This window comes from Anas acuta, chromosome 7, assembly GCF_963932015.1.
Source record: "Anas acuta chromosome 7, bAnaAcu1.1, whole genome shotgun sequence".
In the NCBI taxonomy this organism is placed as follows: Eukaryota; Metazoa; Chordata; class Aves; order Anseriformes; family Anatidae; genus Anas; species Anas acuta.
In genome coordinates, this window is record NC_088985.1 from 27,734,473 (window position 1) to 27,945,965 (window position 211,493).

Consider the following 211,493-nt stretch of genomic DNA (forward strand, 5'->3'; position numbering starts at 1 on the left):
ATTACCACTTCTTTCATTTTCCTGATGAAAACAAAGTATTTTGTGGGAGATGGTTTCATTCAAAGCTGTTTGAGGACATCTGTATCTTGCCCTGCCAGCATACGGTACGTATACTTCAGTGTTTGAGGCAGCAGCAGTTGAAGCGTTGTGTTTTTATCTCTCTATCAACTTTGTGATACATCTTTAAGGACTTTTTGAGAAATGCTCATTTCCGTTGTCCTCCCACAAATCAACCTTTTGTTTGTTTACAAGTCAAAATCCAGTCCTCCAAGTCTGGTGACAATTTCATGAACTCAGTCTTCCTGTGTGGGAGGATACTTTTGGTTCAGCATTTTAAATAAATCTAATCCAAGATCCAAGCAATTTCTTACTATTGTTTGTCTCTAGGAGTGCCTGCAGCCTGCTTATAGAATAATATTAAAATAATAGGTAATAATAATTGCTGTTAGGATGCTTCACCCAAGGAAGTCAGAGCACTATGGAGAAGAAACGTATGCCGTGAGGAATTCCATGCAAGCCATCATCTAAGAACCTTGCAAAGGAAAACAAAGAATTGTAAGTTGTGCATCTTTACCCTTCCTTTGTTGATAAGGAGACCTGTATTGTCATCAGGTGGTTGCTTGCAGACTTTTTACAGACTCACCTGTCCTGGAGCTGTGTTGCATGGCAAAACAGATTTTGTCTGATTTGCTGCAAAAGTTGTAAGATCTTACTTTAGATCAGGCTTTAGGTGATGCAAGAGGACAGGATAAGTCACGGTTAAGGCTGCTGCCAGCCCATTTTGACCAGTATTTTCCTGCCTTCCTAGCTGAGTGATCGTGCAGTGTTGAGCACATAGCATAAATTGGCAATTACTCATTGGAAAGCAGTAATTAAAAGCCACGTGGCAATCACATGAGGGCATTCAGAGAGCTGACAGCCGGGCCGGGGGCGTTGCGTGTGCACGGCGCTGGAAGGCTGGATGCATGCTCCTGGTGGGGCTCTTGCAGAGCCTGTGTAAGCTCCTGCTTCTGCAGATCAGCTGAATTTTGCACAGGCTTTTAAGGGAATAGTAAAAAGCACATCGCTAATGTAAAGGTTGCTCAGTCCTTTGCCAGAATTTCCACTCTGTTGCAAAGCCAGCAGCAGTGGAAGTTTCTAAAAGGGAAGATTTCTCCACCTGACGTTCTGGCAACTTGTATTTTTCTACAGGTTTGTTCTGTGGAAGTGTTTGATTACATTAGCTTTGAATTTTGTGTGCAGACAGTGCCTGCAAGCACAGCCAGGCAGTTTTCACTTGGACCAGTGCTCGGCATGGAAAGTTTCAGCAGTGATGAGAAGCAGGGGGCAGATGTGGCCACAGCTTGTGTTTCCCCTCCGTGCAGCCCAGCCCTGGTAAATACACGTGTAGATATTTCATCCCCTAAACACGCTACTACATCCACAGCGATGGGAGCTCTGTGGGGCCATTTTTCTGAGGATAGGGAGAGAAGACATTTCCTTGGGTGAGTTCCCAAAGTCCCTTTGCAATTAATCACTCCTTTTGTCTTTCTGCATCTGCAGGAGCAATGCGTATTCAAGAGTTCGCACTCTGAAATTTTGGTCGAGTCCCAAAGCCAAAGACAGCCATGAAAGCTGAATGTTCAAGTGGCCGTTAGGTGGCATCAGATTTTCACGTTTGCTACATTTCGTTCCCTGCCGTTGGAAAGCCGTTAACAAAAGAGCTTTCAAAGAAAGTATTTTGGTGGAGATTTGGTGGGCATTATTCCAGTTCCAGCGCAGCGAGATGAAAGCAGACATCTGGCTGCTGGACTCATTTTCTTTATTGATTCATTTCAAAATCCAGAAATGGAAGGGGCTTTATCTGGGAGGCAAGACATCCACTTAGCTCAGTGCTTCGGCGACCAACAAAGAACGTAATACATTTTTGCACTTGGAAGCTTACTGCGCTGTTCTAAAGAATATCCTGACATCAAATGCCTTCTTTTGCAACCTCACCCACAGGCCAGGGGTCTCTCAGTGTTTCTGGATGGCTGGGGTAGAAGAGCCCTGTGGAAAGTGTGCAGCCGGGAGCCTGCAGGGTTCTGGGTGCCTTGGAGCCAGGGCAGAGCTTTGCTGACCTCCCCCTCAGCCGTGGGTTTAGCCATGGACGTGCAAATGGAGAACCAGATGTCAGGGGATTTGTAAGGCAAATTGCATCGTGGCAGCTGTGTATCAAGGAAGGACTACAGTGAAGATATTTAGAAGTATTAGAAAAATGTGCTGCTTTTGAAGTTCAGCTGCAACAGTTTTGAGGGTTGCACTAAATTCTCATGGCTCCTCGAAACAGAAAGGCAAGCTTTGCCACTGACTTAACCCGTTTGTGTCTCCTAGCTCTTTGGCAAATAAAACCTGTCAAAGTCAAAGCTTAGGTTTTTATACTTTTTGTGCGTCTTAGTCTCTGAGCTGTAAATCCTCAGAGGCTGAGGGCAAGGTGTCGGGAAGCATCACTGTGTGCTTGCCCTGGTTTTAGGCTATTCTCTAAGTGTCTTCCTTGCATCTCTTTGAGAAGCAGGACACTGGGTAAGTTGGACTTTCGTGCTGATTTGCTACAGTTGTGTTTCCCTGTTAGCCAAACCTGAGAAGGCAATGACTTAGCTGTTAATGCTGATACTAACTGTTGTACAGGGAAAAAGCAGGCAGGGTATGACTAAATAACAGACAGTGGTCAAAGACAGACACACCCTGAGTTGTCTCAATGAGAGAAGAAAAGCATGTTTGGCTTTGAAAAAAAAAAGTCTAAGGTGTTGTCAGATGTTTCATACTTGGGATCTGCTTGTAAAAGAAGTCACACAAAGCAGAAATAGTGGCTACAAGTGTTTTCCACATGTGTTCAGCAGAACTTCCTTTCCAGACTGTCTTGCCTGACTTCTCCAGCTTCTCCTTCCTGTCCCCGCTCCACATTTGCACCGGATCAAACTCAGGGAGAGAAAACCAAAGTCTCAAGCCCATATGTGACAGACTCTTTCCCCTCTAGGCTCTTATGCTTAGGTGTGATATGAGTGCATCTGTATCATGCAAATGTATGGGTTTCCTGAATCACTGAGACTCTCTCCAACCTCCTCATCAGGCACACTGCTGAGCCATCTCCTCTGGAGGTCCAAGCATTGCCTAAAATTAGGTGCTTAACAGACAGATTTTTCTCCAGAGGCTTGGCACGCTTGCAGATGCCAGGGAGAGCTGCAGAAGAGCAAGCTGCTGGTTCAGCCCCGCAGTGTGAGGCATCAGAAGCCACGTAATCCTTTGTAGGGGTTGCCATGTGTAGGGCTGAGCATTGTGTGACAGGGCCACTGCTGGAGACTCACCTCTTTTCCTCTGTCATTGTAACAGCTGAGCAACAGAGGCTCTGCAAACTTCAAAGTTTCACTAAACTCACGTAAACTTACTGAAATCTTATATAAAGACACAAATCGGCAGAAACCAGGCTGTAGCTCTGCTGTGCCAGGGGAGCTGTTACCATCATGAGGGCTTTCCACGGCACTTCAGGACCAGGCTCCCTGCCCTGAGGCCCCAGGACAGCCCCTGCATCCCTCCCTCATACCTCAGAGAGGCTCAAAGGACTGAAGTTTCCCAAATTGCATCTTCCCTGGGTGCCAAAAGTAATCTCCAGCGGGTGGGGTGAACACGCCACAGTGCCTGAAGTTAACTGCCTGTGTGCTTTCATCTCAGCCACCCCCAGCACCAATTCCTCTTCAGGTGGATGGACAAGAGGGAGAAGTTGGCCGTTTGGGAAGTAACCCTCTCCCCAAATACGAGCCACCAGCTTGTTCCAGCGCCTTTGAACATGCTCGCCTCTCTAGCAGGCAGCACCAGAGTGTTTTGGAGTTCAGCACTGACTGTTCCTGTCAGGCCAGACACCTCTAACACCAATGCCTGTAATTACATATGTTGTATGTGTTTGTGTGTGTATACGCATGCTAATTGTACCTGCATATGATTAATATATGCAGAGGTATTAAATTATTTGCCTTGCATGGTGCTAGGTGCATAGGCCGGGGAGGAGAGCGGTCCCTTAAACCCTGTCCCTGGCCTCACCTAGGTCTGAGGCCTTCGCCATTGCTGTTTTACTGAACGTGGAGGAAAAAAACATTAATTGGAGAAATCTGTATTTCACAAAATAATTGAACTGGCATTTCTGATGGTGATCAGGGTGCTGTGCTGCCTTGCTGTCTGCATGGATGGAGCTGAAGCCACCCTGAACAGACAGCGGCCTCCCCAGCGGCCTGGGCCCAGGGAGGGCGGTGAGGAGGCAGCAGCGGGGACAGAGCCTCCCACAGCGGTAGATAAGCAAGGTGGCTACATGCAGCGTTAAGACCACAAAATGATGCTGTGTTACTACAAACTTGTGATGTTGAGCACCTTTAACATCCTGCATCTCATTCCTAATGCCCCCATGGGCCACAGCAGCTGCACTGCCTGCCACAATTCCCCAGTGACCGAGGCACGCAAATGGCTTAATGTCTGGAAAACTTAAACTAAATGGGGCATACTCCCAACAGGAGAAGGAAGGCATAGGTGCCTTCAGGCTCCTGACACCTCCTTCCTCCCTGCTGCTTTCTTGCTGTGTTTTCAGTCTGTGTGAGCTGCCGTGCCGGTCTCGTTAACCCCGAGTGCTGTGGTTGGCACGGGGAACACCTCATGTGGGGAGTGAAAATGGGAGGGTGTGTTTGTGAGGGTGGAGGTGGATACACATGCATGCAAATACATCTGTGCGTGTGTGGAAGCTCCTCCAGCTCTCAGCAAAAACACCTTTGCATTTCCATTTCAATTTTCCAGCATTGCTATCTCCCTCAGCCATCTCTCCTGGGGAAAATAATGTTTGTGCGTGTGCTGTGTGTAAATTAAAAAAAAAAAAAAAAAAAGAAGAAAAAAAATAAAGTGAGTAGATGATTTCCCTGGTTACATGTATTTAATTTTTACACGTGTATATAACATTGCCCTGGGAGCTGCTGCTCACGTCTCACTCTGCAAGGCCATCTACACACCAGCCAAGGCAGCAGCTCTGCTGGGTGCCCCCGACGTGCCAATCATGCACCCAAAGCCAAGGCAACGCTGCTCTGTGGGTGCCCAAACCCTGCCAGCAAGCCGCTGCCAGGGCAGGACCTTGTTATCGTGTGGTTTGCTGTGCTGTACGTGCATATGGTGGTGTGCAAGGTGGCGATGAAGCAGGCAATTTCATCTCATCTGGCCTTGTAGCAGTGGGACGAGGATGCCAAGTGGTCCAGGGGTGGGAGCCTATTGATTCCCTGATGATTTTAGTGCTGGTGATTCTCTGAGAGTTTTAAAGTTCGCTGTGTTCTGGGTGTTTGCAGTCCTTTACAAGTGATGCTGACTAATAGCTTCATTTGTATAAATTTTTAAGGAGCATGAAAATCCACCCAACTCTCTGTGTTACTGTCTTTGTATCGATACTGGGTATCGCCCATTCCTGTATTTTTTTACAATACCCAGCTGCATTGTGCACAGCGTTGCCCTGAGCCAGGACAAGGAAGTTCACGGTTTGCTTCTTCAGCACTGGCATTACAAGGGCAGGCTAATTGCTACCTCTCTCACCCCCTGGCCTCACAGCAGCGGGGCAGATCTCTGCCTGGCCACAGCACAGCTGCCAGAGGAAGGGCAGGTCCAGCTCCTGGCACAGGAATGCCCCGCGACCATGCTAGAGGCCTCAGAGCATCACGGTGCAATGGAACCGAGACCAGAAGTTGAGGCTGGGGGTTGAAACTTTCCCGTTTTTGTTCCTTTTTTTGTCTGTTCTGAGCCCGGGTTCTGAGAAACACTGCGAGTTCACGTGGGCGATGGGGCAGCCCTCCTGGCTCCTGCGTCAAAGACCCTCTGGGCTTTTTGTCTCCTGTGGGGTGGTTCCCAAACAGAAACCAAGTTACCATTTCCTGTACGTGTACCCACACCCCTAAGGTTAAGAAATAGGAAAAAAAAAAAAAAAATCTTAAAATATCTTTCAGTTCTTTACACCTCAAAATCAGGAAAACATAAGACATCTCTCAAGCCCAAGAGAAGGGAATCGCTGAACTATACAAACCCATGGGCCTGAGCTGGCGCACACCAGCACAGCCCTGGTATCTTTGGGGGTGTTTCTGGGTTCACCCCAGCAGGGAAGCTGGTCTTGTATGTGGGCATCGCCTTTTATTTGGTGTTTTCCTTCTGTGTCCCAAAGGCCGAGACATCTCTTCACGTCCCGCCCATGTCTGGAGCCAGCGGCTGTACAGGAGACCAGAAGCAGATAGCAAAGTTTCCCTGCTCCGCTGCCTTTTCGTGCGAGCTGCGTTTATCTGCATTGTTTGACCAGCAATGGCAAATTACACCCTGCGCAGCGTGTCGTTAGGGAGAGGCAATTAAATACCAACCAAACGAGTATTGCAGCCAACGTGACCAGGGAGAAACAGCTGTAATCTGCATGGCAGCTGGGAAACACAGGGAAAATAGGAACCTTTTCACGCCAGCCTTGGCCCCAGGCTCGGCTGTGCCCAGGAGAGCATGGAGAGGATGCGAAAAGGGTTAAAAGGTTTAATAAACCATCTCACTGTTGTTTTTTTTCTTTGCAACAAGCCATTTTTCACTTCCACAGTGTGGGTGCAATGCTTAGCCATGAGGAAGGTGCGGTGCCCGTCCCCTGGTACGGAAGGTGGGAAGAGGAAGGAGAAGGGCAAGCAGCAGGGAAATACCGGAGAGGAAGAAAAGAGTTGAAGCTGCAGGAGCGCTGGCACAGGAACGACCGGGTGTCAGCTGGTTGTGACCATTGAGAGCCTGGGACATGCGGGAAGGGGGTTACATGGTGTGGCTGCCCAGGACAGCAGGAATTGGGCTGGGGGAGAAGCAGATCCCCTCCACCTCCACCCTCCCCGTACGACTCTACGCTCTCTGAGTAGCAGCAAGGCCAGGCTACGTGAATGTTATGATGCCGAGCAACTGAAGAGGAGCAGAACTGCATCCCTAAGCTGCTGCTGCACCCCCTGGGGCAGCCCCTGCCTGTCACCCCACACTCATGCCCCAGGGGACCCCGCCACCACGCTGCCTGTGTCCCCAAAAGCTGGGTGCCAGAGGCCAGCAGCCCGGCTGCTCCCTGCAGAGCCACCCAGACCTGTCGGGAGCATCTGGCAGCAAATCCACTCCCAAAAAATGTTGTCTTCTGCTGGTACATCACAATTTTAGACCATGTTTTTACCTTAAGTGTGGGAAAGCAAAAAATACTTATTCATTTCAGTACGACGTATCAAGTGCTAGGAAAGACCAAGAGTGCTGAGCAGCAAGGAGCTAGCAAGAGACAAGGAGAGCTTGTGCTGGCTTACAACCTGAGTGAGAAAGCTTATGGGCCAACACACGTTCCAGGAAAAGAAATAGGAATGGGGAGGGCAATTAGTAGGCTGGGTGCAAATAGAGAGGGATCACAGCTCCCACCTGTGTAAGGGGCAGGAGGCAAGAACCTGAGGCAGAGTTTGAGGCAGCTTTCAGAGGAGATCACGGATATGCTTTAGAGCCACTCAAGGACAAAGCTGGTGGAGAAGATCTGCCTGCACACCCTGGGGCTCCTGCCCAGCATGTCACACCGCAGGGACACCTGTTTGCATTACTTTGCCGCCTGCGAGCCACCCGCTGTCACGTCAGGAAGATGGGGGTGATTTTTCTCCATTCTCCAGAAAGCCTGGGAATGAGTCATGGTGGAGAATGAATTACCTGTCACGTCTTGAAAAGGAGCTTGCTCCCACAATGGCTTGAGGTCAGCGTGGTGGCGAGGGAGGAAAGCTGGCGGATCCAACTTGTTTAAGTTTGGGGAGCAGCTGGGGGAGTGAAACACTGGAGTTACAATGGCTTCGTGACAAAGGACTCCATCGGGTGGAGCTGCTCCCATGCATCCCCTCCCTTCGGCTCCAGCCACCTGCGCCCCAGCCTCTGGCGGTGCCCCTAAGCCACGTCCCATCCCGTTCCCATCTCACGCCTGCTGGGCACCAGGGCAAGCGGAGCAAGGGCAGGTGGCAGGCAAGGGTCTGCAGGACAGCCTGCAGCCGGTGCTGGTGACACTGCCCCTCACCATGGACTGGGCAGTGATGGGTGCTCAGGAGCAGATGTAATCACAAGTCGTTAAGGTGCTGCCTACAAAACTTCCTGGGTTGGTCAGCGAAGGTCTTCCCTAAAAACCCAAAACAAATTAAACAGGCAGCACGCAGGAAATGAAAACAGCAAGATTCCTCCCCCTCTGCTTTAACCTTCCAAACGAAGATTGGTGTCTGATTTGTGCTTTGAAAAAGTGGGGAAAAAGAGTCTGACTGGAAGACGGAGAAATCCTTTGTCTTTAAACATCTCCTCAAGCCTCTTCTTGCCTCGAGCCTTTCCCCCTTTCTCTGTGAACAAGGGAAATACTTGATCGGTAATGCTGGTTTCTTCCCCATAAATAAACCATCCAAGGAATGAGTGTTAAGGGGAAAGGAGGACTGTTGGGGAGTGCCTAAGAGCTGGAGGAGTCCCAAGCATCCTGAGAAGTGCTGGTGCTTTGGTGGACCACTGCACTGGCTCTGGGGCAGCTTTAAGATTTAAGGGCTGGGAAGCAGGAAAAAAAAATGAAATCCAGGATTTCACCAATCTCTGTGCATTGCTCCACACTGCCTGATTTCTGTACCCCGGTGAAATCACACCTGGGCACCCAGGTGAGGAGCCACCCTCCACCTGCACTCGCTTTTGGGCTTGGGGCCACCTGGGTGACCACAAGCAGTGATGCCAATAACCCTTCCCGTGCAAGGGCAGATTATTTTGCAAAACAGGTTGCAAATGAAAGAAAATGGATTTGAAAGCGAAAAGACTGGTATTAGTGGGAAATGAAGTGCTAAAAAAGAAAATGTTGGTCCTCACAGCCACAGTTCCTAGCAGTGATCCAGGCTTCCTGCTGCCCTGCCCTGGTGAAGGCGGTGGCGTGGGGAGCCCCCGGGTCCAGCCGTGAGATCGAGCCTTCAGCAGTCACTCCAGATCCATCAGAAATCTGCTTTGTCTCCAGCTGCTCTAGTCTGTGACCACACACACTGTGGCACCACCACCACCACCAAAAAAAAAGGGAAGAGATGCACTAGCCCTTCAAGACTTTTTTTTTTCCCCCTACTATCTTGGTACCGCTATCGAGCAGTGCGAAATGTCTGTCCTTGACAGATGGGCAGTGCAATTAGCACTTGGAAAACAGGTTCGTCCTTCCAAAAGGGCAGCAGCAGACTGCAGGTGAAATTTTGTAAAAGGATTATGATGGCGTTAGCCATAAAGGAGAGAGAACAGGTGGGTCCAGGAGCCTTTGCAGACCAAAACCCAGAGCTGTCCTGGCCCCGGACCCTTCCACTGCCTCTGCATCCTGTGCTGTCTGTCCGAGGGGTGATTTACAGCCTCCTCCACCTGGGGACAGCTCGGGCAAGGAGTCCTCACATGCTGCAGCCTTGCTCAGCAGGCACAGCCACCACAGGGACAGGAGGAAAGGAGCAAGGGTTTGCCGATGGCGTGGGCAGCTGGGCTGTGCCGGCACCTCGTCCCGGCTCACCCCGCTTCCCCCGAGCAGATCCGCGGGTGTGCAGCCAGCCTGACAGAGCAGCCCTGAGGAGAGAAGCCTCGGGGGGAGCTCAAAGGTTAAACAACGTAAACAAGAAGGCAAATGAAGAGAGCCCAGCCCAGCTGGCTGTATTTCGGCTAACGTGGATGGGGGTGCCGGACTGCGGTCTCTGGGTGTGTGGAGCCGGCGATATTGCAACACCTCCTCCCTCAGTGCTTTAGTTTTTGTCCCGTACCTCATGTTCACAGTGGGAGCAGAGAGTGGGGGCTACGCTGGCAGGGGAAATTTCCATGGAAATGCCCCTGCATGTAACCCAGCCCTTATCCCCTGGAAACCCCATTTCTCCTGGGTCCATTCCCTTGGAAACCTGGCACCCCAGCCTCTCCTCAGGCCCTCCCTGTGGCAGTGCTGCTGTCTCCCAACCCCACTCCCCAGGGAACGTCGCAGCAGCAGGCAGGACAGACCTGTATCCACGTGGGAGCTGTGCTTTGGGGCTGCTACAGGGGTGGGTAGCCGAGCACAAGGACAGCCAGGCCAATTTGGCATCCTGCTGCTGTTGGTGGCCAAGAATGGATGCCCAAAGAAAGCCACAGTGCCGTCACCTCAAGCAAGGACTGTGGTGGGTGCATGGCGCTGCTGGCACATGGTTGCATGCCCCATGAGGCACGTGTGACAGCCAAAATGCTGCAGCCGTGCTTCCCCAAAGCCATGGGGAGCCTGAGGGACATCACTGCACGCGCTGCTCTATGGGGTTAGCCCGCTCCCGGGGTGACTCAGGTCCCCGTGCCACCGCAGGTGCCAATTATCGCTCCCTGACGTGGCTGGATGTGGGGTCGGGAGGCAGCAGGGCCAAGCTCGCAGCTGGGGGTCCCCTCAAAACACGGCTCAGAAGCCTCAGCCGATGTGGTGTCAGCACCCCTCGAGGGGTGAAGCCAGGGCTGTGCTTGGGGACCCCCGGGTGGCCCTAAGAGCTTGGTGTGACAGCGACAGGCGGCCCTGAGGGGGCACAGAGCAGCGGGAAGACGTGTGGGGCGACATGGGGCGACACAGGGCAACGTGAGGCGACACGGGGCGGCATGAGGCGACAAGGGGCTACATGGGGCGACATGGGGTGACATGAGGCAACATGGGGTGACACGGGGCGACATGAGGCGACAAGGGGCTACATGGGGTGACATGGGGTGACATGGGGTGACATGGGGCAGCATGAGGCAACAAGGGGCGACATGAGGTGATGTGAGGCAACACGGGGCGGCATGAGGGGACAAGGGGCGACATGGGGCGACATGAGGCGACACGGTGCGACACGGGGCAGCATGAGGAGACACGGGGCGACAAGGGGCGACATGAGGCGACATGAGGCGACATGGGCGACATGAGGCGAAGTGAGGCGACACGGGGCGGCATGAGGAGACACGGGGCGACAAGGGGCGACATGAGGCGACATGGGACGACATGAAGCGACCCGGGGCGACCCGTGGCGGCAGCACACCTTCCCAGCCCGCCGCCTCAGCTCCCCGCAGGCGGGGCCGGGCCGGGCCGCCCCGTCGGGGAGCGGGGAAGGGGCGGGCCGGCGGCGGCGGCCCCGGGGCCCGAAGCAGCGCCACAGCGGCAGCGCTAGGACCGCGGCGGCGCCGGGCCCGGCCGCACAGGGCCCCACGGCCGCACACGCAGCGCCGCCGCCGCCGCCACCGTGCAGGGCCCGGGGCTTGGGAGCCGCCGGGGCATGGGGAAGCGCGGCCGGCCGCGGAGGGAGCCGCGGGGGGGAGCGGGGGCGGCCGGCGGGGCCCGCTGCCCCCTGGGGGAGCTGTGCAACGCGGGCATGGACACCTTCCTGCGCAACGTGCAGGTGCTGCTGGAGGCCGCCAGCTACCTGGAGCGGATCGAGAAGGAGAATAAAAGTGAGTGAGCGAGACGGGGAGGATGGGGGGGGGCATGAATGCACTGCTCGGGGCTGGGGGGGCAGCGCCGCGGGGCTGGCACCCCCCCGTCCCCGGTCCCCCTGCTGTGTGCCCGGTCCCCCTGCCGTGTGTCCCCGCTGCCCCACGGCCGGGGCCGGTGTCCCGCAGCCCCTGGGGGGGGGTCCTCGGGGAGGAAGGAGGCGGCGACGCGTCCCCGCTGCCCCCGCCGGGGCATGGGCACAGTCACGTAGGCAAGCGGCGGCGCTCGCCAGGTAGCCGCGGGGCAAGGCAGGGCAAGGCAGGGCAGGGCGAGCGGCCGGCCTGCCGCTGCTGGAGGGTGCGCGCACACTGCGCCATGCCCCAGCGCGGAGCGGGGAAGAGGGGCTACGAAGGGAGTGTGGGGGGGGAGGCGTGCTGCGAACAAAGGGGCCGCCGTGCCCCGGGGCGCTGCTCTGCGTTGCGTTGCGCTGCGTTGCTTTTTGCACTGCGCTGCTTTGCTTTGCTTTGCATTGCGCTGCGCGGTGTTGTTGCGCTGAGCGCCCTGCGCGGGGCTGAGCCGCGCTGCGCCCCCGCGGAGCTGCGCCGAGCCCGAGCGGGCAGCCCCCGGCCCCGCCCCCCGCGGGCGCATGGCTCGCACATGGAGGCAGCGCGGCGCGCTGATTGGCCGCCGCCTCCCGAGGGGCGGGGCCAGGCGCGACTCTCCGCCAATGCGCGGCGCCGGGGTCCCCCCCCGTGACGTCACGTGTTGCTGAGCGGGGCGCGGAGCGGGGGGGGGCGGCGGGGTGAGCCCGGGGCTGCCGGGTGCCCTTGTGTCCCCGCGCCCCCCCCCGCACCTCTCGCTTTTGGCTCATTTCGTCCTTTCTCCTCTTCTGTTTTCCTCATTTTCCCCTCTTATGTTGCTCTTCTCCCTTTTATTTTCCTCTCCTTTTTTTTTTTTTTTTTACTCTCTGCTTTTTTCCCCCCTTTTCCCTTTTTTCCCCTTTTCCCCCTTTTTTTCCCCTTTTTTCTCCTCCTCTTCCAGCTGCGTTTCCTTTTCCCCTTTTTTCTTTTTCCCAGCAGCAGCGCCCCGCCATCCCTCACCCCGTTTCCATCACAGCATCGCCCCCCCCACCCCGCTCCACTGCCCATAGGGCCCCGCATGGGGCACCCCCACTTTGCGGGGCCGCCACCCCCACTGCTGCTGGTGGTCTCCGGCCAGGCTGCTTTCCCCTTCCCCAAAACTTGGGTTTTCGCCTCTCATTTACAATTTGTCGTTTCATAATGAGCCTGCACAGCCGCGCAGCGGAGGAGCAGAGCAGCCCAGGGGCGGCCGCGCACAGGGAAAGGCTGGGAGCGAGCAGCACCGTGCGCTTCGTTGAAAAATGCGTCCTTTTTGTGTTTGGAACCAAAAAACGGGCTGATCGGCGTAACTTGCCAGCTGTGCTGCGTGAGCAGGACACGGGGATGCGGGATTTTTGTTGCGTTGTTTTGGAAAGAAAGCATTAACAGCCAAGTTGTTTTCACTGAGTCTTCCGCTGACGATAATCACGGTCCCAGCAATTAAACTCCTCACTTCTCTTAGGAGATTCTGCAACATCTTTCTTTTTTTTAATTTTTTTTTTTGTTGGCAATCGGGATGTTTTACGTTGAAAAGTCCCGTTTAGCCCAGGGCTGGGCTATCGAGCGTGCTGCTGGAGCCGTGGCCGCGGTGGAACAGGCAGCTTTGACGTGTTGCTCCCAAACAAAGAGAAACGCTGCTGGAATTGGAAAACAACCTCCGAGCACCACGGGCCCGGTTTGAACTGAGAACAGCTGCAGGGGCAGGAGGGTTACGTCCGAGGGTATCTACCTGGCCTGGCTGGGGAGAGATTTGCGTGCTCGGCTCGGGTTGTGTTGCAGCAGGAGGATACGCTGCCCTTTAGTCTGCCAGAGTGGGCAGGATCGCTCGGTGCACCCCTCGCTGGCTGCCAGCTGCTGATAATGGCTCCTCGCTTATCAGTGCCGTCTCCTACCTGGCAATTAGCAATAACAAAGGAGGCCGGCCCCAGAAGTTGGGTGACGGGAGCTGTGTCCCAGCTGGCGGCAGGCAGACTCAGCACCCTCCTGCTTCCTGCAGCCTGCCCTGGTCATTTGAGCGCGGTGCTCGGCAGGGCTCCAAGGAGCTATTTTGGGGTGACTCCCACCAGGAAGGCGGCTGAGTCACAGCCCTGCTGGGCTCGGTGCTGTGCACGTAGGGGAATGACGGTGCCCTGCCCCAAGGAAACACGGTCTGTTAAAAAAAAAAAAAAAAAAAAAAAACAGAGGTAGCAGGTGGATGTTTGGCTCCACCTGGCCAGGACAGGTGCTGAGGATGGGGAAGCAGCAGGGGTTGGGAGCAGAGCCCATGCGTTATCCTGATGGGGTGGCACTGCTCATCATGCAGATAGTGCGTCCTGAAGGGCTTTGGGAGCCAACGAGGGGTGTTTGAGGAAGGGCTGTTAATGGTGAGCCTGGAAAGGGGATCATAGTTCACACTGTTTCTAATAAGCCATGCTCAGTGCCTGCATCTGTTCTCCCAAGCCCTTGCTGGCCGTCCAGGTTGCTCACCTCAAAACACTGTCCCAAGCAGGGGTGGGTGCTGCCTGGTAGAGCAGCCCCATGAGAGCTGGAGGTGATCTGTCAAGACTTTATTTTTTTTAACCAGCTCCCCCTTAGATGCATTTGCAGCGTACCATCAGGTCTGGAGCAGTGGGACACTAATTCAGTGGTGCCCATTCAGCACGGTAAAACACTGCTTTAGTATTCATTCACTTTGTTAAAAACTAGAATGTGTGGGTCTGCAAAATAATCTGGAGTACGCTGCAGTGCCTGAGTAGGATGGAGTCCTGTTTTCAGACTGCTTGGGTAAAATGGGGTGTTTTTAGGTACTGAAATCACAGAGAAGTCTTTCCTCCAGTTTTCTCCGCTGGAAATGAGCGCTGCCTGCCTGGAGATGCAGCTCTCAAGGCGAGACCACAGGACGCAGCCCCAGCACACCTCGCTGACTGACACGGGCGGGTTTCCAAATGACCTGTTTCTAGGAATCGTAGCTCGGTATCAAAGGAATGGAAACATCACATGAAAAATGACTCTGGCTGTTTTCAGAAATGAAAGCTGTGCTGAGGGCAGCGCTGTTGGTGCATGGCTAACCTCTGCCAATGCCCCTTCACAACGGTGTGTGGCTGGAAGAGGGTAGCAGTTTGTAACAGAAGCTGAAGTTACTAAAGTTTGGAAGATGGCTTTAGAGAGAGGGACCTGAAGTACATTCAGCTGGGGTTGGCATGTGCCAGACATTGCCTGTGTGTTCGTGGACTCATGCTTATGTCAGTGGAAGGTTGCATAAACACACGTGATTAATTCTTTGGATGTGATGCTTTATCTGTAATAGACGTGGTACGTAATACACACTGATCTCACTACAGATACAGACACGCTGTCACATCCTCCTCTAAAAGCACGAAGGCAAGCAAACCTCCCTGACAGCGGTGTCTTTATTCACGTGTTTAGTAGAGGTGTGCACAGAGGACTCCAGCCCCTCACAAGAAGCTTGCTGGATCTTCTTTGTGGTCTGACTTTCAAGTGCCGCCTCTGTTCAGTGACCTTCTGACCAGGAATAACAACAGGTGACCCTAGATTTGTCCTTTGCTCTTGAATAATCCTGTCTCAAGGAGAGCAGAACTGAGCCTTGAGGGTGAGTCAACACTGTATTCATCATGTGGCTCCCTCCATTGTTTTTGGGGCAGTTTGGGGTCTTTTTCTGACAAGCCAAAGCAGAGATGTATCAGAAACCTGTAATTAGTAGAGGGCAGAAGGATACGAGACTGCCTTAAGTTTGTGTGCAGAGCTCCCATGAATCAATGAGAGCTGAACCCAGGCCTCAAGGTCGGTATAGGTGGTCCTGGATCTTACGTTGATGCAGTATTTGGAGCAGTACAGGGCTACTTCATTTCTATATTTTTCATCCAGCTCACAATAAGCCTCCTTCATTCCTCCTGGTTCGTGACCTGGCCACAGTGATTCATGAGTTAGCCACTTCCAGGTTGGGTTATTTTGACTCAGGCTGCTTGGACCTCGTCATAAAATGCAGAAGGAAGCCACAGCAGGAGAAATGATGGGGCAGAGGTGGAGCTGTGGGGCCGTGCCAGAAGCCCTACTGAGAACCGATCACGTCCCTTGTCAGCAGAGCATCCTCAGAGCTGGCAGAGAAGCGTCATTGTCTGGAGAACCCGACCTTACTATTAGTAACCTGAGGGACCCCATCCTGTATGTGCTGTATTTTTTATTTATGGGCGGCTCTCTTGCTTAATTTTGCGGCCGGGTTAGCCAAGTGACTTGACCCAAGTCACAGAACGAGGCACTGACTCACAAGGAACTGGGGCACGGCGCGGGTCTGAAAACAGCAACACATCTCTCAGAGGATTGGGAGCAAGCCAGCAGCCCGGAGAGGCAGTACACCTGTGGCTTTTTGCCTTATCGATCAGTAGGGCTTGCTCTTTGACTCAGTGTGTATAGCATGCGCTTCATTCCTGTCCAAACTCAGGGGTATCCAGGTGGTTTGGCTGCGAGCAGTTTCTGTCCTCACCGTTGGATGGGTTCCAGGCACCAGTGGGAGTGCTGCGAGGGATTATCTGATGCCTTGCAAAAGAACGAGGCTCCTCGATGAGAAATGAGGCCACATCCTGTAGACGCTGTAGGTCCCTTACCAAAGGTATTGCAGGCATCGGAAGGGAGATGGGTATGGGAACGGAGACGTGGTTATTAGTGTGTGCTGGTAGATGGGATGTTCAGGTGGGCAATAGATCTTCTTCTCCTGGGTAGAAAAACAGGGCAGTTTTATGGAGCTCTTCTCACCAAAAATTTGCTTGTTCCACACTCCAGTGAATCTTTTTACTGATTTGAGAGCTGCAGAAAATGGTTCCTCACGGGGATCTCTGTTCGTGCCTTAGTTGCAGGGGTGTTAGGTTGCAAGGCTTTGAAAGCAAGATTAAGGATTTGCAGAGTTTGTGCGAAGGTGGGCAAAGGAAACTCGTGCAACTTTTGCCATGTTCGTGTTCCTAGCTGATTTTGCAAAGCGTTGAGGATGGGAGGATTTAAGAAAAAAACAACCAAGGGATGGGAAACTAGGCAGTTTAACCAAAGGTATTGCCCTTGCTGAAAATAACACCCAGATTGCAAAGCCCTGTGTTATTTCTAAACCTTGTGCTCAAAGCAGAGGGTTGGGCATCTTGATTCATGAGCTGTATTCTTGTTCTACTTCTAGCTTAGGGTGTGCCTTCTTCATGTGCTGCTTACACCTCAGTTTCCCTTCCTGCAGAGTGGAAAGAAAAAAATAAACTGAAGTCATTGCCGTCTTGGGGAGCTTAAAACATTACTTTCTGGAAAGCTCCTAGAAGATTCCCCTGATAGAAGCAGCTAGTTTAACGCAAGTGGTGGTGGTGGTAAAAAACAGACCACATCTGTTTTACTTGATTAAAATAGCACAGCAGCATTTCAGATGTAAATATTAATTGATTTCTGCACTGCAGATTTCTTCTTGGATATTTAAATTGTTGCTAAGGAGGAGGGAAAGGCTATCAGGGAGATTAACAAATCCATTATTAAGGCTGGAAATGGAGGGCTGCCGAAGTGCCATTTAATAAAATGTAAAAAGCCCCTTTCTAAAGGGCGAAACAGCAGAACACACAATGAAAGTGAATCACAGCTGCCAGAAGGGATGCCAAGCAGCAAGCACTTATAATCAGAAAACTGTACTTACAGATCATTTGGAGCCACTAAATTAAATGATCTCATTCTCCCCTAAAATACTCTTCCCTTAGCCCCTCCCCAGCGTTGCCCGTGGATTGCTCAACCACATTTTAAATGTGACTTTGGGGGTTTTTTGGTCAGCAGTTGAATAGCACTAGGCGTCTTCGTGCCATTCACTTTCCACCCACTTTTGTTTCTGTCACATACAAATCTGGCATTTTACGGGCTGACCTGCCCACACTGGCACTTGGGATGACAACTGAAAGATTTTGCAGACCTACTGTGGCTCCGTGGTTGGCTTGCCTACCTCTGTAGGGCTTTGGGAAGATGTCCCGCAGTTTACTCTCAAATCTGTCTTTGTTCCACACAGATTTTTTTAATTGTACATTATTTACTTAAGAAACAAAGATGTGGAAGCTGAGCTGATGTGTAAATGGAAGAGCTGATCCTACATCACTGCACAAAGAACTGATCCTGCTCTTTACTCTGGTGCTGATTTATTTCACCACGTGCACCCATGTCCTCCTCCTCCTCCGTACTCCTCTATTTTGTGTCTTGAACCTTGGCTCCAGGAGGCTGATACTTAGACTCCTAAATTACCACTTCATATTACAGCCGTGGCTTTCCCTACTTAATCCCTAGAGCCACTACACGCATCGCCACGTGAAAAGGTAGTGGTGGTGGTTGCTGACAACAACTTGTCTTGCAGTGACTTTTGAGTCACGGTTTGCTGGTTTGCTTTTTTCTTTTTTTTCTTTTTTTTTTTTTGATGCTTAGTATTGCTAATCCTGAAAGGCAAACACTGCTGGTTTTGGAAGCAGGATGTACAGTCGGAACTCAGAAATGCTCTTGCGTTAACCCCGCTGTCGCAGAGCCGCGCGTGCACCTGCATCCTTTTCCCTTTGTGAGAAATCCAAGAGCACAGAAGTAGTCCCTGGGACTACTCAAATTTGAGTCTTAACATGTGCTGTTAATTATCTGTGCTATCAGTAGTTTCCAGTATAGAAAAGAGAGAGAGAGACGGAAAGAATACTTCCTTCCCTGAGCTCTCCCTTGGATAAAAGCTGTTTTTTACGAGCCTCCTGGGCTGGCTCCGTGTGTGTGTGAGTGGTGGTTGTCCTGCTTGGGTGAGGACTGGGCCTTGCTTTTCTGCTAGGTGCAATGAGGGAAGTACGGCCCTGAAGGTGTTCCAGCTTCCTTTCTTTTTTAACTGTCCCGTCTTAAGAGAAACAAACCAAGTCAGCCCTTTGAGATTCAGAGATGAAAGGGGTTGTGTGCGAGCTGAATAGTGGTATTATTTTTACTTCCATCAGCTGCAAGCCTGCAGTTTTCTGGGGAAACCTCTGAAATGGTGAATCAGAGAAATGCGCTTGAAGAAAAATTAAGTAAACTAAATGCACTTTTTTTCAGGCCTTCTCAAGGCCTACTGCCAAGTCTTACAACTCTACCATGAGTCTCCTGATATTTTATGCTCTGTTTAAAGCTCTTGCTAACAGACACAAGCCATCGAGAATCTGAGCTTTTCTGGGTTTTGTTATTTTGTTGAAGGTACTTTTTCAGCTCCTGTTCTGTTGGAGGAATGCTCGAAAACGTGGTCAGTCACAATCTAAAGGTTCATAGCTGTGAAAAATAACCCCAAGAAAACAATCTTTTGAGGGTTTCTAGGTCAGTATCAGTCTGAGATTCAGATTTTGACTCTGAACGTCCTGTGATTATTGTTCCACTTCGGGGTGTAGTTAAAGTTATTTTGGAGTCTGGTATCATACAATTAAATATTAACAGTTTTTATGCTCCATACCAGAAAACGTTAATGTTGGTGAAATTCAGTTACAGACGTGATCACAAGGGTGTGTATGTGTAGGAAGGTCAGGATGTAAGAGTATTGTTAAGCCACTGGGAAGGGTGGAGGTGGGACTGCAAGGTGTAGGTGTGACAGGATTCTTTAAAATATTGAGGAGGCCAAGTGTCACTTATTTATATGGTGCTTCGTATACACAAAATGACTTCATTAGTACATAGACTTGCTGTCTGGGCCTTCTTTTGTCTAAATTCTTGAAGGACTGTACTCGGGTCGGGGCACGGATCCCGTACAGCTGCGTCCTGTCAGGAGCACGGCTCGAGGTGCGCCTCGCCTCATCTTTCTTTACACCTCCACAGCCAAGATGTGGGAAGCTCCCACCCTGCAGCTTTTTTTTTGTGTGTGTAGCCTCTCTTGGCTTTTCTCTCACCCCACTCGGGGTACTTCCACGCCTGGAAGTTTGTAAAGAGAGGCACAAAGCGGCTGCAGGCCCGGAGCCGGCAGCGTGCTGAGCCCACGGGGGGCTGCCACCCACGGGGGGCTGCCTCCTTGCTCCCCCTCGGGGCCAGCCGCCATCGCCTCAGGGCCGAAAGAGGGGTGATGGCCGTTGGCAGCCGCCATCCCCCAGGGCTCAGAGGCAGGCAGGAACTACATTTCCCAGGCAGCCCCATGCCGCTGCGCCCCCTTCTCCCGTGAGCGCCCGGCCGAGGTAAACAAAGTGCTGCGAGGCGGGGGGGGGGGCCGGGGCTGGCCCCGGGGGGGGGCAGCGTGGCCACTGCTGAGGAGAAGGAGGAAGAAGAGGAGGAGGAGGAAGGCTCCCCATCCTCATCCTCATCCATCCAGGAGGGAGCTGGGGGGGTTTTGGGGGAGCCTTTGGAGCCCCCCCCTCCCCGGGCGGCTCCCCGGGGCATGGAGCAGGTGCAGCTGATCAACATCCAGCGGCTGCTGGAGGCGGCCGAGTATCTGGAGCGAAGGGAGAGAGGTAACGGCAGGAACGGGGGCTGAAATTGTCTTGTGGAGGGGCTGAGGTTTAGGGGCAGGGCTGGCAGAGCCTCTGCCAGGCGGTGGTGGTGGAGGTGGGAGCTTTGTGGGGAGAAAGGGGAGCGAAGGTGAGCGCGGCTCCTGGGAGGAAGGCGAGGGGACGGCGGCTGGGGAGCTGCAGGGATGGGGTGGGAGGCTCTGGCTTTGCAGAGACCTCGGCAGCACGGAGAAACGGGGCTGATTTCCTCAGTTCACGCAGCTTGGACAGGAAGAGAGGGACGAGGCAGCCTTGGCCGTGGTGGCTTCTTGTGGTGTGTGCAGGTATCGGAGACGCGGGCCTTCCCCCAAGGCCGGCAGAGCCTTCGCACTCCCCTTCCTCTCTTCTCTCCACCTCCCGCTCCACTTCCCCCTGAATACATCAGCAGTCATTTCCCTGTGCTTAGGGGCCTCCCCAGCTAGGCTGACGGGTTAGCAACCAGGCCTGCCAGCTGCCTTCTCTTTTTTTTATTTTTTTATTTTTTTTTTTTCCCCAAATGATCCTTTTTTTTATGCCCTGCCTGTTGATTCTTGTGCAGAGTGCGAACATGGCTATGCCTCGACCTTCCCCTCAGTTTCAAGTCCTGGACTCCAAGACCCAAAGCCCACGCGGAGGCTGAGCCGGGCAAGGAAACACAGCGGCAGTGGCAGCAATGCAAGTATTGCCAACAGGTACGACGCGGGCAGGAAGGCGTGGGGTGCAGGGCTGGACGGGAGGACTGAGCTGAAGAGGAAAGCTGGAGATGAGAGGAGAGAAGCTTAATCAGCAGGAAAAAAATGGGAAAAGTCTGAGCACAGGGGGATTCGGAGCTGGGACACACGAGTACAGCATCCCTTCTGGATGCGTGGTGCTGCGAGCAGAGGGACACAGGGGAGCTGTATCCGTGGCACCACCAGCTGACTCCGTGCCAAGGCTCGGATGCTGCAGAGGGAAGTGGAAGAGGGAGATCTGTGCGCGGGGTGTAGGGAGGAGACAGGCGATAGCTCTTCCCATTATACACGGCTGATGCTGCCTTTCCAACCCAGAAGTCACTGCTCTTAAGGGATAGTGTGTGTGCAGCCTGAGTGCTTTGGGATTGTAATGACAGGCATGACTTGAAGCAAGGAAATGATGTTTTGAAATGGATCTCCTACAACAAATGGGAGAGAGGGAGATGACTGGCTGCTAGATGCAACGTGTTAAAAATTCAGTTCAGGAAATTGAAGCTGTCTTTCACTCTGCCTTTCAGGGCAGTGGGATTTCCCGGCTTCCTGATTGTTTGGTGATTGTAGAGCTCCATGTTTTTGACACTTTACTTATTAAACAATGCCATATTTCTTGGCTTGTTAAACGTAGAATAGACAAGCGGATTAGGCCTAACACTTGATGCAGTGGTAGGAGCTGACCTTCCCTTCTAGCTGATAGCCTTTTCATTGTGTTGTTTGTTGTTTTTTTTTCCTTCCCTTCTGTAGAAGTGTTCAGACCTTGTTGAGAATTTCTGGCACAAAGAAACTCTAGAAACAAAGTACAATTTTGCAAAGGCAATTGCAAGCTTGCTTTTACTGCAGGGAGGCTTGTGCAATCCATAAAATGGTGGCAGGTGGCTCAGGTGGTGAAAGCTTTCTTAAAGCCATCGGAAAGGGACCCATAGAGGCCATGGAGAAAGGTGCCTTTGCTTACAGGGATTCTGCTTGGGCAGCTTTTGATAACAACGGATGTTTGAAGTGAAGTAAGGATGCCTTGCTGTGGGGAACTCTTCTTCCTCAGGATCAGCACATCCTGGGCTCTTTTTATGCTGCATGTTTGTGTTTGTCTGCCTTGTTCATCCGCCCTCTCCTGATTTCAGGGCAGCCATAGTCCTTTCCTAATTCCCACAAACAAAAGTCCCAAATCCCAGTCACTCTTTACTGAGAAATGATGGCAAATGCTGAGTTGAGATCTGTGTTTTTCCCTCCTAGGTCTCTCACGTGTCTTTTTTCCATCCCACACCGTTCTCTCAAAGGCCTTTGTCATGGCAACCTGCCCTTCTCCAGAGGAGGGCTGCGAGCACATCCCCCTTAGGAGCTCCTTAGCACCAAATCCTTCATCCTCGGGACTGGAGAGGGATGCGGAGGACTCCCTGGGTGCTCAGCATGCCCTGCCAGCATGGAGCCCTGAGCTGCCTTTCTGGGCTGAGACCAGCCCAAAGGGCTATTTAGCGTGATGGGCTGACACGTTGGAGGCTGTGGGGTGAGGGTAAGGCAGCAGAGAGGCAGAAATGATACTTTCCAGCCTTATTTAAGACCTTCATAATACAAGGAATGCCTGAGTACCACCTCGATTCGTTAGCACGGAAGCGGTAGGCACTGTGTGTTGCCTCCCGTTCGTCTTTTGGGCTGAGGAAGGTCTGCTGGGACAGCGAGCAGAGCAGTGCTGGGGCGCTCAGACCTTGTGCACGCAGTTGGAAATGGAAGTTTCTTTCGGCGAGCCGTAGCAGCTTGCGCTTGCTGTGGGAGATGGCAGGCCTTCCAGATGGCTGCAGTGCCGGGAAGTGACAACTGTGAAGTTCAGGGTGCCTCCAAATTCACTGCAGTGTGTCTGGTGTGACGCCGAGTACAGCATTAGCCTTGTTTAAAGAAGGCTCTGGATCATCCCTTCCTGTTCAAATCAAAGGGACAGTTCAGGAAGCGCTGCCTAGTGAGGTTCACATGGACTTTGAATTAAATACCAGGCCCTTGATGGGGGATGAAACTTACACTTCAGGCCTGGGCGAGCAATTTTCTTAGATGACTTTTGTCTCAAAATGTTTAATTAGTGTAGAAAAATGATTCTTTTAAAATCTTGTGCAGATTTGTCATTGAAAAGCCTCCTGTAGGAAAAAAAGGAAAAGACTCTCAAGCAACCTTGGCAAAGCACAGTTGTTCTTTTTTTTTTTTTTTTTATCAGTATATGCACCTTTAGTACTTGAGAGATTTGAGTGCTGTTGCTGGTCTTTATTGAACCAAACAAACCATGAGTGTGAGACACAAAGCGTTTACATAACCTCGATGCTCTTTATTTCATAGTTTAAGTATTTCTGCTCACTGTTTGCAACAACAGTGACTTTTTTCCTAACAGAGCCTGTGGTGTCGTGGCACAAATACCTGCAGGTATTTATACCCCTCTGCCGAGGAACAGGCAGCCCACCTCTGGATGGCACTGGTGGAGCAAATCCTACTCTTAAAGAAATAGGGACAGTCTCCCAGCACCTGCAAAATAACTTTAGTTCTGCCCCAAACAGGAGTGTACAACTAAGAGGGGAAAAAAAAACCATAATTTTGTTATTTCTAATTGACATGATACATCTTTAAATAAGGATGTTTGGGCTCAGGTCCTCTCTTCCTTCCTTTTGTTCGTTTCAGTCCTGCAGCTGACAGCTTGCACAGGGATCCTCCTCCGTGATCCTCGGGCATTATCTAGATGTATGCGTGGGGTTTTGCATGGATGTTTTAAAGACCTTTTTGGGATTAGTGACTAGCAGTGCGTGCTGTGATTTAAAATCTGAATGTATTTAAACATGTGCAGTCCTGGCTTTAGTTAGAGATGTTTAGGTACTGAAAATTACCTGCAAAAACATGTGGGGAACCACAGTCATTGTGACCTGGAATTTTTAATAAACAAAGGAAACTTAAAAAAATATATATATCCTTTAGAAAAATGCATTATAGTTGAGCCAGGTCTGATATTTATGTATTTTTGAAAAATATTTGAGAAGAGTTTTTAATCAATTTGAGTTGTTGCATGAGCAGCAAAGAAACAGCAGGGATGCTAAATGATTTTTTTTTCACTCAAAATACAATCAGTCTAATAAAGGTAAGATTTATAAGAGAATCTGAAATTACATTCCAACATCATCATATTGTCATTTGTATTTTTCACAGCTCCTCAGGCATGTAGAGAAGCCTGTTATTCTCTTGGTCTGATCCTGGGGAAATGCCGAGCACCCTTCCAAGGACGCGGAGAGCCCTCAGCCTTCCCAGAGGGGCACTCAGAGAATCTAAGCTCAGTTCCTTGGGGAGGGTTTGATCTCTCCAGTTTCTTTTTCCTTTTGTTTTCCTCTCTTCCCATTATCTTCCCTTGTGTCCCAGGGGCCTTCCAGGCACCTACACCCGGTAGCAGACTGCCTGCAGAGCTTGGAGGTGGCAGCTGCAGCGGGTATGGTGAGGCGTTTTGGACAGGGTGGCCTGAAAGCCTGGGTGCCTGGGCTTCTGAGCCCGGCTGGCTGTTCCAGTGATGCAGTTCCTCGTTTTCTATGTTGTTGCTCTCTTCTCCATCCCACTAAAAACTTTTTTTTTCACACTTTTAAATTCAATTACTTGGTTTTGTGCTGAACCTTCTGTAGCCCTCCACTCATAACCTTTAAACTGATTTTAAACTGATGAAAGTTTGTGTTTTTAGAGGGTAGGTTGTAGCTATTGAAACCCTGGGGTGCTTTTGGTTTTAAGCTTAGTTTGCTCATAGTGTGGGCTTCGTTTTCCTCCCTGAGGGAGGCTGGGGGCAGGTGGGTGTGCAGAAGGTGCCTCACGTGCCCCAGGCGAAGGCTCCGTGTGCTGCAGGCTCACAAACGTGGGTGCAGAAGCTAAAAGGTTGTGGCAGCTGTAGCTGCAAGGCAGCCTGGTGCACAAGGAAGCCTGGTTTACCACAGCAGCAGCTCTGTGCCACCCCACCTCGCTGTGCAGGGGGGGTCCTGAAGGCTTGCTTGGGCATGGCTGTAAATATAATGCATCATTTCTTTCAGAGAGGAGTCACTGCCCCCTCCCCAACCTCTAGCAGTTGTTTGTTTCTGGATATTTATTTGTTTGGGGTATTTTTTTAAATCCTCTTGTACTCACACCTTGATTCACAGCTAGTGGGAGCTGAGTTTTGGCTCTCTGTGTGTAGGTGGGTTAGGATCTGGCCTTTGTGTAACGTGCTGGGCGTAGAGACTGCTTGTGGCTCCAGCCTTTTGGGGCAGGAGCTCTGCTGGTGGCTTGCCTCGTACAGTACAAATGCACACGTGTGTGATAGGGAGGATGGATGAGGTCGGCTGTGCCTGCTCCACCTGCTTTGATTCATGCCACGTTTTGGTAGTGCACAGACAGGGAGGTGGCTATCTGGAATCCTCATGCTGTTGTTGAAATCTTGTCTGGAAATAGCTGGGGGTGGGATCTTGCCTTCTAATCCCGTAGGTAATTTTTCAAGGAAGGAGAAGTGGACAAGGCTGAGCTGCTGGTAAAGAATGCTGCTCTGGGAGAGCTGCTCCGAGGGATGAGTGCTGACTGCCACTAGGTGTAAGCATGACTTCTCTTTGGGAAAGCACAGTGATGGTTTGAGTGTTAGGTTGGGAAAACGGATTTCTCGTCCATTCTGTTTCCTGAGCTCACTTGGCAAGGCAAGCTGTGCTTGAGAGCCCCGCTGCCAGCACGACCTGCGTGTAGCACAGGAGAGGCCTCTCATGGCTTGGCTGCGGCACCAGAGCAGGCTGCTGACCAAAGGCTGGCCCTCAGGAACGAGCTGGTAGAACAGCAGCTACAGCAAATGCACAGGAGGCACAGCACCCCTCGTGAAAACCCCGCTGCCTTCTCCAGGTTAGTACCAGAACATGGATCAGAGCAGGTCCCCAGCTGCTCTCCTGAGGGAATTTGCGTCGGAGTCTGCACGTACAGAAATAGGATAGAGCTGATGGGATACCAGAAAGTAAGGGGGAACCCAACAAGTGGTGTGAGAGCCTCCAATCCGTCTGCCTGCTGAGGGATGAGGCCCCCGGATGCAGTAGGGCCGATGTGTTTCCACTGGGGAACCCGCCTCATTCCCCTTTGGCACCGTGTTTATGTGATCTGCACTGCAGAAAGCCCTGGTGCTGGGCAGAACTCAGACTTTGATACCTTCAGTAGGTGTAAAATGTCATTTGCAATCTCGTTAGACTGTCAAAGTCATGCAGAGAGACGTTCATGCAAACCAGAGGCAGCTGTTGATGCTATCTGCACCCTAGCTGCAATTCAGCGCTGTGGGATCTGCCTGGGTGAATCATTTCTGTGGCTGAAGCTCGTGATCCCTTTGTCCTCCCAGGTTTAGGGGAAGCCTCTGCAGGCACGTGCTGCGGTGTTGCAGCACTGCCCAGGCAGAGAGGTGGTGCGGGCTGATTGCCCTGCTGACAGCACTGCTCGTGCAGTGACAAACAGCACGTGGTGCTGCTTGGGGTCTTCCCAAACACCTCATCCACAGGACATGCAGAATTTATCCTTCATGACTTGTTTAACCTGACCCAATCCTTTGCTTGGTGGTGACTTGGTTGTCACCCGTTCCTCCTTTCTTGCTCCTGGTGGAGCTCTCAAATCCCTTTTTCTTCCTGACCCAAGCAGTCCGGGCCATCTTTTCATGTCGTGCTGCTGAGTTAATTGTCTCGCCTGTTGCAGTTCCCGCTGTTGATTATCTCCTGATCCCTCCTGACAAACTTCTGCCCAAATTCAAAGCCTGACTTCTGTTTGTCCTCGAGAGAGTTGGCTCCTGCTCCCCTACCCGCTTTGAACCAACAAAGATAGGATTTGTTTTTGTTGACTGTTTTGGACTCTCTTGATCAGAGGCTGCGGGTCTCTGGGGCTGTGCACTTGGCTGGCTTTTGCCTGGATCTCTTCTCTCTGAGACACTGCCTCGTTGATCAGCGTGGAGGGAACAGGCCTGTTTTTTCCACCCCGCTGGATATATTCCCATCTCTCATTTCTGTGCTGCCCACTGTACTTCCATTCTCTGGATGGATGTGATTTCACTTCAGTTCTGTCGCTTTCTGAATCCAGATTGAAGTAGACGTGATGATTCTCAGCATTAATTCCTGGTTTATACGTTGTTGCTTGCTCCATGGCAGGCAGTCCTTTGGCCTCCCTTTTGTTTAAAGTTGCTCTGCATAAAGTGTTCAGCTGTCCTCTAAACGATTCTCATTTATCCTCCTCCACCCAGAAGGGATTAACCGAGTGCCACAAGTTCTGGGAAGGGACAGATGACGTTGGGACTGACTCTTACCCCAGCGGTCATTGCCCAGCTGCTTGGGCAGCCAGAAGGCGATGTATGGACGCGGTAAGGTGACGTGGCACCACTGCTGCTTTGCCTCCAACCATCAGGCTCTAAACTGCAGCACCCTGAGCTGCTCCACAAGGCGTTTGGCCATCTGGGAGCAGTGGGAGGCAGCCACCTCGCTGCCTTCAGCTTAGTTGCTGCTGCTCCTGAGCCAGAGCTGTAAGAACAGAAGAAATTGGGGCTGAGTATGTCCCTGTGGACAGGATGTAATCCCAGGCATTGGGAGAGCTGGGTTTTCCTCCTGATTTTGCTGCAGCCCGTGTGTTTGTGCCTCAGTTTCCCTGAGACAAAGCGTAGCTGACAGTTGCTGTGTTTCCTGCTTTCAAGAACACTTCCCCCCTTCATCTGCAGGCACAGCATCACAGCAGCGTGGTTGCAGCATGAGGGAGAGCTGACACCTTAAAGAGAAGTAGGTGAAGAAATCCTGGCCTGGCCCCGGGCCATACAAATGCCATCAGCTGCTTTTCAAACAAAGGGAGTTTCAGGCAGGTGGCATTTAGGCAAGAAGCCTCCCTTTCCCCGGTGCATCTGCAGGCAGAGTATTGAGGTCAGGAGAGGCTGCAGAGACGCGTACCTTCTCCCCAAGCAGGCTGTAGCACTGCAGATGACACCACGGAGGCTATTTCTGGCTATGACCACCTTCCTCGAAAGGGTAACGGGGTGTGTGGGAAGCAGCACGGTATAGGGCAAAGGGCTGGGCTGCTGGGCCCTTGGATCCCAGCCTGAGCCGGCCACAAAAACGCTGCAAGGTCTGGGCACGCCAGCGAACCCGCACGGCTCCTGCCCTCTGTACCTCGGGGTGTACACGCTCTTCCAGCCCTGTTTTCAGGAGGCAGCAGCATCGGGGTGTTGGATTGAAAGAAGATAGAATTTAGGATCCTGTCTTCTAGGTAGATTTGAACATCGCCCTGTGTTTTTATTCATTTTCTTTGCCGTGTAGGCATCACCGTGATTTTGGTTCTGGAAGAGCCATGGGACTCGTGGAGCCTGCGGGCAGTCGTTGGGACAGCAGTCCTACAAAGCCTCCTGCAGCATCAGGCCTTATCCCGCTCCCTGATGCAACTGAATATTCAGCAGAGAAAATATCAGCAGAGAGATTGAGATGTTAAGATACTTGAGACTTCTCACCGTGTCCTGAAAAGGTTTATTTAAAAATTTTGCCTTGGTAAAGGCAAGGAGAACACTTATTTTTCCTGAGTTGTGAGAATCTGCCATAATTTGGCCAAATTCTAAGCCGTTACAGGAGGTGTCAGTTGCAATGTGCCCGAGGGGGGTGAGCGTGGGTTTCCCTGCTGAAATGGCGAAGGTGCCACCCACGATGAACAGACAGCAGCCTGCGTGTCTGCTCCGTGTGCAGCTGCCCCTCTGATGTGGTTAGCTGCGGGCTGGGAGGGCAGGAGGTGGTTTTGGTTTCTGCAGGACCTTTACTTGTCACAGAAGTTGAAGGCAGACAAATGGGGCAGCGCAAAGGTACGAGCCTGGGCTGTGAGCTGCAGAAGTGCTGAGGATGCACAGCCGCAAGGAGCACCAGGGGGGAGCTGTGCTTTGAACTTGTGAAGTGGCCCAGAAAAGCAGGCCCTTGGGGGGGGCTTCACAGGCACACTGGAGGAAACGAGAAGCTGCGGCTCTGATTTTTTTACATTTTTTTTTTCATTTCTTAGCTTCCCATTTGGAAATCGAGGATGCTTAACAGTAAACACGCGAAGTGCCGAGCCCCGCTCCGGGTGAGAGCGCCGAAAAGCCTGTAAGAAAACCCCGGGCTCTGTATTCAGAGCAGGGCTTGGCTCGAGGCCACGCACGGAACAATGAGGAGAAAACAAAATATTGAATAGCTGCTTGTTCGGCAACCCCGGCTCCTCTTGGCCACGCAGGGCCCGGCGAGAGGGAGTTTGTGTGTGTGTGCCGGGGCAGCTCTCCCCTCGCTGGGAGCAGCCCCTGCTCGAGGGCTCTCAGGTGGAGCAGGAGCAGAGCTGGCAGGGAGCTGCACGGTGCCACCTTGTGCTGCTGGTGGGGGGGGCTTGCTTCATTTGGCACGAGGGCTCGTTTTGGGTTGGACTGGGGGGTTTTTCACCTTGAAGCATTCAGTGACTGGCGTCTTTTCTTTGACACAGTAGGGAAGGATTGATTTCCAAAGACAGAAGTGATGGTTTAAGGGAGGTGATGGTTTAAGGGAGGTGTGCAATACATCTTCTTTAATCATTTTGTTTTTGACAGTGTTGCAGGAGGCTTTGGGGACTCTGTGTAGAAGCAGAGGGGTGGGTGCCCTTCTGCAGTCGTGGTGAGCCACACGAAGGAGCTCTCGGCCCCTCGTCGAGCTGCAAACAGGCCGCGGGGCCGTTTCTCCTTCCCCAGAGATGAACAAACAGCAGCAGATGCCCGTGCGGCTCTGTCCCCTTCGCTGCTGGAGACGGAGAATGTGAACTTTGGAAGCGATCTGACTCCATCCTGGGCAAGCAGCTTTGATCAGGGCCTGGGGAGGAACCCGACACCGCGTCAGCCTCGGAGCCACAGAAAGCCGAGCCAGAGGCTGGGCCAGGTGAATCGGCTGCAGCCCCACCGACGGCAGCTGCAAGGCCTCACCCACTGCTGTCCTTGGAGCTTCCCTGCAGCCCTCCCGGCGCTGTGCACTTGGTTTTGGGGGGTGCTTCGGGGCTGCTCCACTGCTGTCGGAAGCCCTGGCGAGAGCACTGAGATCCTTCAGCCATAAGGTTTTGCTTTGTGGACGCAGGTGGAGTTGGAACAGAAGAGAGGAGCTGAGGATTTGTTTTGTCCCGTCACTTGGCTGTTTCCACTGGAAGTCGTTTCTGAGAAAAGCCTTGTGCGAAGGAGGGGGCAGGAGGTTAGCTCGGCGGTCCCAGGAGGGCCTTGGCTGGGAGAACGAGAAAAGGCACTGAGGAGGGCAGTTTGGTGGCCAAGCAGGTGTCAACAGGGGCAAGTGGGGGAAACGTTTTTACACGGTTTAACCTTCCAGTTAAACTGAAAGGTCAGCTGTGTTTCATGCCGTGGGGCAGCTTTGTGATTTTAATTACAATTTAGAAGCAAAACAGCCAAACCAAAGTAGTGGTGAGTGAATTTGTTGCTCTTTAGAGCCTGTTCCTCTCTGTCACGGTTTGTTTTGTTGCCTTACCCCTGCTCAGAGGATGCTCAGCTGCCTTTACCTGTGCAAGAGGGGTTTTATTTAAACAAAGACAGTGTCATAAATTATCCACGGTGTCTCCTGCAGTGACGGAATTCAGCCTGGCTTAATGTTTCACCTTGTGCCAGGGCTGCAGGCAGGCAGTGACTGGTGCAGAAGGGTTGGGTTGGTTTATCCGACCTTACACTGGTGTGCCTGATGCCTGTGCTTCCCTGCTTCTTGCCGGTGTGTGTCTGGGATAAAGGGGGATAAACTTCCCTTTCTCTCAGCTTTTTGGTGGTGAAGTTGTGATGAGGATTGCTCCTGTTGCTGTTTCCTTGGCTCCTTTACATTAAGCATCTAAAACTCTTTCACGATCTCTTCCCCAGCCATTTTCAAATTGTATTCATTAGTATTTTCCCGCTTATGTAACGTTCCCGAAATTTTTAGGGATGGTAACAGCCCGGGTGTTCCCAATTAATCGTTAAGGAACCGACAGCTGTAGAAAGCTGCTTTTAAAGGAGAGCCCTGCAGCCAGTTTGTGCTGGAGCCCCTCCTGAATGGCAGCAGAGGTGCTGGGAGGCACGGTGGGCTCTTGTTCTCCTCTCTGAGCACGTCCGTGCCTGCATGGCTCTGATCTCAGCTTTGCAGGTGGGGACAAGGTGTTGCAGTGACACAGCTGGGGCGTTCAGCCTGGCCTCATCCAGAAGCCAGGGAGGCTCTCCAGGTCCCCAGGTGAAATGAAAAGTGAATTTTTCCAGGTGTCTCCAGTAAAACTAAAGAAGACTCAGGCAGGTAAGGGAGGCAGCGTTCCCACAGCAGTCGCTTGGTGTTGCTGGGATTCTTTTCCTTGCATTCAGCTGCAGGAGGAAGGAGTGTGAGGGGGGGCTGTTTCTTGTTTGTTTTTTGTTTGTTTGTTTTTTTTTTTTTCCCTGCCACCAATGTGGTTTAAAAGTCAGAGCACAAATTCCCTGACGTGGTGAGAAACCTGTGACCCCTCTCAGCTGTGGTGTTTGTCAGAAGGCAGCTCGGTAATAAAGAGCCTCCGATGTGAGAGGAGGAGGGAGAACCTGCTGCTTTAATTTTGTTCACAGCAGTGGGCCAAACTTGGTTCTTTCAGCGCTGGCCTTGATAATTGGCTCGATACGATGCAGGAATCCAAGGCGTTGCGTGTCTCTGGCTCCGTAGCTGCTGATGGCACCAAGATGACTGCGAAGGCTCCTGCAGGAGCACGGGGCACACCAGAGCAGCAAACGTGCTCCAAAGGACAGCCGGGCACTGCTGTAACGGGGCCTCCGGGGGGTTAACTTGCATCCGAGTTGCCCGGATGAATGGATTGTGGTGCTTTAGGCTTTGGGGGGAGATGTGGGGTTGTTTTCTGGCCTAAATCCGCATCAAGTTTGTGTCTGGTTGCTGGGAGCCGCCCTTCAGGGGTCCTGTGGTTGGCAGGTCGGGTGCAAGGAGTTGCTGGGGGAGTTCCCTGCGCTTCAGGATTTTGGCTGTAACGTGCCTGGACTTGAGGGCACCCCTCACCCTGCTGTGCGGGGTGTATTGCACAAGCACACAGTTACAGGTTTTCTTCCTCTATTTATTCTTTTTTCCAGCTACCCCCAGCTCGCAGGCACAGCCAGCCAAGGATCATTTGTGTTGCTTTTTGCAGCCGTCCACAGTTTATTCATCATCTTTGCCAAAGTCCTCGCACCTGTTAGGTGCTCCTCCTCCCTCTTTTTGGAGGAGCGTTTAATTATGGCAGGGTTTCCCTCAGAGCACATCCTCCGTTCAGTTCCCTAATTGTAGAAATCTCTGCGGGATTCTCCAGATGGGGGATAGAGGATAATCTTCTCAGAGCTCCGGAAGAAATGTGATGCCAAATTACAGAAAATAGATCCTTTTTATTAAGCTTTGGGGCGCCTTTTACTTCTATTTTAAGGTGATCTGCTGTTAAAGGGGAACATTGGATAAGTGACTGTCCTTTTTAAATAGCCCTCAACAACCTTCCCTGGGCTGCTAATAACCTGTTAGGTTAGAAACTGTGAAATGATTGAAGTCTGGTGGGGTTTTTGTTGCTTTTTCATTTGTTTGGTTGGTTGTTTTTGCCACTGTTACCATCACAGGTAGGAGGGTGAACTTGTACGTTCCCCTTTTGCTTCCTCTTGGTCTCCTTCTCAAGCTGTGAGTTCTACACGAGGGAATGCTGGCAGGGCACTTGTTGTGGTGGGCAGGTGCAGGTGTAGATCTGGTACAGCAAGCACCAGATCTGCACGTCCCAGGTAAGCACAGACTTCGGAGGGAAGGAATTTCTCCTCAGCAGGGGAGGCTGAGGTTACAGCTCTGGATTTGGCTCTGTAGTTGTCTGTCTTTATGCTGCTATGTGGCACCGGGGACGTACGCAGCTTTCAGTGGCTGAACTTTTGGTGCTGAGATTTCCAAGGTGGCTAATCCCAATTTTTGTTTCTCTTCCAGGTCTACGCACAACGAGCTAGAAAAGAACCGGTAAGTAGCTGAGGAGCTGAATTCTGAGAATCGGGAGGCCAGCGGGTGGTAATGTGCTTTAACCTCACCGCAGGCAGGTGTCTGTGATCAGCGTAGGCAGCTGGGAGTGACCACAGCCCATCACCTAGTTTTAAAACTGAGGGGGGGAGATGCAAAAAGATCTGAAAAAGCAGCCCTGTTTTATTTTTTTTTTTTATTTTGCTCTCTGAAAAGGCAAGAAGTGACCCAGTTTTGTGACTAATCTGTATGCAGAGTAAATACTGTTCTTCTCCTGACACAGTGAAATCTGATTGGGGCACTTCCCATACAGGAGGTTGCTACAAGATCAGGTTTCTTGGGCGCGGGGTGAGCTGTGTTACCGTGACCCCAAAGGGCAGGGCCCTGTGCTCTACACCCTCTCCCTCCCACCCCTGGGCTGGGCTGTGATCATCTCTGCAGCAGAAGCAAACGCCATCCTAGCAGCAATCATTTAACAGGGGATGGCCAGGGATACACAGAGCCTCCAGGTGAAGACTGTGTGTGAATTGGGACGGGATCTTCCCGTGGAGATCAGGAGACCTGGAGCTGAGTACCCCATGTGCCATGTTGCCCCCACATCCGTGCCCCCCTGGGGAGCAGCTTGCCCTTTGCATGGTGCAGGTGGCTTCTTCCTGGCTGTGCCTGTACCTCCTGGTAGCTCTGGGAGTCCGTGGGCTTGCCGTGGGCTTTTTTGCCTTCCTGGGGTGATGCAGGGAGGTTTTTTATTTCGGTGATGTTGCTCTCCCGTCCCCATCCGAGCCGTGAGCTCTCCGGGCCCAGGTGGAGCTCTGCTGAGCAGCGCTGGTCCTGGGCTTTTCCAGTGCTCTCTGCAGCTTTATTCACCAGTGAGGGGAAACAAAACGCAGTGCTTGGGTCTGACCCAGAATGGAGGGTGCTTTTTTTCTCCATGACAACAGTAAAACCGTCACTAATTTTCAATGCACTTATTTGCATATCTAATTGTTCCTGCACACACTGCCTGTTCTCCGCGCAGCTTTAGGGCAGAGCTGTCCCCGTCCTTCCCTGTACCCTCGTGGTCCTCTCATGCTGGCCAGGTTTCGGTGGATCCACGGACAGCTTTTTCTGCCCTCTGCCCCTTCGGGGGCAGGCAGCAAAGCTTCAAACCCTGTGAGTGACCCGTTCCCTTGGGAACCTTCCAGTTCCCAAGGCACAGTAGCCCAGGTCTGTCTCTGACATGGTTTTACAAGCCCTTGGTTTCCATCCTTCTGTGAAGGACATGCATTTAATTGCACTGGGTGGTCTGCACAGGCAAAATCCTGCACCTGGGGGTCTCCTTGGTCAGGAGCTCTCTGCTCATGTCCCTTAATACCAACATGTCAGGCTGGAGCATCTGTGAGCCCAACTGGACCCCACGGAGCCTGTGCTGGGTTTGCAGTGTTTGTTACCAGCAATCAGACCCTGAGTTTCCTGCTAGAAGCACGAGTTTCCAAACTCCGTGGCAGCATTTTCTGAGTGAGGAGAATTGCTTCCCAGTTAGGTTTTCACCGCGTTTTATTTGCTGCGTTGTTAAGTTTGTCAGCGTCTCCAGACTTAACTGTGGCAAAGATAAAAGCCCTGATACTAATGGCTTTGTGGCTGGCAGGTGCTCATTTTCCCTATTATTTGAGATTATTCCTTTTGAATCTCACTGTTATCTCCATTATTGACACACACTGTAATTTTCAAAATTGTCCACTATTAGGTCTCTGACTCTTGTTTTTTTCCCCTCCTGACTACGAAGAGCAGCCTCCCTACATTCAGTTAAGTTTTGGTTTAACCCCTTCAACAATCGCACGGCTTCTTTCAAGCAGCAGCAAAAGGCTAGCAGAAAAGCAAAGCTCTCCCCCTGCTTTTTGAACATCCAGCTTAATTTGGTTTCACTGTGGTAGAGCTCATGAAATTCCGATGTGTCAGAATTAAGAATATTTATCTGTTCATGTCCAAAAGTAACCAGAAGTGTATTTTCAGAAATTAAAGCAGTGCCTTGAGCTGCACTCCCTTTCTTAGTACCGCAATATTTCACAAACACTGGGGTGTTTCCACGAAGGAGGTGTTTGATTTTTGTCCCGAACGTTAACTGCAATGTGTGAGCCACTTCCCTTCCTGCTTCGATTTTGTGTTTTTTATCTAGAGAGATTGCAGTGACATTTATATAAGGGGCTCTGTTTGATTTATAAAAGATTAAAGTTAATTTGTAGTTATTATCTGTCATTAATCCTCATGCTGGAAAATTGTTTGTGTTTTCTACTTAATGGGGATGTGTTTCAGTTTCCCTCTGCCTGGGATGACTCAGAGCTTGCATTTCAGCAAGAAGCCGGCGCTCTGCCTCTCGTGCTGCAAGGCGTAACTAAAGCAATGCTTCTGAGCCTTTTAACACGCCTACCAAAAATCTGACTCCTGAGCAAAGCCCCATCATTTCCTGAAAGAAAACACCACGAAGTGAGTGACTAAAATAGTCCCTCTGATAGAGCAATGTTTTCCCAAACAAGCACCAATTCAGGTTTAAGTTCCATTGAATGTGTACGTGTGTTACACACAGCACAATTACCCGGTGCTGGGAGCTTTTCAGACACCAGCCAGCGTTGGGAGGATGTGGTCGGTGCGGTGCGCGGCGCCCAGAGGCTTTCCTGCTCCTCTCTGAAGTGGCAGTTCTGGTAAACCGAGGTGGTGGTGGGGTCTGACAGGCACAGTGCATCTCCTGGTGGAACAGGAGGCACGTTTAAGGAGCTGTTGAAAACATTTTTATGTTTTTATTTCAGGCTTTTTACATATTGACCTATTTGCTTTTGGTGACGATCGCATTGTAATGCAGCAGAAAGGAGGGAAACAAAGCTGAGTAACTGGATGAGGAATGAGTTATTAGGGTTGGTTTTGCTTCTGGTGACAGTAATGTAGCTCAAGCAAAAGATAGAGATGAGGAGGGACGGAGACATTGGGAGAACTGTTGGAATCAGCATTTTCTGAAGATCTCACGGATTTTGTGTCTGCAAAAGGTGACTTGTTTTAAACAGAAGGATGAAGTCTAAAGGCAACAAAACTGCTCCTAAGCCAAGTTGAAGTGTTGTGCTTAGTGGAAAGCACAGAGTGAAGTGGTGTAAGGTTGTTTCTCTCTGATATCCTTTGAGATGATCAGAAACAAAGTGAAGAACACAAATGTAGCAATGACTGGTGCTGTGCTTTTTTTTTTTTTTTTTTTTTTTTTAACTTGCAGCTCCTGTGATTTCCCAAACATTCTTACATTCTTGCCTTAACATCAGAGAAACAGTCAAACGCCGAGTATTTCTCCAAGTGGTCTTTAAGCAGAGCTGAATGTTGCGCTGGGTTACGTATTAGAGGAAGCAGATGAGATAAAGGAGAAAGCCCTCCTGAACATGCAGGAGAGAACCATGACCCGGCTCAGCAGCCTGGTTCCCTTTTTCTAGGACAGGGCCTCGAGTGCATCTGTACTAGCAGGATGTTGGAGGGAGGGGAAAGCATTTACCTACAGAACGTGGTGAACGTAACGTGGTTAAATAGCTCTGGTGTTAAATGGTGCAGCTGTGTTGGTGTTATCTGGGCTGGGAGGTGGATGGAGGGGAAATGGAAGAGGAGCGAATCCCTGCTCCTCTGCATGACCCTGCCTGGCCGTGCTGCTGTTGTGCGACACATTCTTGCCAGGGCAATGCGATCAGTGTTTGTCTTGAAGCAGCTGATCAATGTGGTGTTGAGTTCCCTGCTGTTTATCCAGGAGAGCCAGGGCAAGAAACGAATCCAGCAGATTTCATTTGCTCTCTGGAGCGGGCTTTGTTGTGTTCACTCCGTGTAGCAGCCGTTGACAGCATGTATTATTTTCATCATTATTAAAACTTGGAACCTGTGACGTTCCCTGCAGCAGTCAAGCCACGGCCAACGCAGCTGAGCATGCATCTTCTGAAACATCCAAAGGTCAGAGCACGCCGTGATCCACTTGCTCCTTGGGGGAGCTGCAGCTAAACCCTCCCGTCTCCGCGGCCGGTACGGAACAGGAGCTGGAAGTAGCTGGCTGTCCTCAGCTCTGCCGCTTGACATTATCAGCTGGGACAGACATTTCTCAAGGGAGCTGAAGGATGCTCTGCTAGTTGAGGAGGTCTGGTAACTGTTACACGGCTGTGCCCAGCTTGGTTTAACCAGAGAGAGCATCTGGAGCTTGTGGAGCAAGGTGATCGGAGAGGTGTTTGCTCTGGGGAAGTCCAGGGGTGGTCACCAATGTTTAGTGTCAGCTTGCCTTTTGCTTTTCCTGTGCTGCTGTGCTCCAGAACTCAGCAGCCAAGTGCTGCAAAACGGGGAGCTGATCTCTTCGGCCACTGCTCTCCTTCAGGCCAGGTGCCCCCATGCACAGAAGCAGCGTTTGGAGTCACTCCGAGTCAGAAATCTGCAGAGGTTTTGTTGCATGTCAGCTGGGTAGCGGAACACTTTGAACTCTTAAGTAAAGCTGCTGAAAAGAGACATTTTCCCTGCCAAAGTTCAAAGGAAACAAAATGATCTTCACTTTGTTGGAAGACCTTCAGCACTGCTTGTATCGGAATTCCAAGTTTCAATGTCTGTGTGTGTATCTGTTTTGTTATTCAAAGCGATGCAGTGAGGAGTGAATGCCTACGTGGCTTCCTCTCTGCTCCCAGCTCTTGCCACCTCCCCTGTGAATCCAATAGCAGATGGAGAAGGAAGAGGAAAAAGAACAATGCTGCTGCTTTGAATAAACTATCTCCAAGCAAGATGTCTCGGTAATGCCACACAATAAAGTCACTGCTGTGAGGCAGTTATCAAAACCCAGTGCTCACCACGAAACCCTTCTCAACTCAGATGTGCTGTTGGGACACTTCCTGATGTGTTTTCCTCCCAGAGCATAGAAAGAGGCGTCAGCATGCTCTGCTTGGCCTTGCCTTACAGGTTAAAGGTCTGATGCTGAGAATCCACCTGTCCTTTTGCCTCCCAGAATGGAGATTTCAGAGGAGGCCCCGCTCCTAGAAAGCCACAAGCTCTACTGCTGTGTCTCCCTGCTTGCTGGCTGAGTTCTTGCATTCAGCGTCCTGGACTTGATGTTTCCAGAGCACTGAATAGAACAGGTATCAAAATAGTGCCTTATGGTTGTTTTACTGTTTTCAGGGCTCCAGGAGGGAGTCTGGTTGCTGCCGTGGATGTATATTGAAAGCCATCAGATGCACTTAGATAATACCTAATCAGGAGTCTGCATCAGTGCCTGCTTTGGTTCTTGCCTCTCTTCCCAAACTTGTATCCTCAGCTTTCTACCTGGGTGTGTTGCCAGAGTTTTCTTTCAGGATGCTGTCCTGAAGAACAGGGGCTGGGCAAATCCCCCCTGCAGTCCATGAGCTTGGGCCCAGGAAGAATCAGGCCCCAGGTGGGAAGTTGAACACTCGGCTTTCTTGGCTCAGTTTTCGGTCATGTCAGGGCTTTGTACTTGCCATCTCCCTCCCAGATGTGTCTCGGGGGACTTTGCAGGTTTGGTTTTTGTATTTGTTTTTTTTTTCCTGGGGTGCTGTTGGAGTGCCGAGGGCCGGAGGTGGTGATGCAGCAGCGTGGCTTGCTCAGGTGGCTGGCGCTGCTCCTGGGCCTGAAGGCGCTATGGGCCAACAGCCACTCGGGGAGCCTCAGAGAAGGTGAGGTAATAGGAAGATGATTTTTGAGACAGATTACGTGGGAACTGCGAGTTTCAGGACGTGCTCTGGGGCAGAAGTGAGAGCTGCCCGCAGCTGTGTGTGCAGTGACCTGCTGCTGGTGCATGTGCAGGGCTACTGCAGCAACACAGCCCCGTGGGGGCATCCCACAGTGATGCCGTGAGTCAGGTCTTCTGCCCAGTGGTCCATTAAAAAAATCACTGGCTGTCCTTCGAGGGCATCTTTTTGTGTAAGTTGCTGCCTGAACGTCACTTCCCATCAGCTGCGGGGTAAGGTTTTCTGTCCCTCCTGCCTGGTAATTACTTACCTTTGAGGATGCATCTGGAAACTGCCATGACTTACATGTATTTAGGGGAAAATGCACAGCTTCTGCAAAGGACAGGGCTGCAGCAGCTGCAAAGCCATCTTGTAGCTGCCTCTAGAAGGAGCTGTGCCCAGGAGGGGCTGAGGGAAAGGGGGAGAGGTGACAGAAGCTGATACAGAACAGCTCCTGCACCGAAACCTGCCCTGGAAAGAGGACAGGAGCCTGAAATACGGCGTTCCCTCACAGGCTGGGTGAGTGGTATCAGGCAGCTCGTGCGTGGTCCCTGCTGATAATGCCGCGTGCCCCACGGGTGTGGTTTATCACGGGGGTGCTTAACAGCTGCTCACACCTCAGCCACGCTTGTACGGACGCCTGCAGCCTGCTGGCCACGAGCTGAGTGCTTGCCCTGCTCGGCTGCAATATCTCAGCACGTCTGATAGGGCAGCAGCTCAGCTTTAATGACCCTCAGGTCCATGCTCACTCCCTCGCGTGGGTACGTGCTGCTCCCCCTGCTTGTCCCTGCGGACCTGGGGCTGAAGTCATGGTGCTGCCACATTACCTGCAGCCCCTCCTGGTGTTCTCTTTGCTCCTTTCCAGCTGTTGGTGCCACTGGAAAGTTTTTCCCTAACATCTAACGAGGAAGAAAACTATTTCAGCATGGTTCTAGGAACAACAAAAAAAAAAGTCATCCAAAGCTAAGCGCCTCTGTGTGTTCAAAGGGGAGAGCCCTGGATGCTGGATGCAGTCAGCAGCTTTCGCAGCAAGACTGAATGTTAGATGCGACGAGTATGCAGAGCGATTCTGGCTGAGATAAGGGAATATGGAGGAAAAAAAAATCCTTTTCCTTTTTCTGACCGTGCATATGCCACTTCACCTACCCAGAAAAGTGACGTTGATGCCAAAAGAAGTGGGAAAGCGGCCGGGAACACTCTGTCTCTGGTGGATACCCGACGTTCCCTGACCCCGTAAGGAGGAGCGCAGGCACTGCTCTGCGGGCCCTGACCTCTTTGAAACTTTTCTTGGTGTGGAAAAGCAGCTTGCAGGCTTGGTGCTTGCTGGGAAAAGCACATATGGGGGTGTGTTTCCATCCCTTCAGTGAAGGGGGAGGAGAAAGGAAATCTCGCTTTGGCTGTGCTATACTTCAGGAACACATGCTAAAGCCCTCTGGAGTTGGGAGCATCTCTGAGTTCCTTCGAGTTTTGCTTTTTGTTGTCTTTTTTCCACCCTCGGTGACCTCGGAGAAAAGCCCCCGTCATAGGGAAGGAGCAGGGCAGGAAGGGGGCCCTGCTGTGGTAAAGCACACGGTAAAGGGGCAGCAGTGGCCGAAGGGGAAGGCAGTGGCACAGGAGCAGCAGGTGATGTGTCTTCTGCCCTCATCTTTTGACACTTGAATTACCTTTCTAAGCAACCTGCTGTCCAGACACCTGTGTCATCACTGAGCTGCGGGAGCTGAGCTCTACAAACTAACAGGGAAGGAGGCGTCTGATTGCAAGTACAGTGAGCTGACTGCAGGTATTTCTGTAAGCTCACAGGTTTGTTTTCTTTGTTTAAATATTGTCCTGATAGTTGAATGAATGCAAACCAGTTTCCACCAAACTACAGGACTGGGAGCTCTAGCCCCTCTTCTTGTTCTTCTTCCCTAAAAAAACACAAACCTTTCTATGTTTGGTCTGTTCCTAGGTGGGATCCTAACCCTTTTCCTGCTGGGAGAATACAGACCAAGTGAGCGTAAGGCAGCTGATCCTCGCACAACCATTAATTTACTCAGCTGCAGCTGTTCTTGCTTGGGGGGAATTAGAATTACACCTGTCTGTGGCACTGCTGGCCGAAGCTGGGTCATAGCGATCTTCTTCAGCTGATCAGGAGTTCACTAGGAGGAACATCCTGAGTTTTGTAGTGGGACTGAAAAATATTTGATCCACTTTCATTTCTTATGGGTGCAGGTCTGCCTAAGGAAATGATTTCCAAGTGGCCAGCTTTATGCTTTCTTCTGTTTGAGTTTTGAGCAGTCTTTTATCTCTTCACCTTCGCACATGCCCAGAGAAGAGAAAGAAAATGTGAGGAAGATGCTGAAGGTAGTTAAAGGGAAAGGACAAGGTACAGGCACAGATTTGGTTTTGCTTTTTCTCCTGCAGTTTACCAAGTTATAACTTTCTAGGCGATCAGCCCTGCTCCTCTTTGGAAGAACTGCGTTGGCATCCAACCAGGCTGTGTTAGCGTGCTGTACTGTACCAGCTGGGCAGAAGCAAGATGTGCTCTCCAGCACCACTTCTTAGCACCTTTCCCGGGGTGTGAGGCCAGGACGTGACTCACCTGCTGTCATAATGCCGGGAGTTGGGCTTCTCTGTTCGGGTTCTGCTGCTGAATAACACGTGTAGTTAAATTAAACCTGTGTGGCACTTAATGCCAGCTACCTCCTAGACCTTTGAAATATGTTCCTGCTGTTGTGTGTGTGCTGAAATACACACCCAGCAGGAAAAATAATGCTCTTAGGTTCTCTCTCCTAGTTGCAGTGCCTTTTTCCAACCACACATCTAGTAATGACCTTGGCTGGTAATTCCTTTTTCCAGGGGAGTCTGAGGTTAAATTTAAAATAATTTTACAAGGTTAAATTACATGCACTGCTTCCTCTGTTCCAGATGCGTGCCCTCTGTACCTGAGAGGTACAGGAGATATTGGATGACTCCCTAAATATTTCTGACACTGCAGAGTGGCGTTAGATGAGCAGCACATGCTTTCCTTCTGGTAGAGAAGACTTCATGTACACAAATACTCCACACGGTCCTCTTCTTGGACTATTTTTTTCATTAGGAGTTAGGATTTTCTTCCATGAGGTGAGGAAATTGGAATATAGTATCAGGAAAGAAATGTGTGGGGTGGGAAAACTCTGTCCTATCCTTGCAAACAAGAATACTTCTTAGCAGCAATAGCTTAGCTGTGTAATTTAGGGAATAGCTTTAATGACAAAAGTGACCACTGGTACCACATCAGAATGTGTTCTTGGTTTTGGCGTATTCCCTGCTTATTATTTTGAAGGCAGGAGATAGTTTTCCCAAATAACAGACTGGTAACATCCTTTATTCTTTCACTGGTGGACAAGTGGAGAGCTGGCAAAAGAAGTGAGTGCTGCGTTCAGCTGCCCAGTGGAGTTACTGGTCTAAAAATTAGCACCTAAGTCCAGGATCTTTTTTGTGTTATGAAGAAAGAGAGGCTCTGTTTTGAGATCCCATCTGTGCCTTTGCTGCTGTGACACCTCGTGCACCTCTGGAGCTTTTCTGCTGGAGCCAGGAGAGTGGCCCAGGGGCATAAAGGCGCCGCTCGCCATCCACCTGGAGGAGGCTACCTTGTGTCTCCCGTTCTTTCCATCTCAGGTGGCATTCGAGGACCTCTTCAGGTCCCTGCTGATTTATCTGTTTGCTGCTGTGAATCATGCTCGCTTTCTCCTCGAGAGGCCGGGAGGATCTGAACTGGAGAGCTCTTCTTGGTGGGCGGCAGCTCCGGAGGCAGGCAAAGCTTCTGGGCTCAGCATTGCCGCTTGCCAGCACCTGAAATACCTCGGCACCGCTCCTCAAACGCGTGGTGCTTAGCCAGGAAACCCGACCGGGAGCATCAAGAATAGCTGGTGAGTTCGGAAAAACCTCGGCTATCTTTGCTGGTGACCTAATTCTAGCCCTAAAGCTGAAAATCCGTGGGTCGCAGCAAAGCAGGTTAGTGTGTGTGTGTGCTGAACGGCACGGCCGCGCTGCGGGCACGGAGCAGGACACCAGGAGCGGTGTCACCGGGCTTTGAGGCTGGGAGCACGCTGCGTGGCCCCAGCAGGGTGATTATAATGGTGTTAGGGAGAGCGGGGCACAAGGCTATTTAAAGAGCAGGTCTCTATTTTTACCCGCCTTCTAACAGAGGTGGTGTTTTTATCAGGCTGGACTAATCGGGGCTTTCTAATTAGCCGGGCTGGGCTGCACGGTGGTGTTGGAGGCTTTCTCTGCGTGGTCCCTGGTCGTTGGTGCAGGGTTGTGGCCATGCCTCATTGCCAGGGCAGCGGGGCTGTGATACCCCCAGTGTCAGGAGTGAGCAGCATCAGCAAGGTGGTGCCAAATGATCTGGTGCAGGAGGTACCGAGATGCAACTGCTGGCAGCAACCGGGCAGTGTTTTAGGGCAGAAAGAGAACGGGATGCAGAGCATTTGTCTGTCGTGATGGCTGTAGGGTTTCGGGTCCTGTTGTAAGCACAGCTGAGCCCTAAAGGGGTTTGGCTGGTAGCATCACTTGCTGTGCTACAGGAGAGCGAAGTTCGGTTCATTAGATTCACCAGGGATTCAAATACTTTGTGGCTAATGGCCAGGATCGATAATAATAGATCCTCAATGTATGATTTTAGGGGGAGATTAACTTTGATAAGTAGTAATAGACTCTGCTGCGGAGCATCTGTTGCTGTTTGACATCTCTTAAGTGTCTAAATCTCCTTGCTGTCAAAGAGAGGCAGAGAGCTGTGGAGGAGCTGGAAGGGGAGAGGAGAAACTGATGAACGGGCGCCGAGAGCGTGGCACTAGCTCTGGAGGAAAATGAAGAGGCAAGAGAAAATGCCAGGCATTGATTTAGTCGGCTCCTCTGCTGGGCAGACGGCCACCTATGCTGCTCTCATCACCTTCTCCTTGCGAGCTGCGGCCTCTTCCAGCGCATCTCTTACTACTGAGCTGGAGCAGGCTGTCCCACTGGGGCCTCTGAAAATCAAAGGTGTCAGGAAAGGAAGGGCAGTTCTGCTAGGGAACAGCTGAGAGGTCCTTCTGGAGGAGGCACCTTCCAAAATGATACTTTCTCAGCATATTTTTTTCTTTTTTACTGTATCAGTATTCAAATTTATTTATTTATTTGCCCTTCCTTTAAGCATCCCAGTTTTGGGAGGCATGGGATTACGGATGGTCTCTCTCTTTTTTTTTATTGTTTTATTCATTTAAATCAAGATTCTCTGCTTCAGTTCCCCAGTTCAAAGAGAAAAGCTTCAAGATAGGCAACAAATGGGACCCAGAGGCCCAGCAGTTATTGTGTGAATAAAATAAAAAAAAGCTCCAAATACAGCACTGCAGCTTCAGAATCGTAATGCTGCATTGCTCTGATTATTTGGGGCCTGCCTGGTGCAGGATTTCTGAGTGCAGCTGTGAGATCCCGTTTGGACCTCAGTGTGTTTGGCACTTATGGTTTTGTTCCAGAGAGTTCCCAGTCCTGCAGGGTGTCAGAAAGGGGGACAGAAGCAAAAACCTGTGGAGACAGAAGGACAGAGGCCAGTGGGAGCAGAGCTGAGCAAGCAGTTCGGCATTTGCGGTGTTGCACTAGGTCAGGGTGAAAAGGAAGGCAAAAGAAACTCAGATGAAAGCGATCCCGTTCCCTGACGTGCCCCCTGAGATGGGCATAGGGCCCTGAGAGTTGCAGAAGTGTCCTTTACACAGCTGTGCCCGCGGTGGTGTGGCCTTGGCTCCTGGAAGAAGCAGCTGCCTCCTGTCCACGTGGCTCCAGGTGCGTGCAGGGCCAACGTGCCCATTTGTAATGCAGCATCGAGGTTGGTTTTGTGCCATTCCTAAATTTGCTTATTTATTTTAAAGATAGAAATGCATTTAAAAAAAAATCAAAAGGCCTTTTTTTTTTTTCCCCCCCCCGATTACTTCTTCATGGTGCATTTTGTTAGCACTGCGGTACCGGTGTGCCTCTGTGCCAGGGAGCCGTGGGGAGAAACGGACTGCAGACAAAGAGGCAAATGCATGAGGATCTCATTCAGCGTGGAGCAAACACAAACAAATAAATAACCACGGCTGAAAGTGGGACAGAATGGCTTGCTCCGAATGATGTCACGGCTCAGGTGGAGGCCATCAGCTTCTAGCTGCGTGTTTCTGTGCCGGGTTTCCTCCTAAACCTTGCCCCGTCCCCGCTGTCGGGAGGCAGCGTGTGCGTGTTTATTGCCGGCTGGCCGGGAGCCACGGCAGCTCCATTGTTCGTGGCTCCAGGGCTCGCAGCAATTACATAACCTCTGCAGCAAGGAAAACGCGGCCTCTGTCCTTGGCGCTTGACTGGCTTTCGGTTTTGGATGCAGGTACTCGGCAAAATCTCCTCTCCTTTACTGGAGACAGGCGTTCAGTGAAGCAGGGGTCAGGTCCTTCAGAGCTGGGTTGGGTTTGGCGGAGGGTTAGAGACGAGCAAGGAGAAAACATCCTCATGTGATGGCTGTGAGAGATAGAGGAGTCTCCGACCTGCGTGTTGCTTATAGGAGGAAACCATATTTCCCCCCGTTTTCCCTGCCCTGTGTTGTTTGTTTTTTTTTTTTGCACGTGTTTCTCGTTACTTTTATCTCCAAATCATTCTGGTCCGTTGAATTATTGATGTGGGGTCACTTGTGTTTCTCCAGGAATTGCTTGCTTTCCCCAGCCATCCCTCCTGAATTTTTTAAGCCATCTATTCGCCCTGAAATCCAAACAAAGTTGGTGCTATCCAATTTCAGGGTTAAATTAGACCCGACTTTGAAAAGGTGAAGAGGGAGGAGGGCAGAGAGGGAGGCTGGCGGTGATGATCTTCTCCGTGTTAGGACCTTCCTTGTGCTGGTGCTTTTGGTGCTGCTTTTTCATTCTGTTTTGTTAACTTCTCTTGGAGATCAAACATCTGATCTAGCTTCGGTGGGTCCTGAGTGAATTCCTGCACTGAGCACGTGCTGAGTCTGTTGTTGAACTCAGGCCCTGTGGACCTGCAGGCATATGAAAGTATCTGGGAAATGCTTCCCTCTTCCCTCCGACGCTCTCTTCTTTCAACAGGAGTTACAATTCAGCAAAATGAGAATTCAGAGAAACTTTCTTGGTTCAGTTTCCATCGCTTCTGCCCGTGATGGAAGAAAAACCCCTCACCATAGCAGCAAAGCAGCTGCGGTCCCACCAGGGATGTTCACAAAAGCTGGTGGCTTTTGTGCCCAGCTTGCTGTGGTGCCTGGTGGGGGAGAGGTCGAGCCCTACCCCAGCCCCTCAGACACATCCCCAGAAGAGCGGGGTGAGGAAACGGGGATTTATTTTTTTGCAGCCAGCCCCGTTCCCGCAGTGCAGTTGCGATGCAGGCAAAAAGGAGCCCGGCTCCTGCAGGGGGACTTGGCTGCGGGCTGTGCAGTGAGCCAGCTGAGGCGAGGAGCGAAAAGCGTGCAGAAATCAAGGTTTCCTCCCAGCGCTTTATATAACCCGAGCGGGTGATGTCACTGGGAGAGGAGAGGAGAGGAGAGGGAAGGAGAGCGGGCTGTGAAGTTGCAGCCCTCTGCAGCCAGGCAGAGCCAAGTGCAGGGGGAGGCACTGAGCCGGGCTGCTCCCCAGGGGGGGCATGGGGCAGAGCCTGGGGGCTCGGAGGAGGATGGGGGGGGATGTTGGGGGCTGGTGCATGCAGGTAACCCAAATCCAGCTGGAGGATGTCAGGGTGAAAGAGGGGAGATCCTCCTCCTGTCAGGTGCTCCCCGATTACATGCAGCATGAGCCAGATTACATGCCTGTGCTCAGCGTACAACTGGGGGAGCCTGGTTTTACCAAAGCTGCTGAAGCAGGAGGAAGGGCTCCGGCTGCTCCTGTCTCCCCTGCAGGCAGTGTGCAGAGGCTCCAGCCTTGCCTGGAAGTGCAGTTTCCTCCTCTCCTCCTCTGCCTTCCCTGGGACCAGGGCAGCAAGAGGCAGCAGTAATTTGCACACAGCAGAGTCACTCCCCTGTTACAATTGGGGCATTTAGGCTTGTTTTCCCAGATACTGGCAGATGCCTCAAATATTGCCATAATCCAGCGGCTCACAGGGGAAGCCATCGGGCTCTTGTCTGGAGCCTGCCCAACGCTGGCATTTCCACCGAGCCCGAGAGCCTGCAGTGCTGCTGAAAACAGGTAAACAAGGGGAAAGGCGTCCCTGCCAGGGCTTGAGCTTGGGATTCCAGCTGCTCAGGTACAGCTACGGGACTTGATAGGGAAGATTGATAGCTTTGTGGCTGCTCTCCCTCTCTCTGAACCAGATGCAAATGGGAAAAGGGGGACTGCATGCGCTGAGGAGGCAACTTTCTGCCAGCTTGTCCTGTCCTTCTGCAGACGAGCCCTCCAGATCTTTCGTCCCCTCTCTGCCCTTGTTTGCAGAGCGACTTCCTTTGATCCGCCGTGGTCCTGGGGCACAAGGCAAACTGGTGGGTGCCGTGCTGCTGGTACCTGCTGCCATCCTTTCAACCTGGGTCTGCGTGATCTGTGAGTGCTCGTGCCCAGAGCTGTCTCTGGTCCCCAGGACCTGGTTCCTGGTGTGGGGCCTTCCCGTGTTCCAAAAACGGGTTCAGAGACCCAGAATGTCCTTAAAGGCATGACTTCATCCTCCTCCTCTTCCTCCTCTCTCTGGCTGCCAGACGTCTGAGCAGCCTCCCCAAGAGGATGGGTGCAGTGTGCCCCAGCAGTGCCCTGCCACTGCTGGCCCTACAGGTACCGGGCAAAGCACCTGCGGTGGGTTGGGTGCACGCAGCCCCCGCTCACCAGCCTGTGTGTCAAAAAGGGGCTTCCAGGTAGCTAAAACCCAAACCGGAGTCAGCCATATGGGTTTAATGCCAGCACAGTTTGCCCTGGAGCAGTCTGAGGAGGAACAGAAGAGCAATGCTGTTTTCTTCTGTAGTTGTTTGATTCTTCAGATTTTGGTCCTTCCCCCCCCTTTCCCCAGTTGTTAATATTTAATGAAAAGCACATGTTCGTCAGGGCCCTCGCTGGCCGTACGCAGCCCCGTGGCTCTTCTGGAGACAGAATGATGGACCCTTTGTGAGGAGATTTATAACAGAAATACTGAGGGGCTCCCAGCCCCGCCAGCGAGCGCTCCTCGGTGCTGACAGTTCATCAGCAGAACCCCTGACCCCTCCACCCTTAATCATCCTTGCTTGTCACTGACATAATTGCCTGATTACAGACTCCTCTCCCCCACCCCTTTCAAACCGGGAGCAATGGTGAATGTGAAAAACAAATGGAAATGAACTGTCCGTGCTCTTTATTTATTTTTTTTTTCCCCCTGCACTGAGACGGCTCGGGCTGCGATGCCGTTTCTTTGTGTCTGAGCAGGGCTTGGGATGGGCTTTCAGGACCCTTTTGCACCGGTGTTGCTGGCATGTGAATGGCAAAGCTGATGTCATTGTGTTATTGATTGGGATGACAAGTTTGGACATAAATCATTAATGTCTGGGAAAGAGAGAGGGAGGAGGAAAAAGGCAGCCCACGAGATGGCTTTCCATAAATCTGGCCTTCGTTCCTGCATTCGCGGTGCAGAGCGGGATCGGCGGGAGCAGTTCTCCTGTGCAGCCTGAGGACGACGTGCTTTACTGCTCCTGAACCATTTTCCCCACGTTTTCATATTCTGCAGAAAATGGCTCAGGCCATCAGCAGTGCTGTCATGCTTGAAATCCTCTTTGGAGAGGTGCTCCAAGGTCAGCAGGGTGACCTGGGTCTGAGGAAGGAGTACGGGTGCCATGCTTGGGAACTGCAGTCCCTCTAACTCTTAATTACCAGCAAGGGATTGTTTAGGTGTGTTGGGCTAACCGTTTTGCTATCTCCTTCATATTTTGTGCAAAGAAATGTTAGAGCTGTTACTTAGATCATAGCAAATGTCCCTGAACCAGCAACATGCAAGTGTGCCATGGGTAGCGGTCATTCCGAAATGCCTCCACAGATGTTCCCAGCACAGCAGCAGGTAGCTGGGAGAGAGATGAGGTCTCCAAGATAACCGTACCCTTTGTGCCTCGTTTCTGCACAAAGTTCATCCATTGAATCAGATTAGCAGCTCAAACGGCAAGAAAACAAACAGCATGTGCCAGAGGTTAGCAATTGTGCGAGTGTTGGTGGGCAGCTGCTGTTTGCGGTGTAAATAGCTCGGGGCAGCCCATCCTGGCACCTGCGGGGAATCTCGTGATGTGTAGGGACAGAAGGAAGCATGAGAAGTGCCTCCTAGAAGGGAGGCAGAGAAGGAAATGGCTTTCCCTTCCTGAAAGCACGGCTCTGACCTCCTCTTCTTCCCTTGCAGCCGAGCTCACCTCCGCCTGTGTCTCGAACGCTTGAAAGTTCTGATCCCGCTCGGACCAGACTGCACCAGGCACACGACGCTTGGGCTGCTCAACAAAGCCAAAGCACATATCAAGGTAAGAGCTGCTTCTCCCAGCTGCTTCCTGGTGGGGCTGGTTTGGAACTGCAATCCCATAGCTCCTGCCATGGGCAGGGACACCTCCCACCAGACCCGGCTGCCCAAAGCCCCATCCAGCCTGGCCTTGAGCACCTCCAGGGATGGGGCAGCCACAGCTTCTCCGGGCAGCCTGTGCCAGGGCCTCACCACCCTCTAAGTGAAGAATTTCTTCCTAATATCTAATCTAAACCTACCATTTTCTAGTTTAAAACCATTCCCCCTTGTCCTATCATGACACTCCCTGAAAGAGTCCCTCCCAGCTTTCCTGTAAGGCCCCTTTAGGCACTGGCAGGCTGCAGTGAGGTCTCCCCAGAGCCTTCTCATCTCCAGGCTGAACAGCCCCAGCCCTCTCAGCCTGTCTCCATGAGAGAGGAGCTCCAGCCCTTTGATTATCTTCATGGCCCTCCTCTGGACTCGTTCCAATACTTCTAATACTCGTTCTAATTCTTAACTACTGGCAGTACACGTGGATACGTTAATATACATAGATAGCTATTATTTACATTTTATGTGTGTGTATATATAGAAAGCAATAAGCTAGCATTGTCTCCTCGGTTAATCATTTATCATTACTACAAACCACATTGTTGGGAGAGTCCATAATGAACTCTGGTACCTGTGGGGATGATTGATTTGGAAAGCAGGGGCCTTATTCTGTATCATGATCAGTTGTTGCCAGCAACAGCTCTTAGAAGAAAAACATACCTGCTGGTGAGTGACCCCATTTGGATGGGAAATGCACCTTTTCTGATGTGCCAGTGAGTTTGCATTGCCAAAAACATTAGTGCAAATCCCAGGAGGGTAAGCCAGGGCTGGCCTGATGAAGTTCCACGTGGGAACCAGCCAGCCCAGCACTCATCTGGTTTCACTCCTGGCAGAGTGAAGCCCAAAGAGAAAACGCAGCATTGTCAGTATCTGGAGAAGGCTGAAACCCTTTGTCACAGCCCAGGATGGTGGGAGGGAGGATGGGTGGCGAAGGAGAAAAAGCCCTGCTGAAGGGACAGGGTTAGCCTGAAATGACTCCTCCTTATGCAATGTGCTCGTTGCAGGAAACAAAGAACAGTGCCCTGGTAGATTTCCCAGCTGTGATCAAAGAAATCTGTAGTAGGTTATGTAAATCACTTACTAAATAGAAAACTGTTTCTGAGAAATCCTGCTAAACCATGCAGCAAGGAACAGAGCTCCCAGGGCACGTTTTGATGTGACAGTTGTAACGCCGGGCTGGTGTGGTTAAGGGACTCGAGGCCCCTTTGTGGGCAGATGCGGTAATGCAGGGGACTGAGCTCAGGCAGAATGACCCACAAAATGCTACACATCCTGTAGTTTCCTCTGGAGAGGCTGTCTTCAAAGCCTTTTGATAGCAATGTGTGTGTGATTTATCAGAGCTTGGGAACAGGAAGGGTTGTGAGGAGTTGCACAACTCCTGGGGACAGGAAAGCAGCTTGTTTCAGAGCTCTTTTGCAGCTTAAATCCTTCTGGGACCTGGGAACGTCTAAGTAAAGCAGGTGGCTGGACAGTGGAGGTGGGAGGGAAGGAGAAAAAGAATGAAACCTCTTACTGAGCCATATTTGATCATGTCAGAAACTTGAAGAGACCGAGAGGAGAAGCCAACACCAGCTTGAGAACCTGGAACGAGAACAAAGATTCCTAAAGAGAAGACTGGAACAGCTACAGGGGTCTCAGGAGATAGAGCGAATACGAATGGACAGCATTGGGTCTACCATTTCCTCTGATCGCTCGGACTCGGAGCGAGGTGGGTGCCACCGGGCTGGCCGGGAACCCCCGGGACTCTGGGAAGAGGGGCAGGAGGCGGATCGATTTCTTGTCTCAGCTACCCCCTTCTCTCTGACTTCTGGTATTCAGGCTACTGATTTTGCTCCCACACGTACGCGCAGACTTATGCACACACATATATATGAAAAGTTTTGCCTTTTGCGTGTTGCCATTGTCATCTCAGGATGATTTCGGTGGCATTTAAAGTGATCTGTTTTTCTGAAGAGCTCTAAAATTCAAAGCATCAGTTACACAGAGTAATTTGCAGTGCTCACAAGATGGTAGATAAATACTTGATGCTAAAGGTGTGATACTTATTGTCCCTTTTTTGTGTCTCTCAACAACACAAAGGGAACATCTAAGAAAGATATTACTGGGGCTGGAACAGATGTTGCAAAGCAACTTCCATGCTCTCCCATGTATTTCCTGTATTTGGGCCCACCATGGCATAACCAAGCAAACAGAGCTAAGCAAACTGACTCTAAAAATTCCAAGAATCATTCTACCACCACCCCCCTTTCTTTTCCAAGCTTCCCGTATTGTTCGTCTCAGTTAAAACTGGATAGAGATGGTCTGAATGGCTAACTGAGTTCATGTAACTTTCTTTTTTGAAACACCTCTGCTGTGGATCCCAGGTGGGCACAGTAGATAGTTTGATATTTACTAACAGACTCAAGCATGCCACGTAGCTTACGTTTGAGTCTACAGTTAGGAAAAAAAAATCCTTTTGGAAAATTCCTGAATGCTATGGAAATCAAGATGTCTGATTGACTAGTTATCTGCTTTCTAACATCCTCTTAAAAACAGGATTTAAGCTGTTAGGTCCACTCAGTATCTCTGAAAGTAACTCAAACCCTCATCTAAATGCATTATAATGCACATTAAAATGAGTGGTCCTGTCTTTGGTAAAGTGATACCAATCGAGTAGCGTGTTACAGGCAGGGGTAACCTTAAGGGTAACTTCATGCTCTGTTTTTTTTTTTTTGTCCTCTGTTTTACCTGTGATTTCTTTTTTTTGGTTTGTTTGTTTCCACACTGGGGTGATACCATTCCAAAGAGCAGAGGCAGAATAACAAGTTCAGTGCGTGAGATGGCCCACCTCTGCTGAGAGTGTGTTTTGCATTCTGGAGGAGTCAAGCCCCTTTGCAAAGTCCCTTTGAAAAGCTCCAGGCTGGTAGCTAGTCCCTTACAACCCATGTCCGTAGCCTATCCCACCCCAAGGGAAAACACCGAGAGTCTTCCTGGTAGCTGGCTTGAAGGAAGCAGTTGGGTCTGTGGTGCTAACCTGTGTGTGTTTCTCTCGTTTCCCTTTTTAGAAGAGATTGAAGTGGACGTTGAAAGCACAGAGTTCTCCCATGGAGAAGTGGACAATATCAGCACAACCAGCATCAGTGACATTGATGATCACAGCAGCTTGCAGAGTATTGGGAGTGACGAGGGTTACTCCAGCGCCAGTGTCAAGCTCTCCTTTGCTTCCTAGAACCAAGTGAGATGACAGTGCAGGGCGAAAGATTTCACTGGGGTGATCAAACTGGGTCCTAGATGCCAGTATCCTCTTTCAGAAATGACACATTGACAGCTAGTCCTGAAGAGACCTGTAAATAAAACCTCTGGGGTAAGGGAAGAAACCCACGCGTTCATTTGGTCACGTTACCAATCCCAATTCCTGCTGGCCAACAGTTAGACCAAACCCTAGTCCCATTGAAGTCCGTGATACCCATTTGTTTCTGTGGGACCTGGATCTAGACTTTAGCGATGAAACACTTTGTTTTGAATTTCTTTGTTTGAAAGAGGATACTAGAGACTCATCCCTCTCTTCCTGTCATGAGATCTGAGAAATGTCAGATTTTCTTACACTGCATTCAGGTTGAACAACCTAGTTTAGGCCCTTCTGAAGAGCTTTTGTGGTCCTAAAAGGGCCATGTCCTACAGTTTCTCACAATCCAATGCTGTTGTAATGTAATAGGAAACCTGTGAGGGCATAAGTAGCCTAGAAGCAACAACAGTAATGATAAAGGTCTCGTTCTGTGCCCAGAGAGAGGGGCGGCAAAGAGAGATGTAGAGGAGAGAACACCATTCAGCTCAGCTTTCTGTTGGACATCATTTAACAAGCAAGTACCTCTGACGCGTGGCTAAAGCGAGGGGTACACGCTTGTAATCTACCAGCACATCATGGGCTGTGTCGTGCTGTGAGAGCGCCAGCAGATCTCCCGGTAGATGCGTGCCCAGGCGCAGGCACACAGCCAGCTGAGGACAGAAAGAAACCAGCACACACGAGAGGTGACATGCCAGAAAGTCATGCCCAGATACTGAGCCACTATGACCTTTTTATTTGAAGAGATTTTTTGATAAACATTTGTAAATGTGTTGGGAGGGAAAACACCCCAAGTCTGATGCGTCTTTTTAGAGCTTGTCCATATTAAACCTTAGATGTCTTTTATATGAATTTACGCCACGAGAAGATCTCTGTTTTGATGAAGCACTTGACCCAACGAAATGCAAAATGCTTTTTGCCGTGCACACGATGGATGAAGGCTGTGCTAGCTGGAGAAGGCCAAGTTTGGTGAGGGTTCCTTTGGTTTTCTTTTTAGAATCATTCCCTCTGCTGACTTTTGAAGTTCCAGTCCAGTAGTTAACCTAGTTAAGCTCAGCACGTCTCTCACGTTAATGTAATGTTTTGACTGCACGTCCTGTTCCCGAGGGCCTTGCCATCTTACCTGTGCAGGTGCTGTTAAGAGCTATTCTAGCAAATGTTTTCTAATTTTCTCAGAGATGAGCATTCTAACCTGCACTTTGAGGGCTTTGCTGTTTTTTTATTTTTGTCTTTTTAATGGCCAGGATTATTTCGTTTTTTCCAAGTTTTAAAAACCTTGATAGAGTCCTCACCTATGGCATTGTTTGAAACTTTGTATATCCTTAAGTAATTTAACTACCCCTCGTTACTAAGAAAAGAAGAGGAAAAAAAAATGCTTTATAAAATTCATAACTTATTGCTGATTTGAATGGGTTGTTAATTTCAGTCCTTTAGACTTTATTTTATTGTTTTAGGTAGGGTTGGGCAAAAAGAAGTAAATAAAGTAAATAAAAAAAAATAAAGACAACCATATTTAGCAGTGCAGTGGAATTGTGTTTAAATGTTAGCATATGGTCCCCATTAAAGTAGCACTTTAACGCCATTAAACATTTCTGTATCTGAAACGAGTTGTGTTCTTCCATCTTGGTCATTCGTGTCACTTCAGCTGACCCATTGTTCTTCTTGTGCCCTCTGATCCCGTGGAGAGAAGATCCCGAGTGGTTCTGCTGTCGAGTTATGCATTGCGGTGAATCGCCTCTGTTTAAATACTCTGGTGTGTCCCCCGCCCTCCTCCAAAACGTGTTGTCCCTTGTAAGAGGCACAACACCTGTGCTTGAGTAGAGAAATAAGCTTTCTGTGGCTGTGATGAACTATTGCTGGGTTTGTGTGGTTTTCTTTTTTTTTTTTTCTCTATTAATTTGTTCATGAAGTCTGGGTCAGGTTGCTGTTGTTAAGTGTTTTCACTTGTGTGTGTGTAACGCAGCACATCTGTTCTCCTGCCTTCGGGGAGGGGACCTGGCAGGAACAGGAGCCTGTTGTAGTCTGAATTGAGCTCCAGGTTAATTAATAGGGCCCGAGGGTTTTGGGATAAGAACATCCTGCTTGCATTTATGTTTGGGGTCCACGTTATCTGCAGATGACAGGAGACTGGGACAGTCTTCTGAGTGCTGAAGAGAGGAGAACTTCAGCTCTTATAAGGCCTGACTTATTTATTCATTATCACTCTACCTGAAAGTGTCTTTATAATAATAACTACTAAAGACAAAATTTTGATTGCTTTGGTGCTGGAGGGCTCGCTTTGGCAGGTCGTAGCAGATTTCATCTGGTGTTTGGATAGTTCTTGATGAAAACGTTTCTCTGGCTTCCTGAGGTTGTTCTTCCTGCATTACTGCTGCACTGTAGGCTTTCTGGCCTTTTGTGTGTTCTTGCACCCCACACGGTCTGTAATGCTCATCGTGTTCATGTGTTGCTCTGGGCTGTTACACCCAATGTTCAAGGTGACGGATGGGCTCAGAGAAGTCGCTATCAATTACTTTTAGATGATAGTACAGGCTGGCTATGCTGGATATTAGTTAGGTGATTGTAATAGTTCCTTCTGCTCAAAAATGTATGAACCTCCTGAATTGTCCCCATTGTGGCAAGCCAAAATAGCCCAGTGTCCCCGCTCTGCTTTAAGATCATGTCAGCTTTCAAAGTGTCCTCAGCTTTCTAGTAGCAGTTCTGAAGTCCTGTAAAGGAGTTAAGTATCCACAGGTGCAGACCCAAACCCTCGAGGGGCAGGTCTGTCATCCTTTGGAAGCCCTCACATTGCTTAACTCTGAGAGAACCCATAGAGCAAGTCACATTTATGGGTTTTCCTCAGGGAGGTGCTCGCAGCAGCTTTCTGTCCCTCTCTTCTTTCTTGGGTGCTGTTCTGGGAAAGAAGCAGCTTTCATACCGCTGGTGGAAGCCATCCTTGTGGTTACCCAGATGTCACCTGAACGTGTGGTATAAAATTCCACAACACAGAATTCAGGATAGCTTTGTCCAAACTCAACTTTTTAAAAAGAAAAAAAAAAAATGATTTTTTTTTTTCACTCACCTGAAAAATAAAAACAGTGAAAGCACATTGCTGTTTGGCTTTCCAACTCTGGTATTTTTTAAATGTATAGTGGCGAGGGATTCATGCTGCCTCTGAGGCCCTGTTTCACTTCTGTGTGGGCAGAGTAAGGTGAAACACTTCCCTCCCAGCCTCCTGTGGCCCTTGGTGGTGTGTGTCCAGCAGATTAGCTGTAGCTCCATCCAGAATAACTCATGTTCTTCCCACACAGTACTGTGGGCATGGCATCACCTTTCCTCCTCACCTTTGCAAAATTGAGTGAGATTCTTTCTCTGGTGTTCTTCATGCATGCTGTTGTTTGTGTGGTCTGTTTATGTTTGTGTTAAAACAGAAGCACTAAACCCATTTAATTTTACAGGAATACGCTGCCTCTCCCTATAAAAGAGAATCAGATGTGCTTCCTTCAGGCAGCTTGCCCACGCAGCGCGCACACACACACACACGTTCTGGCAAGTCCTTCCCCTGCAAATTACATCTCTGATGGGTTCTTTTGCTACAGACAAACCCATTAAAAAGACCATCCAGCATTTCCCTCCTTGTGACACAGGCGTATTACAGGATGTCACCTCGTGTCTGCACGCGAGGTGGAGATGGCCATCGGGCTGCATTTGTCACGGTTACCCCGCGGCGAGTTGTCACTTGAAGGTCGTTTCGCTGTCCCTTCCATTAGAGGCATGTCACTGACGGGAGGTGGTCGCAAATCTGGCTGTCTCCAGAAATCCGCGGGTCAGTGGAAATGGGGTTAACTGCACATACGGATCATTTTCCAGGTTTTGTCGTTGTGTTTTCATTTGGTTTGGTTCCTGATGTCTGGTACTGGACTGCGAGCCCCGGCTTCTCTGTTCTTTGATCGCTTCTACACGCTGCTCCCTGTTTGCAGGCTGTGTTTTTTTGTGCTGCTCTGTTGAAATCGATGAAATATTTGGAAATTTGGCTGCAGTGGAGGTGGGATCCATCTTGTGCACTAAAAGGAGAATCTTGTTTTCCCCATGACTGTAAGCTTTTGTTGTTACATCTTTTCTGGCACCAGCTCTGTGTCATTGGAAAGCGAAATTTAGGGAACTCCCTGGAAGATGGTGATAAAAAATACGACTTTATTCTGAGTTTAGGGAGGTGGGTAATAATAATAAAGGAAAAAAAAAGTCCATAAATACCAGGATAAAGTCTGATTTTTTTTTCCTGGGGCTTTGTCTTGTGGGTAGAGTGATAAATGGTGTGCTCTGACAGAGTGACCGAAACCCCTCCGCATCTGAGATAAATTCCCTGACTTGTCCTGTGGGCCCTGGGGGAAGAGGAGCGCATCTCTCTTCCTCTCTGTCCAGCAGCCTGTGCAAAATACCTCAGCAATGAGTGCTGTTGAAAACAGTGATGTGCTGTCAGCTCTGCTTGGAGTTGGCAGCAGAGCCGAGTGATGGGTGGAAGGACGGACACAGGGCAGGATGGCAGCTGACCGCACGCACGGTGTTATCCTTCGGAGATACACGTTCAGAAGGGCCTGCAGATGGTACGTACTGCTCATTTATTTCCTCCTGAGAAGAGGACTGGTGTGTGTGTGAGGCAGAGGGAGGAATATGGAGGCTGTGGATATCGGTGCTGTGGCTGTGCCACACGGGATTTAGGGCTCCTGTGGTGCTGTGGGCCACCACAGCTGAGGAGTCACCTGAATGGAGGGACGCTCCTTTTGGGGTCCTTTGAAAAAGGCCAAGGAGGAGGAATTATGGGCGGCCCCTGTGAGGTGTGTGCTGCTGTGGGTAATATTTGTATTTATTTTAACACTACGCTACCCCACTGGAAGAAGTTGTCTTGTTTGGTGGTAGCACACGCGTGAGGCCCAGAGCCTGGGCTGCCGGGGGAAGGGGCAGTGGCTGTCCTGTGCTCTGCATCGGGGGGTGGGCAGAGGTGGGGGCCTTGTGTGTGCCCCCTGGGTGCTGGGGGGTTGTGTGTGTGCCTCTGGTGGGAAGGGAAGGAGCAGGGAGGCCGACAGCTCAGCTCAGCAGGAGCCATTTTGTGAACGCCGGCCCACTGCAGAGGGGGCTCTGTGAACTTTGCCTCTTGGGATCCTCCACGAAGTAATTAGGCCAGATGCAAATCCAAATCCATGCTTCTGCTTAAAGGGGCTCCACGCCAGCTCCACGGGACCGTGTTAGATAGCAGAACGTTTCTGCATGCGGCCTGTTTCTCCCAAACATCTGCTGCCCGGGGCGAGCTGCTTCATGTGGCCTTTAACACGTCCTTCACCATCTTGGTTCTGTGTCCTCATCCGTAAAATGAGGATTACGCTCTGCTGTGCTGCAGCCGTGCAGCGAGGCCGCACCGTAATGTGGCATTTAAAGGAGGCAAGGAGCAGGGCACAGGATTTATGTCAGCTCTCAGCTGGGTGAGGGCAGGCGGCTGCCTCGCCGCCTTTCAGGGGAGCGCAGGGTGGTGAGGCCGGGGAGTGTGTGCACATGCTGGAAGTGTGTTAGCTGAGTGTGTTAGTGGAGAGGAATGATGAGTAAATGGCAATAATGCTAATCCCGCCTCCAGGCGTGTTCCCAGTTTGTTTTTGCGTTAAGGTTCTCTGGGGTGTCTCATCGTCTGGATCTGACTGATGGGTATGGGTCTGGAGGACACTGGCATTTCCTATTTCCTTCCAGCTAGCAATAACTCATGTGCCTCCTCCACAAGGTGATAATTACAGGGATGGCTTGAGAGAAGACAGGTTTAGTGTTCATCTGCTCTTCCCCCCCATGATTCCTACTGAAGGAAATGTTCGTGAGCCAGAAAGCCACCCCATGCGTGTGCTGTCAGCTGTGGGCCAAACTGGCCCCTTAACGTCCCATTGGGTTTATGAACATTGCAGCAGGGCTGGGTTTCAGAAAGGATTAGTTTTGATTGTGAGGGACGTTACAGCAAAGCGGGATAAACCATCAAAGCAATTTAATATTTTTATGGTGTTTTTAAGTGTGGTTGCTAGTCAGAACATACAGACCCGGTGCATTCCTTGACTTGGGCTACCAGCTAACTAGCTAGTGCTTGGTGTGGCTAAGGTTAGGAAGGTCTTTCCATTTAACCCCTTCTCAAGAATATTTGTCTCAGAATAATGAATTGTTTTGGATCTCCTCCTGGGAGGCTTGATGGGGAAATGTAAAAGCTTTTCTGCTTTTCAGGAGCAGTAGACAACTATACAAAACTGTACTTGTTGCCTTAGGGAATACCTGTGCTCTGCGGGAACTCACATCACCTTTCAATCTAGGTGACTTTCCATTTCCAGGCACTTTCCATTTCCATCAGCACTGATCACGGGAAAGCTTTGCACTTCTGTACAGACTGAGGAACCACATAGCAAGGTGAGTTCAGCTTAGAGTAATTCCTTCACACGAGGAAGTTGCCCGTTTGTGTAGCTGTGCCTCCACTGAAATGTCAGAACCTCTGGAGTCAAGGTGCTTAATGGGGTCATGTGTTAGTAGGTAGCTAGCTTGGGTATAGGGCCTGGATGTTCACCAGAGTTGTGGTGCAAATTCCCCTCCTTTTTGCCATGTGATTTAGATGAGGCAATGCGATAAAGCTTGCACCAACACTGTAATGTAAACAGCACCACCAGCTGAGGTAGTGATGCTTCAGTGGGGCCTGACCCCAGAGCATTTCAGTCACCCCGTGCTCAGTGTAACTGTTGTAAGACACCAATGGTGGCTGGTCCACCAAGTACTGCCAATATGCCAGCTCAGGCTGCTAGAGAAAAGTCAAGGGGAAATATAGAAGTTTACCCTATCTTTTTTGCCTTCTGAACACCTCCAGCATTGAATTGCAGTTGCTGAAGACCTTCTTTGTATTTCCAAATCTTTTGGAGGCCAGACAGCTTCAGAACTAAGTGAAACAGCAGCCTCGGTGGATTTCCGTGACCGTGAGCCTTGCATTGGTCAGTATAAATCTTCTCTTACCTCTTTATGCTTAATGGCTCAAGTTACTGATTAAAAATCAGTAATATATCTTTAAAAATGTAACTCTGGTGGCAACATCCACAGCATTTAAAATTGCTACTCTTCAGATTGTTCTAAATGCTTCCAGTGACTGAGGAGTCTCAGATTTGTGCTAATTTCCCCAGTAGATCACAATTTGTACAAACTCAGGACTGTGCTAGATAAACCATTTTCTGTAGCAATTTGCTTTTAAGAGGAGACACGCATCCTATAGTGCTCTTCTTGGCCATTAAAGGAACAAATCTGTATTCTGACAAAATGAGTATTTTTCCAAAATGGCTCTAGCTTAGCATTTTTGCATTTTACTTTTATGCTTAACACTACCTCTTCTTCCTTTTGGTATTTTTGAAGTAGTGTCTGCTGTGTGGTAGGAGTTGCTAACACGGAGGTAGATACTTAATCTGGTGAGAGGCCCAGAAGTCAAAAACCACTTCAGCTTTTGCAAGGAACTTCTGTTGTTGTTTTGGCAATTACTGGTGATGCTTAAAAAAAAATAATTCAAGCTACATTATTGATAGGTTTTGAAAGCCAGATTATGCAGTTAGTGGTGCTGTGCTACAGAATGAGGGAGCAGCCATTTCATCCAGCACCACAAGGAATGGCTGTAGCCAAGATAACAGTTTTAGGGTTTGGTTTGGTTTAAACAAGTGATAATAAAGCTATTCTTTCAGCTGTAGGTTGTATCACAAGCTATTTCAGATAAGGCACTTAAGACAGAAAAAAACATTATGTAGCAAGGGTTTCTTTAAGCAGTATTTTTTCACAGTGCCCAACAGAACTACAGCTAAGTTGAACAGGCAGCTCATGCTTTAAGAGGTCACTGAATTACTCATGGTGTTGCTTTTTTCTACATCGGGCCAGAACAACCATATTTCTGCTCATCTGGGCTGGGAAAGGATCAGCAAAAACCAAGCCCATAAGCCCAAGTTCAGTTTGGGCTGGGCTCGCACAGTAAGGGAGGGCCACAGCATTCTGGTGACTTGCTGTAACCTCTGATTCATTTCAGAACTAGTGAACGGTCCGGTGATAGACTAGTTGTTATACTTTCTGCATCAAAAGGTGAGCAAGTCAGAAGTATGTTATCATATGGTCTAAGTCTTTCCCTAAAACTGTTCTTTAAAAAAGAAAACTGATCAGGTAGAGTTAAGGGAAGGCTGATGTGACTTTCTGAGAAACCCAGCTCTGTCTATTTTAGTGCTTTTTTTTTGTTGTAACCTTACAAAGATACTCATTTTGTATAGAGAAAGTGATACAGAATCCCTGTCAAAGCCATCTGTAAAAGGTAACAGGTGACTTTCCTCAAGTAGCTGTCAGCATGGCAGAACTATCACCGCTGTCATTGCAGAGACATAGCTACAGGGTGCAGGCTGCAGTAAAAACTCTCTCTCTAAAAAGCAGGGGGGTCTTCTCTCAAAGTATTTTACTCTAAGTTAGAGTTTTTCTAGACAAAAGAAAACTTACTCCCACACACACACTAGCAGTGAAGATGAGGAACTGAATATGTACTGACAGTGACATACTCGAGTCACTTTTGAGTATCATATTCAGTATACCCCGTTTTTTCCATCTCTGTGTAACAGCAGCAGCTTCTGTACTTGCCTTCATCCTGCTCGTTTGCTGTGCCCATGCCACACTTATGTACGTCCACTTTGTCAAATATATCCAGCAGATTTTAAACACTTTATTTAATAAAAGTTAAACATACAAAACTGAAATTAACACACTTTGTATTCATAAAAATCACCTTCTCCCATTATAGGGAAAACTTTTTTCTATGTATGGATTCTAAACTACCAGTTGTAGAGTTTAGCTTGAGTTGTGACTCAGGTAACTGATGGACAGTTCCACCAATCAGTGCATCAACAATTGCTGACGTGACCTGATCTAGGTAACAAATTACAAAATGAGCTACATTAACATAATATACAGGGAAATAATGGTCAGGGTTAATGGACAAGACACACCCTTTAATTAATTAATGGGGAAACGGCTGATGTACTCTTGTCCATTAACTCAGCCCTAGATTTTACAAAAATAATATCTACATTGTATACAGGGCTACCCATTAACTTCTTTAACCACATTACGGATTCAGAGATGGCACCACTACCGTAAGTGAGAGACAAATAACAGAGGAAAGCAAATCACATAAGATACAAAAAAAAGCAAGAGCTTTTACACGTGGTTTCCTGAATAAAATTGAAGGGGCTCAGCAGCACTGTAATACAGCTGAAGTTACAATGAACACTAGGGCCAGTCAGTTATTTACGGACAGAAACTTGAGACTAACCTTCACTCACTCACAACTACGAGGGATCTAGGCACTCATACCTGCTATGCTTCAGTTCTACTCTTCTAGATGGAGGCAGCCCAGACACAAGGTGTTGCTGTGTGTTCAAGGTCTGTGACCATCGAACCTTTTAGTTTCTAAGAACTACGGGAGGGGAGGTGATGATTCATTTCCAAAGCACAACCATCTAGAGTTCTCTCACCTCTAATCCCTGGGGCACGCTTTAAGTACAGTTCCATTCTTGAAACTGCAGTCTAAACACCTTTTCCTATGGTTTTCTGGTTACATTTCAGTAACTTCCTGTTACAATTTGATGAGTATTTAAAAAAAAAAAAGATCTCCTCTACTTAACTTTCAGTACAGGAAATTTAGGCTGGAATTAAAGTCAGATTTATTGTTTCTAGCACATGAATAGTACTCAGTAATAAAGAATATATCGGCCCTGTTCTGCCCTCAGTCACAGCTGTACAAATCGATCCTCACTGGATTTGTAAGGGAGTAATTCAGAACTTCCTTAGCAATTCCACGTGACTTAAAAGCTACGATGGAGCCTGGCTCTCTCTACAGCGCTGCAGCAGCTCTGTAATGCTGGGCTCGTCAGTGAGCCCAGCAGACAGCACTGTGACTACAGAAATGAGGGAGGCTGTTACGGTGCCATTTTTATACCACCACTTTTCTGAAGGACAGGAAAAAAAAAGAAAAGAAAACTTTACCACCACTATGAATGGAGGATTCTGGAGATCAAACTTCCAGAGAACTACTGCTTTCTGTGTAACAGGTTGCAGCAGTGCATGAAAGCATTCACCTGCAGAACGTATTTTAATGCAGCTACAAAAAAGTTCAATGATTAGGGGAAATCAAATCGATAGTTGGAAATTTAAGGCTTGTATCAGCTGAAGCCAAAGTGATGGTGACAAAATGGACTACTTTCTATGTGCCAACAAATAATTTACTTTTAGAAAAATATAATGGTAAAAAGATAAGTGTAAAGCCCTGCAGAGATGAAGTTCCACCTTTTTCCCCTGTTACTGAGGCATCAAATGCCTGACATTATATTTAGAGGTATCTTGATACTGTGTCATAGGTTTGTCTGCAATTCCACATGTTCCAACTCCAACCTTGCCGGTTACGCTCTCTGGAGAAGCAAAAATACTCCTCTTCACCTGCAAATGAAACAGAAAACACCCTTTCTGAATAATGTCTGACTTGCTTCTAAAAATGAAGTATTATCATTTGAAGTCTTTCAGAATCCTCAACTCCTTACTCTAGAGGCAAGCATGCTTTCAAAAGGTTGGCTCATCTGTGGCACATTGTAAGCAGATGAGACAACAGCTGGGAGCTTCCTGGCTGGCATGTACTGGACGTGATTTTTGCACTTTGTTGGCCTGTGTCAGACCAACAACAAATACAAGTTACCTTCCTCACAAGATAATCTGTGTTAATTGCTCACAAGGGAGACTGAAGCATTATGTCCAGCTCTTCCTGGTCCAGCAATGATAAAAACAAAGTAAAGCTTTAAGATGCTAACTTTTTTTGCAGCATGCTTACTAGCCCATGGCAGTTATTTAGTGCTGTGCCTGGCACATCATAAAGACAAGAAGAAGTCGGGCTTGGTGGTTTAGACAGGCCTCAGAAGCTTAACTCCAACAAACGGTGCCTTGCAACTGAGGGCGGTTACCCAGTTCTCCAAGGTAAGTGCAAAACCAGGCTTTGAAAAGGCTTTGAAAGTATATAAAATACTGAACTGCACACTTGGAAATGCCACAGGTGAAATTAACTTTAAAAAACACTGCCACCTCTCCCCCCAGTTACGCACAGAATTCTATAGCCTGTCACTATTCGCATACAGACAAAGTGTGAACAAACCTGGCCTTTTTTGTTTTTAGAATATGCTCTGTTGTTGAACTGTTGCCACTTGACTTTCTGGTCCTCTCGTTCCTGTTCAAGTTCTTTAATTCTCTGAGCTTTTTTCAAAGCTTTTTTCTTTTTATACTCGCGTTGCTGGGCTATCATCTCTTTTCTAAGAAAGGGAAAAAAATACATAAATATATAAATGTTTGTGCCTTTTGCTTGGTATTTATAGAGTATCCTGTAAGAAACTACAACCTCTGTAAGAGAGGCATATAAACAATAGTTTTTCCGTAAGTAAATGACGTAAACCATGTACATATTCTCTACTACATAAGGGGAGGGAGGAAATATATATATATTTTTAAAAATCAATCTTTCCATGCTTAAGCATTGCATTGCTCCTTCGTGTATTTTGGATAAATTTGTACTTATAATTAAAGCTCCTCTCCCCAGTGATGGGGTCAACATAGCTATCCCAGCAAAGGGATAGGGGCAGGAGCACAAGTCCTTTGTACTGGTAAGTGCACTCAGTTGTGTGCCATGTTACATATCTGAGAGCAGCCTGTTGTGGAGCTGGGCTGAAAACTGCAGGCTCTCTGCTAGCAACCAAAAAGTACCACCTTTATTTAGTCTAACACTAAGATATTTGGTATTTTGCAATAAATAGCATGATCTGAGCACAACAGAGTCTAACATTATCTTACCAGGATACATAACACATACAATACAAGCCACAAGCATCTGGCAAACATTATATGCCAGACTGATTTACAATCCTTCATCGCAAATATGTGAAGATACCAAAGACAAAAATTCTAAGAGATTCTATTTCATCAGCCAATTTTCATAGCTGTGAGGGTGAAAAAAAAAAAAAAACACAAAAACAAATAGCTTCCAGACCTGTGCCTGTATTACTTACTTGGACATAGGTTTGTTGCCACTGTCCTCTTTTGCTTTTCTTCCCTCTTCCACAGGCTTGAGGTTGAACAGCGGTGTAACTTCAGCATTGCCATATCCAGCAAAAGTGACTGCAGCTGTTCCATTCTCCTCATCTATTTCTTCAATCTCAGCTTCATAACACCTGTAAAGATATCATGGCTGTAAGCATGTGAGTAAAGGTTTAATACTCAGCCCTTCAACACCTACATTGTCAGCCAGCTAATGGCATTAAGTAAAAAACTTGCAAATATCAGCCTTCCTTCTCAGGGACAATACCCAAATCAAACCAAGGGATCATGCTCTTAAGGTCAAAAGGGCACAAGTACAAGGACTGGGCTCAGTTGTATTTGACCTTTGGCAGGGAGAAGCAATGGTCTCACAGTTAGCAAGACTAATGATTAATGTGTGGGCAACCTAATCAGAAATTCTGATTTTGTTTCTAGTTGTTGCTAGTGGCAGGTCATGGGACTGGAAAAAGCCCCAGCAAGATCCAGAACCCAGCTTTCAGGGAATTCACTGGGAAGTTTCAGGAACTGTCAGCTCATGGCAGCAAAGGTTTGGTTCCAGTCTCCTCCATATAAAAAAGAATAAAAAAAAAACAAACTCAGGCATTCAAAATATTTTCTCTTCAATATTTACAACATTCTAAGTTTTCTTAATTGAAATTGCAATCTTGAAATTTTAACAGAAGTCAGTCCATTCTGAATTTATGCATATGAACTGTATTAGTCGATCAAATTGACCTTATGATGGGAAAGAGGGGAGAAAGCATGATGTGTTTCCAAGAACATTAAAACAAATTGAGTCTGGATTCAGAGCAAAAGGATACCTCCAAGACAAACTGAGGAATGAAATGAGGTGTTTTATAGACAGTATTCCAGTTTATATCTACTAAATGAGTCTGTATAATTTTAGTGGGCCAACTCCTTAAGCTGAGCTAAATGTTAATGCCTTGCACCATACAGGGAAACCCAAACTGCCTAAAGTAAGAGGACAGTCGTACAAATGACGTCCAATACTGACATGCTGAGCTGCCCAAACACCTGTTGCTTCAGTGGACACTCCAGCACATTCTTCCCTGAGCTCTGATCTAACCCAGTATCAGAGCAAGTAGAGTGCCCCAGTGGTGACCAAACACACACAGTGTAACATTATCTTTTAAAATCCTTAAAGTAAAGGCATTATAATTATTAAAAAAAATCTGTGACAGAGAACTGTTAATCGTTAGGTTTGATTTCTACCTGATGTATTAACAGTTACACCAAAATGTGTGGTTAATACAAACATTAAAAAACCACATTCCTAATTATAGAATGTTTATTTTAAAAATTAAGAAGTCAGAATGAACTAATTTGGTTCCCAGAACTTCAAAGGCTAATGCAGTGGAGACTACATTCCAAAGGTCAATTAATACATTACATAGCCAGTTATTTCATAGCCAAAAAATATTTCCAGTTAAAAATTAATTTCCCATTATTGACACAAATTGAGATACAACAAGCATTTTTCTTGATAGTGATCAGTTATTATGATAATATTAATATAACATTATTTAATATGACTTTTATGAAATGCTGCCCTAAGATTAATCCCTGGAAGTCTGCCATTTATTACCTTAACAAATGGTAATTTACCAAAGGTGCTCTGCTTTTACAAGGTTAGTGACAAACAGGGCATTTCTAGAAAATGACCCCACAGCTCTTTTCTTTTTATATAATATACTGACCTTTAATAAGGGGAGTACGACGATAGCTAACATTGTATTTCCTTCCTAGTTTCTTTTTGCTTTTTAGTTGCTCTGGGGCAGTACAAGCTGAATGAAAGTCTCTTACCATTGAACTATTTCACGTAACGGTTAGAGAAGTTTTCTACACTTACTGTCCATCTTCACTCCATATTGCCATACATCTGTCCCCAACCTTCCAGGAGTGGCTGGGCAGAGCAGAAGCAGAACTGTCAGAACTTGCAAGAGTTTCTGAAGGTTGTGTCGAAAGGAGATCTTTGGTTAATTCTATGACTTCCTATAAAAGAAAAAAATAAGACACAGAATAATATCTTAAAATTCTTACCATGATTTTTTTTTACCCCAAGCTTGCAGCTCTGTTTTTCTGAAGTTACTGAGATAAACTCATAGCTGATGTAGTTGAACAAGGAGGGGTGCTTTTTTTTTTTTTTTAAATAATTTAACTAAATTCACTTATTGCCAATGTAGATAAGAAGATCCATGGTCCTCCCTGTTAAGTTCCCCATGCCTTCCACAAAATTTCCAAAAAGTTGCCCTTTCTATTTTTATAGGATTTATTTCTAGGGGAATTGCGTATCCATAGGCATAAAGACACAGCTAGACAGCCTCAAGGCGAAGTAAAATGAAGACAAATCAGTGGTGTGGCTCTTTGTACAGGTGGCTGCATGGGATGTTGGTTACTGCCCAAAAAGCACATGAGTGGCAGAGCAAGTAATCAGCAGGCCAGTGCTCTAAGACAGCCAGAAAGTCAGGTATGTAACGCTTCTGTTCTCTATCTAGCCAGCAGTTACTTCCATCTCTTCTGTGCTGGGACTCGCTGACTTTTATAGGAAGTAACCTATAAACAGACAACTGCTGCAAGTATAATGCAACATCTCTAAGTTTGAATGAACTGAAAAGTGCTTCCTCAAATACCTGCATTTTCTAAACTGACGTGCTCAGTGCCAGTGTCTTCCAAGACTGTCACTCAGTAAAGCCCTCTCTTTTCTAGAAAGCATTCAGCTGCATTCTTAGGAAATTGATTTCCTTAAGTAACTTTAATTTAAACATTCACTTTTCTGCAAATCCATGACCTCAAGATTTCAGGCCAGGACTTCCCCTGCTAATCCAGCGAGGCAAGTAACAAGAGGAAAAGGCTTTGAAGTACTTAAATTTCTCCATTTCCTTTAAATATTATTCATTCACAGACAGGAGCACGCTACCCTCCTCAACTTCCTGCCCATATTAGGTTCTTAGTCACCAAGATCAGTACCACTGATTTTGTCTAGAATTTAAAATAAAAGACTTAGGAGCCAGCACCTAAAACATTAAAACTTCTTGTGTAACACCAGGCAACTCTGCAGTTCACAAAAAAAAAAACCCTTCAGTTCTTAAGAGTATCTCAGTATGAGCCACTGTCACCCTCCTAATTAGCAGGAAATATTTAATTTAAAGGAGTTACAAATAACATTCAGCTGAGGCTCTGTGAAGCCTGAATGTTCCTCACAGCTTCACATCCCACTGCAGCTGTGGGCTTAAAAAGACCAGCTCAGGTAATAAACAAGAAAACCAAAAAGCTTTCATTTGGTATCCACAAACACAGTGCTAAGCACAAGACAGAGCTATCTCGTGAGTTGCAATGCAATTTCTAACACAGTCTCTAAGGGAACAGTTTATTCAAAGAAAGTTTCTTGACAGCAGAGACTCCTGCAGCAGCTTATCAAGTAGAACAACTCAGCTGAACAACAGGGCCTGCTGCCATGGCCCCGTGACACAAAGTGTGACCTGCAGGAACGCTAGTTAAGAGCTTCTCAGGATTTCTCCTCACCACCTGGTCTCTATAACCCAGAGAGATCTTGATACTCTAGCACGCAACACCCTGTGAATGCTGTCCCTAACTGCAGGAGATGACAGCTGCCGTCAATTCCTCTGCATGCAAAGGGTGAAGTGTGGTCCTTGGCTGCACGGACAGCACCCTAAGAAGTGCTTCAGTGAAACAAAAGGTAAATTGCTAAGTTTCTTGCAATATTTGTTTTAATTTTGTTACTCAGGAATAAGCCAAGTATACAAAACACTGTAGCACATCCCTATTTATGATGTAAAAAGATGTTTCAATTACACAGTAACATTTTTGTTGAACATAGAAAAGCTACTTAGGTTGAATGCCTTAGTGCCCTGACTATTTCTACAATTGTTTGGGTGATATATTAGGGCTGCAAAACATTGTCAGTCATTGGCAAGGTGGAACATATAGATAGCAAACCTTTTGGGGATGAAAGCGTAAACATCCTCCCCATTCTGTGCAGAAAAATTTTATAAAATGTTTGCAAGTTGTCCTTTCACATCAACGATCTCTGTACATCAAAGCCAAGGTCGTGTTGGTATCGGAAATATCATCCCATAAGGGTTTTGCTGCACATTTTAAAAATATAAAAATATACACATGCTTTTAACAGCGTACAACGAAGGACATTACGATGATCTATAAAGTGTCCTGCGGGCACAAAGCCTTCACAATTTAAAAGGAACTCTAAAGGTTGCTGATTTGAGGCACTCCTTGTGTTCTGGCTGAAGGTTTGTGTTATTGCTGTTATTTCCATCAGGAATAGCAACTACTGAATTTCGTACTGCACAGCTGTATGTATTTTAAAACTTGAGAGCTAGAGCAACACACAACAGAAACGAGGCAGCATCTTGCACTCTTATGTGAGGTTTCAGCAGTACTGCTGCTCACTCACATGCCGATGTCTCTTTAGACACACAAGAATTTAAAGACCACTTATCAGTTTAACATTATGTGGTGGTTTTCCTGTCACTGAACAGCAGCCTAAGGACCAGTGTTTTTGACCTCTCTGGAATGCAGCATGGGCAAACATTTAAAAAACTACAGGGGGCAAATTAAGGGCGTTTTTTTCCTTTCACAATGGATCCTTAGATGTGTAAGAAAAACTGAAATACTCTGAAGTTTGCATCACTGCAAATGCAGGCAATGAAGGAACAGATTCTGGATCGATGATTTGACAACTCCAAGCTAAGTGGAAAGGCATCGTGTTGAGCCCACCCATTAGGATTCAGCATAGTAAAAGTTACAAGAAGTAACGGTGCCCGTTAACAAATGCATAATTTCATCTGAGGAATTATATGCCTCTCAAGCTTAAATTTTTCCATTTCTTTAATTTACTGTTACTACTGTTACTGTATAATTTACTATTATATACCACCCCCACAAAAAAGTGAGTAGTTATGTCTATTTTTTCTAATAATTTTTATTAAAAAAAGCAAAGCTAGCAGTGACAGCGCTGGTATACCTTTCACTATTCCCTAGCTGGGGTTTCCAGCAAAAAAAAAAGTTTGCCATGTAAAACAGTGCGTGTTCTTGGGCAACGTGCAGCACAGACTGTAACTAGGTCAAACTTTGTTGGTGCTCCCCCCCCACCTAACGCTACAATTAGGTGAAATTATCGGAAAAACGAAGCAGTGAGGTGACGGGGAACGCATTTTACCCGCGGCACCGCCCCCCCCCCGCCCCGGGCCAGCCGGTGCCGCCGCCCTCACCTGCAAGTCCTTCTTCAGCTTCAGCAGGTCCTCGTTCTCCGCGTTCCCCGACAGCGCGGCCTCCACCTGCTGCAGCTGCGCCTTGTAGCTGGCCAGCTGCTTGGCCAGGTCCTCCGACATCTGCGGGGCAGGCGCCCAACGGGGGAGGAACCAACGTTAGCCACACGGCCCGGCCGCGACCCACCGGGGGCCGCTCCCGGCCCCAGCACCCCCGGGGCCTCCCCGCGAGGCCCAGGCCCAGGCCCTGCCCCCCCCCCCCTCACCTCGCCGTGCCGGGGGGGCCGAGGCCGCCGCCGCCGCCTCCGCGTCCGAGTGCCGGGCCGGAACCGGAAGCGGAAGTGGAACCGCGCGGAGAACGGAGCTCGCGGGAGCTCCCCCGCCAATCACGTGCGGGCGCTGCGCGGCGCTGATTGGCGGAGCGCGCCCGGAGGGCTAGGTCACGTGGCGGGGGAGGGTGAGCGGTGCCGCGCGAGGGAAGGAGAAGGAAGGGGAGGGGTGGGGGGAGCGCAGGTGGCGGGGGTGCGCATGCGCAGAGCGGCGGCCGCCATTTCGGGGCCGCCATGGCCGCTGCGTGTGGGGCTGAGCCGTGCTCCGCGCCCCCCTGTTTGTCCCTAATAAACGCTGCTTTGTTCTGATTGTGTGTGTGCTGTGGTTATTGGCGTGAGGCTCCGTGCTATATAGTCTGAGGAGGGGCTCCCGGTGTTAGGGGCTGCGGGTGTTTGGTGTGGGGCAGGGGGGGCTCAGGGCAGGGAGGGGGGCTGGGGTCGGGCTCTGCTCACGGGTAACTGGTGATAGAACCAGAGGGAATGGCCTCGAGTGGTGCCAGGGGAGGTTCAGGTTGTAAATGTGGCAGTTTCTGCTCAGAAAGAGCAGCCAGGCACTGGGACAGGTTGCCCAGGGAGGTGGTGGGGTCACCGTCCCTGGGGTGCTCAGGGAGAGGCTGGATGTGGTGCTTGGGGTCGTGACCGGGCAATCCTAAAGGTCTTCTCCAACCCTAATGGTTCTGTGTTTGGTCCTATGCCAAGGGAGGGAAGGGGAAAGGAAAAATTAGCAGACCGCTCAAGCCCAGAGCAGGCTGAAAAAAGGCATTCCCGGCAGAAGTGTGATGTGACCAACGTGACGTCGAGCCCATGAGCCACTCAAATTAAGCAGATGCCCAAAGTGTTTTTAATATCACCAGGATTGGTGTCTCCAGCAAACATCCTGTCCCACGCGGCGGGCAGCGTGCAGTGCTTCGCAGGAAAATGACTTGGGCTGCGTTTGGGTTTGTTTATGTACAAGGGGGAAATGCATCTACCGTACTCTGAAGTGCCGAATTTATGTCCTCAGAGGATATCCTCGTGGAGGGTGAACCAGCCTTCTGCCTAGTCTTGGCATAAGGTTTGATAATTGAAATACAGAAGTTACTGGATGCTGTTCACGGACTGATTAATGGGACTGTGTTTACAAGCAGCAACAAAGATACTAACTAGCACCTTTTCAGTACTTTTATTAACCTGGAAATAGATACAAAAGCATTTTCTGATACAACTTTGTGAACAAATCAGTGACTGTTGAAAACAAACCTGCAAATTTGTTCATTCAAAGCAATCTTAATGACTGTGAGCATGGCTGTGAGTTAAAATGCACATTGTTGCACGTAACGCTAGCTTTGCCTCCTGGAACAAGAAGTCCAGTGTGTATCTGTGGAAATGAAGTGACAGAGAAGGACCGAGGAGGCGTGTGGGTGTCCAGATCCCTCCAAAGGCAATGTTGTAGCAAAGGAAGAAAATGTTTGTGCTCGCCTGAGCAAAAGTAAGGAGGTTATTTTAATTTTATAGGTTTTGTTGAGAATTAATACTGCAATAATATATATGGTTCTAGAGTCTGGAGTTCTGTGTGATCTGCAGACTTCTAAAAGGGTCCATCAAGCTGCTGAGTAGCTAGAGAAAATGCCTTTCTCTCAGTGAAAGGTTGAAATACCCAACCTGTTTATCTGCTAAAGGAAAATTGGGAATGACTTGATTACAACATGTAAATAATCTGAAGGGAAAACAATATGGACTACTTGAAATGTAAAAGCATAGAGAAGTCCAGTTGACTGAAAGCTAACGGTGCACTGAAGAATTTTAGAAAATTCAATAGATGAAGATGAATAACTTTTTTTGGAAATAACTACAAAGGCAAAGAAGACGCAATTTTTTTTTTCTCTTGGTTTCTTCAAATCAGGGTAAGGCCTTTTTAGAAGGCCTTACAGAAGACATCACATGATATCATTCAAGCGCATGCTACTTCATATAGTAAAACACTCGAAACCACTTATCTTTAACTCCTATAAATTGGAAATTCTCATTAACTGCATCCTTAAAAATGGATTTATCTTCATTTTTTTTTTCTATGCTTGACAAAACATCTTTTATACTACATTGAGGAGAAACAATCTAAGCCGGACCTCTTGCTACTTGAAATGATGCTATCAAATTGTAAAGATTTGTTGGTTCTGTATATGTGAGGAGATCAAAGCAAGTTCAGGTATGGTTCTGCCATATCTGGATGTTTCTAACTTCAGCCAGTATTTGCATCTTATACGTGGGCAGTGGAGGAGCTACCAGGAGGACTCTCTGTCTTCATAATCCCTTTTTATGAGCTGTGAATTCATTGTCATTTGGTATTGCAGGGTATTCACAGAACTGAGCAATATTAATTTACAGAGTGCAGTTGTACCACAGTTAGATTGTTATTACAAAGCAACCGATGCTCTTACAGGAAGGAATTTGAGCATTGCATCTTATCATCTATGATGCGTAGAATTTCCGTGCAGTTTATTGCCAAATTAAGACAAGTGAACTTAAGACCATCCTTCAGCACAAACGCCATCCAATTTTTTTCCCTAACTTCGTAAGAGGAAGAAAAGGCGCCTGGATTAGTCTTTCCCCAAGCTTAATGGGGTTAATGGTGACTTAATGCTGAACCTTTCAGCTCTCCTGAAGGTGTCCGAGGGCTGGTGCAGTGCTCTGGGACCCCTGGCCCTGCTTTGGGCTCCAAGGCAAGCCAGGAGGTGTGCCTGCCTTGTCCAGCAGGTGGTGGTGCTGCTGCACGGACACCTGCATCGCCAGCACACTTATCCAGGCAGGCAGGAAACATTTCTTTTGTAGGACCGAAGTTAAGCTTCTTTTCCACCGTCTGCTGCGTTATTTTTACAGTTAGAGCTATCAGCAACAGATATCTGAGGCTATTTTTGAAGAGATCTGGGACTAGCCAGTCTTGTGAATCGTGTATATGTGTTATATTATAGAAATACACCATGATCTGCACCATTCTGCACACCTTCATGTTAAATCCTGATACATTTAACTGTGGGATGGGAGGGGAGCGAGCTGAGTGCTCAGCAGCAAGTAACACAGCCGATAACTGTACCCAAAGCTAGTGCCCTCGTTTGCAGCTTCATCTGTGTGGACAGATTGTTTTGCTCAGCACAGCGACCCAGTCACTAGCAAAAATTTGGCTTTTGCAAACAAAGCAGTCTGTGCTAGTCGCTGAAGCTGAACTGCAATCCAAATCTAGGCCAAAATGGAGACACCAGACATTTTGGGGGGTTTTCTGGTGGGCTGCCAGCCTGGCAGGCCTTGCCCTGTCAGTAGGGCAGCGTGTCAGGCCTCAGAGTCATTGGTACATTCATTTGGATCAAACCATCAGGGAAATATCTATCAATACTTTAATTAAGAGAGTTGTTTTCCTGAAGAAATATCTTTTTCTTTTAGTTGACCTGTGCCTCTAAGCAAAGTTTGTCGTTTCTTTAAATGGTTCATTATCACAGCTATCTGATAAGTTTGTCCATAGATATAATTATGTGTTGTTTGCTGTGATGAGCCGTTGTTTTTGTTACTCCTGGAAAATTTGTTTCTTTGGGCTGATTTTTTTCTTCACTGGCTGTTTGGTTCTGGCAGGACGTTTGAAATCTTCAGCAGCTTCCATTTATAAAATCAAGTTCTAGAAAAGATGCTGTTTGACCAGGCATGTGCTTAAAATATGCAGGTGCTTCTGTCACTGGGAGGTTTTAAAGTATGGCCTTGAAACTTCATGGGGAAGTTCTTTTTGCTTTAAGGATGTATTTTCTGCTGTTCCACTCTCCTGAAATTTAGCCTAATTATTAGTTTTTGAAATACCCGTTCTTACAGGAGTTTGGGAAGTTAAATAAGTGAGCAGGTTCTTGAACACAGCCCCAGTAGCTCACGATGGGGGTTGTGGTGCTACGCAGAGAAATTGGGAGCTCAAACACGTTCTGTGCCCTAAATGATTCCAGTCATTATGCTCCATCAGGGAGAAAGGCACAGTGACTCAGTCTGAGGAGGAGAAGTGAATCAGAACTGGACGAGGATTAAGAGACAGGGTGAGACATCATGGAGATAAGAGGAACGGGTCAGAACTGGGATGAAGGGACAAAGCCTGCGTCCATTAGGACATCGTCTGCCTCAGCAGAGTCAAGGCAGCCTGAGGTGCTGGTTCCTCTCAGGGTGCTGGGAAGCCTGCTGCTGAGGCTGCCTGTGCCCAGATGAGAGCAGTAAATATGAGATGAGAGGGTTTGGAAAGCAGAGACTGAGGGATGGAGCAGCAGGCAGAGGCACCTGGGAGGCCTGGCAGAGCCTGAAGCAGCGAAAGTTGCTGCCTTGAGCTCCTCTGCTGCAGCCCTGAAGGGAGCTGCCCACACCTTTGGCTGCAGTCTTCAATTACAGCATCAAATGCCTTCATCCTCTTCCTCTTAACCTCTCTCCCATTCAGAACACGGGGTTTACAGTAATCAAGGAAGGGTAGTTAACACAAACATTTAAAAAGGTGTTGTTTTTGCAGGTCCTGCATCTCTTTTCCCTGAATTCTGAAGGAAAGTGAGCTGAAAGAAGGGAAAGTGAGCTTTGTGAGAGGGCGGCCGAGTGCTGCTACAAAGATCTGGATTTAGTTACCCCTGTAGGAGCGTCTACACAGCATGAATGAGCAAGCAGCAATGTGTGGCAAGTAGAAAGCTCAGTGCGTAAACTTAGAGTTTTTTTGCAATTTGTAAACAAATTGCACCACGGGTCTGGAAACTGACCGAAGCAGCTCTGATTCAGCCAGAGGTAATGTTGCTGCCACTGGGGCATGGCAAGCTTGCTTTTAGGATCTGTGTCATACATTCCTAGGCTCTGAAAAATCCTTGCATCCTGACCCGCAACAGCTCCCACTCGCGATCAGTGTCGGGTAAGACACGTGGGTAGTTGTTTGGGGGTGGTCAAAAATAGAAACAAGGAATTTGAGGCAGGATAATTTATTTATAACAAGAGTAGTGTTTATTTGCTGCTTCTTCTGAAGTTAATGAGATCAGAACTTTAATTAGTCCCTCAGACACCTTTGGTTCTTGGTATCTCTGCTGCTCTGCCCTCCTGTATATAATAAGGCTGCCTTGTGTTATGGAAATTAGTACTTAAAAAATGCTGAGACACAGTCCCAATGAGTATCAAGGGAAAGCCAACAAGGAAATGAAGAGTTCTCTTTTTAAAACAGATTTTGAGGGGTCCTTGGCAAAGACTTCATCTGAAGAGAAAAGGTGGAAGTGTTTTAAGTTACTCTGGTGAGTTCTGCTGACATTGCAGCAGATTGGGAACATCTAGCATCAGAACAGAATTAGGGTCTGTTCAAGTCTACTTTGCCATGACATGTTTTACTTCTGTCCTGTGAACCTAGAGGTTGCCCACAGTTAACATTTCTAGCAACGGACTGTGGTAAGGTTATTTTTGCTCTTTCCTCTGTACGTGAACCCTGGGAAACACTCGCTGTGCTGTAGTAGCTGCAGAGTTCACATGCAGCCATGTGCCTTCTGCACCAACATAAACAACATGCACAGCCTGCATAGAATCCAAAATATGCACATCCCTCTTCCAAAGTCTCCCATCCGTCATTTTCCTGCCAGACTTTGAGACACATTCTCATGAAGTGAGAGAATTTCTGGAGCGTGCATATAGCGGTGAGATATGGCAGCCACCCATCCTGCTGCGTGAACGAACTTGTGAAATGTTCCCTTCTACATATCATGTTAGTCACAACTTGAGCAGCGAGACTGCTTTCATGTGGCTTCGCATCCTGTTCTTGGTGATCAGTGTTGTCTCGTGTCTTACACCTGGCACAGCGCTGAGGGAAACTGAAAGTCCTACAGATGTTTCCTCTGAAAATGAAACTGAAATTTCTCTTGCCGTAATCGTCTCGCACGTCATTGCAGCTGTCTCCAAATGAAGTCAGTTTGGATGCCTGGCAAGCAAATGGCACTATTTATAGGCTAATAATAGAGCAAAGATACATCAGATGGACACTTAGACTTCTTTTCTCAATGTTCTTATTTGTAAGTCACTTGAAGGAGACGAGGATGTGGTTGCTACTGGCTGGTATTTCTCTAAATGATAAATTTCATGTAAAACTACTTTGATATCCATCTTAATATAATGGGGAAACCAAGATGACTTGTTACCAGGAGTATCCAAAGATGTAGGAGATCTGGAAGCCTTACTAATTTTTTTTTTTTGATTTCACAAAGGTATCAACACCATGTCTGGGCTCTGGGATAATTGTTATTCACTGTGTATTGACTAAAAACCTATGGGAGCTTTTTGTTTGGTTGCTTTAAAAAAAATAGTCAAGGTTTTAGCAATTTTATTTGACTTAAGTGCTATAAACATCCTTTTGTTACAAAGCTTCAGGGCCGTCAGAGGATTTGCAGCTTGGCTTGGTACTTTATTGCCTCAGGGGTAGGTAATGGGTTCTGATTAGGGGGGGCATTTGTCCTGTTCTTGGTCAAGCACACTGGCATGAGTTGCTGAGAGGGTAAAATGTGCTGCTGGGTGGCACTGGACCCAGTGCTGTTACCAGGGGAGGGAGCTTAAAATGAAAAGCAACCAATGTCAGTGGGAACAAGATGAAGATAATTGTTGTCAATGACCATTATAACGGGCATTATCTAGAGTAATAATATTTCGTGTTATATTCTTGGGATTTCTTCCAAGGGAAATCATTTTGGGATTGACAGAGGGGATGATTGCATTCAGCAGTGGGCAAAGTGCTGTCTCTGATGCAAACATACTGCCACTGGAGAAAACCTAAGTTTATTTCTGCAAAGTTCCCTGCATCTCTGCTACCGCCTCAGCCTGCCGTGCTAATGGAGTAAGTCTCCTGGAAATGTAATTTGTAACGAATTCCTGGTTTGATATTGCTGCTGTATCTTTTACATTAAGCAACTGGGTATAAAATCACACTTACTATTCCGATGCAGCCTGCTTTTCTCAGAGTTTTTGGGTTTGCACCAGGTCAGAAATGTATTGAGCTTGGGCAGGACAGGTGCTGGCAAGAGCATGTGTAGGCTGACACCTGTGCCTGTGTTCGGCGGGGTGATCTGGTGTGTAGTTTTTAATTGCATCATGGGAAGACACAGTGATTTACAGCCTAAGGATGGACAGCTAATCAGCTAAAGTGCAGCTGAGAGCTGACTGAGCCTCCTGGATTTTAAGGCTCAGTGTGTTTTTATCTTTTTTGTTTTTAAAACACCAGCCTCAGAATCTCCTTGGGATTTGCCAGTCAAGCAAATAAACATGGAAAGCTAAATGTGGATCCAAACTGCCTGCGAGCAGTGCTGCTGCACAGATTTTAGCTAGAGCCCCAAAACAGTTTTGCATCTAACACTTTTTTATTTTTTTTTTTCTCTTTATGCCCTTCCTCCCCCACCTAATGAAACTATTCAGCTTGGAAATGTCGGAAGGCCGCATACCTGAAGCAGCACTGGGCTTGTTTGAACATCATTTTCTGGTATTAGTTTTATAGATCCAGATATGACTAATAAGGAAATTTCTTCATTTGGTGTCAGCGGATGACCAATCTGTACCAGGATGAGGAACAAAGCCGGTATGAGGAGGTCGTGTCGCCCAGGGAGCAACCCAATCCCCGGAGTGAGTCATGACAGTGATGTCTTAAGCCACAGGGAGAAAACATGGTAGCAGAACTCAAATGTACCTTTTTTTCCTTTTTTTTTTTTTTCCTTCTGCCTCTTTTCAGAGTTATTTCTAAGCAGACTTATTTCACTGACACTCGTGTGTTAGTATTTCTAGATATAGGACATTCACTTGGGCTCACCTTTTCCCTTTTACTGAAATAAAATGAAGAGAGCAACTACCTGGTAAATCGGAATGGCAAGCATAGGAAATACTCATTTGCATATATTTAGACGAGTTTTCATAATAAATTTCTTTTTTAGACACTTTGGGGATTCAAATATACATTACAGAGGCAGAGAAGGCAGAGGCTTTCGTGGTGTTGAATATTGTTTTTCTTCCAGAGTTTGGGTTTCCTTTGGAGCTAGAGAAGAGGCACAACACAGCAGAATTATCATAATAAAATCACTGCACATCCCCAAATCATATTGACTGCAGCAAATGCACCTCCTGCTCGGATATAGATGCGTGGACCAGGTCTACATCACAGATTTCCTTGCGGTAGAGTTGCTTTGTGCTGGGAGCATGGCTGTTTGCTCAGCACGCTCCCCCAGGACCACTGCAGAAAGCGCGAGGGCAGAATATTCGCAGCTGACAAATGCTTTTAGTGGCGTCTTCAATTAAGTCAGTAGATCTTTCCTAATTCCATTTCCTGCTGCACTAAAAACTACCCACCAGTAGATGATGGTGCGTTTCAAACCATGAAGCCATCTTAAAAAATTGAATCTGGCTAATATGTAAAACCAGTAACACAATCAGGGTTCAATAAAATATAGACATGGCTTCAGACTGATGTAAAACAAGAGTAAATTAGGCTGCAATACAATTTTAAGGCTAACCTTGGGGAAGCTGTTGTCAGGAGCTGTGGTGGAAATATTAGATCAGCTATGCTAATCCTTTTTGTTGGTGGTGGTTTGTTAGTGAAACCTCTTGGGAAATAATCTTTCTATATTTCTTTGGCGCTTCTGAACAGATCTGAACAGGGAAACACTATTGGTTTTGAACTTTGCAATCACTTGATAAGTCTCCGTGGACTATTCCTATCATCAGCTGTATTAATACTATGAGTGATGTTAGTATAGAGTGTTCAATAGGTATTGATCCACTTCTCTTTTGGAGCTGGTCAAGCTTTCAGATAGTGTATTTCCATCTGCATGGCATCAAAACACTCTGTGCGTCTAATAAGACCAGTTAAGAATCTTCTAAAGCAATTTGTTTGTAGGAGAAAGGAGGATAACTTTGTCATAAGTACATGTCGATACCCTTAACACAGAAACAGGAAGAGAGGAAGGAGAATATGGAATAATAGACGGAAGGAAATTAGGGGTGGTTTAGCCTACAGATGAGAGTTTGGGTCCTACTGCAGGAAGAAATGTAAAATCGAATCAATGTATAGCCCGTACCCCATGGAGGAACTAAACTGAGTGAATGCATGTTAACCTCACAAGAAAGGGAATAGTCTGTGGAGCTGTTTGTGTTCAGTGGGCTGTTTGTATTTGTCCTTGAAGCTGTGAGCAGAGAAAGCCAACACAGAGCAGCAAAGTGCCATCGTGCCGTCGTTTGTAGAATAAACTATCTTTGGCTAACCATGTTTTGTTTTGGTGTGAAAATTTGTTTAACAGATTGCAAGTTTATTGGGGGATGGTCCCTGTAATAACATGTTCTTTAAGTGCAGTTTTAAGTAATTTTTACTGTATGTTTTCTCTTTTCCTGTTTTGCTATGCAGATAGGCTTCCATCTGAGATAATTTCAACTGTGTCTGTAGTTCACTTGGTGGGAGACGAGTGTCCGAGATGTTCCTTGGGCAGACAGTGACCTGAGTGCTCTGAGAGAGCAGCATATGGGTAGCATAAGGCTGTGGGCCCCAGTGGAAGGGCATCCATGTCTAAACAGGGCCACATTCAAGGTTTTCGTAAAAGGTACGTGAAATATCTAAGATACGCTCCCTGGCGTTCATGTGGTCAGCCGGTGTAGGCAGTAACTGGCATCTCTCATGGGAGAGCTGGGTTTAGCCAGGTCAGATCTTCCAGGCAGAAGAGTTTTAGGGATTACACAGAGAGGGTAAATGAAAACATGGAGGCCTGAGGCATTGATACGGGTTTTATTTTGTTCAATCCTAGGAAAAGTTGCTTCCATTTCATCCTTATTCCACATTTGCAGAGAGGGAAGATCACAGGGCAGAGGGGAGCACGCGTACCTCCTGCAGCACCCTCGGACTCATCATCCAGAGCACAGAGTGAAAGGAGGGTGCTCGGTTGCTCATCTAAGTCGTTTAGTTTACCCATCACTGCCTAAAATAGCCTCAAGTCAGCGTGACGCATGCACTGCTCTGCCGTGGCCCACATAGCATATGTTGCTGTGCGAGCTGTGAGCCCTCTCTTCTTCTCCCCGCATCCAGCAGCCGTCGCCTTCCTCCTCGCTGCTGTCACGGCCTGACCCAGCCTCGTGGTCCCGCGGCACCAGCGGATGGAGCGCCTTGTGCCCTGGGCAGGGACACAGCCAGAAGGTCCTGAAGCACACAACTTCAGAGATTTTCCACTTAGAGAAAAAAAAAAAGAATATATACCAGGTAAATACACCGATGGAAATGCAACCTTGGGACACTTCTGTGATGTGACTAATCCTGCGCACGCTGTGACTCAGCTGCTGAAGCCTATTATCAGAAAAGGTCCCAGAGCTCCCAGTTATAAACCAATAAATAAAACAACTTGTTTTCCGTAACAAACGGAGTCGTTGAATCTGATTTTGTCATCTGTTCCTTACTCCTTCAAAAAACAAACCACCCAAGTGTTTATAACTGCGAGAGGGAACATCATTTATAGTAAACATTCCCTTTGCCTTAAATTCATTCCTCCTGGTTCTTCATGTTTCTTAGTTCAAAATCTTAAAAGTCTGAAACCTGATTGACTCCTGATTATTTTGTAAAAACATGCTTTTGGCCTGCTTTGTGGCTTGTGAGCTGTATGATGACAAAACCAGTTGTAACTCATCAGGTTAGAATCATCAGAAAGTTGTGTATATTGGCTGAGGGTAGTCAGAAGGGACTGCAAGGCACATGGTCTTTTTTGATGGACTGGGTAACAGACCTTAAAATAAATAAGTACATTATTCATAGATTGGTTACCCCATAATAAAAAAATAAATAAAATAAAATAAAAAAAAGCAAAATCCTTGGCTGGATTCAAGCTTGACATCTGATTTAGTTTAAAACATAAACCAAAGGCATGCAAATCCTGTCACAAATTTCCACAAGGATATTAGGTTTGTTACAATTTTCCATATTTTATTATTTCAGGTATGTAATTGGTCTTTGAGAGTAACATTAATAATAAAATAAACAGGAGTTAATCCAAAAATGTCAACAAAAATTCAACAAAAATGGTTTTGAGGTGGGATTTTCTTGGCTTTTTTGGCTGAGTTAACCCCTGAAATCACAGGTACACATTTCCCTTCTCCCCCCATTTGGCCCAGGTGGTGGCATTCACTCCAGATTAGAATTTAAGGCTGCATCTTGTACTTTGGTGCTATTTTGTGGTTTATAAACTGCCCCTACCGAAAAACCCATGTGTGCCAAACATAGCAACCTCAGGTGGAGTTCCTACAGGGAGTATTTCTATGAGTGCAAGGGTCCTAATCTCATTGAGGATACTTTTTTATATCCTTAAACCACTGAAAAGGTGGAATTTTCACCTGTCATGCCAACTGATACTGTCAAACTCTTTTTGTATATTTATGTTTTTTATATCTTGCTTGTGTCCAGTACCTTTTCTTCATTTATTCTTTCATTACAAGCTTTTCTCCTTTAAAAATAACTGAAGTGTTCATAGGATCATAGAATCATTAAGGTTGGAAGAGACCTCCAAGATCATCTGGTCCAACCATCCCCCTACCACCAATGCCACCCTACATTCAGAAATGGAGCATGTCCAGCGTTGTGTTCGCTGTGCTGTGGATGTGGCTTTGAGAAGTCTGTCTGAGAGAGCTTTTAACCTAAACAGAGGCCAAATATCCTGATTTTTCACTGCTCTAAATCAGGAGCAGACAAACATCAGCTTAGTCCAAGGGTTGTGTTTAGCCTTTGATGGCTGCTTTAAAAACAGTATTTCGCATGTTCTGTATTTTATTTGGTTCTTTATTTATGGGTAGTGCAACTGGATAGAAATAACTTTTTTATACCTGGTGATAAGTTAGGTTGCTGTGAAAATGTTATTACTTGAAGGTTTCTCAGCTGTGCTGAGTAGCTGGAGGCGCTGAGTTAAGCTTTCAGGTGCTGTGAATAGCAGGCTTGGGTTAGCTGATCCTGGAAAAAGAGTGCCCCGGGTTGTCTGCTGATTAGTACGAATATTTTTCCTTAGGTCATCAGAATGGTCCCAGCTGATATATGTGCTAGGTGAAACATTACAGAGGAGGCCTTTGCTGAAGATGAAACAGGCAGGCAAATCCCAGCCAGCTTCGTAGCGGACAGGAATGTGTGGAATAACCGTGTGGTGTTCATCAGACTGCATTTGTGGCAGCTGTAATTCAGGGCCCAACGCACCAGCAGAGTGAGTTACACCTAGGCTGTTCCTATATAACACACAGGGACCATACCCCAAGGCTGTTCCTATGTAACACACGGGTATTGTACGTTTGCCAGGGTTTCCTTACAACGGCCGGCCTGAAATGGGCCTAGCCCTGCCGAGCAGAACTGCCCAGGTTCTGCCAAGGTGGCGCAGGCCCGCTCCTGGCACAGGTTTGTGCTCTGCACTTGGCAGAGGAACACCCTGGCAAATTAGAAATACACCAGAAAATACATTTTAAAGTAGCTGAAACATCTCGCTGCATAAAGTTGACACATATTCAGTCAATTTAGCATGTTTCAAAGCCAACAAAATGTAATTGCGTGTTCTTTCTTCTTTTTGAGGCGTCCCTGCCAAGAGGGGTTCCAGCTGGATCAGTTTTACACAACAGGACTTGGACACCTCAGTGTCCTGTCATGGCTCTGCCCATCATGCAGGCCTTGCTTGCCCTCTCCTGCCTCCAGCCCTCAGTAGCAGTGGCTGCGATCACTGCTGCCAGGTTTTCAGCTGTGGTTTGTTACAAGGCAGGTAAGCTGAGGCGTTTAGCTCGAAGAGGAATTCCTTCGGATAACAAAGAGATTAGGGGACACCTGTGAGCTGACTCTTTTATTAGCTCAGGAGGAAGAAAATACCTTTGGAACATCGTGTGGTTCTTGCTGTTTGCTCTTTGAATAGTGTGTCATGTGAGAATTGCATCTGCCAAATACCAAGCAGGCGTTTGAGTTTTTTGTGTCGTCCTTCTCCGAGGAATAAATGGAAGGGCTTTGAATGGAGGCACACAAGGCAGCCTTCCTACAGCAGCCTGTCACTTTGTGAAGCAGCTGTGAATGTAATGGGAGTACAAATGAAAAGCAGCTGATAATTAGGCTGCTGGGTGTTTTAGCATTATTATTGTTAATTTTTAAATATCAATTAGGTAATCGAGAGAGTGCTATTGAGAAGCATATATTTTTGTTTTTAATATTCTAAGCAGGGTCCCAGCTGGGTGACATGATGAATTACAGCTCCTGGTAGGAATCTGATATCAGAAGGGACTCAAGGGTCCCACCGAGCTGAAAAGAAGGGGATTGTGATGGTCAGGATGGTATAGTGAAGCACGATAGTTATTTGTATTAAAGGGGCTGTAAAACTGGGATAAGCCTTTTTGTTGTTGTTAACTTTACATAGCGTTAGAATAACATCTCTGCCAGCTGGCAGGTTTGAAGGTCTAGATACAGATTTCTGCCATCTACATATCATACCACTATATGATTTAAGCTATCTTAGAGTTAGGGAAAAAAAAATCAGTCCTTTTTAAGAAGTCCTTTTTAAGAATCATTTAAGAACGATTCTGTGAAGTCTCATGCTAGCTTAGCAAAAAAATAGAGTTTCAGAAATGAGAAGGGACTTCAGGCAAGTGCAAAGAGGAACCTGCAAAAGAACCAAACCTGTAGAAGAGCTTTGTGCTCAGAAGGGGTTTTTGCCCTGAGAAGACCTGGGGGTGTTCCATCATTGCTGTGCTTTTGAAACTGCTCACTTTGATCTGCATCTCTGTTGTGTTATTATTTTGGAGCTCTTATCAAAGCGTGTGAGTGTATGAAAGAGGAGGTAAGGCATACAGGTATTCCTCAGCTTTTGCAGGCATACTAAATAGTACATTTATCAGTGATTTGGGCTTAAGGGTTCTAATACACCTTGAAAGAAGGCAGAATGGAGTCTGTTCTTCCAATGTGAGGGTAATTATTCAACTGCCATACTTCTTCTGTAAAATCTAGAGGAGAGGAGACCTCGTGGTATAAATCAGACTGTCAGACGTACCTGTATCTGAATTGAAGCCTAACTCAGAGAGAGGACTGAAAATGACTTAATTGACAACAAGATTGCAATTCTTTACATTCCGATTGATTTACATTAGTATGTGACTTTCCTGAAATTCAGGTTTGAATTTCATTTGATTTGATTTACGTGCTTGTATTGAGTCACATAACGTGCACATCTATATGATAAAAGTCAAAGTGAAAGCTCATAAAAACGTAAGCTCTTTCAGCCACCCTTTTGAAGTCAGGGGCTTCAGGACTGCTGCAAACACCACGCTGAATTTTACCTTTGCTCTCTTCAAATCCAGTTAATCCTTGCATGATTATTACTCATCTATGACTGATGGTAATTTATATACCTCTTATATCAGGCATGAGAGAAGCTGTGAAACTTGATTCTATGATGACATAAACTTGTTCTTGGTGGTAGACTGTTGCATGGTGCTACTTTTTCTCAGTCTGCTCCATCTATCGGGGCAGCCTCTGCTGTCTTTCTCTGCCTGCTCCCTGGAGAACAGAACAACATCCTAGGTAACGCTTTGCTTCCCATAACCTCTCTCCAAATCCGGCAGCCTTTTCTACAGTGTTCACAATTAGATGATTTGCAAGGGAAAATAGTTGAGCATTACAGCTGAACATTGTGCCAGGTCAGCAAGTCTGTGAGCGGATGCCTGCGTGTCTTTCCTGTGCCAAAACACCAGGCGTTCTTCTAGGCTGTGAAATGGAGAGGTGGCTAAGTGCCTTCACTGCTGTGCCTCCTTGATTAGGGGAGGGAGACAGCAGTTTGCTGGAGCAATACTGAAATTGGCTGAGGTAACAGGAGCCTTAATGGTAAGAACCTCCTGCCTCTCACACTGTGCTTAGGAGGAGCAAGCCTTCATTATCTTCAGTGCTTGTTTTGCTGTTTGGGATGCAACAGCAGCATCTGAAGTGCCAGATCAGGGACACTGCTCCTACAGCTTTGCCTGAGATGAGGGTATGTAAAAGTGGAGCTTAGTTCTTCGAGATTTGCCCTGCATCAGCTGTGAATACAGCCCATGCTCCCAGGTGTGTCACTAATAGTAAATCTGGCTTGGCACATGGATGTGGCACTGAGTGACAGCTCTAAGTGACCAAGGGTGCTCTCCAAGTGAGGAGAGGGCCTAGAAGTAGAGTGAAATCAGACTGGTTCTTACCATTGTTCTCAACTATCTGCCAGTGGTCACCAGCAAAAGCAGGACCCTGGTATAGTTGATCTTGGTCTGTTGTGACTGAAGCAGAGGTGCTAGTGTGAAGAGGTACATCGCATGCGTTGGAGAAAGGGAGAGAGTAGTGAGGTGGCAGAGTGCTAAAGATGGGCAAAATGTAGATCATGGTGAAAAGTGGGAAGAAAGAAGAGCTGGGAGGGGCATTAGTCAAATAATACAGAGCTTAGGAGAAGAAAGGAGAGACAGTGAGGACACAGAAGTGACAAATCTACCTAGAGCTGGTTCTGTCAGCGGCGTGTTATGGCCGGGCAATGCAGCAGCACATCCACTTGAAGCTGAATGCTGCCTCAGTCATTGTTTCCGTAATTTCTTTCTACTGCAGTGCTGCAAATTGGGTCAGGTGTGGGCTGGGTGCAGGGCATGATGCAGAACACCTTATGAGCATGCAAGGCTAGTGGGCAGCTGTGTCCAAACCCCAGCTCTTCCGTGTGGCACAAAGTGCTAGCTACTGGTGTCATCCAGTCGAGTCTACAACCTGCCAGTCTGCTCTGCTTCTCTAATGGGGTCTGCAGGCCAAGCACTCCAGAAATGATACAGAAACATGCCCAGCTGAAGAGCCACGACCCTATTTTCCTATGTTCCTCTTCCAGGCCTGATGCTGCCCGGCTCGGTGTGGTGAGGAGGTGTGTGAGTGCTGATGCGAGGATGGGGATGCAGGAGGATAACACCTTAGCTCCTCACCAACGATTCTCTTTGTCAAGTCATGGCAGCTTGCTCAACCAGTCGTACAGGGGGATCGTGCTCTACTGAAGTGGTTTCCTTTCCCTCGGTGGTTAATTATTATCCATAGGAGCATAACAAAAGCATAACACCTCAGCTGTTACTTCTGGTAGCCTGACAAGATGCTGCTCCTCTTGTGGTAGCTGGCATGAGATGCAGGGGTGGTGCTAGCTCACTAAAATTAGAAAGAACTGAAGGCTCACCCTAAAGTACAAACGTTGCTATTATGTGACTTGCTTGTTTTTGTCATTTAGCTAACAATTGTCCCGTCGGAACAGGGATAACACATAGCAGATGAAGAGCAGTGATTTTATTGAACTCTCCACGCAGGTGACTCATGTGTTGTTCTATTTGCTTTTTTGTCGATTTAATTTATTGCAAAAGACCAGCTGCTATCCTGAAAAGCATGCCAGGGAAAGAAATGTGAAAGCACAAGGTCACAAAAGTCTTCTTTTTGGATTGTTTCAAAATGCTCGCTTGCAGGTATTCCCGCTGGCTTGGTTTGAAGAGTTAACTTTTCCTCTACCTCCACGCTGGTTTGCACTCACCTATGAGGAGAAGCATTCAGTCTCTCCGTTTTTCTGTTTCTCCATTTTCAGTGAGTAAGTCCAGTGTTTCTTTGGTTAATTAAAGTTTACTGCAGGAGGAGCAGGAGTGGGCTGAGAGCACTGATGAAGAGATGACTAACAAAGCAATCGGCATGTGATGAGAGTGTGGGCTGCCAGGCACAGATTAGCCCTCCCTGGACTCTCCTCTTATCTTAACTCCATGTTTTGAAATAATTCCGTGTTAATAACATATAGAATTTCTATCCCATCTAGCTTATCGCATTACAGCAAGCTAGACAAAATGACTCAATTTCAAAAGGCTCTGATTCAGCTCAGGCTGCAGCCACTCACTTGAAATGTGAGGTTAGGTGACTGATTCCGCCTTTGTTTCTTTCAGATTCTCACCCTGTGGGAAGTCTAAGGGGGAGAGAGTTGGTCAGAGTGGAAAATTAAGGTGACATTATACAGCTTCGTGAGATGCATCAGTGACAGTCACGTCTCAGAGCTCCATGTCAACTGGCAGCCTCGGAAGGGTGGGGAGTACATGGAGCTCTGACTGGCGGATAAATCATGAAGAGAAAAATAAAACTTTTCCCAGAGGGAGAGCTGCCACGCACACTTAAACAAAAAGTTGTTTGTTTGCTCCCTGCAGTAGTTTTTTTCTTACAAAAACTGTTTGTTTGTTTGTTTATTCCACTTTTTTATTTATTTTTTTAAGCAAGAAAGATTGTTTGGATTACTAACACATAGCTGATGCAAAAGGACAGAAAGACGTACTTTAAATATGCCGTGTTAACACTTCCTCTTGCTACTCATTTCCTTTTCCCCGTATGTAATTCTAATATCCCATGAGTCCAGTACCAAGGCATTACCCTAACTGCTGTGCAGTTAACAAAGTAGTGACCTGGGGAAGTGCTGACACACAGAGAGGTGTTCACTCTCCCCTAATTCCTACATCTGCTGTTATGGCCACGGTAAGGAAATGATGTGGAGAGGAGAAGAGAGGGTACACAAGCTGTAGGTAACTGAGGGCATGGCAGGGAAGGCAAGGAAGAAATCCGATGGAGAGATGATGTCTTTGGCATGCTGATGCTGCAGATGTTTCTTCAGAGATGGCTGCTATAAAATGCAGTGCTGAGGTACTCGTCCTATCGGAAAGTGGAAACGGCATCATCTGAATCGCTTGACCAGCTGCTGTTAAGCAGCACGCTTGAAATTTGAACATTGGTAATTAGGAGTAAAAGGGAACAAAATACAGAACTGGTGATTACGAAAAATAATTTAAATCAGTGAATTAATTACTCGTAGGGTATTTTTTGGAATCTTATTCTAAGAGGAAAAAAAGGCAGGTGAGAGAAAACCCCAGTTTCCTGAAGAGTTCAGTAAAGGTTTGTTTTTTCTCTGAGCACAGCTCACTGTGCCCAGCAGTGCTGGGTCTCAGGAGCTTTCTGCAGAAGGTGCAAAGTTGTCATCTCCTGCTGCTGTGGACGTGCAGGACCTGTCAGGAGACTCTCAGTGCATTGCTGTCCTGCTTGGCAACCATAGCATAACTCAAATAACTCCTATCAATAAATGGATAGCCCTTTGGGATAACTCTCTTGTAATTGCTGCTTAAAACAGCCGTGACAATCTGCATTGCTTTGTTGACCACCTTCTTGAATGGATGTATCCCAAACCAGCCTTAAGGAATTGGTAATTTTGTCTTCTTGCAGAAGAACATTGGTTTACCCCTTGGATTTAAAAAATTTTAAAGGTGTTTTTTCGTCATCCACTTAAGGCTGTCAATTGAATATTACTTTTATTGGAACATACAAGTTAAAATAGTACCTTAATCAGGTTTCTTGGCAAAGCACTTAATGCTCTCATTAAAGCAAAAGGAAGAAAAAACAAACCAATACCAGGGATGTATTCTTTGTAATGAGAAGCGAAGAAGAGATTAGATGCTTCATGCCATAATGACTTGCACATTAGCTAAATAGTATGTACAATTTGCTAAATCAGTTGTCGTCTCTCCAGATATTCTTATATACAGAAAAACAAAGGAAGTCTCACACATACAAGGTCTCCAAAAGTCATTGCTGAGATAGAAATGATCCTCAGGGTGCCCCAGGAAGCTATCAGCAATTTTCCTCTGTCGTGTTCAGTTCAGCATGAAGCCCTGGGAATTGGCATAGAGGCAAGGTGAGCCTCCTTCTCCTGTTTCAATTCTCATTTATCTAAATGTGGGACTTAGGAGAAATTACTCAATAAACTAGGCATTAAGCACTGCGATGGTTGTCTTTATCTTTAAAGAAGTTAGAGCTTGAATGTGTATAAAAGACTATGGTAAGGGGACGTTTTTTGACTGACTCCAAGCCCATAGCTCTTGTCAGGAGTGGGGAGGGAGCAGCCTTAGGATTTAGAGATAATTTAAGGGAAAAGAGATTGCTCTGGGGTATTTGTTGCTGGTACATCTGAATTCAGTGCTGAAAACCCTGTAAATGCTTGTGAAATCAGCTAGACCGTCTGAACTGCCTTTTTATTTTATTTTATTTTTTTTCCCTAAGCTAATTTCAAGACCATCAGTGGTGCTTTCATTCTGATCTGGAAGCCAGATGAGTGCTCAAAAAAAGAAAAAAAAAAAATATGGTGAGTGGTGAGGGAGGAGATACCATCTAGCAGAGAGTTTAAATTTCAGCTTTAAATGTTTTGGAAACCAGCTTTAAAAAAAAAAAAAGGACTTGTTAAAGCAGATCATTTGGCAGGGGTTTTGCTTTTTATGGCAATGCTGCTGAAGTCATCTTAACCAGCTTCCATGCCACGTTCCCCATGCTGCTAGCACAGCAAAAAATACCTTTTTTTTTTTTTTTTTTTTTTTTTTTTGCATCTGGATCAGTTATCTGGTCTGGTTGCCAGCGTGGGTGTCCAAGCAGCCGTGCCAGCTCCCTGATGGGAGTGCTGCGGAATATGGACTGCTGCTAAGAAAATTCCTGGGAACCACGGTCGCAGTAAGTTGGAGCCAGTAAGTCACTGCTGTGACGGGGCTGGGGCTGGGGCTGCGGCTGGCCTTCCTGCTGAGTGACTAATTGGGCTCCTTGGAACGAGGAGAACAGCTGCTGGCATGGGGTTATCAGCTGGCAGCCTGAGAGGCAGGTGGCTTGAGCTCCTTCTTTTGTATGGCCTCAGAGCACCAAGCCACCAAGTGAAGGTGGTGTTGGAGGCACTGACCTGTAAATAAAGTTGCTCTTCTTTGTGTCTGGAAGATTTCCATGGTCTCTGGAAGTTGTGATATGCTTGGGGTCTTAGCAGGTAGCTGGATTCAGCCTTGTTAGTCTCCCAAGTTAATGCTCGGTTATGGTGTTGTGATATTTCACAGTTCTTCAGTTCTGGCTCTTAAATGAATGCTGCTTTGCTTAATGGCTACGAACACAAAACTATCTTTTTATCTGTGCTGCTGTCTTCAAGGTGTCACTTGTGGTTGTCATTTTTAATGCTGGTATTCATGCAGCTTTGAAACCTGATGGCCTCTAGGTGGTAAATTACATTGTAGTAAAACCCCAGTGAGAGAAAACTGGAAAGATTACCAATGAAACCCATGAAGACGAACTGGAAGAGCTGAAGGTTGTTTCCAAGCTTCCCCTTTACTTGTCCTGAGTGGGGAGGACGAGGGGGGAGGACCTGCTCTCTGCAGATGGCAGAGTGATTCACCAGTTAATGGGATCTCAGCGCCTGCAAGGGAGGATGTCATTAGCTGTGCTGGAGCTCTGGGGATCTGCACATTTGGTCCCGAGCACGGCGTGCTCCTGTGCGCGCGTTCAGCCTGCTGCTCACCGAGTGCCTCTCTTACTCCTCTGCAAGCACGTCAAACGTGGCTTTAGATAAGCCCTGATTTATGGGCAAGGGAGTTTTTTAATGGTAAAACGCTCTCATCTGCTGGGATGATGAAGAGCTACTTTTTGCTTATTAATAGTGGCTGAAGAGACAAAGTGGTCAATCAGTGGGGAGCTACGCAGTTGGGCTGCGCTTGTTTGCTCAAATCCTCTTTCTTTAAAACACCCGCTAACGTTGGACGTCATTGTGACAACTTCTGTAGCCAGAACTTCTTGAAACAAGCTACAGAATACTGTGTTTGCTAGGGCTTTCAATATTCATTAGCCTTTCACAGCTAACGAACTTCCAGGCTTCAGGTGTTCCAGGAATATTCTGTGTGCTGGGGAAATATTTTTAAATCTTTCCCAGTAAAAATAACGTGGAAGTGCCAGGCATCATAGGACTTCAGCAGTGGCTTTTCCCATGGCCACTGCTCATGGGGTAGGCTTCTACAGAACCCATGGGAAGCTGTATGGGAAAAGATTTTTAAGCTTTAAATCAACTGGGGTTTCATGGAAGGTAACATTTGTTTTCAGGTTCCAGGTTGTTTACTGTAGAAGATAATTTAGATTCTGTGTGATAACACTTAGACTACAGTTTTAAAGCTGCTGATACTATTAAGAGGAGGAATATGTTAACAAAACAAAAACAAAACAAATAAAAAAAAAAAAAAAAAAGAGAGAAGAAGAAGGAGGGAAGACTCCCTGTTCTTGTTGTCAGTAGGCAAAGGCTTCAGTTCTTCAGCTGGAGAACTCGGTGCCTCTGCGTCAGTCAGTGACTCAGTGTTGTGATGCTGGTGTAGGTCTGACTGGGTTGGGAGCCTAAATATATATGTAACAGAGAAAAACTCAGCATAGTTTAGTTTGAGAGAAGTGAGTAATTTTTGTTTCTTAATGCACAGCCAAATTTAAAACCTTGTCTTTCTCCACTGTATTTTTCTCTTGTTTCCCTGCTCTTGTTAACTCAGAAGAAATTGTTCCTCTCTTTTTGTAGTGAAGGATTGTGTTTCTTTCTGAAAATCTGAGGATTTCTCTGCACAATATCCCGTAATAATTTAATGCATGGCCTTGCTTATTTTAGAGACATGGTACCTCCTTCAGTTGAACCTCTTTTACCTGGAGGGCAAATATTTGAAGATGGTAAATCACAACATTCATTCATTTATTCTGGATTAAGTTGAACACCAAATTGTTCTAGGATCCCTATTGTCTCATCTATCTTAATATGAATAAACTTGCACTGGCAAGTCCTTCCTTTCTTCTTCATTGTTTTAGATGATAAGAGCAAGGCTGTAACTAATTACCCTCATTGTTGAATTACCCAGAGCTAAGATTTTCTCCCTCTGGCCAGCTCCCCTACCTGCCTGGTGTATGCGTTATACCAGGGAAAGTCGGTGTGATTCATAACGGGGGAGAAAATAAAGTGTGGAAATAATAACAGGTGTCGAACCGTACCAATTTGTAAGATGGGGCTGTCACGTCTCAAAGGTTTTTATAGCTGCTGTTTGACTTCCAGCTGTCTGCTGCTGGTGATCATGTGTTTGGAGACCACATTACGCATCCCGTAGGGGAAGTTTGCTGCCAGGGTCTCCTTGTAGTGAACTCTGAGGTTTGGATGTGCCCCTGAAGTTTTCTCTTATACAGTTGTGTGGTGGGCAATATTATGCTGGCAAGGGACGTGCTTTTTTTTTTTTTTTTTTTTTTTTTTTTAAGATATATTCTTGACGATATTCTTTTAATAAGATATATTCTGTACTAAAAGCTTCCCTGCTCTGTTGCAGCCTGTCACACCGCAGCGCGCTGTCAGCAGCAGCCTGAGAACGTCCCTGCTCGGTGCCTCGGTCACCCACAGGAGCCAGCTGGCTGGCGCAGATAAGGCTGGAAGGAGATTTCTCTAATACTATCATTCAGCGATCTGGGATAAATACTTCTTTAATTCTGTTCTGAAGAATTTGTACTCAAGAGTGCTAGGGAGGGAAACCTTTGGGTTAAACTCAAAAGGCCGAGTGCATTATCTGTCAGGAAGCACCTCTGTGCCATCTGGGCAATGAGGCAGACAGCGATAAGGTGGCATAGCTCTCCTCATGTGCTTAGTGGGGGAATACCTTATCAGCAAATAAAGTAGAAGCATTTCACTCGTATTTCCTTTCCTGGATTGTACGGACACAATTACAGAAGTAAATCACCAGCAAATAGGTTTACTTTGTGCAACTTTTTTAGTGTTTTATTAACAACACAGCTTTTTGCAGCCACCACTAAATTCTTGCAACACTGTAGGGATAAAACATCACTTTACGCATAGTCTACTGGACTCAAGCAGGGACTAACAGATTTGGGGCACCTGGAAAGGGAAAGGGAGGCTCCAGGTCTTGGCTGTCCTTTGGAACAAGCTGCCTGTGCCCACGGTATGCCTGGAATGCACTGGGAATGGTCTCGGCTTGACAGCACAGGCGCTCCCTTGACTCACTTTATCACCTGACAAGAAGTGAAAAGGACCAGAAACACAAATGCTAGCTTAGCAAAATAGGAAGGAGTTAGGACATGCCCAGACAGGCTGCCAGCCCAGGATATCAGCTTAGAGGCCCTGGCCAGAAGTGTCAGAAACATCGTCTGGAAGTCAGGCATCAGGGCTTTTCCTGTCCTGGTTTGGCTGAGATACCCGCTCAGCAGTCTGGCACCTTTCGAGTCCTGCTGTGCAAAGCTGGGCATCAGCTGCCCAGACCTCACTTCTGCAGCAAGGGCATCATCTGGCTTCTTTGTTCCTGGCATTCTCCATCACCTTTCTGAAGCGTGTCACTCGCTGGGGGGAAGCTGTGGTTTGCTGCAGTGCAGTGTAATATACATGTTGTTGTATGCAATACCAAAAAAAAAGATAATAAAATTAAAAAAATCAACTCCCTCAGCTCACCCAACATTGGAATGTGAGCAATTCTCTCCTCTTACCCAGAAGCAGCCACCTCAGGAGCTGGTTATGTGTAATGCACCAGTCATAAAGCAGTGGGAGGATGTTAAAGATCAAGGAATGGAGTGGGGGGGGGGGCTGGGAGGTAGCCTTGGAAATGAGTAGTCTTCTCCCACTCGGCAAGCCAGTTCCATTATCTGAATTAGTACAAAAATACCCACCCACCCCGAGGAATGCACCAAGTCACTCCCTCCATGGCAGCTCTCTCTGATGGGGAGTAATTGCGTGCTTCTGACAGAGCCCCGATGGATCTGCATGGAGCGCTTGAGTAGGAGGTGAAAAATCAGCAGCTAATGCGATGGCTTCTGGTTTTGTTTTATTTATTCTGAAACTGTTTTCCAAGCCCAAACAGCAGCCTGCCAGGGAAGGTGTCTCTGCCTGGGATTCATTATAGCCGTTATCAGCAGCAAAACGCTTCTGGCTAATTGCAGCGGGTCTGTGAGTGACAGCCTTTGATTGGGCAGCACTGCATCTCCCCCCGGGGAAGGGGATACTTTCCAGGTCACAAATTAAGCCATTGCTAGATAATAATTTCATGGTGTATTACAGCAGCACATGCTTGAACTAAAGACTGCCACTGGTTAACTCTCTCAAGCTTTTTCACACATCTGCTGGAAACATGAGACAGGGCTCAAGTCTCGCCAGCTCAGAGCAGCGTGAGGGGCTGTGGTTGTGACTTCAAGCCCACCTCTAACAAGAGCTGGTGTAGGGTTCAGTGACTCGAGGCAATGATGCCCAAGCTGTCATTACCGGGAGACCTTCACTCCACCTGATGCGGGAGCAGTCGAGGCAGATTTATGGGTGGGAGCTTCATGACGAGGCGTTTCAAAGAGCACCTCCAGACAGCCTACAAGCTTTGGGTACAACATCAAGAAACTCAGGAGCAATTATGAAAAGTGGCTGCTGTCGGTAGTAATTAAAACTTCTCCATTTGCCATTCAGTCTGTAGGATGACATTTCTCACAAGTATTGCTGCTACACCCTTTGACACTGAGCATCGAAGACCAACGAGCTCCTTTGTTACCAGCTTTCGGGCTGCTGGTCTTAGCTGAGGCCAGAGCTTTGGAAACAACATGAGGATTGTGCAATCCCCGTACTTTTTTAAGTTGTTTAAGGAATGTGCTCAGCATTTTGCTGTTGGATGGGTTTTAGCTACCATCTGCATCTCCTGGTGAGCACAGCATCCCTCTGCTCGCCCTGGCATTTTCCATAGGTCTCACTTTGCACTTGCACTAATGTGGAGCAATGCTGCAGATAGCCTGCCATGAAGGTCTTTCGTGGCCCTACAGAACACCTGGGCTGCTCACAACATTTAACGTGAAAGCATTTTTTACGAGTCTGGTTTGAAATGCGCCAGCTCTTGTGCTGATCGGAAATTTTTACTTCCATTTGCCTAGAGGAAGGAAAGTTAAGGCTGACTAAATAACTACGTGCGATACGTTTCTAAAGAAATTAGAAAATACAATTTGTTAGAGGCAACAACTTTAAAATTCCTGCCTCAAGTCAGTCTCTTCTCTACACGACTCAGCAGTTGGTGGCGTAATGGCCAGAGCAGCAGGGATAGGATTGTTGCTGGATTCCCCAAATGAAAGCGAGAGCAGGATTTGCGCAATGATGAGCAGCATCAGCAATTCCCTGTGAAACAGATTTCCCTGAACTGCTGTGGGGAAATGCCTCCACTTTGTTTCCTAGGAACTGGTGGGTCTCTCCAATAGAGGGGAGGCCTCGGGCACCCTGAGGTCAGCTGTGCCTCTTTAGCAGCTCAATCACTCCTAACCTTCCTTTTCTGCATATCTCATTTGTCAGAGGCAGACCAGCTGTTCTGAGAGTCAAAGCTTTCTTCCTGGAGGGTATATGAGCTAGGAGGCACGAGAGGAAGGAAGGCAGGGGAAACAACTGGCCTCTTCATTGCCTTTCTTTATTTCTGCTTTCAATGGAGCTATAAATGTCATTTCCCTCCTAATGTAGCTGGAGATTGAGGCACTCCTGCTACTGAAAAGGTTCATGTGGTTCTAGCAGTAAGTTTTTTTGTGCTGTGCTCCATCTCTTTTCTTGAAGAAAGCATCTAAGGGCACAATAGGTAGGAGGGCACACCCTTTCCCTACCACAAAGCCTGGTGAGAAGGCCTCCTTTGTTGTTGTTGATTTTGGTTTAAAGATCTAAAATCTCTCAGTGGCCTTTATCAAGCCTGTAATAGGCGGGGGTCTGCCTGGTGCAAAACTTGTATATTCTTCCCTTCCCCTGCTATGTCTCTTTAGCTGGCTGTCTTAGGGTGGAAAATGAATGAATTAATGAATGAGTGGCTGCATTCTTTCTTGACTTCCCTGGAAGGTTCCTCACGCTGACATACTTTGTGTAGGAGGAAAAATGGCTTTGTGTTTGCCCTTGGACTGCTTCGTAAGTAAACCAGGGAATTCAGCTCATGGAGACGTCAGTTGATTTTTGGTTCTTTTCACTTCCCCCAGAACTCACTTAGCTTTCCTAGCAAAAGTATTTATTATGCTGTAATTAGATCTTTCGTGTGGCTTGAAATGCTCTCTTGAGCAGAGCTCTGAATACAAGGGTTTGAGCAAGCTCTGAGGCAAATGGTGCTATATATGCTTAGAAAAGCATTTTCAACATCTACAAAACACTTCGTGAAACTCTGCTTCCCATGCACACCTACCTCTGATGCATGATGTAGCATCTTGCTCATGAGCTGTGAGGTGGACTGGAGCAGAGCCCTCTCTTTAAAGGTGTGCTATAGAAATAATTTCTTGGTTCTGCCTGTCAGGTGCTGGCTCATCATAAGGACTTAATCTACCTCAATTTATTTGTTGAAGGGGAATCTATAATTTCTTTTTGACTTCAGTATGCTAGGTAGCAGAGTTTACCATCAGCTCACGTACTTTTGTAGGCACAGTACACATGTAAGTAGGTGTGAGATAGGGAACTGAAATGCTTGTAGGCAATACTGGTAAAAATACAGCTGAGCAACGCGTGCTTCACAGCTTCTTGCTTCCCGTGGCTGTTATGGACGCTGTTGTCGAGAGACGATCTGCCAGGCTCATGCCTCTATTTGATGCTCCCTTCATTCCTGAGTAACTTTTAAAGTTGAGTCTTGCATGAGGACCAAATGGGAGCTCTGGCACAAACTGCAAAACAACGCAATCCCCGCTGTGCAGACTGACCCAGTCTTTGCAACACCATATCTGGCTATGAGGAGGCTTTGAGATCAACAGCTTTGTGAAAGTAACTGGACTTTTTTTTATCAAAGTGATTGAGTAATACTTGCTATATCCTATTAATCTGCATAATTTCATCAGTGCCTTACATTCTTCGTTGTGATGAAGAGAGATTTTTGCTAATAACAGTAATCTGTTAACAGGGCTTGGACTGAAGCCCATTTTTAAGAACTTCAAGCTGTTTTAGCCAGCTTCTTCCCTTTCATAGTTGCCTACTGAAGACAGCAGAGATGGTCTCACGTTCTTATCTTCATACAGAGAGGAAGAAGCCATCTAAGTGAATGTGACATTCTTCATTAATGAAGACAGGAAATTCTCTTTGAAATAGATATTTTTTTTGACTTCATCAGGTCAAGGTTTTGCAGAGAGCTGGGTTTCAGAGAGGATAACCATATCAGCTGAATAAAGCCAGCATTTCTAGTGTTCCTCCAAACATGAGATTGAAAATTACGGTCAACAATGACCTAGTAGAGCTAAACACAAAACTGAAATTGAATTTAATTTGTGTTTAAAAAAATAAATCATTTCTCATCTGGTACTCAAGTTGTCTCAGGCCAGAAAAATCAGATATTTTACATGAGAACTGAATAAAGAGATGCAACCAAGCATTTAGTGAAATTCAAGGAGAATTTGGGTTCCAGACCGATCTTAATATTTTCAAGATTTATTGTGCACACCTGTGATTTCTGATGGAAAAAATGTTCTTTGTGCTTATAGTGTTTGGTTTTGTTTCTTTTAAAATTGAGAATAAATTAGTGGATGTGCTGAGAAAATAGAGGAACAGAGCTCAGCTTAACCAGTGTAAAGGTGGCAGGGCACCACCCTGCACCGCCACTTCAGGTGTCATTGGGGAAATGAGCTGGTTGCTCAGCAGTTCAGCCTGCTCTGGGGGTGATGTGAATGCTTCCTTCCTCAGCCGTGCTTGTGACAATAATTAAAGTTTACGAGATGACAGAATTGGGTTAGTGTTGCACAAATGCTCTGACAAACAGAAATAACTGCACAGGGATGGTGCAGAGTTTTCGGCAGCAGTTTTTGTCTCTTTCCCATTATTCTAACTCCAGCACAAGCAGAGGTGGAAATTTTTAACCAGCAGAGAGTTGGAACTGAGAACCAAGTAGGCAGTCTAGTGGGATATCAACCATGTCAACTACAGTGGCATCATCAAGGTCAGTAGTTCTTTGTTTGTTTGCTTTCAGAACTTATGGTTTCAGGTTTTTAGTTGTGACCTTCAGTGCAATTTAAATATAAGTCTGTGCTTCTTGTCTTCCCTTTTTCCCCATTTGTACAAAAAAAGAAGGCTTGAAAATGTTAAATCCAATGGAGCTTTTCCCTTCAGAGAATATCTACTACAGAGATCTGCTTCTGTGTTGGCCACTAGTCTCTAAGTTTCCCTGCCAGTGTCCCCTATAATGAATAAGATGTTGCTCCAGGGAGCCTTTGCTTCCACCTGTAGTGGAATAATTACCTTGTATCCACATTTGCTTCTAAATCTTTACCAACACCATGTTTTCTGCAAATCAAAGTGGCAGGAGAGCAGTGCCAAAGGTTCCCACATCACTGACTCTGCAGCAGAAGGCTGGGCAGCCCGTGTCACCTGGCTCTAAGAAATGCAGACCAAAGGTTGTAACCAGTAGTAGAAAATCACATGGGATGGATCAGTGAAATTTGAACTTGTTGTGTGGCTCCTGATACTACCTAGAAGATGGATTTATTCTGTTGCCTGTGGAATGGGTAAGGAATGGATGGAAATGCCAAGGGAAGGGAGTACTGAAGTCATTGCTAGAGGGATGCTCAAGGCAGGTTTTAGAGCAAGGTCATGGCTAGCAGGCTCCCTTGTCCAGCATGACCTACACAAGCAATAGATGTGTGTCACTCAGCATAGCTTTTTTTTAATATCTATAACAAAGATTCCTCCCGTATTCTTTCTTTGTTTAACATCTTTGCAGGGTTTCTGATCCTCTCGCTGTCATCTTTCTTGTGCTTTAACTGCATATCAAAAATAGCCATGTTAGGAGTAAAATTGTCACGAAAGCCTCACTGAAATTACTGTAATTTGTTACTGTAAACAGATGATCTGTGTGTCTTCAATTACATTTCAGGCAAGCAGCCTCTGAAAATGCAAATATGCAGTTTGGTGCGGCATGGGCTGCAAGGAGGGGGGAGAGATGCGTAGGAGGGCCTCTTACTACTGCCTGATTTCATGCTGCTGACGGTAATTAGCAGAGAGAAGTACAGTTTATTAAAATGCAGGTTGTAGCAAAAAGCATCAGCTAGGGACAGTGGCTGGCTGAAGAGAATTTTACAAAAGGCAGTATCTATTGCTGCCCAGCTTGCAGGTTAAAATGTAGCACAGGGTGTTTGCTGGATGCTGTTGAGTGTTGGAGACTCAAGTCTTGGAGACAAGGCTGGAGACTTGTGCCCCTGCCCTGACTTCTGCTCTGACTCAGCAGCTCCATTCTGGCATTATTGGGGCTGACCTGAAAGGCCATGGTGGCTCTCCTTGCCTTAGATCAGCTCTTCAGGCTCTGACACCAAGCATTCTGCTCAGGTCAGCAGGGTAACCGTGTGCGTACATGTATGTGGTCATTGTCTGGAGTGAGAGAAGCCCTAAATTTTTCAAAGTAAATTTGTCGCGATTTCAGCAGAAGAATAAAACATTACAAGAGAAAACTTTAGTTTTAGAAATCTCTATTTGTAAGCGTACAAAACCAGAAATTCATCTTGACTCCTGCATTTCTGACACCTCAGGTTCCTTCTGTTTTCCATATATTTAATTTCTGACAGCCTCTATGCTTTCATCCAAGTAACTTTCCAAGTTTTTGTTCCAGATTTTTTTTTGCTCAGGATCTTCTAAGAAGATAGCAGGTGGGAGCTGTTGCCCTGCAGTGCTTACTATATCAGTAAATGTAAGGACTATCTTTAGACCATTCCACCCTTTCCTCCAGTAGTTTAGTAAATCCCTTAAACAGGGAAGTAGTCCAGTAATAATGGGACAAAGAGATGGAGAAGCAGTGTCTATAATATCCACAGCAGCATAGTATTTCTTGCCTCTTCCTTTTGTCTGGAATCTACTGTATCTGGTAGATGCTGTTAATGACAGGATGCTAAAGTCAATGAAGTTGAGGTCTAATTCAAAATACAGCACTTTCACTGTGCTTTTCTTTTGTTGTTTTTAGGTTTTGCTTCTTCGCTTTGTGGGTTTCTTTCACCCATCATACATCAAAAGAAAAGAACATACAATTCCAGGCAGGTTCAGTAATGAAAATACGTCAATATCGAATCCAAACAATATTGTAAAGCTCAAACTGAGGCTTCTCCATATGGTATGTTGATATTGCCAGCCAAAAACACAACATGCAACTTCCAGAGCTGGGTTCGGTGAACTTTAAAATCTGTACAAAAATAACTGGCAACAGCTTTCCTCAACGCAAAATCCTTTCTACTCTCTCCCAGAAAGAGCTGTTCCCCTGCCGTTTTTCAGCACCTCCTCCTCCCCGTCTGCTTGTTCCTTCCTCCCTCTGTTCTGCTTTTTCCCACGTTTGTGTGAATATCCTCCATCCTCAGCTCTTGTTCTTCTGACAGAGGGAGGATTCATCAGAGCTGTCTGTCCATCTCGCTTTCCAGAGACATTACATCACCTGCTGCTGAGCAGAGCTGATTCCCTGCGGTTTTCCCTTTTCCAGTCAAGGTCTGTCTTGGATCTGTCCAGTTGTCTGACCTGACTCCAAAGGTTGATGATTCCCTCGCTCCCAGGTTTCCAAAACAGCAGGCAGCTCTTCAGACCTGGAGCAGTGTGGAAAGGTGTGGCTGAAACCTTGCTTTAGCCTAAACTGAGGGAAGAGGGGGCTGCGTGGTGGTGCTGACTGACCATGAGCTGTGTGGGACAGGAGGTCAGAAACTCTCCCCATCACAGACCTGCCCTCATGGGGGTCTGCAGCCATCACTTGTGGACTGCATGTTGCTAATTTCCTCTCTCATGCCCCTAGCTCTGCAGTGCTCCTGCCACTAGCTCACTGGAAGAGCCAGGTGATGTTAGTCCATAATAACTTACCTCCCCAGGGCTCTGGGTCACTGAGAATGGGTGATGCCTTAGACTTGTTTTTTAGGTCACCAAGATTTTACTTGATTTTTATTTATTTTTTTTAATCAGTAATGCCTTCTAACATTATGTCCATGGATGTGATACTCAGACCTGGGAAGTGCTCTCTGTCAGAAGGGTTAGTGAGAGCAATGTGCCTCCTCTCACCGAGTTATGATCAGAGCATGAAGAATTTGTTGCAGTGAAGTGGGAAATGGGGAGCAGAGGGCAGAGACAGACACGGTGCTAACAGCTGCACACGTTGCTACTGATGACAGTGAGATGAGGCCCTAAGGAGACTGCAGGAACAATAGGTGACAACATGAAATGTGTTTCTGTTGTTATTTCCTGGGCCAGATATCTGTCCTTACATTGCTGCTGTTACTGATTTGTGTGTCCATAAATAAACTTTTATCACATCTTAAGCTCTCACTACTTGCTTCAGGTCTATTAAGTACCACCTATTATCCACTCTTCTAATGTAAAGAAAAACCTTGTTTAGTGTACTGCTGTTCCTTAAGGCAGAACCTTCAGTCTGTTTTCTGGTAACAGCCACACAAACACGGGTATTCAATGTGATTTCTGCCAAGAAATACGATACTACCAAGGCCAATGGGTAGGTTTTAGTCAACTCTCTCAGTGGAGGTAGCTATTTATCTTGTCCTTTACGAAGATCTGTGGCTTCAGAGCCCTCAGCTAGGAAGAATTGTGATTGTTGAGGCAAGGTGTGAGTCAGAAGGGACTTGTGCACTGTGTCAGCACATCTGGCAGCCACTGTTGGGAAGCAGAATGAGCTGAGCAGCCCGACAAAGACTGGGGTCAGGCACCCCTAACACCTCCAGCTCTGTGAAAGCAGGGTTCGAGGGCCAGAAATGGCGTGGGCCATAAACTTATGCCTGGTCTACGCACAGTGTCTGTGCCAATACAGCTGTATCTGCATACATGTGGGCATATTTGCATGGTGTAATCCTTCTGATAGCAAATGCAGTTATATGGGAATAGAGGTCCTCAGATCAATAAAACTTATTTTGGAAATATAAGCACATTTTAAAAACGCTTGAATAGACAAGTTCTTCCCATTTGACCACTAAGTAAATCCACACAGATACAAAAACACAGAACAGCACTGAATGGGATTGTAGCAAACTAACAAATGATGATGAAGAAAGTCCAGTTAAAGAAAGGGTGATATTTTGTGGAAACAGAGGGCTCCTCTGGTTCTGATGAAAGATGTGTCATTGTGGAGTTACCCAGTTGCCATGAGATCAGTATGGTGACCCTTTATTTAATGTCATTTCTCTTTCAAACCATATCTGCCTATCTGTGCGGAAGGGAAAACACATCATAATGCTGTAAGGCATGAATTAGAGATGACAGAACAGATAATAGCAGACGTCACGTATGCGAGTCACTGTTGAGGAAATTAATGTTATGAGCACCAGTAGATTTTCTGAGCTGCTAGTGGCAAATACATATATAATATAAATATATATTTTTATGCTGTGGGAAAAGTCTGAAGTAATGTGTGAGAAAGTAGGTTAGTATGAAACCTCAAAAGGGATGTAAAATCCAGGGTAAATCAGGAAGTTAAGGGAACACATGGAAACTTCAGGCAAACTAAAATACAAGAAGTAGAAAGATCTTGTTAGGTAGGCTTGACTTAGAAAGCAAATCATTTCAAGAAGAGGAAAAATGAGAAGGTATATGTTATTGGTACAGAACATGATATTTTGTGTCCCCAAAGATATTGTAGGCCCTGTTTATTTTAAAGCAAAAAGAAGCAATGTTACACTTGTCAACTATTTCTAATTCTATAGAAATCGCTTAAGAATATACAAGAGAAAACAAAACCTATCACTGATTTAAACTATCATAGATTTTTCTTCATTTTTTTCTCTGTGGAAAAATTAATTATTATTTAAAAGGTGTGTAAGGTTTCTTCACTAAGATACGAAAGTAGGAGCTGCTATCAGTGCAAACTTGATTGTGATTTTATTCCTTATTGTCAATAATAATCCCCTGGAGCAGCTTTGTTTTGGATAATCATAGCTATGTTTTGGTGTGTTTGTGAATGTTTCTGTAGTTTTGCAGTATATCTTGGTAGTAACGCTAAACAAGTCATATTCTGATTTCTCTCTTCTCTTTATTTTCTCTCTCCTTTTCAAAATTTGTGAATGACAATGAGAATAAGGAAGGCAATTTCACTATGACCCTAAGGTTAAAGGATTAGTAGTTACTCAGCAAAAGGCCTACTAAGAAAACCAGAGAAATTTAAAACAGTAGATCATAGCCAGTGTTCTTTGATCCCATCACAGGGTATAAAGTATCCAAGAAGCCAAGAACAAAATGGAGAGCTATGGGACTGGATAACCTGGGTCAGGGGAAGTGGATGAAAGCCGTGTACAGCATCACCATTTTCCTTCTGATGCCCCTAAAGGCAGATGACTTTGTGTACATGTGAGGAAAACATTTTAGGCCCTCAAACCTTAATAGCTGTGTTCAAAGTAGAGAACAGGGAGGAAATTTGAGGGAAGGTCCCAGCTCTGATTTTGTTCTAGGGAGCAAGCAGTTTCAGGATTAGCACAGAGGGTAGAAAATTAGGATTGTAATTAATACAGGCTAACCCCCATCTGTGGGGATTCTCCACTGAACCGTGGCAGGGCCTACCCATCAATGAAGGAAAGGCCCTGGGTAGGCCCAAGGTCCTCCCTTCCTTTCCCTCTCAGATCTGTGGCCCTGCTGGAAACCTTCTAAAATAAAGCCCAACTTTCAAGTTACTGGACTGTGGGATTCACACAATTTGCTTTCAAGGCCCTTTCTGGTTTTGAATAACAAGTTTCTCCTCATCCGCCCCCTCTCAGGAAATAAAGGGAGGGAGTGAAAGCAGTTAGTAGTATGACTTCCATTGCAATGTATTCGATGAAATATTTCTCAAGCTCTTCAATCATGTTACCCTGCTTCATGCTTTATTAAACTCTGCCAGGTTAGTCAGCACTGTGACAAAAAAGAAACTGGAAAGTTATTAAGCAGAGCTGACATGTTAGAAATGTGAATCCATTGTTGCACACCCACTGATGTCATGGCAGACTCAAAATGTCTCTCCTACGGAGCTTTTACATGGCCTTTTCTTAAAGTTGCGCTGCAAGTTATCTCCTTGGGACATGAGCTGTGCTGGAATAGGTTCAGGGACGGTTCAACTCCGAGACTGGCATCCCAAGGGAGCATATACAAGCACCCAGCCTCAACACTACGGAGGCTATTTGTGCCCAGAAAAATTTGGTGGCAGATGTGGGCCAAGGACAGCTAACCAAACATCGCAGGCTGAATTAGTTGAATCCACTTGTCACCTTCACCATTTGAAGAAATTCAAGTTTTCAAATTTACATTGTTACTAGGAATGATTGACTGCTGTCTATCCAGAAAGCCTTAGATATTATCTAGGGTGACTGTGTTACAGCTGCAGAGTTTAAAGCAATCTTGTGTAGATCCATTATTCAGAGAATGGGGTTATCTCTGCAAGTAGACAGGGAAACTTAAATAAGACAAAGTGCCTAATGAATTTCTCTTCTTGTAGCCTACAGTCTTGTTGCTCCAGGCACAATGAGGTAATAAAAAAAATAAATAAATAAAATTCTTTATTAATGTATGCTTTTTCATAGAGTGCACTGAATCTTTTTCGTGTCTGTGTGGACATCTAGAGAAAATACCCTTTTTGTTGGCATTTGCTGTGATCCTCTCACTGTGTTGACTCCCTCCTAAAAGAATAAGTGATAAGTTAATGCTGAAACAAGCTATAAAATATGGAACTCTCCTTTTAGTCTCAAATGAGTGTTCTGTAGGTCAGGTTTATAAACACAGCCGCAGCAGAAGCTATCATTTCAACCTTTTTCATGATAAATGCATCTAGGAAGTCTTTCTCAGTAGTGTGGCTTGTTAAGGATGTAGGCATGTAATTATTGTTATGTTGGGTGTCTGTTGTAAATGCAAATCCTCTGTGAATCATTAAGAAAACAGTTTGGTCTGTCACATGCAGCTTCCACTCTACCATCTAAGAATGTCTATAGGGAATGTATTTCCTGTGCAACACATCTGCCCCAAGCAGTGTGCCGGGCTCTTCTGGTGCCAAGATGGAAATCTAAAATTTTCCTATTCTGTCCTGAGCAACAATACATAAAGCTGATCATGGTAAGATGGGAGAGATTTTGTGACAACTAGTGTTGACAAAAGGCAATACAAATACATTTCAGAGGATGAACAACCTGGGCAGAAAACAACATTCGGGTTTGGCTTAGGCAGGCTTCTAAATCTAGGAAGAAAATATTCCAAAAATCATGCTGTGAGAAAGAAATCTAGCAAATGGTAATTGCTAAAGAGAGGTAAATGGTACTGGGAGATTAAGCTGGCAACAGTGTGCAAAAACAGAACGATAATGTTGAACTGGAAAGGGCTTGGAAGAGTAATAAATCTGGGTCTCGACAGGCAGAAATGGTTGAGTTTAGGTCTAGCTGTGTCATGGTCACTACCTTCCTCAGCCCTCACCTGAGGCAGTGCAGAGGGTCTCATGTGGGCCAGGGTTGAAGACAGGTCTATACAAAACATTTCACTGCTTTAATTATCAGCAGTAAACTGAATCTTAGCAGGGTCAACCAGCCTGGGGTGTAGGGAGATTCTCTGTGCCCAGAACCTATTTTATAGGTAGCTCAGGAAAACAAAATAAGCATGAAGAGTTGTTCTTATTCTTTTGAGGCTTATTTATTTAAGAAAAGGATAATAGCAACATATCTTAATGTCATATGTAGCTTTTTTAATAGACTGGGTAGTCATTTCATTTTTGGTTTTCTCAAAAGCTAGGTAGTTAGTTCTCTTGGCTTTTCTTTGTCTTAATGTGCTTTTATTTTTGTTTTTAAGGTGAGGAACACAGGTCTTCATATTTCCTTCTCCTTTCCAGTGCTTCAGTGACATTATGGGCCTATGCGTGGGAGGCAGTTTCCAATTTTATTCCTGCAGTCAGCTGTGGTTGCAGTGAATGCCCTCTGGAGATCCAGCTACCTGATGCTCTCTGCACATTAGGAAGATAATTAACAATTATCATTTGTGACTTTAGTTGTTTCCATATGCAGAAGAATGTAGCTGCAACAAAGATCTCCGTGCCCCTTGGAAAAATGAGAGCCTAAACTTGTTAGCAGTTATATTTCTTATTTATATAGTGTATTTGAAGTGAATCTGAAGTCAGGAAGGAGGATCTAAAATTAGCTCATTGGGGCAATTAAATTTGTTGGTCCTTTGCAGATTGATTAAAATGTACTCTCCAGGAGGAGAGAGGAAATTGCATCTCACTAAGGACCAGAAAGAAGTGGCCCTGAAGTTTTTCTGAGGCACACAATCAAGAACACAGCTTCAGTAAAGGATAATGAACAAAGAGCACTTTGCGCAATTACCACTGCCCCAGCCTCATGCTGGGGACGTTGCGATCACTGCAGTGGTATCCATTTGTTCAGGAGAGACTCCTTCCACTGCCGTGTGCCACTCCAGTCACTTTCTGATGCCTTGATTTCAGCTGGATGGATTTCCTGCAGGGCAATGCCCAAGCAGATGTGTAGCACGCGGAGCCATTTAATCCCAAACAGAGTGGTTTAATAAAAAAAAAAAAAAAAAAAAAAAAAAAGCTTCTAGCATGTGTGTGTTTCTCCTTGCTCTCCTGGAAACCTACCTTAACCCAAATCCTATAACAATTTAAACAAAGAACCCTTATGCTAGTGTTCACATACTTGTAGCATGTGTTTTCTTGTCCATCTGACAAGGCAGATTATAACCCAGGTTGCCTTTGAAGCTAAGCTCCGACCTGCCCACTTTGCAATAAGGATGTAGCTAAAGCCAGGGGAATGGAGCTTAGCTTTGATAATGTTTAATGTTTCCACATGATCCTAATGTTTAACAATTTATTTTATTTTTCCCCCTCAGGCAGTCCTCTTCTTTCTGAGTATTTTATCCCGGAAGATTTTGAGGAGTTCAAATCATTGGGCTTTTGGGATATCCCACAGCCCAGCTGTAAATGTGCAGCGGGAGAAGGTCTTAGGCTCTTGCTGAACCATCACTACAGCACAAAATGTGGTACCACATTTCAGATACAACATTCTGCAGCGGGCTCATCCACCTTCTACAGAGGCACGGTGTGAGTGGTGGTGATGCAGAAGGTCCTGGTCGGGATGAGGGTTACCAGGCTCCTGTATGGATGTGCTTCTGAGGGCACAGCCAGCTCCCGAGATGCTGTCCTCTGCCTTCCTGTCCAGAATGCTCCTCTCCTGCTTCTATCCCATGAGAGCCACTGTCCACAGAATGTTTGCTGGACCTTGTCCTGAGTGGAAACCTTCCTGTATGTCAGTACATTTCAGGACACCAGGAGAAGCTTTCATACCTCACTCAACCGATGGCACATCCACTACTCCCAGTGCATATCATCTCCTGCACTGCTCCTCAGTCCTCCAAGTTTTTTACAACGGCACCATGCCCAGTCTCACAGGACAGATGTTCTGGGAACACCTCTAGCAAAAAGGCTGGGAAACAAAGAATGAGATTCTGGGAATCTTCTCCAAGGAACGTGAAGAAAATCTTTATCTTTTAAAAAATCACATTTCTTCCTTTTCCTCATTCTTTCTTTGATAAATCGTTTTCTATTTACAGCCAGCACTTTCTAATGCATTCTCCCTCCCCCAGCCTACTGGGTTCCTATTTTCCCCTTCTGACAATGTTGCCATATGGTTCTATTATTCAGAGATTCCTAAACATGTATTACAACGGTCCTGAAAAATAATTAGGTGCTGCTGTGGTGCAAAAGCACATCTGTGATCAATAGCTCCCACTGGAAATTATGGGATAAAAAGTCCCAAGATACTTTTCCTATCTTTCTACTTCCTCCCTGCTCTCCCCCACAGCCTCCCATTTTCTGTCCTTCCCTACACCCAAAAAAAGTAAGTGGTTATAATAAAGGAGAAAAAAAAAGTCCGTGTGAACGGTTATTTTCATTTGCTTTCTTAAAAGCAATGCACATTGTGATTTGCGGTTTTTGAGTACAGCGAGGGGAAGAGATCTCCAGGGAGAAAAATGTATATATTTAGACTCTGTACATTTATAATAGAACTTAATTCTATGTTGATAACCAATGATTTACACCCTTTAATCCAAAAGTCCTCCTGTGCCCTGTGGGGAATGCAACATATGTCCAGCAAATTGGTAACCATATGCTTCAGTGAACGCACAGTCCCTCAGCCCTTCCCCTTCTCCGTTTCCATTAATGGTTCCCTGCTAAAGCAGTCTGGTCTCACGATTTACTCCGCCTTCGTTGAAGGCTTTGTCAAGGGAAGAGTTATTTTCGGATTCCTTTTAATATTGCGCATTCTGTTTTTGAAAGGCTTCAGGCAGTTGTTTTTGCTGGAGAATTTCACAAGTGAATCAATGAGTAAAAGTCTTCCCAGTTCCTGATGGAAGAGGCAAGGACATCTCCCACACAACTTCTTCTCCCAAGTGTGTATTGGGAAAATAAACAAAAACCAGGGCTATAAAAAAACACAACCAACTTTCACAACTATTTTGCTCTCAAACCCTCTGTTTTACCCTACCACAATACCAACTTGTTCTGCTGCTGAAGCTGAACGGATACAGTACTGGTAATAAAATGAGCCTTCCTTGTCTCCTTGGTGCATCGTGGAATAAAGACTGAAAAGACCCTGGTACATATTTTCTCCTCTTCGTGACCACCTTTAAACAGAAACGCTATAATACCTTAGGAGCACAGGCTGGTAGATAAAACTAGTTCATACAAGAAAGGAGCAAGTGAGTTAGCCTGCTGCTGCCCTCCTCTAGGAGGAAAGATTATCCCCGATAAGCAACAGCTGGGTAATGTTCGACAAATTGGCTTGACTGATGAACCCTGAACCCTTGTCAGTGTTAATGCCTGCTAAGTTAAGCAGGCCCAGGCTTTATTACGAGGACTTATCCTCTGAGGCCAATGCAATGGGGCCTATTTTTTTCTTACAAATGCAATGTAGGAGGGGCTCTGGGTCTTCTCCAGAGATCCCAACAGGTTATTACAGATGTTTTGTGTTTTATTTTTTTTTTTTTTTTGTAACCTGAGCAAGCCAGTGTACTGACAGCAGCTGGAGGTAAGTGGCTGTGCTGGTGCTGTGTTTTTGGGGATGGGACACAGGCTATCCTCTGCTAAGAGCACTGTGTGAGGACATCTCAGTTCTGCGTTTGCAGTGTTTGGGAGCACAGGGCAGCTCAGCCCAGGACTGTTTTTTGTAGGCATTGCTTCAACAGCGGTAATCCAGACAAGCCCGGGATGGTCTTGATTAATCACTTGACAGCAGGGTGGCTAACAGTTCACAGGGCTCTTCCACATTTAGACACTTGTTGCCTCCCACTGCATATCCTCAGCCCCTCCCAGGCTCAGACTTGTAAAACCAGAGTGCTGTCAGTACCAGGCACTTCTGTCACAGGCTTCCTCAGGGGCTCCAGGTTTACCAGCCTGCTCTTCCTCTCAGCAGCCAGGTGTGGCCTGCTCATTTTGTGTAGGTTTTCTCAGAGAAAAGCAAATAAAAATGTATCTTTCAGGCACTGCTGTGGCAGTGGGGTTGTCTAGCTGCTCCTCGAGGGCCCCAGTACAAACTAGGACTGTAGTTGCTTGCTGGGTTGTGAGAGAAGCACAGAGCCAGGTGTGCTGTGGGGACTGCTTGGCTTCTTGGTTTTGGGAGCTGGAAGCCCTTTCCTGCCCATAGGGCCTTTGTCAGGAAGGCAGCCTCCCTTTTAGCTCCGCCTGTGCTGTGAATAGACGTGAAGGGAAGGAGGCACGGGGAGCCAGATCAGTGCCACCAGCCAGCAATGATGGGAGAACTTGGAGCGATGGGCACCAGCTGCTGGGATTTGGGGCCTGGAAGCCCTGAGGGGACACTGCCAGGCAGATAACGCCTGGAAACGAGCTTTGCTTTCATGCATTTCCATGTGCTAAAGCATCATTTCCCAGTTAAAATCTCAAGGCGATTTAGGAAGCGAGGTGTGGGAGCAAATCACCCACTCTTCTGACTTCTCTGCTGATTTCGTCTTTTACCCACTCGCTAATGGACATTTCTTTAAGCAGTGGAGAAAACTCTTCCCAAAAAGGAAAAACACACCTTAAATATTTGCTGATACGTATTTGAAAACCATCTGGAGTGAATGAAGTAATTGGTGTCAGATGTGAACTCTCCTGGGATGCCAGTGAAGGGGTGGGAAATGCCGGTGCTCTGGTTTTTACGGCCTGACTGTGGGATCCCAGTGCTTCTGAGGTAAAAGAACAAAGATCAGCCTTTTCTTTGAGCTCCAGCATCTGCTAGAAGGGGCCTTAGAGATACAGTTCCCATGAGGAAGAGAATATTTGTCCTGTCATAATGTCAAATTCTCTTCCCCTCCTATTCCCAGTTTGGTGTGGGGTTTCCATATCTCCATCCCCAGGGTACTTGCTTCAGTTGCCTAAAGGGCAGACTGGCAGACAAGAAATCAAGTGTTTTTTTTTTTTTTTTTTTTTTTTTTTTTTGTTTTTTTTTTTTGTTTGTTTGATTTTTTTTATTTTATTTTTTTTAATTCTTGCTTCTGCCAGAATACTTTTGTGACCTTGGGCAAACATTTTTCTTTGCTAGATTTTTGTACAAAGCAGGCAGTCTTTACCTACTTCAGAGCGCTATGGGGACGTTGGTTTTGTTCAGATTTATAAGTTTCATACCTGAGCTGAATTTGTGTGGACTTGTTAGGGGAATGTGAGGCTGAAACTTCAGCTCGGTGCTGAGATTCTACTGGGGAGCTGTTCAAACTGAGCTGACTTACCAGCAGATAGGGGAAACGTAAAATATCTATGTTTATTCTGGAGGAGTAACACCAATTATATATATATATATATATATATATATATATATATATATTCATTCTCCAGAAATGTGTACACTTCAGTGGAAAAGCTATTTCTGTTACAGAAAAAGATCCAAAAGAAAATATCCCTGGAAAGAGCTGTGCTGTGTTCATTGAATATTGCTGTGTGCCTTTGCTTCTCATCTGCTAGCTGGAAAGGAGCACCAAACAAAAGCCTCTTTGTCATGAAAATCACCCACCAACCTCTGCCAACTGTCAGTCAGAGAAACAATAAGTTTGAGAGCCAGATGTGCCACCCACCAAAAATGTGCATGTGAGCTTGGGTTAAAGGATGGAGAACGAAATTTGCTCTCATAATAGTCCAGCACAACAGTGCAGAAACAGCCCTGCCAGCACAGCTCCTCGCTCCCATCAAGAGAGTTGATGGGACCATCTGGCTTTCTCTGGGTTCAAGTTTTCATGGGCACAGTTCCCATCAATACCACAAAACGGAAATCATTTGTTCCGAGACCTGATTGCAACACAAGTTGTAATTGAGTCCTTGACTGTTACAGTCGAGATTGGGCCATTGGCTAATTTTGGGTGAACCAAGAACACAGATGGGAACGAATCGGAGAAAGGAGTGTCATAGGTTGAAACTAAATTCGGCTACAGCTCATAAATGAAAAATTGAAATCGCAAATCCCCAGGCAGGCACAAAGGGGCTTACGAGGCTGTTCTTGTTCGCATGATGCAATCTCAAGGTTCAGTGCCACCAGAAGGAATGACTTTTCACCACATCCTTTCTCCTTCCTGATGCCAGCTGCTGTGTTTGGGGACTGAAGAGTCCCCCAGCACCCTACGCACATGTCGACACACCAGCCTCAGACACAGGAGGTGAAATGATGGCAAGTGTGCTGGGTTGTGTCAAAGGTGCAGCTGAATGGACCTGCTCACGAAAGCAGCTGGCTGCTTAGGGTATATCCTGGAATAATCTAACTTGATACTGATACTGCAGTTATTGGAAACAGATTTCAAGCTATTCAAATCAGTCATCTGCTCAGCAAGCCAAAATTATACTGCCATATGCTTAGTTTGCCTGAATGGGCCGGGGAAGGGAGTAACCACCTTTAGACACAGCAACAGCCACATTTATCGCACCAGAACAGGTTTAACAGAGAAGAACATCAACGGGGCAGCTCAAGTAGGTTTTCTGCATTTACTGGAACAGTGCTAATTTTAAAGTAGGAAAATATTTCACAACAGAAGAACCTCCACTTTCCCTCTAGGTAAATATGCAAGCCATAAATAATACTGTAGGTATTATGAAATGCTGGGGTATTTTTGTCTCTGGTGGCTGGCATACACTGAGCTTAGGATTCCTGCTATCCAGCAATTTCCAAATACTTTGTCTGGCCTGTCAAATCACAGACATGCTCACCTGGCCGCACCTGGTGTATTGTTATAGAGGGGGGAAAATCAGAGGTGGGGACATTGTGTAACTGCACTGACTAGGAATGTGGGATGTTTATGGTTTGTTTTGTTTTTAACCAGGAGGGCTGTAATATTGTGAAGCTTCCTGCAACTTTGCTGCTCCTTTATATAACATGATGCTTATTCCTGGCCAGCTCTGCAAACTTTGTGCTGGGTACAGAGGGACTCCCTCGACTGTACAGGGGGCCAGTTAACCCAAAATATTATCTCCCTATGTAGAGGCTCACTGGGTACTCTTTAGGATCCTTAGCCATCGAAGCATTCAGTCATACTTTTACCATACATAGCCAGGGAAGAATCACTGATAAAATCACGTTCTCAAGGACTGCCTTCAGAAGCCGTGTATGTGGGCTGCAGCTCTAACTGCTACATCTTTGTCTTTCTTTCCACTACTCATAGAGATCAGATATATCCAAATATTCTCCTACTTTCCAAAAACATTGACCAAAACAGTTCTGTGAGGCTGAGCTGGCTATTGCCCAAAAATATTATATAAGAGCTGTACAGTTCTGACAAAAACAGCAGAGCTTCTCTCTCAAGTCCATAACAAGCTACAGAGCTCTATTTCCTCCCTCTCTCCCTCTGCAACTCCTCTCTGTCTCTAAAGAAATTTCTCAATTTTCCCTGATGACAGAGCAATAATATACTACTCTTTACAAAGCCAAAAAATGCTCATGTTCGGCTATAGCACAAAAAGCTGCAAGCCAGGCTTTCAAAAGATAATAATGCTTTAGTGCAGCTACATAGAAGACAAAAATTGTTTGAGGGAAGCAAGATGCCAGAATTAGAAATTCAATGCCGGAAAGCAGCATGCATTTCCTGCCACTGTGATGTTATTATATTGAAAAAGCTGCTGCCAGGCCAACTCTTCTGTATCTGTCTTTGCTAAATAGAGAGAATCTACCCAAATGTCAGCCTTTCTCTGCATCTGTTCACCGATCTTCTTAGTAACTTTCAAATAATTGGCCCTAAAAGAATTGCTCTGGTGTAGCTTACTTGTTTACAAGTGCCCTCCTGGATAAAGCCCTACCTGATTCATGGCTCTACCTGATTCATCGTGTGACACCGAATCCCTTGCTAATTTGTCATGTTGCTACCTCAAGTGATGAGCTGGGGGGCTGGTAGCTAAACGGGTGACCAGGAGAGATTTCCTGTCTCCCTTGGTGCTGCAGACCAGATGGACTCAAAACTTCATGGCAAAATCAGGGGCAGAGCTCTTCTCCTTCTCCTCCAGTGGCATAGACTTGCATTACTCACAGAAGCAACCCCATTTGTATCCCTGTTATCCTTGCTTATAACACGGAGGTGATCTGTGGCTGTTCAGAGTGGAAATGTGCTTTTAGGCAGAATTTTGTATTACTTATCCTTGCACTGAGCTCAATAACTTCTGGCGCATATATATATATATATTTAGAGCACATTATTCAGAAATACATCCTTAGAAAATCCCGAGCTGCAGAGTCCAGCCCTACCATTTGTTGCTGTGGTTAATAAAGGCACAGGTGATGGAGGGGTTTCACAGAAAGACCTGCAATTCAGCTCCCACCTTCTTTGTGCCAGCTGAAGCAATTGTATCAAAGTCCATACAACATCTGTGAGGGGAGAAGGCTTTTTGTCAGTGTTTAGATCTGAAAAACTGGAGGTTCTGGGTGTTGTCAGTAGTTTCCTCTCCAAATAGATAGGCCTGAACTGAAGCTCTGTGCCTTTTGCTTTCTCAGTGTTAGGGAAAGCACAGATTTCAAATTGCACTGAAACAATTTCCAAATAAAAATAAAACACATTCACAAATCAAAAGGCCAAATTCTCAAATGTGCAGTGGGTTATAACCCAAGTAAGTAGTGTCACGCTGTTGCAGTCCTAAACTCTTCTGGAGCTGGAAGACGGGTAAAAGTTGAACGGTCACCTTGTCTCTCTGGAGGGGGGTCTGGCCAAAGCAGTCACGTCCACATCCCGCAGTTAGGAAACTGTGACCCTAGGGACAAGCAAAGCCGGCCATGTCCAGTCACTCTCCCATGACTTGGCAGTGCCTACTGATGTGTGAAATGAGCAAGCGGCCTCTGTGGAGGTCCCTGGGAGCAGCATTTCCACACGGCAAGAAACCATCTGTGCCCCTTGTACCGACTGGCATCTGTGCTAGCAGTCTGAAAGGAAATGCCTGAATGGCTCCTGCCTAAGCTTGCTCTCTGCTAGGACAGACCACGCAGTCAGAGCTTCAGAGCTGATTTATTTCTTTATTTGTTTTCTGAAAGGATGCCCCTTGTTCTGCTGGTGCTACACTGCTGGACAGGGAACCCTATAGGTAGAGGGCATCAGGCTCAAGGCTCTTGAAGTGTTTCTTTAGGGTTTCAAACGACAGGAAAAAAAAGTATCTGTTTTGTTTGCCTTGCAGCTTTCCCTTCTAACGAGGATGAACTGTTCATTTGGGAAGCAAATGCATGTCTTGGTTGGACATGCAGCTTTAGGATACGATTTTCGGCATCCAATTTCTGGTGACCAGCGAGGCAAGCTGGAACATCTTGAGGCTGATATTTCTTTTCAGAACAGAACACTCGTGAGATAAACTGACGCCACTCAGACGAGTGGAATATGGAACCACTCCCACATTCTCCAAAATGAGGCATTCACAGATTGGAATCTCAGAAACCCATTTCTGAGACGTTTGGTGCTTCACATGAGCTCAGCCTTACAGAACTGCCTGCACTGCCATCCATTATAGTGTTTGCTGCAAAGGAAAGACCTGACCTCACTAAGTTTCTTGCACAAAAATTAGTGGCCTTTACTTACATATATGCTTTACTCACTTAACACAAGTATAAATAAAATCCATGAAGAGGTTTTGTCTCAGTGACTTTTTTAAACAAGTAAGCCACACTGACTTGGATTTTTATTTATTTATTTATTATTTTGTATCATGTCAAAGCTGGGGACCCTTGGTGCACACAAGGAAGGTTGGTTTGCAAGTGAAATATCTATCTTTATTTTTTGATGTGACAGATGCAGGGTGAACTTTCAGTGAAAAGGTCAGCATTTAGACCTTTAACTTTACAGCTGGTACTTTATGTTGCTGCTACAGTTCAGTTTCTTGTTTCTATGTCGTCTCCTAATGTTTCCCATGAAAGTTCACCTGTGAGGCAAGTGTACTCAGTGGAGACACTGAGTATATTCAGCAGTTATGAATTAAATTATTTCTCTATAGTGCTAGGAGTATGGATTAATGCTTTAGGTCTGCACTGTTGCCTAAAGAAGCAGTCCTGTCCTCCCCTGAGCACCTGGCCACATCTTCCTGCACTTGGGCTGGAGAGGATTAGCTTGCTGTCAGTCTGAATAAAGACTTCTTATTTTCAGGGTTGGTTTTCAGTTGGATCATCAGGCCAGCCTGGCACTGCACCAAAACCTGTGATGAGCAGTACCCACACAAAAGAGCTGATGGCAATGTATGGCAGGAAGGAAGCAGACTCAGATTGGTTTAAACTGATCATTAAGCCCTTTAATGAAAGCTGCTAGTCCGTGTTAGCACTGATTCGCCTTCCATGCATGTCATGGCCTTCCTATCTTCAGGTGCTGGTTGGGTTTCCTGCTTGGACTTGTTTACGAGCTCTCCTCTCTCACTAGGGTGCAGGTGTGATGCAGCTCAAGTCACATTGTAGAGCTGAATGGAGACTCCAGTTTTCATCTGAATGGATCTATCTGGGGATTTACACTGCACCCTCACCCTAAGGTTTCACTTCTTGCTTCTGGTTCAGAGGAACTACAAAGCCTGAAACGAAAGTTAGTGGAAACCCTGATAGGTCACTCATTCTGTTTTCTTTTGGTAGAAAAGGCATCTGAAAGTCAAGCAGCGGTGAAGCGACCGGCCAGTTTGGTTCAGAAAGCCTTTCACAGACTTACCAAGCCAAGGTGCTGTCCTGTGTCAGGGCAGAGCTGGCAACATGATCTTAGACATTGGGTTTGGTGGCGAGAGGTCTGTGCACTTTTAGGGATAATTTCGTCCTGCGCTGGATTTCGTGCTCCAGGTGCTGCGGTGAGTTTCTGCAGCAGGTGGCTAGATGGCGCTGGAACATGCTTGTGTCCTCACATGGATGGGACTGGTTTAGGATCAAGTCAAGGGATTGTTTTAGGGTGAAATTAAAAAAAAAAAAAATTGCTTTTCTGTGCAGACATGACTTCATGAGTCTCCCATGCAGAGCTGGAGCCATTTGCTGCATCCTGCAAACTGTGAACTAGGCTTCTGTAGGGTTGGTGATAACAAAAAGTTGTCTGTTGAGCTGAAGTGGGGTGTGTAAGCATGACTGCACAGGATGTCCCTTACAGGGTCACCTGGTGGGGAATGGCTCTGCTTCTTGTCTCCCCTGTGCACAGAGTTTCAACAGCAATGACCAATATGTCTTCAGCGAGACTGCTGGTTTTGTTTTTTTTTGAAGAGCCAGGGGGCATAATAAAGAGGAATTGCTAGATCTGCTTTGCTCCCGACATCCAGGGTGTCTTATAAGCAAGGCTTGAGTTCTGTGATGATCATGGCCTGTATCTGTGATGGGAAATTTTTCTCCTTTGTTTGCTTTTGTAAGAGCACTTTAAGCTTTTCACGCCAACTGGAGCTATCCAAAACTGGAATAACAGAATTCTATCCACCTCTGTTCTGAGGGTGTTAAACGATTATATAAAAATATGTGCATAGTTTTGGTGACCTTTGATTGTCTGATGAAAGTCCCAGTGTCATCTGGCAGTAGAGCACCAGCACAGGTTATATCTACAGTGGTCCCAGTCACTCAGTGAGACCCCCTGTAGTTTGGAGTGCTCCAGCTGTGCTCTGTCAGACAGCATCACTTAGGGCAATGTGATATTATAGAGCCCTGCAAAATGTGAGAGGGCCTCTAAAACTGTCCTTGCAAAGCACCTCAGTTTCTTTGCTTGTGCCAGTCATCCCTTTTAGAGGCTCTTTCCTGACATAAGGTGCAAACATGTTGGATGAGTGGTGCTGTAAGACAAAGGGAATTTGTTTCCTCTGTGACAGCTGGGTGATATCTGTAGTTTGCTGGTGACTCGGTTCTCTCCTGAAGGGTTTCCATTGGTAAATTCACAAAACTGTATTCACAGTGACTATGACCAGACAAAATGTTATTGATTTATGACAAAGTTTTATTCTGTAGGCCTCTCTCACTCGGTGTGTCCTGCCACACTCCGTTTTCCAGCAGCTCTGTGCACGCTGCAGAGCCCCTCCAAGCACAGGCAGAAAGCTCCCTCTGCCAGAGGCCCTCTCCTATGCCCACCCATCATCTCCGAGTGCCTGTGGGCAGACACAGCTTTGAGAACAGATTATACAAAAGTTTGAAGTAGTTCATATCTTGGGCAGCTACCTTCCTCTGTTTGAAAGCTGAGGGAGGAAGGGAAGAGGAGAGGTCAATGAGCAGAACCAGTTCTGGTCTCTGACCAGGCCCTGGCACCTGTGCTTTGTTTCAAAAGGCCCTTGCTACAAACAAGTAGTGGAAAGTCTCCAGGGCCAGAGACAGCATTTCTTACTTGCTATTAATACTTATTAATGGATTTGGTGCAACACGCCTGGGACTTAAAGGCCTGTGACAATTCATGGCTCACATCCTATTGCTGAGCTCCTTCTGGGTGCTTTGTGGCACCTGCCTCTCGTAGGAGCTGTGCGTCCTCAAGGGCTGAGTAAGTCAGACGGGAGAATAACTACTTGGTCATGACTAGAAATAACATGAAAAGCTTAGCAAGGGGAAATGGCATTCCTTGTGGGAAGATCTATGGGGCAGCGTTGCAAAGGAAGTGGTTGAAACCCATCTCTTGTGTCACTGCAGGCTGGGCCGAGCAAAGCACTGAGGCAGGAAACAGTCGTGGGCTACTCACAGATGGCCTTCAGGATTACAGCGCCTAAATCCAGGGGCTGAGATCTTCCTTTTCAGAGGAAAACTGGGTGGAAAACCCTACAGCCGAGCAGCCCATTGAAATCCCTGCCTTTTCAGAGGCCTGAGCAAAATTGTTAGCCAGGGACATTCTTCAGAGTGTACATAGGGCTTAAGCCTATCGCTAGGTGACCCTTTTGGACCCGTCAGCAGGAATTTGTGCTGCCTCTGCCTCAGTTCAACCCACTCTCAGGCTGCAGGGCTGGGGTCGATCGTTAACCTCTTCCAGCCCTCTTTCCTGAACAGGCTGTTTGAGTGCTGAATTCGCTGTCTCTGAGGGAGAGGCACTGCCCAGACCGACCATGCCTGCGTCTCTCCCACCCCCAGTTATCCCACAGCTTCGTTCCCACGTTAGAGCTGCGGAGAGGAAGCAGTGAGCTGGACCAAAGGCATAGCTGTTACTTAGTCACTTTGGCCACTGACCTCCTCCTTCCAAACTTGTGTGGAAAGGTAGATTTTTCTGTATATTTCAGCTTTTTTTTTTTTTTGTTGTTGTTGTTGTTGTTGTTCTGGCCTGGCAGATAGAGGAGCACATGGGCTGTGGGACCTGCCTTTTGGGTGGGTGTGCTCAGAGGTTGCTGCTAAATTCGGTGCACCCAACGAACCAGACAAACTTTTTTTCCTTAGGGTTTGTCTGCACAGGGAAGTTTACCACTATAATTATACCTTATGTTACACCAGTATTTCTACCCTATATGAATGTTCTTATTTTGAAATAAGTGTGTCCAAACAGAGCTGTACCAGTGTTTTTAGCAGTGTAATTATGCTAGCAAATTCTCAGTGGAGACCAGCCTTTAGACGCCAATGTCATGTCAGAGGGTCAAAACCATCGTCTTCTGATTGCTAGCAATTCTGTGTCGACTTGTGCTGTTACTTATTTTCACAATCTCATTTTTTTATACTCTTTCGGAGTCATCTTTAATTATTTCAGGACCTGACATCCACTTTCCCTTCCTCTCCCTCCCACTTGAAATGCCCAGCTTTCTTTCACAGTCTGAATTTGATGGCAATGACGAGTGCAGTTTGATAACCTGGCGGTTCTGAAAAGCCAGTGCAGAATTTCATTACACGCAAGCCCCTTCAGAAAAAGCTTGTATAACATGTGGCTCTCCCCACAAGCCCAGCGGCAGTGCACTTAGCAATTTAGGCTCAGCATTATTGTCAATACCTTTTGCAGATGGCAACAGCTTGTTCCACGTGAGAGGGATGGGAAATTTCCTAGCATACTGCCCTTATGTACAAGTTTAATTGAGACACCTTTAGAGGGACTCTGTCGTTAATTAAGAATCACAGTTCCCTTCAGGATATTGATGCAGGCTGTGCTTGCAATGTGTGCAAATCCACGACTCTCGGAAATATGTTTGGCACAGCAAACAAGAGACACGCGGCATCCTGAAATCCTCCACCTGAGGAAAAATCAATGTTGCTTTCCTTGCAGTGCTTACGAACATCAGCACCCAGCAGACAGGAAATCTTAGGAAAGGAAAGAGCAATAATTTAACAGATCATTATCTGTATTCCGTTGTGGACATAAGGCCCGTTTGGGCAGCACAGACGTGAATTAGAGTGGCCCCAGTCAAGGGTATGCCTGCACAGTCACGTTCCCTTGCCAAGGCTTAAGTGATACTGCGATGGTCCTTGCTAATGCGTCTAAATGGCTTGAGGAGCCCAGCAGCTCCCCGGCCAGGCTGAGCTGCCATATGACTGTCTGCATCTGACCACATAGCTGCTTCCTGTGATAAGGGACGGCGTGTGCTGGCATCTGCGTGCCTGCACAGGCTGTGGTGGCTGCAGCCAGAGAAGACAAGCGAAGGATCTTTTCTGAGAGGCGAAGGCTTGCGCATTGTCTTGCAGTTGTCTCATTTCCCACTCATCCCTCGCAGCGAATGCGGACACCTGGGCTGGGGCTGGTTCCCAGATTCGTGCCCATGCAACTGTATCGGCCTGGGCATAGCTTTAGTGAGATGAAAAGAGGTTCATAGGAAATACGCAGGGTCAGTTGTCTGCTGCTAAAAACCTTGTGAAACAGAGACCTGAAAAAAGGTTCAGGTTCCAAACCTTGTCTTTTTTTTTTTTTTTTTTTTTTTTCCCCAGCTACATTCCCAGTCCCCCAAGAAAACCCTGTTGCTTCTCTCCAAAATCTGACTGAAGGGCTCCATGCCTGTAAATGGCATCCACCATGGCCTATCTCAAAAAAAAAAAAAAAGGAGCTTTTTAAGGGAGGCAGTAGGAACACTGAGCAGAATGATTTATCCCGCTCTGTTGCCCACGTAGCCTAAAGGGGCCGCTGGGCTTCATAACCCTGTGACCACTCGGAGGTCCGTGCTGGTGTCCTTGAGCTCTCCTGCTCAGGAGAGGTGCTTCCCGTTTTAGTGGTGGCTGGGTGGTTGAGAGGTTGTACTGCAAACACCAAAATGCCTGAGTTTTAGTGGGCACAGTCTTTGATATAAAATAACTGCAGAATAATTTAAAGACATAGCTGACATTTCAGAGGGAGAGCAGCATCTCTTGCATGCTGTGGTGGGATCTTTTCCACTGGCAGATGTCTGGGCTATCCAGAAGCAGAAGTTGAGTTATTGGGTGAACTCTAAGGCAAGTTAAAGCCTCTCTGGGCTCCAGGAGCAGACTGTAGCTGGGCAGTTGAAGCCTGAAGCTTTGGGATCTAGGTAACTTGCTGGAGAACAAGGCTTGACTTTGGCACCTTCAATCCTTTCATTAGGGTAAAATTAATAATATAGTCTAACTTCAGGTCTTTGTGCTGGGTAGTACAAAAGTCGTTGCATTTCTCTCTGGTGACAGCAACGGGACCTGAGGGAATGGCATGGAGCTGGGGCAGGGGAGGGTCAGGCTGGGGGTTAGGGACAGGTTCTGCACCCAGAGGGTGGTCGGGCACTGGGACAGGCTCCCAGGGGCAGTGGGCGCAGCAGAGACTGATGGAGGTCAAGAAGCATTTGGACAACGCTCTTAGACACAGGGTCTGACTTTGAGGGGGCCCTATGTGAAGCCAGGAGTTGGACTCGATGATCCTTGTGGGTCCCTCCCAACTTGGGCTGTTCTGTGATCCCATGGAAGAATGCATGCAGTAATCAGGTGAGCTAAACCTGCCAGTTTCGGTCCCAGTTCGAATTGCTATTTAATATCACACATACTCAGACCTATAGGTCTGGTTTGGTCTACTCTGACGATTATTGAATAAAAATCAGATTTTAACCCAAGGCTGTACTGTAAATCTCAAGGCTCTTGGAATTGGCCTGTTTATATCTCTGATAATGGAGGGATGGCTCAAAATGAGAGGCAAGAGCAGTTGTGAGGAGAGCCCACCACCTCAGCAGTAGAAATGACAATAAACAATGGTTATTTCTTCCCTGTTACAGGTTTTGCAGGATGTCCTAATTACCTTGACATTATTAGTGCGGAAGTTGTGCTCTATCCACCCACTAAGTACAGGAAACATGCCCAGTCTGTAATTCTATCCTTCACCTCACATGCCTCTGATGGGATGGAGTCTGAAAGGAAACTGAATAGCCTGGAAAGGTTAACCAGACTGAGGGAAATTAACCCTTTCATTTTCACTCCCTGCCCATTATTTTTTGAAAGTAGAGTTGGTGGGTGGGGTGCCATGGGGAGAGGTTGTTTGCTTCTAGACCCAGAGAAGTCTTGGAGTATTAAATCTGCTCTTTTCAAGCTACTACGAGGGATGCTGTTATGCAGCCTGTGTCCTTCATATGTACTCAGAAAGCACATGGAAATTTATCAGTTTGTTATGGATTGCTTAAATTATTTAAATCATTTTATTTGTTACAGATTATTTATTATCATGTCAGACTGAAATATATCTTGGAAGTTCACTGTGTCACACTGTACAAAAGCGGGGTTCAAGACATTGCAGAAATCAAAGATTTTGCAATCAAATACACGACATATAACACATTAAAGAGAAAGGTACAGAAGAGGGGACTGTGGTCAACAGTTTCAGGCTTGTGTGTTATTTCCTAAATAAACCAATTTGCAAGAAATATTCACAATCCAAACCACCCTGGCCTTGCCACTGTGGACAGATTGTTTCCTCCCTGCGCCCTGGTTGCAGGGGGTGCCCAGAGAGCAGCAGCTTGTGGAGCAGGGATGTTCTGCTGGTTGTACAGAGGGGGCAGGAACAAACCAAATCAGCATTCAGCGTGCCAAGGTGCTCAGAGGTATTTGCAGTGAAAGGATGTGGAGGCTGGTGAGAGAGCAGACACAGGAGGAAAAAGGAATATGGTGGGGCACGGAATATTGTGAAGGGCTGCATAGGTCTGGATGGCATGTTTGAATTTTGGAAAGGGAAGCAATTGGAAGATACTTATTAAGGCAGGAGAGGCCACAGATACCTTGACAAGCAAGGAAGCTGGAATTTAAACACACAGGCTGAGTCGACTTGTGTGCATTTCAAATGCTGCTCTAATTTGTTTCTATAGGGCAACAGGGATTAAATGGAGGTAATCCCTTTACAATGGCTTAATCCATACAGGTGAGTCAGTTAGCATCAGGATTGAATAAGTGTAGAAATAATTGATTAAGTGTGTCAGACTAAAGGGGTGGTGAGAAATAGTGGAGAGTGGAGCAAAACATACTCGTAGAAATGTTTATTCCCTATTGTAGCCATTCAGTAAGGGACTGAGTGCAAATAATGTTGCACTGCCTTATTTGCACACCAAATATGTGCACACAATCCCTGCACAAGAAACAAAAGGATCGGTTGTGTTTATATTAATAGAGTGAAAGAGAGCCTTGCCTTTCACTGTTCACCCGTCCTACATTGTCGGTGAAGAAAGAGGCTGGTTTATAAATTTGGTGCATTTCACTATGCCAGGTCTTTTTACGAGTCATCACGGTGTTTTGAGGCTTTCCGTCTCCGATGCTTTTTGTGCCGAGTTCTGAGGCTTGCCATAGGAGGGACCTGCTATGTAGGAGGCTTGGCTTTTGTGCGTGTTTGCTCTCTGTGTTTCCCATTCAGACATAAAAATCATTCTGCTTGAAATTACCCATCTGGTCTTTGTGACTGAGGACAAAGCCATAAAAAACCAGGATAGATTCTCCTCCCCTGCCTATTCAATACCATGTACTTCAAAATTATAGTCAGCACTGAGGGCGGACTTTTACTTGCATTTGAACACTTCCCTGAAATATTTGCTGTAGCAGAGTCGTAAGGGAGGGGGAGAATGTAAATTCCCAAAAGCAGTATGAATCCTGAGAACTTCAGCCCTGAAAATGTTGTAATAGAGTTATTTGTGGGTTAGAGCTTTTCTCAGGAGCAATTTCACAAAGCCGGGAATTAGGTTTACATGAAATGCTCACTTTGAAACCACGACTTGTATGGCTTGTGGTGTTGTGCTTTGTGGGTGGCTTTTTGGTTGTTTGTTTCATAAGGAAAAAGACAAAAAAGAAAAAGAGCAGAATTTTCTCTTCATCCCACTTGAAAAGACTCATGTTGAAAAATTCAGAACGCAATAGAAAAAAAAAAAAAGAATGTTTCTGAGCTTCCCGAATTCCCTCTGTTACGTTTTTCTGTATCTCTGCTGATAAGGCAAGTAAGGATGCTTAGCGCAGGGGAGGAAGAAGGGGCCAGCCCAGTTGTATCCCTTTTCTTTAACTTTACTCCAACTTTTCAAAATCTCAGCCTCCACTATTGTGTTTCAAGAAATTCGCAGACTAAGCACCTCCGGATGATTCAGCTGACAAATTTCTCTCTGTTTTCAGAACTTGTTACTAAGAAAAGCCAAAATGCAGTTTTCTGGCTGCAAACCTTTTTTTTTCAAGGACAACCACCTCTTACTCATTTCGTAACCCTGTGTTTGCATTTCAGATCAATTGCTCCTGTCACCGGGTGACCGGCAGGACTGGACTAGCAGGCTCCTTTCTGCCAGTGCCTTTTACTAATCCCACAGAAAGAGCTGCTGTGCTGCAAGCATGTCCTGAAGAAGCACAGGTCACGGTTGTTTTCCTGCTCCTCCCTTCCAGCAAAATGGGAATTGTAGGAACAAGTGCCAAGGAAGCTGTGTGAGGAAGTGACAGGGACTTTGCGCGGTGGCTTTCCGATGGCGTGGTGTGAGTGCCCTGGGATCTTCTCTAATTGACACCTCTGGGCTGCTGCAGGGTGACGTGGTGCAGGAACTGAGCAGGAAAGAGGAATGCAGGAGGTTTTGGAGGCTGATAGTGCCTCCGTGAAGCCTGGGGAGCAGGCCTAATAGGTTTCAACCAGAGACTGGGGAAATAGCATTTTAGAGACAGACAAACAACCCAGAAAGGCTAATTAGAAGCTGAACAAGAGCACGGTGTGCTGAAGCCTTGCTCACATTATGTTTTGTTAGAGACTAGCCCGAACTTCCTCTCTTCAAAGTGTGTTTGTATTATCTGCTATTGGGCCTCTGTTGCAGGGCGTATTTGAGATGCCAGATCTGAGCGTGATCTAGTTAGCTGGGACACTTCAGCACACGTTGAATGAAATTCCCCACTTCCCTCCCATGAGCGTCGCTGTGACATTTGCAGCTTTGAAGCAGATTGTTATTTTGAGTTTCCTCTTTATTTCTCTGGAACACAACAAGGGGAGGGAACCTCTTCATGCTGGGAAAAATAAAGAAAAATAAAATAACTTTCCAGTAAAGTCACCAAGTGTCAAATCACTCCAAATTGTTATTAGTCACCTCGGGACCAGATCAGCTGGTGGCCGTTTTGGGAATGCACAAGGGATTTTTTCCAACCCACTCTCCCCTGCAGTGGTTGAGTTGCTTGGGGCCTGCCTATGGCCGTGCACGGTGGCGCTGACTACTTAAAACCCAACACATAAACAACTGCGAGATTTTTCACTAATTCCTAACCCAAACCAGATCCTTCCATCCCTCTTCATAGCTGCCAAATGCTTGAAAATGTTGGAAAAAAAACACAAACCGAGCCTTGACACGTGGTGGCTTATTTACTAGCAATTTACTTCCCAGGAGAAAGCAGCTGTGGGCATGCAGAGAGAGGCCGTGCTGCTTCTCCTCAGGGAGAGGATTTCCCACTGCTGGAGTTTCCCTCTCTGACTGCAAAGTGCTCCCTTACATCATGGCCTCACCCTGTGGCCCTCGGAAGGACCAGATTCTGCAAAAGGCAGAGAATCCTGTAAAATCAGGCTTATGTAAAAGCCCTGGTCAGCCTGTCTGTTTCTGCCCTTTGCCTGTGCGTGGACGGCTGATGTTGGAACTAATTGCATGCTCCTCATCTCATAGCAATCAGTCCTGGCCTCCTCCCCCATCAGCTTTCCCTTTGTCGTCATTGCTTTCTCCACACGCTGTCCATCCTATTCCCAGCCTTCCACTCATCGATGTTGTGCTATTATTGGGTGGCCCAGAAATGCAGGCATGTTAAAGGACGGGTGCCGTAAGAGCTGCAGGGTACATTTCCCTTTATTATTGACCTCCTTTCCCTCTGTGCTGTGAAAACATACTGAAATATCACCTTCCCAGTCTTTGGAGCTTTAAGTCTGCAGCGTTGGCAGGGCAGGAAGATCATTTTTCACCCTGCTTTTGACTGGTCCCTTTTCTCTGCTTTAGGAGGGACCGTGCTGGTTTAACAACGAGGGTGGTGAAAGCAGAAGTGGATTCTCACATCTGGTTCATGGCGTCTGGAGCGAATCAGACCCAGAGCAGACTGAGCTAGCTTCTGAGGAAACTGGCCTCTAAGCAGAAAACCAGAAATAATTGTGTTTGTGCTTGCACGGCGTGTTGCAGTGGCTGCCCTAAAGGTGGTCTAATCCCACAGGGCTTGGGAGTGAGGAGGAGAATGGGGAAGCCTTGATTAAATCGTCACTGAGGTGGGGGCATTTGCAATAGCAGCACTATTTAATTTTCTATAAACAGGTAGGGTTAAAAACATAACTGGTGTCCTTAGTGCTGGTATAGAGAACAGCTGGGATCGGAGTAATTACTTTTAAGTTAAACATATGGCCACTTGTGTCTGAGTGCAGTTCTGCTACCGCTTCTGTTTCACTCACGGCTGAATTTTGCTCTCGACTGCTCATACAACTTGGGGTGGCTGTGCTGGGGTTATTGCTTAGACAGGTTAATGGTTAAAATCTCCCCTTCCAGCCTCATCTGTCTGTGAGGGTTACTCTCATGCACGAGGCTGGCCACTGGAAGCAGGGCCGGAGGCTGAGGCCTGCCTTGCAGGCATCACCAGCTTTGTTTTGAACTCTTCTTTCATCATCCTTTCCTGGTCCTGTTCTGTTTCAAGCTGCACCTGTGTAAGAATTATTTGCACTCAGGGCTTTTCTAAATATTTTTTTTTCTTTTTTTTTTTTTTTTTTTTTTTTTCACAGAACTGGTTGTGCCTCTTCTGTCAGCTCTACACTGACAGAAAATTGCTTTTCAATATAACTGAAGAGTCCACGGCTGTAACTACGGAAAGAGCCTTGACAAAATGTCACATACTTCTCTAAAGTGTTTCTTATCGAGGTGTAAATTTTTCTTCTTCACTCCTGCCATAACCACATGGGCACACATGCACCTGAGTGCCACTTGCTGTGACGCTGGCACCCTTCCTGTAGGCCAAAAAGCCTCACGGCAACCCAAATTTACATCACTTCTCTCAGGTGCGTGCATTGCACTTATCATCCCTCCCACATTTCTCCCCTCAGCCCTCCAGGGACAGCTTCTGCAGGCCTCCTGCTCTCATCCTGGTGGGGCTTGGGCTGTGAGGTGAGGACGTGGTCTTCCTGTGGGAGCCTCTGAGTCCTGCCCGCCACGATGGGAGAGCTCTCACTTGATCCCCGACTGGAGGAAGAGTCTTCACAAGCTGAATGTGCAGCTGGAAGAGGTTAAAAATTAACCCCGCAGTGATGTGGGTGGGTAATTGACTTTCTGTTGTTTTCCTAAGTGGTGCTGGTGTCACTCAAAGCGACCTGACAAGGGGCAAGGTGGGAGGACGTGGGTGGAATTGGGTGGGGATGGACAGGAACTGGAAATATTTGTGCTTTATGAGATAAAGCAAAGAAAAAAGCCTTTGAAGACTGTTTTTTGTTAGGTGGGGGATGTTCAGTGTGTGCTTCTCTCTCTAGCTCTGTTGAGAGTGATTTATATATGTCTTTCTCTATTACGCTGCAGATACTTCATTTTGAGTCCCCAAAATATCAAGCCTTTCCTTCTCCACTCATTTGCTGATCTTCCTCAGAGGACACCGACATGCAGAGAGAACTCCTTTGAACATCCCTGTCGTTCAGGGGCCAGGTGACTCTCTTCTTTATTTCAAAGACGTCTAACTAAGTGAGGCACTAGTAAAACCGTCAGAGACTTAATGCAAAAATCAGTTCCCCCACCAGACTTCATTTTCACTGCACGGTTAACCTGACCCAGTCTCAAGCACAGACCTGCCCATCTTTCTGTGATCCTATTGATGCAGTGTTTCTGGCCATGGAGCCACATTTTTCTTGTGCTCAGAGGCTATTTGGCTCTCACAGGGAAACTAGGGGAGGTGCACTGGAGAACCAAAAAAAAAAAAAAAAAATGTTTTTTTTTTTTGTTATTATTTAATTTTCTTGTCTGCAATCACAGTGCAAAACAGGTGGACTCTAGTCCTACCTGCCCTCAGCAGTCAACCAGGTAAGCTGGCCAGGACTGGGAGCACACCTTGGCCAGGTCAGACATTTCTCCTGTGTGTATAACAAGAGCCACTGAGTTTGGTTTGAGTCAGAATGTTAGTTACTGTGCAGTGGAGAAATATCCCCAGAGCAGCTCCTGTGGATGTTTTCATGAGCCTTCAGCTGTGGAAAAACAGGGCAATCAGACCTGAATTTCTAGTGTTAAAATTGGAGTGGAAAGGTATTGCTTTTTTTTTTTTTTTTTTTTAATTCATCAGAAAGAAGTCACTTTTGAAGGTCACCTTTTAAGTATTCATTGGCTAATCTTGGCCATGCGGTATGTGAGAAACAATGCTGTTTTCTGTGAAAACAGTTCTGAAGAAACAGAACACCATGTTTTCATAGAAAAATTAAAAAAAAAAAAAAAAAATACAAGTCCCTGTGCTGAAAGGTCTGATTATGCTGGACCAAACACAAAATATATTACAGCGGTATTAATTGCCTACACTGTTTATGTAGTCACACATTACACCTGCTATTTCCCCTAGGAATCTAACAATAGTAGTGTTTTCCATCCCAAACTGGATATGATGCTGAAATACCACACAGAAAAGGAATTTACGAGGAACAGGCCTGAGCTGTGTTAAACCAATGATTTAACATGACTTAAAAAGAAAAAAGCCACCCAGGAAAGCCGGATGATGAAATTTGCCACCGTTCAATTAAAAAGTCATCCTTTCCTGTTGTTCTGTGACCACTGGGCTTTCCAAGCTCACCAGTCTGTGCTGGGATGAGTGACTCACGAACCTGATAGGAAAATGCACCTGTTTTTAGCCAGAGGTTAAAGCAGCTCTCCAGTTTCTAGAGTAAACAACGGATGTATTTCTGTCCTTAACAGTTACCCTGTGAAGTCCAGGAACACAGGAAGGTTGGCAGGAGCAATTAGGTTTGAGCCAAGTTTGCTGAAGTCAGTAGAAGGTCTATGAAGTCCTGTAGTAAGACGCTCGTAGGTGTACATGGGATTTAGCCCATATCTTTTAATAGAGGGAAAATGGGAAAGAAAAGTTGGTCCAGTGACTGAGCTGGCTGCTGGGGACTCCCAAGTGCTGGAAGCTGTCTGGGATTTGTGTTCTCTCTGGCCCTGAGATTCCCATTTATGCACTTGGCCAAAGGGCAGCTGTTGGTCACAGAGATTCGGTGGCTATGGAGGCATTTGAGACTGTGAGACTGATCTGAGACCACAGTAATGGCCACATTAAAAGTGGCTAAAATATTTGGAAATGAGAATGTTGAACATATCGCTATCATGGAAGTTGAGAAGTTCAATTAACTGGGAATCACTTATTAATCCCAGTGTGAAAAATGGGATGGTTTTGATCTCCACTGTGGAGTGCTGCTGAAAAGTGCGAACACAATATCAGCTTATTGCAGGTCAGCGTTCAAGATGGTGTAAAAGCAAGATGGGCTTTAGCCTTTATTTAACTGGATTTAATTACATGCCTGAGCTTCAAAGTGCCTAAAGCCTAATGGCTGGTGACCTAAGGTCTGATTTAAAAAACAACAACAGTCTAAACCTTAAGCTTGTTTGGGAGACCATATGGCATGAGTGGATCATGTGATATTTCAGGTAGGATGTAAGGAAAAAAGTACCCAGTGTGTCCAAAGCACTTGCCAAGATTTCCATCTTCACTAAGAAGAATCTGGACAGTGACCTTGCCTGCCCTCCATTTGTGGCTCAGGAGCTTGGCTGGGACAGATAGGAGAGAGGTTTTCCAACCACATCTCCCTGAGAAGTCTCTAGTGCCCTCACACTGTGGTGATGTTTTTAGAAGAAGAGGAATGCTTGAATTTTCAATCAAGTAGAAGACTCATATGGCTAGGAAATCCCAAATAACCAAATTCTGGGAAAAGGTGCAATCTTCAAGGGCTCATTATTGTCATTAAATTTTGTTTTAATTAGTGTTAGCATGTCAGATACTGTGAAAATTATCTATCTGTATTGCTGGCTGTTCTTAGTTTCAGAGAACCCTATTCTTGGGTCTGGATAAAGTTTAAAGTCTCCCTTTCTTCTTCGTACAGTACAACATGGTTCCAGATAAAGTTTTGGAGATAAACCATTAAAAAATAGAAATGGTCATCAAAAAAAACTGCTTGTGGAACTAAGACCTGACAATACATGGCTAAATGTAATTGCTTGTGGGAGATGGTTATGGGATCATTGAAAGTTTTTAAATTACATAAATTACTTAATTATTGAATACGCAGAACTGTTGAGAAAGGAGGATACAGCTCCAGTATGCCCCTACGTTAATGACAGCAGCATGGCTCTGTCCATTGCAGGAAGTCTGTGCCATATTGATTCACAGCCTGATCTAGCTCAGATGAAAAAGGTTGATGTAACAAATCACCAGCTGGAATGTTTTGAATTTCCAGTGCCTGTCTGGTGATTGGCATCCGCGCTGAGCAGCCACCCCAGGTGCTCCCACTTTGAAGATGATCAGCTCCAGACCCTCTCTTTCATCTCGGTCACATACCCAATTGAAAGGACCTTGACGTAACAGTGTCTGTTTCACATTTAAAAGAGAACTGCTTAAAAGCTGGTTAAATAATTTGTATGTGCATCTAAGAATGTCAAGGCTTTGGCCATATCAGTTAATTCTTGAAGCAACCCCGTGAGGTGGTCATTATCTTAATTTATATAAGGATTCAGTGAGGCACAAAGAGTAAATGTTTTGCTTCGTGTCAGTTTTGTATCAGGTAAAGAATACCAGCCCTTACCAACCTCCATGAATCATCCCAGTGGGCTGACGAACATCCAGCTGCTTTGTCTCTGAACCATACAACTCATAAATGGCTTATTCTCATCCTCAACACCTTGCACCTCGTGCCCACTGAGTGCTACCAGGCACAGTGTGGTGAGGAAACCTGACGGGTTGCGCTGGTTCTGTGGTCACCCAGGGGAGATTTGTTGGCTCCTGCATGCAGCTCTGTACCCAGGTATGTTTATGGCATAGTCCTGGAGTTCCTCCAGCACATGCCCATTTTCTGGCACAGAGGAGACCCAGAACCATATTTATTTCTGTCCAAGGTCTCAGCCCCAATCACAGCTCCTTCAGAACCTCATTTTGTTGCTGCATGTTGAGCTGAGCTTCCAGCTGCTGGCTTTTCCCTTCACATCCCCTGGTCCTGGAAGTCCCTCATCATACTTCTTACTGGGAAAGCTGGGGAACCTGCCTGTGCCTCCTGGGACCACAGGCTGTGAGCCGCATCCCCCGTACCCTCAGTGACTCCTTGGGGCTGCCAGAGCCAACCCACCGTGGGATCAGGCAAAGACCAGCACCAACACAAAGAAGGGGGCAGGGAACCCTGACTAAGGAGAAGGAAATCACATTTTTATTTGACATCTCAGCCTGCTTCAGCTGAAGGAGTAGTGAAACTATACCTTAAAACCATTCCTCCTTAAAGAGTGTGGAAGTTCCTCCAGGAACTCCAACACAAGGAATTCATTTTGATTTTCTGCTATGGCCTTATCTTACTCGTTTTACATATGGATGATCCATGCATGCCACCATCTCTCCAGCAGGCCTCCTGCTTTTGCTGTGCTTGAAAAATTCTCATCATTCAGTTTTATGCCCTCAGCAAGTTGTTTTTCATCTGCTTGTACTTTATTATAGTTTAATATCCACTTCATCAGGCTGCATGTTCTTTTCCATCTTCCTTAACCCCCCATTCTTCTTTTTACATCTCAGCAGTGTTACACGCTTTAATCACATTAGCTTACTTTTTCTTTTCCTTTGCATATTTTTATTTGATGTTGGGCCTGCGGTACAGCATCTTTAAACAACATTATATCATCTTCAGGTGCTTTACTGTTTTTAGCTTCTCACTTCAGTGAATTTCCACATTTTATGTGGTTCCCCTTCTTAAAGGTAAACATTGTGTTTGACATATTTCTGACAAGACGAGGTGATTCTTCCTTAGCTACGTCTTACAACAGATTCTGCCTGCCAGATGGGATGAACTCGAGTATAATTTATCCTCTTCCTGCAGCTTCTCTAATTGCTCAAAAATGAGACATTTAAGTTGCCTGAAAATGAGTTGCTCTGACATACCTGGTGAATCACATACAGATTCAGCAGGATGAAGGGGCTTGCTTAAGGGGCTTACTTAATTGGGGCTTCATTTACAGAGACTTGTCTTCTCTGTTTTTTCACTTCAGCTCCGTTGTACTGTCCTACCTTTTTTCTTAACACAGAGATATAAAAGCTTCAACCAAATGGAGTGTTCTTCCATATTTCTTCCTTCCCACAGTCTTTAGTTTGAAACGCTCCTGCAACTCTAACTCCATAGCTCCCAGCTCCTTTCTATCTTGTTTACCTAGATCTCATTTTTTCATGTGTAGGCTCCATTTTTCCAAACAGCTTTCCCCTTTTCTAATGAACACTGCGTCGTCTGTAGCAATATCCCTGCAAGCTTCAAACATTTGTTTTGCATACGTAGAACTATTTCACATCACTTGCCATTCAACTCCAGGCCTCGAAGCGCTCTCCCTCCCCTGCCCACTTGTGCTCTTCCCTTTGCCACAGTTAATAGCACAATCAGTCACGCTGGAAAGCTACGCCCCACTGATATTAGGAAATGCTCCCTGCTGCCTTGTAAATCTCTGGTGCCACCAGCAGCAGCCGAGGAGGAGGCATCCCGAGCAGATGGGCTCCCAGGCAAGTGAAATGAAAGCTGGTAGGTCACACACACGCTGCTGACCACAGCCACGTTGACTCGTGGTGAAGCTGAGCCCACTCAAAGCCAGCTGAGAAAGTCACCATTTGCTGTTCTGCTGGGAATTTCGGCTGCTTGGAGATTTCAGGCACATGCTGAAGTCTGACAATCTATCCCCCCTTTTATTCCCATCCCTGCCTGGTGTGGTTGTGGATAACTCCCCTGCCTGGGAGCAGCAAAGAGCAAGGCACTGCCTCACCTCACTGCCTTGTTAAACTGCACCTCTGACACTCAGAGTGAGAGATGGGGCTTTACGTATACAGAAGCTTTGCATTTACAGTGTTTGCCTCTTCGCTTAAATAGTTTCCTATCGTAATGCGTAGGAACTGATCAAAAGCAGGGTACGTGCACCTCCTGTCCCAGCGAACGAGACGAGCAGAGGCTCGGGGAAGGGGATGTGACACACGCAGCGTGTGCTTGCCGCGGTGCTGGGCTCCCTCTGATCCATCACCGCAGCTCTGTGCGTCAGACGTCACTCCAGAGCAGCACGGCTCTTTCCCAGGAGATAAGTGAGGGGTTTTTGCCTACACAACAGCTCTCCTGAGCTTTCCCATGCTGGGAGGGAGGGAGGGAGGAGATCCAGCTTCCTCCCTGTCCGAGCGCCAGCCCCGTGGGCCTGCCGTGGCACTGCTGGGAACATCCGAGGGCATTATGCAATTGTGCAGAGGCGGTTTTTTCATGCAGCCTGGCGAGGCAGCGTCTGATAATGGCTCTGCCTTTGTTTGTATCACACAATCGGGCTCACGATCTTCCCTCCAGTACAGGCAGCCCACGGTGTTATGTCCTGTACTTCTGCGATGACAGGCACAGGGCTGCACATAGGACAGGGAACCCGCGGTGCTTTCATCAGTGAATCACCTACCAGCTAGTTAGGCACAAATCATTAATGGTCTAAAAGGGCTGGAATAAGTAAGATCGGCTCCATTTCTGTGGAAGTGCAGATTGTGTCTTTTTTTTTTTTTTTTTTTCAGGAGGCACGGGAAACCCTAATTTTAAAAACAAACTTACCAACTTCGACTTCTGAGTAATGACACTGATTGCATTTTCCAAAGGTCACAGGGGAATTTTCTTCTGCCATCTCTAAAGGGCATGACAAATGTTCCTCTAACAAAGTAACGAATTGTTCAACACAATGCACTTAGCAATTACCTTGCCATAAAGGTATTTACAGCAGGTATGGTAAGATAAACCAGTTTGTTTCCTATTGTTTTTCAAAGGAGAGAAAAAAAAAAAAGTCTGTAACCATTTTGTGGTGAGTTTGAGGGATAAATATAATTTGATGTCTTCACTGAATGCTTTCATGGGTCTTAAAAGATATTTATAGCCTATCCCTTCTAAAGATCAGCAAACTTTCATTTCTGTATTCTGTGTACCTATTTAAACTTTATCCAAAAGCTGACCTTAAGGTATTCTAGCATGGCAAGGCTGATTAAAGTTGCCCATAATACGTTAATTTAGCAGCTTTTGTGAATATTCATTCACGTGTGGTCTTTATTTACAGGATCCTGAGCTAATTTGCCCAGTGTCGTTCTGCCTTCTGCATGATTCCCTTTCACATTTTGGGCACGGATCGGCTTCTAGTACGGTGGGCAAAGGAATCAACCGTGCAAGAAATTAGGAACAAAGACTCTGCAGTACATAACTAAATGCAGATTCAGCACAAAGATTACCAACATAAACCAAGATCAGTTTGGCAGGATGAAAACCACCCCTGGACCAGCAGCAGCAGCAGCGTGTTCGCTGACCTGTGGGTTACAAGTGCAGTGTCACAGCAAACCCGGTTAGACGAGCGCTCGCCTGGCTCCCTGACCTCTCCTACTTGGCAGGCTTTTCTTCGCCTTTTTGACAGAGAGACCAACGTGGGAGTGAACGATGGAAACTAAACTGCCCCTCCAGCCCTTGAACTGCTCCCAGTACGTCCTGGTGCAGGTGCGCTGGCCAGGCAAGGTGAAGGAGAGGTCTCATCGCTCCAGCATGCGGGTAAGTACAGGCCAGGACAATCAGGCCAGTGTTTTTCACCAGCATGAAATAAAAATGAGGAGAACAGGGAAACACAGCCACCTTTGATGTAAAGGCTGTCCGTGGCTATGCAACAGGGAAGTGAGAGTACCTACTTCTGCTGTAGAAGAGGAGGGCAGTATAAGAGCTCTCTGGTTGAGCATCCCAGGAGAGCAGCTGTTTTCTTGGGGCTGTGGGCTCGGATATAGTCTCAGGCCAGAGACAGCATGTCCACATAGGATCTCCAAGTTCTGTCTGAAAGTCTGGGTGAAGCTCTCCTGGCATGCCTGTGCAGGCAAATCCTCCCTCTCTGAACTTTCTTTGGCTTCACAGCCTTCTAGTAAGAGAGGAAATCTTGTAGGTAAAGCACCAAGAACTAGATGCAAAGGAGAGAGGGTCTGTGGCTCTGCCACCAAGGTCTTGTGCAACCTTGTGCAAATAACTTCTCATATCTGTGCCTACATTTCCAATCTGTAATATAAAAATAGCAGGACTTCTTCTCAGCTGTGTGCAGTAGTCCTAAAATATCTTTCATGGAAAACCTGCTAGTTATCGGGTTAATAGACAGCCTCACCCCACAGGGCACTTTTTTTCTCCTGCCTCTGTTTCTTCATGTTGTGCACGGGCTTCGCAATGACTGTCACGTGGGAAAAACCGTGATATCTTTGTGTTAAGTACATTTGTGCCCAGCCTCAAAGCGTTATTTCATTCCTTGAGGTGGGTGCTGTTGTCAGGCAAATTAAATGTCCCAGTCCCCAGGTAATTATCATTAGGTAAGATTTAAGGAGGGCAGAGGAGGAGGTAGAGCAACTACAAGTGGATCCCACAGGGGAGGTCTGTGAACCAAGCTTATGTCAGCTTTAGGGCAGGGATGGGTGAGTAACTAGAGTAAAACTAACAATATAAAACGGTAAGATCAATAACTGTTTGCCCCAAATTTAACCCAACACCTTTTATTTTCATCACAAGACCAAACTTACCTTTTAAATCAGAAGGCTACGAGATTTGAGGCAGTTTTGCATGCCCCTGCAGGACAAACCACAGATCTGGACTGAGCTAAAATGTTATTTGGGACTCAAGTCCAGCTGCCACCTGTGACTGTTTGCTCTACCCATACTTCCCCAAGGTCTGGAGAAAGTTTTTAGATTTTTCTGTTTACTACAGGCTTGATGTTCCCTGTATGGTGCAAGGATTACTGCTTTTCTGTTCAGAAGGCTTCTTTGGAAATTTCCTAGCCGAGTAAGGAAGGCTGCCTTGGTCACGCCAGTTTTGACAGGAGAGCATCTGGAAATCCAGGTCGGTACAGGCACGAGCTAAGGAATGACAAGCAAATAGCTGGTGAATGTTATACCAAAGAAATCAAGCGAGTGGAAAGATGTGACCTGGCTGGCAGTTAGTGGGAGGTTGATGAGGCACACGCATCCCAAAGAAAACCCGGTTCCTCTGGGAGCCCAGGCCCAAGCTTGTTGATGTAAGAACTTGACACTGGTGGGATAAGCTGGATTTGAAGCTTACTTAAAGTGGATCTGGTAAACTGGAGTCATGGAAAAGAGCTGCTTGGGAGCTGGGGGAAGCAAACCTTTTCTTGTAGGCTCCAGCAGCAGGGGTGCAACGAAAGGGAAGGGCAGTGGTGACGCTGCAGTGCTAAGGGCTCTGGGAATTGTGCTGGTTTTGCTTTTCCTCGCTTCCACCATCTTCTGTTCTCTCTGTCTCTGTTGTTCACCCACATAATTACATAAGATATCACCAGCTAAAACTGCATCTGCCTCCTTAATAGATGGCTCATTATCAAGGGAGGGAAACAGAAAGGGCAAAAGCTTTTGTGTGCCAACAGCCCTGCTGTAATGCACTGCCTTACAGGAGAAGGAAAGGGCGTAACCCGTTTGTCCTAATTTACAGCCAGATGTGCTAAAAGAACCAAGGTGTAATGAAGGTCAGTATGGCTGGGAATGGGGTGGAGGCGGTGCAAGGTTACTGTCTTGACATAAAAGCAATTTATTCTCCCATGAAGTCTCTCTCTCATTCAACAGAACAGAGTAAGGCAGTTCTGGTATTTAAAAGTACTCCCACGGCTTTGATCTCTTCCTCCTTTCTGGAAATGTAAGCTTACAAAGAGGGTCTGGCCCTGTCTGGGATGATGTACTGGGCCATGTGGTGCTGGCCTTGCAAGGGGGCATAGACAAGCCTGCTGTTCTCCATACTGCATCATTCTGGAAAATTCCCCTAATACCCTGGTTGCTGCAGCGATGCCAACGCGCTGCTGCAGTGCCCGGGTACCCTGCCTGCTGAGAAGTGCCATGAGCTCACTCCTCCTCATGACAATTTCTGTCTGCTTTTGGCCACACACAGGATATCTAGCTACAAACGAAAATTAAAAAGCAAATGGGAGAGAACAAGGTCTCCTGCCACAAATCCACCTCCAGGGACCCTGAGATGTGAGCACAAGCAGCCACGCTTGCTTGAAAGCCAGCCTTTAGCCCTGCACATCCTTTAATGTCAGGTATGAGCCACTCCAGTCAGTATATTCTACTCTAGACAAGTTTTTCTTTTATTGATATTTAAAATAAGCAGTTGTTTTGAACTCAGGACAGAGCCGTGTTAGTGCCAGATGTCTGGCCTGGTTTCAGTAGAGCTGGTGGCAGATGTGTATTGATGTAACCATGCGGTGGTGGGTTTCATGACGCCGCCTATGCTGTGGGCTTCCCCAGCCATAAAAATCCATCAAATTTTGCAGCTGTAGTTTCGTTTCATCTCACTGTCTGCGTAACCTCCTTCTTACTTGATGTTCTCTATTTCCCCTATGCTTCCCGCGTAGAAAGTCTAAGCTTCCAAGTTGCGTTTTGAGAAAGTTTTAAAATGAACTTCTCCTTTATGTGCGATGTCCCTGGGTTTTGGTAATAAAATGTGCCAGGGGGCGGGGGGAGAGGGAAAGAGAAGGCTTCTCAGCAGGGGGGGAGTGCTGATGACTGTAATGAAGTCACAGTGTAATATTCTGCTCTGCTGACTTGTGCCTCCTTTAATTACTTTCTGAATCCCAAGAAGCCGAGCCATGCTTTGCCTGTTCATTACGTCCCCCGGGTTTGCTCTCCCCAACAAATAGGTGCCCTCCCTGCGGTCTCTGGAGGCTCTTTGTTGCTGCTCTGGTACATCAGATGTGTTTGCTCTGCGCTGATGTTTGTGTTTTCCGCACTGCTTGTGTTTTCCAATTCCTTGGAGCAGCGAGGATGCTGCTGAATTGTCAGAATCACCCTCAGATGCTGACTTGAGGTTACTGTCAATGGCCTCATTACGTTAACAAGGGATATTTTAAGAAATACAAAAGATGTGGCATTTACTTTCTCGGGAGAGGGAGGGGGCAGAGAGAGAATGAATGTGTGCGAATGAATGGACTTCCCCTGCAGTTTTTTTCCTACATCCCCCACAGCTCAATTAGAAGCAACTGACCAGCTCTCTCCCCTCTGTTTGCTAGCTGGAGCAACGCTGGCCTCTGATGTGTGTGCTTGGCTCACCCGTGCATGCAAGGCAATGCAGCCCTTCCTCCTGAGGAGCTCCTCATCTCCATCCTGGGGTGTCTGAGTGCCCAAAATGGGCACAGCCTTCACAGACTCAGCAATGAGACACCAGCTTTGCATCTTACAGCAGAGGTGTGCCAAGGCTGCTCTAGTGTTCTTCCGTCCTTGGAGCCAGCAATAGTGTTGGTGAGGCTGGAAAGTGAGGTGGTTTGGGAAACTGAGCTGGCAAAGTAATGTTATGAGGAAAAAAATAATTTGCTATGTGCTTGTCTTCTGGAGAGACAGAGCAATGCCAACAGGAGGGACGTGTGGTTAGGGCTAAGGAGAAGATGGAACCTTGGCCTTCTCTGCCCTGATGTGCTCTCTCCCTCGAGGGAGAATATCAAAGGGGAGGATATAGCCTGCAAATCTTCTATCTTAAATGAAGAGGAGACCTTTGCACAACCCACACCTCTGAATCAAAGCAGCTCCATTCCCTTCCTCCCTGTTGTCAGGCCGTTGGGAGGTAGTTGGCACAGCACTTATCAAAGGAAATGTGGTCCTTTCCGTGAGCTTGTCTACTCAGTGTTATTGTGTAAACAGAGATCAATAAGGTGACACAAATCCTATCCTATTAGCAGCATTCAGCAGCAAATGAAGTACCCTTAAGTTTAGCATATTATCATTTCATGCATTTTACAGTTAAACTCTTAGATAAGATTAATTACTTCCAAGGTGAGTGTTAACAATTGTCTCCTCATAATTGAGTTTGGGACCAGTCCAGCACGGCTTTACATCACCAAAAGAAATCACAGACAATTTCACAATCGGATAGAAAAGCTTTATTTAACAGGCCTCATGTTTCTTCTCTTAAATTTTCCTTAAGACAAAAATAGCTCCCTAGAAAAGAGCATATTCAGCACTGATGGTGAACTTGATAAAGAACTTATCTACAGCTGGGGTTTTTATTTCATTTCTGTTGCTTCAAATATAAATATTTGAGGCACCCTGTTGGTCTTCTGAAGCCCTGTTTTCTGTCAGAAAATGGTGTTAATGTTGGATGGAGGGCCCAGATTCCAGTGCCTGTTCCTGACAGCTCTTTTCTGGACACTCAGCTGATGGAGGCAGTGCAAAGCAAAAGGGAGCATGCTGCAAGGAACAAGGTTCAGAGCTGGGCGGGATTTCTCCAAAGGAGGTGCCACTGCCTGAGAAGGAGCCTGTGACTGCTGCTCAGGCGAAGCACTGACGTTAGCCTGAAGTGAGCAGGCTCCCTGCTCTGCTACCACCCACACACCTCAAGCGCAGTTTGACCAGAACAGCTGCTTGGTTCTGTGGTTGTGCCTGGCCTTACGATGTAAGGAACTGGAAGCATTACCTTTACAGGCTAATTTCCCCCACATGGGACAATCACCCATTTTCTTTCTCAAGGCAGTGTGCAGGGAAGTTGATTACTACTCATTGTAATCAACTTCCCTGCATAATCCCCTCATCGCTCACTTCGATGGGGGATGGAGCCTAAGCAATAAAAAGCCCACGGCTACACCCTCTAAAAGCAACAAAGAAAAGCCAAAATTTCAAGATGGGTGGTTTTTGATGGGTGGCGTGTTTCTGATTTCTGAGTCTTCCTGCTGCCTACATTTTTCAGTCCTGTGCACTAGAAGCCTATGCTTTTACTCTTGCTATTAGCTCATGAGGGTCTTAGATATTGCTCTGACTCCCAAGAAGATGAGTTTTCTGGAAAACACCTTATTATCACAAGATATAAGCGTGATACAAGATCTATGGCAGAAGCCTTGTTTGAGTTACTGGATTGTAATGCAAAAAACACAGGAGTTAGGTGGGAAGTGTGCAACTCCCTCGCAATCCTTTCCCATTTGGTGACGAGCTCTCATTTGCTCCCTAGTTACAAGATCACGAAGCAGTTGTCTTCTCGTTTCTGAAATATCAGCAAACCCTCCTCCACAAAACTGAAAATGTTTTGAATAATAAAATGAAGGGTGAGATTTTTCAGGCTTGGCTCAAAACGACCAGACCCCACTACGACGAAAAGGGATGGGATCTCCACCTTGTCAGGGTAACCCTGCTTGGGAGAGCATAGCTGGGACCTTTCAGCCTGTCGTGTGCCAAGAAGGGACAGCGGCAGAGGACCTCTGCTGTGACTGCTGGCTGTGCAGCCGGATTTGTTTCAGAGAGCTCCTGAGCTGGTCTTCTGTGGGCGTCTGACTGCGTCTTGTTCAGATGCAAGCCAGTCACCTGAGTTAACATCTCTGCTTGAGAAGCAGCTGCAAGATTGATCTGTAACAGGACATAAAAGGCATTGGCAGCATTGTTTTACTGCAGAGTTGATTACACACAGCGTACTCACATCGCACCGGCTTCCCGTTCCAGGAGGTGTTTATCTCCTGGGTGAGGACTGGCACAGTGCTGTACCACGAAGCCTGGTAGAGCTGAGTAAGTGGTTTAGTGTAATCCTCCTAAGAAAGATTGCTGTCCTGAAGGGATTCCTGGGAAGGTTCTCTGCTTGTACCAGGCTTTTAGATGGCTTTCAGTCAGGTTCCTGAGGGGTTTTTTGGAGTTTGTGCAGCTTTTCTGTGATGCAGTTCCTTTCCAAGAGTTCCTCTTCTCTCTGGGTTGTGGTTGGGTCAGCAAGGTTTGTCACAGGGCTTGAAAATAATTGGTGTCACTGTATGAAATAAAAGCCATTGTGTCATCAGCTGATTAAGCTATGTCTCTGGCAAGTAGGCCACTGCACCATCCAGGTACCTGGAATAAAGAGCAAGCAGGAGCTCCTCAGAGTCACAGTGTTTGAGTCCTATATCCTGTCCGCTTAGTTTGCTACTGGCTACACAGTGAAATTCTGGGTAATGTAAGAAATATGGTCCCAGTTCACAGATCTCAAGTGCAGGGAAGAGCTTTGCAGTAAAATTACTAAGTGCAGTTTTCCAGTAGGAAAAGAAAGCAAGCACTCTCTGCGTTAGAGTGGTATTGCTCAACTAAGGTCATACATGATAACAAAAATAGAAGGTTGTACACAACAACAAAGTAGAAATGATGGTAGCTGCAACACGAGCCTTGATGGTGGGGGAGATTTTAGTCCAGATATAAAGCATATCCTTGGGGCCCTGGCAAGGATGCAAACTTCTCTCCCACACAACCTCCGTCACTCTTGAAAAGCCAAGTTCTGGAATTTTAAAAGGCAAAAATATTACAGCAACAGCAACAACAAACATGCAAATCAGATGTTAAATGACTACTAATGATTTTATCAATGTGTTGTGTAAACAGGAGGAAGAGGACAGAGAAAGAAGCACTCAACATTCTTTGGGTTTCTTTTTTAATTATTCAACAATTATCGATGAGACTAAAGCAAGCTAACATTGGGGTTTTGCAGGGACGTTTCGATTTTATAATGGAAAAAGCATTGCGGTGTTTGGAGGAGGTGGGCACGTGGACTCTTGCAGTACAAAAGAAGCCGACATAAGAATCAAGTTTCAAGACCCTGTGGGAAGTTAGGGTTTTTGTCTAGACAGCTAATTACAGCTTTTCTTGCAGGACCCAAACATTCAGGAGCACCTACAGCAGATTGCAGCATGCACTGGTTGGCATCCCAGAGCGGTACCCATGGGGTGGTCGCATGCCCAGCCCATCCCACTGATGGTGCTCCAAAACAGGTACCCACCACGTGCTCTGCTGGGGTGAGCAGAGATGTGGCAACCATGTGAGTATGTTGCTGCACGCTTTTAGCTCTCCAGCTCAGAAATAACCCAGAGAGAAGATCAGACAACTGGGAGACATAATTGCTCTGGCCACCCAGCTGGGCCATGTGTTATTTGTAGGCAATGGAGCTGCCACAGGGAAATCGGGGCAGTTGGTGCTTCCCCTGTGCAAAATGACCAGTGCTCCATGTGTGCAAAACTCCTCTTTCTGCTGGAACAAGCTGCAAAAAACACCGAGCCTTGTCAGTTTTTGCACTGACGTGTCATGAACTTTATCCTTTACATTCCTAAAAACCTCTGTATTTTACTGCTGCACTAAGAACTGTGAAAAATGCAGATTCCCTTTCCTCACAGCATTGCAAGTCGCTCTGTGGATCATCCTGTCCAATTTTTCAACTCTGCTCCCAAGCATTAAGATTTTCAAGCCTTTTCACTGTTGACTTCTCTCTGGGGCAGTTTTAAAACCAAAAAAGCTAAGTGTTTTTCAGAGTGACTTGCTGCCCACCTTTTACAATTGTTTCTGAGCTGTGGTCTTCACAACTGGTCGATGGAGCCTAATTAAATTGTTCAGCTGACAGACTCATTGGCTTCGTGCAGAGATATGCTGACCCCGTGGAAAATTTGAAGGTTGGCAAAGGTCACTAGAGAATCACTGACTTACCAGGCATGCCACATGCAGCACCTAAATGCACATATTTGAGCACAAATTTAAGTATTTTTTACTTTTAGTTTTTAGAAATCACATTGCTTTGCTATATTGTCTGTGCTTTTTCTAGGTCTGGCCATTTTCTTTCTGTTGTTAAGAGCGAAGCACATCTCATTTGCTGCGGAAAACAAAAGCTCGGCTGGGATCATTACAGCTCGTGCTGCATCCAGGCCGCTGTTCGACCCCGTTTCCTTTGGAGATGAAGCTGGTTCGAGAGGGTCCCCTGGCCCCGAGCCCTTCTCCCCTTCCTGCCCATCTGCTGCTGTGAGCTGTGGTGGCCTCTGCTGTGACCCCATCACTGAAATCACTGGAAGGGTTTTTGGGAGTTTACAGAGGTTGGTTTAATCCAGGTACACACAGCTTCCCAGAAAAAAAAAGGAACCACCTAGCAAGTTAAAACAGATGGTTATCTGCTAGATTAGTGAGCTGAAGGGAGTCTTACAAGCCCCAAAGCCAACACAAAGGAGAAAATGGGAGCTTCATCCTGGAGCCGGGGATGCAGACGGGGATGATGAGCAAGACCTGGGGGAGGAAGAGCCTTGCCCGCTATCGGCTGCGGCAGGCTGTGGGATCGGCTCCACCATGACGTGTCGTTTCACTTTCTGTGTGCCGTTGGGGTTGAAAATAGCCCTGCTTAAAAAAATAAAAACAGGTTGTGGCTTGGGTTTGGCTGTATTTTGTGTGCGCAAACCGTCAGCAGCTCCAGAGCCTGACCCCACTGCTGCTTATGCTGGCCCCAGCAGAGGAAGCCATTTGGGGATGGGGGAAGCAGCAGGGGAAGGAACTGGTAAGGGGGACGCTGCCAGGGTGAGCGAGGGGGATTCCTCGAACCCCTGTGTTGGAAAGCCGTGACATCAGCCACGCTGCGCAGCCTGGCTCTCACTTTCTGTTCCTGCCGCGGCGAGCGAGGGGGATTCCTTGAGCTCTTGTGTTGGAAAGCCGTGACATCAGCCATGCTGCGCAGCCTGGCTCTCGCTTTCAGTTCGTGCCGCGGCGACGTGCCACCTACTGCACCCTGCTCTCACCAAAACCACAGGACCTGAGGTGTGTGGTGCACCCTCTGCTCCGTGTGGTGCTGCGGGCTGTGCGCTCGGGAGCACGTCTGCCTGATGGCCTCCCCTGACGTGGCCATGACGAAGGCAGCGGAGGCGCTGAGGCGAGCAGGGCCGCCAAACACGGCGGGCAGCTTCCTCTGAAAGCAGAGGCCATCGCCTCCTCCGCCCCTGACAAGTGTGGTGGCTCCGCTCGCACGGCCTTTGGCACCAGCAGCAGGTCCTCCCTCGGCCCACCATGCCGAGACTTTCTGGAGGCTGCGCTTTAGCCAAGCTCAAGCTGTGAGGCTTGAGAGGAAACACTGGGTGAAATATCAAAGCTCACACCTTACAGGAGGTCGGACTAAGTGACCTTAAGTCCACAGGCCTTCCCTCTAACATGGGAGCAAGCTCAGCTTTCATTTCACTGCTGGTTGCTGTAGTGAGCAGGCCCCAAAATGTTTCTGTCACAGCCATCATGGTAGTCCAGGCTTTTATGCCACTGAGCTTTGAAGAGGGTTGGCCCTCCTTGTATTGTGGTTTATTTTGATTTAATAGTCATTTTAACCACCGGTTTGTGATTCTTGATAGTGCCACCAGTCCCCGGTCCTTTATAACCTGGATAACCTGTCATGGGTAGCTTTGCCTCATGCCTGCGAGACATGGAGTCCTCTCCCCTGTTTGATACTTAGGAAAAAAAAGCACAGACAAATCTTTTCAGAAGTAAGCTGTGTGTTAGCTGCAGGCATGGAGCTAGATCCCTGCTTGTCCACAGACACACTTTGTCACATCACTTACATGCCTTCACTCTTTGTTGTTTTTTTTTTTTTTCTTTTTAAATATAGCCTTAAGTCCCTACATATGGTTTAAAGTACCAGCCTATCACTGGAGTTAATCTAAGGATGTAGGATCCCATACAGTTTTTAGTTGTATATGGGCACTTTGGACAAAGCATCAGATTTTTTGGGGTGTTTTCATCCATAAAAAACAAAGCAACAACAATAAAAAGAACATACTGAGGCCAGAAACCGAACTTACTCTGGAGATTTGTGGTCCAAGCAGGAAAGAGGACTCAGGTGTCCTGAGCTCTTAGCATTTAGCCTTTTATTTAAACTTTCATCCCCTGCCCCTCAAGCTGTCTGCGGTGCAGGCCATTCTTCTTCTCTCCTCCTAACTGTAAACTTCTAGGAGGTCTTTATGCTTGGCAGGATGAGTACGTAGACAAAAAGACAGGACCAGGACTGAGCATGTGGGGCTGAAAAGAGAAATTCATCTGTGCAGCGGAGCCCAAGCTCGATGTTGGTTATGGTTTCTTCCCACCAGCTGGTCCGAGTAATTACATAACATGGCAAGCCAAGTCCTGCTTTGTGTAATATGTAAAATTGTTTACAACCATCTTTTAAGGCAAAGGAGATACACACTGCGTGTCCTCCTTTAACAGTACTTCTTTTAAGAGTGCAATCAACTAACTATTAATTAGCTGGTTGGCATAACAGTCTTAAAGGAGGCTGTGCCTGTTTTCTTTCTCCCCAGACCACGCGGCCTGCCCCAAAACCTGCCTAGCCCCGGTGTCAGGAGGTGATGGGGCAGATGCCCTCTGCTGTGCCTGACCTTTCCCAAGGCATGAGTCACTGCTGAAGCACCCCTGGGGTGTCTGACACTTGCCACAGAAGGTGTACGGTCAGTGCCTCAGAGCATCTCCTGGTCCTGGTGGTGCCTGTGCTGTTTTTCCCATGATGATTGGGAAATGTGTGTGGGATAGCTTCATACAGGGGACCAGCTTGTGCATTGCTGTGGGTACTTATCACTGTCGACAGGGAAAGCTGACATGGTATCCCTGCTGTCTTCTGGCATGACATGAGGTTTCAGTGTAAGGTAAGGGAATGAGGTCAACCACAGGCCCTGTCAGCTCTGCTTCCTCGCAAGCAGACATCGTGAGTTATGAAGACAAAACCCCGGGGAAGCAAGGACTCCACCAGCGAGAGGGAACAGGTGGAGGAAACATGAAATATATCCCAGCAAATCCATTATGGACAAGTATTAGCACTTCATCTGCAACGCATGACATCGTATCACTGTTCCAGCTGCTGAATCTTTGAACCGTCTTGTGAAACTCGTTCGAAACCCCAGAGGGGGATTTAGGGCCTGAAGCTCTCCAACCTGTTTCAGCAGGGGGTTGTGGGCAGTTCACAATTATTGGCAGGACGAGGCTGATGATCTAATGCCTGTGCTAGCAGGAAGGAGGCAGGCTGAGGCTGTTGTTTAGGGCTCTTTTTAGGAAGTATTAGTAAAGAAGAGCCCGTTTGTCTTTTTCCCTGTGAAATACAAAGCAAGGATGCAAATCAATGCACACGCACACCTGTGGGTGACTGACTTAATGGGTTGTTGTTGCCTTATCCACGGCACCTGCTTGTGTAGCTGTGACACCCAGATGTGCCTTGGGGATTTCACTTGCTGCAAAGACACATCTTGTGCCGTGTGGCATCCTTGAAAATCTCTGTGCTAGGCAGAGCAAATGCAAAAGTAATGAGGAGGTGGGGGCTGAAATGAAGAGGCTGGTGGGAAGGGAAGGGAAGGGAAGGGAAGGGAAGGGAAGGGAAGGGAAGGGAAGGGAAGGGAAGGGAAGGGAAGGGAAGGGAAGGGAAGGGAAGGGAAGGGAAGGGAAGGGAAGGGAAGGGAAGGGAAGGGAAGGGAAGGGAAGGGAAGGGAAGGGAAGGGAAGGGAAGGGAAGGGAAAAGATTTTGGATGCCATTCAGGATAAGATGGCTGGATAGAGATAGCATGGGAGTATTCCAGAGGAGGAAGAGCAGGGCTGGTGGGAGATCAGTGATGCTGTGGAAGGAAACAAATGCCATTTGTGAGCTTAGGGAAGGAAGTAGAAGGATTGTAAGGGTCTTGACCCCATTGCTTTCTCCCCGTGGAAGAGAATTCCCCTTCCTTACCGGTGCAACATCCTCCTTCCTGCTCAGCCCCTGAACTTTAGGAAGTGCTTCTACAGTGGAGTGGTCTTGGCAGGGAGATTTATTGAGGGTCTCATCTGATACATGCAAAGCAAGACTGTGGCATGCCCTAAAGGTAAGCTGCTGCTGGCCGCTGTGGGGTTGGACATGCCTAGGGACCTCAGACACTTCATGGTGAAATGAAATGGGAGCTCACAGATCTGCAGCGAGAAGAAGCAAGGGTGTCCTGTTCTGAGAGGGAAGGGTCGAGGTATGTCCACGAGCACTGAGCACAGATATTTAGCAGTGTGCTGCGATGCTGTGTGCCACCTGATGAGTCCCAACACCACAGAGGGTTGCCAGTCTAGTGCCACAAGAGCACAAGCATGGGAACTAAGTCAGATCCTTCGTGCTAGTGCAAGCAGGAGCCTGGTTCTTCTGGGTCTAGATGGTCCAGATGGTGATCCAGCCCTGCAGAGCAGCAGAGAGAGCAGCTAAGTCAATCGCAGCTTCAACAAGCATACTCTGCCTCCGCATAGCAATATTGAAAGAAAACATTTAATTTAAGAAAATTTCCACCGTCTAAATAAAAGCTGCTCTGGGCTAGTTTAATTTGTGTTGTAGCTGTGTGTTCATTTATCATGTGACTTGATGCTACAGCACACACTACGCAAGGGTATTGCCACAGCAACAGCCCTAGCACATGCCATGTTTTCTGCCTTTTGAAATGCAAAGCCTTGTCTCAAAGAAGCTCCAGCGTGCCCTGGCTGATGGAACTGCATCCTTTTGCACGATGGTTTAAAAATAACATGTGCACACAGGGCGGGCTCAGCAGCAAGACATGCTTTGCCCTGGTTCTGCAGCTTCCTGAGAGCACAGCCGGATGTTTCCAGGCCATGTCAGGGACATCCCACCCAGGAGAAGGAGCTGTGGAAGGGGTAGCAGAGATGAGGTTGATCAGAGGAGGTGGATGGAGAAATGACTAACAGCAGAGAGCTTTTGTAGGAGGCAGCTCCAGTATCAATGTGTTGTTACCCATACGATTGCTGCAGGTTTCTGTGTCATTGTTCTGGTGCCGAGTGATTGTATCTCCACTCACTAAAAAAAGAGATGGCAAGAAGTTGTGCTGATTTGAAACCTGACTCAATGTTTTTAATTTCAGAAGAAACAAAAGATGGTTGCCTGCACCTGGATCACCCATTGCCTGGCTTACAACAGACAGGGCTCTTTTCTTCTGGGGGATGCTTGGGGCCATCTGGGACTTCATCCATCTCCTTCATTTTTTATTGTAGAGGATTGGTAGGTCTTCTTAGAGCACCGATCTATAGCGTATCCCCTCCTGCTTTGTGGCCTGGTGCAAGGCAAGGCCAGCCACGGTCCCTCCTTGGGACGTTTTTTCCAGACTTTACCAGATCTGAGAGCACAGAAGGAGGAGAAGCATTTCTCCCGGCCCAGCTGCTCACTCTTGTCTATATTTAAGTCCAATTCTCTTGTAAGAGGGCCGATAGATTTGTCACTTCTGGGTGGCACGAGAATGGCAACGAGGGAGCAGCTGTTATATTAAGGAGAATCAGATGGAAATATCAGGTGGCATTTTTCAGACCAAACAATAGGAGATGCTTTTTTCCACACAACTTGTCTTGCGCACAGTGCCAAATGAAAAATCCGCCGAGAGCTATTAAATGCAGAGGCACTATCTTTGGGTCAGGAAGTGTCAGGTATTTCTGGGGAAGTGTCACTAGAAGCTTTCCTGGGGCTTGTATCTTCCTTAGGCATCTGCGAGTGGCTGCTGTCAGGAACAGGATGTGGGGCTATGGCCCTTGGTACATTTTTAAGTAAGGCTGGACAGGTTGGCTGCCCTTGGAGCAGCCTGTCCCTGACACAGGTAAAACACCCTGCTTCAGAAATCTCCATCTCTCCCCAGCTCACCTGCAGTTCTCTGCCTGGGAGGAAGGTTTCCATGCAGGATTTTGCACATTGGTGGTGAAGAAGCCCCAGCCCTCGCAGAAACCTACGCACCTTTGGAACAGGATGGTTGTTTCTGGGGAAAATCTCACAGGGCCACAGGGTGGGCTGTTTCTGTCTGACCTGGTCCTGGTCCAGCCAGCCTGACCCATAATGTGTGAATGGAGCTTTGTTTTGCCAACGTGACATTTTTCATGTGTTAACACAGTCTTGGTATCCTCACACAACATTAAAAGAAAAAAAAAAAAAAAAAAAAAAAAAGGCTCTGTCCAGGACAGCATCTGGCAATTTGCTAGATCTTCTAGCAAAACTTGTAGGTTGCTCAAAGTGGCAACTTTTCACTTGCATCATCGGTGCTAGGTGTAACCAACACAGTTTGGATTTCAAAATGAGACTGGTGAAGGAATTCAGAGAACTCCAAATGGGTCAGGTTAGCTGTCCTCCAACTTTTCTGGCCTTACACTTGCCTTACACTATGGAAAAGAGTACAGGAACAGGAGCAGGTGCCTAAGAAAGCAACGTGCTGGGTTTAAATAGTTCAGTGTATCTAATGTGTCCGAGATGTCCAGTGTGGTGTCCTTTCACTTCAGCTCTCCAGAAGTGCTGCCAGCTCAAGCTCCAGCTTTTCACCACCACCCTTTAGAGCCTGCACAAAAAAATAACCAAATGCTTTGGGAACATCTGGGGTGAAGTCTCATTCTGTGTGAAAAAACATTTCTACTCTATCATATTGATATCAGAGATGAGTCAGCTTTGTAGAAGCCATAAAAATGTAAGCAGACGATGATTTATTTATTTATTTATTACAGAGGAATATTTCTCTCCAGGGAGCAAAATCAGTGCCCTTGTATTAAAGAACTGAGAATCCTTCTGCTGATATTTTGGTTTGACTTCTGCTCCAGGCTCTCAAACTGCTGCTCAGGTCTCTTGCTTTACTCCACGATTACTTTATTTCTGGAGCAGCAATAGGAGGATGACTAATTTCATAGGTAATCTAGAAATGATTTCTCTTTTGCAAGAAGACCAGTTGCAAGCAGGAAAGACTCGATCACTTGGGAAACGTATGCCCCTTAGTATATATCCAAACCCTACTGGGCCATCATGGTGTTGGACTTGAAGGGGACAGTTCAGTGCACCCAACCACAAACTGAGCACCAAAACCACATCCCACAGCTCAGTCATTTCCCTGGACTTCTGCCTGCTGTTCTTCACAGGGTCTTGAGACTGAATTTACACCCTGCCGTGCCTCACTGATCCCCTGCATTTTGGCACTCCTGAAACATGGCTTTTGAAGATGAAGCAAGCTGCTCCACTGCCAACGGCAGCTTCCCTTATTGCCTGAGGAGCAGCAGCACCAACAAACCTCCACTGATTTTAGACCAGCACCTACCCGAGGTCCTGCATATGTTACTTTGCCACTCACGAAGCTGCGGTGGTTCCAGCATAGCAGGGGAGGTTGAAGACAGGTGACATGATAGCCCGTGAACCAAAGCCAGATTCTGCTGTGCGTGGCATCTGCTGACACACTTAACTGGCAGCAAAGCTGCATCCCAACTCATTTATATCTGATTTCTTGGCAAGGTGGAAAAGGTAAACTTTGCTTCTTTACAGTGATGAGGTTTTTTTCCACTTTTTTTTTTTTTTTTTTTTTTTGACAAGGGGAAAATAAGCTCTACTGAATCAGTGGAGAACCTGCTTTAAATGTTAATGCATCTACAAACTGAACACCTGAGTGCTCTCTTCTCCCCAGCTTCTGCAAGGGACTGGGAAACGAGCAGAGTTAGGGGAAATGAGCAGAATTAAGGTGAGCCTGGTCCATCGCAGAAGCCACAGCCCTGTCTCATCACAGCCCAGCTGCGCAGCTATGGAGGGCAGAGAGCAGCAGGTCTCCTTCCCCTTCCTCCCATAAGTCAAACATTTTCTGAATGTGCCACTGTGACAGGAAGCAGGGCTTTGTCTTTGCAAATGCCATCATGCTAAATGATCCCTCCTGAGTGCTCTGGGATGGAAACACAAGGGTGGCTGGAGCCGCAGCCACGCGCAGCCTGGTGAGACCTTGGCAAAATCCCCGTGATTATTTACAGAGGAAACGAGAGGCTCCTCCAGGCCTCTCTGCAGAAGATGAACTCAATTAAAGCCGCTTAATATATGCCTGGTGCTGTGTTTCATGCTGCTTTGAGAGAGCCCTTCTCTGCCATGGAAATGGAAAGGAGCATTTGCTCTCAGCCTGGCAGGGCAGCGCCTGCGTGGTGTCACCTTCTTCCAACACGAAGTGCTGGTACAGGACCTGAATTCTCATTCTCTCCTTTCTAAAGGGAGGATAAAAACACTGTCTTAAAGGCAGATGGGTGATGCAAGTGACAAAAACAATACCTCATGCCTTATTTCTTGCACACGTACAGAGCAAAAAGGGGGATCCCTTTGGAAGAGGAAGGGGAAGGGGAACTCCCTGCCAGCAGCTGTCCAGCTCCGTTTGGCCACCCACTGCTCACAGGCACCCGTGGTGCCAAAGGGCACCAGCCTGGTTTCAGTGTCCTGGTTTTCTTCGCTCTCCCGGCAGTTCCACCCCACGCCCCACCCGGTAGCGGCATTAATTACGGGTTGGGGATTGCGTTGGGCTGCACGGCTTATAGACAGGAGCGGTGTGGGTCACTCTGCCAGGGCAGGTGAGCCACGGTCAGTGGGACGCCGTGACACACCGCCCTGAGCCGGGGCTGGCCCGTGCTGCGGGCACAGGGCAACACAGGGAGCATTGGGCAAAGTGGGGCACAGCTGGGGTGGCAGGCTGCATGGAGGGGAGATGCCTCGTTCTGTGTGCTGGATGCAGTGAGCAGGGATGCAGCGAGCGATGCCAGTGCAGGCAAGGTCCTGGTTTGCTGTAAAGCAGCTCCTGGGTTGCACTTGTCCAAATAAACCCCAAGGGCATGGCTCTCTTAAAGGCTTCCATCCCTAGTTTTCCTCAGGATAGTCTTGGATCTGGTTATAGGGCGCCAGGAAGCTGAGGAGAGTCCACGGACCCCTAGAGGAAGGTGCCCCATGTACCCTCAGAGGGTTAGCTGGTAGGCAGTCCTTATCTGTTTTCTAGTGCTGGGCTTGTTTTCTTCTCCTGAATACTGGACCCGGCTCATTGCAGCTGGGTGCAGCACTGCCCAGCTGTGTGAGCCGTGAGCCCTTTCTGCAGGCTGGCCAGCCCCCAGCCCATCCCCTGGCCGAGGGATCAGCACCAAAGCCAAGTGACTCTGGCTTCGCAGCCCAGCCCAGGGCAACCACAAGGCTCTTCTTTTTGTTGTGAAAGCTAATGTAAAAAACGATGATAAACTAAATCTAGATCTATGCATCAATTATGTGGGATGCCAGACCTTGCACCTGTAGCATAATACATAACAGAGCCAGTTAACTGCCTTGTCTAATGATTGCTCCGAACAGCACACAAATCTCATTACGCAGGGTGAGCTGAAAACCATTTTTCAGTCAAAGCTGATGAGCTTGCAGAGAGTTTCTTTGCCCAGCTCTCTCTGACTGCAGGTTTGTCCTCTTCTCCTTGGAATCCTTCCTGTTATTTTTCCACCTTCCTGTCACAGGATGCAACGTTCATTACAATAATAGATCAAACTTTGAGTGGAAAAACTCTTCTCTACAGTTGTCTTCGAGATTTCCCAGCTTCGTTCCTGTTTACTGAGCCGCAGCCCTGACCCCTCGGCTCGCCCTGCCAGGTACAGCGTTGGGATAACACAGCAAGGCCAAGCCCGGCTTTTTGGGCCACACAACACACAACTTTTGGGCCACGCAACACACACCTTTTGGGCCCAAAACACACAACTCTTCCCTGCTTGCAGAAGGACTTGGGCTGAGGCCTGCGGAGGCACCCTGAGGCCTGGTGGTGCTCGAGCATCCCGAGGCGCCAGGAGCTCACACCACGGGCTGAAACACACGGCAGCAGCTCCTGGGCATGGCTGGGAGGGAACATGCTCTGCTGCTTCCTGCCTCTTGCTGCAAGCAAGGTTAAGACATAGAGGAATATTTCCAGAATCGTATTAAAACCAAAGTCCCGCTACCAGAGGTTCTCGGTACCCAGCTCACACCTAAGACACAGATGTGGGCACCTAGCGACGAGATTCTCCTCACCTACTATTAATCATGAGGTGTAAACTGGTGGTTTAATTCCTCCTGTAGTTAAGGGAGAGAAGTGCCTATAAAAGCCAGCCCACCTCATCCTCTTAGCTACTATCTTAGGATGGGATAAGTCAGTCTCTGAGGTACCTTTGCTTAGGAGCTCAGAGAACTGGAGAACACCAAGCTCATAAACATCAAGCAGCCAAGAGCAGAAGGTGAATCGCACCCTCCTGATGGAGCCTTTCTGTGAGCTTAACCCAAACTTAAAAGTTCTGTATTCATTTCTTAACCAGGATAAGGCTTTATAAACCCTGACTGGATAGCCTGCTTTGCCTCTCTTCCCCTAAATGATTTTGAAGTCTGGTCAGAGGTGCTCCCAGCACGTGCTCAGGGTTCTTGGGTGAGATGCACAGGAGGAGGTGTTGAGGTAGAAGGGCAGCACCAGTGCAACTTTATTTGGAAAGGATTTTGTTGACAGGATTTCTGTGGTTTCTTTTTGCTTGCCTGTTTCCGGTTGCTCTTATGTTATCAGCATGAAAATATTAAATTATTGGACCCATGTAGCCAGTAAGACTAGCCACAGCTATTATATAATGTCTGGTTGCAGCAAACATCTCACCGATTATTTCTTTGATTGCAGTGCAAACGTAACCTGTGTACAATATGTGGGTTACCAGGTAGAGTTATGTCATGACTCAGGATGAGCCAATATCATAAGCAAATGTTAATGAAGGGTGGGATTTTCATTAGTTTCTCTGTATTGACCTGTTTCAGTTCCTACCGAAGGCAGTAGCTGAAGAGAGCTCCTCTGCCCTTGCTCTTTTACCTCTTCACCAGCTGTTAGTTGGCTCCTGCAGCCTAGAGTAGCTGCTTCCCTTGACCACAGCACCTCTTGACCACATGTAGGGGATGAGGGAAAACATCCTCCGCTGGGTAAAGAAGGGGTGAAAAGAGGCCAAAAAAAAAAAAAAAAAAAAGGTGGGGATAAATGGTTGATTCTCACTGTGGGTGGTTATGGACCAGGCCTCTGCAGCCCAGACCAGTGACATGTGAGAAGATGCTGTGAGAGCTCTGGAAGAGGTGTGCTGGGACTGGTTACTCCTGGCTTCTTGCACAGGAACATGTGCCTTCGTTTGCTGGAGGGACCCCTGTTCTCCCCAGGGTGGCTGTTTCTTTCTTCCATGGTGTTAGATAGTCCTAGGCTCTTTCTGGATTAAAAACAGAAGCTTTGAGCTCACATTTTTCCACAAGGAAATAACAGCTATCTTGGGATCCTGCTTATACAACTGAAATAACTTCTGTTCTCCACCCCACTGAAAGGCAAGCAAAAGGCTTTTATGTCCTTTAGGATATTAATGAACAGGGCTTCCTCCGAAGAGAGGATGTTTGGAGCACTGCTAAAATCTCCACTCAGGAGAGGTTTGGCCCATTGCACAGGGGACAAGCAACTTTACACAGCCTTCCCAAGCTAATTCTTACCTATTAAAAACCACTTCACTGATTTTAGTACCCTTTCACCCATCTATCCTCTGCCTGTGCCTATTTCATGATTTTTTTAAATATTTATTTATTTTTTACCGCAAACAGCACCCAGCTCACCAAGAAGCAGAATTAAGAAGCTTTATGACCTTTTAAAAAGGGAGGGGCATTCATTTGTGGTCCCAATTCCACCTTGCCTTTGAAAAGGGAAAGCAGTTTCTACAGACCACAGCCCAGCCCCATTACAGAGAAGCAGATAGTGCAAGCTGATCTAAACTATGGAAAATAAATAAATGGATAAACAAAGGAGAGGTTTAAAAAGTAGCTTGCTCATTAGCAGATAAATTTTATGCTAAGCTGAAAGCAGATCGAGGAGCAAAGCCCTGCTCTGACAGCCAGTCCACCCTCTCTGCAAATACCGTGCATCAGGTAACAGAACCAGCCTCATGAATCATTGCCTAGTGAAATAAATAAATAAACAAAAAGCTCACCGTGGTGATGGAGTGACTGACTGGGTTTTAAGCTGGGCTGCTCGATGCTGAGGAGCTGTGTGCAGGAGAGGGGATAGGAGCCCGGCCACCTGTGGTGCCACGTGAGCAAGAGGGGTGGGCAGCGTGCCAGCTGGGTTTTTAGCCTCCAAAGAGGGTTTCAGGAGTTTCTCTGCAACTGAGAAGCAGAAGCAGTTTGGATTTCCCTATTTTGAACCCCTCCTTTCTATTTTCTAATTTAGGATGTAATTAAGGGATTGTTTTTAGAGAGTACACCAAGAAGAACCTAACAACCACCGACCCCTGCTGTGCCTACTGCTATAAGAGCCCCAGAAGATGCTGCAGATGAAGAAAGCTTTCCATCTGCATTTTCACTGCTGTAAGTGCCGATTTCTGGCAGCAAGCAGGCAGCTGCCTGTTTTATCCGTGTGGCTCACGTGGTGGTAGTGTCAGCAGGAGCTGGCAGGGCCGTGCAGGACACCTCTTTGTCCTTCTGCTTCCATAGGGGCTAGGGGATGCTCAGGTCTCTCTGCTCCCCTGTGCAGGGCTGGCTCAGTATTTTTGGCTGATGGGAAGCAGCTGGCTGTTAAATGAGCAGTGCTGTGCTGTCCAAGTGCCCCGAGGTGGCTCCTGGGTGGGAAGGGTGGCTGCGTGCTCGCCGTGGGCTGCTGGGGACAGGGGTCATGCAGCTGCTGTGTGAGGGCAGAGCTGGCTGAGCATGTTCTGCCAGAGGTGGATGTGAACCAGGGTTTGCTTGAGGGCGAAGTAGGGCTTTGTATTGTGAATGCACTGGGAAACCTGGACTGCGCCACCCCAGCTTGGGAAGGATGCTGGATCCATCCTACACAGGCGTTACAAACTGCCATTAGCTTTATCACCCACAAATTCTTCACAATGGTATGCAAAGTCAGCTTGGCAGTAGCCCAGAATATTTTCCACGTTCACATTTAACTACTATGCCATCTCTTTGGATTCTCCACTGCTGCATATGGGACTTCTGAAGAGCACCCCAGGATATAAACACCTTGAGGCAGAAAGGGTCTTTGGGGTCTGTTTGCCCAGTACATGGCTTCCTGCCAGTCTGGCCAAAGGCTGCAGTCCCTTAATGCTTCCACATCAGGGAAAGATTAATCATAACAATCCTCAGCCTGGCGCATGTCTGGGTGATGAATCCTTCCCACACCTCTGCAGGACCAGTGCATGCAGGAGACCAGTCTTGGGGTGTGACTTTACCCTATCAAAACTCCACAGACGGTTTTTGTGCTCTAAGCACCTGGTACCATGCACTGCTCTCAAGGTGCAATAAACTCTCCTATGCTGTGCTTGGGCTTTGCACGAGAAGCATTTTGCCAACGCCAAGAGGTTTGTGCTCTGAGCAACACTGCCCCTTTGCACAGGTAGGGAAAATGAGATATGAGCAGGGGAGAAGACCAAGTGTCTGTAACCAGCTGTAGAGAGATGGGAGGTCTCCCCAGCCCCAGCAGAGGTGGCAGTCGGAGGCTTTGCCCCCCATTTCTGGTGTGCAAATGAAGCAGCAGCCTAAATAGGAGGCAGCAGTGAAGTGTGTGCTTTATCTGCAGGGACAGAGGCCCACCAAACAGAGCCTGGCCCCAGCTGGGTGCTGGAGGTGGCCCCCTGCAACCGCTGCCAAGGAACTCGGCCTGGAATGTGCAACCGGCCAGGTTGGGCTAATGGAGCTGGTGCAATGTGAAGGCTTTGTGTCTGGCTATGATCCTCCCTTCTCCTACTTCCTTCACCTCCTCTGGGGTGTGTCTGCACCGAGAGAAGCCGCGCTGACCGGTGGAAGAACTGAGCTGGCTAAGCAGGAAGGCTGGTGGGGAAACCTTGGGTCACCTTGCAGGTCCTTGCAGTGGTTCAGTGATCCATAGGCCTATTTTTTTTTTTTTTTTGGGCCATTTTGCTCTATCCCATCTACATCTGCTTCTCCCTTCTGGGATCTGGGGTTCTGCAGTGCAGGGAGCAGGCCCGTGGGGGAAGGCAGCAGGCATTGCGTTATGGGGTGTGGGCAGGAGCAGCAGCTCCTGTCCACCCGGTGAGCACCAGCTCCTGCCTCCATGCAGAGGTGTGGGTGTTGCGGGGAAATCAAAGCTCATCCCCGATTTTAGGAGGTGGAGGCTCAGCTGAAGGGAGGGGAAGCTTACAGCCAGCACCTGGCTCTGCCTGTGCTGGGTTGTGAAATGCAGCAGTGCGCCAGTGTCTGCGCCATGCAAACACCCCAGGCAACTACTTCCCCTTGTCCCCCAGCGTGGGGTTTCCATGTAAAGAGGCTACACCGGGGCTCTGGTTCCCTTCTCATGTCGAAGCCTGCAGGGGACATGGTTTGCATGTGTCTCCCATCAAAGCAGCTGCCTTGAGGCTGCCTGCAGGACCGCAGGAGCTGGGCTGGGAGAGCACCTCACGCCTGGTGGAAAACTGGGCCTGGCCCTGCCAGCTGGGTCTCTGGGGTCTCGTGGTTAAATCCAGGCTCCCAGGACCCCAGAGCAGCATGTGAGTCCAGGCACAAGTGGAGGTGCGATGGTGAGAGGGTTGGACAAGGCTTCAGCATGGCTCTGAGCATCTCAGCCTCTTCCACTTCGTGGTCTGGCCACTGTTTCCCCGAGAAGGATGGAGGAGATAATGCCTGGGGGTTCAATGCAGATCTGGATGCCTTCCTGCCATGCATTGGGTTGTTTGATAAGCAAGTGTTTGTAGCACTTAGGATTGACTTAGATATGGCAGGTCCTAGTAAGAAACTTGTCTCAAATGATTTTTGGTGAACGACCAGCAGCAGTTAGCTGTGATGTGGAGCGGTTTCCTATAGAGCGATCACCTCCACAGCACCTTAATCAGTTAGATCCATGCCTTGTGCTTTACAGAGACTCCAGACAGCCCAGACTTAGGTGAGTGGCTGCAGGATGTGTGATGCCCCATGGTAGGGGTGCCAGAGGGACTTGAGCTTACCCTGGGGAGTTCTCATGGACACTGAGGTTTCCAGCCTTGCTCCTCTGTGCGCCTTTTTATTTATTTTGGCAAGCATAACTTCATCATTACATTTTATTCTGTAGGTTTAGGTGAAATTCAATTTTCTTGCTCACTCCAGTATCATCTGATGTGGCTCCACCATGGTGAACACTTGCTCCTTGGGACTTAGACATTGCATTACTGTATCCCCCAGCCCCCAGCGTATCCATCTCTGCTAGCACCTCCAGTCTGGTTGCACAGCGTGTTTTATCTGCAGGTTCCCATTTAGCTTGGATATTGCAGCTGATGTTAAGCCCTGTTGCTGGTGATTTCAGGAAGAGCTGCAAGCAGTTGGAATGGGAGGGAACCTGTCTGGGTGCAGCCAGTGTTTTGAGGCTCTGCTCTGCGTTAACCTGCCCGCGCTGGGGCTGCGAGCCCCTTCATTTCCTCAGCCTTTTCTCTGCGAGACTGCTGGCCATGCTCACGGATCAATAGGGCCTTTGTAGCCTTCCCCAGGTGCTCCCTGCCATCTGATGCCTGCTGACATGCTCTGAGCAAAGCACGGGGGCTCAGCCCCCTCGTGCTGGCTGGAGAGGCGCGAGGAATTAGTTGGCAGGTTTTAATCCACTAAAGCCTAGTTAACGCTGTCCTTGTGCGCTAAGCTGATTATGATAACTAAGCGTGCTGTGTCTTAGCAGACGCCTGAAATCAGATCAACCAAATGCAGTTAGACTGGCCAGGCGGCTCTTTCATTATATTTCCCCCCCCCTTTCCTTTTAACTCCCGCGGCAGTAAGGCCGCGCTGGCTTTGCTGCGAGGTCGGAGCCGGATTCGGTGCTGGCGGCTGGCTGCCAGCCACTGGCGGGGGCAGCGAGATGCGAGGAGCTCACGAGGAGCTCAGAGGCTCACGGGAAGCCCTGGTAGCCACCAGCTTGCCCTGCGGTGGCAGGGGCTGTGTGGGCTGGCTGGATTTGGGGGAGATGCGTGACGCGGGGAGGCTGCAGTGAACCCAGCATCGCTCCTGCTGCCCCATTGGTAGCATGCAGGGGCATTGCCTTGTCACTTGTTTTGCAATTTTAGGGATGTATCTGACTTTCTAGAGAGCAAAACATCCTGGCTCACCAATGGTCACCTCTTTTGGGGTTTGGGCACAGGCCCTGGGAGTAGGCTCTGGTTGGGGAGGATCAGGTGTGGTGGGACCTCCGAGTCCCACCAGCAGCTCTCTGCTTGGGGTTGTCCTGTTCCCCCCCCACCCTGCAGCTCATCCGTGTGACACTATTCCTGCAGACACTCCAGGCCTGCGGGGAGGGTTCCCAGAGCCCAGCAGCGCTCCCGAGTGAGAATTTCAGCATTTCATATCTGAATGCAGGCTCTGTTGAGCGGTGGGGAGAATAAAGCTCCCATTTAGGATATTGCTGCTGCCTAAGAGGCTTTAGGGATTGTTAAAACTCTTGTCTCTCAGGAAGTAGTCTGGCTTCATCTGTTGCCAATTAGAGCCACGGGGCCTGGGCTGGGTGCTTGCAGCTTGCTGGTGATGCTCCCCAACCTGGGAACACGCATGGGGGTCACGGAAGAACAGAGAAAGGGGCGAAGCTCACACCACGAGGAGAAGTGGAGGAGGTTGGGATGGAGAGGAAGGACCTGGCATCATTCAGCTCAGCCCTGGCCTGAATTAGGGCTTCTGAAGGGATCTGGGGAGCAGGGGGAAGGCAGCGATGTGGCCCAAACCCCTGCAGGCAGATAAGTCCTCGCTGACTTCTCTGGCCATGGGGCCACTGCAGCACCACTGCGCTTTGTGTTGGCCTTTGAGCTGTGAAAGCTTCAGGATTGTTCCCTCTTCCCATCGTTTCCAACCCAAAGACCCAGCAGACAAGCTTGTTGGCTTCACTGTGCTCTCCACTTCAGACGCCGAGGCTGAGAGGCAGCCCATGGCCTTGTGCTTGCTCCCAGCCCCAGCAGCCCGGGCTGTGCCCACCTCTCCTCGGTCCATCTCCATCCAGCAGCCTCCAGGTGAGAGGCCTGGCCCCTGCCAGCCGGCTCCTTGCCCACCCAGCCGTGCCTCCTCTCAGCGCCTGCTCCCCTGGGTCCTATTCTGCAAGTGTTGACTCATCTCTGTTTTCGCTCCCCTGATGTTCTCAGTTCTTTATGAAATGGGGACATGCAGGCAGCCAGACCCCAGGGAGATGCCCAGGGTGTCCTCACTGGTTTATAGGCTCTTCTGGAGAGATACCAGGGCAGTGCGGAGGGGCCCGAAGCCTCTCGTTTCTAGATATGCCCCTGGAGGACCAGCGGGCAGGGGAGGACACCAGCAGGGGAAAATCACAGCTACAGGAAAACCCAGATCTCAGCAAAGCCTGACTCCTGATACAGGAATTACTGACAGGGAACGTCAGGCCTACTGGGTTTGGGGATCTTCGGTGCCGTGCTGCTCCAGCTAATTAATTGCTGTAATGAGGGTGAGGCTCTTATCAGATCCAGGAGGGAGTCTGCCGCAGGGGAGAGCAAGGGGAGAAGGCGAAGGTGGATAAACGTGCGGCGAGCGTTTTCTCACGGGAGATGGGAGCAGACCAGGGAGGTGATGCGGGCTGGATGTCCCCAGTGACAGAGGGGCACACAGTGTCTTTCCAGGCTCTGTTATGAAAATAAATGCAAGGATCTGAGCCCAGCTCTGCACAGCCCCGAGAGCTGCGGGTGTTGGGTGCTGCTGGTGCTGCAGGTGTGCTGATCCCCTGGGGCTGGGGGCAGAAAGCGTGGGGCTGAGCGGGCATGTGATGAAATCCTTCACCCTCACCCCACTGTGGGGTTGCATCGTGGCTGAAATCAAACAAATTGGGGGGAGCCCAGCTGCTCTGCCTGCTGACTGACCCCTCATGGATGGCAACGGGGTGCCCAGAGCGGGGGGCCCTGCGCCAGGCTCTGTGTCCCGGTGATTTGTGCCAGGTGTAGCAGCGAGGAGCAGCTCTGTGCGTGTGTGATGGTGTGGGATAAAAGCGTGGGTGGCCAGGGGTGTTAACGCGCTGGCAGTAATTCCCAGCTCCGTGACAATGAACCACTGATAGTATCACACATGCTGGGCCAGATCTGGTGTTCCTCCTCCTGCTGGAGACCCTGACGAAAGCGGTGGGAATCGCTATCTGAGAGCGTGACTGCAGGAGCGGGCACATGGTGACACCCTGCTGTTCTTATTGTGCCATCTCTGGCTCTCTCTGGCACTTTCCACGACTTGCAGAGTTTCCCCCTGTGCCCGTGGGATCCCATTCCCACCAGGAGGGCTGGAGATATGGGTTCCCCCTAGGGCAGGGCTGGCAGAAGCACCCTGCTGCCACCACCTTGCTCTTGCACTCGGCGTTTCAAGAATCTTTGATGACACGTTTCGGGTTTATCCTAAAAATATTCAGCTAGTTTACAACTGGTGCTGCAAGCACGCAGGAGGACGCCCTTGTCAGCCTTTACGTCGCTGTACCCACGAAGGAGCTGCGTTCCCGGGGGAGCACAGCGTCTCCCCCATGAAAGGATGTGCTCCTTCCGCCTCCTCATTTCACAGTCATAAAAGGGCAAGTCTAAAGTATTAAAAACACGGGTTATTTGTAGTTACGATGCAGAGGGCTGCCAGTGTGCCTGAGCATGGGACGCCCATGTGATCCCCGCGCCTTTGGATGGCGTATGCGGTTTCATGGCCTTTAAGGTATGACTGCCCGGCCCGGTTATTCCCAAGCCAAACCCCACAGCTTGTACTTGACTACAGCGTTTCTTGGCTTGGAGACATCAAGAGAGGGAAGCTCCACCACTTCCTTTGGTAGCTCGTTCCAGTGATTTGGCAGCCTTACTGCTGAGATTGTGAGGCTCGTTTCTCCCATGAACTCATTTGACTTGTGATTCCCCTCGCTGCCTTTCTGTGCTGGCCTCACCCACCACGTCCAGTGGAAGAGGGACAGTCAAGGGAGAGTATTTCAAGCTCAAACTCTAGCAATCCAGCACAACTTTCTACAGACCTGCAGCTTGTTTTCTCTGGGGAAGTGGTGGACAAAACACTGGCTGCTGAGCCATAACCCTTCCGCCTTGAAAGGCTTGACCTCAATGCTCTCCTCCTCCTCTGCCTCCAATTCCGTAGCAAGTTCTCTCCTGCAGCTAATTTAGAGGGAATCCCCTGCTGGAGGAAGGAAACAAAAATAGAAAATTCCTTTTGAGGAATATGCACTGTGCAGCTAACCGCATTGTTAGGGGGAACCTTGCAGCAATCAGGCCCACAGCATGAGTGTTTTTCAGTTTTGCAGCAGAAGCTGTCTGGCAGCCTGCTGTACAGATGCAACCCGGTCCTCCTGCGTGAGAGCAACAGAAAGTGCCTCCGTGTGAGCTGAATTACAGCTTTTATAAATCCTTTGCAATGCATGTTTCAGCTGAAGCAGCCTTACAGTTAATCACGCAGACAGAAGCCTGCTGTACCAAAATGTAGGTCTGACATCCTCCAGTCTCTGCTTCCATAGCCTGCCTTGAACTGTTCTGAATGCATGGAAGAAAAAAGTTGAAGGAGCTGAAACAGAGATTTCCCATATCTTGATGTGTCTGTTGTGTGCTGGCAGAGACACAGCTACAAGCTGGAGCTATCAGCAGTTAACAGCAAGGAAAAATCAGCACAACTGCGTGCTAATGGGCTTTGTCTCCCATTGACCTGAGCTTGCTGGCGAGCTAAAGGGATGGTGTTTGACATGACAGCAGTGTGCTGCCTGGTAATCCCACATGGCAGGGTCAAAACTCGTCAGTCATTCCTCTGGTTTGTCTCACAGGGGTGCCTGAGCTGCCTGGATGCAAGGGAGGGAAGCACCTGCAGTAAAGTCCTTAACAAACATCTCCGGGGAGGCTGGGCTCCTGCTGGGGTGTGTGGTTACCTCCCCAGGGAGCCCAGGGGGGCAGATCAGCGCCTGCCTCCCCTGCTCACCTCTGCGGGATGGGCTCTGGGGCTTCTCCGTGTGCCCAGCGTGAGCTGATGCAGGCTGACAGCTGCAAGGCATGGCTGTAACCGTGTGCTGCAACTGTCCTGCCACCACGGCTGGGGTGGGAAAATGCATCCTGCCCGGTGCCGAGTCTGCAGTGAATAGAAAGTGGATAAGTGGATAAAATTGCCTGCTGTGGAAGATGGGTGCTGAGTCCCGGCCTCAATTGAGTGAATTGGGTTTGGTGGTTGCTTGGTGGTGGTTTGGTTTTTTTTTGGTGGGCAGGGGGTGGCTTGCATGTCTATGTGCTTATATCCAGGTACAGTAGCCTGGAGGACATCAGGATCAGCCTCAGTTCTCATTATCTGGTGAGCCAGAAAGCTGTCCGGTTTCTGGCTGGAGGAAGGCATTTCTCACAACAGTTTCAAGCCCAGGTCCAGGTGAGATGTGTTTGTGGTCCCCACCACTGCCTGCCTGAGCTCCTCTCTCCCTGATACGTATGCAGTGATCTGTTGCTCCCTGTGCCCACTTTCATGCAGACACCACCACAATTTTTCCCTTACCATCTCACTTTCAACCCCTTTTTTTTTCCCACTGTTGCACAACAGGGTGGCTTTGAAAGGAGCCTTTAACTTAAGCATTAAAAAACCCCAAATGAGCATGTTCGTGTCTGGCTGCAGAGCATCTAGCACGATTCCCTGTCGATGCATCCCACAGGAAACAGAAGGGATGGGAACAGCGGGGCGCCCACGCCATCCCTGTCCACCCTGTCCCGGGGCTCATTGCCGTGTGTCACCGCTCTCCCCCCTTCACCCACGGCCCGGCTGCATCAAACCCCGAGTGTACCCGGCTGGGAGCACGGCTGCCTCAGGCCCCTTCCTGGTTTCCAGCTCTTTTGCAGGGTAAAATCGAGCCTTTGTCCTGCTCTGCATCATGAGGCCGGGCTTCCTGCGGGGAGGGACAATGCCCTGTTGTTCAGGGCCAGCCTGCAGCGAGCTCCCAGCACCAGTCCCTGCGGTCTGGGCTGAGCAGTGCGGAGGTGAGCGCTTGTTTTAGGGAAGGATGCTACCTGCTGCTGCTGGGGGCAGTGAGCCCATCCACCCCTGGTGAAGGGATCCAAAACTGGTTGGGCTGAGCCCCTGGGAATGATAATCCGACCTGGGGCAGGCAGGAAATTGCACAGTGAAACATCTTCCTCGTGACAAACTTCTTGTAGGTCTGCCCTAGGCAGGGGAGGAATTGTACCTCTGCTCCCGGCCCCTCCGAGGAGCTCTGGGCCATCAGGGTGGCTTGGGCAGGCCAGGGTGGGGAGGGAAAGCAGACACTTGGCCTGCCTTTGGGAACGACTCGGGGTGTTGCTAACCTGTATGTAGCTCTCCTGTAGCTTCTCCCCTCTGTGAACACACGGATGGGAAATGCGCAGGCGGTCCTGGCGAGCCGACCTTGTGACGAGGTGGAGTCGCCATATGGTGCCACCATATGGGAAGCACCAGCCCAGCTGTGACTGTCTCACCCTGCTGCTGCTCAACAATGCCCCTTTTCCCCCCCCAGAACGAGGTTCAGGATTGAGGGAAGCCCCTTCCACATCCCTGGCTGCCCTCCCTTGCTCTCTGTGTGGGTTTGTGCTCGGAGGCATTGCACCACGCGTGTTTCTTGGTGGGAAACCGGGACGGCCTGCTGGCATTTCTGGGGGCGCACACAGTGCGATGGAGGGGGTCCTGTCACTGAATTCACGGCTAGGTGCAGTGCCAGGCACAGCCCTGAAGCGGTATGGCTTATTTGATTCCTGGAAAAGCTTGAGGAGCCCGTAGTTTGTTCCTGGGGCTGTGAGGATAAAGGAGGTGCAATGTGCACACCATGGCAGTGCAGTGACCGGTTTCTCTGGGATTGACCTCCCAAAGGGAAAACTCTTTTGTGTCTCTCTCAGGCTCAGGTGCCCAAGACCTTCCCAAATCAGCCCAAGCAAAGAGCTTTTCCCCTTCTTGGTTGATAAGAAACATGCAGTAAACAGAAGCTGTCAGGGATTCAGCCAGTGCAACGTGCGTCTGATGTTCTTATTCCCAAGGCAGCACTGCTGAGGTCCCTATTTTCTTCAAGGTTTCCTTGTTGTTGTTTTTTTTTATTATTATTATTTTTTTTTCCCAGCTTTGGGACTCCATATTCTACAGGCTCAGTGTACAAACCCTCTCTCTTACTTTGCCCATAAGATGCCAGCAGCGCTGGGGCTGAGCACACCCTTACCAGCACAGAGCACTTCCGCGAGAGGAACGAAATCTCTAACGAGCCAGCAGCGCTGGGGAAGTTTTAGTTCATAAAGATGCTCAGGAGGGCCGTGCCATCAAAATGATACAATGTGGAAGCCACATCCTGCCGGCTTGGCTAATCTGTAAAAGAGCTTTCAGTGTTTTCCCTTGGAGTAACAGCTTTAAATTTTAATAAGCTGCAGTGTACTTTCACCGGATGTCATAAGCTGATACAAAGTTTAAACGAGGTTAAGCAAGTGGGAGCCTAGGAGAAATGAACATGAGATGTAAATGATTTCCTCCCTTTTACAAGTTCACTTCACTGGGACTATTTTGGAAAAAGAAAAAAAAAATCAATGTTTTTTTTTCCTTCTCTGGATGATTCGACGTCAGCGGAGGGAGACAACACTCGAAGTAGTCACAGAGCAGCTCCAGCAGGACGGACGCTTAACAGAAGTGACACAGGATATTAATCAAGTCATTAAGTCACGTTACCTTTGTCATTTAGCAGATTTTGGGAGAGCTACCAAGTCACACGCTGCTCCACACAAGCCTGTAAAACAAGGATTTGTAGGAAGACTCCTCGAAAGGTCACCCGGCCCTACCCCGGGGCAGGATCAGCCCTGTGTAAGTCTTTCCGGGCAGGCGGTTGTGCAGCCTATTCTCGGAGCCCTGGGAGGTGGAGAAGCACAACCAGCACTGCCACTGCTCGTGTCCTCGCCTCCCAGAAACATCCCTTGTCCCTGAGCTTCGGCTTGACCTGCGCTTGTGGTGCCCCCGGTGCAGGAGGAGGTCCTTTCCCTTGGCGGCTATCGGTGGCTGCTGCCACTTCGCTCGTCTCCAGCCAGCCAGCCAAGGCCTAGAGCTGCTTTGTGTTTGTTTTCTCTTTGCAATGCAATGTTTTTTTCACTGGATATGATGATTTCGTTGGCTTCTTTCGAAGTAGCCCGCTGAAATGGCTCCCTGATATTCTAGGCTCAAAGCATGAGCTGCTCCATTTGGAGCCTGGAAATCGTTCCTGCACCCAGGAGCTGTACTCTTGGTGGAGTGGGCATAGTAACACGCGCCGTGCGCTGGATTATATTTACGTGATTATACCCTCTAGGCAACAACCTGGTGCTTAAGAAATGAGTCAGCCAGAAAGACCAAGGCAGAGGGAATCAGATTTAGCCATGATAAGATTAGCTTCCAAAAGATCTGGACCAAAGCAGCCAGCGTTTCTCCAAGATACGCTCTTCCAAATAGCCAATTACGCCGCACATACAGGGATATTGTGTGCCATTTGATGGCTCCCTGCAGTCTGAGCAAGCAGTGGCCACACACGAGGACTGGGATCTGCAGGGGCTGAGCTGGGACAGGCGGGCAGGACCGGCAGGAGATGTGGGTGAGAGCCCAGGCGAGATGTTGACGGGGGGCCGTGGGGGGCTGGTGGCATGGAAGAGGAGCAGGTTCCTGGGAAATACCTCCAGGGAAAGGGAAGAGACGGGACAAGAAGGAGAAATGTGTGCGGGGAAACAGCAGCAGGAAGAGGAAAGAACAAAATGAGAACTGGCGAGTTGATAAAAGAACAAAAGGGCTTTGTCTCACATTAAAGGCAGCCAACTACAGAAATAATTTTCCCGTGTAAGCAATTACTGCGGCTACCCCAGGGATGGCACGTGGGGGCAGATAGGAAGAAGGCCTTCTTCATGCTCATAGCTGGTTCCTGCGAGTGCTCCATCGGTGTGGCTCTGGTGCCATGTCAGGCAAGCAGAGAAATTCAGGCTTGCCATGCAGATAGCTGGAATCCCGGCTTTAAAAATGGACAGAACAGGAAAGCAGTGGCTCCTAAAGCGAGACGTGAGGCTCGCTGTATTCCTCTTGCACCCCTGGAAGAGGCTGCTGAGAGCAGCTTGCAGCTGTGGGGGAGTCAGGTAGGCATGAGTCAGGTGGAAAGCAGACGTAAACCCAACGCTTACTTCCAGCCTGATTTTCAGAAGCGCTGAGTGCAGACAGCCCCCGTCGAGCCGATGCACTGTTCAGCACAGCTGGGAAGACAAGCCAGGTCTGAGAGATGCTCGGGGCACAGTAAACCGAAATCCAACTGGGTTTTCCTAATTGCATAGTTTGTGGTGTCTTCCTAATTACATAGTTTTTATCTACTTCTTTGGGAATAGTCGCAATTACAGATCTGTTACAGGCTGTAGATTTAAAGTAAAATACGCATGAACTCTTTTTATTGAAAATGCCCAAGCAGTTAGTAATTTTTTACAAGGTTTCTAGGGAAAAAGGTGTTCCAGTTCTACAGCAGATCACATCGTAAAGTGAGGGGGATGTCTGCCATGTGTCTGTATCTGACAGCACATTTCACTTTCTAGAAGCAGATTTTGACCATGAGTTATTCTGTTGAGACTGGGAGATATTTAGCCAGGGTGGATTAGTTGGAATCTGTCAATGGTGAGCAAATCATGACCCGGATGGGATCTCAGCTTTGCTCAGCTGTCCTTAGCCCTGGATATGACTTAACCTGTCCCCCAGCTCCCACTTACCAGCACAGACTTATCTCACTGCTTGTGCTGCGAGTGTTTTGACATCAGCCGCTCCAAATTAGAAGCTGATGTTATGGAAAACTTAGTAACATGAACGAAATGCCAACCCATCCTCTCTGCTGCCTGGTACTGCGCTTTGTTCACCCAAGCAATTTCTTACATTTCACAGCCACACAGAGGACGTGGGTGCAGGATTATGCCCTGGCGGGGACGTGGTGCAGCTCTTGCCCCAAACTTGGACACCGCGATATTTAGGGTACTCTCTCTGTAGCAGCTTGGTACTCTCTTTTGCTCACAAAGAAATAGTGTTTATTTATTTATCTGCCTAAGCCCCCCTTTTAAAGCTCATATTGAATTTTAGACCCTCCAAAAAGCAGCATTTTGCTCTTTAGCAGTGCCCACTGGCTGCCACCCCATGGATGAGTGATTTCAGCTGGGGCAGGGGCCGGCAGTTTGCAGCAGGAGCCCAGGCCTGGTGAGAAAGCCCCTCGCCTGCAGCAGGAACAATGAGCCGGGAGGGGAGAGGGGAAGAATGAACTAGGTTAGGGGAAATACAGGCTGAAAGAAAAGGAAAGGACCAGCTGATCTGAAAGCCCCGATAAAAGCCCAAGACAAAGGACGAGGGAGCCTGGGAGAGTATCAAAGGGAAGCGGGAGGAGGAGCAGAAAGACCCGAGAGGGGATGATGTAGAGCGCTGCATCGGGGTGAGGGGTTTCGGGGTTTCCTTCCCAAAGCAGAGGTGCTGAAAGCCGCTCAGCCTCCTCCATTTACACGAACCCAACCCCTTTCTGCCCTCTTGCTGGGAGCCCTGACCACCTGAGGACCAGTTCCAGCAGGGAAACGTTGGGCCCGGTGGCTCATCCTTCCCGAGTACACCGAGTCCTGGAGCTGGTGGGCAGAGAAGTTGGGGACTGGGCACCCTGCAGCGGGAGGGAAGCATTGGTGCTGCTGCTAGCACGGTTATTTTCTTCTAATAAAAAAAGGTGGGCATGACTCACTCCAGTAAGAAACAAAAGCAAAGCTGTAATCTGCTGAAAGGCAGTTGTTTGGATGCTCCGAGTGAGGTGTGTAAAAGGAGGAAGGTCAGCTGCAGGTCACGTCCCATAGGAGCACACCCCCTGTCACCACTGCAGGCCAAGCAGCGAGCCTTCCCCGGGGAGTTTATTTTCTGGGCTGGTAAAATTCAACCCCCCCCCAGCTTCAGCCTGCTGTTTCAGCCACGGGGAGCACGCAGGGGGGAAAAAAAAACCTCTCCTTCCCACCCCTCCCCGTGCGCTTGGGTTTCCTGAGAGGAAATGATGCTCTGGTGTGACCGCGCTGGCCCCCTCCTTCCTCCAGGGAGGGAGGAAGCGCAGGTTGTGTTCGCGCCGTGCCGGGGGCTCCTTCTTGTGTGAGCCGGAGCAAACCTTCCCCCCTCGGGTGCCAGATCCCCCACCTGTACAAAAAAAAGCTCTGGGGGGAGTTGGCCTGCCCGTGGTATGACACAAAGGTGAGGGTTTTGGCACGGTGGTTGCAATGTTTCTCCTGGTGGGGAGCAACCAAAGCCGGCTGGAGGCGATGCCCAGCTGTCCCTGCCGTGGGTGCAGGAAGGTCGGAGCAGGGCCGCTGTGGGGCCAGGTGAAGCCAACCCCCACACCAGGCCGCCCTGCGAACATCTGCGCCTCCCCGCCAGCCCTGCTATTTTCGCTCCGTCTCATACCCGATTGACTCAGAGCAGAGCTGGGGGGGGTCAGGTTTGGAGGAGCGAGCCGGGGGCTGCGCGGGGCTTGAAAGAGGAAGAAGAGGAGGTGCTTCGAAACCGGGTGCTGCCGTTCCCTCCAGCAGCTCGAACGCTTTCCTTGCACGGTCCCTGCTGCCTCTCTGCTTCAGCTGCAGGCGATTTGAGGCAGGGCTGGCACTTCCTGCCCGCCGCTGAGGTGCGCATACTTGCAGGGCACCATCAGAACAAATTGCACCCTGCTCTTAGACAGCTCCGCCGGAACCTTTCCTGGCTGTCACCGGCTTGGCCGGAGCTCAGCCTTTCGCCCAACTTCTTCCAGGGGTCGCCACCTCTCCTTTTGGCCTCTTCTGGCACTTTACACACAAAGGGCAAGTTCCAAATTCCCCAATTCCCATGGATCTCAGTGGGGTGACTCCTGGCCACAGGTGCAGCCTGAGCTCTGTTGTGTTTTGTTTGTGGGCCCCCAACACAACAGGTCCTGCAGCCTCTGCACCTGGAGCCATGAGCCCCCCAAGCACTTCTCTTGCAGGTGGCCCTGCGCTCCTGACCAGCCCTCCCGTGCCGTTCGCTCCCTCTGCAGAATCCCCCCACTGAGCTGTGACCCCCTTTGCTGCCAGACCACAAACCTGCAGGGCTCCAGCACCCCGGGGACAAGCGCTGGGCACCCCCTGCTCCTCACCCAGCTGCCGGCCTGGCGCTGGCAGTGCCCCACAGCCAGGCACACATCGACGGGGAGGGGGAAGGATAAAGGGAACCCAAACCCTTTGGGCAGCCTGCTGTGGGAAACCTGCCCTAGTGCTGCCCATCTTTCTTCTTCTATTTCCTTTTTTCTCTTTTTTTCTTTTTTTTTTTTTTTCTTTTTTTTTTGTTAATTTATTTTCTTTCTTTTTTCTTTTTTTTTTTCTTTTCTTTTTTTTTCCTTTCTTTCATTTTGCTATTTTTTATTTTTTCCCTTTTTTTTTCTTTTTTTCTTTTTTCCCCCTTTATTCCTTTTCTCCTTTTTTAAATTTTTTATTTTTTTTCCTTTTTCTCCCTTTCCCCCTTTTTTCTTTTTCCCTTTTTTGTTTTTATTTTTTCCCTTTTTTTCCTTTTTCCCCTTCTTCCTTTTTTCCCTTTTTCATTTTTCTTTTTTCTTTTTCCCCCTTTTTCTTTTTTCCCTTTTTTATTTTTGCTTTTTTTTCTTTTTTTTTTCCTTTTTTCTTCCACCCCCTTTTCCCCCTTTTTCCTTTTTTTTCTTTTTTTTTTTCCTTTTTTTTCTTCCTTCCTCCCTCCTCTTTCTCCTCCTTCTCCTTCTCCTTCTCCTTCTCCTTCTCCTTCTCCTTCTCCTCCTCCTCCTCCTCCTCCTCCTCCTCCTCCCTCCTCCTCCTCCTCCCCCTCGCCCCCCGGCCCTCAGCACGGGGGCGAGGAGGCCGGACCCGATGACTGGAGGATTTTTGCGGCGTTTTTCAGCTTCCTTTCCCCCCCCCAGCCTGACTAACACCGCCCGCAGCCCCCACCCTCCACCGGGTGGCGGGGAGGGGAAACCCCGCCGGGGGGGCGTGGCCAAGGGGGGGGCGGGCTATGCCCATATAAGGCAAAGCGCCCCGCGTCACTCCCCTTATATGGGCAGTGCCGTCAGGGCCCGGCCTCCCATTCATATAAATCCCCGGCGGCGGCGGCCGGGATTCCCTGCGCGGGCTCTGCGCGGCGCCTCCATCCGCTGGCTGTCCGCCCGTCTGTCCGCCCCTCCGTCCGTCCGTCCCGTCCATGCGGAGCGGCCCCGCGGCTCCCGGCCGCGATGAAAGTCACCTCCCTCGACTGCCGGCAGCTGCGGAAGCTCCTGCGGAAGGAGCCCTCCCGCTGCCTGGTGCTGGACTGCCGCCCCTACCTCTCCTTCTCGGCCTCCTGCCTCCGCGGCTCGCTCAACGTCAACCTCAACTCGGTGGTGATGCGCAGGGCCCGAGGCGGGGCCGTGCCCCTCCACTTCGTGGTGCCCGACGAGGCGGCCCGAGCCCGGCTGCTGCGGGGAGGGGGAGACGGGGCAGGGCCGGGGGGGACCCGCCTGGCCGCCGTGGTGGTGCTGGACCAAGGCACGGGGCACTGGCAGAAGCTGAAGAAGGACAGCACGGCGCAGATCGTCCTCAACGCCTTGCTCTCCAGCCTCCCCGAGGCCGGGGCCAGGGTCTGCTTCTTGAAAGGTGAGGATCGGGAGGGTTAGGGTGTGTGTGGGGGGATTAAGGGTCCGACCCCGGAGCCCTCCGGGGTAGCGGCGACCCCCGGGGGCTCCTTTCCCCTCTCCTCGCCCGCTGCCCGGGTGGTTCAAGTGCTTACTGGGGGAGGGCAGGGGGGGTAACGCCGGGATTTCAGCGCTTTTCCACCCACTGGAGATAAATCCCGGATAGGCTCTGCCGGCTGAGCCGCGCTGCCTTTCCGCTCCCACCCCCCCCTCGGCTTTAAGACTGAAAAGAAAAAGGGAAGGAGGACGAAAAGGTGGGGGGGGGGACGACAACGAGAGGGCGAGGGGCTGCGTGAGAAACGGCATCACCCAGGGCCGCTGCCCTCATCGAAACCTCGGGGCTTTTTGGGGCCGGCCGTACCGCCTCTCCCACGTGCGTGATAGCCCTTTTATTGCGGTTTTTGTTTTCCCTTCGTGTAAATCGGGGCTAATAAAACAATGATAATAAAGCGGAGTGGCCTGCCCTTTCTCCTGGCCATCCCCTCCCCTCCATGTGGCTCGGCAGCGCCTTTGTCCTTTTGCCCTCCCCGCTTCCAAGCCCTCACCCCCCTCCCGTCCCTTCTGGTGGCGGTGCCGGCCGGGGAGAGCTGGGGGGGGACATCCCTGGGAGCCCCCAGCAGCGGTAGGGGGCATGGCTGGAGGAGAAAATCGGGCTGTTTGGGGTTTCTTAAACTCTACCCGAGTGTCCTCACCGGCCAGGATTAACAGGCTTTTATTAAGCCTTTTGTCAAAGAAGGTTTTTTGTGTCCCCCCAGTTTGTGCCTCCTGTAACGAGCAGTGCCCAGAGGACATCCCCACTAGGGTAGAGGCACCTCCAGTGGGGATATTGCCCGGTACCGAGGTGGGGGAAGGCTCTCAGGGCACTTTGCCATGACCCTGGCTATAACTGAGCACTGCCAGCCTGCTGCAGTCGCCCCAAAAGCACCAATCCTGCTGCCCCGGGGCAGGGATGCCTGCACCGTGTGGGGCCAGGCAACTCCTTAGGGACCCTATTAAAGTAAGGATGAAGAAACATCGCCAGGGTCACGCTAGGAAGTCTGTGGCAAACCAGGGACTGAATTAATCTCTGCTGACTCTCAGCCTGTTCGTGTAGCCACAAGATCATCCTCCCCTCCTCATGCACTAGCCCCACGCTTTGAAGTGGTGGCTGTGGCTGTGGGCAGTTTATCTGGGGCGGAGTTCTGTGTGGGCTCCGCTTTGCATCTTTTGTGTGTTGCAAAAGCCTCTTTTTTGAAAGTCTGTCGACTTGAGGCTGAAAGCGTTTCCCCTTACCTAGCGGAGGAGGAGGAGGTTTCCCCCTTTTCACCCTGCTGTGAAGTCCTCCGGGTAGCAGGCTCAGGCCCGTGGAGCCCACGGCTCCGTTTCAGATCCGGTGTGACTCAGTGGGCAACTCTGCTGATTCACCGGGGCCACGGACCCCCAGGAAGCTGCTGTGGTGTGGGGAAGGTTTCTGTGACACTGGGGAAATAAGTCACCCTGCAGCACCCGGCGGGGACCGTCGGGCTCCGAAGCACTGGCTTTGCTGCCTCGTGTGTGTCTGTGTCTTAGCTCCGCTAATAATGGGCTGTAAAACCACTGGGGGAAAGCTCCTCGAGGTTCCCCGTTACATTCCTGTTCTCCCCTGTGGGGAAGCCAGGAGGAGGTGTTGGCTGAGGTGGTCTCACCTCAGAAGCAGTGGTGGGATGAGCGAGGCCCCACCAAGTGTCCTGGGGTCCAGCCCCAGGCAGGGCAGCAAGCACAGGGCAATCAGGTGTTGAGCTGGGTGCTGGCCCCTTCATTTCCTCGCTTTCTGGCTTGTAGGGGCTGTGTGTGTCATCTCTCATCTGCGGAGGTGCAGTTTTGTTCTGGGTGAGCTCAGCCCCGGCAGGGCGAGAGTGATTGTGTGCGGTGGGTGAGGAGCCTGCAGAGAGATAAAATAATGTATGGTCCCCCGGTGCTGACAAGGATTCTGTTATTTATTGATTAAAAATGAAGCGCGGCACAGCTCTCTGCGATGAGCAATCTAGTATTTGCAGAAATGACCTCAGGGAAGCTAGGTTGAGTGGGGAGGGGGAAGCGAGGAGATTGCTGGAGGAGGGGATGAGAAGATGACTCACTGTAAGAACGGCCTGCAAATATCCTGATCCCCAAGGCTTGTAATTAACCGTTCACCGACTGCAAGCATGAGCTGCCCCAGAGACATGAGATGTGTGGCTGTTTGAACACACACGCTGATTTGGCTCAGGCAGGCTTGTGTTCATTCAGGACTAAAAACAACAACACGGGGAGTAAAGGAGGATCAGGGCTATTTCCACGAACCGTACATATTTCTGCGATGCGATGGCAGTGGCTGGGGGAAGATAAGGTCAGCTCTGGAAAACAAGAGGATTTGAAAGGGCACCCTGAGAAAGGTGGCTTGAGACAGGCTGGGGAACTGCTCGCGTTTGGCTTTTCCACCACCAGTTGTTAGGGATAGCATTTTATCAGCCCCCCTTTCCCCCTCCACGGTCGCATTGCTGCTTGATGTGCTGGCTGCATTTGGCTGGGGCTGGGGGAGTGGGAGGAAAGGTGCAGGTGTTGTGGGGCGCCAAGTCGCCCTCCTGGCCCCCGTCACGGAAAGCAGGCTTTCATTACACCCAGTGGGCTCTGCATCGTGCCGTGCTCTTGCAACACAAGGACCCCACGGCATGACTGAGTGGGCGACCGCCGCACGTCATGAGTTTCAGCACACATCTGCTCAGGATTGCAAACGGCTGAGACACCGGCGGCGCGGGGCTGGGATGTCAGGGGGAGCTGTGCTGGGACCACCCTGTTGGGAAACCGCTCCCTGCATCAGGGCACCCATGCTGACACCGCCTGTCGGGGTGAAACAGTCGCAGGTTAACGAAGCAGATCGCAGGGTTTGCTCGCAGAGCTTCATTTACTCGAGGGCTGTGCTCTAAAGGATTACTGAATTTACCTGGTCAGGAGCTTTGCTGTTCATTTTTGTCCTGAAAAAAAAATCACAGGTGGCAGACACAGCACAAGTGACACTTGCAGGCTGTTTCTGCTCCCTGGCTTACTCACGTTTTGGAGGCTGTGTGCTGCTGTGCAGCCCGTTCCTAGCCTGGAAGCAGGCGATGATTTAGCTGACGACAAACTTTGAGTAACAATGTAATAATAGGATTAATTCCTTTTCATTAGCAGTGCACTGAATGTAACGAGCGCAGTATTTAACCATGCGGAATAGCTCATGTGGGGCTATTCACTTGTCAGATGCTGTCACAGGATTTCATTAAGCTTTGCAGCAGTTACTTAACAGATTGCTTTCAGTGGGACTGTCTTCATTAACTCGCTGTCTCGTGCGTGGCGGTGATTAATGGCAAGCCTGCGAGCATCGTGTGCCTGCGTCCGGTCAAAAATGCAAATAAAACATTTGTGCTGCCCCAACACGGGCAGCAGGAACAGCTCTGGAGAGTTCAGCAGTGCTCGTGTGGCCGTGGGGGGGAGGGAGCTCGGGCCCTGCTGTGCTGGGGTTAATGTTTTCTAGGCTCAATAGATTTACACTCACCAACAGTTTTAATCTCCGTCCATCGGCTTTCAGCAGGTTAATCATTGTCAGTGGTATCGGAGGTTTTCCTTGGGTGCCCGAAGTCTCTCAAACAGCCCCGCTTCCCCGGGGATAGGCTTCTCCTAATCAACCCTGGGCAATGGCAGTGTGGCTCTGTCCCACCTCATTACCAGTGCCCAAGCTTCATTTCTCCTCCGCTTTAATTAAACCACGTTTTTTTTGGAAGCGCTAACATCCGCAATTCTCTCTTTTCCCTTCCCTAGGGGGGTATGAAACCTTTAACTCGCAATATCCTGAGTGCTGCGTGGATGGAAAGCTCATTGCCCCCGAGAGGAACGACGTGGAGAAAAACCTCGGCGGCCACTGTGAGAAGCAGGGTGCCCACCAGCAGCCTGCCTACGACCAGGTGTGTGCCACCACGGGGTCACCTCCCCTTTGGGTTGTGTTTTGCCACCAGGCTGTTCCCTGTCCCCTCGGGCTTCACAAGTCTTACATGCCCCAAAGGCAGATGTGGATGAGCCTCTGTGGCGCGTGGGATTTGTTAAAATTTGTGTTCTTCTATGAAGTTGCCACGATTTGATCGGAAATGCAGTTGTAATGGCTCTAGGGGCTGGCTAGGGAGGTGGCAGCTAAAGGTGACATCCCACGTGTCTCACCAGGCTGTCACCAGGTTGTCACCATCCACATCAATATCCACATCAATGCGTGCTGCTGGGCAGCACCGCCTCCACCTGGCTTCACATTTAGTTATCAGCAGGAAGTAAAAAAAATAAATAAATAAATAAAAATAAGGAAGGCAAAGCAGCACCAGAGGCCCCGGCAGCAGGTGGTGAGGAGCAGGGCCCCGTTGGGGTTTTGCTGGGGGGAAGTCCCCGTGCCCCCGCACCCGCCCCCAGGGTTGGGGAAGACGTGTGCTCCGAGGTGGCACCCTGCGGTCGGGCTGCTTCCGCACAGCCACCCCTCCCCGTGCCTTTTTTGGGGGGCCCCGGCCTCCCTAATACCACGCAGGTGGCTCCCAGCTGTCCCCAGTGTGTGACACAAGCTGGGCTGGGTGGCTCGGGGGGGGGGTGATTTCAGGGGAAGGTGATTTCTCGCCCCCAGGAGCTGGCGGCAGCATCATGGAAAGTTACCTGCAGCCACGGCCCCGCTGCCACGGCTGTGTCAGGCGGCAGCTTTCTGCCCGCGGTGTCGTCACCCGGCCTCCTCTCCTTCTGGGGAAGGAGGAACCGAGATAACATCTCGGGTGGGTGGCCCTGTGTGGCTCCGCTGACGCAGGGGAGGGGGTGTCCCCAGCCCGAGCCCCGCGGTGGTGCCACTGGGGTTGTGCTCTGCTACGGGGCTCACACTGGGGGTGTGGGGAGAGTGTCTGAGCCCTTCACTGAGCTCTGGCAGCCTCCTCCATCTACCTCCCCGCCTCACACGTGTTTGGCAAGGCCTCTGCGGGGACAGCCCCGCATATGAAAGCACTTCGGGCCCCTCCTGAGGGGCAGCGCTTTGCCGAAAGCCGGAAACCTTCTGCGTGAGTGGGCTGGCTCCGGCTTCGTGCCTCGCAGATGCGGACCAGAAAACGAAAACCTCCTTCCTGCGTGGGCTGTGCCAGGGCAATGATTCACTGGGCAGCCTCAGCGGGGTCTAAAACCATCGGGGGGAGGGAGCGGGCACCCTCGCAGGCTCCCTTGTTTTTCTTTGGCCTCAAAACACCTGCGGGAGGGTGGTGTCACTCATGTGTCTCTGCTCCTTCTCTTCCAGGGTGGCCCGGTGGAAATCCTGCCTTTTCTCTACCTTGGTAGTGCCTATCACGCCTCCAAGTGCGAGTTTCTCGCCAACCTGCACATCACGGCCCTGCTCAACGTCTCCAGGAAAAGTTCCGAGTCCTTCAAGGACCAGTACTGCTACAAGTGGATCCCGGTGGAGGACAGCCACACGGCCGACATCAGCTCACACTTCCAGGAAGCCATCGACTTCATTGGTAAGTGCTCAGCTTCTCGTGCTGCGTTTCAAGCCCTTACTGACAAATAAGCAGGCTGCAAAGCAAAGGCCAAAGCGGCAGGGAGAGCACACTTTTCCTGCTCTTTTAAATATGCATTTCTAACAATTTTCAGCATCTTCCTATGTATTAATTTATTTTACAATGCACATCGGGAAGGACATTTTGTGTAAATTCCCACTGTGAAGGTTTAAGCTCCCTCCCCAGCATCTGTCCTGGCAGAGGGGTTTCAGCAAGGAAGGGACGCTCAGAGCAAGGTTTTTGGGAGGCTGAGGAAGGCAAATGTCCCCTTCCCACTGCCACCAGGCGAGTGAGCTGCTTAGCTTCGTTTTCTTTTCAAAGCAAGCTTAGGTGTAGCTTCAGCATTACAGGGGAGCAAATTAGGATAGCCGAATAGCACTGAAGTCTATTGATTTTTGTGTAGGTGAAAAAAGAAAAATACACGTATTTCAGGCCCTGTAAAACCAGGCGGGTGCATGGTTAGCTTATTACCTTGCTGCGCTGGGACACCCCCCAGAGTCAGGATCTTAGAAATCTGGCATCCCCCCCTATCACGGAGCTGTTCCTATTTTTCCTTTTAATCATATCGCTCTCTCACCGTTTAAATACCCCAGTGGGGAACAAAAAATAAGGTTTTTGGAAAACTCAAGGGCCATCCCTTCCCAAATCTGCATTGAACTGGGGTAGGTCAGTGGCACAGCAAGGGGAAGGCTGGTCCGTCGAGCACAGCGCGATTTGTGGGGTGGAGCAGCCTGAGCCTGGGTGGGGATGGTGCTGGAAACAGGGCTGTTGTTCTCCAGGAGTGTGTCAGAGAAACAGAATAAAACCCCAGTTACAGACTTAAGACTCATCACCCATCTGAATTTGAGCCCTTTGACACTGCAGGCAGGAGGAGGGGAAAAAAAAACACACAATGTCAGGGTGCCCTCCAAGACCTTTCTCTTCCTGGTAAAGGACTTCTCACAATTTTCAGGGAAACGTTAATTCACTTTTCCGTCCCATCCCCATCACTTTCTGATAGTAGTTGAGTCACTTGGAAGTTTCCCAAAGTTTTTTTGAGGGTGGTTTCAGTTTTCACTTTTATAAAACCGTGTGGTGGAGTTGCTGGGAATGACTCAAATCTGTGTCTTCCTTATTTTGTACACCACTTAAGTATAAGTGGCCACGGTGGCACTGGTCCCCTAGTCCAAGACAGGGAAATGATAACTTGCTTGGCTGTTTCAGTGCCACGCAGTGAGCACCACACTCGGTGCATTTCTCCATAAATTGGAGCTTGAACATCTTGCTCAAGGCAAGGGACCAGAGGATGTCTATTTTTGAACTGTGTTTTAGTGTGGAAAGGGCTTATTTTAAGCACATTCCCTTTAATCTAATAACAATCATTGTGTTGTGTGAGTAACCACAGTGGCTCCCTGTTGTGTAAAATGGGTGCTTTGCATAAGCCTTTTATATCCTGACTTAATTACAGCCTGGTTAAGGGATGCTTGGGCTTAGCAGCTGCCTACCAGCCCTTTTGTGCTTTGTGGCGAGGGCCCCAGGGAGCGGGCGCAGCCTCCCCACCCAAGGGTACCTCCAAGGGTAGCTCTGGGCACAGCCACTTGCTGCTAACCAGCCAAGCAGGGGGTCAGCTTTTAGGGCTTTAAGGAAAAGCCCTGTTTTCCTAGCAAAGCTGAGGAGAGGAAGCCAGCTCCTTTCTTGCCTTTGAAATACCTGGTGGTGGGAGGGCCCAGCCAGGCTGGCCTAGGGTCAGTGCTTTGAGCCATGGGCAGAAAACGCAGGAACAGCACACGCAAGCACAGCCCAGATACCCGCACCATCCCTCAGCTCTCTGAAAAGTGAGTTAAACCAAAGCAGAAATAGGCACGTGGGAAGGACTTTGTTAAAAATGGAGACAGAAACAAACTGGGATGCACAGCTCAGAAGCAGCAGCAGCTCAGCTCCATTTTAGGATGGGTTTTGTCCCCCTCCTTTCTGTCTCCAAGTCACCCTTAGTGCCCAACAGAGCAGGGGCTGCCGTGCTGATGGTGTGGCTCCGTGTCATGCTTTGCCATCAGCTTCAAGCGTGCACCACAGCATGTTTTCCAACCCCAACGTCAGCTGATGTCTGCAATGACTTTCTTTTTCCCCAGATTATGTCAGACGAACGGGGGGCAAGATCCTGGTGCACTGTGAAGCGGGGATTTCACGCTCTCCTACCATCTGCATGGCCTATCTGATGAAAACCAAGAAGCTCCGCCTGGAGGAGGCCTTCGATTACATCAAGCAGCGCCGGAGCCTGATCTCGCCAAACTTCGGTTTCATGGGACAGTTACTACAATATGAGTCAGAGATCTTGTCTTCCACCCCCAGCCCACCTGTCGCCTCGTGCAAACGAGAAGCCGCGTCTTTTTTTGCGGAAGAACTGACGTTAGGCAAAAATTTTGAAGGCTCGTGTTTCGCCTTTCCTACCTCAGTGTTGAGTTCTGTGCCCATCCACTCTCCCGTCCACCAGCTGAAACTCAGCCCGATGACAGCGTCTTCATCCTGCTGAGAGTCCCCCTCCCCCCCAGCCCTGGGGAGCTGGTGCAGTCCTCTGATCCTAACTGTGACCCCGACGAGAACATTTCATGAACGTGCAATAGAGAAACCTCACCGACTTAGTCCGAGACAGAGCGGTCATCGTGGGTGATGCTTCCCATACGTGTGTGCTGACTGAGACTCAAATGCTCTACGTGTGGCAGGTTTTCTGAACTTTTAATGTCTTTTTTTTTTAAAAAAAAATATATATGGAAAAAGAAAAAAAGTGCTTTTCTAGGTTTTTATCCAGAGTGCAGCCACTACTGTATTTCCAGGTTCTTGGGAAGCAATGAGAAGTCCATTTTGTATGTTCACAGCTCCCACCTCCTTCCCTTTTTGTTTTCGAGAAGAACCTTAAATTTTCAAGCAATAAACAGCAGCTGTGGGGCAGAGAGCAAACCGAAAAGCCCCACCTCAGCATCCGCAGGGGTGGTGAGAGTGCAGAGCGTGCTGCTGCTTCCCCAGCTCCCCTCTCCCTCTGTGTCGTGTTTCAGGGAGCAATTTGCTGGGTGGGCAGGGGCTCCCTGCCTGGCCCCTCTTGCACAACCAGGTGAAAATCCCCTCTCCTGTCCCAGCCTCTGCAGTGCCAGGTACTGACCGCAGCGTAACTGGAGACCAAACTGGACCATGGATCCGTTCAGGTGTGGCATTTCCCGTACTTCTGCGTTTGCCTTTTGTACTGGACGTGCTTTAAACCGAAGCAAGGAACTTAAGCTATCAGGTTGCCCTGCTGAGCTATTGTATTCCCACCCGTTATTTAAGAGCAGCCCTAGAATACTTGAATGTCTCCACAACCCTCATCCAAGTTACTTCCCATCAGACGACACTGTAACTACTGGATTTTTACACCAAAAAAAGGAAAAGCTTGGCTGTTTTGGTCCCTCCCAACTGTTTCTGACGTGTGTTGTGCGTGGCAAAGTGGTCTTGTTCAGTGTTATGTGGCTTGCTTAGTGTGTGTGGTCACCTCCAGCCAGCCTTCCTCTGTGAAAACTGGTTTCTCTCGCATTGAGTTTGTCTGCAGGAAGCTCGGAAGGAGCTGCTCTGTCTGTTGACCTTTTTATTTTTTTTATATATATGTAATACGTATGGGAAATGGCAATAATTTCCAGAAGATCTCGTGAATGTGAAAGAAAGCCTGCAACTTTTTATGGAGTGTAAAAAATAATAAAAAAACAAAAAGTGAGGAAAAGCAAGATGTCTGTCATCCTTGGAGAGAGCTGGAGCTGCAGGAGTGTTTAAGGAGGCCAGCTGAGAACGGAGCTTGCCCCAAGGTGGCGTGGGGAGGGCAGGCAGTGCTGGGCCCAGCGCTGAAGCACCCCAAGGTGCAAGCCTGAAGGGGGGAGAAGGTGAGGGGGAGGACTCTTTTTTTTTGCACAAAGTGACGTGACTCATGGTGGCGTCACTTCCCAGTGGCTGGGCAGGCGCTTCTGTTTTGATTCATGCATCTTTTATACATGCCGTGCTGTCTCGCTGCAGCCGAAAGCCTGCAGTCAGCGTGCCCCCGCTTCCTGCCCTGCACGGGTGGTGGGGACACTGTGCCCAGGGTAGGTGACAAAAGGGCATGGGGGCCACCAGCCACCCCCTGCTGTCACACTAGGCATAGGGCATGCAGGGCTCATCCCATGCTGTGCCTTTTATTAATAAAAAGAAGTGTTTGAACGCCAACATCTCCAAGCCATTTCACACCTTGCCTCAGCTGGAAGCTCTTAGCTCTGTCTGGCTCGTCGCTGTGGCATGTCTAAGAGCTGTGTTTTCAAGTTCTTGGGTTGAGAATGCCAGAGCTTTGGGTGGGTTATAAATCACCTGTGGGGTTAATCCATTTGTGACATCCTCCCCAGGAAGCAAATCTCACAGGTGAGAAGCTGTCACCAGAGAGGAGCCTTGAGTTTTCCTTGGGAAACCTGAGCACAGGAGTCAGCTGCTGGGGAGAGGGGTGAGGTAATAATGTAAGAGCAGATCAATTAATTCTCTAGGAGAGCTGATTGCCCCCCTCAGGGAGCTCAGGAAGTGCTCTCAGAAAACACCAGGGCCGGTTGTGGTGTAAAGGCACCAGCTATGGAGCAGAAAGGCCACAAGGCCTAGTGAAGGGTGCCATATCCTGAGCATGGAGGAGACCTGCAACCCTGACAGAAAGAGAGCAACCAACTCACATGAAACCAGCATAAGATGCCTTCTGTGATGGGAACAGAGATGATGCTGTTCTGCCCAGGCAGGGCTGAGGGGGTTAACCGGGGTCTGCTGCCTGGCGGAGCTGAGCACAGCAGCTGGAGGAGATGGGGGCCAGGTGGAGGAGCCAGGTATTTAGCAGCGAGGGAAGGCAGCTGCTCAGGGTTTGGAGATGGGTCATGATCCCGGTGGATCACCCAACAGCTCCCACCACCATAAGGGAAAGGAACAGCCCTGGTGGGGTTTTATGCTGGGCAAGTTCACCGGGGTGAAAAGGATGGAAAGATCTGGGGGTTTTGTAGCCCGTGTGGGCCTGTGGTTCAGGTAGCTTGCTCCCAGGGGTGGAAGCTCGGATCAGGCGATGGGCACGAGCCCAGCTGTGTGGGAAGGACAAGCTGAAGGACGGGGCTGATGGTGTCGGTGGCTGAACCGGCTGGTTCAGCGTGCCTATGCCCTCTGCCAGCCAGCTCGGTGGGAGTGGGGATCTCACAGACAAACCTCTGATGGTTTTGATGGACAATAGGGACCTGAGTAGTTGTAGCAGCAAGGGGGAGGCCAAAGCAGAGTGATACTAGACGCTGGAAAATGTAGGTGAGGGGAAGAGGCCACGAATGCTGCACCCTCAGGCAAAGCTTTGTTTAAAGCTTGTATTTTATGACATCTGAATCCAAGGGAGATGAGAGGAAATGTCTCAGAGAGGGGGATTTTGTGGGGTTTGCTGCCCACAGAAGTGCTGGGGCAGGGCTGTGCTGGGATGCGAGCATCTTGCTCCGCTGATCTTCCTGATGGTGCTGGGCCCCTGGGCACCAGCTGGGGGCTGTGAGCTGCTGGCGTGGGTATGTAGGGAACAACATTTGTGCCACGCAGCCTTTGGTCCCGTGCTTTCAGCCTGGCAAAGAGCAGTCGTGTTGCAAGCGCGAGTGCCGTTGCTCAGCCCCTGTCTCTGCTCTGCACAGGCTGCCTCTCCTTTCTGCCTCCGAGACAAACCAACCCCCTGAAAAGCTGCCACAAAAAATAAATGTCTTTACGTGGCTGCAAATCAGATTGTGAAGAGATCCGGGGCGGGGGTGGGTGGGTGGGTGCTGTCCTTAAGTGTCCCTGAATCTTCTTTTAAGCCAGGCGTTTGCTGGTGGGATTTGCAGCCTCTGCTGCTTACAGAGAACCCTCCAAAAGGCAGGAGCTGCCTTGTGGCAGTGTCTGTGCTTCCAGAGCACCAAAACACAGGGTTTGTGACCGTCCTTCATCCCTGAGCGTACAGCACCAGCTTGTACCTGGGTGCGATGGGTCGGGCTCACCTGCCCGGTGTGTACTGGGGTGCCTGAAGTCCTCTGACCCCCATCCTTTGTGGCAACGAGCTGCTTTTTCAGGAGACAGAGCCTGAACGAGCAGGGCCTTCCGCAAGCGTTGTTGTTTGTATGTTAAAAACAACACCTCCCTTGCTGGGAAGTCAGAGGACCAAATGGGCCCGACCCCCCGGCTCCACTTTTCACGGCTTTGTGCTAATTGCAGAGGAGACGCGATGCCAGCTCACTCTCCGGGGAGAAAACGGCAGGAACCAATTTGAAGAGCCACATAAATATGGAAGTAGGATTTTTTTTGGCGTGGGAGGTGTTAGCAGCACCGCACATTATGGTTCCTCGGCTTTATCACATCATAGGCTTTTACCGAGACATGAGTAAGTTCTCTAAATAAGGAATATGAAAATAGCTTGTGAAATAGGTTGAGTCATCAGAGAAAATCAAATGAAGCTCTGATACCGGGGCCTCAGTTGTGAAGTCCTACTTTGTTTTACAGTCACATTATAAACTATGGAGTTGCTTCAATCTGATTATTTCAGCTTCAAAATGCTGAGTACTCTGCCATCCAGGTGATTTTAAGGCTTCCCAAATGGATCCATTTTTCTGCTAGCACCTGTACTGCATCCCTCCTGCCCACGAGCACTCGCAAGGAATGTAAAGGTTACCAAGAGAAATGGCTTCTGTGGCTAGAGTTGAAACGCTCAGCACTTCTTTTAGCGTTCTCTAGCTATTAAGGAGGATTTATGGCCCCTAGATATCCCTTTCAAGTACTAGCTTCCCCTCTGGAAGTCCCTGGCTGTTATTTGTAGCTCCTGGGAGCCCAGCAGGACCGGTTGTACTGGGAGCTGTACCAACAGCACATGAAATCAGAGACAGCACCTTGAGTCCAGGAGTGACTGTGGTACATGAAAGGGGGGGGGGAGAAGCACAAAGACGCGAGGGGACAGCATTGCCGTAAGGACACTTGTGTCTGTGCCATGGATCGCTGTGTATGCCACAACGGGTCACAGGCTAGGAAAAGCATTTGTAGGAGATGAGTGTGCACGGGATCCGTGGGAGCCAGTGGATCTGGTGTATGTGAGAAGTGGGGAACACCTGAGGCATAAATCCAACAGTGGCTGGCAGGGCCACGCGCAGCTGGTGGCACAGGGACCCTGCCCCAGCACAGCTCCCTCTTGGGACTCCTGGATGGTCAGAAATGATAGGCAAAGTGGTAAAGATCTCAAACATCGTTGGCACAACCATTTTGCAGGCTGGGTTTTATCGAGTTACTCATGTTAGTAAAGTTACTCACATGAGTAAGCATTCATTAGACCGGGCTTAATTCTCCCAAGTGAACTGCTAATGTAGTTGTTCATGGGCGCGCTCTCTCTTCTCTCCCTGTATGAATAGGGGTTTATTTCTGGCACACAGATACTCCATTTCTGAGACTCCTTTGTAAAGCAGACGGCGTTTGATAGTGAGTCATCTCTCGTTATTAAATCGCCCATACATCGCGAGCTGCCTGCGGGCCCCGATCCAGAGCCTACTGACTTCAGTGGGGAGGATGGCTCCCGGACACGAGGGGTGTTGGATTGGGCTCTGGGTGAATCTTTATTTCAAGTCTGTATTTTAAGGAGCTGTTTGTTCTAATTGGAACTAAAATTGCTGCTGCGTTGAAATGGAAGATGAGGTCTCCAGGACTCCAAGTGGAACAACGGGTGTATGCTATCTGCTCGAACGCCTCCAGCCACGTTAAGTCAAGTTAGCCGGAAAATCAATCGACATGAGTGCCAGCGTGACCGGGAGCTGCTATCCGGTTGAGCCCACAGAGGCTTGCCAAGATGAAGCAGATTTCTAGCGGGGACAGAGCAGATCCATGCACCACATCTCCTAGAGATGCTCCCAGCCTGTGGTCTCCCTGGCAGTGCCGCTGCTGCCCAGCATAATTACTGTGGCTAACGGGAGCCCGGGGGCGAGGCGCTGTGGGGCGGGTTGTGGGCTCTGCCCCCTGCTTTGAGGGCAAGCTGGGTAGCCTGCTCTGTGTACTTCTTACATTTGTCAGCAGCATAAAGGAAGTGAGTGAGACCTGAAGTGACTGAGCTGACCAGATGGATCCCTTGAGTCTACATAAAAGGCCTGTAGCAGCAAAACTGTATTTTCCCCAGCACAGCTCATTTCTCCTGCAGAGGATATTTCTGCTCTGCTGGTACAAAGCAGAGCTTTGCTGATGTGGCTCCGCTCACGCAAGGAGCATTTTGCTGCTAGAGTGGACCTGAATTTCTCTCTAAGCGTTTCTTGCAGGCTTATCCCTATGTCTCTGCATCCTGCCTCGCACCAGGGATAATGATATTGATCTCACTCAGAAAGGCAGCAGGCTTTTTTCACGTGTTTGCAGTGCGCATTAGACCCCTGACGAAAGATGTCCTGAGCACAAAATCTTGTTACCGTGATGTATTTATTGTACTCTGTGGTTGTGGGGCCATATGTTCCATATCACAAGAAAGAGTTTGCTTTTGTTTCCCCCCAGGCTATGATGTTGGACGTGGTTAAAGCCACGGGGTGCGCCCGCCGCTCTGCCAGGAGTCGGACAATGGCAGCCCCGGGTGGGTGGCGAGAAATCTGCGCTGTGCTATCGAGTGCTAAAGCATTGCCATGGCTCGGCTTCCTAAATCCAGCTGTGAAGAGCAGCTGGTCCTCTGGCCGGCAGCTCGACATACGCGGGTGGATATGGTGAGGAGAATTGATCAGGGGCCAGCGGTGGGGAGCGGGGAGCAGGGCAGTGTCCCCTCCTGTGTGCTACCCAGTGCGAAAGTGGCTCCTGACAGCTGGGATTACCAAACCCGGCTCGAGGGGTGATCGCTTTTCTGGACTTGTGTGACATCTGATGGGGAGATGCTCCAGCTGCATGCGAGTGGGGAAATCTGGAGGAAGGGGAAAGCAGAAGGCTCTGCATAGCAAGCCGCGGCCCCGCTTGAAGCTCTACCTTGCGGCACCCTGGGGAAGGCTGTCCGGCCAAGTGGGGATCTCCGGCAGCAGGAGGAGCTGCTGAGCCTTTCCCAGACAGCGTTCCCATCTTGGTTACTCGCTTTCTCTTCTCCTTTCCTTCTCTTTAGACCCCTCTGGGAAGGAGCGCACAAACGAGCCCTTTCTATGGCCCCTTTCTGCAGCCCCTGCCACAGAAGTCTCTGCAGACCGAAGCAGTCCAGACCAGGTGCCACTGGCTTCATGCAGCCTGCTGCCACCAGTTTTATGTCAGCTGTTTTGAGCAGAGCAGCCGAGGGAATTGTACAGGACAAGGATGTGCTCTTTGTCTCTGACAGGGGCCTGGGAGGTTGTGGTGTGAGGTGCTGCCTGGGAGAGGTGGAAAACAAATTAAAAAATGCCCAGGACGTGGACCAGGCTGTGAAAAGCTGCAGCAATGAAACCTTCCAGCTCGCATGTGTGACGAAGCGGGAAGTTATCTTTGCTTTCCTTCGATTGCGAAGGACGGGAGGAAATGTCACACTTGCAGGAGGCCCCCTGGTGCCAGGTGAGGTTGCTGCAGCTCGTGGAGGTCGGTCACAGGCGTGAGGACAGCGCCTCATCTGCCCTCCTGGGAAAAGGAGTGACATCCCGGCTGGGGGATAACATGCACCAGGTCAGTTTGGATGTGCTCTGCTTTGCTGCGTGTGGACAGAGCGGTGTGCCAAAACTGTGCAAAACCTCAAGGTTTTTTTTCAGCCATGGGGCTGGCAAAGCTGCTGAGAAGAGAAGCTCACCAGGTCCCCTTACCCCATGGCCCAGGGCACTTGACGCTTCTCCGTGTGGCCCCACCACGGCTCTGTACACTGCCAAGAGTGAGAAAGAGGTCTGTGGGACATGGCTCTGCAGTGTCTAACACAACTAGACCCGGGCTCCGGTTTGCCCACAAGATGCTGTTGCAGCGGCAGTGATGAGAAGTGGCCCTGGGAGTGCTCTGCTGCCTTCCCTGCCACTCGCTGCTGACTCTGCGTGATGAAGCACAAGTGATGGATGCGCCTACCAGTTCCTCCAGTCACCTAAACCTGCCAATAAAAACCTCTGTAGTGAATGAAAGCAGTCTCTACATGTGTTGGTTCACAACTGCAACTGCAATAGGGGAGTTTAATCTCCCTCCCCTCCCACCCCCCACATTCTCTTTAGAATATTTTAAAAAGAAATTTAGCTATTTGAGAAGATGAAAAAAAAAAAAAAAAAAAGTTCTACAGACTTGAAATTCCATCTACGTGTTCCATTAAGGCTCATGAAAGAAATACCTGACGTACATTTTATGCTGATGAAGCCTGAATGAATGAAAGCTTGTTCCCACTATTCCCCTTTCTAATGCTAATATTTAGGTCTGGCATATTTATCAAAAAACACTGCTTCTAAAACAGGGCCAGAGAGAAAAGCTCTGCAGAACCTATCGATGCAAGGTGAACTCCACGCGTAGCAAGCGCTGATTACATGTTTGCAGGTACTGAATAAAGTGCACTGCTTTCCAGGCTGCCAGCTTCCAGCACTCCTACAGCAGCAGCAGTTTGGCAGGATAAAGCCAACCTGCACTGCCCTTGGGCTGGGTGCTTATTTGCAGCATAGGCTACAAAACCAAAAGAAAAAAAATATATATATGCTGCCTCCTCCACCCCATCGCACCCCACACCACCACTCTCCTGCCTCAAATGCAAATCTGTACAGAGACAAAAGGTATGTGACAGGACCTGTGTGCAGGGACCTACAGATGGATTTGAAGCACTCTGTGAACTAGGCTACCATTTACTGCTTAACCGTTAATGAATAAAATCGTGATTTTTTCAATGCCACATTATTGGGGACATCTTTTGATGAAATATCAGTGAGATACAATTTTATTCCTTTAAATAAACATAACCTGGTGTCTGCGCACATCTTACACACACATAAGTCACCTCCAAACTGCAGGAGCATGATGCACAGAGGAAATTAACACATGGATAATGAAGATCTGGGGTCTTTGTGTCTGCTCTTAACAGAGAGGCTGGTGTACTTGTTGCACCATGCCAAGAGCACACTTTGGGGGCACTAGAAGACTAAGTCTGAGCTCTGTGAGTCCAAGATTAAGTGAAAATAAGTTTCTAAACTGCAAAAGGCAGCTGGAAAACATGACTCAAGGCACCCTATGCCTCTAGAAGCAGATCTGCCTGGGTGCCTCGCTCTGATAGTTACAAGTCCATCTGGAACGAGTGAACCCTCACACAATATTTACATGCAAATATTAACACCAAAATGGCTTGGAGGAGTTGTTTTACCCAGGTGTATGGGCAGTGTGAGACAGAATGGGGCCCTGTAGGCCTCCTCCCTGCCGTCCTGCACCTCGCTGCTCCCAGGGAAAGCTCTGGTACATGAAACAGCCCCAAAATGCATGGCAACGCTCAAGAGTGATGGCAAGCTGCCTGAAATCCTAAAGCGATGGGAATTTGGGGAATGCAAATGGCGAAAAAATCGTTTCCCCCAGGTGCCATTGGACCAAGCTGTTCGGTAGTAAAGGCAGAACAGCCAGGCAGGGATTTTATTTGCAGAGATGTTGGCGGACCCATCTACGGGCTTTAGGTTTTTAAGCACTGTATTTGAGGAGGAAACAAGGAGCCATTTATTTAGGGGAGCTGCTGAAACCCATCCCAACAGCCTCCTGATGGGCCTTTCCTAAGGCCATGTCATTAGGGGGCCCTTATGGATGGCTGGGACGGGCGGGCTATTGCCCTGGGAGAGGCAGGAACCAGGTCGTCCTGCTTAAACCTAATTTTTATTATTATAAAGAGGACGAGCACAGGAATTTTGCGGCGCTGAGGGAGCTGCAGGTACCACAGCCGGGGGCTCACGGCTCCCCCGGGGGCACGGGGTTAAAAAACTGAGTGGAAACAACGGGAAAACGGGCAAAACGTGCCCGAGGTTTGGGTGGGCTGGTGTGTGAGGTGTTTGGGTAAGAGCCACGCCTGTATTTGTTGTATTTGTCCTGTGAGCGTTTATTGATCGTCCTGTCTGAACACTTGGCCCCGCTCCCCGGCCCCATCCCCTCAGGCGCCCCCCGCAGACCCCGCCCCCCCCCGCCGTGCCGCGCTCTGCCGCCCGCTCACACTTGCCTTTGGCGCCCAACCCGCCCCCCGGCGGGAGGAACCATTTTTCCCAACTCCGCGGGGGGGAATCCTGAAGGTGAGTGAGGCTGCATCGCACTCCTTCTCCGCTATAAAGCCCTAGAAAGGCCAAGAAGACATTTATGTAATATTTAAAAGCTGTTCTTTCGGTCTTCCCTGCGCGTTCCCTTCTCCTGCCTGCCAGCGGCGCGCTCCCTTCCCCTTTCCCCCCCTTCTTGCGGTGCCCAGTGGTTCGCGCCGGGCCGGGCCGGGGGAGGCCCCGCCGCCATTTTGTTTGTGTGCGGGGCGAGCGGGGCGCTGCGCGGAGCGGGGCGGCCGGGCGCTGAGGGGCGGCGGCGGCGCGGGGAGGCGCCGGGCGCTTGTGCCGGTTCGAGGCGCTGTGGGCAGCCGGGAGGGCGCCTCCCGCACCCTCCGCGGTCATGTATATCAAGCAGGTAAGGCTGCGGCGTTCAAAACGCCCGCCCGGGCCTGGCTCGGGCGCTGCGGGCTCAGCCCTGGCCGCTTCGCTCCCTGCCGGGGGCTGCGGGGGGCGGGCAGGGCCCGGGCCCGGCCTGGGGGCTCCGTGAGGCTGGGCAGCCTCGGGCCGTGGGCTTGCTCCTGCACGAAAAGCGCTGTTACTGCACTTAGTGTGTGCCCGCAGTAATATGTAACGTTGCTTATCGTGGTTGACTTTTTTTGGCCTCTTTCTTACTACTATCTGCCTGTTCGTTTAAATGAACGTGTCTTTAAACGAGCAATTGATATATGATGCATGCTGCTTTAAAAACTTTAAATAAGAATTCTTGTTTCACAGACTTAAATTGCAAAAAAAAGTAAACAGTGAAACTGTATAGAGTTGTAAAAAGTCCAAATTAAGTCAAAGTAGGGGAAAGGAGCTCCATGGGGAGGGGGAGTTTAGGTGGCCCCTTAGCAATAATGTCCTAAGAGCCACAGAAGAGATGTGTAATGTGTAGAGTGTGAAGCCATTGAAGGGTGACTTTGCCAATATCCCTTATCTTACTGATTCCCCAAATCATTACTGAGCTTTAAAAATTAAAATGTTTTAAGTCTCCAAGTGAGGCTATGCAAGGCAGTAAAAGTTCTGTGTTAACAGATGCTGTGATTGGGAAGTCTTCAGCTAATGCATAGTCTTCAACTTGTTTTCTGTAGTTTGATCCATTAAATTCAGAAATCCTTAGTTGCTTCCAATACAACTACTTTAGGTTGAGATCTGAATGCAGCACGTGTACAAAATCTCATTTTGCTTCTAAATTTCAGCAGTTACACTGTTGAGAAATACCTTGTAACACATCCTGCTGTCTTCCCAACAAGTAATTCCTCCTTTGTATTAGCTGTGATGATGAAACATCGATGGCATTATTTTTTACCAGGTCTTGCTTCTGGTGGGGAAAAGCTGTGGGAAGAACACAGAGACTAAATGTCAGTTCTGGTCCTTCTGTAAACGTTCCGGCTAAAAGATCAGCAGGTGTCAAAACTTCAGGTGGTTGGTGTCTTAGTGAGCAGAGGAAAGCCCATGTATAGTCTTCCAGCACAGCTTTGGTGTTTGGAAAGGGCTGATTAATGCTGAGGTGTGCTGGAAGCTGGCTCAGTTTTGGTGCTATGGGGAATCAAAGTAGTGAGATGCTGACACTGTACTGTGTGTATTTGGACTGACAAACCTCAAACCACTACAAGAATGGTTGAAGTTTAATGTGCTTCTAAATCCCTGCTTGCTGTGTAGCTCCCTAGCTAAATTGGTTGTGTAGGTTGTATGTGTTCGTTTAGGAAGTGAATTACCCAGAACCAAGACTTCTTTATTTTACTTTTCTGTCTTTAGGCACAGTAAAACAAAAATAAGACTGTCTTGCATATGAAATAGGTAGAATCCGATGTAGTGTTTACAGTCTGTAATTCTCTACTTAAAAAACTTGCAGGTGGAGTTCTTACACTGCATGTAGATAGTGTTATAAAAGTAACTGTAAATCTGGCCCTGGTACGATAAGTACTTGATATCTTGGGGGTTTCTTTCCTGTATGTAATATTTGATCCAAATACACTTTCTTGTGTAGTTTTAGATTGTTACAAATTACTCTTAGAACTCTCTCGTTTGCTGTGCTTTGACCTAGATAGGTGCCAGCATCTCTTAGGGATGTCTTTTTTTTTTTTGTCTTTTTTTTTTCCTGCATCATAGTGATATTTAGTTGAGGGACAAGTCTTATGTTGCAAGATGCTGATCTGGAGTTGGAAAGTTAAAGGGGAGGGCAGGGAGAGGGAGAGGAGTCAAGTGTATAATAATATTGATGCAAACATTCTGTAAAATCTTATAGTTTAAAGTGCTTAAGAACAGAGGTAAGTCTCTCATTTTTCTCGTTAGGTAATCATTCAAGGCTTTCGAAGCTACAGGGACCAAACCATTGTGGATCCATTCAGCTCAAAACATAACGTCATTGGTAAGTTCTGATGCCTCTCTTCTAACACTAACTCCAGTTGCATTGCTGTTTCAGATGTTGATCAAATTAGTCCCTAACAGTTTTTAATATTCTTCCCACCTTTGATTAATTTATTTATATTTTCTGTATTGAAAAGTTGTTGACATTTATCTGTAACCTGTCACAAGGAGGATTCAATTTACAGCAAAGAATTCAAGCATTCAATTTTTGCTGTGACAACAGTATGGGTCTTTAGTAACTGAGTGAATCGTCATTCAGGCAAATGATCTCGGTATTAGGCAGTCCTCCTGTAAAGGCTGTACATGCTAGGACCAAGAGCAGAGACCTTGCACAGGATATTTTTTTTGTGTGTGGATGTGTGATCATTTTTAAGTAAGCACACTAACTACCATAAAATGCTGCAGAGAAAAAACAGTGAAGATAATCTTCCTTCCAACTTTGGAAGGTTGAGTTTCTGGAATGTGGATCTTCAAAAAGTGCGACACAAACTTCACAGTGTTGTTTTTTTTTTTATGTAATATATAATCTAAGAGCATGTTCTGCACCATTCTCACATCTCTTCCTATTTTTGTACATGGACGTCTGCTCCTGCTTTCTCATTTTTACTGAATTTAGTGATTGTGCAGCAACTTTGAGACTGCTGACCCAATAAAAAAGTTAATTTGGGACATAGAAATGTAGTAGGTAGGCTTTACTCTGAGAACTGATAAACTAGATACGACTTGAATAGCGTGTTGTATTAAGTAATGTTACTTCAGTAGGAGCTAAAACTTTATCCATATATGAGTGTTCTTAAAAAAAAAAAAAAAGCGGTTTTGAAGTTGACACAGTAGATGCCCATATTAAAGACAAACACTGACCCTTGCTAAAGCACTTCAGAACGTTTTTGAAACGTTTGCTTTGAAATATAAATGGTACTTCCAATCTTTTAAAAAGAAAACGATGCTGAATTAGCAAGTGGAGAATACTTAACCCAACCTGAGTCAACCTGAGTGTGCAAGAATGTAATTTTTCTTCTTAAATATAAAAGATTGATGCTGGGACCAGTATCTACTGGTTGATTCCACCAGGAGACAAGTATTAAAAAATAAAAGGATGGGACTACATAGCATCAGTCTAACCATTATTCTAATTGTATAGAATAGTGTTGTGATTTGTCACTGATTGAATGGGGAAAGGATCGCTCAGTCTTGTTTCTAGAGAGTAACAAAGTGATCCATCTACTAAATTTCTTACTCCCTTGAGATGTTGTTTTATCTGGCTGTGTTATGTTTGGGTTCTGTTCTTGAATATTTGTGCAAAATTTAACATATGTTGCCATGTTAATTGATTTCAATTTGTAGTAATAAACTTTGTGTTTTAATCTTCAGTGGGAAGAAATGGATCTGGAAAAAGCAACTTCTTTTATGGTAAGGGTGAACTTTATATAATATCGTTGGGGTGGTGCTGATATAAGGGTGTTTGTGTTTTTTGTTTTTTTTTTTTCCATAAATTGGTTTACCATATGTTCTTCCTTAACAAGGAGTGGCATGATAGCGAGTCAGAAGGACATACGGTTCTCTCCCTGATAGACTAATAGAACAAATTTTGAAATATTTTACTATGTTTAGTTAGAAGAAAAACTAGAAACTTTGTTTAATGCTACCAGTACTAAAGGAGATCAACCTTATCTATAAGGCCATACATAACTATAACAGAGGACAGGGGAAGGTAAGAGGGCAAGATACCCTAGGCCTGGAGGATGTGCCTGTAAAGAATAGGTGAGGAACTCATGGTATGTACGTCTTTGGATATGTAAATGACTTAGTTTAGTATGCATGGCTAAGTTGGAACAACAAGGTAAGAAAGAAGGAGATGGCTGGAGCATGCTCAAGAACTGGGTTCAAGCAGTGAACATAGTGAGGAAGAGTACTGAAGACCACCAGTGGAAACATGCACATATGTCAGAAACATTTCCATATTTTAACAAATTATGGGAAATAGTATGAATGTGGGAATTTATTTCTCAGAAACCTGATCGATGTGCATGTTTTGATTGATCCCTTTAGCCTGGACAGTTCAGCACACACACTAGGTGATCACCCATGCAACCGGCGCCACAATTAAAAAACGCCTGCTTTCTAAAACTCCAAATTGAGTCTTAAAGAGTTTCTTCAACCAGCTTTTATGGTATCCCACAGATATATCATTATATGACAGTGATGAAAAGAAAGATCTGAAAGCACTTACTCAGGTTTATCATCACTATTCAATTTCTCTTAAGGGTCTTCTAAGATTTTTTTTAAATGGCAAAAAAGTATTTGTGGGAAGAAACTGATTTTAAGTATCACCCACCTTGAAAAGTGATTGTAATATTTGCAGTTACTTCACACATTCTTACTGGCTAAATTTATGGCAAAGGACAGAATAAATCCTCTTTTTTTTATTTTTTATTTTTTACAGCAATTCAGTTTGTCCTCAGTGATGAATTCAGTCATCTTCGCCCAGAGCAGAGATTGGCTTTGTTGCATGTAAGTGAGGTGTATGATGATAAGATATCAGAATAAATGCATTTCAGTTTTGCTATAAAAATGGTCAATTGCTGGGATGTAAATATTTTAAACCAGTTATTTTGGAAGCATTCTCAAACATGCTAGTTTACTTTTTTACATTGCTAAACGGGAACTTATTACAAAGTAATATGTTATCCTTATATATATAAGTAGTTAATGCATGCCTGTGAATGTCTATCCAAGATTTTCAGAACTAAAAGTATATGTACAGGAACTTATATAGATGCTCTTCCCTTTCAGAGCCATAGAAGGAGAGGGGAATTGTAATTGTCAGGGAGAAGGGAAGATAAATGAGCTCAGAATCCTTCTAAAGAGAGACTTATCTAATCAAAATATCTCCTTTTGCAGGAAGGTACGGGCCCTCGTGTTATTTCAGCTTTTGTGGAAATTATATTTGACAATTCGGACAACAGGTTACCGGTAAGTTAAATGCTTCAGAAACAGATGATCATTTCAGGCTCCAGTTCTCAGTATTAATAAAACATAGTTAGTATCGAGCTGCTTTTGAATTAGTTCCTGTAAAAAGTGCAGTAAACATTCTGGTTTAGTTATTACCTACTGCAAACAGTTAAATTTACTCGTCTTTGTTTTCTTAAGATTGATAAAGAGGAAGTCTCACTTCGCAGAGTCATTGGAGCCAAGAAGGACCAGTATTTCTTAGACAAGAAAATGGTGACGTAGGTACTTCTTTTCCTTAGCTGAATGAGCTGAGCAGTATTTCTGTAAAATTAGTCATAGTAAATGCTTGCATCTCTAGTCTGAAACAATTTATCCTGAGTTCCATGAGCAATACTGATTTAGTTGTATAATACTGAGTACCAGTAGTTTGACATTAAGGTCATTGGTCCTTGTGTAATAGACACCAGATTTCTTTGAATTTACAATTTAATCAGTTCATTAATATCTTGCTTAACTGCTTATGCAGTATTTTTCAGGCCTGCCTTTTTTTTAAATAAGAGCCACTAGACTTAAGGTTGTTTCTTATCTTTCTGTGTGATACATACCTGTATTTGCCACCTCTTTGCTGTGAGGTGTTTGGTTCTTCATCCTTTTTCCAAAGCTATAGGATTTTAGTTGGTTTCCTTTTCTTTGACAATTTCACTTTAGAATTAGGTATTATCTTAGTTTTTTGAAGAGAGCGTGCATTGCATACAGTGATCATATATGCAATATATTGTTGTGATATTTCACTGTCACTTTTGTTGTGTTTTTAATAAAATCACAATAACATTTCAGGAAAAATGATGTAATGAATCTTCTGGAAAGTGCTGGATTTTCTCGCAGTAACCCATACTATATTGTCAAACAAGGAAAGGTAAGATTCTTTTTCAGAAAGTGAGAGAAATTACTATCAAAAATACTATGTATCCTGGCTGGCAAATGTTCATTTTGGTGTACTGCTGCAATAACTTAAATCTGTTTTAGTTTGAAACAATTCTTGTAGATGCATCACTGCAGGCGTTGGAGTAGTGCATGTTAATTTTAAAATGAAAAAAAAAATGTTTTGATGCAGTTAATGTTGATATTTAGAAATGATACAGTCACCTTTGCAATTGCATGCAAGATAAACTTAATTCATATGACTATAATGATGTAAGTTCCTATATTTTTGGTCTTCAAGATGAGATGCTGACTGTAGAAAACTGTTAATATGCTAAAAACACTGTGAATGACTGTGAATTGATGGATGAATGGAGATATGTGGAACTGGAAAGCCTGGAAAGGGCTCATAGTGTGACCTGTGTTAACGGCACCCAGATTAGATGGCTTTCAAGACCCAAGAGTGTAGCAAAGAATACCAGATCTAGAGACAAAGGACAGGAATGACTTCTAATGGCTCACAGCAGCAGGACATGATGGTGACAATGATAACTGCCAGCTCTGAAAGATTACTGAAAAGCCTATTCAAAAGGGGAATATGGGAGACTTTGAGGAAGACTGGGTGGCAAAAAAGCTTACCCAGAAGCACAACTTCTAAAATGTTTAGTAATGTGAATTCGTCAACACAGCTGAATGTGTATGTTAAAAAAAAAAAAAAAACTTCAGCTGGGAAATAACTGTTTTGTAGTGGAGATTGGCGCATGATTGGTGCATGTGACTCCTAGAGCAAGCACAAAGTCAAAATACTAGTATTAGATTTTGGTGTAATCCGAATTGGAAACAGTTACCTAGTTTTGAGATAATGCAACTTCTCAAATTGTATTGAAGGAAAATGAGTTCTACCTTGTCTTTGTGTGTTTCGGCTTTAATGAGTGCTCCATGAACTGAATTGTTTTAACGTTTAGCAGCCTCTCCCCATTTTTAGTGTAACATTTCTAGTGTGTGTGTGTTTTTTTTGTTTTTTTTTTTATGGAGGTGCTTAAACTAGCTGATTTAGCAGCAGGAATAAAGGCCTGAGCTTTAGGTCTTCTAAATGTATTTTTGAGGTGGCAAAGGTTTTTGCGGTTTACACAATATCAGAGCTCCTGAGTTCTAGTAAGAACTGGTAGCATTTGAAAAACAACAAAACGAATTACAAACAGAATACTAGCAATTCTAAAGCAATCTCCTTTTAAGGAAAGCAGCGTGTTAGAGATCTTCCCAAAACCTTTTGCAAGCAGGCATAGCAAAAAAAAAAAAAGAGTACAGTCTTTAATCTGTTGTACTAAGCCATATGTCTAGAGCAGGATATTGAAATTATAGATCTTGAATTTTCAGATCAACCAGATGGCCACAGCTCCTGACTCTCAAAGACTGAAGTTACTAAGAGAAGTAGCTGGTACCAGAGTGTACGATGAACGTAAAGAAGAAAGTATTTCACTAATGAAAGAAACAGGTAAAAATCTTCTGGACACTGGTTCTCCTTTTCATGTTCATAACTGCTGACAAATAGTTGATCACTGGAGGAGGTTGAAGTGTTTAACTGAACTTCCCTCTTGTGTTTTCTAAAGAGGGTAAGCGAGAGAAGATCAATGAGTTGTTGAAATACATTGAAGAACGACTTCATACCCTCGAAGAGGAGAAGGAAGAGTTGGCTCAGTACCAGAAATGGGATAAAATGAGGAGAGCATTAGAATACACAATTTATAATCAGGAGCTTAATGAAACCCGAGCTAAGCTTGATGAGGTAAAATATTTTGTGAACTACAAAATTTAACGTGAGCTGTTCTGCTTTTTGCTGATATCTGCTTATGTTCCTCAATAAAGTCCTGTCCATATCCTCTGCTAATTCAGCAAATTATGCTTGTTTTTTTGAAACTGGAAGTTTACTAGAACAGTTTTGCTAATTAGGCTACTTTCCCTGCAGCTTTCTGCCAAGAGAGAGACAAGTGGAGAGAAGTCCAGGCAGCTGAGAGATGCACAGCAAGATGCTAGAGATAAAATGGAGGTAAAAATACTTAAAGCAAGGGTGTCTTTTTCCTTTCTGTTAGATTGCTTTATTTTTCTTATATATGTAAACATTTAAGTCTGAATTTACAGACTTCAGAGTTATTTGACTCCAAATGAAAAGAGCTCTTACACTTAGAGCTTTAACCAATAAAGTTAGAAATTAACTAATAACCTATGCCTTCATCCTGTTTGGAAATGGGAGAAATTTATTGTATTTCTTTTGTATCTTGATCTACATAATGCTCGTGACTTAGTTACTGAAATGTGCATATAGTGTTTAAAATTCAACATACTTAAATTTGTGTAGGAAATAGAACGGCAAGTTCGTGAGCTGAAGACAAAGATTTCTGCAATGAAAGAAGAGAAGGAACAACTTAGTGCTGAAAGACAGGAGCAGATTAAACAGAGGACTAAACTAGAGCTTAAGGCTAAAGACCTGCAGGATGAATTAGCTGGCAACAGTGAACAAAGGGTACGTAGCTGTAATGAGTGAATAAAAGGTGTTTGCAAGGTAGTATATTTGTACCTTGAAGACATTTTAGCTCTACACTCTAAGTTTTGTTTTTTAGCTGTAGCCTTTCATTACTTTGTAAGCTTTGCAGAACAGGTATCTTAAGTTTTTGGCACGTCTTCTTCCTAATTGTAACTGAATTCACTTAAGCTTTGAAACAGTGTAGTATCAGATAATAGTAAGACTGCAAAATTGCATTGCTTTTAAATTATTCTTCAGAATTGTGTGTTTATCTAATGATACAGTGTTTTTGATACTGCCTCACTTTAAATATTGCTTTGTTTCACTTTCAGAAAAGACTGTTAAAAGAGAGGCAAAAGCTTCTTGAGAAAATTGAGGAGAAACAGAAAGAATTAGCAGAAACGGAGCCAAAATTCAACAGTGTAAAAGAAAAAGAAGAGAGAGGAATTGCTAGGTCTGTGATGTTCTATAATGGGAACTCAAACATTTTAGAAAGAACCAAGATAACTAGCAGAACAGCCATGTGTGATATGTTGAGAGTTAATATTTCAGAAAGGGGTGTTTGTGTGTCCTCATGTATGGCCTCCTCTAGTGTTGGGTGTTAAGGTTGGGGGAAGTCACTATTCGGTGAACTTAATTTTAAGCCTTCACCATTTTGTGGAGTTCTACGGACTTGCGGTTTTATGAAGTCTTTTGGGTGTTTTTATTGTTTATAATGTGATCCTTTTATTTTTGTTACTGATTTGGTGCTTAATCTTTAGAGCATGGTTTGACAGTTCTAGAAATTTCTTTTGGTAATTCTTAGTGCTTTTCTTCATATATTTAAGAGTTCTTCATAATACAGCATGTGTTCCCCTTCTCAAAATAAAATAGACTTGCACAGGCCACGCAGGAAAGAACAGATCTTTATGCAAAACAAGGTCGGGGAAGCCAGTTCACATCCAAAGAAGAAAGGGATAAATGGATAAAGAAAGAACTGAAGTCTCTAGATCAAGCCATCAATGACAAGAAGCGGCAGATTGCAGCTATACACAAGGATTTGGAGGATACAGAGGCAAATAAGGAGAAAAATCTGGAACAGTACAGTGTAAGTATAATTATAATGAATGCAGGATTTTCTGATGGGGTATAGTCTTTTAAAAATCCATTTTTTGGAAATGCCTGCAGATAAACTCTGAAATAAATCTACTAAAATCAAGGATCGGTCTGAAAAAATATCTAGAAACGTGGTTTAAAAAGAATAGCATTCTGGTAAAATACCTGATGTAGGCCTCACCCATGTAGCATAAGTAATGATTCTGAGTTGATTCTTGAAACAAGTAGCATTTACCACTGACTGTAATGTTATTGTACGGCTCAGTAGGAATTATTAGATAGAACTGAAGATGTTAAATTTGAAGTGACCTTGATTAATTTAATAAAAATGTCTGACTTCTCCTAAAGGAAGATTGATTTATGCTCAAGCTAAAGGCGTACATAAGGTGTCTTGGGTGAAACTCCATGGGGAACTTGCAAAGTTAGGTTGGAAAAACTTCTGTTACTTGAGAGAGTAACTGGTTGTCCAGGATGTAGATAGCTATGAAAATGTAATCTGAATGCTAGCCCCAAGCTGCTTTGAGAATGGCAGATCTTAAAATGAGGAAGGGACGGAGGTCTGTGCATTTGTCTCAGTAGCATGCTTTTGATGGCAGCTGTGGTAAAGCATAAATACTGCTGGAGAGCAGGCTAAAATCTTGACTAATATCAATATGGCCTAATATGCAAGACTAGTATGTATGTTCTTATCAGAAGTGTTACTTCAGAACATGGCTACATGTGGTTTGTGTATGATGATTACTGTTTTGATGTGGTTTTTAGTATTGAATATGATGGAGGGTGGCGGTGGAATTTTACTTGAAAAGAGCTGTAGTTTCATAGTGATCTTTTCTTTGTGTTAGAAACTGGACCAGGATCTTAATGAAGTGAAGGCTCGTGTTGAAGAACTGGACAGAAAGTACTATGAAGTGAAAAATAAAAAGGATGAACTACAGAGCGAAAGAAAGTTAGTAATTAATTGAAATATGTCTGAATCTCACTTAATGTGAAGGACCCCAACAGTGTAGTTGTTAACATGGCATGTAGGTATGTTTTTAAGTATAGCCATGTCTGAACTTCTGCACTTAGCCTTCCCATTCAATTAGCGGTCTTTAGATTAAAAAAAAAAATAGATTTTATTCACCTTTAATACTTATGCTTTTTTCTGTGTGCAGTTATCTATGGAGAGAGGAGAACGCAGAGCAACAAGCTCTTGCTGCAAAGCGGGAGGACTTAGAAAAGAAACAGCAGCTCCTCAGAGCAGCAACAGGAAAGGTAAGATGGCTTGTGATAATTCCATGTGGAAGCTTTTTATTTGCCGTCCTAATGGAAAAGTCAGTAATCTAAAGATAGCTATGATGGTAAGACTAACAAAATAACTAAGATGGGTAAATTGTATCTGTAGGCTGAGTTTTTTCAAATATTTCTAGCTCTGGAGTACTTTGAAATTATTTTTCTGAGCTTAAGATGATAGAGGAGAGGTGAGGAGACCTGGTAGAAATGGAATACTTCTCAATACTTTTAACTTTTTTTTTTTTTAAAAAAAAAAAACAGACCCTAAGATGTGGTATGCTCAACTATTTAGCTATCTTACTTTAAAGCAGCAACTCCTGATTAGTCAGCAGAAGTTTGCTGAGAAAGGAGGTTACCTCTTTCTAGAAGCTGAAGATAAAATGGATGTGTTTTTTAGCTTTTGTAATTGCAGTGCAATAACTAATTATGCTTTAACAGGCCATTTTAAATGGTATAGACAGCATAAACAAGGTTTTGGAGCACTTCCGTCGAAAAGGCATAAACCAGCATGTTCTAAACGGCTATCATGGCATTGTGATGAACAACTTTGAATGTGAACCAGCTTTCTACACTTGTGTTGAAGTTACAGCAGGGAACAGGTAATTACTCTTCAGTGTTACTTACATTGATGCAGCTGCAGTGTTGCAATCAAATCTGGTGCTCCTTCCTCCTTTTATTTTTTTGCTCTCCTTGTAATCTTGAGCTTTGATCTTCCTCTTGTCAAACACTGTTACGTAGCATCATTAAAACTTCAATAAGGAACTAAGAAAAATTTTGCCTATTCTAAAAAAGTGGTCCTAGCCTCTCAAACTTGTTCCAGGGTGGGAGGGGGTTTGGGGGAGCAGGGCCCAAGACCCACGCTCCAGATACGTGCCAGAAGCAGTCCACTGTAAAGCATTGTACGTTAAGTAATGCTGATGTTTCACTGATAACAATAGAAGTTATTTCACTTATGCTAGAAAATTGCATGGGCAAGGATAGCTTTTAAGTAGCAGCTGCCAGTTTAGACACTGGAAAAAAGGTGTGTTTAATGAGTCTTCAAGTAATATGTTCCAGGAGTGTCCATTGGCACCATCTGAAGTTCTGAATTAATTCATCTTCTTTTGTGTGTAATCAGTCTCTGGTCCAGTTGGTGCTCATATTTGCTCAAAAACTTGAAATGCTGCCCCTCATCTGAAACACCTGTGTATGTGAAAGTTTTTATTTTTTTTAAAGTACTTCATGGCTCTCCCTGAATCCTATAGTCACCTATGGTTTGGAAAAAAGCAATAATAAGCAAACTAATTCAGTTTGCAAAGGAGAGATCATATTTCAGTCCTGATGCTAGTCTGTCATGCACGGGGATATAGATGTAGTTGTCTCTTCTCTTGCTTGCGTACTGAGGGTTGAGGCAAACTCTGTAAACTCATGCAAAGAAAGCTGAATAGTGGGTGAATTGAAGTGGTATGGAGGCTAGAGGTTTACAGTTGGACTAAGAAAAGCTGTGTACACGTTGAAACTGTGCACGTAATGAGCTGCTTTTGTGACTGGATAGTAGAATGTAAAAATCTTCAGTGATCTTGTTCTGATAAGACTAATACCATCTGCTTACTCGCTCTTAAGGCACAAAAATAAACTGTAGCAAATGCGGTGTGGCTGTACAGTGAGTGATACGTGATGTTACCTGCATGCTTAATGTTCACATACAAATATATTTGTGCTTCTAGCACTGTAATGCTTTTGCTTGTTTCTTGGACTTGTTAATTAGGTTGTTCTATCACATTGTGGATTCTGATGAAGTCAGTACAAAAATTTTAATGGAATTTAACAAAATGAACCTTCCTGGAGAAGTTACTTTCCTCCCTTTGAACAAGCTGGATGTTCGAGATACTGCTTATCCTGAGACTAATGTGAGTGTTCATTTTGAGCCTTCCTCTGTTTTTTCCATAAATAAGCCTTTGTTTGAACTGTGTGCACCTATAGCCCGTTATATTCTTTGCTGCTGATTATTTGAATTAAATACTGCAACTAATGTATCACTTCCCAATATTGAAAACCCTTTGATAGCAGAACACTTTTTTGCCAGGTATTTATTTTTCAAAGTTGAATTTCCCTCTCTGAGTACGTAGGTGGTAATAAAAGGAAGACTTTTCCTATAACCTGACAACAAGTGGCACAGATTATTAAATTCTAATCCTTTAATCTGAAAACCTGCCATGGATGAAAGATGAATAGAAGGATAGTGTCCTGTCACAGACGTGGACGCTTTCTCAAAGTTATCTGAAATGGATCGTGCTTTTATATTAAAAAAAAAAACAAAAAACAAAAACACACTTTCATGACAACTATTTAAAAAGTAGGTCAAAGATATTTCAAGAAAGAATATGCTGAATATGCTCATATTCAAAACTTAGTGAATTTTCCTGCATTAATCATGGTAGATTAAGTTATTTAAAAATTGCTACTTTCCTTTTTTCATTGGATAAATATCGGAAAAAGCAAACAAAAGAATAAGATATCTAGTGTGTTTAATTTGGGAGGGCTTTATTAGTAATAATTGTGTTAATGTTTGTAATTTAGTCTCTTTTTGGAGGAGGATTTTTTTTGCTGCTAATAAATGATACATATTATACTTGTTTCTGTAGTAATACTCAGATGAGATTCCCAGCAGACTCATAGTTGACTTAATGCTCGAGGCTAGCTGTTGAAGACTAAAATTGCAAAAATAAATCTTGCACTTCATTTTTATACAGTGCTTGTCTTGAATGTTCAGTCAGCATGTCATCCTTTTACCTGTTTCCAAAGTAATTGTTCACAATATTGTACTTTGAGTTCAAGGTTTGACAGTTCTCTGTATCATGATATGCAGAGCTCCAGAAGTCTTCGTTCTAGAAATCTGATTCTGAAGACAAGCGTTCGTTCATCTTCAGTGATTTAGAGATACACTTAACTTCAGATAGTACGGTGTTATAAGGCATATTGTCAATACAAGAGTATTTCTACTCTTGATGTAGCTTTTATTTCTAGGTCTCTCTTGAAATGTGCTTGAATTAGTTGCAATTTGCTTGTCATATTTATATTACTACACTCTTCTCATTAAAATTACTTTAACTTCAGGATGCCATTCCTATGATCAGTAAACTGAGATACAATCCAAGATTTGACAAAGCTTTCAAACATGTATTTGGAAAGACTCTAATTTGCCGTAGCATGGAAGTATCTACCCAGCTGGCCAGAGCTTTTACCATGGACTGTATTACTCTGGAAGGTAAATATTGCAATTTATAAATTAATTATTAGAAAAATATGAGTGTTGAGGTTCATTAAACGTGGTACATTAGTGTTGTCAAAATAAGGTTATTTTAAATAATATACCCGACTGAGATACAGAAGGCTGCACTTGGCAGAGTACTAAAAATATAGAATATCTTCACAAGTCCCTGAATTATCTTATGATCTAAGAGTTAGTAGCTATATATTTCCATCCTGAGAATTGCAAAGCAAGTTAGGTTTATAGGCATATTCTTTCAATTTTAGCAGGCATGTGTTCCCTGGAATATTTCTGGTGTATTCTACCAACTTGAAATAGCTTTGAGGGTGTGAATGCATGGTTTTAATTACTGGTAAGAGCAAGGTGGACTATTCCACATGCCAAGCGCATGTTATGTTCTCTAATAATACCTCTTGGAAATTACCGACTTCTGGATGGCAAACTCCATGCACTCTTATCGTTTGTCCCCTTTGCCCCATAAGTCTAAGACTTTTAAAGCTGGTAATTCTAGGCATTTACATTTTCTCCTTATATAAATGCTTTCTTGTAAGCTGCATGGTTTCTTTCTTAATTTTAAGCATTAGCCTTTTTTAAAAAAAGGCAATAGCAATCTGTTGGTCTTAAGGAATGAAATACTTCCAGTTGAATACAAAAAACATATTTAACTTAAAATAAATAGTTTATATAAGTATTTTTTTAGGTAATGTGATCCCTGACACTGATGCATGACACTAATGCAGCATTTCTTCAGGTTCTTTGAAATGTTCCAGTTTTTCTGCAAAATTGTATTATGAGAACTTCTGAATATTATGGAGAATACATGATGTGCAATTTATAGTCTCATTCTGTTATGCTGTTTAGGTGATCAAGTCAGCCATCGTGGTGCTTTGACTGGAGGTTATTATGACACAAGAAAGTCTCGGCTAGAATTACAAAAAGATGTTAGAAAGGCAGAAGAAGAACTTGGTGAACTTGAAGCAAAACTCAACGAAAACTTGCGCAGGAACATTGAAAATATCCTTTTGTTTTTCTTGGGAAAGGTTGTGTGATTGCTTTCATTCTGCAGTTGCAGTAATGGATGAGAAACAGATTGACTTTTGTAAATGCAATGCATTAGTGGTGGCGTTTGTTGTGACTGCTTGTACAACCTGGTTCTGTGTGTTATTGTATGGATTTTAATAACAAAAGTCAAAGTAGAAACAAACAAAGCCTGCATGTGGAAATTGGTATCACCAATGAAAATAATAGACTCTAAAATACAGCAATTGTTTTTGTGTCAGAATTGCATTTTTTTAAAACTCATTCTTTGGTCAGTGCAAATAGTTGAATAGTTTTCTATACAACTGCTGTTGGTAACATATCCATACCAGGGAAACATAACTGAAACATAGTGATTGAAGCATGGATTACTTCTAAGCTGTCATCTATGGCTCAGTATTGAGTGACCTTCGTACAATCAGGACTTCACCTTGCTTGCTTTGAAGAAAATAGGAGCACATGTGGATTTGATGCAGGAGTGCCTGTAATGCATCTTGTCCAGTATGTTGCTCTACTCACTGTAGGCTTCAGAACAGGGGAGCTTTGTTAATGTGGCACCATTAACATTTGGTCTTTGTCTTTCAAACTTAGTGTTTAACCTCATCTCTTTGATGCTTTCTACTCCTTTGTTACAGTAACTGCTATAACCAGGTATTCTTGTTATCTGTGGTAACCTTCACTGCCTTTTCTGACTTGTGCTGTATTTTTAGTACTTGTGTCCTGAATTGCTGCATTACATAGCCAGCATATGCTGGAGAGGTGGTAGAGAGCATTATACGATAATGAAGCTGAGAGTTGTTTGACAGTCCTCATCTTTTAATTTCCTTGTATGAAAAGTCAAATAACTGTCACCTTTTTTTGGAAGTTCTTTAATGCTGTAGCATCATCTTGAGATCTAGTATCTAGAATTTGAGGGCAGAAGTGGTTTATGCAACTTTCTCCTGTTTGTGAGGTCATTAAGTCCTTTTTGACCTGTATGACAGCATAAAAATTACTTTTGCCTCAGATTTGAGTAAGGGTTAATTGCATTGTTACAGCTGTAGTTCTGTATTTTGCAAGATCCAAGGTTTTCCTTACAAGTTTAAATGTGTGCATTCTGAATGCCATGTTGAAGTAACAGGAAAATCAAGCTTTATGGTTTGTTCTTGGTGTTGATAAGGGTCATGAAGTTCCTTTTGCTGATAGTTCTTGATTTCTTCTGTGCAACTGAACATTTTGATTTGTTTTGTGAGTTCAGCTGAATATGGCAAAGGGAGTAAAAACTAAAGCCACTAGTAGATATGAAATGCCTTTAAGATGGAATTTTCCTTAGCCCGCTGTATGGATTAATAATGAAATTGACCAGCTGATGAACCAAATGCAGCAAATTGAGACGCAGCAGAGAAAGTTCAAAGCCTCTCGAGACAGTATTTTGTCAGAAATGAAAATGCTGAAGGAGAAGAGGCAGCAGTCTGAAAAGACATTTATGCCTAAGGTACAGCAAGATGATATTGAATGTCATTACTGGTTTTATATTATTGTTTCATTGACGTGATTGATAAATTTGCATTCCTCTCTGGTTAACATCATAATTGAAATCTGAAAAGATGATTAGAGACAGTCACAGTAAATATTTACATAAATAGAAAATTGAAATTCGTAAATCTGTGGGCTGCTCTGAGGAATTATTCTGTCTAATACCTGTTCCATAGCAACGCAGTTTACAGAGCTTGGAGGCAAGTTTACACGCTATGGAATCAACTAGAGAATCACTAAAAGCAGAACTGGGAACGGATTTGTTGTCTCAACTCAGTCTTGAAGATCAGAAACGTGTGGATGCTCTTAATGATGAAATTCGACAGCTACAGCAAGTAAGAGGAGAAACGAACATGTATTGTCATTGACTGTGGTACCTTCCCAATAAAGACTTATTTTGGTCCTGTTGTGTGAAAAGTCACTAGTTCTGAATGTATTGTAACTGAGTAGTGTTCTGCCAGGTGGGGGTTGGTACATCTGGAGTTTTCTCGTCTGCTAAGTATATTTGTATGTTTTCTTAAACACTGGGTGAATTTTACAACATACTGTTCTGGTTATTTCTACATGCTAAAATTAGAGTGACCATCCAAAGACGTGCCATATTCTCATACTCAGAATTCTGTGAAGAATTAGTTTATTTTAATTTTTAAGAAGGGGAAAATGAATTGAGAGTCAGTTGAGACGCTGAATATACTTTTCTTCCCCCAGGAAAACAGACAGCTTTTGAATGAGAGGATTAAACTAGAAGGCATTATCACAAGAGTTGAAACATATCTCAATGAAAATCTGAGAAAACGCTTAGACCAAGTGGAACAAGTAAGGATTTTGCTTTCGGTGCATTTTTTTGCAGTCTATTTTTGTTTATTTCCGGAGCTTTGATGTGTTAATAATTTGATAAATATGTATTCATCTTTCTCTGTAGTCAGTGATATTTCTTGCTTCCCTTAATCTAAGATGAGTTGCATGTTTTACTTAAATCTCAGCGTATTATTTGAGGAATGTGTGAGATACTGACCAAAAAAATCCTGTCTATATATACTGCCTATGTGTAGGCACAGTATATATAGAACAGAGCTATCATAATGATGATCTGGTTAAAGATTTAAGTATAATGATTTAAAATACTGTAGTACAGTTTTAGAGAATAGTTAAGTTACATGTAGAAAGTGGAAGATAAGTTGGTTATCTGGCTTACACTTTTGTTCCCTTGTGATACAGAAGCTTGATGGCATTTACTTTGTTCTATAGGAACTGAATGAACTACGAGAAACAGAAGGTGGCACAGTTCTTACAGCCACAACATCAGAACTTGAGGCTATCAACAAACGAGTGAAAGATACACTGGCACGGTCAGATGGTTGGTACCGCTACTTACTCAAAGAAAAATCTCCAGTGTTTTGAAAGTTCATACGTACTGTAATATGAGAAGTAACGATAAATTTTGAGTATGCTATAGTAGTTGCATAGTGTGCAACAGACTTCTTGGAACACGATTCAAAATATAAATGAAGCAAGATGTTGTGTAAATCAAACAACTGAGAGTGTCTGCAATTGACCACTAATACCAGTAAAGTAGGTGTTAGTGATAACAGAATTTTAGCTTCAGGGTACAGTGCTTATGAGGCAACCTTTGTACAAGTCATGATCTTGTACAGTTATTTTTGAATTTTGCCTTAACAGTCTAAAACTAAGTTACTGTCAAATGGGAAATAGTATCTGTGTGGTTCACACTCATTTTTGCTTGTCTTTCTAGACTTCAACAATAACAACTTTTGTTTTTAAGCTGTATAGTTATGGTGGAAGGGAAGAGGGAACGTTAACTCTGTCTTGAAGTTAATTTTCTGTTCATTTCATAATAGATCTTCTTTTAAATTCTCTTTTTCATAAATCATTGGATGGATAATTGCATATTTGTTCTTTTTCCCAATATCTCAGATCTGGATAATTCCATTGACAAGACAGAAGCAGGAATTAAAGAGCTGCAAAAGAGCATGGAGCGCTGGAAGAACATGGAAAAGGAGCATATGGATGCCATTAACCATGACACAAAAGAACTTGAGAAAATGACAAACAGGCAAGGCATGCTCCTCAAAAAGAAGGAAGAATGCATGAAGAAAATCCGAGAACTGGGTTCACTTCCACAGGAGGCTTTTGAAAAGTATCAAACTCTAAGTTTAAAGCAGGTAATAAATGTGGTTAGTTTCATGGTATTGGGGGGGGTGGGGGAGCAAAAAAAGATACTGGTCTAAAGTACTAGTTTCATCTACATCTTGAGTGTCAAACGTGGCTAGAATTGCAAATAACTTTGTTACTGTTTTTTCCATACACAGTTATTCCGCAAACTGGAGCAGTGCAATACAGAACTGAAGAAGTACAGTCATGTTAATAAAAAAGCTTTAGACCAGTTTGTAAATTTCTCGGAGCAGAAGGAAAAACTGATAAAAAGACAAGAGGAACTGGACAGGGGCTACAAATCCATCATGGAGCTGATGAATGTGCTTGAGCTTAGGAAATATGAGGCTATTCAACTGACTTTCAAACAGGTAACAAAATGACAACAGTAATAAAGACTAGTTGAAATCAAACAGTTCCCTCTTTTATATGAGAAGAAACATATAGTAAGTGTGGCTGTTACGTAGTAATAAAAGACAATATCATGTAACTTGTTTTGTGGGTTTAATGCTGAAAAAAAAAAAGCTGGCATTTTAAGTAGATGCTGATGTTGACTATGTTGACGTTCTAGCTGCTTTTAAAACCTTTTAAATGCTTCATTTCTGTTGACCGTACTATTTACAGCCCTTTCTGGAGATACATTCTCTAGATGTTAGTGAAGCCTTTCCTAATGCTATTAAAGGATCACAAGTGCAAAGTATGTGAAGGCTTCTCCTACACATTTGCTTAACTGACATCTGAAGCTTACTGAAGTAAATCACTTGAAAACAGCAAAAGCTGCTTGATCATTTAAATTCTACCATTTTGTTAAAGTAAAAAAAAAAAAAAAAAGGTGAAAAATGTCATACTACAAAAGCAGTTGGCTTAGGCGATGTTTTTAGACCAAGTGTTGTATCCTGCTGTCCTGGTTTCACTTAGGACACTAGTGCTTATCTATCGCTTAAGTTTGAATATGGATCTTACCATTTTTGAAACAAATATTGTATGACAGCATGTAAAAACAGCTGTTGTTTGCACTTGATTTCATGATATAAAAACGATTGTCTCCTTTAAGGTGTCAAAAAATTTCAGTGAAGTATTCCAGAAGTTAGTCCCTGGTGGCAAGGCCACATTAGTGATGAAGAAAGGAGATGTGGAAGGCAGTCAGTCCCAGGATGAAGGCGAAGGCAGTACGGAGAGTGAAAGGGGATCTGGATCACAGAGCAGTGTTCCGTCTGTAGATCAGTTCACTGGAGTTGGCATAAGGGTAAGGAGAAGTATTTGTGTATTTTGTACTTCGAGTATTTTAAATTACAGTTTTCCTGTTTAAAAAAAAAAAAAAAATCTTCCTGTTGCATTGTTTTCTCCTAGGTATCGTTCACAGGGAAGCAGGGTGAAATGAGAGAAATGCAACAACTTTCAGGTGGACAGAAATCCCTAGTAGCTCTAGCTCTGATATTTGCTATCCAGAAATGTGATCCTGCTCCATTTTACTTGTTTGATGAAATCGACCAAGCCCTGGATGCTCAGCACAGAAAAGCTGTTTCAGGTAACTATCTACCTTGTACTCATCTTTCATGTGTTTGAAATGACAGTTTGTCTTCTAATATTTTCTATCTCAGGTGAAAGCTTTTTTAATCACGAAGGCACACTCTCAAATATCCCAACATGTTAGAATTTAACTGTGCTTTCCAAAACTTCTGTGGACTCAGGTTTTGGGGAGATGCACTGTATTGGCGTTACAGCTTCTAAAGAGTCTCCTTACTATGCTTTAGCATGATAGAAATAGTCCTGGTTTTGAAATAAAGTAGTTTGAAAAATGAACTTGTAGCTCAACACATTAATTTGGAAAAGTGCTTTATCTGTTTCCTATTCTAGAAGTTTAATACCCAGTGATTCTTGCTGAATGGTTGAATTTATCAGACTTAAGACTGGAATTGATAATAATACTTAAACCTGGCACTGGTCCTTTCCTTGAGTGTTTTTCATATTAACTAAACATTTGTTCTAAATAAGGAATAGCAAACTTCTGCCTGTCTCGTATTAAGACATATCCTATTTCAGTAGAAAAAGGACATTAATAAAGAATTGTGTGTTCTTTTCAGATATGATTATGGAACTAGCTGAACATGCTCAGTTTATTACAACAACTTTTAGGCCCGAACTGCTAGAGTCAGCTGACAAGTTCTATGGTGTGAAATTCAGAAACAAGGTAAACAATTCTTAATTACGGTGTTTACTGAGAACATTATTAACCTGTGCATTTGTGTATTACCATAAGAGTTGGAAGGGAATCTGTGTTATAACTAGAAATGCAGCATTGAAATATAACAGTCTAGTGTTGGAATTTGCTCCTTTCTGAAAACTTAAATATCTGAAATTGTCTTTTCTCTTTAAAATAAGACAAGAAATTTGGTGTAAGCTCATTGCTGAGTCAACTGGAGCTTTTGTAAATAAGGCTGTTTATTCTGTAGGCAGCTACCTAATGATATTTCTTCTTGTTCCACCAGGTTAGTCATATTGATGTGATCACAGCAGAAATGGCCAAAGACTTTGTAGAAGATGACACCACACATGGTTAAACAGAATTGTATTTACTGCTTGTTTGAAAGATGTGTATAGTGCGATGTTTATGCCACGGAACTGTAAATTAAAAATATGAAGCATTTAGTCCTTGTCTAAAATAGTTTTTGAACATACGTTTTAACCAAGATCCCAGAAGGCTTAGTTTCAAAGGAGTTTGAGTATCCATTTTGTCTCTGTTGCTGTATTTTATAAGATAATTGTTAATGTTACCTTTATACAGTACCTGTAGGTTACAAAACTTTCTCTTCCCTGAAATCTTTTGTAAAGTGGCTGTTGCTGTTTTAAAGCTTTTTAGAAAGTGCTAGCTCTTCCTTCCTAAGTACAACTTTATCATTTATACTGCCTCACATGTTTTTTTAATGCTTCAATTAAAATGATTGATTTTATGCCTGTAACTTGTATGCAAGTGTATGGTGTATGTTGTCTGTCTTCAGAGAGTTCTGCTGAGACAAAGTAAATACTGTTGGTCATATTGGAGCTGTTCATTTCAGAAATATGAGACAAAACCCTTTTTTGATCTGTACTTCCATTTTCTTCACACTGCAAATGCCAGTAGAAATTCACCCCAATCTTTGTCCAAATTCATAGTGTTCTGGTTATTGGACTGAAAAAGCTCAGTATCAGAAGATAGTGAAGTCTGAAAAGATCTTACAATAATACCAAGACACTACTCCACCCCATTCTTTCCTCCCTGTAACAGTACTTCCACATTCTGTCAACCTGAAGGACCAGAATAACCTGAGCTAGCCTGACACTCACAAACCAAACCATGAAACTTCTGACAAAGGGTTGTTTTATAACTTGCTGTGCTATTCTGGAAAACTTGAGGCTTCTCTGTGAGCCATGTATTTTTTATTTAAGATTGCAAAGTACTTGTGTTTAAAAAACAAAAAACAAAAAACAAATTGCAATAATATTGCTCTACTCACATATATGCCATTTAAGGTATTTTATTTATAAATAGTACAGTGAGAAACTGTGAACTTGTAATACCACACTTATTCTGTAGGGCACTTAGTGAAACAGAAGACTAAAGCTGCCTGGTAGGTTTTCATCGGCTGCTTGGTGTCCCTGCTGCCCACTGAGAACCAGTTAATGCTGCTTACTCTACGTGAAGTGCAGGAGAGGAGTGTGTGAGCTGAATGCAAGTTTCCTGAGCTGGGGCACACACATACTTACAGTACAAAGCAGGGTAAGAGTAGAAGAATTGGTATGGAGTAACTTCTCCCTAGGAGAACTCCACTACGAAATCACTACTGGCAGTAAACTTCAGAAACCAGAAGGCAAGTAGATCCTACCTGAAGCTTTGCTCTGGAGTCATTAGTTGCGTAGAAGATGCCTCGCAGTGAAAAGAGGAGAGGGTACAAAACCTGAAACAAGCTCTCGA

General features: G+C 47.0%; 4 protein-coding genes and 4 long non-coding RNA genes across 25 annotated transcripts; 7 read left to right on the plus strand and 1 right to left on the minus strand.

Annotated features, from left to right (window-relative positions):
• Window positions 1–11,136: 11,136 nt before the first annotated feature.
• MXI1 (MAX interactor 1, dimerization protein) lies at window positions 11,137–53,795 on the plus strand. Of its 2 annotated transcripts, none has more exons than XM_068688500.1 (6): window positions 11,137–11,454; window positions 20,551–20,683; window positions 32,638–32,667; window positions 48,669–48,783; window positions 50,406–50,577; window positions 51,914–53,795. In XM_068688500.1, the coding sequence occupies exons 1-6, from the start codon at window positions 11,280–11,282 to the stop codon at window positions 52,075–52,077; spliced, it is 789 nt and encodes a 262-aa protein (XP_068544601.1). In that variant the 5' UTR covers window positions 11,137–11,279; the 3' UTR covers window positions 52,078–53,795. The 2 variants fall into 2 exon arrangements, with proteins under 2 accessions (XP_068544601.1, XP_068544602.1); XM_068688501.1 differs by lacking the exon at window positions 11,137–11,454 and adding an exon at window positions 19,725–19,976.
• Window positions 53,796–60,890: 7,095 nt separating this feature from the next.
• Window positions 60,891–70,007, minus strand: SMNDC1 (survival motor neuron domain containing 1). The gene is made up of 6 exons (XM_068688502.1): window positions 69,851–70,007; window positions 69,588–69,707; window positions 66,188–66,330; window positions 64,290–64,451; window positions 63,386–63,539; window positions 60,891–62,682 (listed from the first exon to the last, which is right to left on the minus strand). Exons 2-6 carry the CDS (start codon window positions 69,705–69,707, stop codon window positions 62,545–62,547), a joined length of 717 nt encoding a protein of 238 aa, XP_068544603.1. The 5' UTR covers window positions 69,851–70,007; the 3' UTR covers window positions 60,891–62,544.
• Window positions 70,008–82,174: 12,167 nt separating this feature from the next.
• LOC137859478 (uncharacterized) lies at window positions 82,175–107,443 on the plus strand. 10 transcript variants are annotated; one of them, XR_011098323.1, is made up of 7 exons: window positions 82,175–82,301; window positions 82,473–82,656; window positions 86,375–86,493; window positions 88,456–88,620; window positions 88,986–89,440; window positions 92,069–93,524; window positions 106,516–107,443. It is a non-coding gene; the product is annotated as an uncharacterized lncRNA (long non-coding RNA). The 10 variants fall into 10 exon arrangements; XR_011098321.1 differs by having other exon boundaries at window positions 88,986–89,426; XR_011098327.1 differs by having other exon boundaries at window positions 86,375–86,489; window positions 88,986–89,426.
• A 1,060-nt stretch (window positions 107,444–108,503) lies between these two features.
• LOC137859476 (uncharacterized) lies at window positions 108,504–142,771 on the plus strand. Of its 5 annotated transcripts, XR_011098319.1 has the most exons (13): window positions 108,504–108,713; window positions 123,685–123,926; window positions 125,411–125,670; window positions 126,175–126,447; window positions 126,959–127,081; window positions 129,511–129,617; window positions 130,178–130,428; window positions 133,179–133,381; window positions 133,709–134,187; window positions 135,370–135,501; window positions 136,555–136,705; window positions 137,675–141,414; window positions 142,189–142,771. It is a non-coding gene; the product is annotated as an uncharacterized lncRNA (long non-coding RNA). The 5 variants fall into 5 exon arrangements; XR_011098316.1 differs by lacking the exons at window positions 123,685–123,926; window positions 125,411–125,670; window positions 126,175–126,447 and adding an exon at window positions 126,493–126,699; XR_011098317.1 differs by lacking the exons at window positions 123,685–123,926; window positions 125,411–125,670; window positions 126,175–126,447; window positions 133,179–133,381 and adding an exon at window positions 126,493–126,699.
• Window positions 142,772–145,872: 3,101 nt separating this feature from the next.
• Window positions 145,873–149,665, plus strand: LOC137859578 (uncharacterized). Of its 2 annotated transcripts, none has more exons than XR_011098398.1 (3): window positions 145,873–146,224; window positions 147,251–147,387; window positions 148,013–148,226. It is a non-coding gene; the product is annotated as an uncharacterized lncRNA (long non-coding RNA). The 2 variants fall into 2 exon arrangements; XR_011098397.1 differs by lacking the exon at window positions 148,013–148,226 and adding an exon at window positions 148,863–149,665 and having other exon boundaries at window positions 145,874–146,224.
• Window positions 149,666–152,289: 2,624 nt separating this feature from the next.
• On the plus strand, window positions 152,290–165,873 carry LOC137859577 (uncharacterized). Of its 3 annotated transcripts, none has more exons than XR_011098395.1 (5): window positions 152,290–152,381; window positions 153,754–154,074; window positions 154,376–154,512; window positions 161,879–163,064; window positions 164,171–165,873. It is a non-coding gene; the product is annotated as an uncharacterized lncRNA (long non-coding RNA). The 3 variants fall into 3 exon arrangements; XR_011098394.1 differs by having other exon boundaries at window positions 152,293–152,412; XR_011098396.1 differs by lacking the exon at window positions 161,879–163,064 and having other exon boundaries at window positions 152,293–152,412.
• Window positions 165,874–170,149: 4,276 nt separating this feature from the next.
• On the plus strand, window positions 170,150–179,992 carry DUSP5 (dual specificity phosphatase 5). The gene is made up of 4 exons (XM_068688503.1): window positions 170,150–170,693; window positions 174,524–174,666; window positions 176,010–176,229; window positions 178,377–179,992. Exons 1-4 carry the CDS (start codon window positions 170,294–170,296, stop codon window positions 178,775–178,777), a joined length of 1,164 nt encoding a protein of 387 aa, XP_068544604.1. The 5' UTR covers window positions 170,150–170,293; the 3' UTR covers window positions 178,778–179,992.
• An 8,650-nt stretch (window positions 179,993–188,642) lies between these two features.
• SMC3 (structural maintenance of chromosomes 3) lies at window positions 188,643–210,507 on the plus strand. The gene is made up of 29 exons (XM_068688512.1): window positions 188,643–188,811; window positions 190,731–190,806; window positions 192,177–192,215; window positions 193,249–193,316; window positions 193,707–193,778; window positions 193,956–194,035; window positions 194,595–194,673; window positions 196,056–196,173; window positions 196,289–196,464; window positions 196,645–196,725; window positions 197,035–197,199; window positions 197,532–197,653; window positions 198,073–198,286; window positions 199,137–199,240; window positions 199,449–199,548; window positions 200,005–200,165; window positions 201,314–201,455; window positions 202,663–202,813; window positions 203,678–203,830; window positions 205,177–205,328; window positions 205,546–205,704; window positions 206,078–206,185; window positions 206,618–206,726; window positions 207,305–207,552; window positions 207,700–207,912; window positions 208,596–208,787; window positions 208,892–209,069; window positions 209,626–209,732; window positions 210,031–210,507. Exons 1-29 carry the CDS (start codon window positions 188,797–188,799, stop codon window positions 210,100–210,102), a joined length of 3,654 nt encoding a protein of 1,217 aa, XP_068544613.1. The 5' UTR covers window positions 188,643–188,796; the 3' UTR covers window positions 210,103–210,507.
• Window positions 210,508–211,493: the final 986 nt, after the last annotated feature.

Bases quoted from the DNA above. Each gene is read 5' to 3' on its own strand.
- DUSP5 (XM_068688503.1), top strand. From the start codon at position 170,294: ATGAAAGTCACCTCCCTCGACTGCCGGCAGCTGCGGAAGCTCCTGCGG. The intron at 170,694-174,523 runs GTGAGGATCGGG...TCCCTTCCCTAG, and splicing joins CAGGGTCTGCTTCTTGAAAG to GGGGGTATGAAACCTTTAAC. The intron at 176,230-178,376 runs GTAAGTGCTCAG...CTTTTTCCCCAG, and splicing joins GGAAGCCATCGACTTCATTG to ATTATGTCAGACGAACGGGG.
- MXI1 (XM_068688500.1), top strand. From the start codon at position 11,280: ATGGGGAAGCGCGGCCGGCCGCGGAGGGAGCCGCGGGGGGGAGCGGGG. The intron at 32,668-48,668 runs GTAAGTAGCTGA...CTTCCCTTGCAG, and splicing joins AACGAGCTAGAAAAGAACCG to CCGAGCTCACCTCCGCCTGT. The intron at 50,578-51,913 runs GTGGGTGCCACC...TTCCCTTTTTAG, and splicing joins TCGCTCGGACTCGGAGCGAG to AAGAGATTGAAGTGGACGTT.
- SMC3 (XM_068688512.1), top strand. The intron at 197,200-197,531 runs GTACGTAGCTGT...TTTCACTTTCAG, and splicing joins CTGGCAACAGTGAACAAAGG to AAAAGACTGTTAAAAGAGAG. The intron at 208,788-208,891 runs GTAAGGAGAAGT...GTTTTCTCCTAG, and splicing joins TCACTGGAGTTGGCATAAGG to GTATCGTTCACAGGGAAGCA.
- SMNDC1 (XM_068688502.1), bottom strand. From the start codon at position 69,707: ATGTCGGAGGACCTGGCCAAGCAGCTGGCCAGCTACAAGGCGCAGCTG. The intron at 66,331-69,587 runs GTGAGGGCGGCG...TTTCTTTTATAG, and splicing joins AGCTGAAGAAGGACTTGCAG to GAAGTCATAGAATTAACCAA. The intron at 64,452-66,187 runs GTAAGTGTAGAA...ATATCTTTACAG, and splicing joins ATATGGAGTGAAGATGGACA to GTGTTATGAAGCTGAGATTG.